This window comes from Pavona decussata, unplaced genomic scaffold (assembly GCF_977016875.1).
Source record: "Pavona decussata unplaced genomic scaffold, jaPavDecu1.1 SCAFFOLD_98, whole genome shotgun sequence".
NCBI lineage: Eukaryota > Metazoa > Cnidaria > Anthozoa > Scleractinia > Agariciidae > Pavona > Pavona decussata.
The window spans coordinates 898,138-1,182,500 of NW_028145514.1; the positions used below are offsets into that span (position 1 = coordinate 898,138).

General features: G+C 39.4%; 24 protein-coding genes, 1 long non-coding RNA gene and 3 pseudogenes across 33 annotated transcripts in view; 17 read left to right on the forward strand and 11 right to left on the reverse strand.

Annotated features, from left to right (window-relative positions):
* LOC146472522 (FHF complex subunit HOOK interacting protein 2A-like) overlaps positions 1-14,496 on the forward strand; it is a 19,243-nt gene extending 4,747 nt beyond the window's left edge. Inside the window, exons 7-22 of one of the 2 annotated variants that reach the window (XM_085119302.1) lie at positions 692-739; positions 2,716-2,844; positions 3,719-3,829; positions 4,347-4,429; positions 4,662-4,776; positions 5,482-5,558; positions 6,108-6,187; positions 6,882-6,994; positions 8,107-8,393; positions 9,191-9,281; positions 10,686-10,749; positions 10,836-10,918; positions 11,664-11,804; positions 12,803-12,912; positions 13,009-13,063; positions 13,514-14,496. In XM_085119302.1, coding sequence (XP_084975428.1) covers positions 692-739; positions 2,716-2,844; positions 3,719-3,829; positions 4,347-4,429; positions 4,662-4,776; positions 5,482-5,558; positions 6,108-6,187; positions 6,882-6,994; positions 8,107-8,393; positions 9,191-9,281; positions 10,686-10,749; positions 10,836-10,918; positions 11,664-11,804; positions 12,803-12,912; positions 13,009-13,063; positions 13,514-13,609 — 1,683 coding nt within the window. In that variant the 3' untranslated portion in view covers positions 13,610-14,496. The remainder of the gene's footprint in view (positions 1-691; positions 740-2,715; positions 2,845-3,718; positions 3,830-4,346; positions 4,430-4,661; positions 4,777-5,481; positions 5,559-6,107; positions 6,188-6,881; positions 6,995-8,106; positions 8,394-9,190; positions 9,282-10,685; positions 10,750-10,835; positions 10,919-11,663; positions 11,805-12,802; positions 12,913-13,008; positions 13,064-13,513) is intronic. The other variant, XM_085119303.1, reaches the window with a different exon arrangement.
* Positions 14,497-15,705: 1,209 nt separating this feature from the next.
* LOC146472523 (serine protease HTRA2, mitochondrial-like) lies at positions 15,706-22,487 on the reverse strand. Of its 2 annotated transcripts, none has more exons than XM_085119306.1 (5): positions 22,050-22,487; positions 19,576-19,773; positions 18,324-18,356; positions 17,746-18,053; positions 15,706-16,169 (listed from the first exon to the last, which is right to left on the reverse strand). In XM_085119306.1, exons 1-5 carry the CDS (start codon positions 22,473-22,475, stop codon positions 16,004-16,006), a joined length of 1,131 nt encoding a protein of 376 aa, XP_084975432.1. In that variant the 5' UTR covers positions 22,476-22,487; the 3' UTR covers positions 15,706-16,003. The 2 variants fall into 2 exon arrangements, with proteins under 2 accessions (XP_084975432.1, XP_084975431.1); XM_085119305.1 differs by having other exon boundaries at positions 21,894-22,487.
* A 15,764-nt stretch (positions 22,488-38,251) lies between these two features.
* LOC146472524 (E3 ubiquitin-protein ligase RMND5A-like) lies at positions 38,252-45,096 on the reverse strand. Its single transcript, XM_085119263.1, has 8 exons — positions 44,936-45,096; positions 43,888-44,033; positions 43,161-43,295; positions 41,858-41,958; positions 41,159-41,319; positions 40,065-40,333; positions 39,362-39,516; positions 38,252-38,524 (listed from the first exon to the last, which is right to left on the reverse strand). The coding sequence occupies exons 1-8, from the start codon at positions 45,069-45,071 to the stop codon at positions 38,458-38,460; spliced, it is 1,170 nt and encodes a 389-aa protein (XP_084975389.1). The 5' UTR covers positions 45,072-45,096; the 3' UTR covers positions 38,252-38,457.
* A 40-nt stretch (positions 45,097-45,136) lies between these two features.
* On the forward strand, positions 45,137-46,312 carry LOC146472525 (replication termination factor 2-like). The gene has a single exon (XM_085119264.1). The coding sequence runs from the start codon at positions 45,230-45,232 to the stop codon at positions 46,166-46,168; it is 939 nt and encodes a 312-aa protein (XP_084975390.1). The 5' UTR covers positions 45,137-45,229; the 3' UTR covers positions 46,169-46,312.
* Positions 46,313-48,231: 1,919 nt separating this feature from the next.
* On the reverse strand, positions 48,232-84,020 carry LOC146472526 (leucine-rich repeat serine/threonine-protein kinase 2-like). 2 transcript variants are annotated; one of them, XM_085119293.1, is made up of 15 exons: positions 83,399-84,020; positions 72,254-73,022; positions 69,641-69,976; positions 68,136-68,416; positions 65,934-66,115; positions 64,335-64,513; positions 59,700-63,077; positions 58,438-58,651; positions 57,170-57,615; positions 56,659-56,981; positions 56,278-56,496; positions 55,574-55,742; positions 54,113-54,393; positions 53,556-53,759; positions 48,232-52,929 (listed from the first exon to the last, which is right to left on the reverse strand). In XM_085119293.1, exons 2-15 carry the CDS (start codon positions 72,942-72,944, stop codon positions 51,934-51,936), a joined length of 7,899 nt encoding a protein of 2,632 aa, XP_084975419.1. In that variant the 5' UTR covers positions 72,945-73,022; positions 83,399-84,020; the 3' UTR covers positions 48,232-51,933. The 2 variants fall into 2 exon arrangements, with proteins under 2 accessions (XP_084975419.1, XP_084975418.1); XM_085119292.1 differs by lacking the exon at positions 83,399-84,020 and having other exon boundaries at positions 72,254-73,337.
* Positions 84,021-84,584: 564 nt separating this feature from the next.
* Positions 84,585-93,975, forward strand: LOC146472527 (polycomb group RING finger protein 1-like). Its single transcript, XM_085119313.1, has 10 exons — positions 84,585-84,741; positions 85,224-85,323; positions 86,648-86,744; positions 86,903-86,958; positions 87,869-87,931; positions 88,022-88,142; positions 89,455-89,509; positions 90,203-90,301; positions 90,832-90,912; positions 92,715-93,975. Exons 1-10 carry the CDS (start codon positions 84,727-84,729, stop codon positions 92,757-92,759), a joined length of 732 nt encoding a protein of 243 aa, XP_084975439.1. The 5' UTR covers positions 84,585-84,726; the 3' UTR covers positions 92,760-93,975.
* Positions 93,976-95,039: 1,064 nt separating this feature from the next.
* LOC146472528 (polycomb group RING finger protein 3-like) lies at positions 95,040-209,327 on the reverse strand. 3 transcript variants are annotated; one of them, XM_085119315.1, is made up of 10 exons: positions 209,321-209,327; positions 108,101-108,218; positions 106,931-107,027; positions 105,769-105,824; positions 102,303-102,404; positions 100,344-100,449; positions 99,715-99,739; positions 99,415-99,513; positions 98,645-98,725; positions 95,040-96,150 (listed from the first exon to the last, which is right to left on the reverse strand). In XM_085119315.1, the coding sequence occupies exons 2-10, from the start codon at positions 108,204-108,206 to the stop codon at positions 96,103-96,105; spliced, it is 720 nt and encodes a 239-aa protein (XP_084975441.1). In that variant the 5' UTR covers positions 108,207-108,218; positions 209,321-209,327; the 3' UTR covers positions 95,040-96,102. The 3 variants fall into 3 exon arrangements, with proteins under 3 accessions (XP_084975441.1, XP_084975442.1, XP_084975440.1); XM_085119316.1 differs by lacking the exon at positions 209,321-209,327 and adding an exon at positions 108,917-109,717 and having other exon boundaries at positions 108,101-108,819; XM_085119314.1 differs by lacking the exon at positions 209,321-209,327 and having other exon boundaries at positions 108,101-109,717.
* On the forward strand, positions 116,302-136,531 carry LOC146472529 (polycomb group RING finger protein 5-B-like). 2 transcript variants are annotated; one of them, XM_085119311.1, is made up of 10 exons: positions 116,308-116,886; positions 117,664-117,775; positions 122,633-122,735; positions 124,665-124,720; positions 129,636-129,728; positions 131,248-131,383; positions 132,287-132,371; positions 133,004-133,141; positions 133,776-133,856; positions 134,075-136,531. In XM_085119311.1, the coding sequence occupies exons 1-10, from the start codon at positions 116,872-116,874 to the stop codon at positions 134,123-134,125; spliced, it is 870 nt and encodes a 289-aa protein (XP_084975437.1). In that variant the 5' UTR covers positions 116,308-116,871; the 3' UTR covers positions 134,126-136,531. The 2 variants fall into 2 exon arrangements, with proteins under 2 accessions (XP_084975438.1, XP_084975437.1); XM_085119312.1 differs by lacking the exon at positions 132,287-132,371 and having other exon boundaries at positions 116,302-116,886; positions 133,006-133,141.
* On the forward strand, positions 124,760-128,443 carry LOC146472530 (uncharacterized). The gene has a single exon (XM_085119300.1). It carries the CDS (start codon positions 125,824-125,826, stop codon positions 128,125-128,127), a length of 2,304 nt encoding a protein of 767 aa, XP_084975426.1. The 5' UTR covers positions 124,760-125,823; the 3' UTR covers positions 128,128-128,443.
* On the forward strand, positions 139,202-147,967 carry LOC146472531 (polycomb group RING finger protein 5-A-like). Its single transcript, XM_085119265.1, has 9 exons — positions 139,202-139,334; positions 140,263-140,374; positions 143,153-143,255; positions 144,463-144,518; positions 144,774-144,866; positions 145,410-145,545; positions 145,623-145,752; positions 146,192-146,272; positions 146,902-147,967. Exons 1-9 carry the CDS (start codon positions 139,320-139,322, stop codon positions 146,950-146,952), a joined length of 777 nt encoding a protein of 258 aa, XP_084975391.1. The 5' UTR covers positions 139,202-139,319; the 3' UTR covers positions 146,953-147,967.
* Positions 151,674-164,051, forward strand: LOC146472532 (rho-related BTB domain-containing protein 1-like). 3 transcript variants are annotated; one of them, XM_085119267.1, is made up of 4 exons: positions 151,674-151,812; positions 157,030-159,109; positions 161,034-161,256; positions 161,792-164,051. In XM_085119267.1, the coding sequence occupies exons 2-4, from the start codon at positions 157,676-157,678 to the stop codon at positions 162,082-162,084; spliced, it is 1,950 nt and encodes a 649-aa protein (XP_084975393.1). In that variant the 5' UTR covers positions 151,674-151,812; positions 157,030-157,675; the 3' UTR covers positions 162,085-164,051. The 3 variants fall into 3 exon arrangements, with proteins under 3 accessions (XP_084975393.1, XP_084975394.1, XP_084975392.1); XM_085119268.1 differs by lacking the exon at positions 151,674-151,812 and having other exon boundaries at positions 156,847-159,109; positions 161,677-161,813; XM_085119266.1 differs by lacking the exon at positions 151,674-151,812 and having other exon boundaries at positions 156,849-159,109.
* LOC146472533 (uncharacterized) lies at positions 163,978-167,979 on the reverse strand. The gene is made up of 2 exons (XR_014866539.1): positions 165,673-167,979; positions 163,978-165,241 (listed from the first exon to the last, which is right to left on the reverse strand). It is a non-coding gene; the product is annotated as an uncharacterized LOC146472533 (long non-coding RNA).
* LOC146472534 (uncharacterized) lies at positions 169,389-170,522 on the reverse strand. Its single transcript, XM_085119269.1, has one exon. The coding sequence runs from the start codon at positions 170,355-170,357 to the stop codon at positions 169,440-169,442; it is 918 nt and encodes a 305-aa protein (XP_084975395.1). The 5' UTR covers positions 170,358-170,522; the 3' UTR covers positions 169,389-169,439.
* Positions 171,301-174,957, reverse strand: LOC146472535 (cathepsin Z-like). The gene is made up of 4 exons (XM_085119310.1): positions 174,732-174,957; positions 173,034-173,272; positions 172,536-172,736; positions 171,301-171,872 (listed from the first exon to the last, which is right to left on the reverse strand). Exons 1-4 carry the CDS (start codon positions 174,854-174,856, stop codon positions 171,535-171,537), a joined length of 903 nt encoding a protein of 300 aa, XP_084975436.1. The 5' UTR covers positions 174,857-174,957; the 3' UTR covers positions 171,301-171,534.
* LOC146472536 (BLOC-3 complex member HPS1-like) lies at positions 175,016-191,269 on the forward strand. The gene is made up of 10 exons (XM_085119301.1): positions 175,016-175,153; positions 177,532-177,910; positions 179,805-180,187; positions 181,114-181,588; positions 182,747-182,926; positions 183,225-183,395; positions 185,267-185,577; positions 186,768-186,949; positions 187,969-188,122; positions 189,914-191,269. The coding sequence occupies exons 2-10, from the start codon at positions 177,653-177,655 to the stop codon at positions 190,092-190,094; spliced, it is 2,295 nt and encodes a 764-aa protein (XP_084975427.1). The 5' UTR covers positions 175,016-175,153; positions 177,532-177,652; the 3' UTR covers positions 190,095-191,269.
* On the reverse strand, positions 191,097-194,956 carry LOC146472537 (homeobox protein EMX2-like). Its single transcript, XM_085119317.1, has 2 exons — positions 194,466-194,956; positions 191,097-192,351 (listed from the first exon to the last, which is right to left on the reverse strand). The coding sequence occupies exons 1-2, from the start codon at positions 194,701-194,703 to the stop codon at positions 192,092-192,094; spliced, it is 498 nt and encodes a 165-aa protein (XP_084975443.1). The 5' UTR covers positions 194,704-194,956; the 3' UTR covers positions 191,097-192,091.
* On the forward strand, positions 200,013-204,183 carry LOC146472538 (DELTA-thalatoxin-Avl2a-like). Its single transcript, XM_085119212.1, has 2 exons — positions 200,013-200,070; positions 202,681-204,183. Exon 2 carries the CDS (start codon positions 202,720-202,722, stop codon positions 204,181-204,183), a length of 1,464 nt encoding a protein of 487 aa, XP_084975338.1. The 5' UTR covers positions 200,013-200,070; positions 202,681-202,719.
* Positions 209,328-212,599: 3,272 nt separating the features above from the next.
* On the forward strand, positions 212,600-214,096 carry LOC146472539 (DELTA-thalatoxin-Avl2a-like). Its single transcript, XM_085119213.1, has one exon. The coding sequence runs from the start codon at positions 212,600-212,602 to the stop codon at positions 214,094-214,096; it is 1,497 nt and encodes a 498-aa protein (XP_084975339.1).
* Positions 214,097-216,381: 2,285 nt separating this feature from the next.
* On the forward strand, positions 216,382-221,907 carry LOC146472540 (DELTA-thalatoxin-Avl2a-like). Its single transcript, XM_085119465.1, has 2 exons — positions 216,382-216,503; positions 220,382-221,907. The coding sequence occupies exon 2, from the start codon at positions 220,429-220,431 to the stop codon at positions 221,890-221,892; it is 1,464 nt and encodes a 487-aa protein (XP_084975591.1). The 5' UTR covers positions 216,382-216,503; positions 220,382-220,428; the 3' UTR covers positions 221,893-221,907.
* Positions 221,908-223,426: 1,519 nt separating this feature from the next.
* LOC146472541 (uncharacterized) lies at positions 223,427-226,151 on the forward strand (annotated as a pseudogene).
* A 3,437-nt stretch (positions 226,152-229,588) lies between these two features.
* LOC146472542 (uncharacterized) lies at positions 229,589-230,798 on the reverse strand (annotated as a pseudogene).
* A 5,942-nt stretch (positions 230,799-236,740) lies between these two features.
* On the reverse strand, positions 236,741-237,442 carry LOC146472543 (uncharacterized). The gene has a single exon (XM_085119215.1). It carries the CDS (start codon positions 237,440-237,442, stop codon positions 236,741-236,743), a length of 702 nt encoding a protein of 233 aa, XP_084975341.1.
* Positions 237,443-238,409: 967 nt separating this feature from the next.
* On the forward strand, positions 238,410-241,878 carry LOC146472544 (DELTA-thalatoxin-Avl2a-like; annotated as a pseudogene).
* A 10,868-nt stretch (positions 241,879-252,746) lies between these two features.
* Positions 252,747-255,244, forward strand: LOC146472545 (uncharacterized). The gene has a single exon (XM_085119216.1). The coding sequence runs from the start codon at positions 253,238-253,240 to the stop codon at positions 255,242-255,244; it is 2,007 nt and encodes a 668-aa protein (XP_084975342.1). The 5' UTR covers positions 252,747-253,237.
* Positions 255,245-255,268: 24 nt separating this feature from the next.
* LOC146472546 (uncharacterized) lies at positions 255,269-256,204 on the forward strand. Its single transcript, XM_085119217.1, has one exon. It carries the CDS (start codon positions 255,269-255,271, stop codon positions 256,202-256,204), a length of 936 nt encoding a protein of 311 aa, XP_084975343.1.
* Positions 256,205-256,306: 102 nt separating this feature from the next.
* LOC146472547 (uncharacterized) lies at positions 256,307-256,861 on the forward strand. The gene has a single exon (XM_085119218.1). It carries the CDS (start codon positions 256,307-256,309, stop codon positions 256,859-256,861), a length of 555 nt encoding a protein of 184 aa, XP_084975344.1.
* Positions 256,862-264,634: 7,773 nt separating this feature from the next.
* Positions 264,635-270,074, forward strand: LOC146472548 (DELTA-thalatoxin-Avl2a-like). Its single transcript, XM_085119466.1, has 2 exons — positions 264,635-264,765; positions 268,370-270,074. The coding sequence occupies exon 2, from the start codon at positions 268,417-268,419 to the stop codon at positions 269,878-269,880; it is 1,464 nt and encodes a 487-aa protein (XP_084975592.1). The 5' UTR covers positions 264,635-264,765; positions 268,370-268,416; the 3' UTR covers positions 269,881-270,074.
* Positions 270,075-275,202: 5,128 nt separating this feature from the next.
* LOC146472549 (DELTA-thalatoxin-Avl2a-like) lies at positions 275,203-281,296 on the reverse strand. The gene is made up of 2 exons (XM_085119304.1): positions 281,172-281,296; positions 275,203-276,907 (listed from the first exon to the last, which is right to left on the reverse strand). Exon 2 carries the CDS (start codon positions 276,858-276,860, stop codon positions 275,397-275,399), a length of 1,464 nt encoding a protein of 487 aa, XP_084975430.1. The 5' UTR covers positions 276,861-276,907; positions 281,172-281,296; the 3' UTR covers positions 275,203-275,396.
* Positions 281,297-284,363: the final 3,067 nt, after the last annotated feature.

The window sequence follows — 284,363 nt, forward strand, 5'->3', positions numbered from 1 at the left end:
CTTTGCATCATTTATTGAAAGCCTCAGTGGGAAAATGGCATCAATGACATTTGAGCTTTAATTAAATAATTCTCTCTCAAAAAATATATTCATTAGAGCTACATGTATTACACTATCCCATCATGGAAAATTGTTGGAAATTCTAACAGGGAAGGAGTGTCAAAAGCTCAAGGTTTAAAAAGAAGGCGTGAAGCTTATTGGAATGCCCAGAGCAGTTGCTAAATGTCATTATAAATTTTATACGTATACCATACATTACTGACAAACAGCTTTTACTATGCTATGTTGTACATTACATACATCACTTACTATGCTGTTAACATATATGGTATACATACAGTATCCTGTACATTGTAAAAAACATTAATCTTCTTATAGTTACTTACTTCTTGCATATATAATGTTTTCACACACAAAAATTGTTTGGTAGAAAGGTAATTACCTTAGTGCAGTTGAAGGTCTGTAACAAAAAAACCAAAACCCTTCTACAGAAGTGATATGCTATAATTATTTTTCTGGAACTAAAACCATTTAGAGAATCTGGATTCTGAGCCCAAAAACTTGTCACTTACCAGTAAACCATTTTCCCACTGAGCCCTTCAGTTATAAGGAGAATTTTAAATGGGGATTTACTTGTTGTATCTCTTGTTATTCATCTGCCATAAACTGTGCCATTTGTTCCTGTTGCTAGACAAACTCTGCTAGAACCACACTTGTCTTGCCATCTGGTGAGCAGCCGGTAGGAAAAAAGACTTTCTTCTTTATTTCTATCTCAATGCTCTAAATCACATTTGTCTTGCCTCTACCGGCATGTTCTTGGTAATTGATTGTGCCACTTTGGAGTGTATGGAGAGAATAATTGAAGGGCTGAGAGCATAACCGACCAAAATGCATTTCAGTTTGCATTTTGTTGTTTTAGCTCAGATACACTGGAGTTTTTAAGTGGGGCCTTCAGGAAAGGTTGCTCCATAGCCTCCCACGCAGTCGTTTTTTGGGGACTCATATTACCTCCTCTCCACAAACGTCTGCTCATCCAAGTGCCACATTCCTTTCTGCCTTAACTTTCCGTTCAATGGTCTTAAATGGACTGATAAATACTGCAGATCTCCCCTTTATACGTTCTACATTCTTTTTTGCTTTTTTGAATCATGTTAATCTGTTGTAGCACTTCATACAAACAAACAAATCTGTTCCAGTAAGAGGTGATATCTCCACCGACTGTCAACTCGATCAGGCGAGGAAGATTAATTACACTTTCCTGAAGATTTTGACTCTTCCAGCAGATTCAAAATGCCACATAAGAAGCACTTGTATTCACATTTGATATTTGTTTTGGCGTTTCAGCCATGATGGCCTTTGTAACCAGCAATTTGATTTGACATTGTTACATGTAGACAATGCCTCGAAAGTGATTGGCTAGGGGGCTTGGGGAGTAAAACAATGGGAAAGGAATGTGGCGCTTGGGTGAGCAGGCGTTTGTGGGAGGAGGTAAAAACGAGGAGGCTAGTTGCTCCACTGCTTTGCGCTTCGTTTTGTGATAAAAACTGAACGAAAAAAAGAAGCACAAAACAGCTGATAAAACATTGGAGCACCATTTCCTGAAGGAATCCAGGGCCATGTGTAAAACCTCCAGTAAATCTGAGCTAAAACAACAGAACACGATCTGAAATATACATGTATATAGGCAGGGTTATACTCCCAGCCCTTCAATTTTTACTGTAATGACAACTTTTGATCATGTGTCAGTGTCATGGGATACTAAATGCTTGGATACAATTCATCAACTAACTTAGACATAACTGGAAAAAATTAAAACCTTTAGTTAATAAGTGATGTAGCTTTACCCTAAAAAATGTCACTACATGAAAAATCTCAGTAATAGGAATAGCTTACATGAATGAAAAAATTTAATCTTGCTCTCTCTTTAACCTTTTAATAAAAAGTTTTAATAATTATTCATAATTTTGTTTAGGGCTGTTACTAATGCTTGTTATGTAACTGAGAAACAAAAGAAAGTAACTGGGAAAATGCTCTATGGTCAAAGTAAAAATGTCTTATTTGGCTATTAGAGGAGCTGGGATAGAAATTTCCACCCCAAAGCACAATCATTATTATCCCTTTAAAGAGTTTATGACTTTAATTAAAATGTATTGTGAGAAGTACAGTATTTATAGAATGTGTTCATGGCAGCCATAGTGGAGGTGCAAAACAACAGAAAGAATTTCCTTTTAAAAATTTATTTTATTTTTATGCAAATATCTCCTGTTGTTTGGCTCATCCAACATGGCCGCCATGAACACACTCTTATGGGAAGTTATTTATTTTATAATAATCTTTAATAAGGTGATAGAATGTTGCCTAAACATTCCCAGCAAATCATGGAGAATGAATCCTGGTTCTTTGTGACACATAATCACATGGGAGAAGACTGAGGCAAAGGCTTTGGGATTATAGGAACCTCAATAAAATATACAATATCTTCCAATTGACATTCTCCTGCAAGTGCCAAAATTAATAGAAGAGAAACTCTGCCTCTGTAAAACAGAGTCCTTTATATTAAAAAAAATTATGCAAATACTTGGATCTGAGATAAACAAGTTGTAACTGTGTAAACAGGGCATAGACTACATCATGTTTCTCAGCTAATCAGTTAATTATGAAAGATAACCAATAATAGAGTTATTTATTAATTCTTTATCGTTTGTCCAATACTAGTCGCTAGGTACAAGTCCATCAGGTTTGCAACCTTCAGATGAGTTGCATCCCCCACCTGTTAAAGCTCAAGGACGAGACAAGCCAGATTATACCTTGGTTAATTCTCTCCTCAACCTAACCAAGAGTGAGGTAACAATACATATTCAAGTTCAGTTTGGTTTGTTGTCTGGTGGCTCATTCGTTTCAATGTTATGACTTGCTCTAGCCGTTAGCAATAGTACTAGTTGTAGTAAGTGTTATACTTCTGTCTTTAGTAGCAGTGAAAACACCATGGTCCCTGGTTGGAAGGGGGGGATAAGGTATATTAACTCTATAATGGGAAGGTCGATGACCTTATTGGGTTTGAAATTTGGCATTTGTGGGCTTTGGTGGGTGGATGCATTGCAAGATTTTGGTAGGGACTTTTAATAGCCAAGGGTTATTGTATGGTAATGTCTCTTGCCACAGGGTCAGGCTCAAACATACCCTGAAGAAGAAAGGTCATGTCTTTTGAAATATTGTAATCAGCGTTGCTTTGTTTTTAGATTATTTGATAAACATACCCCCACAACCTTCCAGGGGGGCTCAGCAGTCAAACTCTGGCATTTAGTCTCTGTCTCAATTGTGGCGTGTTGTGTGGGAGGAGTGGGGGGATGCTTTAGTCTGCTGCCTCTGTTTTTTTCTTATTTTCTTCTCAAACAGCTAAAGGTATTTTCTTTCTCACGCTTCCTGGCATCATAGGAATTTCTGACATCCTACATAATCTGCCAGTTCCCATTTATTCAACTATGTGAACAGAAGCAGCCTACAAAATTAATATAACCAGCTTTTGATGTTGCAAGTTAAAAGACCCTCACCAGTAGTTCAGTAGTTCTGTGCAGTGTACTAACCAACATTTCCAATACATTTCTGGGTTGTTTCTATTTTTATGAAGATGAACAATCCTATGTGATATTGCAACTTAGTTATAAGACTGTACCCATTGTCCTCAGAATATTAAACTGGATGCTTGTTGATTTTTTAGGACAGCAGAATAGCTGTGAAGGCCTGTGAAGGATTAATGCTTTGTGCATCCCTTCCTGAAGATCATGCAGCCACTGTAATCATCCTGTACACTCCATTCTGTGAAGTCATGGTTAGTTACAAATTGTTTGGTTGGTATTAAGTCTTAACTCAGAGCTCTGACATGTTGAACAAAACCTAGATACTGTACTCCCGAACTTTGTGATAAAAAATTCTGCATGTAGTTGAGACAGTCCAGAATTTTGATACACCCAAATTAAAAGCTGCCAGACTGGAATTGAAATCTTTATGAATCTTGAAGAAGTCAGTTTTTCATTTTTTTTCACACAGAGTATGAACTCTGTAAGAAGTTCAGTGCTGTGTTAGTGTTATCAGAAGTCATTTAAAATGCTACAGCCCAATTCTCCTGATTTACTCACCCAAGAGGCTTGATTGTGGCAGGTTACACCCGAGCGCTTTGTAGGAGCAGCTTTATGGCATGGTCCTTTGATGCACCTGGGTGGAAATATGCACTGTGAGGGTCTTTGCTACTCCATTTATTTGTATATACGAGCACAATTGAGTGACTAAAAATTGGTTAGAAATAAACAGCAGTTTGTTGATATTTTTTTGTACATGTATCTCTCTAGGCAGACAGATTGAAAGTGTTATTTGATCATCTACCAAAGAATATGGAGCCACTGGATATATCTGCTGTTGCAGCAAAATGGGGGTAGGTTGAACTTAGTTGTGATGTCCAAGCTTAGTATACTGTTGTGGACTGCAAATTTAGCAATCTTATGAATTTATGTCCAATCATTATAACTTGGAGAAGTCCTTTTGGCTGTTACCTTTTTGTGCATACCATGTACTGTCCAATTTTAAAAACCATGGTGAACTTGACAGTATGGAATTTTACATGTATAGAGTATTGACATATTACCACACGGCATATTTTTCTACAGGCTTGACCATCAGAGTGATGGTGAAGATGTTCTGTCATTTCCTGGCAAAAGACAATTAATCTCTTTTCTCTCTTGGTTGGATTATGTTGACCAGCTGTCAAAGGAGGCGCACAAGGTTTGTACACCAACACAGTCATCACAACCTTTTAACTGAGCATCTGTTATTACCACCATCCAAATTCTCATCCTTGTCTTCAATACATCATTTGACTCCTGTCTAAAGGAAAAATTTTGTGACGTTTGAGACTATTTCACAGGTTGGCTTTTCATGATTATGGTTATAAGATAAAAAATTATTTTTGTCTCATGTGGTTTCAGTCCCTCACCAGACTCACTGCCCGGGGAATTTCTATCTAGGAAGATGTTTTCACCGAAGATATAGTACATGGACCATGGTTAATAATCTTAATTATTCAACACATTGTAACACTACCCAAATACGATCATGGTGCACTGAATGTTTGTCGTCCATAGTCAACAGATATCCTGCGATATACATAATTTTGTGTGTCAGAGAAGTGAGCCCATTCAATGAGTTTTTTTTCTCTTAGGGCAAACTTCACAATAAAATATGTTTATAAAAAAAAATGGCAATAATATTGTGCTTTGTTATCAGTGTGTTGAACAAAAAAAAGAAAAAAACGATAATGTATTATCCTGGTCGATTTTAGCCAACTCAGGCCATACATGTACAGCCTCATCTGCTAAGAATTAGGCAATATTCTGCACGATTTGGCGGGATAATTGTTGATTATACACTAATGCCGGTTGGAATATTTGGAAGGTTTCAATCCCTGTATTTTCTCTCTTCTCGGTGTAGCTCGTTGCCAAAGCATTAGCAGTAGGAGTAAGAGAAAGATTTCTTCAGACAGTCATAGAGCCAGGTCTCATGCAACAGTAAGTAGAGTTTATCTGGGGACAACTATACATTGTGCTGAAATCAGGATGTGAGAGTTTTTAAGTATTGGTGTTTTCTTTGAAGCTTATTGAGAAGTGACCTGCCTTGTGCAAAGAAGGGCCATGTCAAACTCTAGGGTAATTTCTGTTTTCTATCAAATCTACACCAAGCCTACCAAAAAAGGTGGTGATAATCTGAAGTAAACAAAAAAGGATAGACCCTTTTCACACCCAGCCCTGAGTTTATGATCTCATCCCTGCCCATAACTTGCCGTAAAAATCACATTTACAAGTCTAAAGGTCTAAAATTGTTGATTCCTTATTTTGAATTACAGTATATCACCTCAGTTTTTTCCATGCTGTTTTTTAGTGTTACATTTGATTTTAAAAGAATTCTAAGAAGTCAAAAAAGTAGCATTTACTTGTATGAAGAATGTGGAGTAATGCTGAAAATATTGGGCTGGGCCAGTGATAGGACCAACAAGGATAAAGTGAATTCATAATAAATGTATTGTCCTTCCATTTTACTGACACAATGTCTGTGTTTAGATCAGAGCTTGGCATCATCACCACAACAGCAGTGTTAAGAAGATGTGTGAAGACTGTCGCCTCACCACAACTCCTTCAAGGTATGTACATTTGCTGGGTATGTTTTAATTGTTTTTGAATCTTTTATTAAATTAATGTCAGTGGTATTTAAGAGCATGCAAACATCAGCTGCGTGCCCTTATTTTCTGGTGAAAGGATGTGCATACTGTAAATTATAACTCTGAATTAATTGGGAAAATTACTTGATGTTTGTAAGTTGGGTAGATCCAGGCCAACAGCAATTCAGCTTGAAATATAGGAAAAAATCTCCGCTACCTGATCCCTCTACTGAATAAAATATGGTTTATAAAGCTATCTAGACCAAAAGTAGCACAATAGCTTTAGCTCTAGACACCAACTGAGTACCATTTTCAAGTGACTGAGGGTAGATTTCTGTCTTACGATCTACATGTATGTATAGTGGTTTTTAATCATGTGACAGAACAGTATGTTATGGCAAATCAGAAGAAGTTCATATCCACAGGCATGGGATTTTTATGGCCTCTCTGCTTCTGTCTGGTGAAATTATCCTCTGTGGCAATGATCTTGGCATAATTATTTTTTTCTCAAAATATATTTTGATATTTTTATTTATTTATTAAAAAGGAGAGACAACTTGACACTGATTGATTTTAAGATCACATGATCTGCCATTATTCAGGGCCTTAATTTCTCTTTGAACTACTTTTTGAAATTATTTTTGTAAAGTTCTTATGAACCATTCCTTTTTCCCAGAAATCTGTGTATTTCTCCTTGGTGAGGGGACATCAGCAGAAATTCCATCTCATGAAGGAGACCACAAATTACGGCAAACACTTATTGAAAGATGTGATCACTTATCTGATGAGGTAAGAATTGCATACCTTCAATTGATGAGCAGTTAAGACTGCCGTTAAGCTATGGAGAAGCTGGCTTCACAAGGAAAGTAGCCGGGGGTGGGGGGATGGTAACAGGTAGACTTATTGAACCACGCATTATACCACAGGCAGCCCAAGCGCAAAATAAGAGGAATAAATGACACATACACGAACGTCACTCTTGCCTTCGAGCAGTGTTGTGTTACAAAGATTCGTATTTTTTTCTAGTGGATCACCAGCCATAGCTGATCATAAACAGAAGAAAAGTCTTCCATTCTTATTGTGGTTTAATCATTTTCAAGCTCTTAGTTGCTGACTATCTTCCCAGTAGTTCCTGTCCATACAGCTTTAATATCCAGCTGCCGGCTACTAATAGCAGCCATGAGAAGTGTTGTTGTTGAAATTGCATAACCCTTTACAGAAGTTTCATTAAGATTTGGACAAGTTGGAACAGTTGGACAAGAGGGTATTGCACCTGCGTGGGATTAAGGAAATTGTGCAGTTCAGTTCCTAAGTAAATGCTCAGGGCCCGTTTGTTCAAAGCCTGGTCAAGCTAATCCTGGGTTAACATGAACTTTGATTCAAGTTTAATTTCTAACCATTGAAGACTCTTCAAAAAGATTTTTGTTCCTCAGTTTTGACTCAAGCTTTTCTTTAATATTAGCTTAAAATGAGCAGTTGAAAAACATTTTTAATGAGTGAGATCAAAACCTCAGTTAATTTCTAATGAAGGATTAGCGTTAATCGGCTTCGAAACAACTGGTCCCAGTATTGCAGCTGGTGAGGATGACATTCATGTTTAACACCTGGTACAGGGCTCTTTCATGGAAACTGTGTGCTCGTTTAAATTATTAAAAAGAAATACAAAAGGATTCCAACATATCCCTATAGACAAGTGAATCCATAAAATGGCAGCAGTAATTGCCTCAACTGAAGTGCTGCTCAGTCTTGTTGCTTTTGTACCAATCTAGCTTGGCCATTGAAAAAATTTACATTGAAGAAGAACTGCTTGCATGTTACACGTATCTTAACTGTCTTGTTATTTTTCCACAGCACTGTTTTATTGTAAGCCTTCTCTAACAGATCCTAATGCTCTGTTGCAGGTCAGCATAGAAACCTTGAAATTGTTTGAGACACTGCTAAACAAACCTTGTGACATTATTTTAAATAATCTCATCCTTCGGAACCTAAAGAGTAGAAAGTACTACTGTGCACCTGCAGTAGCTAATGGCGAGACAACAAAAAATGGTCCTGTGTCTGAACATCTGGCGCCACCCTCACCTGCTGCAGCATCCTCACCCTCAACTCCACCTCTCACACCAGATGGGCTGGGGTCACCCCAGATTGTGGACGACATTGATAGGGAAGAAGTTGAACAAGTTGTAAATAGGTAGGTTTATCTGTGGTGCAGCAGAAGTATTTTGCAGAATGCTGCATTTAGCATTCTGCAAAATACCCCTGTTGTTTAAGCAACGAACGATAATATTTAGGTCTATAAGCACTTTTCTATACTGTTTAGGGTTAAGCACTGATTATAGAGACAGTTATCTTTTAGCTGTTGGTATGGCAGACATCCGACATTATAGGACTACTATGGATTGGGCGTTCTGGAAAAGACAATCGTGGACAAAACTGTTAAGAAAGCTCTACTTGATCTACACATTCAATAGCTACAGTGACACATCAACAACCCAGTTCCCACTCCCCCTAATCAGTATTGTTATGCTGCTGAAAACAAGGCTGGGTTATGTATGGCCTTCAAAGCAACATTGACTGAGGGGGAGAGGGGAGTGAAGGTTTGCTACTCTCCAGACGGTGTTGAAATATATGCACAAAATTTGCATTTTTCTCAACTAGTTTTGTCTACGATAACATTGTAGTATGACAGTCCATTTTTGTAAAGCTGTGCAAAGGCTGTTGTTGGTGACTAACTGATCAATGTTTTGTAGGGTGGGGAAATTTTCCTGTATCTGTGGCCCTAATATGTGTGGCTCTTGCACTTGGTAGTGTGCATGTATTTTACAAAGGGCTGCTAGTTTAGTTTAACTTCTAAAGTACTGTCAAATGTTACCCTCTATAAATAAAGCTGCCACTTCACTTCACCACTGACTGTATATTGTTAAACAACTGAAGATTCTCTCTCAAAAGGGTCTATTGAGAAGTGTCTAAACAAGATCTATTTTTCAGTTTTATTTCACTGGTACCTGATGAGATAAAGACATCAGCCCTAACAGGTGACACTGGGTACGACACTTATTTAAGAGATGCCCACAGACAGGTACATAAGTTAGCTAACTTCATTTAACAGTTATGAAAAATTGCCTTAATTTTGATGGTGTTGTGGAAGTGAAGGTGGTCTGACTAGTACAGTTAGCCACACACACAGTTATTTTAGGGGAGTTGGAGACGGTAATAAAACATTTCTAAAAACAACTGTGTGTGCTGTACAGTAGTACTGCCAGAAGTGAAACATTCAATGCTGACTGAATCATTTCAACTCATGGATAATATTGTACATGGGCCAGATTCCAAAGGCCCTCTTAAACACTTACTGGCATTATAAAGGGAGCCTTGTCCTAGCCAAACCACAATCCATTTCATTGTAGACACTGATTAGTTGCCATGGTATAGTATATGCAGTAAAATTTAGTGCAATATTGCCAGAATAAATTTGAAATTCATATTCAAATTTTCATTGTGAAAAAAGCTAGAGCTTATGTGATAAAGCCGTGGAAGAAACTATCCCCCTAATAGAGTGTGTCGATCCTTGTTAAGTTCAGACATAAATACAATTCGTTAGCAATAGGCCATTGTTATTCGAACTGTAGAATATCATAATCTTTGGAGGACTTTGTGACTCTGGTCCCTTTGTAGCACTTTTACAATTTTCATTATAAATGTATTAGTTTACAAAGTAGTTAGTCCTGGGTGATAGCTTTTACGCTGTTTCCTTACCACAACCGTACCATTGGCCTTATGTCATCTATCTCAACCCGGTTGTGTGTACATAGGTATCACTGAGCTGTTGGGGAAACCCAAAAAAATACAGGGAGGGGAGGTCCCCGCAGTGGACAAACATTAAATTTTATTTTAATCCAAGGGGAATGCAAGGGGAATGGTAATACTCCCAATCTTTTTCTTACATTTTAAAAAGAGAGGACAAAAGTGTTGTGCATACATAGAAAAATGCTAGTCTTGCAAAGCTTCAAGTTCACTTTTTGCTACCCCTCAGCTAGGTGCAGTAATAATTTCCTTATTTAATTTTTTTTTTTTTTTTTTTTTTTTTTTTCATTTTTTGTACTTGTGATGTTCATGTACCTATTCCTGGTGATGAATGTTTGGTTTATTAACGGAGTTGATAACTAAAGGTAAATTGGCCACCGTAAAGAGATTCGAGTGCTGACGTTTCAAGCATAAGCCCTTCATCATTCGCTGTGACGAAGGTTTGACGCTAGAAACGTCAGCACTTGAATCTCTTTACGGTGGCCATTTTCATTACAAACTTGCAGGAAATACAGTAAATCTTGACACTTACATCAGCTTTTAATAGGCAAATTACGATTAAGTTGATAAACCAAACATTTTTCTGTACTCCCCACCAACACAGCACCATAGGTTGTTAAGAAACTAATCCCCTGGTCATCACTTCCTCTAATTAACTGGTAGACATTTCATCTTTCAGTGCAGCCAAAGAGCTTTACAAACCAGCACTTTTGATTGGCCCTCTACTCCAATCCCATCTCATGGTAAGATACTAATTTTTAATACCTTTTCCTATGTCAACATTATGAATCTCGGGCTTTACTACAATAACCATCTCCTTCGTTTTAAGATGTGGAAGACACCAGAGAGGCATTCTATGAAGGTGCATTTGTAAACATGCTCTTCAAAAAACTGCAGAGACTTCTAGATCAGGTGTGCTATGGCTATAAAATAGAACAGTTTTCAATTGGCTTTCAAATTTCTTCCTTGTTTTCTGAGATATGTTATTGGTGTTGTAATCATATTTACCACAATGCAGGACTAATGTGAGAAAGTTATCCATCAGTTTCCACAATCCTAATTTTTTTTAACTCTCTTAGTCTTGAAATTTGAAATGCAACAAGTACCGCTTCCTTTTGTAGTAAGCTGAAAGCATTCCTCTTATCATGAATATCATTTATATATTAATTTATTTACCTCTGCTTTTCACTTTCATTTTCACTTTTTTTAGCATATCTATGATTAATATGACTATGTAATATATTTTAAGATGTACTGTAGCTCTGCCATTGATTTTGGTCCCATGTGTAACTATGATTATCATAATACTTTGTTCTAATTACTTAACTGAGGGAGCCCATTCCTTATAAGCGCGGTGGCTTCCCTTGGGCTTCCTCACCATTAGTGTTTAAAATAATTAGATTTTTCTTGCTTTTGTACAACTTATGGCAAAACAATAAACTGAACTGAACTGAAACTGAACTATGCTAGTGTGAAACATTATTGACATCAATTTATGAAACTTCAGGATTAACACGTTGTTGAAAAGTGCCAACCAATAATTAAACAGTTCACTAAAAGTACAGTTTTGGTAGTGTTCCATAGCTTGAGTTTATTGTTCACGGCTTTGAAAGCTGCTAAAGAAGTGAAATTAACTCTAATCTTATCTACTGTTCAGCCATATGATGTGAACCTACAAGTGACAAGCGTGATAGCACTGCTTTCTCAGTTTCAACATCCTCAGCTGCAAGAATATCTCCTTAATGCTACCTTGCCACTGGCACCAGACTGTCACACTCTACACTTAACTCTTCAAAATGTGAGTAATAATTACGTTTAATTATTAAACTTAATACTTCATAACAGTAATGGTTGGTAGACTGTGGAGCCATTGTTGGCTTCCTATTGAACTGCGTTTATCTGAATCTACATCTGTCTTCAAGTTCCGGCTGATGACGGCTTAATGATGCTAATAACATCTGTACATGGCGCATAATCTGTCCTCTGTGCCACCGCCCTAACCCCTGCTCTGTCTGTTCTTGTTAGACCTTTCCCCTTCGATGCATGTCCTCGTTATTTACCCACCATTGTGTTTAACGTACTATATTGTCAAACTCGCTTCTGTTCGTATTTTTGTATTCTCCTTGTATACATGCTGTTTGCCTCTGTAGATCATTGTATTTTGTATGCCTGTACCTACTCTGTTTTCTGTGACGTCCACTGACCGTTAGAGGTCGACCCTTGTAAGGGACCTTGTGTCCTATTGTTGATTCTCCATGGGTTTTGTCCCTCAATGTATAAATAAATAACAGGCCACCTCCGAGTTGCTTTGAACCTCATTATGAAAGTCAGGCTAAGTGCAAAGTTTTTATTATGAAACTTAGTTTACATTCATATCAAAACTCATACACTAAAACCGAATCATAGGTGGCTCAATTTAGGGAAGCTTGCTGTTTGGCATTTGTGTCATAATTTTTTGGACAAAAATAACAGAGTATGATCATCGGTTGGGTTTTTTGAACTTATGAAACTACTGTTTTTTCTACAAAACACACCTCAATCATTTCATTTTGCCATGTTTTTAGCCCTTTCTGCGAATGTGATAAGATTGTGACAAGACTGACACCACCAAAGACAGAGTTAGGAATTGCTTAATGCTTGAACGTTCTTAATTTTATTCGTATTCAACTCCATCTCATCAGTATTAGTTAACGATTTTGTTGATGTTAGCAGTAACATCCAAAAATCAACATATTACAATTCTTGCTTTTATTGTGAAATGCTTTACCAAATCTAAATGATCCGATCTCCTGACAGGTTGTACAAGATCTCAGAGGAAGAATTCAAAGACTTCCAAACTTCCAGCGAAATGTCGTTTCTGTTAGAAGACAGTTAATGGGAATTGCCACATCACCTGAACACAAAAGGTATCGTGTAGCTCCATTATGTTGATAACTACTTTAGTTTAATCTGTGAGGGAGATTGGTATTGCGATCATACAAACCTTTGTTATCCTTTTCTAGTCTCAGTGAGAGCAACCTTCTTGAAGCTGCAATAGTGTTGGAGGAATTCTGCAAGGTGAGGGCTTCAAGAGTTTGATGACAGAGTAAATTACAATAAGTTTACCACAAATCTCAAAAAAGATGCTTTTGCTATTTACTGAGGATGAAATTATTTCAGTGATAAATTTGAAATTTCGTGGGAATAACTATCATTACCAGTGAAAGTAATCAATACCCTCCCTCCCTCTCCCCCTCGCAGACACTCTTTTGACTCATCATGCAATCTTGTGTGACAAGCCAAAGGAGCATGGGCAAGGGAGGCTAAGCAATTGATGGCCAGGTGTTCATTTTTAGTGCAATTGGGCATTTTAGTTTGCGTACCTCCACAAAATGATTTTGTTTTTGTTATTGTAGTAGTTGTTAACATAGAGGGTATCTCACTAAAGCAGGAAAGTTGCTGAAAAGAAATTATTTTGGAATGACGCACTATATGAACCACAAAATGCTTGTTTACTTTTTGCTGCAGGAATTGGCTGCCATTGCATTTGTGAAAGCTACAGAAAGAGTGCAAGGTCGATTACATGATCAGGAAAGTGTGCAAGCAGGCTTATCAGCTTTATGACTAGAATTTGCTTCATTCTTGAACTGAAGATAAGAAACCCTGGCGCATGAGCAAAAGAAGTGCAAAGGCATCAACCATGTGGCTTCTCACTATAGATCAGCTGAAGGGATCCATTACATATCTGCGTCAGACTTGGTTTCATGTAGGACATAGTGCATTCATTCACTTTGGAGTTTTGTGGAATCTGGCCTTCCTGGTATTTTTCAATCTGGATTTGTTCACCTTAGGCTTCCTTAACTAAAAAATGTTAAGGTTTTTCTGTGCAGCCAGTATAAATTGGATGCCAAAAAAAATGTAATATATTTTTTCATTTAAAAATTTTTTTGAGCAGCCTACCAAAGCAAATACCTTTAGGTGTTGCACTGGTAGATGAAAAAGCTGAAAAACGTGTCACAGCCTATTCCTCTGGGAAGGCAAAAACATTTTAGTATGGATATTTTACATACAGGTTATTTCCAGAAACCATAGGAGATTACCAAAGAATTCCATGTGTTGAATAATATATTTGGGTTTAAGCACAAATTATATTTTGGCATATGTGGCCAAATAAATACATATGCCTATAAATAGCTAATTTGTGGTTGGAAAAAAATTGGACAGAATGATTTGAGGTGTCCTCTCATATTTTGTTTGGTTTCGGTACATAATGGTGTTTTCTGCTAGATACTATATCACAGAATCATTCCACAAACACTATTTTGAATTTAACACTGTTTTCTCAGTTGTTCCTTTTATCACCATTAGAAGCAAAGGTCCAACCACTTTTTATTGGCATTTCAGAGTTCAAATAAATAACAATATTATCATTATATGACAGAAACATAGCCATGTTATATTACATGATGCATCGGTTAGAAATATTTGTAATAAAAAATATTCTGTGGGAATTTGTTCAAGTGTCTCTTACGTCTGAAACTATTGTTTACTAACAACTACAATAGAAACCATTGAAATAAAATATAGCCACAGTGAAAACAATTAAAATGTGAGTCCAAACATTTGGGGCATCCCATTTCTAAAGTGGACTCTGTACTCTCACTGGGGACATTCAGATTTGACTACAAGTACAAGATTGAGTACAAGTACAACTTTTCAAATCTAGTAAGCTTGGTTTAGATAACCGCTTGTCACACCAATCTTGTTTCTAGGGTCTCCTTACCTGCTGGTAAACAACGGGAAGAAGGGAGAGTTCTGGGGATGTAACTGATTTGAAATTTGAAAGTCGTACTCCGATCTGAAGGTTCCTAATACCTCTGCCTTAGCGGCTTTGCAATCATTTCCTTTCCAAGGACACAATTACTATGCAAAGCTTGAATAATGTGACAAAGCTAAATTTGTCCACAAGACAAGCTGAAAATGTTATTACACGTCAAGCTTTCGGTCGACTATCTTTATTTTCCTTCCTCAAAGTCACAAATTGTAATTTTTTTATTTTTATTAATTTATTCATTAACCCTGGTTAAACCCTCTTCACCCCTAGAAGAGATATTTTTGTCCTGTATTGTTCCAGTTGTCTGCAGCAAACACGGCCCAATCAGAAACCATTATCTGTGCGTATAATTATAGGTCTTAGTGGGGCCTAGAAAGAAAGGCCTCTGTACCATCCATAAAAGACCTCAAGGTTTAGTCAAAATGGTGGCCGTGGCTTGTTTTACAAAAATTATGTGTACAGAAAAAAAAAACGCACTGACTGTAATGTTCCCAGGAGGAGCGTGGGCCTTGTAGACCAGAGAAGAGAAGTGAGTAACTTGAAAAAGCTTGGTGACAATTTGATTACCAATCTTTCAGGCTCTCAGAAAGGACATAACTCCTATGCAGTACCTGTCTGCTGAGTTTTTATTGACATCACAAACCAAACTTTAGAAACGTTTTTGGTACAGCACCTTAACAATTATGTGACTTGGTAAAAATAGCACACAAACAATATTTGTCTCTGAAAGTACTCCTATAATGTGAGACTTCACTAGGTACTAATGGTATAGAACTACGGATAAACTGACATTGATGAAGGCACACCAACCAGCAGAAAAACGTCTGTTTCCTAAATGTTTCTCTTTTTCAACAAAGAACTCATTGACAACATTTGTTGTTTGTCACAAACACTTTGTGTTCACAGAAAATATTGCACACCCATCCAAATGGAAACACTTTGAAAAAGATGTCTCTGAAACAGTGCATGCCCGTTTCTGGATGCATTAACCTTATGCCGATGCTGATGGCAGAAGTTTTACATTTGACCAATTAATGCATCATTGTACCATGCTTTCCTGTAAGGCTTCCCCGTTTTACACTTTTCCCGAGCACCAACTTAATAAATAAGTAAAATTCGTCATCACCCAATGAACATGTCACTGTGGATCCTTTTTGTTGTTGTTCTTTATGTATTGATTGCAGCTATCCCACAACTTCAGGTTGCACAGTGAACTTAAGATACAGTTCACCTCTCTTCACCTCTATTTTGAGAGCCTCTCCTTTGCGCACATGTTGGTAAACTTGTTTGGATGATTCTGTGTCCTTATCATTCATTTTTGTGATGATGTCACCTGGTCGCAAACCAGCTCTGAAAGCAAACCAAATGCACATGACAGTTATAAGGTGTTTACATTGGGTTTTGGAATCCTTAGGTGACACAACTAACTGCCACTGAGAACAATCAGAATATTCTGTCCTGAGTTGCCCAATGTGAGAACATTTGTTCACTTTTTTCAAGTCACCAGGGGTCCATTTCTTGAAAGTCAATTTTTGTTAGCTTTGAATACTAAATTTTAAAATCTTACAATTCTACAGAAACAATGGCAAAGAACCGTGTCTGTAATCACTGTGTAAATATCGGCAAAAAAAAAAGGAAAAAAAAAACATTCAAAAATATGTTAGAAAAAAAATTGTTCCTTGATCCTGTCATATTAAATCAAAAATCATATGTTGGATCAAAAATTTATGTTGAAATACAACAAAGATTCTGAGGGAAAAGAAAGCTTGCATGTCAACATAAATCTTTGATCCGGAAAACGAAACCTTTTTGTTTGATTTAAAAATATGCTTTTCGGGCCCCCGTAAGTTACCAGAACTTTTGAGAAATGGGTCACAGTTCACATTATGCATATAAACATTATCACCATGAAATTGTTGACCCTACAGCATTGAAGGACATGCATCACATTTAAACATTGTTGTATGGCTTTCTTCACCACAAGTTTCTCATAGCTTTCTGGTTGGGCATCCAACCAACACCCATGGAGAGCACTTGAAATGTTTTGTTTTGAATTTTTCCAACTTAATAAGATTTCTTCATTTATTGACTAATCAGAAAGCTGAGTGTAATCAGTACCAAGTTCAGAACTTGAACAAGATATCCTTGTATAGAGTGGGCCAGACCTGGCCATTGTCACCAGTTCTTAATCAACCCCCTTTTTTCTATGACCATTACTGACAAATTGGCTTAGCTTTGGCATAAACCCTGTCAACCGAATTAGAAACCAATGTAGTCATATATTGCTGTGTGGTAAGAGGAGATTTTGAGGTATCTTTTCTCAGTGAACACTCAAATCAACAACATGTCACAACTGAACAAAGGGCCACTTTCCATACCATGCCCACAAAGGTGTGAAATGAAGGAAGAGATAATTACCCTTTTATAGAAGAACTGTTTGTTTTAAGTAAACTATGGTTCTAAAGCATAAAAGAGGCCAAAACAAAATGTTCCCAAATGTTTAGAATTTTGGACCTCTAGGCCCTCTTTTGTTTGTATTAGCAAACAAGCACGGGTCCCCTGGGCCCCATGCTTAGATATGCCACTGGGATTATATACTTTTCGATAAAACACAGAGGAATAAAACCTTTTCAACTTTTATTGCAAGCATTTTTCATCACAGAATCATGCTGTGTATTCTTGTGGCTATCCAGTCATCAGGAACACACTGCAAAATATTTCTTACAAAACAAAAACTACTCTGATCTAGCACTCAATTGAACCCAGTAATAATTAATTTAAGTTGATCAGGTTGTCATTTTACAGCAAATCCCAACACCTCAGTGGCAGGAACACCCAACCATGGCAAATTTGCTGTCCATATAGGACCATGTACATGTATGTAGCTACAGTGCTTGTAACCACATCAGTGAAAGACACAACTTGCCTGTATGCAGGGGATCCATAATTCACTTGTGGAACAAATACTCCTGACGTCACTTTATTAAAACTTTGGTCTCTTCGACGCAACTCTTCAAGGATCTGTGGAGTTAGTGTCAACATGCTGATTCCAATGTACCAGTGCTGATATGGTGCAAGCGGTCTCCTCGTACTTCTGCTGCTTGTGTAGTTGCCACTCTTGACTCTTTCTATCGCTTGTGAAAGGAAGTCTTTAGCAGCATCGATTGGGATGGAAAATGAGATTCCAGCAGCAAATCGCATGGTTATAGCATTGATGCCAATAACATGACCATCCTACAAGACATACAAATTAATTAAACAGTTGCCGCTGCTCTTGGTAACCCCACTGTAGATTGGCTTGCCAACTGGGGAGGGGGTGGGGGAGGTAAAAATGTTCCTTGACTCTTCATGCTTCACCACCAACCATGATAAGCCATTCCACTTGTTCTAAGTTGAGACCACAGGATACAACTTAACCTTTACCTTGTCAGTTGGCTGTGTTCTTACTCATACTATTTACGGCAAAATACATACATCACCATCAAAGTCTTAATAGAAACTCACCAGATTAACAAGAGGTCCACCAGAGTTGCCAATCTTAAAAGAGATATAAAACCAATATTAATATTATTTTACATTGTTACAGAAAAAATATTTGTTGATCCTGTCATATTATATCAAAAAAAGGTTTCATTTTCAGGATCAAAAATTTATGTTCAAGCACAAGCTTTTGATTCCCTCAAGGAATCTTTGTCAAGTGGTGTTGGACGTTTTTGTCATATCCGACTATAATTAATAATTGACTTCACTTTCTTGTTTCATCAGCTAAGACGTTCTATGCCATGCTTGCCATTAATTCACACACACTGACCCTATTATTTCAAACCAATGTGTTAATTGAGAAGTTTTTTCAGCTACTGCAAGCATATAAAGTGTGGCCACACTGAAAGAAAGTTAACCATGGCAACTGGTTATGAAAACAATGAATTCTAAAGTTTTTGACAAATGGACCAATAGTATTAAAGTATTTGGACAACATATCTTCAAAGTTGATTAACTTTCTTCCAAGTATCCAGGTTTGAGTAGTCACACAGCCACAGTTTGTTAAGGGAATGCCCTCATCAACCATCATCCATTATGAATGGATATTTAAGTCATTGATATTTTTTGACAAGGATGAAATCTTGTGATTTGGTCAGGAACCATTTCTTTACGTCTTCAAAAAGATTGGGCTTGTTATTACACAAAAATATATTTAAGTTGATTTATCACATAAAAATCAGTGTTGCTGTAAACAACAAATTAAACTGTTTGCATAATCTCTCACAGAATTGAATTTTCTAATGGAATCACTGAAGTGAACATTAAACAAACATTAGTTTGCCCTACTTTAAAACAGAAACATAGACCACTTTGGTCTTGCAATCTTGCAAACCACTTGATGAAAGTTAAGGAGGACTAGAACAAACTTTAATGTATGAACCGGCACTCACATTCTTGTGTAAACTCCCTTTGTACAAAACTTACCCCAACATACATTATATGATCATCAATACTACCAATATGGTGGTTTTGACTTTGTCAAAGCTCTTAATTAGGGACACTCCTTTTGTGAACCTTTTCTCTGGGTCATGACTTGTTCAGCATCATTTCAAAGCTCATTTGCGGCCGCTCGTCTTACCGACCCTCCTCTAACAGGGGGTTTTTGTCTTTTCTTTGTGTTTGCCTTCAATAAAGTTTGTTTGGTCTCAAACTCCTTTGCTATATTTCATTGTGTTTACTAATTAACAACATTTACTAAAAGCAAATTCATTACATTAATAGCTGCATCTGTCTGGATATATTCCATCTCTCTGTTTGGCAGTCCAATCTCCTCCCCTGCGCGATGCACGGTACTGACAATTCCCGCTGTTATTGTATTACTGAGCTGTAGAGGACTTCCCATTGCCACAACCCATTCTCCAGGTCGAATGGCAGCTGATGAGCCAAGGGTTAGAGTAGGAAACTTAATGTTCTGAAAAAGAGTAAACAGAAAAATATCTGGATTGACTACCTTACTTGCAAGTGAAGAAAAGAACAGTCAAAACAGATACCAAGTTTCCAGTATTCACGGTAAATAATTTAAACCCATGAATCACATATGATAAGTAGGCAAATTTAATGACCATCAGGATGAGTGTAGCCCCAAGGAGGACTGTTTGCGGTGATATTGACTAATGTCTGTACAACCTGAGCAGAAGACATTGCCAGAATCAAGTGAAATGCCAATCGTAGGTAGGTGGTATTAAGTCTCTGGCTATTGTCCTGATTCATCAAAAAAATTGAATTTTGTAGTTGAATTTGAAATGGGTGCAAAAAATGTTTTGAAGTAAGTGCCAAGGGCACTAGAAATGGAGAAGATTCAAGGCATTGAAATGGGCCAATAAGGACAGCTTTTTGTAGCAGATGAACCCAAAAAGGCTAATTAAAAGTGTGATACTGAGTAAGTTATGTATTGAGAATATGACTGACAAGTTTGATCTCAGTGCCCAAACAAAACTATCAGCTCACTGTTGGTGAACTGTCAGCCAATTATCATTGAACTGCCTGCGATTACCAACAGTCTTAAAAATGAAATAACTGGAAAGGTGACTCTTCAAAGGGTGGCTTCTTTTCACACAACTAGTCTCAGGAAGATTCTAAGAATCTTCCAGCCGCAAACAATTTCTAACAGCCATCTTCTTGAACAAACAAAGCAAGAGCATATGCGCACCATTAACACCAGGCGAAAAGATGTCAACAACGTCACCAGAATTACATTACATTGGACACCTGAGAGGAGGATGAAGAGGGAATGCCCCAAAACAACTTGATACAGAAAGGTGGAGAAGATATTGCTAAGGGAGCTGAACTGCAACTGGAACTCCATTGAAAACCCCAAAACAACTTGATACAGAAAAGTAGAGAAGATATTGCTAAGGGAGCTGAACTGCAACCGGAACTCCATTGAAAAACTTGCTAAAGACATACAGGGGTGAAGAAACTAATCACTAATGGACTGTTGGTCTGAATTTTAATCAACAACCAGAGGGCTCACAAACTAGCAACCTAGTGCTATTTGGTAGCTGTTCATTTATTCATTATACCAACTCATGATACAGGAATGTGAGAATTGACAATATCTTTAACGGCATCAGAACGAAAGCCCACCAACCACTTGCTGGCAAAATGCTGACAGATAACCGCCCAGTCACCAACAGTTTCCTGACTATTTAGCCAACTGTCAGCAGATTGTTGGTTGTTATCTCACCCAACAGTCAGCTGACAGATTTATTGTACAACTGTTCTTTGCTTTTGCAGAATTTCTTACTGCTTAATTCTATTAGTTTTTCAGCAATGCCGTGAAGGAAGTTATAAGTTCAAGTCCTGGCAATGTAATATATTCTTAAATTGTTTACGTAAAAACTCCTAAAAGACGAAGACCCAGTGTATCACTTACTGATACTCTCTGCAGGGGTAGTCATGTATGAGTGGGACAGGTGAGGTGGCTTCCCGAACAAAGTCATCAGCAGGATTTCCACAGTCAGCACCTACATTAATTATGTATACATTTTGTGACTCTTTTTTTATTCATGCTTGTACTTTGTGTGACAGTGATGCATGTATAATTAATGCATGGGGTCTGCAGAAATCTTTCCAAGCCATCTGCCAGAACATAGGTCAAGCAGGGCTGTCAACTCTCCCAGATAATCCGGGAGACTCCAGATTTTTAACCATATCTCCCGGTCTCCAGAGTTATGTCTGTAGTCTCCCAGATAAGTGTGGAAGTTTGCCATTTGTCGTAGACTTGACTTTCTGACAAGAAAATGGCAAATGTTGAGGGTTGTTTGAGCTACTGTTTCATAGACGACTCAAAAGAGGCCTTTCCCCCTCCCCCCCCCCCCCCCCCGCCCTAGTGACCTGTTAATTTAGCCTTTAAGCCACGCCTCTCTGTAAGGTGCTTTGTTGTTGCTGGCTGGAAAGTCATATTCTCCATATTTGAAGCCGTTGGAGGTTGACAGCCCTGGTCAAGGCCAGCTGAGACAACCAGAGTGCATCCATTTGTAACTATGGCTACAAAGGGATTTGAGACTTGACGTAAGAATCACCACATACCTTATTTGAATCAAGTTTGACAGCTGCCAGGTCATTCTCTAAGTCAATCATAATCACACTGCCACTAAACTGTCTGCCATCTTTTAACTTAACAGTAACTTTCATTGCATTTTCAACAACATGTGCATTTGTAAGAACCATTCCGTCATCACTGACGATAAATCCCGATCCCGCGCTGGTGGGACCCACCTGGCCCCCAAACCCGAATCCCGCGTGTCGTCCCGTCACTTCAATGTTCACCACGGCGGGTGCAGCTTTTTCCACAGCATCAGCGATGAAATTAAATGTAGCTGATCGAGGAGGTGATCCCGAATCTGAAGCATTTTCGTCTCTTGGAGCGGCTTTTGCTTCCACAGTCGAGCTGCCTTCACAGCTTTTGATGAATTTTGGTAGTTCATAACCCAGAAAAACGCCGACAGCTAAAGAGCCAATCCAAGACCAAGGAAACTTTTTGGTTGATCCTTTAGTGTCTGTACTTAATACTCTACAAACTTGCCGTATGCTTTTCGTTTTCCATCTTTCAGAAAACCATCTCATTTGTCCAAATTTTCGCCATCTTCTCAATGAGAAAACAGTCGCCATTTTGAGGACAGCGACGGGACTGAGAAAAACTTGGAACCAGCTTTTCTCGGTCTCTACAAGATCCAGTCTCCCAAGTTTTTGTTTCCTGGCTGACTTGAATAATGGAGACTCTCAAAGTCCGTTTTCATGAAACCCAGTCACTCACTTAGTCTTTCGACGCGTCAAAAGAAGAGTCTATGGTCTCTTCATGGTGTATGGAGAGGACTCTATGAAGCTTTAGTGTAGACCCGTAAGACTAGTCTGCGAGAGCTTTTCCGGCTTTTTCAGATAAAATCTCCGGGCCTTATTTTCTGTAAACTGAAATAAAGAGCCCGTGGTCCTAAATAAAATTTCCCATACGAAAGGATTTTGGCATCTACTATGAAAAAGTCGGGAAGATCAAGAAGCCCTTTTTTGAAACTTCCTTACTGAAAGCAAACGTCGTGTTGTGTTGTTTCTATATGAAAAATGTATTTAAGTAATATCTAATATTAATTTTTCCGTTCCTTGCATAGTTATGTATAATGTCTACGCCTAAGCTACTTTGGTCACTGTGCACATTTTACCATTTCGTCATTTGTGTATCTTTCTTTTTTTTTTTCTTTTTTAACTTTGTAATGTATTGTAATGTTCATAGTTAGGCCATAGTTAATTGAGGGAATGGTTATGAAACTTTGCCATGAAAACAATGGTGCTGCAATTTATGTTGGAAGGGCCTTGGGCCACGACAGCGCACAATTCTTTGTTTGAATGTTAACACTACAGTTGAATATCTTAACACGAACGTTTCTATTGGTCAGTTGCTCCAACACATCTCAAAATCTATTGCCGTCTGTGCACTGTCAAGGCCAAAAATGCCAGTAACAAAAACGAAAGAAATTTGTCAGGCTTCTTAACCATTGCCTTTTATTAACTATGGTTAGGCTGTTATGATGATATGTAAATAGTTCAAAACAATAAAAAAATGGAAAAAAAATGGCAATCAAGCAGTTTATTAAAAATCTCACACATACAAACTCCGTAGAAAATAAATTTTATCACAAACGAAATAAAACTGATAAAGACTAAAAACGTTAGCGCCCCGTGTACAACTAAATAATACAAGGAAACGTAAAATTGGTTACAACAAAGAAACCATAACTGTACTGAAAGGTGGGTGGGAGAGAAAAGTTGAAACTAGAGAGCCGCAAAACTAATGCTTTCTACTAGGCTTTGAAAGCCCAGTTGCTAGCATTGTAATTATATTTATATAAACTAATATAATTTTGACACTGGTAAAATACCTAGTTTAAAATAATACTTAGTCGGATTTTACTGCTGCTTTGTAATTTTCGGGCATGATATAATTTTATTGGTTATACAAAATGTGATGACTCTGATACAATTCTTTGTTAACGTCCCCTTTCGCCACTGCTTGGTGCCACTGTGATCTACTGAGAGCCCTCTTCGTGTCTAGATTCATATTAATAATATTTTAATATTTAACAATAAGGGGTGATATAAAATGAGAGTTACTGAGCATCGAGTTCATGCTGATAACTTTAATAAGCATGAGTACGATGGAAGGATTAAAGAGCGCGTTTACAGTGAGCTACTTTCTTAAATTTTTTCTGCCGATTTTCAACATTTTAATGGCCTTAGCTTCTACGAGTCTCCTGTAGCTCAGTGGTAGAGCATCCGAACTAGTAATCGGAAGGTCTTAGGTTCGACTCCTGATAGGATCGTCCCACTCGGATTTCTTTTTTCCGGGTATGCCTGTGTCACTTTCTGAAATGATACATCATCAGTCTCATTAGTTAATGTCTTCATTAATCCGCAGAGGGACTCGAAGCTCATTTGCATTACAGGGTATGCATCTGGTGTGAATAGAGGAATTATTAGAGACCTTTAGATTCTAATACGATTACGACTACGAGTTTCTCCAATAAACAAAGAGTGCGCGCGCGTCGTCATTTTACTACGATTTTTTGTAAGAATCTCGTAGTGGCGAAAACGAGTCCTCAAAACGTAGGTGATCTCGTCTTTTTGGAAACACGAAAGGGCTTAACTATCATCATTCAAACCAACTGCGTCAAGTTCGTCGTTCGTAAAGAGTGAAATGAAACTTTCTGTGATATATCTGTTCTTAGTACTTTGCTAAAAACTCGAAGTACTTAGTCGTACTTGTACTCGTTATAGAATCTAAAGGTCTCTTTTGTCTAATTATAAGCTCAGAGAGACCGACGGAAAGACCGGCCGGAAGCCTGAGAAAGGGAACGCATCACCAGTTTTCGCTTTGCACTGCTAAATATAAACCTTTCACAGGAACTAGAAGGCATAAGACGTTCTAGAAATATCCACCAACTTTACATATGAACTGTTCATTCCAGTTTATTTAAGTCCGTGGGTGTTCATGACAATCATGGGCGGGATAGCGCGGTTCAGCTCTGTGACACGCCTCAATTCAGTCACATTATGTGAAGCTTTTTGGGGTTTGAAAATCAAAGTTGATAAGTTCTAGAAAATGAACGGAGGAAACACGATAACTGACATAGAGCTCTGTTAAACGAGCTTTATCAAGCGGTGATACTTGGTTTCACCTTTAACGCTTTCGGCTTTTTTTTTTTCGTGGTTGTCTTCCTGTCCGAAATATTGTCACGAAAAGGCGCTTCTTGAATATGCAATGTTTCTCTGTTGTTTATTTTGTCTATGATTATGGTACATGTAGCTTGATCTCAGTAATTCATTTAAGTTTCCCCCGGCGATTTTTCGTTTCTACTTCTCTCATCATCATTCGTAATGTAGTCCCTTTCCCGGCAAACATATCCGAATATAAAACAAAGGAAGACTGTTCTAATCTACCGCCCTTCCGGCCGGCGCCGGTGAAGCCTGCCAATTTCCATTCATTATGCGGATGTTCTGATCGAACTTAACCAATTCGTCATGCTTGACTCACAGTTCTGATCAGTTCTCAGCTAGTGAATCCAAAATGTACTTCTTTATACCGCATCTTACAGAATCGACTAAATCTTTATTCGATAAATCTTAATAAAATTGTGCATTCTGGAATATCTTCGGGCATCTTCGCTCGATTTTCCGGGATATTCGAACAACGTAATAAGTAGTTGTCTGGCGGTCGGGTCATCTTCGGCACTTTATATGCTTAGAAATATTTAATTTAATTTAATTTAATTTAATTTACAGTTCTTCGATGCACATTTTGCCGTGGCTCAATGCACTTACAATTGAAAAAGATCTACTTATGGCCTAAAGCAGGGCCCAGGTGTTCGAAAGCCGATTAACGTAAAAACCACGATTACATGTTAACCGAGGCAGTTTCAACTCTCTCGTTAAAATGTTTTTAAAAGCTAATTTTAAGCCAGTGGTAAAGAAAAGTCTACGCCAAAACTAAAGGACAAAGCTCTTTTGATTAGTAATAATTTGATTAGTAATTAAGCTTGAATCAATGTCGACATAACCCAGGATTAGCATAATTGGGTTCAGAAATCATTTCCTACAATATACTTAGCAAACGGGTAGTCTTCTCTACAGATCTCTACAGGCATTCTACTCGTCCCCGGAGCTCGCGCGCGGGTTTTTTTGTTTTTTATTTATTTTATTTTTTTTTTTATTCGTAGAGCCTGAAACCCTCGGTGAAGGACACGTGCCATGTGACCGTCACAACTTTTGTCAACTTAGTTCCACTTTTTGCTTTTGTCAGATCAGGTCCCGGTTGTTCAAAGAGCGGATAACCCTATCCAGTGGATCAGTCACTACCCGGCGGGTAAAGTGTTCTGGTTGGAGTACATTTTGTCCGCTTTACAGAGCTATCTGCTCTTTGAAAGAACTGGACCAGAGGTACATGTACCTTTGATTAAACTGAAAGCCCTTAAAAGTAGCACTTATATCATCTCATGCAAGGCAAAGAAAATTGCGATGCGAACGAATAAGAAAGGCGCGGAGAAGACTGGAGAGAGAACTAGAACCTCTTTCGACCCCCCCCCCTCCCCCTCCCCCCACTCTACTCCTATCCCCAGTCTTTTCACGCTTTTTTCCGCATGTGTAATACTTTGTTAATAGTTCGCATCACAATTTTCCTCGCTCCGCTCCCCGCTATATGAACGCCTGAAACACGCTAATTCCTTCAAGTTTTTGTCTTTTCTCTTTTCTTCTCGCTTTTCTTTTGTTGTGTTTTGTTTTTCACAACTTCTGATAAGTTTTCAAGCCAAATTTAGACGGGCTGCCGGAGAAAGCATGCATTTTTTCCGTGGATGGGCCGCAGCTGTCATCTCGGAAATTCCGTTGAGAGTAATGACAACGGCTAACAATACTTCCAGGGTAAAAGTACACAAGTTGATCATTTTTTTGTTCATATGCCACTGTTAAGTGATCCCAGTACACTCAAGAAAACTGCGATTACTGTATCTACCCAACAAGTACCCTAGAACTACCATAATTTCTATTTCATGGTTAACCTGGGAAGGGAAGGTGGTGCTTAACATAGCAACTTTTGCCAAAAATTGCTCCCTTCACATAAAAAATTTATTTTCAGTAGCAAAGAAACCTCTTTGTTTCATGGTCTATTTTCAGGCTCTTTCGAATATTAAAATGTTCCATTTCGCTATCATTTCAGTTACTATGCGGAAAAACAAAAGGCACCCTTTCGGGAGGGGGGGGGGGGGGTAGCCTTCCTGTATAGTTCACCATATGGGGTGTCGCCTCCCCCCTCCCGTTTTTGATGGTTTGCTCACTTTCTTTCATGTTTATTTTTTCTTGGCTTGTGTTTTATCCTAAGCTTTCCTTTCGTTGAAAAGTTTGAGCTATAACATAAATTTAATCCAAATAGACTGATAGAGACAAATAGCATTCAGTAAACCGTGAATCCACTAGCTCGATCACGTGTAAGGGTACGTTCGATTGGCCCTATTCCGGAATAGGAATACGTACAATGATGACAAGAAATCCCTCATAAGAGGTTTTTGAAGGAGTGTAATATAGCAAAAGCTTGCAGAAATGGAGTCCCAAATTTACTTAGAAAGAGAAATCTAACAGCTATTCCACTTATTCTTATTCCGGAATACGGTCAATCGAACGCAAACTAAGCTTCATTCTTGACTTGAGCACAAGTGGACCAGGCGAATTTTTCCCTCGTGAGTAGCATGGTGCATAAATTTCTTTATATTCTCCCGTTCTCATAGAATGTTATCTTTATATTTTAATGGAATGCTATTAGGCGGTGGGCGGACATCGATGTTATCTGTCAAGTTCACTTAAGCTGGTCGATGAATAATCACAAGCGATAACGATTAACGCCTCGGCGGCGGCGGAACTGAAGATTTGTCAATACTCAAAAGTTGTAAATTAATTTCAAAAGGTTTGATGTAAGCCATTGCACAATGCAGTTGTCGTAGCAACTGAGTCAGGTAATTCACCTGTTAGGGGAGCAGATACTCATAGGGGTTTATAGACCTTTAAAAGAAGACTAGCAAGATGACTAAAACTCAATTTGGTCAGCCACAACCTCTTGATCTTTTTTATCTCCACTCCTTGTCCCTTCGCCAAATCACGTGACCACTCTCTTCGGAACTCCTCGATTGAGTGCTGTGACTCGATTCGCCTACGTTGGTGCCTTGGTGCGTTGCTAAAGTGGACGAAAGACTTATACGGTCTTATACAAGCGTCATAAACTGCAGAAAAAGCAGCTGTACTGCTCTTCTCTAATAACCGGTTGTCTTATAATTGCAACTCAAAAAATCCTTACGATTTAGCCACAAATATGTTACTTAATATGCTTTTAGCGGAGAGAATTCAATAGGAGTCATGCAAGAGTTGGAACGTGCCAACGTGTGTGGCCGTACAAAAAGCTGTTAAGAAGAAAAACTAGTAGAGAGGCGACTTTCTTCTGATGAACTGCTTTTCAGTTCAGTCACTCAGTTTAGGATTCTGCATAGTATTATTACAATTTCAGCAATTATTCCCCAGGTTGCTGTAACTTTTGATGACATTATCCACATTTTGTGCTGTTGAAGTTTTTAACATATCCTTCTGAAATTCAAGGTTTACAAAATCTGATGGTAAACGAAATTGGGAGGAATTAAGGATTCACTGAATAATTTTTACCTCAGGAATTTTCTATTGCGTGCTTCTAAGCTGGCGGCCGATTTTATCAAAATGCATAAGCTTGCCTTAGCAAAACAACCCACAGACAGGATACACCTATCGTGTTTATCAGTACTAGAAACCTGCTTGATTTATTGGACACCAAACAATCCCTGATAGAATCACACTTTAGTTTATTTTTACAAATAATAGTATTTACATTGCAATTTAAAATAAATAGTCGTTTACAAGTTAGCATACCGATGAACAAAAAGACCCTGGAAATATGTTTACATCAAAACTTGAACAAATTGCTTTTCCGTGTCACCGGGAATAATATAAACTGTATGTAAATTTCAGAAATATGTAAGTATATTCATTGTCAAGAATGGAAAATTAGAGCACATTCAATTAAGAAAACTGTCAACAAACTGCATTAATTTCTCAGATTAAAAAGTTTCTCAAATGGATAAGTGCCTAGGTGCTAGAAAATTCCATTTCGATTTTCATTTATGATTGCATTATAACTGTATTTTAGTCGAGTGTCCAATGTCAGTGAACAAACGGACGGAAAATAAGTATGTGATTATCAAATGTCTGATGCTCAGTAAACTAAGAAACTTCAACTGGATAATAGCGTTTAGAATGCGCCACTTCATGTCTTTTCTCTTGATAGTCTTGATAGTGTCCCAGTAAACATATCCTTGACTTGGCTGGATTTTCGCAATCTTCTCATGGAATTGCCATCGGCGCACTAAGACACTTACGGTTCACGAGGTTTCTACCTTGTCTTTCAACTCCGCGGTCAAATTGGGTGAAGGGCAGGCAAAAAATAGAAGGGTCGTCATATCAATCCGTCTTCACCATATTCAACCGAAAAAGCTCACAAACGCTGGACAACTGTCTCTTCTACAAGGACTAAACAAGTCAACGGCAGAGTCTCTAGGCAACACGTCGCGCAGAACTTGACCAAGGAGAGGATCTTTACACCCATATGCTCCAATGTAAGCTTTTTCGTAGAGAGACTTACAAGCAGCAGCTTCGTTTTCCATTTTGGCGTATTCATCGAGAAGATAACGGGTCAATAAGCTTGAACTTGATTTCCTTCTCTGGTTTGCCCTGTTTATGGTTTCCACTCGGACGGATGAAACTTGCTCACTCATGTTTCTACCCTGATCTTGTCGCTATCACAGCGAGCGCACAACTGAACAAAATTTCAGGAAATTAGTGTTTTTACGAGTGAACTTGCAAATCTTCAGACGACCTGTCAAAAATGATCAATCACCAGGTATCCGTTTCTAGTCGTGCTATGACTGAGACGTGACTAAATTTAAATGAAATCGAGCTGATGTAAACGCGCCCTGTTTGTGTGTCTAAATTTAGCACCACCTACCGAATCGGGGAGGTCTATTGGTCCCTATTGTTTTTCTAAACACGAGGATCACAAGTTACGACATAGATGAGTGAGCTTTTGTTTCGCATTGCATAAAATCTAATCTTGGATCTTTTAGGATGACTGGTTGGACAGAATCGGTGAAGTATTAGATGTACAATGGCCAACAGTGATCTTGTCACGTCCGCAATGGAAAAATGCTCGCTATATCTCAAAAAAGACACAAACGCCCAAAATACCGTGTGAACTTCAAGGATGTTTTTCTTCACAACGGCCCACAAACGGAACAACAAAACGTCAGCTGTAGACAATACATGGCACAGATAGGCTGTTTCTATACGGTCATGCCAGCTCAAATCCTTGATCTATTTTCTCTAGGATTCCGTTTTAGTACGAAACAAAATACGTTCTTAATCTAACGGGAGACCATCGGGTCGTTTCAGCTGAAGTGGCTTGTAACTTAAGTGAAAAAACAACAGAAAAATTCCGAAGAAAAAAATGAACGTGACAGAAGGCCTCCACTGGTTATTAAATCGTAAAAATTAAAGCAATGAGTTGGTACTGCCTCTATCATATCATGAAATCGGTCTCGGATAAAAACTGCACATCTCCGGCACGGCTTAGAGATCGCATAAGAAGGCAGGCAAAAGTAGCCTATAATCTAATGAGCGATAATTTAGCTTGCTAAAGTAGAGTTAACGAGAATTCCAATTCAAATATTAAAAACTCTTCTTTTTTTTAAAAGAAAACAACAAGAAATCAACTATGGTTTAAAACATTATTTACCTTCCACGGCCACGCGGTCGAATGTTTATTTGTCTCCGACCAAATGAGATGCGAAACGAAAACGTCAGTAATATTAAATTATAAAGTGAGCAGCTTGCGCACAGAAGTGGGCGGGCAGATCTTTTCAAACGTAACGATATTTCTTAATAAAAGATACCCTGAGGCGTAAGTTATTCATAAATTTTCCATTTTCTGCGTGCTCTGAGCAAATTTGTTTACAAAGACAGATGTTCAAATAGCTATTGTCAAATGGACAACCAATCAGGATGAAAGGAAAGGCGACGTTTACGATCCCGGTATAGCACCCCACGCACATTAGAACTGTTGTGATCGTGTACGGATAGAGGAGATAGTTTTGATAACCTGAAAAAAAAAAATAAAGCACAACAATAACAGTTCTATTTTAAGTCTTCATGGTAGTTTCAAAACAGGAAAGGTTGTCAAGGGTACTGTAGTCAGCTGCGTACCCTTCAACACCTTAGAATCCCTGAAAAAGTTCCAAACGGAATACACGATACGTGCTTGGCCTTATTTCGGGAAAGTACAAAAATAGCGACCAACGGCTGAAGGTCAGTGAAAAACGAAACTGGACTGGTATTCCTCGCTAGTGTTTTTTTTTATTTTTATTTTTTCTTGTTGTTGTTTAATGGCAATCATTTTAAAATAGTTCATGGATTGTCCTTGAAATCAAGACTTTTCAGCAATGGTCCAAGATGAATATTATTTTAAGCCGTGTATTTCCGTACGCCCTCTATCATTCCGGCCTACGTGTCAAGCAACGCAGACAACTCCACAGAACGGCACTGATAGATACGTTGCAAGCTACAGTAATTTTTTAAGTTATTAGACCCTACGTGTAGTAGCCTGCAAGGGCAGACGTCTTTGCGTGAAACTAAAGCAGGAAAAGATGTTTGCTAGGCTCTCGCAGGCCAGGGTGCATTCAGTGTACCAGTCCCATGCCGAAAATACGCCGAGAGTTTCGAACTTCCACAGTTCCACGCCAAGCGACCGCCGAAGCGAGGGGGGGGGGGGGGGGGGGGGACGGCGAAAGCGAATGCGTTAACGTGAGACAATTAGGGGGGTCTGGGGGCATGTCCCCCATAAAAAATTTAAACTTAAGTCTTCTGAAATGGCTAGAAATGCATCAAAAGCTTAGGTAATTTTTTGTCAGGCCATTAAGCCTACGAGGTGATCTAAAGCCAGACATTACCCCTGTCTTACGCCGCTTCAAGCCAAAGACCACGATCATGCGCCAAGTATGCCGAGCGATTTTCGAACTCACGCCGAAGATCATCGGCGTAACTTATATAACATACAGCCTGGCTCGCATGCTGCAAGCGTACTGGTCAAAATAGTCAAAGCAGAACCAGAGAACTGACTAATTCTCCAACGTCATATGATTTTCAGAAGTTTTCCGCACATTTTCGACTTTTTCTCCACATACAAGCTAAGCTTCCCACCAAAGAACTTTGAACGGGGAATTCGTTGTTTAGGGAGATTGGAAACCTTTTTTGCATATTATCCTAACTTTTCCATATCCCTTGTATGCTACTATTTGGGAGAATTAGTTTCAAATCAAGACTTGAATGTTTGATCAAGCAGTGATATTGCTGGCTTCAATTCTGTGGACGAATTCTTGCAGGATGCGACAGTCAACTAAATCTCGCAAATCCGAACTGCTAATCTAAAATTCGACAAGAGAAATTGATCTAGTCCAGCTACCGCCTAAGAAGTACTTTTTTCTAGGGCGTAAATGGGCAGAGGCCATAACTGAGAAATTTTCACAAACAACATTCATCAACTGAAACACTGTCATAGCTCTTCTTTGTTTGGTTGAAGGGAGCGCTAAAATTAACTTCGAAAACAAACCGCAAGACAGTAGTTTCCGCTAAAAAGGAATATCCCGTTTCTGTATCTCCAGCTCCATCATTTTCCCTCGCACTTCAAAATTTTTATAATTTGTTGACGTTTGTTAGTACGGTAATTTCCTCTCTTCTTAACAAAAGAGCGTAATGCTTGATTTCCTTATTCCAAACTTGCATGTTTGTTTTCTTCCCAGCGTTATAGCGTGAACCGGCGATATTTTTCTGTGACAGCGTTCAAAGAAGTTTTAACATTTGAGTCTGCGGCTTTATGTGTCACACATTCTGCGGTTGAAATCCCACAATGTGACAATTTAAATGAGAGCTTATAAAGAGAACTGTGGTCTGGAAAAAAGAGAAAAAAATGGTTCTACATTTTAAGGCTATAGATATATTCTTATAAAAGAGAAAAGAGTAACCAAATGAAGCTATCTGGCAGTTTTTTTCCCCTGCGTGCAGAAGGCTACTATTTTCTTTTGGTTCACCCGGAAAAGAGACTGAAACGTGAAGCAAAGAAAATTGGGGGCGTCTGGACACAGGCTTCTGTTTATTATGCTGTGTACGGGGTAAACCTAGCGTTTACAGGATGTGAATGGACGAGTTTCCTCTTTCCAAAACAACCTGGCAATTTTAGAGCCCCAGATGCCTTCCGCTGACCATTACATTCAGTAAAAACCAGTAAGTAACTGTGTTTGCAAGGATCACTGTGACGAAATAAAAGGACCGGATCCTTAGTAAAGGATCTAATCTGAGCGAATAACTTTATCCATCGGATAAAATGTATTGCTGGGTTGAATTACATTTTATTCGCTGGATAGTTGATGACCAATAACACTCAGTAAAACTGAGTTTTCACTGATTGGCACTTGTTAGCAACTTGCAAAGGAAAGTGGCGGCGATCACTGTTGGCTCTTCTGTACTGGTACCAGCCTTGTGATTTAGACCTTGGTCTGAGCTTACCGGCTCCGCTCGGCGTTTTGTCAACATGAATAGCAGGTACTGCCGCCCGATCAAGTAGTAAGGTACATAAGTTCTCTAACATTACACCGCTTGCCAATCTGAGCCTGCACTGGCTACCTATCAAGTTTGGCAGTTATCCTGTTCGCTTTCAAGGCCTTGCATGGCTTGGCACCTCGCTATCTTAGCAATTCACATGTAACCGGGGACAGTACTTATAATCTTAGATCGCCGGTCTAATCAACTGTTGTTAGCTATGACAATGACTGTCACCAAATAGACACTGGGGGACCGCGCCTTTTCTGTTGCAGACCCTACGCCGCCGTGTGGAACTCACTGCCATCTGCTCTTCTTGGATTGGACAACACTGATCAGTTTAAACGCCACTTAAAGCTTTGTTCTTTGTTACTCAAAGTTTTGTATCGGAACAATACTTTTTAGCTGTTTCAGGTAGCATATTGTCTCTTTTTATATTATTAAATAGTATTAAATTTTACCCTTACTGCTATGCACAATTTCGGTTGCGCAATAGAAGTAACGTAAAAGTATTAGACGTTGAATTTACCCACTGGATAGAATTATCCGCCCTTTGAACAATCAGGGTTCTGATGTGGACAAGAACAGGCAGAGAACAGAGAGAACACAGTTCCATTCAGGCAGGGAACAGCGTTTTGGGGTTAAGCACTGATCTACACCGTTTAGACCTAAACATTGATTTGTTGGGTGATTTGAAAACGGCTGTTTTTCTTTTCTGGCTGTTAGGGCTAATTATGCATAATAAGCTGGTACCTCTCTTGCCGCAGCTGGTGTAGCGGACATGGATTGGAGTTATGGAACAAAAAACCATCCAAGGTTCGAGGCGTACACTATTTTGATTAAAGTTTGAGATACGTTTTCTGTTGTGTAAACATTATAACGTGTCCAACCCAGTCTTGGAGTATCCATTTTAGTAACAACAGTCAAGAAACGTCGTTTGTGAAATGGGAATAATCTTACGACATTTTGTCGGTTGGGGCGTGCCCACGAAGCAAAATGGTAGGCTTTTTTTTTTCTTTCGATTTTCTCAGTGCCGAACGGCCAACCATGACTGAACTGAGTTGCGGCACTTGTTCGCACTGAAAAAATTTTGACGCAATTGTTGGGGAATGCAATTGTCTGGTGCAAATGGCTGGGAACGGCACGTTTTTCTTCTACCATTTCATTCCATCATATTCATTTAGGCATACCTTGTAAAACGTTTTAAAATACCGCTTGGTTACCAAAAACATCCTCTCTCTTTCTCCGCTTTTTAAAACAAATATATTTCAGTTATTCTAGTCTTTGTTGTTTATTATCAAGCTCCTCGCCTCCGCCGTTAGGATCATTCTGCCGTCAGTATTTTGAAAAGAGAAGACCCTGGGAACAAGATTGCTCCTGGCGGTGAAAGTGATAACATGCAAGTGTCGTACCAACACTTATCAGCACTGAGACACACGTACCATCCCCGTGGTATGGCCAATACCGTACGGATGCGCACAACCATATCACCCGGGCAGTGGCAGCCATGGACAGCTGTTTCGCCTTTATTGGGGCTCATCAGCATGGCATAGCCGTCGGGTCAAGAAGCGGGAGTAAACCCGCGCATCGAGACCCTTTACTGCCGAGGCGAGTGCACAGCACTCCTTTAAGCGCCAGCTCCACCGTGTCGTACCCCGGGGGTATCCCCTTATATGGGCCATGTAGGTATGTGCGGCCCCAAAGGGTATGGTTTTAGAGCCGTATCGATTTTAGCCATTTTGGTTATAAGTAGGGTATCGATTTTTGCACTGTAGTCTTGAATTCGTTTTTTTTTTTAGGAGAAGCTACTTCTTCATCATGATGTTTAATGGCAACTGTGTACGTGCCGCAACGGCTTGTCGCGCGCCGGGCTCCAGGGGTTTTTGAACTGAAGTTGACCAGACACTATAAACTGAAAAATTATTGGTCAGGTCATAACTAGGGTATGGAAAATCGCAGATTTTGGTCATAAATAGGGTAAGGGTTTTGGGAAGCGGGCCGCACATCTCTACCCAATTTTTTTGGGAGTACCCCCCCCCCTCCCGGTGTCGTGCATGTGTCCCTCAAGGCCGGTTTGGCGTGTGTGAGTTAATGGGTAATCAAATACAATCTATTGAGTGGTTTTTTGTTGTGATGTTATTTTTCTTTTTCATTTAATATAGTATTGGGAAAACTTGGCAGAATCGTGCTTAAATATGTCAAGCGCGAGAAAAAAAATCGATTTCGTGAAAATTGTCCACTGCTTGATAATAACCAACTCCACACCTGTTGGTATGACGTCATACCCGGATAAAAACACACGCTAAAATTACAGAGAGAGAACAGAGTGGAGTGCCAAATGATAAATATATCAATAAAGACAGCATTTCTAAATGAAAACATCATTTGTTTGTTTTTCCTAGATTGCTTGTTATGACTATTAAACTCAGGTTTTAAGGGCAAAACGGAGGCGGTAATAACATGATCGACTGAATTTCGTGGTGAAAAAATGTTTGGCATCCAGCCGGGAAAAAAATATAATATTCCTTTTTCTTTCAATGAAATGGCTCATCGTTCCGTGCAGAAAAATCTGTAAAAAGATTTGAAATCACGTACTGGAATTTCACTCAAATTTCGACCATTTCCGAGAACTCACCAAAGCTAAACTCGTTAGCAATGTTATTTTATCTAAATATGTTTATCGAAAAAATAAATGGGGCGATTCAGGCCAATAAGAAATTATTACGTGCCTTGGGTGGATTAACGATTCAAAACGTTGCGTGCAAGGAGAAATGTTTTGCTTGCTAAATTCACGGAAATCATAAAATATAATAGATTAAACATTGAATGTGCCATTTATATCTCTGGGAATTATAATCCAACTCTGTTATTGCATAAACAATAATTATTTTAATACAATGTTGACAGCAACTGTTTGGTCTCACCGGGTGACTAATAAAAATCAAGTAACAGTTATTGACTCTTGATTCTCAGTGATCTTGGAAAGTTGAAGTATCGTCAGTGAAAAACCTTGTAAAATCGTCAGTGTGTTTACTTAACCAAGCTGATCAAAAATCTTCATCCGGCAAGTTATCCGATCAACACAAAATATCTGGAGAAACAAATGTCTACGCCCAAGATGTTGACAGAGGCGGTTCTAGCAAAGTTTGCCAAAAGGGACGAAGAAAACAAAGCTTTTAAAGAACGATTTGCGAGCGCCTGCCTTAAAGTGTTTGGGTCTCCATCGACTACATTGCCGGCTAACGTTTGTTTGATGGTTGATAATTTTACCAACGAACAGATTCTGTTTAATTGGACAGTTGACTGTTGTTTGATGGTTCAAACATTTTTAGGGTAGACTGACCTACACTGAATCGGTTGAATCACGACACGCCTGCAACAACTAGCTGAATTTTCGGGTCTTTGCCTTAATGGACTACGAGAAAGGAATAAAGAAACAAGTTTTTTAGACACACACTAACGGGGCTTCGCAAAACAGACAGGTTAACAAAATTAACAGAAAAAGCACTGAATGGAAACGGTAACATTTGGGCAGTTTCATAGGAGGAAAAAGGCGGTGAATACAGCAGGGATTATGAAGAACGCGTCTTTATCGTTGCCGTTTTTGAGTTAAATGTACACACTCCATCGTGACGCTAGGTTCACTTTTATTACTCATTAAACGCTACATTCAGTTACAAATAAAGATTTTTGACATTTGATTGTTTTCACGAAAACGGCAATAAAATACTTTTTTTCTTTTATATAAGTCTTCTTCGTTCAACATTCTTCATTCATTTGTAAAGTTTTTCTGGGGTTTTGAGGATTAACCTGCAAAAACACTTTGCGGGGGGTTGGCTCAACAGGCGGGGTCCTTCAAAATTCGGCGCTTAAACCTTCTTTAGAAGATAAATATTGTCAAAAGAGTATTTATGAGTCATATATCCTCTTCACTCAAGAAAAATGAGAGGATGAGGATTGGAAAAAATCCATAAATAAGGCTGACAATGTCTTCTTCCTGAGGAACCACCCCCACTCACAGGCAAAATACTAGTTTGAACAATATAGAACCATTTCTTCTCCCGAGTTATAAAAACGAAACTTAAAATAACAAGTCTGGCCAACCACAGTAAACGAAAAACGACCACTGGCCCCAAACGAGGGAAAAAAAAAGCCTCCCTCAAGTCACGATTGAGTTTGGTATTTCTCCTATGTTAGAGCGGTTTTCAATGAGTGTTATGAAACCAAAATAACAACAGACGCAAACAGCGCAATGAACCAATCAGAACTCACGGCCAAATACATGTCACAGGCGCCAAGCGCGGGAAAAGGCGCGCAAGTAAGAGTCACGGTTTTGCTTCTCACAGGCTTCTCATTGGTTGAAAAAGTAGTGCAAGTTTTGTAAACCAATCAGAGTGTAGTACAGCAAAACCAAAGCAAACGCGAAATACTCTACCCTGAACTGAAAACCTCGCTAATAAGTGGTTACGAGAGTGGCGCGAGTTTCATTTTCAAACAGTTCAACGTCAAATCTGAGTGGTAAGGTAAAGCCAAAACAGTTGCAAGTTATTTTAACAGTCATAACAGAATGTCACATGCCAGCTTGTCAATTTTCTAAAAAAAAAAAAGTCAAAAAAGACCCCATGTTTAGCATAAATTAAATATACACATATATACATCGTAAGCTTATCTACGTTGTGGTTCAATTTTATCATTTTTTTTTCAAACTCATTATCATACATTACCTTATGGCCCAAGACTCGAGCCTTTTTGTTAACACCAAGGATAAATTTGAGCCACAACACTTACATCTGAATTTTTTTCATTATCAAAACTCTCCAGTTGTCAAATGTCCATTGAAGCATACAGCATGCTTTAGATAACAAGTGTGAAAAATCCTTCAGAGCAACCTTTAGTAAAAATTGATTTCACGAGCATCACTGGGTGTCATTTCCAGTGGGCAGTATGGGCACTTCACTCTGGGGAGAAAAAAAAAATGAACAATGATCCGTATTAATCATTCAATTTCAAAGATTCATGATTATCTGATCATAATAATGATCACAACCTTATTATGGGAAAACTTGGTCTTCAATGTGCAGACGTATTACAGAGGCCCCCCCCCCCACCCCCCCGAAAACCACTTATAGGGACAGAGGCCTCCTCTTGAAATATTTATTTTCGTTATTGTTATGCCTGTTGAACACCACAACTCTACTGCCAGTAGGGGCACTTGGTTGAGACCGGACCACACCAAGGGGTCTAGGGTCACCAACTGTCACAGGACCGTCGCGACAAGTCCATTCAGTCCATCTCTGATTCCCTTTCCCATCTACGACAGAAGCCTCCCAAGAATTATAATTATTATTTTTATTTATTTATTTGTTTATTTATTTATTTATTTATTTATTTATTTATTTATTTATTGTGCTAGGTTGTTGTACAGTATTTGTGATACACAACCCATTGGCACCATATGCAGGATTGCCACTCACTACAAACTAACAAAAATTCTGACTATCCACTGACCACTAACCAATTTTCAATGACCTCCAAAGACAAGTCCTTGGACGATAAAACCAGCTGTGAAGCCACAGAAACCAGCTCCTTTGGGAAACTTGTTTGTAAACACAGTGGCTAACCAAAAGTTCACTGATTGTGGGTTAGGATTTAGAAGTTACCCGACTTGATGTAAAATTCCCTGACTTTTCCCTGTCCTTGAAAAATTATGCTTCCCTTTACTTTTCCCTAACCATGGCAACCCTGATGTGTCACTTAGATGTGTTGTCAAATTTTGGAAAAGCTAATGAACTTACTTGTTTCCATGTGTGAGTTTAGTAAGAGCGTCCCTGGAGATGACATGACCACATGATAGTCTCACTGGAGGATTGTTGTCTGTGCACTGTTGCCGTAAAATAGGACACGCAAACAGTGAATGATAGCGATACTGTGGGCCAAGATCAACTTCAACCTGAAAAAATTAAACCATTGAATTCACTGCTTAATTTCTGTGTTCTCATTGAGCAAAACACATTACATGGCACAAAACGGGAAGGTGGTTATGAGATGATAAACATCATCCGATTTGATAACAGTCCTTAATGTTTCTGGAGAGAGACTTAACATGGTTGATCCTGTGTCAAACCTTGTAAATATGAGCTTGTAAGTCTGAGCTCAGTAAGGGTCTGGTTGAAGGGGATACACCTGTAGAATCTCAGTTATCAGTTGTGTTTTTGGGCATTTTTCAGGTGTCAGTTAATGTTATGGCCTCTTGCTCTCAGCTATGAGCCAAGAATGTGGCACTTGTCAGCAGGCAGTTAAACGTTTTGCCAATTTTCAGCTACCAGCTTAAATCCATCCAGACCCTCCACGGCAAACATGTACAACTGGAGTGTGGAAGGTCAAGCATTCAATTCTTGCTGGGGAAGCAGACGTTTTTTCAAGTCCCATGTACACTATCAATTGTTTAATTAATTTTACAGCAGTACTTAATTAATCACCCATGAAGCAAGCACTCACCGGGAGTTCGTCTTTTGATGTCCAAACACCTGAGACCTGTCGCTGCTGCATAACCTGTCTAATTTGGAGAAGTGACGGCAGGGCCACACAACCGGCTGTGATGCATACCTGTAGGGGGCTTTCTAGTGACAGACCTAACAATGCACAGGCATCTCTAGCAAATATATCACATATGTCCAGCCAGTGAACTGGGTCTAGCAATGAGGCATACGGCGAATTTTCTAGACCGGTGCGACTGTACAAGAGGCAAGCCATCAGCTGTTGTACATCTGTGGAACAATGCAAGAGTACATGTCGTGGTTAGATTTATTCAGCTGGCATGGTGGGTCTAAAGGTTTTCACAAGAGTATGAAGAGTAGCACTTTTCAAAGAAGGGAAGGGGAGTACTATATTGTATAAGAGGATGGGCCACCCAATAGGGTATGGTTTTTCAATGTTAACACGTAAATAGAGTAAACATTGTCAACTTAAAACTGTCATGGACAAGTACATAGAAGGACACCTATGTGTCCTCCATTTACAAGAAAACTTGTCAGGGAATATTGCTTATTTTTCCTGACATTTTCTACAAATTCCAACCTTGAACCTTGCTTGTGATTGCAACATCAACAATGATTTTTTTTTCAATCGTTCAAGTCATAAACAGGTTAACGGGAAGTGTGAAATATTTCGCATAAACAGGGACAGTCTGATACTGCAGGCTGCACACACCCTTAACCAAACTTGAAGTGAGTACTCTGTCGGGGTGGGTGGGGGGGTCTTTGTAATTCTCTTTCCTTTCACAAGAGATTTAAGCTGGCTTGGTGCAGTGGTGTGACACTTGTCCCTCATCAATATGAAAAATCAGGCTTGTCATACTGGAATGCAAAGCACAGTCTGAGCTTGTAAATATTCATTTCTTCTATATTTATCAATCTGTAACTACAGTGATATCATGTTCCATAAGGTTTGACCCTTTCTTGTTGGTTACGGTTCTTGGATCTTTACAAGTTTTATTGAGGAATTAAAGACCTTTTTAGTTCATCAATACTTTCAGCTGGCATTGAACTCAGCTTTTCCATGATATGAAAGTAAATTTAAGATGTTTTTCCTACCTTTAGTGTGGTCAGCAGCAAATCTTGCAAAATTTTTAGAATACTCAAGTGCATCCTTATGATGTCCCTCTTTAAGAAGATCAAGAAATTTTAATTTATGAAGTTTAAATTCTAAGGAACTTCCTCTTAGTTTAAGCTCCTTGTGTCTTGAGTGTGCCCATCTGAAATATGATCAAGAAAAAAATTATCAGCTACCATTAGGTAACATTCAGAATAACTGTATTAAACTGACAACAACATCCCTGGTGTCCCTAGGGCAAATATGAATATTTTTAAGTTTTCTTTTTTGTTTCCCTGACAATTTCTGAATGGAACAACCTTGCTGTAGAAATGTTTTCTGCCAAATCTATCACTTCATTTAAAACCAGCCTGCCTTAACCCAACTTAATTCATCTTATTTCATTTTTATTATTATTGTTGATTTTTTAAATTATTTTATTTATGTATGATTTTTTATGATTTTACACAGAAGTTATTGAAATCTTTACAGATTTTGTCGACTTAAGCAATGTTAATGTAAATGAAACTGTAAGATATCAAGCATTCCAAATATCATTCAGAAAAGAAATAGCACTTCTCCCTTGTTTCAACAAAGTTATGATAGCTCTAAACATGTCTGTCAACTATTTTATGAAGTTTAAACTTTTGGTGGTTAATTGACTAGTACAATGAGAATGGCAGTAAACATGATGCCCTTACTGCAGTGCTGGATCAAGGTTCCTCTCTCTACAGGCCTCCAGGATCCTATTCAGTTCAGTAAAGGGTTCTTTTCTTGAGTCATCTAATTGTAGATTGGCCTCCTGAGGGTGGACAGAAAAGTTATAATACATGATGGGTTTCATGACATTTCCACAACCCTATAGCAACATATACAGTGTACATGTAAGATAGTCAACTGGGAGACATCTCACATACACAGAGTTTGGAACACACATACATGTAGCTTATATTGCAGAAAGTTATTTGGAAGCCAAACTAGACCAGGATTAAAATGAATGTTGTGCCACAAGTACCAATTACACATGATGCATTAGAGAATTAACTCTGCAGTGTATATTGAGGTCCTAAACTTAACATGTGAATTCCGTATTGAGTGTTAACCCTAGTAAGCAAATGGGAAACCACACAAAGCGAAGAAATATATACATTTGAACTTGACTGAAATTATACACTTTAACATACTTTGCAGAGTTAATTCTCTATTCCATTATTTGTTTCCTCATAGCGCTAGCAGCACAACATTCATTTGTACCCTTCACATTCATAATTGCTGCAATTACCACCATAATCATTCACGACTTGCTCCCGTCTGGCCTTGTTGCTCAGTTGGTAGAGCAATGGAAAATCAAATCCAGAGATCAAGGGTTTGATTCCCGCCAAGGCCAAAGAATTTTTCCTTTGATTTGTGTCAGTGGGAAATTCCTGGGTTCACTTAAGCAATACTACAGAGTTAATTCTCTGATCTATCATTTCAACCAGGACTTTTATGGGATTATATTACAGAATCTATTGATCTCAGAGCTCTGTTCAGTAGCTGGCTACTGGATATTATGCCTAGCAACTACAGGAAAGATAGCTGGCTAATTAGAATTTGAAAATGACTAAACAACAACAAAAATAGGAGAGCTTCTTTTATTTTCTTGTGGAGGAGTGGTGATGTAGTGATTAGTGTGTCAGACTTTCAATCAGACAGTCACAAGATTGGAGGGTTGTAGGTTCAAGGCGAGCTTGATCTCTTTATTGGTGTGTTGTTTCCCTTCTTAGACAAGAAACTTTGTTCCACATTGCCTCTCTTCACCAATACACCAATGGGTAGTGGCAACATACTGCTGGGGGAAGAAGCAATACTCCTAGTTGCTTCATGTTACAAAAACCAGCTTATTTTAGCTCTGGCCTTGTAGGCCACTTAGGCCTGTAGTGCGACTTTACTTTTTCTACTTTCCTTGTTATGCTTGCTGCTGACAGACCTGAGTCCCTAATGCTGATGAATAACACTTCTTACCTCTATCAACTGTTCAGCAATATCTAATCTCCCTTGTCGCAGCAAATGTTCACATACCACCTCGTTCAGCAGAGATGTATTTTCATTGCCAAACACACCTGGCTGGCTACATGTTGTGTTGTCTATTACAAAATTCTGCAATTAAAGAAGGTAAAAAAAAATTATAGTGAATGACCTCTCAGCTCAAAAGGAATTTTGCAATACCAAACAAGGAGTAAAAGACTTAACAAAAGGAATAAATTCTGGTAGGTTTATATTTTGGCACAGCCCCATATTTTAACGAGGTATACATTTTGCGACTAAACCTCTATTCATGCTCGTTCTTTGTGTAAGAGGGTTTAGTATGACAGTGATGGATGTATAATTACTGTATGGGGCTGTGCGGAAATCTTTCTGCAATAACGTATATTTCATTATGGATAGAATTCTTGACAGGGAGTTTTGATATGCTGGTCAATATTTTAAATCATGCAAAGAGGCCATTTCCAAGTTGCTTTGCATTTTCATTATGAAAGCAAGGCTAAGTGCAAAGTTTTTATTATGAAAATGGTTTTCACACATATGCAACCAAAACTAATTTTCACATGAAAAGCTTTGCACTTAGTCTTGCCTTCATAATGAGGTTCAAAACAACTCGGAAATGGCCTATTCTAAGCTTAGAAAAAATGTTAAAGTCAGGTGGGTGAGGTTTTTTTGTTTGGTCAAGATTAAACAGCAGGCTGCTTACTCTATCGATAGCTTTTCCGATCTTTGAGATCCCTCCATGCAGTTCTTTGTGCTCTGTTGCCAGTTTTGACACTGCATCTTTCACCTTTCTGGAAGACTGGTTGAGGAGATGTAACTGTAATGGCAATACTTCATCATCTTTACTTGCTAGAGAAAAAAAGACAAAATTTTGAACTTTTTCTTCTTCAGAGAGGTATCAACTAGACAAAGTCCATGTCCAAAAGACTATGTTCGTGTGTTCATGCATGTAGTTGACTCAACATTTTTTGTAAGTGTTCCACTCTGTAAAAACAGCAAACTTGCTCACATTGATTCAGTACCAGGCTGGTTCTGTGTGAGCAAATGCTCATAAAAGCATATACAGTGTAAAACAGAACTTGTCTAGACAGGATCCATTTGGGGCTGGCTCACATGAACATAGCCTGACTATGCAAAGGTACATTTTATCACATAGACAAACTTAAAAATTGTCCTGGGCTTGGCTGTTTGAAAGTGGATTAATACTAATTTCCAATTAAAAATTAACTAAGGTTTACATCTCGCTCATTACAAAATGTTTTTAAAAATTAGTTTTTAGCTACATTAATTATATAATGGTAAAGAAAAGTCTTAGTCAAAACTCTGGAATAAACATCTTTTGGAGGAGTCTTCATTGATTAGTAATTAAACTTGAATCAAAGTTCACGTTAACCCAGGATAGGATGTTAGCTTCATCGGGCTTTGAACAACTGGGCCTGATGTTTTTCCTGACGGGCGAAATTTTCTTAAATTCAATCTAATAAAGAAAGGCGAAATTTAATACTGATTTTCTTTCCTTATAAGGTTTGATTGTCATGTTTTGCAGTGATGATTTGCTACCATTTTTTCCCTTAAATCAGGTATTATCTTGTACACCTTCTTTTTGTTAACCTGGAATTCAACTTGCAACTTTTTAATGATCTTTAGCTATTTTAAACTACAAGCAGATCTCGATCACAAAGCTTGTAGCTACATGTCTCAGGGTGCTTACAGATCAATGTACTGTATAAGAAATAAAGTTCCCGTCTCACCTTTAGATAACTCCTCTTGAATGCTAGTTATCTGATTGATCAATTCTGTTAAGGAAGAGTCTGTATGTTCCTTTATACTACTGTATTTCTTAGCTAGTTTCTCCTGCTCCTTTTCCACACTCAGGCAAGCGTCCATTATGTTTGTCAAAATATAGACTCTGTAGCCGCGCCTTTGCACCTGCCGGCAATGCCTCACGGAACTACGTCGTTCTTCCTTTGGTCGCCATTTTGTTGTGAGGGACGTGTTTTGTGTTATTTTTTGGAGTAAATCTTCGCGAAAAGACCTGTAGAACAATGGGGTGTGATGGTGGTACGATTCCCAAACGAGATGAACTTGTCCGGATGAAGAAAAAGCCCGAGCAGGTTGACAAAAACTACGAGCTGAACGCAAAATGGTTCCACTGCGCTCTGAGTCAGGCAGAGTTGAGAACGCCAATTGTCTGTTGTGAATTAGGAAACTTGTACAATAAGGAAGCAGTACTAGAATACCTGCTTGACAAGTCGTCTGTCACTACAGATGTCGCCAGCCACATCAGAAGTCTGAAGGACGTAAAAGAGTTAAAGCTGACCAACAACCCAGCTTTTGAACAGAAATCTGCAGAACATGCAGACAGCTATTTGGATTTCCAGGCGTCTCCTTTCATCTGCCCTGTTGTTGGAATTGAGATGAACGGCAGGTATAAGTTCTGCTTCCTGTGGAAATGTGGCTGTGTGTTTTCTGAGCGAGCACTGAAGGAAGTTCCATCGACAGTGTGCAATAAATGTGGCAAACCTTTCACTGATGAAGACACAGTGGTTATTAATGGGAGCGAAGAAGAAGTTAGCAGTATGAGGGCAAAGATGGAAGAGAGACGTCAGAAAAGCAAGCTGGAGAAGAAGGCTAAGAAGACAAAGATCTCTGAGGCCACAATCTCAACAAATGGTGAATCTTCATCGAGCAGTTCTAATGGTGAGAGTTCTAAGGATGGTCCTGAAAAGCCAGCAAAGAGAGCCAAAACAGAGTACATGCCATCTACAAGTAGAGCTGGAGCAAGCGATGTGAAGGTAACAGGAGCAAAGCTAAATGGAACAAGTTCATCAAAGGAAAAGATTCCAGAACTGTCAAAACACAAGACTGTGGCTGAAGACCCCAAGGCAAGCAAAGTTTTTAAGTCACTGTTCTCATCCAGCCACAAGGACAGACCAAAACATCTTCAATCAAATTGGGTGACATACCACTCTTATCACATATAAATGAATTACACAGGCAAGTAGATATTACTGTTTTGTAACTGTTCACTTTGTAACAGTTTCAATCGGTTTGATAGCAGGTGTTACAGTGCAACTACTGTTTCTGGGGTCACTTAAACAAAACTGGCCAATCAGATTGCAGGACAAGAACAATGAATTTCAACCAAAGCTGATTGAACCAATCACGAGTAGACGAAAAACAACAATTAAAACCCAAAATTTTGGAATTATTCACCGTTAGTATCATACTGTGATCTGATTGGCCAGTTTTAAGTGACCCTGGTAATAGTAGTCGCACTGTAAAAACTGTGCACCGAGGGTCATTACAGTTTAATGTAATTATTTGATCAAAACTTAGGTGAATTAGTTTGGCACCAGCCACCAGCTTTTCTTGAAAATCCAAATGGATTATATTTGCAAAGTGGATGTAACATATTAAACATGAGGAAGAATGTTTCATCCAATTTTCAAACACCAAGAAATGAGTTGAAAAAATGAGTTGTAGCCAAGTTTATTAAGCTTACTTCAAGGTGTTTGAAAATCGGATGAAACACTCTTTAAATTAGTGTTTGATATAGCTTCTCAAACCAGTAATAATCCTTGGAGAAACTCAAAAGAAAAGTTCACCAAATTTTATGATAATTAAGATCACATTTCCAAACCTTCTTTATGGTAGTAATTTCCTTTGTTTTCTCTTATTGAATTATTTATTTTATAAGTTTGAGAAGGTTTGTTTTTAAGCAATGTGGTGGTGAGGTAAAAATCCCTTTTTGCTTATTACTATGCTAGGACCGCCAACTTCTGCCTTGCAGACACCTCACTGTTATGTTCATCATAGTTGCAGACTCTATTTCAGAGACCAAATTGTGATGGCAAAGGTGTCTGTTATATTGGGAGTCGATTGTAAGTGAAACTAGAGTTAGTGGAGGGTTCCAAACAAGATCACCCTCAAGTGTCTTCAAGGCTATTAGTAAATTAATATTGTATTAATATTGTAAGGTGGCGAACAATAATAATAAAAAAAGGCTTTTGGGGAAAATTCTGCACAGATTTTTTTTTTACCAAAACAGATAACCAGCCAGGTCTTATACAGTGTACATTATAGTAGAGGCAGCATAACAGGAGAAGTAAGTAGTGAGAGCCTGTAACCTTGCTTGGGTTAGAACTAAAAGTTCTTCAGTTTTAAGTAAACAGCAATAATTTTATTAATCAACTCTTCATGTGAAAGACAGAATCAGTGGCTGTTGATTTGAGAGGGTGGTTAACCTTTTCTTTAGGCCCAAGTAGTGACTAGCATCATTGCACATATTGATTATTTTCTGCTACTAATATGTTACTTTTCATGTATGAAGACAACTAACTGGCTCAATTTAGTATTTTACTATTCCAGCATGTAGGCAGCATTTTCCTGTGTAATTGCTTTGTAAATAATAACAAATCATAAATCACAGCCTCTAGCTGACATTTGAAAGTGTGATTGAATAAAATTGCAAATTGCTGTTTTTAAGGAGTGCATTTCTTTTATCCTGTTTTCAAACTTTCTCATTCTCCAGCTGTGAGTGTCTTAATGACTCGCCCCATGAAAGAATCATGAGTGCATTGAGACACCAGTGGCTTGAGCCTGAGTGTAGTTTGCAAAAAGATATTGAAGATTAATTTGTAAGTTTAGAAAGTTGGATACTTTTGGAATTAGTGTGTCCTGTCATTTTCAAGTCTTTTTCAGATGTGTTGTGCGAGTCTTTGTGCTGTAACCTGTGAAACAGAAAAGCTAGTCCAATCACAGGTCACCAAAGCGTATGTGACACAGGTTACCATGCAAGCGTGATTTAAGAGTTTTATATGGCGTTAAAATTAAATCGAAATTTAGACAACAGTTTTCCCACAAAACCCACAAAAAATATAACGAGACTTGAATATATATTTTGTGGGAATACTGTTGTCTAAATTTCGATTTAGTTTTAACACCATATAAAACTCTTAAATCACGCTTGCATGGTAACCTGTGTCACATACGCTTTGGTGCCCTATGGTCCAATTTAGTCTTGCCAACAAGCATACATACATACATTTTTTTATTTATTTATTTTAATTTTATTTATTTTTTTTTATTTCGAAAAACACAATACTTACAATACAATATGAACACCACTTACACTTATTACAATGCTTATTTACATTACTCTACTTACGGTCACTAATAATTGCACTACTTACATTATTCAACTCTACTAACAACACAAACGGCTAATCTTTATTTAAACACGATGGTATTCAAAGCTGTTAGCTTGCGGAGTCATGTGTTTACTCCTTAACTAACCTTCGTTACATTAGAATATTTCAGGTTTTTCAGCAACATTCACAATACAGTCAACTCTCTCGTAAGCGACCACCCTTGGTGCATGACAAAGTGGTCGCTTACGGGAGGTGGTCGCTTACAGGAAAGATCAACAAACTAACCCTAATACTGGATTGATTAATTAATTACATAAAAATATCACCTTAGCGGCTAAAATAGGGCAAATAAAAACTAATTTATTATTTTTTATCACATCTATTCATTCTTCTGATGAAACTTTGTATAACATGGTTCATGGTTCATTTTGGAACAAATCACTGTAACAAGTCCCGTTTACCTACAGATCTAATTATAGCCATCTTCTCTGTCTGTAAACTGTCGTTATCTGTCTTCAGTCCGGGGAAGCGTCATCAAAATTGAACTTTTGTCACTTCTGAGTAATGATTTACAAGGGATCATACGTGATTATGTTGGGTGGTCGCTTACCGGAAACAGAAAACAAAAGAATATGTGTAATTTCCGGCCTAAAAAGTGGTCGCGGTCCCTTAAGAAATTTGAGTGGTGGTCGCTTACGAGAGAGCTCTTAAAACAGTATTTAACTGAGAAACAAAACGGTTGTTTACGAGGTGGTCGCTTACGGGAGGTGGTCGCTTACGAGAAGTGGTCTCTATGAGAGAGTTGACTGTAGTATACAATGGTAACAGGCTATAATGGCAAGTTTTGGGGTGTTCCTTTTTCAGGTATTTAAGGACGGTGCCTACTAATACCGAAGTATTTTTGTGCGGTTTATGACTATGTGGAAAAAGCAGATCTTAGCAAAGGCTATGGAAATCCAAAAAGAAAATTGGGGGTAACCAAGCCTTTTTTAATTTTTAGAGATAATTAAAATACAAAGCAATGTATGGCGTTTTTTTCCAAATTGAAGCTTCATTATCTCTGAAAAATGCACGGTTACCCACAATTTTCTTTTTTAATTCCAAAAGCACATGCTGAGTTATGCTTTCTCCGCATAGTTTTAAACCGCGCAAAAATATCCCTGTATTAATAGGCACAACTCATGCAAAACCCGAGTATCACGAGATGCGCAGTAACAATAGTAGGCACCGTCCTTAAAAGAGGTTTTTCACCTAACTTGAGTTTGCATGTACCTCTTTACTAAGTCAGAACTGGTCAAAAACGTGTGATCTTTTAGACTTCGAAAAGGATTCAAAATGTCCTTTCCACCAGTACCAATAGCTTCTTCTTTAAGCCGAAATTCAAGACGTTTTTTCCAGGACGTTGTTGTAGCTTATTTGACAGTTTTTTATCTGTTCTGGTTAGTTGCCGTTAGTTTTACAGTATCTAAAAACAATTGGCTGTTTCGTCTCGGGTTGAACTTGCGCACTCTGTCAAAACTTCATGGACCGAAGGGCTGGATTCCTCGCGTTCTCTAGCTAGTCAAGCACAGCCAGGATCAAACAGTTTTAATAGTTTATAGGATTTTCGTCCTACAGAAAGAACTAACAGGAAACAGTGGAGAACCAACAGTGAAGCTAAACAGGCTGGGAAACATCGTTTTTAACGTTTATGTACACCTTTATTCAATGATCTCATTCTGATCCCATACGATTCATTTGCACTAGTAGTATTGGTAAAACATTGATAACATTTTACAGTGTTAAAACATTCTATATGCATCTCTCTTTTTGTAAAATTCCTAACATTTCAAACTTCTGTATTTCTAATTTACTGACAAGCCTGGTGTCAGAGAAGCACAGTTCACAAATCCTTTCAGCTGTTCTTCGGCTTACCTATTTTTATCGTTGTTGTTATCAACCCAACAGCCGTTTACTTTACAAAGTAAATAAATGCTCATTTAAATCACACATTACACACTGATGAGAAGAGTTTATAAATTAGAATTTTTCCGTCTTTTCAGAGCGTACCTCTAAATCACAGGTGTTTGACTCATACGAATGTTACTATTTCTCTAGAGTTATAAGCCGTATTTCCCCGATTTAGCTCCCTCCTACCGCCCCCCCCCCCCCCCCCCCCCCAGTTGAGCTAGAAATGTTGGGCCGGATGTAATCCATCGTACGGAGAAAGATGGTCTCGTTTCACCGTCCTTGTATTTTTTAATTAACCCTCTCCCCTCCCCCGCCTCGAAGAAAAGGTGGACACTTACTCGAGGAATAACGGAAGGTGGCCCTTAACCTATCACAGCGAACGTGATACCTTGTTTATTTGGACATCAGAATAATGGTGTTTACCAGTCCATGCATAGATAATACTGATTATAAACAGTCGCCTGACTTACTTGTATTACGTCAAATTATCAATTTTCAGTTCAGTGTCTTTTTTATGTAATATTGTTAATTAAATAGGCGCCAGTTTGTACTGGAAACTGTACGACTTCTCAACATAGATATACATATCATAAAATATCCGGTAAGAAGTCATTGCAAAAGCGTAAACCTCAAATGAAGCATACATTATTAAGCTCATAAATTAAAAAAAAAAAAAACTAGGAGAAGTAACTCTTATATAATTACTGAACTTCTATTGCTTTGCGTCATCATAACAGACCGTACGCAAGAAATTTCCTGTTGACGTTTTGAAACATTTATCCCCGATGACAACCACAAAAGATCAATTTTATTTATGACGATGAAGACACTGCTTCAATTTTCAGTTTCACAGAACACTGCTGTAGCCAGTTACATTATTTTGCAGGAATATCATTGGTTTAGAGTTTACAGCAGTTGACCCAAATATCACACAACCAAAAAATAGAGTAATCACCACGACAACTATCCTAACAAGCAATCAAGTCGCGCTTTGCTTGATGAGGCGGGGATTCACCTTGTGCAATAGTTAACTAAAAAAAATCAAACAAACAACAACTGAGTAGTTAATCCACTAGTAACCCTAGGACAGTTAAAGCGGTTTCCAATTGGGTGTCGTAAAACCAAAACCAAAGTAATTACTCTGGCCAATCGCAACAGATGTAAACAACACAACGAACCAATCAGAACTCGAAGCAAATACATGAAACTGGCGCCAAGCGCGGGAAAACGCGTGCGGTGAAAACACGATTGGTTTTGGTTTTGTTTTCTCACTGGTGGAGAAAGTGGCGCGAGTTTTGTTAACCAATCACAGAGCGTAGTATTACAAAACCAAAGCAAACGCGAAATTACTTTCGACACTCAATTGAAAACCGCTCTAGCAGACTGTCTTGGAACCTAAAGGAACTTGTTCACGTCCGGCACGAGTCAAAAATCTTTTCAAACACACGAAACCCGTTATAAGCACGCGAAAAAGCGCCTAAGCTAAGACATAATCAAATCACGGTTTTGCTCCTGATTGGCTGTAAAACAGCAGGTTTGCTCTGATTGGTTAGAGCGCGTTGTACAAATCGCAGGCAATTACCGCGCTTAGCAAATACCAGGGAAAAGCAAACGCGTAATTTCTTGAAACAAAGCCTGTGTGATTATTAGTAATTTTCACTGAGTTCACGCCTTTTCCGTACGTGGTTCTCCAGATGTTTGGCCTGTTCCACGAACTCGGCCTCCCACACGAGCGCATACCCAAACTCGTTATTAGCCTTCGTCCATTCAACACCTGGCCTTTCTATAAACCCCATAGCGCCTGACAACACGCAAGAAGTCGATTTACTTGAAGCTGGGCTACGTGTGTCCGCGAGACATCGAACAGCGGACACGTGGCGCTGGATCACGCTCAAATGCTTACGCGTGGACGGGTCTATGAGTATCACATGACCCGTGCCCAGTCCTACCCAGAGAGTCTTATGTGATAAGAGAAGGCTGACGACGCGTGCTCCTCGCAAATTGCCAATGTAACCAGTGTCTTTGAGGATTGCCATGCAGTCCACATGACCAACCAACTTTGCCTTCGAAAAATCCCAGCATTCAATGACGGGGCTGTCGCGAGTCGAGGTCCATACAAAGGATGAGCTTACAGCAATGTTTAAAACTAGGCCTTGGTTTCTGTCTTCCACGGCCCATCGGCGCTCAAAATCCACCTTGTCACCTTCATTGATTCGAAGCACGACCACTTCATTACCGCAGCCACAAAATAATCTCTTCTTCCCGACAGCTGTGCAAGCCACAGGGTGGACATTACACTCCTCACATGATGTACCTTCCAGCGACATGGTGGGACATAAGTTGAAAAACTTCGGCTGCGCATTTTCCTTCTTCACGCTGTCAGCGTCATACAGAGCTAGCTGGCCGTTAGCTAGTCCCGCAATCACTAAGTTCACGCCGCAGTTTTCACCCTTAGCTTCCTCTTTGTAGTGTCGGAGGCAGAGTACCGGGTGCGGCAGCTGTGGCTGGGAGAACTGGCATTTATGGTTGGTGGCATCAAATACCCAGATCCTGCCGGACTGGGTACCAGCCAGGACAGTGTCGCTATCCACTGATACAATGCTCTTCACACGTTTGTCTCGGACAAATGTGCCCGTGCAGCCCTGGGGACAAGAACAGACACGGTTTATCATGTATTTTCCAGTATTGTTTTTCTTATTAGTAATAAGTAATTAGTCTGACAGTTTTGTCACATCTTACTCGGCAATGGACCATACAATAATTTTTTTCGTCCGACGGAAAAGCAAGAGTAAAAAACAAAAAACAAAACAAACAAACAAAGGTTATGACACGTAGACTGAAACGTTTTCACACATTTTTCAAAGTTCAAATTTTACGCAAATTATTTGAGACATCAGATTCTTTTGTTCCATAGAAGCTCCGTATTTCCTCAGGCCGGAAACATCCACATGACCGGAAAACATGTTAAAAGCCTGTAATCACGGTCAACTCCAACTACAGTCAACTCCCTTTATTACAGACACCCTTGGGACCGCGAATTAGTGTCTTAATAGCAGGTATTTATTTCAGTCAAACGTCTGTACTCTATTTTTGCCGGGGATTTAGCAGCTGTCCGTAATAGCGAGGTGTCCGCAAGGCGAGTGTTGACTGTAGTTACATCGACAAGTTCTCTCGGTTAAGTAAATTACGCAGCCTGTGTCAAAACAACTGCGGCAGTTGTAGCTAGAAAAACAATGTAACAACCAGCAAACAAACAACAGTCATTTACCTCGACTCCCTTGTCAGAGAGATTGATAATGGTAACCTGTCCACTGAGGTCATCTGACTGTCCACTACCCACCCACACTTCAACTTTGGAAGTGTCTCCTTCATTAAAGTGTCGGACAGTCATGCACTCTACCGTCTGTCCCTTGGACACAGCAATCTCGCGCTTAAGACAGATCAACTCTGGATTACATAACCGAGAGTACGCCTGTAGAGAAAAAAGGGATTAATTAGGAGTCTGACGGCCTGTGCGAGCCTCTCAATCAAACCACAAGTCAAGTGATGTAGTTTAAACTTTCCAGTCTATCGATAAAATCATCCAATAAACATTCAAATACAAGCTCTTCAGCAGCAATATTATTTTCCTCGGGAGATCGACATCTTTTTACCCAGACAATTAAGCAGGATAGACTCTGAAAAACTGCAAGTAGATACTATTTCCAGCACAAGTTATCGCGGAATGAACTTTGAGTCATCCTGAGGACTGGACAAGCTTTCTCCATTTGTGCGCACGCTCGGCATAACAATTATACCTTGGTATAAAACAAACCGAAGCGTCACCTGTTCAGCAGTTGCCCTTCTGTCTGGCTGATTTTCAAGACAATGCGCTATAAGATCCGCCAAATCAGGCCACGGAGGGCAGTCACATGACGTGATGGGGTCCAATGCTCGGCCTTTTATCACAGCCGCATCCAGCTCATGCCTGAAGCGCAGGTCTTCAAATGGCCTTTTTCCGCCGGTGACAAGCTCATAAAGAAACATCCCAAACGAGTACATATCCACTTCCGTGTTGTACGCAACATCGCCTTTGGCAACTTCCGGCGCACGGTACCCTGGGGTTCCTGTTAAAGAATTACTGATTATTCAAATCATTCAAGACTATTTACCTCAAAATAGACCCTTTTTGCAAAAAATTTCCCAGACTTGAATCTTGGCCAGACAATCCCAAACGGTAGCCCAGGTAATTTATTTGTGAATACGATACTCGATAAGGGTGAGCGTATATTTGTTTTTCAAACCATCAAGATTTAAACTTTGAATTCCCAACCGCTCTGGCCAATCACAGACAGACACCAAAAACCCACTCGGCCCAAGCAAATACACGTGTCAAGCGCGGGAAAACGCGTGCGTGCACGGCACGATTGGTTTCGGTTTTACCACCGCTTGACTGAGAAAGTGGTACAAGTGGTTTTACCCAATCAAGAAAAGCACAACTTAAACAAACTAATTTTCTTTCAGCACTCTATAAAACTGATCTCTCTATGCCCGGTTTAGAAATTACTACGTCTTGCGTATTTGCAAGTGTTAATTACTTTTTAAGTATAACTTATTTTTATCGCGTTTCGTGGTAAAAATGTAGTATTCTTAATCGTGTTAGCCCTGTCGTAGACGAAAACAGAAGCTCATTTGTTAGGCAGAGAACTGAGAGAATAGAGCTCCACTTAGGCAAAGAACATCCGTTTTGGGGGTTTAACACTGATCTACACTATTTGGCCCTAAGCACTGCTTTAAAAACGGTTAGCTGTAGTTTGTTGTCATGGCCAACTCTTTGAAATAAGTTAAAATTTACCATGTTCGTCAGCTAGCGCTCTTAGGTCTAGTGGATAGACACTAATTTGATTTTTTAAACTTCATTTACCGTTTGAAGTAAGACTTCTGAGCCCGGTTGTTCAAAACCCGATTAAAGCTAATCCACGATTAAAAGATAACCGAGGTTTTCAGCGCGCTCGTTGAAATATTTTTAAAGTCTCATTTTAAGCTAATGGTAAGGAAAAGTCAAAGATGAGGGACAAAATCTTTTTACAAAAATCTTTATTTGTTTAGTAATTAATCTCGAATCAAAGTTCTCGTTAATCCAGGATTAGCTTAATCGGGCTTTGAACAGCTGGGCCCAGCGTTGTGTAAAAATTATAAGATATCTGTTGTATAAATATCATAAAGTGTCCAACCTTGTTTGGAGTATTCATTCCAGTAACAACTATTATCTGACCAATAATAAGGATGGAAAGTTAACCGAATTACCTTCAGGGGCAGTTAATCCGCAGCGGGTAGCGTAACGGGCAGTACCATAGTCAGTTATCTTGGCGTTGATCAAATTTACAGGGGAGAGAGAGAAGATTAGAACGTTGTGGGGTTTCAAATCGCGGTACACGACCATGTTTTGGTGTAAAAAGGCCAAACCTTCCGCTACCTGAAATAGAAAAAAAGTAAGTATTTGTGAGCGAATATTTGACGCAAGCAGGTTATATATAAGCTGTGGTCAGAGAGCCTCCCTGACAGGGTTCTACTCCAAGTGCAACACATTTTACAGAGCTGCCATTGCAGAATGTGGCGCTATACTTTTCTTTCGGTTTCTGAACCCGTGAAGCAATTTTAAACGACTTTGTTAGCGGTCTAACTATGCTTTCGTTTGACTGACAACCCACAGACACTCTCACTAAGGGCGGGAAAAGCAGAAACAGCAAAGAGCGCTAACGATCTAACGATGTGTTGCTCCAACACATTTGCACGGCCAAGGCCAAAAATGCTAACAAAAAGATATAACCTAGACGTTTTATCCACTGTGGATAATTTTTTTTTCATACACACACATTAATTTAGGCAACAATGTAACAGAACAATTGTTCATCTCTGAACTTGGAAGTGATTTCTTTTGTTTTATTCTTCTAACCGAATTTTAATATATCGAAATTGGTCTATTTCTCCATAAGGCCTTATTGCTATACCTGTAATGCGATTCTGTGCTGAATTCCTCTGCTCAGCGCTGTTCCATTGTTCAGCAGTGTGCTGAGTGATCCCAGCGGTGCCAACTCCATTATCAGCGCCCAGGGCTTCACGTATGCGCCCACCATGCTGATGATACTTGGGTGCCGTAAGTTACGTAAGAACATCACTTCCTGGCGTAACAAGAGATGAGGATTGTCCACATTGCGGGAATGAAACACCTACAAATACAAAAATAGGTAAGCATTACGTACATGTGGGTAGTGCTATGCATGCGCTGAGGACCTGTTTGTTTACAGGCAGAAACTCACTCGCTCACTCACTCACTAACTCACTGACTGACTCACTGACTGACTGACTGAAAATCTCCAGCATTCACAAACCTTGGCAGCAACTGGTTTTCCATCATACGAGGCTCTATACACCGCACCAAAGCCACCATCACCGAGCAACGAGCCATGTGATATTTTGAGTACCAATTTGCTCTCCTCGATTCTGTACTGTTCTCCGACATCTTCCATGACAACATCCGGAGCTATGTGGCGCAGAGCAACCAGTAATTTCGTGTTGGGACACATGACGAATTCCTCTGTGTCCGTCTGGGATATGGATTTAAGATCGAACGTGTGAGCTTTGTCGCCCTGGCACACAGGACACCCAGCCTGTTTCTTTACCAATGGTTGTCCGTCTTGCGGATCCAAGCCAGCTGGAAATGATTCATGACGTTAACTTAAATTGAATTTAATAAAGGTGCAGCATGGTAAAATTAGCAAACCCAAAATATATAAACACAAACGAACAAAGTAAGAGTCACCATTAAAGCCAAGTATTTGAATTCTTTGATGCAAAATATGTCAGAGACAATTTGAACAGGGTACAATTTTTAGCACTTACATGACAAGTCCGGAAACCATTCTTCCAGAAGTGAATCCAGATGATCTACCACATGGGAAAGAATTCTGGCTCTGTGCTTTGTTTTTGGTGTTGTAATCACTACAGAGTCAGCACTGGGATTGGTCAAATCATGCGAGATTACGAAGAACGCTTGGTCAGACCAGTAGACGTGAACCCCTTCATTCCAATACTGTACTTGAGGTTCCCGTGGGCTCTCAAGTGAGGCTTTGTGATCTGCATACAAGTTCACCACAAAGGTCTGGACTCTGACAATGAGACGCGGCCAGAAACTCGAGGGAAGATAAGCCAAGGTATACACCCGCCGTACTACAGCATTACGCCCTGTACGTGGCAAATTAATTGGAGGTTGTCTGGAACTGAGAAGGGAAGGCAGGAGGTATCTGTTGTCTTTCAGCGGCAGAGCAATGCAGTAGTGCTGAAGAAGCCTGTGAAGAAAAAGAAACTTGGTTTAAATTTTATTAAATTGCAACGTGCAGACTTCCGTAAAAATGTTCATTCGCGCAGAGGTTAAAATTGCATCGCTCAATACAGGAAATCTTCTAAAATATTAAAGAATAGCTTCCTAAAATAAAAGGTCTTGGTAAAGGTCTTAACGTATTTATCGGACATGAATTCCTGCGTCGAACAGCAGCGGGTTCCAGAGTTTTGGAGCAGCAAACATGAAAGAGCAGTCGCCTAGGGTTTTCTTCGATATTAAACTTGGATGATGTAGCAGAGTTCTATGGGAGTCACGAGGATGTTATTAGAGAGAACAGAATACCTTAAAACATCTCGTGCAAACTTAAAATGGTGTATTGTATTATGAGAGGTATATATGAGAGCAGCGAAATAAAACCACAAAGGGCCACCTTAGTTTCACTTTCTTCGAAGCGTTACTTTTTACAAGGCAAAGTTTAATAACCTCAAGAGCGTTGACCTCCATAGCACAACTATTTCGTCTACATGGCTCGCTTTGTATTAGATATAAAATTTATTTACAGTCTACCTCTGAAATATAAACACTAAGTATTTTCTCTCCCTCTGGTGTATTAAGGTCTACAAGGTAGATCTGTGCAATGTAGCTAGCAGTTTAAAGAAATTCACAAGCACGATCTTTAGTGAGGGAGATGGTACTTCGTTTTCGATCCATTTTAATTCACCAAATGAGGGAGAAGCATTATATAAGATCCTGAGAGATGTCACTTTGGAAAGTACAAAAGAACTTGCATCTGTTCATTCTACAAGGTGGCGCAAGTGGTGAAGCTCACCTTATCATTTGCGGTATCAACTCTGCAGGCAGTTTGACTTCTCCACCCCCTTCTTGGAGGAGCTTCTCCAAGTCGCCGAGTTTGAGGATGCCATCGGTGTTCTTGCTATCCTTTCTTGTCGCCAAATGTGCCAGAAGATGGAACAGCCATTTGGGGTCAACGAAAAGGAAACTGTTTAGCTGACAGGCTGGATCATCATGATGAACAAGCACTCCTGACAGAGGAAAAACGAAACAGATATCTGTATGTGCGATTCTGGAACATTGTTCTACTCTGTTGCAATCTATGTCATTGACAGTGAGAAAGGCTTCATGTGACGGCCCATCAGGTTGCTTTTGCAGCCTGTTCAGGTTTCTAAGCATTGAGGGATAAAGACTATTACAAAACCCCTCACCCCCATACACAACATCCCACAATGGGGGGCATGGCCAAGTGGTTACGGCGCCAGACTTGTAAGCCGGAGGTCCCGGGTTCAAGTCCAGCTCAGACCACTTGGGTTTGTTTCACGGTAGCTCCGTTTTCAAATCCGAGGCGACGCTTTGTAAATAGCCAACTGGTTTGCCTCCCAACAGTTGGGATTTTTAACAAATGTTGTGTTCTGTTTGTATGTTTATTTCACTGATTTATAGTGTCCCCAATTAGCACTACAGTGCTGAGCGGCTATATGCAATACGCGCCCTTAAGAAATGCGGACTAACTGATAGGCAACTTGTTCTTGTCTACTATTGTAGTATCATCAGGTCTGTTTTAGAGTATGCGAGTCCCGCTTGGGCTGGCCTCACGCAATACTTAAGTGATCAAATTGAGTCAATACAAAAGAGGGCGCTAAAAATTATCTTTCCTTCTCTGTGCTATGAGGACGCGCTTAAGAAGTCAGGCTTAATCTTGCTGTGCCAGAGGAGGGAGGATGCGTGTATAACATTTCTCAAGCGAAGTTACTCCTCTTCCGACCTGCTACGAAGCTTAGTGCCGAGAGTTGCGAACACAAGACCGTATGCCCTTAGAACCGGAGAATCTGTTTTTGTGGCTGCCTCCGCAAGAACTAACAGATTTGGAAATTTTTGCACCATAAAATACCAGAATCTTGTTTAAAATAGCGAAATGTGATATGTATTAACATTAACAGTTATATTTATGTGTCCGATATATTTGTACGTAATTAATGACCCGCTGTGTAATTCAGTTTATACTGCAAAAAGGTTGAATAAACGATCATTATTATTATTATAAATACTTAGATTAAATTGCCAGTCAAAATGTACCTGTTTCATTCATGAACCTGATGGCCTGCTCCACTTCAGCATCATCCATAAGTAGCTCATTCTGCTGAATCAACTTCCGAACATTGGCCATCCTGAGGATTGGTAACTCAAGATGTTGAACTTGCTTTAAGATCAGTTCTTGAAGATTAAGAAAATTCTGTGGTACACTTTGACCCACCAAGGAGTGGCCTTTGCACTTACACCTCGTAATGAGCTCCAAGATCCTGTGCCTGAGTGCCTTGACACCTGAGGTCTCTGCGGTGCAATCCAGCACCACATGAAGCTTGACCTGAGGGAAGCCAGGGCCAGCACACCTGCTTAGGGCTCTCTCTTTGATCTGATTGAGCACATCACTTTCCCGGTCCTTTGGAATCTTGTCCTTGTGGGTGCCAACGAGCATGACTGACGCATCTGGAGCATATGCATGTATGTTGAGGAGCCACGGCCTAAGGGCATCAATCTCACTGACACCTTTGCTTACATCATAGACCACCAGGAACAGCGTTCGTGATGATAGGAGGCACTGGTACGCACTGTTCAACTCATCACGGCCTTTGAAATCCCATGTGGTAATGACATAGCTTACACCTTTGCGATAGCATGTCTTACACTCAGCTTTGGTGTCCTTGACATACCAATCTCTAACCATGATATCATGATGTGGCCCTGTAGCATTATCCTCCCGTAGTTGATTCAGCAAGAGTGTCTTTCCTCGTCCAGCCATCCCAACGGCGACTAGCTTCATGCGGTAATAAGGAACAGAATTCTTAAGTTTGGAGTGAAGGAATCCAATGAGCTCCTGGGCCTTACTTTCTAAAATGGCGGAATCAAGATCAAGTTTGAGACCAACCAACTGAAGATCCCACAGATTGGACAGCCTCCCCATTTCATCTGGTAAATGAGTGATCCCAGTGTTGCGACTCAAGTCAAGGGATGTTAACGATGTCAGGTCACCGATTCCACTGGGTACCTGCTTCAAGTTGTTATCACTTAAGACGAGTCTTTCAAGGTGAGACCATTTCTCTGCACCTACCAAGAAGAGCTTTCTTATCTTATTGTCAGCAAGCACAAGCTCTTTTAGTTGCTGTGTAGCCCACGAAATGGGCGCTGGAATGTCTTCCACACCATTACTGGAAAGGTCTACAATTTTCACATTGGGAAGGGTAAGAAGAAAACGTGGGATTGGGAACTGTTTCCTTGGTGACTTCTCTCCAAGTTTGTTCTTGCTCAAGCGAACTGTCTTCAAATTTGTCAAGGAAGCAGCAACTGCTTCAGGTAGTGATGTAAGACAGTTGTTTGAAGCCACAAGTGTGTCCAGCGAGTGACACTCTGACAGGAATTTAGGTGGGATTTCATTCAGGCTGTTATTTGACAAGTCCAGTGTTTTAAGTTGCCAGAGCTTGAGAGGAGAATCTGGTAGTGTCTTGATGTTATTTCCCACAAGGTACAAGCTGGTCAAGGCTGGAAAGTGATCAAACCACTCTGGAAGGGAACTGATTTCATTGTGTGACAAGCTCAAGCTCTCAAGCATCACATTGACAGCATCTTTCTCAGACCTTGGATGGCAAGATGTGTGGCTGATCTTGTTGTGTGACATGTTCAACACTTTGACCGTGGTTCCCTGGACGAGCGTGTAAGGAAAAACTGAGAACTCATTGTGGCTCAAATTAACACACTGCAAATAAGGCATCGCATCACACAATTCACCTGGAAAGTGAGACAGATGGTTGCGGTTTAGATCTAGCCTCTCGACTTTTGCCAGATGGGCGAGAAGGTCCTCTTCTGCTTTTGCAATTGGCTCCAGGGACTCCATGTTATTCCCGGAGAGGTCTATTAAACGCACAGTTGCATTTGCAGAAATAGATCTAATGGATTGCCTTCGCTTTTGCTGTAATCTGAAATCATTACATCCCAATGATCGCCGTCTTTTGTCAAGGCTTTCATCAACATCTAGAGGAGGATTGCTAAAAACATCCTGCTGCTCCCAGCTGTACATGTAACTATTAGCAGGCATTCTGAAGACTCCAAGCGGGGTATCTTCGGATTCTACGATTCCGTTTATTTGTCCAGGACTGGTCTGTGGTTGTAATTGATCCTCATTGCCAGACGCAGACAAAATAGCATCTAAGGAGGGTCGAGTTACATCACTGATTGCACGTCTCTTCAACACTGGTCTTGGGCAAACGGGCAGGTGCTCCTCAAATGACCTTCTGTGTGCACTTCTGGGTAAAATGACACGGTTCCTGTCCCAGTAGGGTGATACAATGCGGGGATCACGTGAGCTGAATGGGAGGGAAGCTCCACTTATGCTCCGTGCTCTCAAAGGGGATTCATCAGTTAAATCAGGAACACTAAACTCATTGTCAGAAGATGAGTCATCTGAAACAGAATCATTGATTGATTCAAGGCTATCTGATCTAGGCATTGTACCCGATATGCCGCTTGCACAGGCTGACTGGAAATCATCTTCACTAGAGTTAGAAGTCTCACTTTGGTCAACTTTATAACTCTCACCCGACAGGCGGCTATTCAGAGTGGCCCTGAGTTGCATGGTTTTCTGGGCATCTTCAAGATGTTCAGTCCAGTCACCATCTAGAACTGGGGGGGAGTACTTGTGACCAGTAAGTGATGGTGATATCCATTCTGGTTGCAAATCACCCAGATTGAGATTACTAAATGCAATGATGCCAGCTTCCTTGTCATGGCTGAGATATTGGAGAAGCAACCCCACAATGTTTGCATGACACATCTCAAGGGAAAGTTTCAGTGCATTTTGAATGTCTGTTATTCCCTGGGTTAAAAGAAACTGCACCATTTCTTCATTTCCATTCTTGCAGGCACAGCAGAGTGGTGTGTTCACGCCATCTCCAGCATTCACATCAGCCCCCTTCTTTATCAAACAGTCAGCCCCTTTCAGAAGTCCGCCAGCACATGCAGAAAGCAACATAGATTGTTTGAGATCTCGTTCCCAGCCCAGGTACAAAATGCATTCACTGGCCAAATACACCAGCTCTGGTTCCTCAACAAACCCCTCCAATATGAAGAAGAGTCTTTCATGTGCACAGTTGTTAACTAACATCTCACTCTTTCCAGTATCTATCTGAGCAATAACAAACATGGCTACACAGCCTTCTGCTTGGACACCTTTATCTCTTGGAAAGTCACACATAGCACATATGACAGCCAATACAGCCATTTGGCAATGCGCATCAGACAACAAGGGTGCCAACACCTGAATAAGGATGCAGCCTTTTTGTTGTATAGCTGGCTCTAACTTATGCTTGTTCATTGCTTTAAAGATAGTCTCCACACCATCATGATCTGAACTTTTGGATCCTACAAGAAGATCTGGAATTTCCTCTGCAGCAGTAAGCACACCTGAAAATAATAATAAGAAAAAAGAGTTCTGCATGAATAATATTTCATGATAATTACTTAACTTAACTGAAATAATCTGCTGGAGTCACACTATGCATTCAATGAAAAAAAAAAAAAGAAAAGAAAAGAAAAGAAAACAACCAGACAATCAACAATTTTAGGGCCAACTCAATGGCTAATCTGCCAAAATAATTCAAATTCACCATTTTCAGGAAAGGTTATTACAAAATAATATTGAAATAAAATTAATGACTTTACTTATGTGCCTGGGTTATTTAGCCACATGAACTAGTTGGGAGACTATAATTCTCAAAATGACAAAATGACAAGTAATGCCCTAAAGCAACAATATATAATAATTCGAAAATACTTAAAAATTTTTTTGACAAAATCACCAAGCTACTATGAAGTCCTACTAGATAAAATATATATATATACATAGTCGTGATTCCCAAGAAATGTTAAAAAAATGGGATGAAACAAGAAATTAAGAACAGTTGCTACGAAGCATCATTAGATAAAATTAAACAGCTGGGATGAGGAGGCCATGTTAGTTAAAGTAGTTTCCCACTCATGACTTCAAAACTAAGAACATACTCACTTACACAGATTACAGTTTTCACAATTATCCCCTATTACCACTTTAAGCCCTAACAATGATCAGCATCAAATTTCGCCTTGTAATAACAATGCCTATTCAACCCCTGAGGTCATGAGAATTAAGGATATGATCACCCAAGGTGAATTAAAAAGAAAAATTAATAACCTCTTCCCAGTATTTTTAGAAGAAAAGTACGAGAACAAGATAGGAGAATTGGTTCTTTGATGTTAAGGGTTAAAGGGTTAATATAGTCAAATCTCTTTGTTTGGATGTTGTCCCTTTCATTTTGATGTTGTTCATTTTTTGTGACAGGTCTAGAAAGCATAGGCACATTGTTAATGATGATAACTAAACATCACGTAAACCTTCTTGCAATGTCCCCTTGATTGCTTTGCTAGTTGACTGGGCAGAGTAGGGCGGGGGAGAAATTCACATACAGGGTGTTGATGGCTGAGGTAACATTACTAGTACAGGCACAAACATACGAAACTAGAATAACCTTAGTAACACTAAACCACATTTTAAACCCTACGAGGAGTGATACAGACCTCTCACATCATCCTCATGTGGACGCCCCTCCCTCCAACCCTCAGATGCCTGTGTGTGAGACATGGGGAGGGGAGGGGAGGAGGGGGAGAGGGTATGTAGATACTCACCCAAAGCCTCCAGTGAGATCTCTGACAAGAACATCTCATCAGGAAATTTCCTCATGGCCTTAAGAATCATGTTATGAACCCCTTCAACAGCACTCTGATGCCAGACAAGCTCAACATCTGTTGCCAAACAAGCAATCAATGCAATGGCTTCCTCTTGTACACCAACAACATCTATAAATCTTGAAAGAGAAAAGAAGTCATCATGATCTTAGTTGTTTGTATAAAAGGGCTTTGAGGAAATTTAATTTTTCGTGTATGACAGGATGCATGCATGAATCAAGAGAGTTCTTCCTCACACTGTTACCTGTAGGTTTTTGGCTCGACCAACTTAGCTTCTTGCACATGTGAAGCAGGCTTTCGTTGGTTTGGGGAATTTGATGGTGACTGTGTATTTTCACATCTTTACCTCAAAGGTGATACATTTCTGTGTGACGTGAATTAAATGCTAGTCTGCTTATTTGAATAATATTTTACCTTGTTGTGTTTAGCAAATGCAGGTTTTAATAGTTTTAAAAAAATACCTTTGAAAAGGGCATTTTAGCTATGTTTGGTTTGGCTTGGTGTAAGCGTGTTATAGCCATTGCAACAACCTCTATAGTTTAGACCGTGAAATGAGAATTATTGTGCAGTGTTTGTAACTGCTGGGCCTACTTTATCGTTGTTATTGGAACTTGTTTCATGCAATGGCTATCTGCCCTTTGATACTTTTGACCGTAAATGCTGACAAGTAACTTAGGGAGTGATTGCTGTAATATTTACTGAATGGTAAAGTCTGTTTTAAGTCAAGGCTATGGTTTTTGATGTCAATTTGTCTCCCATATGTTAACCTGTGAAAACATTTTGTTTGGCATACATTTTTCATTGCGTGACTGGATGCCCAAATTAGCACCAATCACACACGTGTTGCATGTACTAAATCATCCTATTCTATCACCAATTTTAATCGGTTTGCAACAAAACAACAGTTTGACGTCACAGAGTATGTTGCCGGGCTCGGTTTCGCAGATGCTCTTTTTGCGGCGGGGAAAACAAAGTCTGGAAAAGGTGTCTGCTCACATAGGCTAAGAGATCTGAGAACTGACATTTTGAGTGCTAGCCCTTCATCAGAATACATAATAATAAATTATTACGCTCTGACAAAGGGTTAATGCTCAAAATATAAGCTCTCAAATCTCTTTATGTTGTCCAACTGCGCACACGTTCTGCGCATCTCGAGATACTCGGGTTTCCTATGGGTAGTGCTCACTAATACAGGGATATTTTTGCGTGGTTTAAAACTATGCGGAGAAAGCAGAACTTAGCAAGTGCTCTTGGTATCCAAAAAGAAAATTTGGGGTAACCATGCATTTTTCAGAGATAATTAAGCTTCTATTTAGGAAAAATGGCCATACATTGCATTATATTTTGGCGCTTTTTGGAAATATTGTTGCTTAATTATCTCTGAAAAATGCGTGGTTACCACCAATTTTCTTTTTGGATTTCAATAGGCCTTGCTAAGATCTGCTTTTCCTGCATAGTTATAAACCACACAGAAATACTTCTGTATTAGTAGGCACCGTCCTTAACAACGAAACCAAATGTTAGGGTTGTGTACTGTACCTTTGAGTGCAACTAAAGACCAGCTCTAACACACCACAGTTGATCATGAGTTCTTTATGACCACACCCTGACAGAGACAATCCACGCAAGGCTCTGCATCCCCACTGCTGAACTTCTGGCACTTGATCATGCTGCTTCATTGCACGGACAATGTGCAAGTACAATCCTTTGGAAATCAATGCCTGAAACACAGCGTTAACACCCGTATGATTTTAAATGATTACAGTAGAAGCTCGCAAACTGAACCTGATAGCAGTTTTCCATAAATTACTCATTACAGTTATGTTAATCTTAGTAGTATGTTTTGTCCAAAACATACTACTAAGAGTGACTCTTAACATCCCTCAACAACAAAAAGGTGCTTGTTCTAAGTACTTGAGGTCTAGAGTTACTAAGCAGTCAATAGACTGCAAGCAGTCCCTTTCTGGTTAGTCGAGAGGTCGCGCGAAATAGCCAAGTGTGAAAAAACTGGAGCAAACGAGTGGAGGAGGGGCTTGGGGGGAGGCGGGAAAAACGTTTCCTGTCTGCCTCTCCCCCAGTCTCTTCTCGTTTATTTCTCCTTGCTCCAGTCTTGCTGCGCTGTGAGCACACCCTCTCGACTGACCAGAAAGGGACTGCTTGCAGTCTAAACAGTAAATATCTGAAGAATGTCAGAAAGTAGGAATATACAACAATATGGTCTATCTAATAGAAGAAAGATCCTCGCAGTTAGTACACAACTTAAGCAGTTGCGAAAAGAAAGCCTGAAAAAAAAATTCAGGCTGAATTTTTTTTCAGGCTTTCTTTTCGCAACTGCTTAAGTTGCGTACTAACTGCGAGGATCTTTCTTCTATTTGATCTTTCATCTGCCGTTCAAAATATATGTTTCATATATTTACATTTATTTAATATGGTCTATTTTAAACCAACTACGGTACAAAGAAGATGTCATGTTAAAATTTGCTGCTATCGCTTCTAGAAAAAAAGGGTACTTTTGTTTATTTGAAAATGTTGTTTTCAATCAGCTTTTGTGCTTCTCTGAAAAGAAAAAAAAAAGGCCTGAAATGAATGCTGCACCAAAAAGTTGAAAGATTTGCTAACCACTGCTGTGCTTTCTTACTAAATACACTCCTGGCTGTAGGTATTTCTATCAATGCTAACTACAAGTACTAGAGTTTCAAGTTGTAAATTCTTCAAAAACAATTTTGGGAGCAACAGTTTTATTACGTGTAGGCGTGATGTCATACAGAGACAGACTTTTAACTTTGAAACTTCTTCCTCTGACGTTTGACCGCGAACTCAAAGATCTTGTTTTTTTTTACAAATGTCGGAAAGGTTTTACTGATCTTAATGTTTATGATTTTGTTTCTCCTGTTTCTCACGGCCGAACCAGACTAAGTAATCCTTATAACCTTAAAACTCCTGTATGTAAAACTAGCACTTTTCAGGCCTCTCACTTTAATCGTATTGTTAAGCTCTGGAACTATATCTGTAAACTCTCACCCCCTACCAGTTTTTCAACTACTGCTTCCTTCCGCAACTTTGTTACTGAGCACATGTTTCACCTTTTGCAAAATCACTTTGACATATTCTATCCCTGTACCTGGTCAATTGTACGATCCTGCTCCTGCCATCCCTAGTTTTTTAGCGTCTTTTGGTTGTTTGTGTTTTAATTATTATTTGTATCATGGGAGGTGCCTCGCATGGGTCCTCGCGTCCCGTTCGCACCTGCCCTTTTGACCTTATCACTTTTCACGTATTTTTCATTTCTTTCTAGTTGTTTAATTTATTGTATTTAACATGTGTGATGGTCAATAAAGCTGTTAAAAAAAAAAAATTAAATAGCACTTATTTTGTATATAGAAATATATTAAAATCTCACAGAGCCAAAGCCAATGCCTTCTGGAAAATGTTCTTTGGCTGTTCAGATATTTAGGTATGTTGCAGTTGGAAATTACTATGAAAAATGTAGTCTTTGACATGTTTAATGCATGGGGCAAGAAATACATGTAGGCAAGTTCCCAACAGGTCTGAAAGGTAACATTATGAACAGTCAACTCTTGCCTTGCGGACACCTTGCTATTATGAACACATATAATACAGGCAGCAGCTAAATCCCTGACAAAATAAATTACAGACATTAATTCCCCCTATTACAGACTTAAGGATACTAACTCATGTTCCGCAATAAAGGGAGTTGACCATACAATGTAAGTTAAATACCTCTCTCAAAGAGCTTGAGTTGTTGACAATGGATGCTAACACTTGGCAAGCTTCCTGACACAGCTCTGGGTCATCTAAGTGTAGCATCAATGCAGCCATACTGCACTGGTGTAATGGTATGCTGTTATCACCACGCTCATCACCGACCACATCCAACACTTGAGGGCAAACATCAATTAATGCCCGCAGGGCATAACATGCCGCACGTAGAACTTCTGGTTTGTCACAATGGGTAGTCATTGCAGCAAATACTTCTCGCGCCCAGCTGTAGTTCTGTATTCCTTGAGAAAAAATAAAACAAATAATTAAAATCTCTTTAATATTTTATACCACTTATGGGTGCAAAATTGAAACCCTGGTCTTCACAATCAAGTCTAGTAACAACTGACGGATGCACCCATTTCAGAAAGAAGGCCAGACAACAGACAAAAGGGGCTTTGTCCTCTGCTTTTTATGAAAAATGTTGTGCATTTGTTAACATCACCACAGGTAGAACAGACCAAACAAGGTGTAGCAGACAAGGCCAATGGCCTAACCTCCTCTGTCCAACGATGCTATCATCTGAGCTGAGAAAAAGTTTACCATGTACAGCCAGTATGATCTTGCCGGTTGTTTCAAGAACCTGATTTAATAGTGGTCTGGCTGGGGTCTGAACCCGAGACCTCCCACACAACAGTCTGGTGCCTTAGTGACTGAGCTAACTGGGTAGTAGTTAATTGTATTTGATGATATATTAATAAAAATTTAATTTAAGGATTTGTTACAGTGATAATTTAACCCGATTAAAATACAGTCGCTCTTTTGGCGATCGGTGTTCATGATTAAAATTAGTAAAAAGGCTTAAAACTGATCTAAAAAACTTAAAAGAGTTTCCCAAATTTTTGAACCGTATCTCTGGCTCTTCTTCTTTGTCCCCCGAAGAAGAACCAGAGATGCAGTTCAAAAATTTGGGAAACTCTTTTATATTTTTTTTGGATCAGTTTTAAGCCTTTTTAATATAGCCCAAATCATTCCGTTGAAATGCCATCAAATGCAATTGCTTTTAAAAACTCAAAAACCTTTAACAAAGCCAAGCTATTTTTCAAACCAGTATGGTAGAAGATCAGTTTTAAAAACATAATCCTTAACGGGCCTTCAAAGGCACTTTCAATGCTTTATGGTGAAATTATTCTGTTATTCCATGTATGGGATTGCTCCCTTGTTGAATTCGATACATAATTTTATGGTAATGGATGTGTTGACATTTCAAAGGGAATTTAATTTGAATTCATGTATTGACCAGGTTTGGTTGAAAGTTTACAGCTGACTGAAGAGAGTGCTTTTGTCCTCTGGATGTAATGCATGAAAGTTATAATTTTCCCTGTTTAATATCTCTGAGGAAACTCTGAACTAAATCCAAGGTACTCCAGCATTGACAATGCTAACAATGCCTTCAATCTACTAACAGAAATAAGAAAATAATATAATTCAGCTAACAACACTGTTAAATGAAAGTTTAGACTTACTTTCATGCAGTTTATTCTCCAATGCTTCTGCAAGCTGAGCTAAAGCAGTCAAGCCATTTATCTGAACTTCAGCACTGCTCCTGAACTCCACTAGGGCCCGTAGAATAGGAAGAATTGTATCCTGTTGAACCAGAATTGCTCTATGATGCTCAAACTCAAAGTCTCCAAGAAGAACCACAAGTTGGCACCCAGCAATCTGAACCCCAATGAATTCTTTGTGTTTCTTCATTGCTTCCAAAGCAACAATAAATGTTCGCCCTTTAACAATGGTACGGCAGTTTTCGTTTGATGTTGCTAGAATACACATCAGCTGTATGCCCTGCTCTTGGATCTCTCCTTTAATAAATGGAAAGAAAAATGAAAAAGTCAACAGGATCCCAGCATGTTTTTACATTGCAGAACACAATTATTATCTAAATGAAGGTGGTTATGATTGGATTATCCTGACCACAGTTCTCCCATTTGTCTGCTCTTGTTAAAAAGCAGCTGCCAAGACATGTAGTTTGGCTTTGTTTTGAAAAAGACGATGACAGACAAGTGAAGGTACATTGTAAGGTCCAATGAAATGATCCAACCATACATTTAATGATTTATGGTCTAGAGTCTAGGGAATAAAGCTTAATGATACAGTAATAGCCCACGTATAAGAACCTGGGTTTTAAGAACCTGTTAGGATAAAATTTTCATTTTAAGCCCCCTCCATATAAGAACCTATTTAGGCTAAAATTTTAAGTTAGGTTCTTATCAGTGGGGTTGCTGTGAAAGTGTGTAGGTAGAAACTGCTGAATTAAGATCATCATCTATTTAAAAGTAACTTGACATAACTTTTTTTCTTTCAAGCTTAAGTACCATGTTGTAGGTCTATTGTGTTTGCCATTATCCTGTATTATGAGATGATATTTATAATTATATATAGTATATTCAGATGAAATTCATATGAAAATATAAGCACCTACTGTATTTTAAGAACCTTGGTAGTCTAAATTTTCTTTAAGTACCATTTATATAAGAACCTATTTAGGCTAAATTGGAAAATTCAGGTTCTTATACGTGGGCTATTTTTGTATTCTTTTGATTTTCTGGTAGTAATTCCCCTATATACCAAAGACAGTACAGAAGAGTGTAGAGTACATCAAACTGGGGCTAATTATTGTCTCTGTAGACATCAGACCATATCCCATTAAAATAATCTGAACTGAACTGAATTCCATTTACAAAAATTATATCAATAATAATAATAATAATAATAATAATAATAATAATAATAATAATAATAATAATAATAATAATAATAATAATAATAATAATAATGACTTCATTAACGTGTCAAGCAACAATCTAGCAGAGGGGATTCCCACTGCTAATGGGGGACACAGGTAACTTTCTAAAATACAATCTAAAATACAAAATGAATTAATATTAATAATAACTCAGTAACATACCAACTACTCAAACTCTATTCATAATTATTAAAATTCTAAAATCTTGTAATTAAAACCGTAATTACGAATTGCAAAGGTAGCAGCTACTACATCCATCTAAGATGTTACTTAGATCAGGACTGTGTATCCGGGTCTTAAACTGCTTAAGACTGGCAACCAATTTGTCTTTGCTTGGTATCTTGCTTCAGAGTCTTGGACCTAGGTATCGAATTGAGTGTTTTCCGTGTGTAACTGTGTTAAAACTAGGTTGATAAAAATCTTTCTGGCATAAGTTGTAAGTGTGGCTGTTAGTGAAAAACATGTCACAAATACTCTGCGGACACAAAAAAATAATTGTTATAGTTGCAGTGCATTCAGCTATACGAAGTCAGTTTGCAGGTACTCTGCTCAGAAACAGGAGCCCATGGGTCATGGGTAAAAAAAAAAAATTAAAACTAAGCCAGAACGGATTAAAAATCTTAACTGCAAGGAGGCAGACCAGCTGGCTATTTATAAGCATGGTCGAGGAGTTGAATTCGGGGCTACCAAAAAACAACTGCAGGTAGTAGTCAGAGCAGGACTTGAATCCGGGACCTCCAGATTACAAGTTCAGCGCCCAAATCACTCAGCCACCTGGCATGTTAGTTATAAAAATATCCCCTCTAGGGAGAAAACTGAATTTGATACATGTAAAACAAGTTAATAATTGAAAGATGCCCATTTGCGACTATGACGACGATGGAACGCCACCAAATTTTAGACACGGACTACCCTCAGGTCAGGAATCCCGTGTAATTAATTAATACTAGCTAATGTAACACGGTAGTTTATGTAAACAATAAGTGGCCTGACTTACTTGCACGTGCATGCGCCATAATAAGTTAACTGTTTGTGTTTTTAGCTCAAGTTGCAAAATAGAATGAGATTAATAATTTCATTATCACTGAAGCCCTGCAGGTATTGAAGTCTGCTTGCTGTGAGAGGGAATAGCCGAGGGTTACACACGCAACTATTAAACCCCGCCAATTTCATATAACTACAGCTTAAATTAAGCTTATTTGCTCACAAAGAAAGCGAGGGAAAAAATTTAAAAAAATATCGATTGCTTTTTCCAGTTTCCTTGTTTATTATTATTGAGGCTTTTCCGAGAAAAATAGAAAATTGATCAAATTGAGCAAAAGTACGAACTCACCTGATTTGGAATGTTTCTCCATGATTTCAACCACCATAGGATAAGCTTTCTTTCGTGAATTTTTCACGTCCATAGTCATAAACTTCTTCTGTATGTTTGGATCGTCTGGCAGCAGACGAGTTAATGTTTCGAACGCAGATATATAAAAATCTTCATCTTCTCCAAATTGGGTCATGGCATAAACCACAGAATCTACAGCTCCCATCGAAAGAGCTTCTTTTCTTGTCCTCGCAGACGTACACAGGGCAGAAATGATTTTACACCCTACAACTTGGCAAGTCCTGTCAGCATACTTTGTCATAATTCTCAGAATAAATCTCTGGGCTTCCGGCTGCTCTTGAAGTTCAGATTTTGTTTTAGGGCTTAGCTCTATGAGCCTTAACAGCATATAAGAGCCATGCAACTGAATTTTGAAGTTGCGAAAATGATGTTGCATTGCAGAAAGAACCGTAGAATGAGCTTCCACACTTTCCAAGGCTTCCACAACGACATCAACTTCATCGTCGAAGCTGTCTGCGAGCGAGCTCATGCATTTCTCAACTTGAGTTTCGTCTGAATTACTCTTGATCGCGGAAAGTAGCTTGAGCAATTCTTGGACATTTTCTTGAAATGATTCGTCTTCCAGCGCCATCGTTGATTTCGCACCGGCGCCGTTCAAACTCTCAAGGAGTACCGGATAAATGAGGTCCATTTGCAATTTTTCCAACGGAAAACCTTGATATCAAATTCAGCTGTACCAATAAGCGTTTCCTCAGTTTGATGACTGCACCTACATTGGGTCGAACAGAACTAGAGTGTTTAAACCAGTTCGCATTTGATTAAGAATCTTCTAGAAGGCATTGCCGGAATCTTTTCAGAAATGGTGGTCGTTGCATTACATAGGTTCTTGTAGTAACACGATCCCGCAACCTCTGTCAACAGCAGGTAAACTGATCTCACTTCAAATGGATCATGAAAATAAAAAATAGAGTCATGTGATAAATAGCTGATCGATGTTTGCAATAGCCCAGGAAATAGCTTGATTACATCTTCGATCTTCCAGACCAACGATTTCGCATCAGTCACCAAAAAAACATTTGTAACGGTTCTCAGCGGAAACAGACACACACCACAAACACCAATAAAACTGCAGTGCAAATGAAGTACCAGTGATGCTTTTCGAAGGTGATGTCATGTGGGGTCTGCCTTCGGAAAGACACGAAGATTTCCCGAATAGGCTCGTCACTGATCGAATGATCCGATTTTATTTCGAGACAAATGCAGATTATATTTTTGGACATATTAAAAATAATTAATTAAATTTTCAAGAGCCGTCAGGGGTCAACAATTTTCTGAGTCACTGCTAAAAGCACAACCGCAAAAATTCCCTTTTGTTTTTCTTCAATTCAATAAGCATCAAGAGGTTATGAACTAGGTACTTTTTAATGCCTTCATTGCACATTTTAGTAAGTAAGTGAACAGATCTGGCCTTGCTAAAAATCCAAACTGACTATCTTTAGAACGGAAATTGGCGTGAAAATATTGACCACTAGTGTTAAATTGGCGGGTGAAACAAAAGCCGGACATCAATCTATTTCTTATCTGATGAAATAGTTCTGAAATGCGGTAGTCGTTCCTTTCTGTTTCGGAGAGTGTAGGTCCCATGATGTCTCTGCACATTTTCGGGGCATTCCCCATTCGTCATCAAATTTCCAAATAAGTATTACTTTGTGCAGTATCTAATCAAATGTGAGGTGATTTGTGAGGTCAGCATTAAATCCGAATTCCCAAAGAATAGCACTCCAAAAATAACTCCAAAATCCGGATAATGAATAGATCTCATTTTCAAAGGAAGTATTTTTTTTTATCAGTCTTAGCACGAAATCATTTCTTTTAGGCTGTGTTCAGTAGATGGTCTCTGTTTTCACTTTATGTTTAAGGTAAACAAGTTAAAAAATACAAAAATGGCCGTTTCGCCAGAACTTTGCCTTTTGCAGAATGTCAAATCAAAGAATGATATACGCTGTAGAGCTTTCGACTTGTCTGTCAGTCCGTTATTTCATTCTCAGCTGCGAGGCGACATTTAAATATAAATGCATCACTTTTACCACAACCAATACCGTCACAGTTGACCACAGTTGTAGCGTACGTTGTACTTGTACAAATAAAATAAATCACTTTATTTAAGTGTCAATGTTTTTAGCGCGGAGTACTAATTGGGGACACTTTCCAAATCGAATTGGAATTAAAAAGTGTTTGTTTTTGAGGAGAGGAGAAAACCGGAGTACCCGGAGAAAAACCTCTCGGAACAAGGACGAGAACCACCAACAAACTCAACCCACATATGACGCCGAGTCCGGGAATCGAACCGGGGCCACATTGGTGGGAGGCGAGTGCTCTCACCACTGCGCCATCCCTGCTCGCAAAGATATCACAGATCCAAGAAATGTAAATGGAAATTCGTTCTGTCACTCAGAGAAGCAGGCTTGCTAAGGATAGGGTCAGTTTGTCAAGCTTTTACCTACTTAAAACACTAAACGCCGAGTGCATAAAAAAAAACCGGGATGACCTTGGTTTGACCGATCAACAAACAAACGCATCAGTTCATTATTAAAATCTCAAGGAAGGCCGATAAACAATTTTCTGAGTCATAACAGAAAATACAACGTTATACAACTAACAATTCTCTGAGTCAGGAGATATTTCAATGATTTATGAAGGAACCGCCCTAAGAAAGGAAATTTCCCAAATATCACGAGGATATCTCGGTTCTCGTCGCAAAACAAGCACCATCGAAAGGTGATGCCGCATATAGCTTTGTAGCTTAAGCTACAGTGTAAACATTGCCTCCCTCAGACTCCAGGGTCAAGTTTAAAAATGCGATTTTGCTGAGTCATTACTTAAAATACAACGTATTAAAGCTAGAAGGTTCCCATCGTCATGGTAATTTTTAGCCGGTTATTCAGCTTTTGTTTCTCTTATCAGTCACGAGGATTACTGGGCCACTCACATGACCTTATAAGGAGTGGACATTCCACAAAAAAGGAACAGTATGTTATTGTTTGCAAACGTTTTAAAAGAAAATGTTACAGTTTACTCTTCAAGACTTGGTTCACAGAGAGGACATCAGGAATAGTATTTCTTTTGCTTTTGTAGATTTAATTCTGAAAGTGTTTCCATAACGTGGAGATATGATGAAAGAAAAATGTCAATGCTGTACAAGGCTACATAAGATGAACTCTATAAGAGTACAAATCACTGACGTTACTCAGGGCTTGGAGCTTGCCGTTATATACTACTGGTGGGTATAGTTTCTTCTATTAATCTACTGTAGCTGGGAAAGGCTTTTCTGATTCGCTTTAGTAGCACAACTGACCCCGTGAAACCTCCTTTAGGTTATACTTTCTGAAAAACCTGTAGTGTAGGAGTTTTAGGCACCCATGCCGGCATGAGAGATGTGATTTTATTAAACGAGGAAGAATTCCGTTTAACTGATCAGAATCAAGTAGCAGTTACAACCAGCTGAGATAGAAATGGTCAGTATGTAACATGAAACTCGAAAAGCTGAGAGCAGTTCAGTGCAATTCTGTCACTTAGAGCGCACAAATGAAAATTGAACAGTAAAGTATGCATGGAGCAATACATGATGGGATTTTCGACTCTGTGAGAAAAATAGAAGTTTACTCACAGTGTAAGATTATGATAGTTTTTTTTTTTAGGTAAATAGACATTAAGTATTTTCTTAGGACATTAAGTAATTTTTAGGTATATAAAAATTAAGTTTGTATTTCGCAATAAATTTTCTTCCTCTTCAATTGAAGAAGAAGAAGAAGAAGAAGAAGAAGAAGAAGAAGAAGAAGAAGAAGAAGAAGATACATGTACTTTTAAAACAGGGTAATTCCTTCATTGCTGTAAGGGAGAACGACACCTTCAAAAGAAGAATTAAAGAGGCTAGTGAAATTCATTGCCAAGCTCGCGACGTTGGATATGAGCTCTCAGCGATCTACCGGGACGTTTTGTCACGTGATATTTTATCAACTTAATCATGTGACAAAAACGCCGTTTAGGGAATCAAAACCTTGTGCTTGAACATAAATTTTCGATCCTGAAAACGAAACCTTTTTGTTTGAAATCATTATTTATTATAATATTACATGCCAACTTAACGTTTGACGCAAGACATGAAATGTTCGAGGTTAGAATGGTTTGAGCCAATATGAAAAATAATAAAATATCAGTGCTGAAAATAGCTGTAACCGAGGAACAGGAAAGCTCAAAACTACATCAGTAGAATTCAAACAGATTGCAAAAAGATGACACATAAGGCCAACTGAGATGAACACTGTTCATGGTACGGTATTTCTTGTGCCACTGAATTTAGGTGAAAGAAATATGAATCAAAATTATCAAAGTAGAGAGACAGGAGGTCGAGACGAAACAGGAAAATAGGAAGACTGTGACATCCTTGATGCCTAGTGTTTAGGCGTTGTGTCTGAACTTTAAAAGTAAAACAAACAAAAAACCGCATAGAAATGCGCTGTAATTGTTCCGCAAGCTAGACTGCGACATCTTTTTAGTTTCATGATAAAGTCGATTGCGTGTCCTTTCCAATCAAGCATTGCTAGAGAGCTCTTTTTCTCGGAGCCGAACTGCGTAGAAGGTAATATGTCTCTGTTATGTGTTTTTGCCGCCTCTCCATTGTTCGTTATACACTCCACCTCTTTCTTTCTTCTGTAGTTTTGGATAATTTCCGCAGACTTTAGTCAGTGTGTTTTTATATTTAAAATAGTAGTTCAATGAACTTGGCTACTGAACGCTTTGTGAGAAATCTAATTCGTACATGTATATAAAGACAGGCTCCAGTCGCAAACCCACAGTTTTGCCGGTTTATGCAATCAGTAAACAAAATTGCGTAGTAGAGTTGCGTTGTCTCAATTCTTTGATAAGACAACGCCGTAATTTAGAAAACTTATAGGTTAAAGGTAAGACAATGCAATTATTTAAAAAATATAAGGTAAAAATCCTCAAAATACCTTAAGATGAACTGCAAGCAGTCTTATTTGGTCAAAGATTGTTGAATAAGTTCGGGCCGCAAAAATTCCCGACACGGAGAAGAGACAACGTATTTCAGCAAAAAGAAAAGTAGGGAACCTACTTTTATTCTCTTCCCAACGGGAGGTAAACTGATATGCATTGGATTTGATCAATAAAATAAACGCAATTGAAACATGTGATATATACATGATAGACAAGGCGCTCTAAAATTTAGGCACCGTGCCCAAAAGATTCTTATCTCCCCAACACGGAGAGACCTTGTAACAATTAGACACGGTACCCCCTTCTTAGCTAGTTTTGCAGAGAAAAATAAACCTGGTATACAAGCGACGATTCGCAATGATCATGATCCAGGTTAGAACCGAAAGAGGACGCTATTTTTTGTGGATGTTACAAGTGATGACTGGAAGACTAATTTATAAGCTCAACTAAGTTGCACGAAAAGTTGATGACGGGTAAAATGGACAAGCGAACGTTTTTCAGTGAAATATTTGTGTTGCTAGCGCGTTAGAAGTTTTCAAGCCTGATTCAAAAACTTGCAATACAATGCAGCGCACCAATAGTAAAAAAGAAAATCCCTCCACCTCCATGTTACCGTGGAGTCGTTTTTTGGGCACTACTGGCATTGTGAAACTAATAAAATCTTAAGTAAAACTGGGCTGTTTTGTATCAGGAGTCGTCGTTACAAATCATCGCGAGTAACATCGGCTAAAACATTTTTTGTTGGCTTTTATCGATTTCTGACTCGTAATACTCACTTAGAGTAATAAACAAGTAGTTTCTGAATGTTACAGAAAGAAGGAAAATACCCGTATCGAGCCTTCATCAATACTTCAATAGCATACTTTCGTTTTCCATGCAAATATTAGAGTTTATATGAAAAAAAAACCTACGTGATTTTAGATTTTGTGCCGTTTATACAAAGCCTGTTTAACCGTGCTGAATAGACTAACCACCTCTGGCAGTTAGTCGTGGTACGTGACAATGGGAACCGAGATTTCAGTGGCATTGGATTTAATTAATTAGGGGTATAAAAGTGATGGTACAGTGTTAAAAATATTCGGCGTGATGTGCCCTTTTTTAGTGCCTTTCTTAACAAATAGTCACGGACGTTAACTTTTGTGCCTGATCATGAGCGAGGAATGTTTTTATAGATAAATATGAGAACTGGGCAAAAGCTGCTAAGTTTAATAATAGGAAGATGCTAGAGGCTTAATGGAAACCCGTTTTGAATTGTAATTTACTAGGTACATAGGTGTGTAAGCGAAAAAAAAAAAAACTGTAAAAAGTAGTGTAAGTAAATAATATAAGTAACGTATTGTAGGTGGTATTGTAAGCAGTGTTCGTCTTGTTTTGTAAAGTAGCGTTCTTCGTGTTGCAATTAAAAAAAAAAGCAAGCAAATCAGCTAAGTAATTTGAAGGTGATTAGCTTTTTACTGATGCAATTAGGAGAAAGATATGGTGCATACCAGAGCCGACAAATTCAAAATTCGTTGAGAAATTGCAAGAGCTGAAAAGTCCATGCTTAAGCCTGTGTTCAGCCTACGTGCGAGCTTCTCACTTATTTTGCCACATGACCATAAATCAAATCACGAGGATAGAGTTACATAAGCACTGTATTCTACTACTTTTTCTACAATTTTCTTTTTAGCAAAGGGTAAAAAACCAGTGCATGCGACTCATGCCACAAACCACAATTTACTTCCTTTAAAGGTGCACGGTATTAGTTTTACTAAAGGTGCCGCTCTACTCTCCTCTCCCCTGTCTGATTTGTATTTTTGAGCTGCGTGTTAGTCTATGTTTTTAATACCTCCAACTTTTGTATTTTGCGCTTATGCAACAGTGAGAGTGGACAGTATAAATAAAAAATGTCAAATGGGAGTCACAAGAAAGATTCTAGATACCTAAAGAAGACTTCAAAATTTTGCTGTAAGAAATCAGAAATCTCCCCTTCAATTTCGATTTAATCTTGCTAACGTACATTGGCTTGGAAAATATATGGAGGCATTTTTTTCCAGTTACTTTCGTTTCAAAGGTTGAAGTGTTCGTTGGACTAATTTCTTTGATATGTAACGCTCGAGAGAGACATTTGTTCCTGTTGAATAGCCTCGTGATATAATTGGAACCAAACATTGATAAAAATATAAACAAAAGGAAAGGGAAAAGCAAACTCAGCCCAACATGCAACCGAACATCTGTGAGTTTCCAAGCCTCGTGATAAGTCTACGTCTCTACACCTGGCTGGTTAAAAATAGCAAAACTGACACACAAAGGGTGGTCAGCATTCTTTAATGCTGATTCAGCACTGAATGGTATTTTTTTTTAAGCTGAACTTGACTCTCGCAAGACTTGGTTGATTGATTGATTGATTGATTGATTGATTGATTGATTGATTGATTGATTGATTAGTGAAATGCAAAATGTGGTTTGCTTGGCAGAACTGTGATCTTTAATAACTGTAACAAGCTGAATGATTATCGCTACAAGCTTCCACTTCACCTAGCAGATTTCAAAACGAAAATACTTCAAAGCTTAAAAAGAAACAAACAAGCAAAAAAAAAAAAAAAAAAAAAAAAAAAATCATCGCGCAGAATGCCTATTGTTTTGGGGACATTTACTTACTGCACGGCAAAAGTTATAGATCTGTAATATTAGCTGTGAAGCGTAAACTGAGTGACTGTCATTGGTCCAAATCTACGCGCGCCGTGCTCGACAGGGAATACCGCTTAGCTCATTAACTTGTCAGGTCGGAGCTTAAAGACAACGGCCACATAGGCTATTGTTCATTCTATTGTTTCCTAATATCGCACCTTTGCAGTATGGCTGAATAAGTGCGCACCGGCAGCAAGTGTATTAACGTTCAATAGTATAACAGATCGAATTTTTTGAAAGACTGTTTGGCCTGCTTTATACTAATTGTGAATAGGGCAAGTCTTACCTATCGCCAAACCCACGGCAACAAATGTGGCGCCTTCGCAGGCATTCGAACCTACGAAAACTTAAATGTCGATTTTCAAATAAAGTGAGTATACTTGTCGCGCCTGAATCTTGAGTAGCTTATGCTCGAAAAAACTCGCGCGCGCGTGCCTTTTCTTTGTTGCGAAAAAAGAGAAGCTTTAAATAGAACATTCGCGCTCGCGACCAGATTCCTCTAATTTGTAGGCGAAGGAAAGGATGGTCGAACAAATTGGCCGGTTTCCCGCAAACGTCCCTCCACAATGATTTCCATATACCTTCTCCGTTCAGTTGAAAATCGTAAGCACAGTTTATAACATTAACGTATGGCGGCACGATGTGGATTAACAACGGACGGAGCGGGTTTTCGAAGAGCTCTAAAAACAGCTCCCGATCACTATTGTATTTTTTGGTCGCGCACGCTGTCATCTTTGTTTTGTCCGTAGATCGTGAGTAAAACAGCTGATGCATAAAGCAATTTTAAAATTCGCGGTAGTTGAGAATATTTTTTTCATGCAGAGTGGTTTTCAACAATAGGCATTGTTTCATTTGACATGTATTGTTATTCATGTCTGGGCTGAAAACAATAGCTCGCCAGCTCTGAACGCGCCATTTTCAAATAAAACTACGACCAACAATTTTCAAACTGAAAAACATAAAGGTTCCTCGTGACCAATTTTCGAAATTAAAACGGATTCTTTTCAAGGAAAGACTCGTCTACCATTTGCCATGCGTGAAAGTCTAGTAGGTACATTAGTTTTCCTAAAACAGTTCTCCAAAATGACTGTCTATACGAAAATTTGCAAAATTTACTGTATAATCAAGTGGAAAACCATAAAACTTCTACTTTCTCAATTTCATTCTTTTTTAGTGCAAATTGTAGCCTAATCCTTGATTTTCAAGAAGCAGTGCGTGAACATTGAGATTAGTATTTCTGAGACTCGGGAAAGTGAATTTTGTGACCTCTAGTTGCCTAGTTTTGGCCCATTCTTCTCTAATTTATAGCTCTTCAAAGGGCGATCGCATTCGAATTTGCCGCTTCAGTGGCTATGAATTATTCATGATGTCCAGGCATTCTGCGCGATGCCAAGACACGAAGTCTGCTAAAAAATACTTCTGATACCAAACAACGTTTCTACTTTTTGGACCATGTTATCAAGTTCTGATGATCAAAAAAAGTCTTAATGTCATATGCATGTACTGATAGTTATTATACCCGTTACAGCACAACTAGGGGACATTTAAAAAATTACCCATAAAATACAACGTACTAGGGCTGCTGAAAACTCTCCAAATTAGGAAATTTTAAAGGTTGCGTGCAGATATCGCATTTTCAAGGATTTCCCTAATCGATCACGAGACAAGGTGGGCGGAGAAGGGGTGTTGTTCAAAACACTGTCTCTTGTCTTCCTCAAATTCAAAGGTCAAGTTTGTGCAGCTAAAACAACCCCAATACTGGTCATCGGAATTTTAGGCCGTGTGGCCGCTTCCGTGTCACGTCTCTTCCTTCAGTGAAATAAAATCAAGAGGATTACTGTGCTTTCCACGGGACTTCAGTAGAGATATCAGTAGTTTAAAATAGTGAAAGCACCTTACAATCTTTATGAAATAGTGAAGCTGATTTCCGTAAATGACTCCCTCTCCTGGTCTTTCATTTTCCGGTTTCATCCGTTTTTGTTTGTGTGCTGTTATGATTTGTGGAGAGCAACGGTGTGAGAAGCTCTCCCGTGTAAAGTCGAGTCAGCAGTGGATAAATCCTTCCGTTCGAGACAGCAAGTTGTGTGTTAAGGCTGTCTCTTTGAACACGTACATGAAATCAACTCTGTTCGACTTCGAATCTAAAGACAGCGGGGTGCTCGTTGGTTGTGGCAATAAAAAACTCATTGTCAATTTCAAGTGTTTTATGCTTGGTCTGTATACAGCGTTTTCTGTCAGTTTTCGTTTCTTTTTCCTTCCCAGGTTTCGTCCGAGGACGAAAGTAAAGATGACTTTACCTTGAAATTTGTTATTCTGGCTGAAAAGCCGGAAACTAATTTTGCTGCTGCACTTGACTTTCCCATATACCTGGAGACAAAGTTGCTCTTATAATAAATGGATAGCAGCAAGGGTAAGAACAAGGGTTTGCACCTTCAGAAAATTTCCTGATGTTCGCCCCCGCATTAACTCAAGAAACTTCTTCTTGAGTTTGATGTTGATGCAGACCTGCCTTGTGTTACACTGTTTCATTACCGAGAGCCTCTTTGTATCTAGGTACAACACGAACCAAGCTGCCAACAAGGCTGCATTGTTGTTTTTCTGCCTGTTTTATTTTTGTAATAGATACTAAGCGATGCTGCCTTTATCAGCTATAGTTAAGTTGGGTGCTCCTTTGTCTCTATTTCACGCACATGTTGTATTGTGTCTTCAACCCGGTTGTTACACGCTAATTCTCTAATTTGTTTCCCGCAAAGCCCACTCCAACTTACTTACTCCACTCCACAGCTGGCGATGGACTACTGGACTACTACCTACGACTTTGCGTTGCACGCAGCAGGCTGGATGGAGCCCCTTACGGCACCTTAGTTTTTATATACTCTCTCCGTTATTTCACAATTTAGCTTCCAAAGGGGTGTCGCTACCACCACCTACTGCATCATTTTCAGGGTATGTCGCTGCCACCCTCATTGAAGTTGCCTGTCAAGGTGTGCCACAGTCGGCGCTCAGAAACATTAGTCCTATCTACTGTTAGAGACTGTTGTTTCTTGTGCACTTTAGACAAGCAATTAAGTTGTTATTTCTTAAACGGGCATCCAATTGGCAAGAGGCTTAAAATTGAAGTAGCTGAGCAAGAAAAAATATGAGCGCGCGCTAAAGAACGACTACGTAAGACTTTTTGTTTTGGTTTTGTTTCCATGGTTACTGTCAAAACCAAACAATAGCTGAGTGAGTCAGTAAAACGAAATTTTCTTAAAAAAGAACCTTTCTACCGCTTTTCAGTAATGAAAACCGGAATATTAGAAAGTATCGAGAATCAGTAAAAAAGGCATTTTTTATCATTGAACTAGAAAAATAATTGCAAGACAGGGTAAATAGCGAGTATTAGCACGCGCTTTGAACTGTCGCGAGAAAAAAAAAAAACCTCGATGAAGTATTCGTAATTTGAAAAACAAGTCTTACCTTCCTTGTGTGGATTTCCTACAGTAGACGACGTTGCCAACAAGGTTAAGAATTAATCACATGCGATGAAGAAAATTTTTCTGACGCGAATCATGCCTTTTTGACCTACTAATTGGGACACGACGTTATACGACTATCATTGCTTCGTTAACGAAGCAACAAAACTTGACGTCACAAAGGAAAGTTTTCCGCGCTCAAATGATCGAACTTGTGACGAGTCTTCCCCCACAGGAATGGCGGGTTTATTTATTTTTGCCATTAATGAAAATAAAAAGACAAACATATTTTCTCGAACAGACGCGCTGGGTGAAGGAGTTTTCATAATTAAGAAACTGGCTTGAATTTTGTACAGTTTGGCAGGGCGGAAATACCACTGATTGTTAGTGAGTTCGACGTAATTCACGTCATGAACTTGACTGCATACAACCTCGTCCCCACGTTACTCTCTCTTCCTCTCTCGACTTGTGCAGAATCCTTGCCCAAAGGCTCTGGGGTCGATATTGCTAAAATGACGCAAGAAATTATGACCACTGAACAATGCCCAATCTCGTACCCAGAGTCCTCAAGCTCTTTGGCTAGCGGTTGGTCTCCTGACTTTCGATCAATCCCAGAGGCTGCGTTGTTTTTGGTCTGCACCAAGAAAACAAGACCTCTGGGACCTCTGGCCGCACTGGGCATCTCCTCTGGGCTAATCAAAGTCAAAATCCAGGCGAATCGAAAATCTGATTGGTTGTTATATTTACCAAAATGTTGCCTGAAAAGAAACTTTCAAAACAGGGATGAAAAAAATTGATTGTCGTCTGGAAAAGAGAAAAGGGACTTTACGCAAACACGACGCCGACGGCCACGAAAACGTCAATAAAGAAAAGGCTTAATGAGCTAAACAATGCTGTGCACGTGCATTACAAATTTTGATACATTTCGTCTCCATCTTCGGCCAAACAATAACGTGAAATGCTCAAATTCAAGGTTTTAAGGAGAGCGTGAGCACATGACAGTAAATTTTCATTCTCTGTGCTGACAGGTTGAAGACCGTTCCCACCAGTTCTGTTACTGGATAGTTCGGCCACATTGTAGAAGTTGAACGAATTGGAATAAGCGCAAAGTAGTACAAGTAACACGAACTTGTATTTTCAAGTGACGTTTTCGTTGGCGTTGCCGTCGTGGTTGCGTAAAGTCCCCAATGAAGCGCCCGCCGCACCCGCAACGCCTGCAACAGATATCCATCGCGACCTGGAGCCGGCCGGACGCTTGGAACCTGGGAACGATACCAATGCAAAATGGCGGAAAGATTGGAGCGCAACGCTTCCGTAAATTAAAACGAAGAAATGGATTCCAGAGAGGTACAGTCAATTATTGATTGTCTTCTATAAGAAAATATTGCTTTTAAGTTTACTTTTAGGACTAAACCAATGGATTTTCACTGGTAGTTTAAGCTGTCAAACGCTGTATTCATCTTGCTCATACCTTCGTGTTCGATGTGATCGATATCGAGGGAAAATGATGTCGACGGATACCTCCAAGTTCGATCATTTATGGGGCAACTTAGTGTTTCCAGTTAACTACTGATATAAGAAGGAAGCTCGTATTAAAGTGTGTTGTCTGATCCGATAAACTGTTATTCATTAAACTTTCAACAACTTACAACTTTCCAGAGTTCACATCGAGATAAATTTTGCAGAGATCTGGAATGGTGAAAACATTTCGTGCTGTTTTAAAAATACTTTTCCAAGTTTTTTAAGCCATTTATTTTTTTATAATATTAACTTAACTTTTCATTTATTTTAAGCCCCAAATTTACAATGTGAATGTTTTTCCTATTTAGATTGTCATTCGAATCTGTGATCTGAATCCCCATGTGGTTTGCAGTTTGTGTGCAGGATATTTTGTTGATGCCACCACTATTACAGAATGTCTCCATACATGTATGTAGGTGTATCTTCTCCCAAGTGGAAACTCCACTTGCACAGTGGAGTCTTATTAATACAACCTCTGATGGGCTTTAAATCTGTTACTACGTAAAGTTTTTGCATGTCTGTATTTGTAAGTTCTCGTTAGTTTTCTCAGTTTTTCTAAAGTATTCTCGTATTTGTACCACATCTTGTCCCACCTCGATTAGTTTTGTAACTATTTGCGGGACAAACCATTCATTCTGTTTTTATTTTACCACAATTGTTTCTAATCTCGCAATCTGATTGGCTAATTTTCCGTTGTCGATAAGAGTCTAGACAACGTTGTTTGCATCAGTCAATGCGCGGAAATTTTGGCAGTTATTGTAAAAAGTTTCTTTGACGTTGATATTGTGGTATAAAACAAATCAAATGTGGTTTAGCGTTGTGTAATATTCGTCATCACAGTGGTCAAAATTTGTTGTGGACTCACTTGGCTGCGCCTTGTGAGTCCACAACATTTTGACCACTGTGATGACGAATATCGTTGTTGATAAGAGTGCAGACAACGCTAAACCACATTCGATTTGTTAATTTTAAAATAAATTGTTGTTGTTTTGTTTGAAAATAGAAGGTATTAAGTCTTCAGATAAGAAAATGACCGACTGAACTTTGTCCTCCCCCCCAATCAGTAACAGAATATTGTTGTTGTTGTGTTAGATAGATAGAAGGAAACTTTATTGAGATGTCAATGCCTTATAGCCTGGGAAAATCCGATGCTAATTTGGGGACACAAATGTGCTTCACTGATATTTTGGAACAGGTCCTGGTTGTTTGAAAGCTGATTAACACTAATCCCTGATAAAAATTAACTGAGATTTTCAACTCATTCATTAAAAATGTTTTTAAAAGCTAATTTTGAGCTAATGATAAAGTAAAATCTAAGTCATAACTTAGGGAGAAAAATCTTCTGGAAGAATCTTTATTGATTAGTAATTAAAGTTGAATGAAAGTTCACTTCAACCCAGGATTAACTTAACTGGGCTTTGAACAACTGGACCCAGATCTCTTGTTAGATGACACATACTGGGAAGAACTAAGGCAAGTTTTGAGGAATATGAATAGTCAAAGGGTTAATATATTGATAGCTGAGTTTAATCATTTGTCTCATGATTGAGTCACATAGATGTGGATGGCGACGTTTCAGCTGCTATACTGCTGGTCTTCATCAGGCGATGGTGTCGGCTGATTGTGTAACAGTAATTTATATAATATACTATTTGCATGTCATATATTAGCTAACTGCAGTTTTCTTTAAAACATACACTTTGTACTTAATTCAGTTTTTGTTTTTTCCTAGTTTGCAAGAGCTGCATTGTCAAATATTTCCAAACCAGCAAGAATTGTCCAATGTGCAACTTGCTGATACATGAAACCCAGCCTCTCTTCAATATCAGGTACCCTCAGCAGTATGTTACTGATAAACATTTATGCACCTGGATAGAGCGACAATCTGGTGTTAAATTTCTTATCTAAGGAAATAACATCATAATGTCATGTCCAACTTAACCTCAAAAGTCTTATTATTTTTATGATTTTGATCAATATGTTGCAGGCTAGACAGAACAATGCAGGACATTGTGGCAAAGCTTGTTCCTGGGATTCTTGAAGGTTAAATAGTCAAATTATGTCTATAAATAATAATAAAATGGAACTTCAGTTTTCTGGAGATCACAGACCTGCAACAAATTTTTTACATAAATCATTTTGACCTAAGATGTAAGACTAACATTCCAGTATAGTAAAAAGTTGCACGGCAAGCGTCAGTGACTGATGCAACTGGAGCAGTTTCAGTATCAGCAATTAACTACAATCCTGGCCAAAAAAACTGGGACGATTTTCAAAATTCATCTTGAAATACCTTCCCTCCCCGCTGCCCCCATGCAATGTTGTCATGTTGCTATGTTTATGTACAGTTGGAATGATTCCAGTGGCTATCAGCATTGCTTGGGGGGAGGGGGGAGGGGCACTCACAATGACAGCACCACCAAGCCTTTAAGCAACTGTTGATAAATATCCAAAATACAAATGTACAATGCAAACGCTATTTTCGTATCTGTCCTGGAAATTATTAGCCAGGATTGTAGATGTAATACTACTCCCCCCTGGATGGAAAGTTACATGTAGTATGTTGTAGGACTACCCCCCAGCAGTATGTTGTCGGTACCCATTTATACACCTGGATGAAGAGAGACAATGCGGACAAAGCTTCTTGTCCAAGGAAACAATATAACACTGCAGAGACCTAGTGGGAAACTAGCTTTCCTCCTATCGTCTGACTGATAAGATCCGATTGAAAATCTGGCAAGCCCCAAGTAACCACTACATCACAACTTCCCTCCACAGCATGTGAGTATAGCCCTCTTTCAATTCTCCTGGCCATAGGAACACACCTTAAAATAGCTACAAGACTAGGGATAGCTGTATTTGAAGGCTGCTGTAAGAGCACTGCATGGTGTATGAGAGGTGTCCGTGAGAACCAAACAAGATTGTAAATTTGAAGAATTTTTCTATCTCACAGCTGAAGAAACAAGAAGACGAGAATTCTACGAATCCAGAGGAATGCCTGTAATGAAACCTCAGGGTAATGGAACTTTGTTATTGAGATTGTGACGTGTTGATTTTAAGTTTATTTATTTATAATTTGTATGGTTATTCCATGTTTTATTTACAGTTGAAAAGGAGAATGAGAAAGCATCAGTGGAGAATGTGGTCAAAAGAGAATACTCCGAGAACAGAAACATGTACAGGGACGATGAACAAGTGTCACTGTGTGTTGAGAGATATGACGAGAGGTCAGTGATTAATAGATTATAAAGAAACTACGCTAATGCCATGTAATTCTACTTGAGTGGAAAACAGCATAGTCAGTGGGACAGTATATCTTTGTATGGTTGTAGCCAGTGTCCCTGTTGAAATTTTGATTGCCATTTCTGTACCTCTAGAATGAATAATTATTATTATTACAAAGTAATCTTAGGAAAATGTGTTCTCTGGATTTGCTTACTAATTGTAAATGAGCAGTTTCAGGAATTTTCCATTCCCCCATGGTAGGTCATTCCTTTCCCTTCCAAAGTGTTTGGTTTGGACCAGCCTGCTCCCCACTCCACTGGAAAATCTCATTTAGCCTCACAATTTCCTTTAGAAACTGTGGTGTTAAGACCCTCCCCCCCCCCCTCCCTTTGAATTTGCAATGTATTCCTTTAGGGATGGAGATGGTGTGGGTATGGAGTATGGACATTTTCTGGAGCAACAAAATAAAGATAAAGGTTGTCTCACTTAGACCAGAGCAGGGATGGCGCACATCAGTGAGAGGACTCGCCTCCCACCAATGTAGACCAGGTTCGATTCCTGGACTTGTTGTCATATGTGGGTTGAGTTTGTTGTTGGTTCTCATTCATGCTCTGAAAGGTTTTTCTCCAGGTACTCGCATCCTTGTAATCTAAATATTAGATTTATGAGATGCAGTTCTTCAGACTCACGTTTAAACTTCACTCCAGTTACCCTCTTTTCAAAAACCAACATTTCCAAATTCCAATTTCATCCGGATTATTGTCAAGCACTCTATCATGAGCCTCTGCCTCGGGAGATTGCACAAGCACTCTCCATGGATAACCAAAGATAACCAAATGGTTCATTTAGCTTCCTTGCTTGCACATTATTTTTTAACCATGTTACGGAAATTAAAAATAAATATTACTTTTACTTTACCAACATTGAACTGTGTGGCATAGAGCAGCTGAGAGTATTTGTTCTTCCTTATCTCACTCCCTCCTGGAGTGATAGATTAGAGATCAGTGGGGATGAAGCCATCCTCTTTCTAATGCTAATATTGTTAATATATACCTTGCCCTGGTTGTTCAAAGAGCAGATAATTCTATCCAGTGGTGCTATCCAGCGGATAAAATGCACTCCAATGAATACATTTTATCCACTGGATAGCTACTTATCTGATATTCAAAGTTATCCGCTCTTTGAACAACTGGGGCCTGTAGTGTATGTTCCACAGAAACGTTCAAATTTGGCTTATTGAGAGCCGAAACTGGACAACAACTTTTAGAGCTGTATTACCGACATGGAATTAATTTTGTTCTTATTTCTCAACAGCATGGAAGAAGATGAAGACGACACAGAAAATCATAGAACAATGGAAACTGTGGGGGTGAGTTGACATTTTAAGATTTTTGTTTGGTTCCAAGACTTATTTGCCACTCAATTTTTTATTTTTATGTCAGGAAATGTATAAAGATGATTTTTAAAAACTGGATCATTGTATAATACAATTCCAGAGATTTGATTGGCTTAGCAGCAATGGTATATGAGCCATTATACCCTGACCGAGAAATGATGAGCATTAAATTGTCTTCTGTTTGTTCTTGCAAAGCGAAATCAGCAAGATCTAGCAATATTAGTTTTCTTGATTGTTTTGATATGGATAATTGTTGGATATGAGATGATTATAGCCAACTTGATGCTATGCGCCTCATTGGCTACCTATCATCTCATATCCAATGCGTGCTCGTGGTATTATTATTAATAACCCCTTTTGATGTTTTCAATAAATGCAGCAAACAAAAATAAACACAAAAGGACTTCTTTCATCAACAGTATTTATCACCATGATTCTCATTTCATATTTTGATTTTGTGAGGTCAATCAGCACATGCAATACTGCCACATTTCAACTTGCAAAAGTAAATGACAGCCATAAAATTTAAAAGAAATTTCCAGATTCTTGAATTCATTTACTGTCTTCCAAAACATGTGCCGAGTTCCTCAAACTGAGTTACTCAAAATGTTTTTTTTTTGAATTTCTGTTCGTTTTACCAATGGTTTCTTGTTTGTGTGTTTGCAGATTCTCAGCAAGAAGTACATACGCTGTTCAGCTCGCATGATGGTTGCTCAACTTGTGAAGTTATTAAGAATGAAACTCAATATCTCAGAAGAGAAGCAGGTTAGTATTGACAAGGATTTTCATTGCTGGGAAAAATGCTATGATATGTTCACAAGAAGGTTAGTGGAGTAGCCTAGTCATTAGACAGTTCAAAGATTTTATTTAGTCAGGAAACAGCAAAATACTTGGTTCTGTGGCTGAACTTGTGCTTAATCAGTTTCCATCTTCTCATGATCTAAATCTCCATCTGCTGTTGTTTTGCTGCGTCCCAAAGGTCTTTATTCCTAACACATTTGGCCAGTGAATGTGAAGGATACAACAAAGACATGTTTTGAAAAATGTCTGCACCTTGTCTGAAACCTGTGTTCCTATGTATTATTCTATAAATGACGGCCAATTTATTATTCTTTTTGATATATGTGATTTAGCCCTGATAACCTCATTTTAGAGTAAAAAATCCAGAGTAAAAATATTAGCGATGCTATCTAGCCTTGTTAATATTATTAAAGAGGCTAGTGAGGCTAATTTTCATAAAAATAAAAGAATAATTATGCGTAAGGTGTATTAATTTTTTTTAACACCCGTGGCAGGTGGAGATAGTGTGTAATAACCACATTATACATCCCTTCAGAACAATGAAGTTCATCTGGATAAGTGAGTGGTTAAACAGGGTATGTATCAAATGATGGATCAGATAGTTAAGTTTAACTCTGCAATCTATGTTAAAGTGCCAAAGTGAACCCAATTCAATTCCAATTCAATTCAATTCAATTTTATTTTTCACACGTACAACGAGATTCAATACAATACATAAAAAACAATAAACATTTAAGGTGACTCGACCCAGTTATTTTTTGGTGGTACCACCCTACTTTGAAGCTCTCTGGTATCCCCACCTTTACTTTTGTCGTGAGTCTAACACAGAATGTATAACATATAGATCAATCTACAATATAGCAAAAAAATTTTGGCGATCGGAGTAAATGTCACGTGGTTATAGTGCCACGCCCCTTTGAGGTCTGAGTCGAAATTCTGCTGTTGCCGGCTTTTTTCGTAAAGATCTCTCGGCTACACATAGTGCGCATTAGTGCCTTGCGCTGAACAAAGTTTCAACAAAATCACAAAGACCCAATTCGAGAAATTTAGCGCTTTCCAAATTTAGGTCATAATTTATGTAAAAATGATAAGCAAACTTTAAATGATTATATCTAATAAACTATGAGATTTATTCCTTTATTTTGGGGATCTTTATAACAGGTGGACCCTAGCCCGTCAGCAGAAAGCTTTTGGGTCTTGTAAATGCGCCAGATTTCGAGCAATGCAAACATATAGAAATTATAGTTTTAGCTATTTGTTGACGCTTGTCAACGTTTCAGAGTCCTCCTCACAAAAAAAGCATTTTCTTAAAAATTCGTAGTTTTTTTCCCTTCAAATTTTTTCAGGGCCACAATTGATTAACTAACTACCCGGATTCCGAATTTCATGGTCATTGAAAAATTGTGACATTATCTTCTATAAGCCCAAACTTGAGTAAACATTGAAGATTTTTAGCGTTTTGGCTGAGATTGTGCTTAGGGAGTTTTCTATTGTTTCGAGTCTGTCATGGTACAGCATTCTTGTTCAGCACGCGTGCAATGACCACGCTTGCCTGACTTCCAAATGCATTCACTGGACATTGACCTTAAAGGGGCATGGCACTATAAGCACGTGACATTTACTCCGATCGCCGAAATTTTTTTGCTATATTGTAGATTGATCTATATGTTATCCAGTCTGTGTGTTAAACTTACGATAAAAGCAAAGGTGGGGATACCAGAGAGCTTCAAAGTAGGGTGGCACCGCCAAAAAATAACTGGGTCGAGTCACCTTAAATTACAAAGGGGGATTAAAAAGAATTAGGATAAATTTGTTTGGTTTAGTGTGAGCAGTGCCTAAAGGAGCATGCTGCTTTCGAGTTGGGCACTGCAGATGAATTTTCCAGTGAGCGTTAGCCCTAGTAACAACAACAGCAACAACAACAACCACAAGACTTTATTACCCCGTTTAAATGTTATTCATACATTTAGTTGAAACGATTTTGAAATGTTAAGGGCTTACCAGCTCCCTGAAATAACTAAGAAGCTAAAAATGTCAGGGAGCTGGTTTAAATAATGGGGGACCACATGTTCGAGGCAAAGAAAAAATCTCCGTCCGTCGCTCTGCCGACTGAGCTAAGAAGCCAGATGGGAGCAAGTCGTGGGCGATTATGGTGGGAATCGTGGCAATGTGAATGTGAAGGGTGCAGATGAATGCTGTGCCGCTAGCACTATCATTTGTGTCCTTATTGCTAGCGGTACATCGTTCATTCATATGTATCAAATGGTCGGTTTTTGTGTGGTCCTGTCAATGGACTTATTATTTTCGTGTTAATAAAGACGTTTCGTTTCTAGCAAGTGAAACCTAAAGCTGTTTTATTTTCTATTTGTTTCCTTAGGAACCGCCAATGGTTCTATATTACCGTGTTCGTGGCACGGCATAAAATGTTTCGCTGCCAGCAAGTTAGCTCAGAGCAAGTTGATGGTGTCACCTTATGCATTTGTCCCTTCACTGTAACTTATGGAAGAGGAGGAAAACTATGGAGAATCGCTGTAAAAGCATTTCAGTGTAATGATGTTAGAGCTGCAACTGTTTTGTATCAGTCAATAAGGAAACTTAAGCAACGACGACGGCGAAAGCAACGAGAACGCCACAAAACAACAGGTTTAATGAGCAAAAACAGTCGCTTTGCATACTTTATAAGTTTTTATTCAATTCTTTGCCTTCATCATCAAGACAACAACTTGAAATCACCAAATTCAAGGTTTTGTGGAGAACGTGAGCACACGACAATAAATTTTTCATTCCCCTTCCTTACTTGAACGCCGTTCCTGTCAATTTAGTTCCCGGATACTTCGCCCACATTGTACAAATTGAACGAATTGGAATAATCGCGAAGTAGATGAAGTAACGGGAAGTTATATTTTTAAGTGACGTTTTCGTTGTCGTTGTCGTTGCTCAAGCTCCTAATTCCAGTAGTGTCCAACCCCATCCCCCTTGTCTTCCCGCAGGGCTGGGGTTGGGCATTTGTCTTCCCTAAAAGGAATTTGACGGCCTCGTGAATCAGCCTTATGAAATTGTTGCTTCGTCTTAGCGACAAGTTTATCCAAAAAACCCCGAGAAATTTGACACTATCTGAGGAGGGCACCTAGAAATAAGACCGACTATTTACACCTGTGATAACTTTCAGTCCAAGAACGAAGCACTTGACTTCTTTTGATAACTATACCGTGAGGCATTTGATCGGCTCATTTGTCCTCGGCGAGGGGTATTTACCAATTTGTTTTCAAGAAATTCTAATGCCCAGAGGTTCACCCCCGGGTGGAGGGTGGAAATGGACATTATTGGAAATGAAGCATTGTCCCCTTTTGCCCCGTTAAACATGTTCAGTTGGTGAAATTCGGGCGTTTATAATTAATAGTTGCAGTGTTAAAGGAAGGCTACTCAACTTGTTAGTTTTCCCTTTGCTCTTGTTTATCAAAAAAGAAAACCCTTTAACTGATATATTTGGCCGGGAACTCTAATGGCTTAATCATGATAGTACGTTGGGATTTTAACGAAAAGAACGTACGGACGAGGAAGGATACGCTGAATGTTGTACGGTTGTAAATAGAAAGTTGTATTTTAAAAAAATTAAACGTTTATGCAAGTCCTTTGAATGGAGTTTTCATGTGTTTGATTTAAACGTCTCGTGTGAGAAATGCCTGTCAACGAGACGCCGGCAAAGAAACTACAAATAAACAGACAAACAAAGCAAAGCAAAACACAAACAACGCTACTGTGCAGCAAACCTTTTCTGCTGTTTACCACGCTATACAACGTTTTAAGCTGTGACCATTCCAATGGAAGCTTAGTACTTTCCTGGGATGATGTTTATTGTGCTATACAAGGTGATTCTAACGTTTTAATCTGTGGGATAGACGCTTACGTTTGACCGTTAGCAGTATTTTCCTGTGATGTTTTCTTAGTTTACAAGGTGGCTCTATAACTGTTGAGTCTGTGAATGCATTCCTAAAGTTTCACTATTTACGTGAAAGCTACTGAGTAGTGCCTTCCCGTGGTGCCGTATATGTGATGTACAAGGTAGTTCTTTTTCTTGAGACTGGATGAAAACTTTCACGCGCCTATCGACCAATCCACCGCGGGGATGTGTGGGGGGGGGGGGGGGGACTCCGGGCAAGGTGGGGGGAGGGGAGAAGTTCCTTCTCGAAAGTGCTAATTTTCCTCTCTCGGAAGGGGGCATGGAAAGATCACAGTTAAGAAATCCCCCCCCCCCCCCTTAATAGCCAGGTCGTGTGGTCAGCATCACCTTCGTTTAACACATCTCAAGAATTTTGGTTTAACGGCATATTTATCATAGATTGATTTGCAAGACAATACCTGAAGTGACAGAATCCGCTATTGTCGAGCTCTTCAGAGCACGTGACGCAAGACAAGCCCAGGAGACTTCATGTACACTGGTCTGTTTGCCCTTCATTTACAACGACTACAACATAGCTTCTTGTTTTACAAAACCCCCTATTTTCTCCGTAGCTAAGACACGAGAAAACAAACCTTCCTCATTTCACCCTCCTTGCTAGGCAAATTACCAGTTAAACCTCCCTGGTAAATCCCCATAAAAAAAGTCTTTTTCCCCGGGATCCCCGCTAGGGGATAGCCGATGCATTAGTTTCTCATTTACCCCGCTCCCCAAGTGCTAAAATTAGCAATAAACGGAGACTGAAATTTCTAAAATATCCATTTATTCTCGTCTGGGCTTATAAATTCAATGCGCGACAATCCATGTCGTGTATACTGTACAATAAATATTTACCCTCGTCAAAAAAGAAATTTATATTCCTGTCAAACGCCTATAACACTCATCGCTGTCGGCAGTTTAACGTAACTAGCAGTGTCTTTGCATCCAGCGGCCCTGTAGCTCAGCTTTGGACAACATGAACGGTGAATACACTGGCTTAATTTTCAAGCAATTATCGGGCTTTAGTGAATTTGGCCGCTGTGAGTTAGAAACCAAACAATTAAATTATGCATGTAGCAGCCTTTTCTATCTCTGTGTAAGTGTAAATTTATACACAAATGCTAAATGCGACGTTAAAAATGTAGGAGAAAGCAAGTTGCTGTAAAAATAACTACTTAGGATCACTAAAATGGTTACTACAATTAGCTCGTAACAGGAAATATTTTATTATACGCAATTTCGTTTGTTTGTTTGTTTCTTTTGAATTTGTGTAAAGTTGATGTTGCAAATAAAAGGTCAATTCGTGCCTTAGTGGGGGAAGTTAATCGTCGCGAGAGGAAGTAAACCGGGCAAAAATCGGTGGACAAAATTTTCCAAGAACGGGCTCTTTCACCCGTTCTTGTTAACTTTCGTGCCCCCGATCATCCGGTTTTAATACTTCCTCTTGCCCCAAATAACTGCCCCTGTGTGAAGATCATGCAACTGATTTCACATGCTTCAAACCATCACATGCAGTGTACAACAATTTCACAGCGTTTTCTCGCTTCGCTGTGTCTCTTCTTTTCGCTCCGACCTTTTCGATTTTTCCGAGAGATAAGACGTCCTACTCCCAGCTTATTATTATAAATTTCTCATCAATTCATCAATATGGAGTTAAGCGTTCATTTTGGATCTCACTGCGATTTTCAGGCGGCAGGGGAACTGCATGTTCCCTATGGCTTGATGGCGTCGCCAGTTGTCTTCTGAGCGCTTCTTTCAACTGCCAGTGTTTTCAAGCAAAGCGTACTGCACGCCTTCTCAGCTCCTAGGATAATCAGTTACAGCCTAGCTAAAATAACTTGAGACTTGGTCTGTAATGTAGTAATAGAGGACATCCCTATAAAGAAACAAAGGCAATTATTTTTACACTTCAAAGGTCTTTCGTCGCGAACCTAGCCAAGAAACTACAGTTTTTATGAAAACCGTCGGGGGCCAGGTCACCTTCCTTAAATTTGTAAAATCTGTAAGTTTTTGGCCTTCAAACCCCAAAGTGAAACGTTCAAAACTTTCAGAACAGCATGCTCTGTGATGTCTTTTTTTTTAATCAATGCTTTTGATTTCTTTACCAACCAAGGCGTAGAGAACACTTTTTAACGCTTAGGCGCTAATATCAAAACCGATATTCTCCTAACTGTTTTCATACGCTAGTTAGGAGATTTTATCTTTGGTAATCGTTTCTTTCTTTCATACTCGTGTAAGACGATGGTCATGGTGCTTGGGGCTTGAAGGGGTTTAGTTTGAAATAACAAAAATAACTGAACTTGGCAGGATCCCTCACGGAAGACAATCGCCTGTGAGCCTATGTGTACTCTGATGTTTAAACGACAACAAATTTACTCGGATTTCACGGTCAAAGCAAAGCTGTTTGTGTAGCTGCAGCACGGTTTCTGCGCACCTTTTCTGGACGATGAGTAGCAATGTGGCAGTTTAAGAGTAAATGTAACTTTGCAAATTAGTCTAGAGCTTTAGCGACTCAAGGTGAATGTCACGTGCAGTTGCATAGAAAACCGAGTGTATTCAAGCTCGTTCCCAGGGTTTCTCTTCTTCCCGCCCCAGCAAGAGAGAGAGAGAGACCCTGGTTGGAGCTGGTCACGTGACAACACACGACAAACTTCTCCCCAGCCGGGGTACACTCGTTCAATTATTTTATTCGCAAGAGCCGATCAGAGATTTTCAAGCGGGTGCGATTTAAGCCGCCGTTACACGTTGAAACTTTTAGCTGAAACTTGTGTGCAACGGCGAACGAGACCAGTTTCACGAAGTGGTGTTACACGGTGAAACTCTTGTTTTTTCACCACTGCGACCGTTGCGAGCCGTTGCAGAAGTAGAAAGCGGTTCTACTTTTCGTGAAACTTGTCTCGCAACGGAAGTTCGAGAAAGTTTCACGAAACCGACCATGTTACACGGTGCAACGCGTGCTGAAACTTGTTTCGCTGAGCCGTTGCACACAAGTTTCAGCTAAAAGTTTCAACGTGTAACGGCGGCTTTAAGCAAGCGAAATGCGAGAGATTTGGCGCAGTTTCATGCCGTCTGCAAAATCGTATATTTAGTACAATCTAGGGAATTTCAAACGGTCAATGAAGCAGAGGTTTATCATAAATTCTACAACTTGAACCGGGATAATTTATATATATACACTAGTTAGAACTGTTTCCATGAATTCTACCAGAAATAGCATTTATTCAAGCTTAAACTGCGGTAATAAGTACATCTTTTGCTCTATAAAATGAAATGTAGTTCATAAAAAATTCTTTCAGTAACAGCATTACAATTCATCACTCACAAGAAAATACCAATTCATTCTTCTTGTTAATAGTAATCTGTTTATTTACATGTAATTCGCGAAGCACAATATTGAATATTTCTTTGGTCATCGATTTCCTGTGATTGAATACACTGTAAATACATTGCTTTCGATCACAATCAGCGCTCTGAGCTCAATATTTTTCGTTTAACTACGTCTTAAAGTCAAGAACGTAGGGAATAAACTAAGATGAAAAGTACCTTTGAATTATATTCACACGCGGCTTGCTTCAGTCCGTTGGTATTTCTGGACACTTCGCCTGCTTACATTTTATTGCCAAAAATTCTTGGTGTTCCATTCGGCAATATTAAAATTGATCTTCTTTCCCATTTCACCCCATTTGGAGCTCTGTTAAAAGGCTTAAAGCCAGCGATGCCTCTGTTCTAATCACCATGCCTGTTTAGGTTTTGACTCAAGCGTCCCCCATCGTCTGTCGGTTTCCCTCTGGCGTCCCGAAACGTTACGACTGTTTTTAAAATAATTCTTTTGGATTAACAACACTCTACCTGAGTGGAAGAAACGTGAACCTCTTCCAGGTCTCAAGTGAGTGTGTGATGTAGAAATGCTTGGTTGTAAAACCGCTTCGGCTTGTTGTCGTAAAGTTCGTAGCTGGCTTCTCCGTCCATCTGAGAAAGTGACAACTGCATACTCTACTACCCCTCCCTAACGACAAATTATGTCAAGCACCCAGATTTTGGGTGCCACGTGACCAGCTCCAACCAGGGTCTATCTCTCTCTCGCTGGGGCGGGAAGAAGAGAGACCCTGGGAATGAGGTTGGAGTGTATTCAGTTTGTTATGACCATGGGCATAGAATGACAAATTCTGAATCCCCATGGGGAGTCGAAACCATGACCTTCTCAAGACGAAATGAGTGCAGTTGATTAACTCTATCTAGTAGTTAGTTGATAAAAGCTTACAGTATAATACCTGACCAACCAAGAGGTCAACTGTATGTTAACACGTAATACTGACAAGGAAACCCTCTCAGCTGGTTGAAAACAAAACGCATTTTCCATCATTTCATACCTTAAATCTCCACCGTGTAACACAGATGAACTTAAGCGTGTGATCCTTGCCAAGAATTTCGTCGTTGCAAAGAATATCCACCTGGAGATTAAAGTGAGAGAGCAAGCGAGGTTAACAAATCAGTGTGGCCGAAAGGGACATGGGATCGGGTTTAATTGCTGTCTCATGCTTGACACATGCACTCTAAGATTTTGCAATGATTATATTCTAAGATGTTTTTAGTTTATAAGTTTTATATTCATGAAAGGAGAGTAGCTCTAGAATGGGAATTTTAAAAGTTCCCCCTGTTGCTAAACCACCATCTTTTAGCTTTTGTATAGATGGTTAAAAAATCAAAGAATTATAATATGACATGACTATAAAAGGGCCTGGTATTCATAAGGGAAACAAGCGCAAGTGGAAGTATAAGCATAGCACAAGAACCCTTTTTACAAAGTTTAAACAAATATTTGTAGGAGGGGGCTCAGAGCCACCTTCAATTTTCAAAGATTTTAGGTGGCTTTAAACAAGAACTTGTTCCCTGACTGCATATTCTTGGGCTTGTGTCGAGCCCGTTTTCACGTTGTCAAGGTAACTTTATGCTTGTGCAAGTGTTTGGATGGAAGGTGAAATTGAGGCTTTAAGCCTCGCGTTAACTATCTTTTTTTTTTCTTCTTACAGAAATCAACTATTTTAAACATTTGAAATGATTCCTTTTCTTCTTGGGCGTATAAAAATAACGAGATAAAATAAATTATTTTCTTTGATGAGACATGAAAGACGTGACTTACATCCTTGTGATCGTCAAGACTCAACTTCTTGGCGAGGAATTTTTTGAGATGCAGCACAGTCGCTTGCGAAGATAGCCGTAGGTATTTCCGTGTTAATGGCTGCAAAAACATAATTAAAATAAGAAATAAATAAATTTTACGAGCTGCATGGGACGTGCCGACAATCTAACCACTTTAGTTCCGTTTTGACAAACGTCCGTTTACAATTAAAGTGTTTAAAAAGTATTTAGACTCCTGGTGTACATGCGTCCTAGATTTCTGGCTGGTAATATTGCGGGTATAAACTGGAAATAACGTTACCTTTAGGGATTTTTTTCCATTTGCCCTGGAAAGAAAAACAAAGAAAACATGAGAGAGTCGTTGCGTTTTCTTTAAATGTTCAGCTGCTTACGTAACGTTAAGTAAGAATCAGTTTGTTTTCCTTACATGGTCGTAAACTCATAGGGGACAAAGAACAAGAATCGAGAACGATAAGGCTGCGTTTTTTGCGTTTTTGAGTTTGTGCCTCTTATTAACTCCTTGAGATCCAGCACAACTGAGTGCTCACCTAAAGAGGGCTTCGCTTACAGGAGGTAAAAAATGTAGTACTTGTAATTGGTACCACAACGAAGTGTTCACTTAGAAGAGGTATGCACCAATGAGGCGTGTCGAGACTCTTATTTAGCCCGCGCAGCAGTGTTTCCTTTCCGAGCCGGAGCGCTGAGGCTCGCGAGAGCATGGATAGCAAAAAAGCTCCAATGTTTTTGCTCCTCCTCTCTCGAAGCTTTCGTTCGCTTCTCGCGCCCGCATAGAAAGGAATGGCTTCAACGCAGGCTAACTCCTGCTAGGGGGATATCCGAACGTTTTTCCCGATTAGACTGTGTGACTGATAGATTACCAAAGGCAAATTTTTCCCTAGAATGAATTTGCACGGGCGGAGAGAGAAATACCTGTAGCACTCCATGCAGATAGCGACTTGCTCGTCTCCGCGGTGGTAATCTTGATCTTCTTCTTTCTCGTTCGACGTACATGATGAAGACGGTGATGGATTATCAGCTGTTGGAAATAGCGTTTAAAAAACCAAAATGAGAAACTGATGGCGTTTCTTTCCCATCAACAATTGTTATCTCTGAAGGGATGAAAAAAGCTCGAAAATATGTCACACTAGAAAAACCTAAGCGAGGTTAGGTTTCGACCGTAATGATTCGATTTACCGCCCAGGGCGGCTATTTCGTTTTGGGACCCTGGGGTCACATTCACGAGGCCCTCCTAATTTAAGATGTATCTTAAGCATTTTTTCTTAACAAAAGTCTACTGTTACTTTATCAGTCACAACGTACGTGTGACTTTACAATCAATAACCAATCATATCAGAGAGGGTGAGATCGGACGTCAGCATATACAAGCCGCCTCTGGCTGCCACCTCAGTCCATATGTCATCTCACCCCACCCTCCCAGACCAATACACACAAAGACCAGACCACAACACCGGGAACTACGTTCCTACTCTTTGCGAACAGTGGGTGGGTTCTTTAACGTCCCACAGAGTTATCGAACAAGGGTTGTGAGACGGGACCTACGGTTTATCGTCCTTATCCGAGAAGACTAGAAAGTCTAACCATTTGCAGATGTCATTATAAAGGCAGCACTTTCTCCTCAGTTATTAAAGACCCTGAGTGTTGGTCCGGCTGGGGTTTGAACCCACGACCTCCCCACACGGTAGTCAGTCCGGTACTCCACGAACTGAGCTAATCGGTCGGCGGTACATCTTAAATTAGGAGAGCCTCGTTAATCTGGCCACTGTCTCCAGCACGCTTCCTTGAACTGGTTAAAAGGAACAGGACGTTTACTTCTTTGTGAAAGAGGGAAAAACACCTGGTAAATAGTAACAGAAGCTAAAACACTTACTATCTAAAGGGGCACCTTTCGGAAATGGCAGCTTACCAGGTTGATGCGCTTTACGTCATAAGGGACGGTCATTAATTTTGTCAAATGAATGTACGACTACAACATTGCCAAACCAGTCAGGTTCCCAAGGCCCCTCACTCAGGAATGGGATTGGTGAGAAACATGATGGAAGGATTTACAAAGCATGCGCGCAAGGCTTCACCCATGCAGTCTTGTTTTCATCTGATCGAAAGGTCCTGATTGAAGAGTTGAACACTTATACCTACAAGTGGCCAATCTAGAGCATGGTAAGGGGAAGCCCAGCCATTGAAGTATTTAACTCCATCTTTATATCAAGCATTTTTTAAAATCATTTTTTACTGAAGACCTAGCCTGAGTCTTGAACCTGTATGTATAGGTTTTTAAATTAATGGTCGCTACTTTTATATACTTCTTACTAATTTTGCTTTTAATCATGTAAAGCACATTGGAATATTTATATAGAGAATGCGCTCATCAAGTGCTATTATTATTCAGGATTTTCAAGGAAATACCAGTCTTGAAGCTGGTATTTACTAGGGTGCCAAGCAACAACCAGTGTGCCTTAGGCACTCTAGAACTTAAGGATAATCGTTTCTACAATTCAAGAACTTTGCTAATAATCCTAGCTGATCCCAACAGAGCGGAGTTCAGAATTAGCCCGATTCACTCCAATAACGTCCAGGTTTTCTTTCAGAGTTCTTGGAATGGTTCCTTTTGCATCACCAACATTATTAATATTATTATTATTATTATTATTATTATTATTATTGTATCCCCTATCCTCCGCCTCTAACGCAAGGTTCCAGAGGAGAATGATTCCAAAAGCGTGCAAATATTATTTTTAATGAAAAAACTTGAATATTTTCTCCTTTGCTACAACAAAACAGACTTATTAAATAGCGCGAAGCAAAAGTTATCGTATCCGATTAAAAGTTCCGGAGACGGACAGACAACAAAACAAGATAGATTATTTGAGTTACCTTGTGTCTTTGTCGAATTCATGGCGTTGTAGGCGTTCTGTTGTTCTCCTGTGCGGTACATGAACATAGCTACTTCAAATTCCTTCTGCCTTTGAAGTTCTCCTAAAAAAGCGATAAATAAACAAGAGTCGGCAAAACTATAAGACCGCAAAGTTCTCTAATCCCTTTTGTTCCAAGGTTTATATAATTAAATTTTAGTCTGTAGTGGCTGTATTTACCAGAACCTATTTTCGGCCAGACGTGAGATCTCAGAAAAAACCTCAGGAAGTGCTTGCGTTGTTGTTGAATATTTCTTTGAAATATCTTCTGAGAGTGGAGATTTTCAAACGTTTTCCGCAAGCTTTTCAAGGATTTAGGAAATGTTACGAGTCGTGTGATGCTTTTCTTACTTTGATATGGAAGATGAAGTCCTTAAGTGTACAAACCACTCAATAAAAGCTACTGAACGGTATCTGCTTGGGGCACTGTTCGACCTTTTCTTGTCAGACATGTTTGTTACGTTGTTAACGTGGTTCCGATGTTTGCGATTGTGAATGAAGTCCTAAAGTGTGACAAGTGTGACCATTGATTGATGTGAAATCGACCGAGGAGTTCCTCGTCTGGAGTTTTTGGATGTTCAATCTTTAGCAAGAAAAAAATTGGGAGATTTTTAAAAAAAGTTTTTAACCTGTACCATACTGGGAGTGAAACGATTAGAGGATCTGTGGTCTCTTTCAAGACTAACACGAATCTGGAATGCGTTTCTTAGCTAGTTTTCTTCAGCCTTGGGTAAATAGGATGCAAAAAAAAAAAAAAAAAAAAAATCACAGTAAACAGTCAAATTAACCACAAGTTCGGCTTATTTTATATCCGTCTCAGACTAATTTCCGTCAAAAGGTTAGATCCGATTTGATATCGTCCAAAAAAAAATGAGAGATCTTTCCTGGGATCAATCAAACTGGCAGTGAAGTAATATTCATATCCATGTAAAAAGTCATGAAGTGTGACCAGGCTTGAGCTCTACTTTCCAGTTGTTCTGTTAGGAGACCAGGGGCGCTTACTTTTGGGACAATTCTGTCTATTCGTATTCAAGTTCAGGAATAACAGAATACACACTCTTTTTAAAATAAGAACGTCTTATTTTGGGACTGAGGTTGAAGGTTATTATTTTTTTTTATTTTATTAACATTTGGTCAAAATAAAAATGTTCTTAACTCACTCTCAGTCTGCCTAATGTTCTTAGTATGTTCTTAATTCTCAGTCTCAACGTCCTTATAAAAAAGGCTCTTATAATAGTGTACACAGAATTCCAAAACAATGCAATTTCTCCTATCCCATTGACCTGACCTGTAAACCATTCCAAAAGAATGCAATTTCTCTTGATCTGAGTAAACTGTATTCCTTTCATTCTGCTATCGGCGGCATAATGAACGGAATACTATTCTGTTCATTCCGAAAATAGAACAAGTCTCAAAAGCACATGAATACTGTCTACCCCGTGTAATGTATTCCTATTCCGGAATAGTCCTAAATTAACACGCCCTAGCTCCTAAGTGTTCCCATTCCATTTAGAGGACGGTTCTTAAAAAATGGCTTTTTAATTTTGTGGTCGGCTGTTTAATGTGGCTCAAGATGGTCCTAATTTTAACGACTATAGATGAAATTCTCAAGTGTGGCCATTCGCATTGAGCCCTTTGATACAAATTTTCCTATGGTGCTTTTTCTTGTGCTGTACCAAGGTGGTTCGAACTGAAGTATCATTATTAAAAGTAGAACAAATCAGATAAAAGCCATTGTGCAATACGGTATTCTGTTTCAGTCTTGTCTGTTTACCCGGCTACAATTTATATTTAGTCTGCTGAACCTGGGGTGGATAAAAGCCAATTCAAGACTCTTCCGAGTTCTGGAGTTATCGCTTGTTATTTCATTATGAAACCCTTGATTATTTTAAAAACTGAACAGGCATTTTGCGATTAAGGATTAAAATCTAAATCCCTGAGATTATCCCCAAAACAAATTCAAGTTCTTCACTTGCTAAGGAGTAAAATGTCATCTTGTGCAATCCACGAATTCGTAGCATATTTACATCAACTTGGTTCCGATTAGAGTCAAAGGCCTTCGGAAACATGTAAATTTGAGCACGTTTGAGACAATTGAAGAAGTGAAGCATTGAAACGAAAGATATCTAGCAGTTCTTTCCTGTGGAACTGATAGCTCTACTCTCCTCGATTGTCAATTTAGAACTTTTTGTCAGACTTTTATATCTTTTTACATTTCTAGGGAAAAGCATTTAGTTAAAAAAAAAAAAAATGACATCTCGCCAAATTGTAACGATCTGGTTTTTATCAAACACATCAGATCAGCACTTAAACTACACGTGTAAATGAAATTAAGAACGTCTGGGAAACGGAAAGCCCCGGGCCACAACGGAAAACCAGAACAGCAGGAAAAACGCTATTTACACTTGCTGTTCAAAAACAATTGCATTTGATCATCCGTCATGGAGAATTTGATGCTCCGATCACTGGTTTTGAAACGCATGAATAAGAACAAGCAAGCAAACACAGTAGCGACGCAGAAATAGATATTCATGTTACATTAATGTCATTAATGCACGTTTCCCATCGAGATAATTGTCAGCCCCCAAAATAATCTTTCAACAGTGATAGGCAGGGGTTTGATAAGGATGTTAGCCCCGGGCAATAATCTATAAATATTTACTATCCAAATGGTAAATTCTGGAAGTATTAAAAGACGACCTTTTAGATTTACGAAAATATACGGGTTTTCTCAGGTTTTTCTTTCATCAAGATTCGATATACTCAAAATTTTTGATAATGTTTCTCCAACATTGAAATAAAATTGAAGTTCTTTGGTCAGGCTTAAGTAAACTGAGGGAAAGAACCGTCATTAAAATAAATTGCATGGTTAAAAATTTGTTCGTGGTTGTCAAAAGTATTTAAGTTTTTTTTGTCACGATCGTAGATGACCTTGTGAAAAAACTTGCTTCAATTCAAGTGGAACAAAACGAAAAAAACCCACAATTCTTAAAGGGAAAACGGTTTTTCCCATCAGGTGGATTATACGTATTTATGATGTATGAGGATCAAAACCGACGGACGGTGTAACCATTTAAACGAAACATGTTCGCAATAATTTGGCGTTAAAAACATGAAATATGGGATTCTTTTTGAATGCTCCATTTATTGCACTTGGGAAACTGAAATCTATCGAGAGGGCAGTGCAAGATTTCTTACTAAGGTCTAGCCCACGGAACAGTAATTTAGCGAAAAATAATTTTGGGGGTAAGGTGCACTTTAAGCCTTGATTGATATCAGCAGCACGAGCTCTTATGAATTTGCATTTGATTACGTTCTTAAGAAGTCAACTCCGTTGCATTTTTGTCAAAATTTCTCTCGCATTTTCTCTTGATTCAATCAGCAACTGAGCTAATATGCTCCGACTGCCCACAGCACTACAAACTTACGCTCTTGAAGTCCTGGAACAAGCTTGTAGACAATTTCTTGCATTGTACGATCGGAACTGCGATAAAAAGAAAAGGGTTGGTTAGCTCATTGCACAGAAAGGCCAGGACGTTTCTCTTCTCCATACAATACAACTTTAGCTGTAGTTGATGGGACCGTGGGAAACCTCATCGTTAATACAGTTATATGATATTATTATTGTATTTTAAATTTTGAGAGGCAACCCATTCAGATCACCGTAAACTGAGTTAAACTATGCAAAAACCATTAAATGTCGAACGAAGCCTACTAAAAGCCAAAAGCCAGTTAAATGTCACAACCCCATCAAATGCACGGCACTCCAGAAATCCCGCAGTGAATAGAGACAAGAATTTTGTTGATTCCGGTTTGTTTGTGGAAGGCCTTGTATTTCACTAAGTGCTGTTTTGTTGACTTGAATGCCTCTAATGCCTGCTTGTAAATAGAAATTTGCAGGCTAATGTCATTTTCAATTTCAAACGTTATTTAAAAATCCGAATGTTTAGGCCATTGTCACGATTGAACAAATAACTAAATTTGATCTGGAAAAGAGTGCAAGATATTCAGATGATTTAGCCCCGAGATGCTTGATTTGTTGCAATTGAAACTCAAAGTGATCAATTCGAGCGTGACACTTGTCTTGTATAAAAGTTGTAATTATTTTTCTAAACACAAAATACTTAAAAGCGGGGGGTAAGGCAATCATCTAATAAAGTATGGGAATACGGTGAGCCACAAGTGAACTTGAAATATCCTTGAGAAGACATGTGATTGATAAAACTCTGAGAATGGTTCGGACAAATTCGAACTCATTGAAGACACCAGAGTCAATTTCCATACGAAATCATTTTACAATTCATTACAATAATTATTAAACCTAAAAGCTGCAGATCACGATAGTAAATTAGTGTAAAAATAACCAACTTCGGGTGCATCGATTTGAACAGTTTCTTTGGCAAAGTATGACTGAGTAGTGAGAGATTATCTGGTTGTCAGAAAACCACACGGCAATCAAATTTCAAGAAGGTTGTGTTTGGTCGCTGGTGAAGGTTGCATGTTAATTAATCGCTCGATTGCTGTATTTCTGTTGAAGCACCGCTTTAATAATAAGTTCTTATGTGGACGCTTTTTTTCCCTACTACTTACCCGATGTAATTCATGGGGTAACTGTGATGAATAACTATCTTGCAGGTTGGGCAGATATTGTTTTCTTGCAAGTGATTCACGATGCAGCTTCGACAAACTATGAAAAAATCAAAGTAAAACAAGCTTTATAAACACACTGCCAAAACATAAACATTAGAAGTTGCATCGGGAGTTTAAAACTGGTATCTATCCACCCCTAAGGGAGCAGAGAGCTTTCTCCGTTCCACAGGGCAAGTCTTGTACTTCATTCTGAGAGCGGCGGCAAATGCAATTTAAATAAAGCACTGTTGTTTATCTAAGCAACATCAGCATACAAGATGATCTTTAAGACGGCTTTTGGAAGTGCGAAATATCTGGATACTTGAAGACGGTTCAGATCTTCGACCAGGGGTTTGGCAACGCCTCGCTAAACGACGTAATTTGGCATTACTAAACCTGTGCAAGACGCAAAATGTATATTATCCCCCGATCAAACATTCAACTGTGTATTAAGCATCTGCCGTGAAGCCGGTTGATGTAAAGATCACGTCAGCTGGGGAGGAAGACATTTGGACAGTTGTCGCGGCAAAAACCTTCGTGCGTGCTAAAATCAGGCGCGGTGCTTCTGAAAGGCACAAGCCGCTTTAAACGGCGTTGGATCGTTTCCACGGGGAGAACTCAAGAATTTCGGTTTAGCGATCACAGCCACAGTAATGCATTAAATCAAACAACAAAAATGCCAATTTCACTACGCAAACGAGAAACCAAACAATAACGAGAATCTCGCTAGCTCGACGGACGAACTCGGAGAGGTACTAGGTGACGCCGTTTCTTTCTCTCTCTCCCTGCTGGAGCGGCATTGTCGCTTTCATGAAAAGCATTTCACCGGTCAGTCACAGAGCAAACATATTCATAGTAAATGTAATGGGAGACATATAAGGTTTAAAGGCCTTTGTGTAGAGATCAAAAGCATTTAAACGCTAAACAGTCTGACGAGCTTAGCCACGCATCGGGGACCGAGCTTGTTTCGACTTTCCCTGCTTTCGAACCATGCTCGATTGGCTAGATCTAGCGTTAAGTTTAAGTTCAAACAAGACCCGAGGGAGTAATCACTTGTCCAAGGCACAACGCTGATTTAACTTGGACATCAAAGAGGGAAGACACAAGATTTAAAGTCAGATTATTACTCACATGTGTGAAGACACTCGGTAATGGTCGTAGCGTCGATCAAGTACCCACCACAAATCCCGCAAGTAATGAAAGGATTGAGCTCTCTTAACTTCAGTGTTTGGTACATACTGATTTCCACCTCGCTCAATACGCGTTGATCAATCTTGTACTCGTAATAGACCGGGTTATGCGAAACCGCGAAGCTCAGAAGATAGAAACGCCGTGTGCTCAATTTCGGCTGAATAAATGGTGTTAATGAAGAGTGATGTGGTAAATTTCTGTCAACACGTCGCTTTCAGACAAGATCCAAGCAAACTTCTCGGGCTAAATCCTATAAGACGGACGGAGAGTCGAAGGACGTGCCTCGTTCTCCGACGCAAGAAGTTTCTTTTGCGTCGATCAGACCACACGTACAAACACTGCAAACAGCCCTGAGGGCAGGCTTGTTCTGAGCGGTGGGCGGTCAACATAAAAATTATCCGATCATCAACAATATTCCCGAACAAAGAGAGCAGGCTATTCTCCAGGGACCTTCTCTTCACGTTGAGCTCTTGAAAGCAACATGTCCACGTCCATTTCCTAAGTGAGCGCTCATAAAACAAGTAAACTAAGCACCTTCAATACAGAGCGGTGAACGCGCTCAACACACGATCAGCAATTTCCTTCACCCTTCCTGAATACCGCTTGGTTCCTTGTGTGAAGACAACGTAGGATGCTGCGAGAGGCTTGCGGTCTGTTATCTGTGAAGCAAGAATCCGCGGCCTCTCAATAATGGACTACTTTTTCAATAGACGCAAAACAATGATAATATCTTTAGTATACACCAAATGTGAATACCGCTTAGGATTCAAGCACCGGTGGTGTTTTTCAGAGAAGCTGTTGTTGAACACAGTCAATTCACTACCGTCTCGGTTCAGACGCCAGTCCAACTGGAGTGTTTTTTATGAGGTACAAGAGAATGCTCCAAGAGACCGGAAATAGTGAATGGATGGCTGTCATATAACCACAATTGGCACGCATCAAATATCACTAGAACTTGAATTGCTTCTTTTCACACAAGCTAACACGACGGCGCAAAATGTATATATAAACTGCCGCTAAACATGAAACTGCTGGACAAACTATGTTAATCCCTTTTGTCCAAACATACAAGCAAAATTTGTAAAGCCGCTGTGAGGATTACTGAAGGTAAACGCTGGCTGACTATTTTTTTTTTTCTCGTTGTCACGATCTTATCTCTCGCGACTTTGGAATGCAAAATAAGAAAAAAGTAGGAATAATCTTTTCCGGTCGACAAGTGCCTTACAAATGTGTGCGCTTCTTGCCAAATTTGCATTCTGAACAAATGGACTTTGGATTAGAAAGGATCTACGCTTTTTGCGTTTTCAATCCTCTTTCTCCGACTCAGTTGACAAGTAAATTGTCTACCAGAGTCAATATAACTTGATTATGAATAGGATTGGGTCACAACTTGAACAAGAAACACAGCCGGTTTCCGTTTTTCAAGTGATCCAGTTTTGATAATAAATTGCTAGCCCTTCACTCAAAAACGAACAACTGTGACACAGCCGTCAATAAATATCTTTTATACACAGTTCGGCAGCAAATATTACTCCATCTCCTTCGATTACGAGCTTTTTAATGTTTTTTTTTTCACAGCCCCTGGAAACTCGATTGACCCTTGTACGTATACTCTTAGAGATGTGATCAATAAATGAAAATTTTACACAGAAGTGTTGCCAAGTTGATGTTAAGGCTCTTCAACAGAATCAATCGTTTGATGGCCCGTGGTTACGTTTGGGCTAAAATACGATATCTTTAAAAAAAATTAATACGGACATTTTCTGGGATTTTCAACACTTTTAATTTATATTTATAACGGATATTTCCCCGCATTAAATTCACAAAAGAATCCAGAGGGATAGAACTTATTTATTGCTCTCATCGACTGAAATTTAATGTCCAACTTATCAATTAAAACAGTGCAACTAATACTATGCTAATACTAACAAGATAGCCAGCACAAGATTAAAAGGCATTCTTTATACCAAGTGCCAAGGTTTGAGATATTTATATCGCAGTTTTATGCTAATTGCAAACATTGCTAGTCAAATATGTTACTGATATACTTACAAGATAGCCAAGATAAATGACTTTCCCACGCCACATATACAAATCATTATTTTGGTCATATAATGACAATCGTAGCGAAATAAATTACAATACAAATACAATTAAAAAGAACAGACAAATTAAATACGCCTCCTCACCTTATATGGAAGTGGTGTTCGCTAAAACTTCAAATACAGAGAGCTGCTATTTTTGTATATAAATCAACTATATTTAAAGACCACAGTGTTTGCATAGCCGAATAAAAAAATCTCTTTGCATTCAGGGTAAGTAAATCTGTACTGACCTAGTGAAAAGGAGAGATTGTAAAACAGTTCCGTCTAAACAAGTTTTCCGACAATCATGAGGCCTTACTTTGCACACTGAATTGACTGAAAAACGACCGAGATAACAGATTTTTAAAACTCTACCTTCAGTTGACATTTTTCAAAACGGCGATTCGTCATTTGCATGTGAAGAAAAGTGGACATTCTTTTCTTCCGCCAGTTTGCAGCCTTTCATCAAGGTCACCCAACTCAATTGAAAAATACTGAAATAAAAATCTAGTTTAAATGTCGTTTTCTGATTTTCAAGATCCTTCTCGGGCCTTTAAATGAGATTTTTGTGTACGCTAACAGGTCTAACACAATTCGATCTGTCGGGTTTAACAGAAACTTTTACTAGAGGGAGCAAAATCTCTTATAAACCGTACGGACAAGTCTGCTTTATTATTATCCTGCTAACCACAACTCAAAACCAGACGTTTTTTGTCCTGTGTCCTTATCAGAGACCTCAGCGTGGCGGGGAGTTGTCCGTAATATTTTGAGGGGGTCCGCAAAGCCCGGATTGACAAACAGCCGAGTATAGCCGGCTGATAATGCAACTGTGAGATAAATAGGAAGAGGAGGGATGTAAACAGTCTACAGGCCAAGGAAAAGGGACTATTGTGTCTTCAGTTTGGTTAGGAGTCTTTAAAAGAGAACAGCGCGAAATTTCAGTGAAGTGTAGTCAAGCTTTATTTCAAACTATTTAGATCTGAAGTTTATTTCAAACTTTTTTATTTAGAACTATTTGAGGAAGAGAAGCACGAAGGTATTACACGTATTGAAACTCAGGATATAAAACATACGAAATGTTTGTTAATTTGTGCACCATGGCCAAAGGAGCAGGCAGGCTTTCGAGTTGGCCGCTGTCACTTTCAAGTAGACAAAGGATCCATAAATAAAACTGGGAGCGTATCAGCGCAAAAAAGGATAACGTTTCTGCAGGTTTAAGACGCATTCATACGGCGATTCAACACAATTCATCGCCAAAAAAAGAGAGACTCATATCTGTCGAATGAACGGCAGAAAGTTAGAGGGTTGAATTCTAACTGAGTGTGTGGCTCATTGTTACCCACGTCTTGTTTATTGCCGGGATTCCGGCCGAACCTACCTATCGCTTTAATCGATGTCATCACGTTACACGTGTTGGCCTAGACAAAATATCTGTGCGGAACTGGATCAAGAATTCAGTAAACTATGGTGAAAAGTGACGTTTGCCCTTGATGCGAATCTGCTTTGTCCTGCTTTTTATTGCAAAGAGTGGTAATAAAAATCAGAACCGAGAAGAAATTACCAGAATCTATAAAATACTGAGTGTAAAACATGATAACCTTAGAAATGTATATGTATCATCGTATTAGACGCTTTGGCGTATAGCATCGCTGTTTTTATAAGTTGTATTGCAGGTGATTCCGACAAAATACAAACAACGAGTAAGAGATTTATTATCCAACTTAAGCTTTTCTTTTTCTGACAAGTAGCAAAGAAAACTGCATGCAAGGAAAAACAGGCAAGCAAGATGAACGCGCGCCGCGCGCGTTAGGAAACCCATTCTTTTAAAATAACTCTACGAATAACCATCAAACCGTTTTTTTTCCCGGCAGTACAAAAAACCGGCTAACTGTGTTCACACGCTATTCGAACAGGACAAAGTGGATTTGGATAGTAATACTAACATATACCGCCCACTGAAGTTCGAGGATGTTGCTCCATGCAAACGCACCGTCATTACGTGACTGGTAAAAACGCCTGTAAAAAAAGTGCATGTATTAACTGGACGAGAGGGGGAGAAGATAAAGGATTGGCTCTTGTGTGGCTGTAGATGCCAATTCTGAAAGTACAGTACACTTGTGTCCACAGGTTTTATTTGATTGGTCACGCTTTGGCGGGATCATTCGTCAGGACTCAATCAGACTCAAACGTTTGAACGACTTCACTTCACTTTACTCTGCGAGAAGAGGGGGCTTTGATAGATTTCCACGGGGTAAATATTTCTTCGGCAAGGGGCGCAAATTAAGGTTTTCCTTAGTAGACGTAAACCAAGTCCAAACGCATAACATTTAAGTTAATTACATCACACGACACGGGAAACTCCACCTTCGGGTGCTTCTAATTTTAAGTCGTGTGGGCGAGAGGCCATAAATCCCACGAATGCAGTTGATCGTGAGAAATTACACTTGTCACTTTCTTATTTGCTAAGCTTCTGCAAACAACTTTGAAATGAAAAGATATTTGCTTTTTGAATCCGGCTGCAGTGAGAAACGTTATAACAAAGTATTTTTTGCCGATCTATCCTTGAGGGGTATTTGACGTAGAATTTCTTGTTGTGTCGTGATTTTGCTTAGTAAAATAGTTCTGTAATGTCAATTCTGTGCCAAGGTTGACCTTTTTGTCTCGGCTTTGTAAGTTACACTGCGAGCAATGGTTTCTTCACCGGACGCGGAGAAACCACTGTTCACAGGAAACTCAGATGATTAGAATATTGTGTTATGAGAGCTAATCTATGCTGATCGATTGAGAAAAAAAAAATGAAATTAGCTTTTTCAAGCTCGAATCAAAAAGGTCTGTAATCGTTAAGAACATCTGGAGTCCAAACAGTCCGGCACTTGGAAGACTGAGTTTTTATTAGTATCCTTGGGCTCACATTTACTAACAATTTCTATGACTTTTTACTGGTTGCGTCAGTTTGTCAGATTTGCATCGATAATCGTGACAGCCAGGTAAAAACAATTCTCTTGAGCTCAGGATTAAAATCTCAGCTTTCCTATGGAAGAGGATTCTGAATGGAAAATGCTAATCCCATTTTCAGTAATATTTTGGGGGGCTGAAAACTACATGTCACAGTTATCGTGAATTTTACCAAACTTTCATTCCCAAGAGCATTTTTCTTCTTGTTCCGAGTCCGTTTGCGTTTTCACTGCCGGCCGCGCCACTCCTCGCGTCTGACACCAGTAGCACCAGTCGAATCATTTCAGTCGCTTGCAGGTGACACATGTATAATTGTCAGAGATATGTCGATGACCTGCGATAAACTTGTGTCTCATTTGATGCCGGTCTTTAAATAAAACCGTTCCTTGAATGTTATTTTGCCAGCCCCAGAGAGCTGTCGAGTGTCATTTGAAATAATAACAAAAAGCAATCGCGTTTTTCTGTCCTGTCCTTTTCTTTTCCCTCGCTTTTGTCGGGTTACCCACGGATAAAACGGCATAAATCACAACATCTTTTAGGATTTCATCCACCGGGCTCAACGATTTAATATAGAAGAAGGAATGAAGCGTTCACGGCCGAAGAACAATGCCTTTTGTACATATTTACACTGCCTTCTTCTCACCAGATATTCTGCGAAAATAGAAAGTTGTCATAGTGGATATCATCACTTCAAAGACCTTTTCGTAAATAACGTAGCACCGGATATTACCGGCGTCTGGTTTTTTCGATATTTTGATAAACTTGATTCTTCTGCTGTTTTTGATACCAGATTACAGACAGGAAATAATCCGAAAGGGGTCAATCTTAATTATAAACACGATCAATGATCATTGTTAACTTTTTTCTAACTTTCTATACCTTTTAAACCGATATCTGCGATATGTTTTATCAATTTGTTTGGCATGAATACGATCATATCAATCGAAGTAAATAAAAAATGTTTACTTCAATGCTTTTGCTCGGCATGTTTTTTTTTCTGGACAACATTTAATTCCTTCCACCATATCTCTGACTCATTGCTTCCGCAGACTTCCATAAAACTTTATCAAAGCCGCGAAGTTCAGGGATTTTGTCGGCTTCTAGATTCGAACTTGTGTGAGAGTTGATTCTTTCACTTCCAAGGGACGACTGTGCTTTAAAACTGGAACTGAAAAATCCTCCAAAATTAGCCGTGAGAGGATTGGTTAAATTAAGAGAAATAAGAAATATTGAAGAATTAGTGAAGTTTTAAAATAAGAATTTGTAGTTAATAATTAATAGACGGATACCAAGTTAGTCCACTAGCAACCTGGGGTGCTCTTGCGTGGGTATCAACTGTCTGTTAGTGTTCCAAAAATCATTTTCTTTCTTCTATCCCTTCTTTAAACCACTTCAAATTTCATTCAAATTTAGGTTAAGTCCCCCCTTAAACGGTCACCGTTCTGATAGGCGGTCTCGGTCAACCTTTACTAAGTCCCAACGAGCTGTCTGTATTGCCTTGACCTGTATTAAACGGTCACTTGTAAAAAGAACCATACCATGCAAGCAGAGATTCCTTCGATCTTCCTAGAGAAATTGGGAAGAGGATTTTCTACGAAGATCGAAGGGATCTCTGCTTGCAGAACTTAAATATAATAACAAATAACCTGCCAGGTAATTTAATTTCAAACTCTGACCGTACGATATTGACTGTTAGGATCTTGGGGTTAACTAAATGTTTTAGTATTCCTTTTTTTTTTTTGCTATGTTCTCTTTTAATTTGTTATGCCATTTTAATTATTGCTGCGGTTTCTGAGCAAGTGGTTTTATGAGCGCTTTTCTGCAAACTGTACATTAAATGATTAACTGCGATATAGAATGGCGTTTTTTACGTTTTTATTGCGTGCTCTGTGTAACCTGTATAAAGCGGTCACTTTAGCCATTTCCCGAAGCCGGACCGCTTAATACAGGTTCCACTTTATTTCAGCTTCACGCCATTGTACCAGCCGAACATAATCAAATTTCATTTTAATCCGACAGCACCTGTGGCAGGTAGTTGTCTCCTAGGCAGCGGATTTATCGTGATGATTCTATCTGTTACGAGACGAGAGAACTTCGAAATGTTTCCCAGCGTAATGGAGGACAGCTGAGCAAACCTTGAGAAAGAATATTTGCTCTTTGCAAAGTCTCTGATTCAGTCACAGGCGCAAAAAGATATTAGTTCAACTTTCCAACTCAATATAATTTCCCCCAAGGGTCTATTTTTCAAATTGCGGTTGTGTCATTTATTATTTATCACCGACCACAAGAAATGTGTTTTTATCTTAACTAATCGACCGCAAAAATCCACCGAAACGATGGCGCGGAAAAGAAGGAAAGAAAACAAAAAGAGAAATGAATTTTCTAATCTCGGGAAGGTCGCGAAGAAAGTTAATATGTTCAGTGAGTCATTTTATAAACCGCATTCTATCTTTGAATCTCCATTTTCCCCATGACAACAACGAAGAAAAAGATCTAAGCGCGTGGCATATAGACTTTCTGCTAACGTCACTAGTGGATTTGTTTTGTGAAAATATTTTCATAACAAAGGCTAGCAGTTGGACTGTTGCTTTATTGTCAAGCGTTTGAATTACTACTGCTGTTACCCAAACAAAAGCCATTGCTATTGAAAATCAAAAAGAAATAATTTCCCATATGTTATTCACGTTTTAGGAGAAATGAAAGTGTAATGAAGAAATTTCCTTTCCCTCTGTTAATCGAAGCTAATGAGAACCTCCTACGGCTAACTTCAGAGTTGTTTTATAATCTCGAGCTTACTTCAATCTCCAGAATCTCATGGCACCGGCGACTTGCTGGAGTCTTGTCTGATTGTAGTCCATTGTAGACATTGTAAAACAAATTCAATGGTGGCTACTCGGTTTGTCTGACTCGGGCAAAGAATAAGGACAGTAATTCCAGCTACAATAGACCACGATATATGTGCATGATTGAGGCAAAAAAGTTACGTTTAACTTCAACTTGTTAAAAATATATTTATTTATTCACTTGTACTTTTTCAATAGAATTTTACATATAAGTAACAATATACTTTGATCAGTATTCAGTTTAGATTATAAATGACATCTATCGGATACAACTTGAATGCTAACATAATTTGTCTGTGCGAATTAATATTTTGAATATACACTGTTGCATTGCTGGTTTATTTGAGTTGATAGCGCTTAATCTACGTCTTCACGCGAAGGAAATCGTGCATGTTTAGATAAGGGTTGATAACAGCGTTGTGAAAACATCATCAGATGTCATAATTTGTGACAGAATATACTGGCAGTTTTGCTTTTACAGAAACTAGACAAATCAAAAGCGAGAGATGTATGTTAATTCTGGAGCGTGAATTGCCGGGTGGTCTTCGCCATAGTCGGGTCATAGTTTCCGCCAACACGCGAGCTGACTTCGTATTTGGGAAAAAATGATAGTCGTAAGGGAGGCTTTACCGTGAAGATAATTCACCGGAGGCGATTCACTTTAATGAGGAGCTCCCTTAGCCAGCGAAGGAAACACATCTAAGCGAATAAGCGCTCGGCGCCTCATCCGGGATTCTCTATCAAAGGAAACCGCAATCCACAGAGCGCGATAAAAGGTTTGTCAATATCTGAGTTCATCGTGGTGGGCCTGAAATTGCAGCGTTGTGAAATGGCAATTCTGCGGGTAAGTATTTCCTGAAACTGCCCTTGATTCATCCCTAAACAAGCACACATGCTTGAAGAACATCCCTCGAAGGTGAATTTGCCGTGAAGATTAATTTGAAGGCGAGTGCGAACAAGCCAAGTTAGTCCTTCCGAATTAGACGACTTGGCTTGCTTGTGCATCGTCCAAACAGCCGGTCCCACACGCCGTAACTTGTTAAGTCATGCGTTGAATCGTTCACAGCAAATTGCACGCGAGGGAAACGTTTAAAGAATAGAACAAACCTTATAAAGAGTGGCCATTAATTTGAATAAACTAAGATGAATTTCTTTGGCAATTTACATCAGGGGTTCTGTTCATGCTCTGAGTTGAGTGGAAATCAGTGACGTGAGAGGAGAGAAATCCTCTTTAGGTCATAGAACAGATAACGTGATGCGAATTACGGACTGAGCGGAGCTGTGTGAACTGATTTAACTCATTGAAAGACCGGGGATACTCAATTCTTGTCATATTGCTCTAAACCTTAATGTTGCAACGTATCAAAGAAAAATCAATGATCATTATCCATTTGTTAAGATCGTTTAAACGCCAGCTCCCTTGTTGACACAAATTCAGATGAAATTACGGGCGTGAGGTTTTATTTGGGCCTCGGACAATTCACGCCAAAATCGCTATGTTGCCTAGAATTTTTTTTAACACGTTTTGTAGTTTCTTTGTGGTGGACGTGAGGGAGAACATAGGTTATAAGCTTGCCATGGTTACCGGCAATCTCCGCTAAACAATCTTTGTGTTTTCTAGTCAAACAAGGAGCAGAGAATCAAGCTTGAGGAGTTGAACCCGTTCATAACGTGTGAACTATGCAAGGGATATTTGATCAAGCCAACAACCATTGCCGAGTGTTTACACACATGTAGGTAGAAACAGTGGCGGTAAAGTGATTGACTACCAAAACAATTCCAACATTTCGACACCTTGTCTCAATGCGCGGCCCAGGGCGTTGAAAGATGGTGGAATTATTGCTGTAGAAACAGGCGAGGTTGGCCTTTCTCTAGCGCTGTTATGCCCCAAGGCCGGCCGACAGATGTTCATTTATTATGCACAGTCGTCAAAGGCTATTTATTTTGTTATTAGTTTAACTTATCGCTGACGCCATGCGTTCATAGGCTTTCAAATAACACGCTCAAAGCCTGTCATTCTGCGTTGCACGCGCGCAGACAATGTGAAGTGGCTTTTTGTAATCTGTTTCTCTCGCTTTTTGATCATTACAAAGAAGTTTGCTACTCAAAGATCGATCGGGAAATTGGCATCCTACAATAACCAATTATTGATCAGGTCGATTTGTTCATGCTCTGGCCGGCCTGCTAGTGACAGCTATAAGTGATATCTTTCGCACTTCGCCAGAGTGTGATTAAATTTAATTACTTTCCATAAAGATGTGCCCTTTGTGTATAGCTTCGTTTTGCATATTAAGTAGGCCAGCGCTGTCTCGGTAAAATTTCCCGTAAAATCGCTTCGCTGTATGCCCAGTCCTTAAGCAAGAATTCCCGTGGTTTCGAAGTTGTTTGCGGCTAACATCGAGTAACCTCGTGGTAAGATTAATTTTCGCCGCTATTTGAAACGGGAAGCAGCCCCGTCGAGACAAAATTGTACAATATTAATGGCCCCTGCGGTTTTGTATTTGTTTGTGCTAATAATCTAAGCTTTCCAGGTTATGAAAACCGTGTTTTATTGCGTAAAGTGAGATAGGCCGCAATTTAAAACGTTTGAGAAATCTCGAACTTACCGTATCACAATGGGAAATCGCGTAGCAAAAAATCGGCAGAGTGGGTCCTGTGGTGATGTCTTGTTACAAGTCAAAACAGGAAAGCGTAACGCCGTCTTTCAAAGCTGAACAATGCGATAACAAAGTGTGATAACTTTATCATTAATGTAAACATCATGTATTCACTGGATTAGCAGTTTGATGAACAGAATTTCGACAGTTCGATGGACAGTATTTTATAAGAGAAACGACTGTCGCTTGAAAATCTGAATATTAAAAGAAAAAAACACACACGATTATTAATTGAGGCATGTGTGCTGTTTGACTTGACATATCGTCTGAAAGGTTCTTGAAATCCTTCAATACTTAAGTGGTCTTTGGTCCTAATCTTCAAGTCTTGAATTCCAAAGTTTTAATCTCAATTGAATGTCAAAAATGTAACCTTTCATCTCCGACAATTTGTACTCTCGATATGTGAAGGTTGATCTGGTTAAAAACCTCTCGCACATTGTTAATATATGTGTTCAAGAAGCTTCACCGAGGCAGCAATTCTGATGAACTAACATGAAACCAAAACCAACCAAAAACAAACTGCTTTCTTCGGTTAATTTCTTCGCGGGAGAGAAAGGTCAAAGGATGGTATGTGTTGAATAAACTACGCCGTTTTGTTAATCTCTTCTAAGACAAGAATCAAATCTTTTTATCAGATTACCAATTTGGTGTTAACCCGCTGTTAATGGTGGACTCCGTCTCGGGCATCATGCAAAATTAGCGGGTAAAAAGCAAGCAACCACCGACTAAAACAGAACCTAAGTACAGATATTTAGGTGGATTTATGTCACGATAAAGGCAGACTCGCATCATTAACCCATCAATAAAAGCCCTCGTGAAAAAAGGATGAATAGGGCTTTAATTGCTTTTCTTTATTTGACAAGTTGATTGTGCAGATAAAAGAACTCGTCTGTCTAACTATTTTTCTTTGAACAATGCAATAGTTAATGACAAAGAGCTTTGGCCATTTATTGAGAAAACAATTCAAAATGAACGGCAAACAAACCTGAAACAGTGCGGCATCTGCGCGATGCGTTTGAAGAAGAAGAAGTGAAATATTGCGGGTATTGCTGAGCTGAGGAGTAATCTCCTTCAAATTTCATCTCCTAAAGCTTCATCGTTTGGCTAGAAGCGCGCCACGACAAAAGATGTAAGCAAAGATTAAATGGTTCACTGCGCACTTTAAAACTTGTTTACGTTTGAATTAAACCCGACCAAGTGAAGCATTTCTATAGAGCAACAATTACTGAAGAAATATGTTCGGAATAAATGTGATGACCCATGTTGCGACGGTTTATCGATCAATTAAAATTAAGGCTCCATTTTTTCGGAAAAATCATAGGAATCGCAGCAATTCAATTTCAATTCCTCAAAGCCGGCACGCAAACAAGAAGTACTTGAATCACAATAATTTTCAGACGCATCAACTTTCCGACGAAAAAATATTTCCGAAAAATTTTCCTGTCTCGAACAAAAATTGCTAATGCTATTATGTCTATTTCAACGAAATGTGCAAATTATTGCAATTTTAAGGAATTTGCAAACACACAAGACATTACGACTTTGTGACTCCATATTAAGCTTGGACAACAAATTTGAGACGTTAATTATCATTTTCTTCCCGGAACTGCGTGACCAGTCGTTGCAACATCCAAGATCAGATCTGCGACCGCGTTTATATTCGTTGGTAATTCATACACTCTTCATTTTGTGCATCGATGCTTTGCGTTGTTCTGTTTTTGTTCTGAGTATGCCGTCCACTGACTTGCTGGAGTTCGTTGCGTTCGGCCGTCAGATTGGACTATCTAAACCGAACAGTGTTCAATAATCAAATTGGCCAATATGTACACGTTACATTGTCCCAGTGCGTTTACTACGTCCAAAATTTCAAGAAAAAACATTCGAATTGTGCCATGAATTTTTTGTTCGAAGTTCTGATCGTCCGGCGAAAAATTATAAGTCCAAACATTTTCATACTTCGTAGCCACGAAAGTAATACACTTTGCTTTGAGAGGCGGGTAGCTTAATTTAAGTCGAACAGAGTGCAGATTCGATTCTGATTTGTAACTTGAATTGTATTGAATGCGACTGAAATCACTGCGACGTATAACGCATTAAAGGCTTTTCCGTCTTTACTGCAGAAAAGTGTACACCGTAAATCCTCGAACAACTGCTATATATACGTCATAGAGGTTTTTGAGCTGAAAACTGAAGTTTTTAGAGGCTAGGAGGACATCTTTACTCTCCTTCAGTATTCTCAGATACTTGAAAGTTATGGGATGGAAGTACACCGGTGAAGATTTTCGGGACACATACGGGGCGCTGCGCTTCGCTTCATCGAGCAATCATGGCACCCGGGCCTTGTTCTCGGTTTTTATAACAGAAAGTGCCTGCCGCCTAGTGAGCTTTCAAGACTGTTCATAAGTGCGATCATTCGATAAATCATACCTACTGCCGGATTAGTAATTTACCGTGGCCGTTTATTACACAAGGCTAACCTGGTTCGGGTCTGACCTTTGGATGAAAATCATGAAATCATGCGAAGACCTTTAGGTCGGTGTTATGTTAGGTTCTAACACTTGGTTCCAACCAGTTTTCGATAATACGGCTGTTTTAGTAAGACCTTTGGCTGGTAAGTTTCACATTTTTTAAGACTGATATAAACTTTTGGTTATTTCACGGGCAAAAGTTTCTTGCTTTTCCCCCGGAAGACCGTCCAACGATTTGTTTCCTTGAATACGGAATTTTCAGTAATACGTAACTGACAGTTTTTAAACCGAAAGTCTGACGAGCAAGCGAATTGTTTGCCTGGCGCAGTACCAAAGCCCAATGTTTTATTACCTTCCATAGTACTTTTCCAAAAGTAACTCTTTCGCTGTTCCGGTTTGTCTGTGTACTGGAAATAGAAGCTGAGCACTGCAGCTGCTGCTGCTTTCGAATTATATTTCCTGGGGGTTTTCCCTCCAGGTTTGGCACTTGTGTCTTTTATTTTCGTAAGGTTCAGACCTCCGAGAAATCGTGGAAAAGTGATCGGTAAAATGGATTAGTCTGCAGAAGGATAAATTTTGCTTTCAGCCCGTCGCCAGGGATAATAACTGATTCATTTGATATAAAAATCTTTTCCTTGAAAAGCGGAAACCACCCTATCCGGGTACCTGACTAGGGAAAACCCCCCAAGGAAATAGATCTTGACTGTAGCGCTGAGTTAGAACTTGCCAGGGGTTTGGGACTCCTTCAGGAAACAGAATCAGTTTTCTTGAAATGTATCTGTGATAGAAGCGTCTGCATGGTCGCAAGTGTTCTTGATAATAAAACTCTGTTTTTGGTGTTGACACACCTAATGTCGCAAACAAAAATTGTTTAGTTGCGCTTTACGCGGATGCCTCCTCACTCTTTCTCTCGCGCGCGAGGGGAAAAGACAAGATTCCCGCAGTAAACAAACGACGAACTAACCAGGGGTCAATTTAATAAAAGTTTTACACTTGTAGTTTACAAGCTGGGCCGTTTGTTTTACATGCAAACACGAAAGGAAACTCAATGAAAAGTTCACAACCGAGTTCAATAATCCTCGTGAGACTGTTAACAATGTTTATCGGAATCATTTTCTGCATGCCGCATGTAATCATTAGCACCCAGATTGTTGGTTGCAAGTGTATTAATCTCTGTAAAGCGCATACTAACAAGACCAAAGTCGCTGTTCTTAGCACTGAATATCCAGGGTAGTGTCATTTAAAATTTGAACCCAGTGAAAATGACCTACAAAAAGCTCTTCAGTTAATGAGCGTAAATGATTGTACCGAGCGTAAAAGGAAGGTAGTTGGAGGCTAGGGTTTGTGCCCGTAGCGTTCGACTCGCAAGATCGCTGTTCGTTCGTTATTTCAGTCGGTACATAATATTTGGTTTATTGGTGAGCCGCGCTTGTTGGCAGTCTGTAATCGTTATCTGTTATACCAGTCTGCAGGAGTTGCATCGTACAGAATCTACAAGACAGCGAAGAAAATATCTGCCCTCAGTGCTCCACGGTCATCCATGAAACAAACCCGTTTGAGATGTTAAGGTGGGTAGGTGTTCGATGAATTGTCAAACGTCGGGATTTCATCCACACACTCAAACGGTAGGAATCACTTTATATGCCAACAAACTGAGGAAAGTGTTACTCCGTGGCTAAAATCACGTGAATCGCCCAACACATTAGCTAGGCTTTCATCCACTGACATAAGTATGAGACATAAACCGTGTCCCCTCAGGAGTGGCATGCAGAGTACTGCTCAGTAGTTCCTGTTTGATTTGTCACACTTTAGAATTTCATTTATACAATCACTAAAAGTAAGATCTACCGTACCTCGTAACGCATAACAAATAGTACCGCAGGAAAAAACCGTTTTCAACAGCTTTTGTTTGGTTTGTTACACTTTGGTATTTTTAATCCCAGACTCGAAAGTTTATGGGAACCGAGGTTGGCTGCGTCAACCGGAGAGACAAAGTTAACAATGCGCGGCTTGTTCGGCGTCGGTCATTTGTTTAAGAAGAAAGGAAAAATCGATTCGATTCTCCTCAATATGCGTCTTTTATATTTTCTATTACTTCTTTTAAGAAAGGTTACTTACATCATCGCCATCTTTAAGTGGGCATGAATAATAAAATTTCCCCACCCGCTGGGCTCTAGTTTAAGCGGAAAAAAGGAACTTCGCCATACGCCCATCACACGAGCACTTGGCACTGCTGACGAAGTTGTGTGGCCTCATGCCTTAGTATAGAAATCAGCTGCAAAGTGTTTCCCCTGAATGAAAACAAAAGCATCAGTGCTGTGAAGAGCTCCTCAAGGATTACCATGCTTACGCCCCCTCCTCCACCCCTCCCCTTTCAAATTAACACCTTCTGATCAACGATCAAGAGGCTGAGAACCAAGGGGCATTTAATATTGGAAAGGATTGCTCACTCCGACAATTCAGCTTTATGTCACAGAATTAATGTCTGAGCGCTTTTTTGTTCAACGTCGGTTATTTGAATTTGTAACTAACAGTCGCTTTATATAGGACAATTAAGACTTAAGCCTTTACACAAAAAAACAGGATAAAATCTTATGCCACACCCTTCACCTTATATAGCTCGTCAGGTTATCCTTTGTTTGAAAACAAGACATGGGCGGCTTAGTTCACCAAAATAGACAGTGAAAAATATATATTTTTACCCTTTGTTTACGGAAGTCTCTTCATGAAGACATTTCCGATGAATTACAACCTTTTGAAAGCGGAAAATTAGTCGGAAGACCAGAGTGTTGTCATTAGTAGATTTACGTTGTTTCAGCATCCGCTGTCGTAAAAAAGAAACAAATTCCGTTCGTTTTTGTGGATAAGCTTTAATCGGTAAGAACAAAGGTCATCGTAATGGAAACGCAATGCAGTTTGTTGTTGGTTATTTGAATCGTGAACGGCCACCGAGGTGTCATTAAAATTCATGCTTAAAAACGATTTGAGGCATAGCGCATATTGAAGAATATGGGCCACGGAAAGGTCACTGTCTTGCCCAGAATAGCGACCAATATAAACAAACTGTGCGTTTTCCAGCTGCAGGCCACCTTACAGCTTCTAATCACTCACGCGAGTTTGAGATTAAGAGAAACAGGAACTCAGGATTTTTACCAAAGTGAATAAATTAGTAAACGTTTCCATAAAATAAATTATGTTGAAAATTAGAAACTATGACAAACTCGAATCGGTTGATACCGCATCAGTTCAACCGACGAACCTCTCCCAAAAATGGCGATTAAAATGCATTATAGTTACAGACGCATAACCGAGTCCCATGTCAAGGTTCGTTGCGGCTTGGTTTCAACAGAACCGTAATCACCTTTTCACTAACTCCCGATCCCTGTGGACAAATAAATCCTTTGTTTATCTTGTTTGCGGCCCATGTTTAAACACTACACACAAATGCAGCATTGAAACTGCATTTTTTTATTTTCTATTTTTTTTTTTCCATTTAGGTCAGATCAAATGCTTGAGGATATTATTTTTAAGTTGGTACCAGGACTGCAAGAAAGTAAGCAATTATATTTGTTTCATTTAACTTTCAATTTCCATCTGTTGTTTTGATATTAAGTTGAGAAAGTGCCCATAAAGCATCATTTAGATGGTTAATTCTCTTAATAAAGTGCTTTACTTTCGCCTCAGTTGTCAATATATAGTTGCCTTGGTTTCCATTTCAAGTTCCGGGTGTTCAGTTCACATCATTCCACGATGTTCAAAATATCTGACAAGGCGAAACTCACTTGTCTTGAACATTGTTTTTAAATTGAAGTAAATTCCCCTGACGAGAGTATTTTGCGTTGTTGTTTGGCACACGTTCGGCTTTTGTTCTTCCGCTTCCCTGGCAACACAAAGTTCAAGGAACTGTTAAGTTTCACTTTCCCTTTCAGCGCTAACTACCTTCCAAACGAAACCATATTGGTACAGGGCCAATCATAACAGCTATTATGCTCTTAACAATAGCGTATTGATGACTACAAAAATAGCAACAACTTCCCTTGACCACCAGGTGGATTGCGTGACTCTCTTTGTTTTGTTGAGTCATAGCCAGCCCACTTAGTTTCTATGTTTACTGGTGACTACACTACTACCTTCGCTTTCCAAACTGATTCGCGGAAAAACCAGTCCAGTCAGTGCTTTAAAAGCCTTTGTTAAATTCCCACTTTAGCTATTCTAGGAAAGAAACCTGTTTTTGTCGTTCTTTCGAGGAATTGAAATACACAGGTTAGAATCATCGCAATGCGCGTTTCTTGGTGATATTACTCAGTAGCTTTCTATTATCGAAAGCGTCGTGCTCTGAAATCAAACAAGAGTTAATTATCCGTCTACCTTTTCAAGACTGCAATTTTATAGCACTTTTAAATTTGCATATGCTAACGAGCAAGCATGAACTTGCCTTTGTGGTTGATCAGTTGAAAACACCGGAAGACTTTACTCGGGGAAACCCCTCAAGAGATGATTCGCTCCGATTGGCTAATATAAATAGGCTGAAAAAAACTTCCTTGTTTTCTCGAGATGTGATTCCATTTGAACCTTTATATTTATAACAAGCAGGACTTCTCCGTTGTTGTCATTTTGAACTGGATCGCTAAGAAACGCTTTAAATCTAGATCTTAAATGGCGAAGCATCAAAGTACGGAATTCGTCATCGCGCAGAACAAAACCACGCTTTTGAAAGAGAATGTTGAAAGAGTGCGATCTTTATTCTGCGTTGAAGTTTCACTGACACTTAATCCCAACAATGGAATACAGTGGATTTGTCTCAAAGGATCTACCGAGGAGCTTCGAGAAACAGCAAAGACTTACATATCGTCGCTGTGCAGCACTAACCCAAAGCACTGTCTTGAACTACCGGCCGCCGTGTTTGAAACCTTGAAAAACGGCAATGGAGGCAAAGAGATAGAAAAGCTTACTGGCGCCGTGCTGTCGTTCAACGACTCGAAAGTTTTCCTGCAGGGTGACGATCTTGTTGTCACGATGGCAATCTCTGAAATTGAGCAAAGGATTGCCGCGTTCGAACAACAACATGGACTCGATACTAGTTCTACGAAATTTGCAGGAGGCGATGATGTTGAGCACGATGCTGAAAACGTTCCTGAAAATTCGACCGTGGACACAACGGACATTCCGCCTTCCATGCGCGAGTTTGCGCGCAAACTTCATTACCAAGACAAAGACATCGACGCGGTCGTAAGAACATTTGGCACAGAAATCAACATAAATCAGCTTCTCCAAGAACTTGTTAAAAATTCCGCGTCATCTCTTCAGCTCAGCTCCGCTTCAGAAGACACTAATTTGCTTCCTCTTGCACGCGGAAGTTGTTCTCCATCTTTACCACTCAGAGAAAAGCGAATCTTAAATGCAAGAGGTGCCACGAGTACGATTGAGACCCGAAAGCAGGAGTTTTTCGATCAGCACGTAAAACCGTTCCAAGTGCCGGATCACTTGCGGCCCATTGTGATCGATGGCAGCAATGTGGCCATGAATCATGGAAACCAGAGAGTGTTTTCTTGTCGCGGGATAAAACTTTGCGTTGAGTATTTTATGAGGAGAGGACATGATGACATAACCGTGTTCGTACCCATGTGGAGAAGAGAAAAGCCTCGGCCCGAGAGTCCGATATCGGAACAGGAAATCCTTGATGAACTCTCCAGACAAAACGTTCTAAAGTTCACGCCTTCTCGATGGAGTGGCAATCGCCATATTATTTGCTACGACGACAAGTATATCGTCGATTTAGCCGATCAAAATGGCGGCATCATCGTTTCCAATGACAATTTTCGAGATCTGCACAAAGAGAATCCACGATGGAAGGAAACCATTGAGCAGCGGTCACTGGGGTACACTTTTGTCGGAGATCGTTTTATGCCCCCTGATGATCCTCTGGGACGTCGAGGACCCTCCTTGGACGACTTTCTTAGAAAAGGATCAGCCACGCACCCCAAAATTTGCCCGTATTTGAAGAACTGTACCTTTGGTAACCGGTGCAAATATTACCACCCGGAAAGAGACACGCAACGACAACAGGAAAAAGCTACGGTGAGAACCTCCCCGGAGAACCCCGAGTCTTCTGTGGAGTCTAGCGCTCATACGTCAACTAGAACTCACCATGGGAACATTGTAGGAGACCCTAGGGTTTCCACGCAACCTCAACCTGTCCAATCGCGTTTGGAGCCTCGCTGCACTGTAAGTCCATCGACGCCAACTGTGAGGGATCCAAGGGTTTCTATTACGACTTTCCAGTCTCAGCCTCGCTGCACTGTAAGTCCATCGACGCCAACTGTGAGGGATCCGAGGGTTTGTATCACGACTTTTCAGTCTCAGGTCGAGAAAGGTGGACGGTCCCACGAAATTGGAGTCCGTGGGCGTGGACAAGCTACGGGCGCCCCATACGATCACACCCGCGTTCCTTACGGCGGTGAACATTACTACCCTGGGTATTATGAAGGAAATGTCTACAACGATTACCTTCATCCAGTGGCTTCGGATTACACGGCCAGAAACCTGCCGTATCAAGAACCTCCGCGCATTTACCACCACGACATGGGCCAGTTTTGTCCCCCTCCACCCGCCCAATGGCCGCCGTATCCTCCACATCCTTACGCTACACCTGCGGGTATGGGATATCCCGCGGGTGCGGGACAATGCACATACGCTACAGGCAGTTATTTCGAGCCCCCGCCAGCCCATTATCGTTATTGCCAGGGAGGCCAACGGGATCAAATAGACAGTAGCAACTCGCAAGATAATACCATCAGCAAAGAAAAATTTGACGAACTAGTTGATACGCTTAAGAACGTTTTTGAGGGGGATCAAGAGACAATAATTCATGTTCTGCACACGCACCCGAAAGAGTGTGCAGATGGTGATATCAATAAACTGGCGGAAATTTTGCTGGAGCCAGCTATGCGTCCAAACTGACTTTAATAGCTTGAAAAAAGCGTAATGCATTCAAATATTTTATAGTTAAATGTGAAATATACAAAAAATATGTAAATTATGTAAATAGGGTATGAAAGATATAAGTATATCGATTTTTAGTGTTCCTATGCGGCATCGTGTTACGAAAAAAGCTATTCTTTGTAAATAGGATTCTGCGTCAAATGTAGATCAAACATCATCCAACCATATCGCTTTTACTTGTGTTTTGCTTTCTTCGCTTTCTTGTTTATTCGGCATGTCATTTGATCGTGTGATCGTGCCAAATATTCTTTATTAAAAGAGCTGTGAAATGAAACCTGTGTCTACCTGTATTCTGAATGCGTGGGATTACAAGGAAGATTTAAAACAAGTGTTGGCGTATAGCTACTGTAGTTTTGGTGGAAATATTTCCCTCTAAAACACTTCCCGCCAAAATATGCCAGATGGCATATTTTGGCGGGAAATGATTCCACGGGAAGCATCCACGCCTGAACTCCAGGAAGCCGGAAAAAATGGGAGCTGAAAATCAACGGTACGTGCTGTCACGCGTTTGACGAAAGAACCGCAAAGCTTCACGTGAATTACCGCAAAGAGCTGTTATCCAACTGCCAATCTTGTCAGTATGCAAGTATGCTATCACGCTAGTGTTGAGATAGGAATTTTGCTCATGTCAATGGTTTGCCATATCCTTACCCCAAAACACGTCAACTAAAGCGACGAGGAAGAAAAAAAAAAAAAAAAAACAGAAACAATCTTAACTTTAATTACGTTAATAATGTCTTTACCAGGCAGCCAAGATAAGCCGCGCGGGCTGTCCCACGAATACTGTTAATAACTCATTATAAGGCGAACGATAATTCGATGGAATTGTAGATTTTGGCATCGATGAGTCATCATGCATCTGTTTTCCTGCTAATTCATTTCTATTTGATGAAATTGCCAGGATTAGTCGTAATGATTATTCTTCTCCATAATCTTTCCGCTCCAGTTGTCAGACCTTTATATATTGCACGTTGTTCGGAGTTGAATTCCTTAACTGTGACCATTTAAGGAAGGCGCCTCCAACTACAAAAATAATTTTGCGTGGTTTTTGGCTATGCGGAAAAAGCAGATCTGAGTAAGGGCTATTGAAATCCAAAAGAAAGTTGAGGTTAGCCATACATTTCTCAGAGATAATTAAGCAACAAAAATTACGAAGTTCAAATCAGTACATAACAATGAATGGTATTCTTTTTGGATTCCGATAGCCCTGCCTTGAAGATCTGACCTCCCGCATAGGCATAAAATGCGCAATATTCCTTTTGCATTAGGAGCCATCTTATTGAAAAATCCTAGTTTCTCGAAGCATTTCGTTTGCGCAGAACGCATGCGCACTAACTAAAGAAGGAACCGTCCCTAAATGAAGGCTAAAGAGCGCTTCTGTTCTGTAACTTTTGTTTGTGTGGATAAAAGATTACGGGCCTGTTTAAATCGACTGGTGAATATTTGACCGTTTCGTTTTTTTGTAGGAGAGAGACGCCAACAAGAGGAGTTCAACAGATCTCTTCGTTCAGGAAAAAAAGACGGCAATGGCGGCTTCAAACACAAACACAAACACGAAGGTATACCGATAAATTTTTGATTTGTTTGTAAACATCATCCGGTTGAACATGGGGAAGTCATAATATTGAGATTCTACGTCTAAAGCCGGCGACACACTAGGCGATTTTATTTGCCGATCGCGGCGAATTGATCGCAAGCGATTTTCGCCCCCGATTACTGCGGACCTTTTGGCGATTTGGCACTCTCCTGACTTTGTTCCCAGGCTCCATCGTATCACTGCTATCCGCCATTTTGAAAAGTCATGTGATAAAATAGCCCATCCTGATTGGTTGACTTTACTGATATCTGACATGCCAGATATCGACGATTTTATACGCCGATCGCGGCGATCGGCGAAAATCGCAATCGCTGCACCAGGCACACAAGGCGAATGCCGGCGAATTTAATCGCTGATATTTTACATGCCAGTTATCGGCGATTATATTCGCCGATCGCGGCGATCGGCGTATAAAATTGCGTAGTGTGTCATCGGCTTTAAACCTGTACTAACATGGTACTAAGCTTCTGAGAACGATCGATAGATGAACATAGTTTCAAGTCACGTTCTCTTTTGGTCAGAAACTCACAGGTTGTCATGGCGAATCTCGTGCACTCCTTCGGAGTTTGAATCTCCTCAAGTTCAGTTTCATTGGAATCGAAACGGAAGCTCAAACGCTCCCTTTTGTTGGCAACTATAGCTCTTAGGCTTTGACTTTATTCGCACGCCATTGGTTGACACGTATCACGTGTCGTAATGTCTTCCACCATCCTTAATTTTTGCATTCTTTCCCTTTTGTATCTTGATGTAATTTTTTTTACATTAAAACACATTTCTTCATTGATTTTTCTGTGTGATAAGTACTTGTGTGTCTGTTGTTTGTCATGTTTTGCAGTTTTAATATTCGGCGAAAATCATCATTTGGCAAATAATTGTTGAATATAATAACCTCCACGAACAGTGTTGTTCCATATGCTCGAAATTTTGGTTTGTTGTTAAACATAATCATTCTCCTTGAGTCTCGTTCTCGGAACACAACGTCATATTTTTTTTTCGCTAAATCAGTAAAGGGTTAAGGCTGGTTCACACGTCGAACGCAAACCCAAGCAGAATGAGCTACGCACGCGCATTTCAGTATCGCAAGATGGCGGCAATCTTGTTCCTATAGTCCGCGGTACCCTAGACCAGCAGTTGGGAAACGAGGACTCTGGCAACGAGATTAAAGATGACGGAGGAAGACGCCATCTTGGTTTGAACGTAAACCGTAGAGGCATGGGACGAGTATTTTTCATTTTGCGTTTGCCCGGTTCACACGCGTGAAATGCAAACGCAAGCGCAAATGCAAGCTCAAGGAAATGAAAAATCAGTTTTCCATTTCTTGTGTTGGCGCTTGCATTTGCGTTGTGGTAGTCCACACGTGTGCTTGCAGTTGCGTTTACGTTGCTCGTGTGAACCAGCCCTCAATGTCTATGCACACATTAGACGTCGATGGAGTGATCGGTGTTTGCCCTAAATATTGATCTTTAATTTTTGGATTGTAGAATTTGGAATCGACGAACCTCCTCCAAAGAGACACAGAAGCATGTCCCGAAAGACAGATCATTCGGATGACTCGGACAGTACACAAAACTTTCACCGAGATGATCCACAGATTGGTGTCTGTCTACAGTACCTCAGGTTTAAAATAATCGCATCTGTCTTTATTTCTACTCGTTTAATCACCCCTCCTCCTCCTCCTCCTCCTCCTCCTCCTCCTTCAGTGCAGTTAATTCGGTTACCTTCAGGATCGCGATTTGGTGTTCAAAATAGCGAAACAGATAAGCATGCACTCACAATGACAGAGATAGTACAGCTCACTAGTTATATTTGATCAGTATAGAAAGTTGTGTTGCTGTGCTCTGCACTTGCAAAGGGGAAAACATTGACATGACTGTCGAAGTTAATTTTTGACTCACTTGCCGCAGTTTCTCGAGTTCTGATTGTTTTATTACTTGTTTGCTGATTTCTTTGGTTTTGTTGAAAACGCTTGACTTGTCTCTTAAGAGGCTGTTATAAGGGAACTTTAGCAACGATTACGGCGACGACAGGGAAAACATCACTATTAAAATGAATTCGCGTTTGTTCAAACGTCGTCACGATTATTCCAACTTGCTTTCGAATGTCAAATGTATGTGGAATTTCCTGGAGTTAAATTCTTCAGCTGATTCTTGGAAACCGCACCAAAGTTTAGAAAGAGAAAGAAAAATTCGTAGTCCTGTGTTTACGTCCTACATGAAAAGTCCCATCCGGAAATTTCTCGTCCTAGTCGTCCAGTGACGGCAGAGAAATTTTTTGGTTATTAAACCTGTTGCTTTCTGTGACGTTCTTGTTGCCGTCGCCGTCGTCGTTGCTAAAGCTCCCTATTTTAGTTGTTTCGCAACACTTCCTCCCACACTACCATTGTGTAACGACCCAGAAAACGGCAACGTATGCGACTGCTATTTGACGAGATCCGATTCCACGCGCTTCCTTTTACGTCACCTTTTTTGTTTTATTTTTCTCTTCCAGCAAATAGTTTATTCCCATTTTTTCCTTTTACAGAAGTTTTGACGAGGAGGAACTAATATCCGGAGAAAGTAAAAATAGATCACGTGCTGAGCACACTGGGTCTGAAAAACCACCCGAAAGATAGATTTGTTACTTTCTAATACAAACACCGTTTTGTATTTCATTGGAAATAGATGTCTCTTCGCTGGTAGCCTGCGTAGCAAGCGTTTCCGTGCTGTTTCCGAGCAAGGACCGCACGAAAAATGGCGCGAGTAAGCGGGGAGGTTTGGCTCTCGTTTCATTTCTCGCGCGGCCAAAACCGAGAACCTCGTTCCTCGGTCTTTCTTTGCTCCGGAACAGCACGGAAACGCTTGCGACGCAGGCTATTTCGCTGGATGATATTGTATTTGTTATCGTCTAAGACTTCGGATGCCAGTGCGCATGCGGTCACCAATTTCGGTCCCAGGAGGCTTCAATATGGATGACGGCAACGACAACGCCTGAAACAAAAGGATTAATGAGGAAAACCCTTTCATGAATTAAAATGTTACCGTCGGCTTCTTCAACGTTTTTCAAGAGAAATATTTACAAGTTTTCCAAGTATTTTGATTTCGCCGGGGCGATTCACTTATCGTCGATTTAACATTAACCTTTCGAAAAGAACCACTCTTTAAAACAATGAAAATCATTTTTTTTCATGAGGCGCCCTTCCATGTGTTTCCTTTTTCTGTTTTTAACTCACATTTTTCTCCCATTTCGTCCGTTATTTTCAGATCAATGGAAGATTCGAAATTAAATGGTTCAATGTGGGAACTGGTCAGGAAGTACATACGATGCTCTTCACGAACCACAATCGGTCACATCAAGAAATACCTCAAACTCAAGCTGAAACTTTCTGCTGTCGATCAGGTGAATAAAATTCAAATCCATGCGGTCTCCCAAAACTAAGACTAATATACCATGCATTTAACATTTTCAAATCAACTGCCCTCTGAGAAATTAAGTTGAAAGGCATTGCTGCAGTCTGTTCGCGTTGACTGATGGGTAGCGAAAGTGCACCGATAATTGACGATATGTCTACTTGTTAATCTGGACCCATCATATTCTCCTAGGACCCGGAGCCGGGAAAGACTTTTTCCTCGGTGTGGGTGTAAGATAAGTTAAGATAAAGATAAGAAACTTTATTAACTTGCCAATGTCTTTGTATAGCGTGGGGAAATCCCATACTAATTTGGGGAAACAAAATAAATAGATACTAAATAAAGCCGGAAAAATTAAAAATATTTAAAAACTGCGTAAAATAAGTAATAATCGATCGCTAAAAAATTGATATAAAAACGATAAGATTGCATAATCATGATGAGCAGAGGGGGCAGCCCTTGCAGCCGTCATCCGCCGTTAAACTTACATCACATTTACGAATCTTGCACTTAGGATGGACAGTTAGCTAGTTTTGTTTTGTAATCTCGTGTTTCTTCATGATGACGAGCGACATCAGTTGCTTGCTGTTACAATTGATGAGGAAAATGTTCTGACTTGACAGGTTGAGGTAATGTGTAACGGTGAAATCATGGGTAAAGATCATACGCTGGAGTTTGTGTTCATGACAAGATGGCGGATAAAGGTAAGAAAAATAATCCTTGAAACTTTCAAAACTTTCGAGTGTATTTTGGTTCGAAAGCCCATACTAGCAGCCAGCCATTTCTACTTCAATGGGATCTAAGAAAAATTTATCCTTTTGCTAATCTGGCAGTCTGTAATGTCCGTTTTATTAAGCAACTATCATCACTTGTTTCTCAGCGTTATTTTTTGTCTAACCGCTATTTCTTCTCTCTTCTGCAGGGCAACACAATTTTAACCCTTCAATATCGACCCAAACTGGACTTCCTATGACACAATGGAAAAATAGATAGTATTTAGAAGTATTTAAAATATAAAATATAAGAACTAAAAAAACATGGCCTTCACAGGCGATGGGTGACACTCCCTTACTGCTCGAAATGCTAATGATGCATACTAAGTTAATGTCACTTCTACTGCAATTTTCTTTTCTTTCTCTTCTTTTAGTTTTTTTTACTTTAACCCTTTAAGCCCGAACACTGATCAGCATCAAGTTTCTCCTTGTAATATGAATGCTTATTTAACTCCTGAGGTCATGAGAATTAAGGATATGATCACCCAAGGTGAATTTTCTCGATATTTTAATAACTTCTCCCCAGAACTTTTACAAGAGAAGTATGAAGACAAGATAGGAGAATTTGTTCTTTGATATTTGGGTTTAAGGGGTTGAGACCCGTTTACACATGCGATGTTTCAGTGCAATTTTTGTCGCACCTTTAAATGCAACATTCATTTCTCTCAAGTTGCAGTTTTAAATGTCGCGTATAACTCGCGTCAATTTCAGCGTTATTTATCGCCGCGATGTCGCAGGAGCTTCGAATATTTTTGAAACTTGATGCAAATGTGCAGGATTTCTCAGCAAATATACAGCGAAATCGCAGCTGGTTTACTGAAGCCGCAGCCTTGAGCGAGAAAAATTGAATTTTGTAGTGCGACAAAAAAATCGGCGCTTATGAGTTGCAGAGGCCTGTACAAAGGAAGAACGATTTTCGCTGAAAAAAAAAAAAAAAAACTTGCTTTCTTGTATTTTCAACAAACGTCGTGAGTCTGTGCAAGAGGAAAAACATTTTGGAACGATTAAGCCACGAATGTTGCAGCAGCGATATTTTTCTCGTGTTTACAGGCCTTTAGTTTATGGTACTCTATTTTTTTTCTTTCTATTCAATCTTTCTCGCCTTTAACTGTATCGCAGTATAACAGGGAGTATAATCATTTTGGTGTCTAGAATATAGAGCGGACGGATGTGCGAGCTCCGAGTCAGGATCAGAAAAAAAAAACCCAACTTTTATCGGAGTATAAAACACAAAAAATGCTTTGTATTGTTTTTGAAGTGCTTTCCTCGAGTCAAAACTTGGGGTGTAGGGTATATTTTGTCGCAATCTTTACCGAAATCCTTTTCGAGTTGGATTTCTTATAATCTAAACATACAAAAATGCAGTTTTGACGCGTATGAATGAAGTTATTTCATCAAGTATAGAAAAATGCTAAAGCTATGCGGTTATATGCAAACCTTTAATGCACTGAACGAGCTCTCGGCTACCGTACTGTTTTCTTCTTTCCCTTGATTATCATTTAAGGGTTTTTTCAGTTTGCCCACCCAAGACAAAATCGTCACTCATGTTAATTAAGTTAAAATTACGAAAGAGACTAGGGGAAATGACATTGTAGAAAGTTGGGTGCTTGTGAATTCTGAAAAAAAAAAAAGGGAAAAAAAGCTAAATTTACACTACAATGTATGCAAGCTATGAGATGCGATGCGATGTGCCTCACGAAAACTGCAATAATGATGGAAACGTGACTGTCAAATGTGAGGTTTTCATGATCCCCATATAGTTGTATCCGGCAATTCCAATCTTTATTCTGTCTGATTTGTACAGAGGTTCAGGATTGCGTTTACCGAAAACGGTAAGCGTCAGATTGACCTTTACGTCACGAAGTAGTGCAAAATAATTCTGGCATTTGGTGCTAACACGAAAATACTCAACTTCACGTAGAAACGGAAAACGGCGAGCGTGATCACGGGGTAGTTTTTTCCGTTTGTTATAAACGTAATCCTGAGTCTCTCTTATCATCACTACAACACTAAGTCATTATATTAGGCGCCCTTATATGTTTTTATATTGTTATATTCGCTGTTGAATAGTAGCTGCTATTGTTAGGTTCCCTGTTTTCTTATCCGCGCCGTTTCCAGTCCAACATCAAGCGGTCCCTGTTGCGTACCCTGTTATCCATCCTAAGCAGTATTGTTGAGTTTCTTGAAGGAATTTAATGTTCGTTAGTAGTCTACAGTTGTCTCACTTCAATAGTCTTCTTTTTTTGGCTGGGGGGGGGGGGGGGTGGTGGTGGTTGATTTTAACTGGACATTTCTCAATTCTGTTAATTAAAATAGTTTGTGAGAATCAATGCAGTTGTTAGCAAAAGAGCTCAAATAGAGCATGTATCGTTAATCCCTGGAAAATAGACATTACAGGTAGATTGCCATAAAATAACTCTCTTGGAGTCATATTAAAATAGTGTAAATATTGTAAATAGAAATATAATGCGTTTGCAGAAAAATATCATCGTAAAAGTAATATAAAGATTTAAATAATAAATAGTTTCCGTTTTACATTATTATTAGAAATTGTTGTGGCTGATCAAAAAACCCACTAACACATTAAAACTTCATTTGTTATTTCTGGCAAGTGTTCCATTATCCAGGTTACGTAGGAAAGATCCGCTCCCCCAAAAGGAACATTTTTGTCTTCGCTGGACACATCAGTTCTAGCAACATGAAGCGGGACGTGTGCCACACGTGAACTACAATTAGCTCGCGACGAGTGGTTAGAACGTTCGATCAGTGAGTGTGATGACCCAAGCACACGTCTTTCTCTTTAATATTGTCTAATTCAACGACTTTGAAATGTTTCAATATAACTGGGCGTGGGAGATTTTAAACGTTTTGGTAAAACAAGACAATTGGCTTGGTACTCTACGGAATGTGGATGATCCCCCAAAACGTACGCGAATACTAGGTTGTTATAAATGTGATGAATGTTTTTGTCCGAATGGTTGAGGGCAGGGAACGAAGTGCAGTGAACCGTGTTGATGCTTTTCAGTGTGTAGAAATTCACTAGCCTTACGTCACAGGGAACTTGTAAACGGAAACAAAGAAAGAAGCGAACGAATAAATCGGATTGGAATGCTTCCGTTAGTTGCGGCAAAAGCCGGAGGAGATCTATTACAGCTCGCACACTAAACACATTGAAATCGTCCTTCGCATGAAGCCCAAGCCCAACATTCAACAAAATATTGAGACCATTTGCCGCAGTAACAGTCTTGTAATGAGCTAAAGATCTCTACTGCGCAGTACTTTTCACTAAAATAAAAAAAATGCGAGTGTCGAGCACCTTTTTGCTTGAAACTATCTATCACATATCTCTTCGGTACTTCGGTATATTACGAACTCACAATATGACCAGCTCCCAGTTGGCTTGATACCTCATTTGGTAGAGCACTGCACCAGCATGGCTTCGAATCCCGTTCAAGCCTGAACGTTTTTCAAGCTTTCTTTTCGCAGCTGCTTAAGTTACAGATACAACTGCGATAGTCTCTCATTTATTAATAACAGATAGCGAGTGAACTAACCAATCGGCTTACAACATTCGCGATAGAGTGATGGTAGGTTGATATTAACTTACGATAAATGGCTAAAAGAACTACAAAGAAAACTCCGCTGAAAAAGCAAGGTCAATTCTGAACGCACAATGAACACAATGGCCTTCGAAATTTGTTTTTTCTCGCTCAGTGTGAATTCCCGAGAAAATGAAAGCGATTTTGTTTGTGTCCCACGTTGTTTGTCGGTTTTGAATAGAATTCGTTCGTGTTTACTAAGAGAATGAAAAACGGCACGTACGTGTTTTAAAAACACCTGTTTAATAACAGTAAGGAAAATGATCATGCCTAGCTCTGTCTGCCTATTGGTGTTACCTAGACAATGAAATGTTAGTTCAAGACCAGCGTGTTTGAATGTTCAAGAGTTCAAAACGTAATCACAGTTACCACAAACCAAGAAAAAAATAAATAATTAAATAAATGAGATAGTGGTAGCTCAGTGAAGGAAAAATCCAAGAACCGTGGCACTGAAAGTGAAATTTTCACCAAATAACAAACGACAAGGATAGCTGGAAGGAACTATAGCGAGTGGGATAGAGATGCCTGCTTCATTTTAATTGTGTAATCGCGCATCTTTTGGAAAAGATACCTTTCAAGATATTTCCTAAGACAACTTGACACATATCTCAACTAGAGCTGATGTCTGAAGAATAGCTTAATAAGGCCGTCAATCATCCAACACGAGTGGAATATTGAAGTGTTTGCATATTCAGTATTTTAGATTAACAGAAGTATTCTGCATGCAGCAGCACGGAAGCCTATCGATCAAAATGAAATTCAAACCAGACGGTATTCTAGTCTAGTAATGCGGCGATGCTTTCACCACGCATTGTATAATTGTTCTAATGAAGCTGATGTTTCAACGACACTCGCCTTTTAGAATTTCCTGAATGTTTCTTTGTCAGCTGAATATATTCAGCTGTAAATGTTTAATGATCAGGGTGTCATTTTTTTCTGTTTGGCATTTACTCGTGGCTCTCAGAAATTCACTGAAGATTTACATAATAGCATAATCTCACTCTCAGCTTCTGTCAACTTGTCTAAATATTGCTTTAGCATTTCCAAGTTTAGAAAAACAATATAGGCTAAATTAAGAAAGCTGTTTTATCGGTCGCACGCCAGGTTTAACATCTTTTACATTTCAGCGCCCAAATTGAAAGAATTAGAGTTGGATTTTCGTTTGGCAAATGTCCGAGTTCTGTCATAAAGTTAAATTTCACTGCTTCAGCGCAAAATTTTAATTTTAAAATAAAGCGAGGATCAAGAACCATTAAAATATTCTTTTGTTTCGTCACATTCTAGGTTGTATTGTTCGTCTATGTTTTTGTCATTGCGTTTTTCGCCTAAACCTCGATATCAATTGGGAAACGAACTGTGCCTTATTTAGAATGAACACATATCACTTCAAAATCTTCAAATATACAATAACCGTTTCAAGATCTTATCTACGGACAAAGTTCTCAGATATGTTTTGAGCGCTAGATCAATTGCATAGTCCCGTGGCAACGAGAAGAAAGGCCAACTTGAAGTGACCATTATTCAGCAATTAACAAGTTGGTGAGTTGATTGCAGTCGAGTTTTTAAGTTGTCTCTCAAAGTCCGACCGCCCGGTGATTATTTATATATTTCCAGCTGATGAGATAATAAACGAGTTTGCTCATTCGCCCAATTAGCTGCATTGTTTTGATCCGGGAATCTTCATCAACCGCGACCGCAGGCCGCTTGAATAGAGGTCGTATAAAGAGATTAGCTGTGTGTTGTCACAGAATACAGAAGAATTGACAAGGCCGGCTGCAAGGTTGTCCAATTTCAAATGGCTGTTCTTCAGGTAAAGGAAGTCAAACCTACTAACTGTTTCACAATCCTATTTTCAAATAATCCTTTCATATTTCCTCCATATTTTAGGCCAGTTTACTTCTATTTTGGGAGCTGGAAATATTACACAGAAGGAATAATTTACTGTTAAAGGGCCTATACAAATGGCGGCAATTTGAAGCAGTGTGGTCACAACCTTTTCTCTGCTTACGTCAACAAACGAATCTGAAAGTAGACTTGACGCAAGTGAAAGTTAATGACGTGTTCGGCTCTTGCTCTCGAGAGTCGAGAAATGCCGTATTTCCTTCCTATCAGTATTATTCCTTGTAAAGGCATAATTACTGATTCCATGGCAATTACTTTGCTCAATTCTTTCCAAATGTAATATTAGCAAGTCCAGCCAGTTGTATCGGGTAAAAATACTGTAAATATTTTGCTTGTGACCGACTTGGTACAAATCTACTGACACTTACATTATTACTTATAATGCCCCGCTAATCACAATCAGTTGCCTTGGGATTCGATTCCATTAATAACCCACCAGAAAAACCAAATGTGGCTTGGAAATATATCCACAATGATGCTACAGGTTATTAAACGCGAGGAAATGCTTCCCAAAATGGCGCCTTTGCGATCAGACCACACTGTATCAATTACGGCGAATGGAATTGCCAAACAGAAGAGAAATGATTTTAATTCTGTTTTGATTGAACACCAGCGTTTAAGAAAACAACATATTTTACAAACGGACATCAGCTTGCCTGCTCTACAGCGACAAAAACACCTGTTTACAAATAAATTTGAAAAAATTTAACTTGGAAACTCGCCCGCCAACCACCGGCAGTTGAACACGGCCCGAATGAAATACGAACGCTTTTTCAAGTGTCAAAGAGTGTTTGATATTCCTCGTTAATGTATGATTTGTATGAATTTTCTGTTAGTCAAACAGGGAGAGAAAACTGAAGCTTCAAGACCTCAACTCGTTTATCACATGCGAACTATGCAAAGGATATTTGATCAAGCCAGCGACGATCACAGAATGTCTTCACACATGTAGGTAGTACTAGTTAAACGCAACGCTTTGTTACAAGCGCAATAATTTGGCGGCGATAAACAGCGGAATATTTTGAACTTCTGCCCATCGTTTTTGGGGGTTTATTTATCAACAAAAGCCGGTATCGAGTTTTGATAACGCGAATATGAACGTTTTTAGCGCCCTTAACTAAAATAAAACCCAGTAATATATTTCCATTTGTTGCGAATCTGTCGCCGAGTCATTGTCCAAAAAACATCTGCCTTCGTTTGTTATGTGCAACCATCAAACACTATTCATTTCTTTATTAGTTTAACTCGTGGAGTCGGAACGTCTCAGAGTAGTTTTTTTGGTTGCGACTGAAAGACCAGTTCTATGTGTTTCTTGTCTACTTTACTCTACCGTAGCTATAAACGACGAATTATCGATTCCTAGCCTGCGGCGAATGGAACGGGCGTTGAAAAACTTCAACACATCATTGATTCGCAAGTCCTTCTCCATTTGAGTCATAATTATTCATAAGATGGCACGCTTTTGACGCTCTTAGATAATTTTATTAGATACAACAGTAGGGAGTGATAAGCCTAAATAATGATAACAATCGTAAAACTTGTAACACGATCAGTCGGTAAATACGGCTCTGTCCACGGTATAACATGATATTTTTTTGCACTTTCCTTTGCGGGAGAATTTAAATGCTTTCCCTGCCAACACCAGCGGTGAATGCTTAGCATCACATATAGCTGCAGTGATCGTTTGTAATTGTTCGTACTTCGTTAGTTATTCAACGTCCTAGGAGATAATAAAGTACCCTGAAGGAATATACATTACAATATTTACTATCACCAACGGGAATACAGCTGATAGCTTTGGCGGCGCGATAATGATACGGAAGTTGAAAACAGGAATATGTGTTTTGGGCTCCCAGAGAAGTGATCATGTTGTGAAGTAGCACGAAAAACAAATAAATCCAAGTTGACTTAAAAGTGTTTAAAAGGTACAAGAAATGACCTTATTGTAAACATGTTCGCCCAAAACAAAGGGAATGATTTGCCTCTGTCTGATACACCATTAAGTTTGTTTGTTTTTACCAATAATGATGTTTTGTTAGCTTCAAAAGATTAGGTCCGTTTTTTTTTTTTTTTACATTTAAAGAAGTCGGTTATCTTTCAAACGTCGATATCAATTGGTTTGTGGTTATTTTTACCTCATTATCAAACAGTTTCATAAAAATATCAGTCCGGCAAAAGTTCCAAGTTATTTTTTTTCTTCACTCAAATTCCTAGTTTATTTTTTTTCATCAGCTTGAAAATAAACAGGTAGAAGTGCTCGAGAGCAATACTGGGAATTTCAAGAATTAAACTACTTAACACTTTTAATCCCAAAGGCGACCAATATCGACCAAGACTACTGCAATACGGACCTAACAAGCTAGTTCAATAAGGTTTTTATTATATAGACTTTTCCGCTTGTTTCTTTCTAGTCCGCGTGAAACTTGTTTATGTAATGTTCAAGCAGCGGCGCCGAGAAAAAGTGCAAGGAAGTAAAAACTCCAACATGACGATTTGAACAGTTCCGACTTTATAAGCTCAATTTAAAACATATTTGCTTTGTATTTTTTTGTCAAAATTGAAACACTTTGCTTCTTTCAAACGTACGTCGCAACACAAGTGGTCCATCTTAGCGGTCCGTATAGGAAAATTGGGACCGCTCAGGGAACCAGTCAGAATGCTCCTTTTCAGCGCGGACCAGTTCCTCACTATAACAAAATTCATTTTTATCCGATCGGACTAACTTCCCAAATTCAAGCAGAAAAAAGTCAACTTGCGATTGTAGTCCGTCTGGAAATATAGAAGAACACTGATGGATGAATGATAAATGATTTAACAAGCCCAAATTCACTCTTTTTTTCCGGGCTGAAATATGATTGTATTTACATGAGAAGTTTCAGCCCGTTTAGGCGGGCCGAGAGTTAAGCTTGGGCTGACCGGGCTAAAATTTCAGCCCGGGATGAGAACGTATCATGTACTGATTGATCAGTCTTCTTCCGGTGTAGGAATAGCAGAATATACAGAAAGTCAATTCCTGAAGCCTGTTCCAAGTAAACCTAAAAATTTCCTAAAATAACACAAGTCCTTTGATCTTGCTATCCGGAGCTGGCGTGCGTTTCTGAGAACACCTGGAAACATTTTGTGCTCAAAAAGCTATTTTACGCGCACAATGTTGAACCCCAGAAATGATTTTATTGGAGCTGACAAGGGAATTAAAGCGTTCAATCACTGAGGCGAAATTTTAAGAGCAAAAATAGCAAAAAGAAGAAGAAGAAGAAGGAAAAAAGAGCGTTCATCGCCAATGATTTGACTAAAACTTTGAAGCACCGTTGAGGCGTAAGACATTTATGTTCATGCTCAAAATATCGCAAAACTTTAGCGCTTGCACGTCGACTAACACAAATAGGTCGTACCAGAACGCCGTTAGACGGTTATGCTGGATTGTTTTCTGTACCAGGAAAACAATCTTAACTATAGTGAATCTAGACTGACGCTAAAAAAGCAACTTTGGCAATAGCCTGGCGTTTATTCACTCTTGTACGTACAAGCTGACCAGATAGCGAAAGCTGTTTTTGATAGAAACTGGCGAGTAATGTAATGAAAACTAGTGGAAACTTTTTACGTAAGTGCAGTGAAGTGGCACGGCGAGATTTCCCTGTACGCATGGTCGGGCGGTGATAATGCGGCATATTTTTAAAATGAAAACCTGGCCAAAGAATTGAGTTTGATGCTTTTCTTGGATCTTAGTTTGCAGGTCTTGCATCGTAAAATACTTACAGGACAATGATGATAATCAGTGCCCCATCTGCGCGATTCTCATTCATGAGACCAATCCGTTTGAGATGCTGAGGTATTTTACCTGCTATTTTTCTTCTCTTTCTCATAAGCGTCATTCCTTTTATTTGACAAGCTAAATAGGACCCGAGGAGGGAGGGGTTACTGTCAAATAAAAGTGCTCGCCGTATCTTTTAATGTTCGGTATTGGTTTTAGGGTTTATAATGTAGAAGTTAATGGGGTAAACCAGGATGAACTTTGGCAAGAAAGGTAACTAGTTGTCAGAAACGGTATGCGTATTGGGTGAAAATAATTCGAGAAACTCTCACAAAGCTAGATTCTGCTACCTTTAAAGAGAAGCCTTTGTACTTTTACATGGTATTCCCCGGCGGGCTTGACGGAAGTATCACTTGTGCATCAGCATGTCCTGTACGTGGGCCGGGGACATGTCCCCGTGATTTGAGTCTTAAGGTGATCATGCACGAGACGATTTTCAAAGCAGCATGGCGCGTGGACAACTTTTTAGGCCACATTTTGTTGCGGCGAATGTTTTGTTTTACCAACAGTGTTGATAATGATACTACGTTGATTACTGCTCGCCCCGATTAGCTTTCGCTACTTGCGGTCCAGTGTAATTAGCTTAAAAAATTGATTAATTTGGCCATGTACCGTAAAGAGATTCGAGTGACTTCGTCTGAGCTTCGTTGCGGCAACGGGTTGCGTGGTTTTGAAGACAGGTTAAAAACTTGCAACGTGTTGCCGCAATACAGTTCGGCTTCGTTCGCTGTTACACGATGGCAACTTATAAGAAAACAATGTTGCATTAAAAATCGTCCCGTGTAACAACACCTTTAGCGTGCGTTCGATTGGCTGTATTCTGGAGTAAGAATACACGCTACTATTACTAAAAAGCCCTCATAAGAGGTTTCTGGAGTTAACGGCCGAATACAAAACGGATCTTGAATTTTGATGTGCCAGTAAAAGTTTGCAGATACGTCCCCCACATTTTGCCGTCCTAAGCTTGAAATCTAGAGGACATTCCGTGTATTGTTATTCCGGAATAGGTCAATGAGTCGAGTACTACTATAGTTTGGGGAGCCTGAACGGCAATGAGCGACTTTTCAGTCCCTAGCTCCCTGTGAACGTACAATGAGTCCGAATCATATTCTATGTGCTTTTATGGTGGCTGTTGGAGGCCTGCCGGTATTCAAGTTGTCATTCATACCTGGTATCTACATAAATGTATGCTGAACAAGCTAAGATGTTTGCTGTTTTTAAACAGGTCTGACCAGACTCTGGAGGATGTTATTTACAAACTTGTTCCAAGTCTACAAGAAAGTAATGATGAATTTGTCTCCATTTAAAACTAATTTAAACATGATGATTGAGTGAAGAGATGCCTGATTTTCAATACACTAACGTCATTGCTTTAATTGCTGTCACATTAGAACAAATTGTGTCAAAGCGTAAGAAATTTTCTCTTGTCCCTGCTCTTTTCCACCGTTAGCGGCTTTTAAACCGAAGTCCATATCAGAATTTTTGCGTTGCCACGTCATAAAAATTTCTCACCCAAACAACCTTGATTATTTACAGATGAAAGAAAGAGGGAAAGGGAATTTTATGAACTGCACAAGTCAGAGGACGGGAAGAAAACAGAAGATGAAGACAAGGAAAACGGCAGAGCTGGTAAGTATTTTAGCTCATTTTCATTCATTTGTGATCTAAAAGGTGAAATAAGAGACTGTCTTGGAGATTCAAGAATTTCCGCTACTTTTGGTCGACTGCATGGAAAGCACCTGCCCCATTACCCCAGGCTGTAATCTATGGCGTTGTAGTTCCACCTGTTCACGGCCATTCGGTGGGTGGGATGCGCTCATGAACTATTTGAAGCCAGCTGCCATTAAGCCTGACGCTCCGATTTAATCTTTCAGGTGACTAATTCATAAAGCACATCTTAAATGGACATCAATTCTCAATAGTCGCGAAATAATTTCACGTTCCTTATAATTACAAGAACGTTTATTTGCCTAATTAAGTACAGCAAAAGGTAAGTTAATTAATAGACAGTTTCAGTATTCAGTACCTATAAACCGAAAAGGAGAACGTTTACTAGGTATCCTTTTATTTTATAGCAGTATTAGATCCCCAACAGTGTCTGAGTTACACTTTACTGGCACAAAAGTTTGCTTAAAACTCAGAATCACTTGATATTCCTTTTACTTTCTTTAGTTACGTGTCCAGTTCCCGATTTAACAACTGACCAGCCCGCGATCAAGAGAGTAAAGCTGTCAGCAGCTGATTACGATAGCAAAGAGAACTTTCACCGGGATGATCCACAGATTGGAGTCTGTCTGGAATGCTTAAGGTAGGATGGTTTTCTTTGGAGTGTATGTCTGAAATAAAAAGTGAATGCGCTCAAATTTCACGTTGTTTTTCTTTTAGTGACAACTCGGTGCAAGAGCAGCCCGTGAGAGAACTGGTGCGAAAATATATCCGCTGTTCATCAAGACTGACAATAGCACAAGTCAAGAAATTCTTGAAAGTCAAGCTTAATCTAAAAACCGCTGACCAGGTAAGTGTATGAGAGATTTGGAAACACTGCATTTAGACAAGGCAAAGCTGACGCGCTCACGTGACGAGAGGTGTTGGAACTGATCAACTTAGTTACTTGCACAAACTTTAGCTGTTCCTTGTGCTAGAATAAGGAATTCGAAGATAAAATCGATAAAAACGACATCAACGATAAAATCGAACGACGTTTCGTAGTTGTCGTGACACCATTTTCAAGGTCAGAATGATTTCAATAAACTGTCATGATGACCCCGAAACGCCTTTCGATTTTATCGATGATTTTTACTTGCTTGGGTATTACCAAACCTCTGCTGATAAAAATGACACAGGGACTTTTTTGTTCTATCTCGACTCTATTTCTTTGTTGGAGTCCCTGTGCTTGAAAGAGTTAGCGGCACAAAATAAGTATTTTTCTTACAAATTTCATTCGTTCTTGTTAGGTTGAAGTGATGTGTAACGGTGAAATCATGGGCAAAGATCACACACTGGAGTTTGTCTATATGACAAGATGGAGGATAAAGGTAAAGTGCAAAGCTTACTGTATCAGGATTCTGCGCGTGTGCTCTTGCATCACAAAGTTGTAAACCCAAATACATTTACAGCTAATATAAGCAGAAATTCAGCTCAAGTACATTTCATTCGAAGCCAGATTCATCTCGTTTCAGTTAGACTGTCATATGTTCGAATATTTTGCTTTGTAGATTCCGCGAAATCTCCTTCCTTCATGAAATAATTCTTCAAAACGTGTTTCTGTTCACGAAATTAAGTATTCGAACACTCCAGGTAATTTCTGTTGCAGCTCATAACCTATCGCAGTGGGAATTTTTTTGCCGTTTTCGTAAACGTGCAATGAAACTGAAGGTTAGTTTCGCGGATCTTCTCAGATATAAAGTATCGAAATATCAGTTCTTACTCGTGGCTTTCAAAACAGTTTCAATGTGCCAAGAAAGGCCTCCGATACTAGGCGTTTCCAAGTTGTGTATCAGGCTGCCCCCTCGCCCCTAGATGTGAAAACTTTGGTACCTTGGGTACCATTTTGCCAAAGTAATAATCATAGGGGTTGTATTATGGTGTTACTATGTCAAAACCAGCAGCTCTTCTTTATAATTATTATTGCCTCGTTGATCTGAAACTGGTTTCCTTTTCCCAGGAAGGGACGCTACTAACACTTCAGTACAGACCAAGAATGGATTTTTACTGAGACGAGTCACAGGAAGCTCCAGTAATCCTGCGCGCGCCGCGAAGGCGTGAAAAACGAATCAGGGAGTGGATTGGGAACGACCTGCAAATGGTACCCTCTTTGTCAGGTCATTTTCACGCCTGCGCAGCTCGCGGAAGGCGCAGTTTGTATTCAGTTATGTGAGTCCGTGTTTCTTAACCACAATCGGGAGGGAACGCGGGCGCACATAACGCTGAACGTAGAGGTGACTTGTCTCGCGCGAGATACAAAACAAGCTTACACAAAACATAAAAACACTGTAGCTCGTAGGCTTATCTTCGAGTTGACCTTCGCAAATATCAATAATTAAAAACGCCGTGTAAATAATTCAACGTCAATATATTTATTAAGAGAGTGAATAATGTACATACCTATGTATTATGTAGTAAAAAAAGAAAAATAAGGTGGAGAGATATTTAAGTCTTAGCCAGGCAATCAGACTGTTTGAGCTACTTTAAAACAACGACGGACTTTTTTTTTTACTCAATTTTGATTTGAGTATCATGTCCTTAAAGGAAGAAAGAAATTTAGTGATAAAAAAATTAATAGACAAGTACGTAACACTACATAGAAACGTGAATGTAAAATGTAAATGTACTGTTTGAAAGTGGCAGTGCACTTAGCTTCCCCAAACTATCGTACAGGCATTTTACTCAAATAATTGGAAACAAACAATCAAATTATTCATACAAAATATAAAAATTAATAAACCAAGTTTAACTAAAAATAAGCAATGAAGTTGCCAAAAATGAAAGCAGAAGATTTGTTTAACGTTTAACAGTGGTCGCTGTATCAGCCTTTTTTCAAACAACTTGACTGTTTCAGTTGCTTTACAACGAAAGCAAACTTTGTTGTACTCGATTTGTATTTGAATGTCATGTCGGTAGACTCCGAGAAAACAACTCGTTAGTATTAATAGTAAAAAAACAAACAAACAAACAAACAAAAAAAACAGTAATATTATATAAAAATTAATAAATCAATACAATCAATATGACGTCTGTCACGCGTATCTCTTGATATGAAACAACAAATCCGGTAAAAAAGCACCAGTATCGTTTATTTCTTTTGTACTCCTATGCATTTGTGTGGTACTTTGCAAACACCTTGTATTAGTCACTCGCCGTAGTCCCTTATTACGGAGCCCGCTAAGTGTCATCCTAAATTGCCCTTTGATTTCCAGATTTTCGCGATTTTTTCGCCATTTTGCCCGTGTTGTGTCTCTGATCCCGTGGCGACGGAGAGCTGATAAGTCGCGCGGAAAAAAAATCGCGAAAATCTGAAAATCAAAGTGCAATTTTGGATTTTTCTCCTTATTGTTTAGTATTTTCCCAGAATCAAACCATGGGACGTGTAGTCAGATAGCCTCACATTTTTTTGGATGAAACCCCCACACTCTGACAATCGGCGAGGTATCAATTTCGAGATACAGCGTGTATATAAATTCAGGACCTAGATGGTACACAGTTCATTACTGGTGGCGATAGTGAAACACAATATGGTGCGCCCTACTGCAAATCCAACTCCTTGGACTTCTGCGTCTGGTGTGGCTGCACAGACCAATCCTTGGATAGTCATCACTATTGTAGCTGGCCATGGTAGACAAAGCAAAAAGGCAGCGTTTAGTTGTACTCTGCTGGCCTCTATCAACATTAGCCTGTCAGGTGCCTCTTCACATCGAAGAATTCTAACCACACCAGCCAGTTTACGGTCGGGTCATGCAATAATTTTTCCTAATGGTACAAACTACCAGGTTTGTTGCAGTGCACGTTGGATATGATCAGATTATAGAACGGTATCATCGAACGCAACCAGGTCAGGTAATAAAAGGAAGGGAAACAGTGAAAATTCGGTCTTATTTCAGATGAACTGGCTTGCTTTCGTCATTAATAAGCTTCGCTCTCGCTTCATCCATCAAGTACGCTTATTTGCGGCCCATGCAATTAGAGCATTTGGTGCCGGAGCACCTCGGTTAACAAAAACACCTTTGATAGCGGCCAGGGCTGCTATTTAGAGTGGGGAGGGGGGGGGGGGGGGTGCTTTCTGAAGGAGAGCGCTAAATTGTATGAATCCTTGTAGTGACTATGAACTGCGGCGGTTGAAATGTAAATCAAAACGCGCGGATCAAACGGACGACCTTTGGAGTTAATTACTCTAATTTTTCTGTTCCATCCGGTTTGAATGGAAATTTCCGTCCCATTTGCACAAAATTTCCATTCCCATTTTCTTGCCTTCTTGCGCCATCATTGCGCCACCACGTACGTTCTTTAATTAACCTTTGAGAAAAAAGCCTTTCCATTTGACACGAAACAGTTTATGAAATTACCAACCAAATATTTTGGCTAAATGGAAAGCGCCCTTGGTCTTGCCAGTTTATCCTTTTGTTTGAATTATCACTTGAATCCGGTCATCGCATTTTTATTTTCATGCCTTCTTTTTCACCCCTTTCTTGTTTTCTACGAGGTGCTTCCTTAGGAACGCACAACAGAGATAGTTCGTCCAGACGCATAATGCCTCTTGTGCTCGTCTTTACACTAGAGACGAATAATTAGACGAACAACAAATGTTTGGCCAAGTTCGTCCAGACGGATAATGCTTCCTCTAGTATAAAACGGCCAATTTTTCGGCCGATCTCTTTTTCTGCTTGTGTAGCAGGGAGTGAAAATCAACCTGATTGAAAAATCTGTAGTACTGCCACAGATGTTTATAAATCGAGCTGATTTTCGTCCGCTCACTCATTTTCTTTGTCACATTGGGTCAAATCAGCCCGATTAAGGACGGTGCCTACTAATAAAGAAGTATTTTTGTGTGGTTTTTGGCTATGCGGGTAAAGCAGATCTTATAAAGGGGTACTGAAATCCAAAAAGAAAATTGGGGATAGCCACACATTTTTTAGGGACAATTAAGCAACAATTGTTCTAAAAAGCAGTAAAATACAAGGCAATGTATGGCGTTTTTTCGAAATTAAAGCTTTTTTAGCTCTGAAAAATGCATGGTTACCCCAAAATTGCTTTTTGAATACCAAGGGCACTTGCTAAGTTCTGCTTTCTCTGCATGGTTTTAAACCGCGCAGAAATATCCCTGTATAATATAAGTAGGCACCACCCATAGGAAACCCGAGTATCTCAAGATGCGCAGAACGTATGCGCAGTAACAAACCGTCCTTTAAATTGGCCTTTACTTAATTTACGAACATCGCTCTGCCTGTTCTCCGCGGGAGGCTCATCGTATTAGAAACGCCACTTTCGTAGACGCGTCAACGATACACAAATGATTGTTTGGTAAAAGTCAAGGATATTCTCATATGGTAACCTAAAAAAGTAGCCTGCTGGATTAACTATGGATTAACATTGTAAAATCATGCTCTCAGTAGCATCCAATGGTTTATTTCCAATGGTTTATTTTCAAAATGTCAACTCCAAATTTGGTAACACCGGAAAAATAATTCCTTTCGTTTTCGAAGGGGGATTTCCGCTGAAGTACAGTATGTCGTTAAAAATGCTAAAAAAGTTCAGCTGCCACTTTCGAAAAACCAACAACAGCTAGTAAATTCGGGGAATAAAATTCTGTTTCCTAAAACTTTCTGCAACTTACATTTTCAACTAAAGCATCCGAACACCTCAATCTGTATTAACTTACTCAAATATGTCCTTAAAAGGACAAAAAACGATCTTGGAATTCACGAGACAATATTTGAAGTATTTTGTTCAAATGTTCTTTTCGGGTGTTCCATTTTTCTGCTGAAGAGGAACTTACATCACCCTCAGTTTAAGCGTATTCTTTTGGGACAATTCTAGCTATTCTAATTTCGGTTTCAGAATGACAGAATACTGTTTATTTAGTGATGTTAAAGGGGAAGTCTCATGGGGTTTTGACCTGTTTGGTTAAAAATGGTGAAATAAGACCTTCACATAGCTACAAAACAATTTTAGAACAACGAGGGGAAAGAGATCAACTCAATTCTTGAAAAAAACAAACAACCAAAAAAAACAAAAAAAACAACTCGTGCTCTGTTCTACGGCATTTTGAAAATATAAATGCGAGAACTTGAAAAACATTAGCCTAACATTTTTCAAGTTTCAATCCATTCCGACCTACTCTGTCTCTAGCCAGAGGCACTAATCGACGGTTTAATTACACTAGGGTGATAATTTATAACAAAACTAGACAATTATTTTATGTTTCTATTGACAGACAAACATTTTTGGGTTTTGAAATGACATTAAATTTGCGTGATACTTCCCCTTTTAACGTTAAGTTATTTTTGTCTTGTGACCGTCATCTGTATGCCGCTCTTACGATTCAAGGTCTAGATTATTCTACTCAAGTGTTTAGCAGGTTTTTAAAGTTTTGTTGTCCAGTTGATCATTTTAGTCTTTAAACAAATGTTCTCGAAATAGATACGCATTGAAGTTCTTCGTGACCTTGGCTTGGACCACTGTGAAAAACTTCAGTTCTAAATATAGTAGTTAGCTTTCCGTGTTTTCCGATGCTCGTTAGTTATTTGTATGATCGTGTAGGTCTATTTTGGTTTCCTTAGTTGAGTGCCGTCTAAACTCTTGAGGTTCTCGTGATTCACAGGCCCAAACATGTCTACAAATTCAGCAGATATGCAACTGCTAAAATTTGATAATCTTGTAATTAAATGAGATCAGTTTACTTAATTAAGACTGATTCACTCGCAGAAGGGCAGTTGATGTTATTGTAAGTAGAGCAAGACAACTGGATCAGAGCCTTGGTACTTATGTCATCGTAGAGCCGAATCTGCTCTTCCCTATCACAGCATAACGTTAATACACAGCATATCACTTTCCCAAAAGCACACAATTCCGTTTATTCCAAGTAAGTCAATTTTTGTTAGCTTTGAATACTAAGTTTTAAAATCTTATAATTGGCCAAGTACCATGTCTGTAATCACTGTGTAATCGGCAAAAAAACATTTAAAAATATACTTAGCGGGCCCGGTAAGTTACCAGGTTTTCGAGAAACGCTGTACCGAAGAGAATACTTCATCCTCTCTCGCCAAGAAGCCTACAGCCGTCCTATCCAGCATGTTGTAAAAGGAATTGTCCAGTTTTCACGGCGTTTATAGTAAAGGAGTTCGTGTGCCTGTTTAAATGCAGCAAGTGATGAACTTAGTTACGATAATAAACTGTCCTGAAACTGTTGCAGAAATTGTAGGAATTGTAATGACACTTGAATAAGCGAACACGACACTGAGTGATAAAAGGATTGAAAGTTAGAAACATCACAGATTAATCTTCAAACTAGTGGGCAGGAATAAACCATCCAATGAACGATGCTTACATCTGATAAATCAAAGAAAGCAGTTTTAAATGTTCTGTATAGCGCGGTTTTCAATTGACTGTCGAAAGTAATTCGCGTTTGCTTTGGTTTTGCATTACTACGGTCTGTGATTGGTTCACAAAACACGCGCCACTTTCTCAACCCGGCAACGTGAGAAGCAAAACCAAAACTAATCGTGTTTTCGCCGCACGCGTTTTCCCGCGCTTGTCGCCAGTTACATGTATTTGCTTCGAATTCTATTTGGCTTGCTGTGTTGTTTACATCTGTTCCCATTGGCCAGAGTAATTAATTTGGTTTTGGTTTTACTGACACTCAATTGAAAACCGCTCTAATAAGCTTTACAAGTTGAAATTAAATAAAAACTGATGCAAAGCATTCAAGTTAATTTAGAATATAATATTGAACATACAAAATTTTCACAAACCTGCGACCTGTTTTGTTATGAAAAAGCTTTGATGTCAAGAAATTTACAATTAAGTTCTTATCTAACCACAGGGTCAAGGGTGAACATCTCACGAAAAGGGTTTCACAGTCGTCAGTTTAAAGGTCTTGAAAGGGATACTCCATTAGTGAGTTTCTTCCAAGTTTTTCTTACAGTTACTATCAAAACCGTATTGACTGATGAGATTGTCATGTTCTCGTGGGTTTAAAGATTTTTGTTAACTGCCTGGAAAGTAGGTTTGCCTGTCGACTAATTTTATCCTTGACTTGCCCACATGCAAAAGTTTTCCCAGCGACACCACTGGTTGAATAGTAACGAACGAAAGGAAGGAAGGAAGGAAGGAATAGGAATGAATGAACGAATAAAATTACATTAGGCTAAACCATTCAGGCACTCGGCTCTTTAAAGGGGCAGTTTCACTTACTTTAGTACGTAGAATACATAGTACTTATTTGTTTCAACGGAATCGTTAAACTTTATTAGTAATGGTTGAGTTTTGTTTACACTAAACCCTACTAGTGCACAGAAAAACTGCTATCAATTATGTTTGGATGCGGATGGCTAGGATGGAACTGGATTGCAACTGGAAAAAATTGGCCAACTTTCTCAAGTTCTTCTTGTGTATTTAGAAAAGTCGCTAAAACGTGATTATACTTTGTTCTTCCTAGGAGAAAAACTTTACTATTTTCTTCCCGGTGCTGTAAGAGCAATTTCATGTTACAAACCAGGTTCTTTGTAAAACATTTTGAGAAGTTTTGACCAAAATGCAGCAAAATCGCCGCGACAGTGCCCCAGTTTAAGGATATTTTTTCAGCTGTATACGAAACACTAACAATTGTTAAAACAATTCCCTACTTTCATTAGCGTAAACTAGAGCCGGAGTAGAACTTTTCTCCCAATCTGATGTTGCAACGTGCTTCTTTGGCAAGGATATTATTCAGTACGTGCCATTGTGTAGGCTCGATGGTGCAGTGGTTAGCGAGTCCGGCTTTCTGTCGGAAAATTTGAGGGTCGGTGGTTGATGCTAGATTGATCTCTAGATTAGAACGATTAGAACTATAAGGAACGAAATCTTATTTTCCAAATTTAAACCATGCGTCACTGTTTTTTCTTTTTCGAGAAACAAACTCTCTAAAATTTACGATGTTATCCAAATGAACATTTAGATTTTTCAACGCAAACCTCCTTTGACGTGGAAATTTCAGGATATTAAAGGGGAAGTATCACGAAAATTTGCTGTCATTTCAAAACCCAAAAATGTTTGACTGTCAGCAGAAACAACGAAATAATTGTCAAGTTTGTTAACAATTATCACCCCAGTGCAATAAAAGTGTCGATTAGTGCCTCTGGCCAGAGACAGAGTAGGCCGGTTTGGATTGAAACTTGAAAAATATTAGGCTAATATTTTTCAAGTTCTCCCATTTTTGTTTCCAAAATGCGCTAGAACAGATCACGAGTTGTATCTTTCAAGAATTGAGTTGATTTCGTTCCTCTCGTCATTCTAGAATTATTTGGCAGGTGATTGAAGGTCTTATTTCATCTTTTTTAACAAAAGATATCAAAAACCCCGTTGTTAAGTCTGTTAAGCCTATGTTGTTTTTAGCTCTGAGTAATTAAAAACTAATACATGTATCTTAGTTTTTCGTTGCATCACCTGAGGCGATGTACATTAGTTTCTTGCCATATGGCATATACTTTTTATCATGTGATTCGGCCATCCTATTAACAATTAATAATAAGACTGTCGCGAAACCGATGTCATCTGTAAAATAGCGTTTACTGCATCAGTGATAATTTTGATCATGTCCTTGGGCTCTTAGAAGATCAGGAACATGGTGACACAAAAACTGTTACTTCTCTGATTATTTTTAACATTTGCATTTATCATTGGCAATATCAGCGAACGTTCAATATAACACAGCTAAATACATAAAACACATTGCAGCTGAATACTTATAAGGTCGTTACGTTTTACTTTGGCCGTTCACAGTACCTTTTTTATGAAAAGATAAAAAAATTAGCGTAGTGGTAAAGCAAGAAAGAAAATAATACAATTGCAACCAATGAAGGTACCGACAATTACTCCTGATCGAAGCGGCGAAGGCCACGACAGTCTTTTTCTGTTGTTGTTGAAGAAGAGCCAATAGAAAGGGTGCAGTAGATCAAGATTTTCTCTTTTGAAATGGATGTACAATTTTATTGTTTATAGTTCAAACAGGACTGAAATGCTGTCGGACAAGTTCAAGGTGAGTCAAATCTGAATATACACACCCACAGAAGTTGTGTTTTCGTTTGGGGAGGATTTTTGACAGTTGGTATGATTTATTGAAATTGAAATGAATAATAATACAATGACAGACAGTAATACATGCAGAAACCACATAATTATATGTACAATTCACGGACATTAAAACTCATATGAAAATAAAGAGAGAGTACAAGTACAACACAGTACGGAACAGAAACGTATGAACAGCGGTGGGTCTAAAATAACAATTTTCTAAAACTGACATAAAAACTGTCTATGATCTAGGTAAGGCCGTCGGAATGATTGGGAACCTAAGAACCCGAAATAGCTGACTTGAAAATGTAAAGGGGAAAATGGTTGAAGTTTACCTCGGATTAAGAACCTCAGTGTGAAAACTCACAGCTTACGTAAAACGAAGGAAACTGAAAAACATCAAAACAATGCAAGGAAGGAAAACAATATAACCTACAACACACAAAAAACCTGTCAGGTTCTTACACCGACGTTAATCCTACATTTAGAAAATTACTGTTTCAATGTCTCGTAATTGATTAAAAATATTATTGAGGAAATTTTGCGATTCCCGTGGCGAGAGTACAGTAGATGCATTCAACACCAAGAAGATTTCAAATACAAGGAACAATATATTTCCACAAGAGAACATGTAAATCTCTTGACTTCAGCTCATTGTTATTCAAGAGCCTGGTCACGATTAATGACACAAGAAAGAAAACCTCTCTGAAAGAAACAACGAAGGCACTGAGAGTACTTGGTAGTTGACTGAGCCGTTTCCGTTCAGTCGAGCGAAAACAATGTCCTTGAGTAACTAAACGGCGCAAGCAAGTGGGTTCAGTACTGAAGGGCTGTATTCGTGGCGCATTAGCTGCGGATATTGCGTGTAAAGCGCAAGCAGGATTAACTGAGACTGCGCTCCTTTTATCCGCTTATTGTTTAATTTTCACAAGTCTTTGTTGTGCTGTTTTTGGAGTTAGCTCTTTGGCGAGACATTTAATTGGAAGTTGCTCTTCGAAATCTACATTTTGACATTGTTGTCCCGCCCATAAGCTCAAATAAAGCAGCAACTAATCCCGAAAACGTCTTAGACCTGCAATGAAAGGGATTAAGTTAAATCTATCTCTAGGGAAAGGTCACTTCGAATTACTGCATTCGAAGGAAAAGCGGAATAAATTTCAGCGAACGAAGTAAAGATTAAATGTGACTGTTTATGCAAGGGGGATAATGGAAAGAAACAATGCATGAAGACTCCGAGAATAAAAAATGGAATTCAGATTCTTGTAATTCGATCCACTCCTATAAAAAAGAAGAGAAAAAAAAAAAGCGGCTGTAGTGAGTGTCAATGGTTGCGTGCCAAATTATGAATGCGAGCTGTCGTAAATCGATTTCTGAGAAAACTAAACTTCCTGACCTAAGGCATAAACACGTTAGAACGGCTTCCGATAAGAGTCACGTTTCCCCTCTTAAATCGTTTTTGATTGTTCAAAAATGCAAAATTGATAAACACAAGTATACATATATTCACGGCCACGTTTCCTGTAGAAGTATTTTGTTTCCATGACCCGGGGCCGATATATTTTGACAAATTTCTCGTGCCAAGCATAATTGACATCCTATCAATCTTGTGAAACGAGATGTACTGAGAAGCCCCAACAGAAAGCCGATTTGAGTTTCTTTTAAACAAATTATCAAATTAGCTTTCAACCTCAAGTAAATTGACCACTGATTTAAATAAAGCTAATTTTAAAATGGGAAAATTTGATGGAAAATCACACTTCGCGGAAACCCCTTTTATAAATCACGTGATGTTTTTCTTACGTTTGATTGGTGGTTACTCCCTTGAAAAAAAAATTGAAGAAAGCTGAGCAAAACAAAAACATCTTCAATTTCATCAGACAGTATCGATCAAAAGCATGAGTGGGGAAAGGTTTGGCTCCTCTGTGTTAACCGAGATATCTACTACCCAGACGCTCTAGTTCTCTCGCAACGAAAGGACCAGTCTCATCGAGATATTGCAGCTATTTGACTTTTTGCGTTTTTTTTTCAGTCCTTGAACAGACTCAGCCAAATTACAACCGTGCGGATTGTCAGATCGCCAAGCCTATGAAAGAAATCGTGGGGCGTTTAGTGCGGCTAAACTTGTACTTAATCTCCGAAGTTTGGCCGTTTTCGTGGATGGTAGCTTTCTACGGCACCAATTACTCGATTGTCGCCATTGGAATGTTCTACGTTATTGATTTTCGGCGTTTGTTTTAATGCTTCGCGTCGCCACCCTCCATTTTGGGCCATCAACATTCATCGACGCAGCATTTATAGAATCTCGTCAACTGAAACTGATAGGAAGTGGGTATTTTTGGAATATCGAATACAGCGTTGTTCAAAGGTATGGTTATGCTTCAAGGGGCCCTGATTGACGTAAACAGGCATTTTCACACCAAACTGAGAAAGTCGCTTTTCTTGCCAGTTCGTCCGCCATATTAGGCCAATCAACATTTATTGAAACGAAACGCAGCTGAACTAGAGAGACGTCGCCTAAACAAGGCCTAAACATAACAGTCTAGCCAGCTGTTTGGAGTTTGGAAGTTTCCTGTGGTAAATTCATCGTTTTAATTATCTGTATTTAGCATCGCTTTACAGAAAATTACTGCGCTAATAATTGCTAATTCCCCTGAGGGCGGGATTTTCAAACAGTCATGAATGAAATTGATTATGACCAAGAGCATCCGCGTGAGCTAATCAAGTGCGTGGTGATCGGGGACACAGGTGTGGGTAAAACGCGGCTGATCTGCGCAGAAGCTCTTGGAGTAGGCATTCCAGCACCGCAGGTCACTCAAAAACAACATGTTCACTTCCCCACAGTATTTGCAATTGATCAGTATCATGTGTCGCAAGAAATACGGGAGCGAGCAAACTTTAAAGTTGATGGGGTAGATGTGGCATTGAGGCTTTGGGACACATTTGGAGATCATGAGTTCAACCGTAAGTTTGCATATCAACATGCACATGTTGTTGTGCTCTGTTTTGCAATCAACTGCCCCAATACGTTCAAGAATGTCAATGCTGTGTGGTACAGTGAAATCAGGAAGTGTTGTCCAAGGACACCTATTGTACTGGTGGGAACTCAGTCTGACTGGCGATTGCATGGCAAAGAGGCTACTGTTGTAAATACCAGCAGAAGCTTGTCAAAGCGAATGCGAGAGTGCTCCCTTGTGACACCTGATATGGGACGCCAGGTAGCGAAAGAGATTGGTGCAAGTTATTATGAGACAAGTGTTGTATCCATGTGGGGTATAAACCATGTGTTTGAAAATGCAGTACGTACAGCGTTAATCACCAGACGACAAACCAGGTTTTGGTCATCGCACCTTAAAGGTGTCCTGAAGCCCCAACTTCAGCCCCCCTATCTACCAGAGAAGCCAGATGCCCCAGGTGTCAGTGTGGAATCTCCCTTATACAAGGAGAACTTGAAGGGGCTTCTGCATGGTGGAATGTGTGCTGATGTGGAGTTTCTAGTACAGGGGCAGATTATCAAGGCCCACAGGGCAGTTCTTTGTGCCACAGCAGCAACATTTGCTGAGCTCTTTTCTGCAAAGGAACTGCAAATGAACAGTGGTTTCAGAACACCAAGAAAGCTGGTGTTACAAGATGCTCTTGTGTTTGGAAAGCCAGGAAGTCTGCCTAGGGGTTTTGTCGCCATCAATTCCTACAGCAGCAACTGTGTTGGTGAAGAACGCAGCTCCAGTGTCCAAGTTACTGTCGACAATTTCCTTTCATACAGAACATTCATGTACATTCTTGAATTTCTGTATAGTGGTAATATCCCTCTTGAGGCTTGCAATGAAGAGCTTGAAGAAGCAGCCAGAAATCTCCAACTTGGCTATCTTGCTGAGTATGCCGCTAATGTGATGAACAACATGGAGTACATGAACACCGATGTCCATTCCAATATGGTGCGAGAAATGGTTTCTTGCACTAAGAAGCTCCTCAACTCACAGATGTTCTCAGATATTGTGTTTCACATTGAAGACAGGGTTGTTGTTGCACACAAGGCATTCCTGGTGGCCCAGTGTGAAATGATGGCAGCCATGTTCATGACAGGACACTTTAAAGAAAGTGGAGGTCAAGTGGTAAGAAAAGAACATTGTGCAGTCCCAGAAAAAATCCATACCCACCCCATGGAAGGTCATTAGAAATTCCAAGGAGGAGGGGGTCTTAAAAGCTAAAATTTTAGAAGCAAAGCATGAAGTTAAACTGGAATTTCGTGAGGGGGAGGAGGAGGGGGGCAAAACAAAAACCTTCTATTTTGGGAGTATGGATATTTACTGGAACTGCACATTTTTTATTTCTTTCAAAATTGTCCTAAATGCCCAAAAAGGGGAAACACCAAGGGAAAGGAGATTGTGCTTCAGCCTGACAATCACCCTGCTAATAGACCATCTCATCATTGCAACCGCTAATTTTTTGCCCCAGTCAAATGCTTGTGCTGCCATTACCTTATCCAAAGAAAAAAACCTAGCCCAATAGGCTATTGACTACTCTGATTAAACTTGGGAACATCGCAGGGTTGGTGGTTCAAGGCTAGATTGACCTCTATATTCATTGTGTTGTTTCCTTGCTTCACATCGTCTCTCATCATCCAGGGCCCAGTTGTTCAAAGCTCGATTAAGTTAACCCTTGGTTAATGTGAACTTTGATTCAAGTATATTTACTAATCCGTAAGGATTCATCCAAAAGATTTTTGTTCCTCAGTTTTGCCTTATACCTTTCTTTACCATTAGCTACACTGTAAAAATGAACCTTTAAAATCATTTGTAATGAGTGAGATGAAAACCTCGGTTAACTTTTAATTGTGGATTAGTGTTAATCGGCTTTCGAACAACCCGACCCAGGTGTATAAATAGCCTTTCCACCACCCTTAACCTTAGCAGAAACACAGATAGCTACTCGAAGGATGAAAGCCTTAATGTTGATCAGTATCCAATTTCTTCATGCAACATCACTACATGATCAACCATTCTTCCAACCAGTGCATTTTGCACCATAAGAAATAATTATGTGGAGAATAGACAGGAGATTTTCTTGTTGATCCTGGAACATTTTTGAAAGGGTTAAGCCCAGCCCATATCAACATGAAAATTCTTTGTCTTCCATGGATCATTATAGTTTAAGTACTAGTTAGTTGAAGACTTAGTCAAGACAATTTGCAGCCTATGTAACAAGTGGTCCCTACATGTATGCTATTAACTTGACCCTATCAAAGTTTGCTTGGATGAGAATGAAAAATGCAAGCCGGTGGGGGGGGGGGGGGGGGGGGAATGGGTGAGGAGTGGGAGGGATGCCTCCCCACAAACCCAACAACTGTAAATTAAAGAAGGTTCACTTTAAAGGGGTTGGGAGCTTTTGTAGCCAATTGATTTTTGCACCTTAGTCATATTTTTTTGCACAAGAATTGGAATCAAAGTGTCTTTGATGTCATTATCCAAATTGGCAAGGAACTCTGTCTTTGCCCTTGCTCATTAGATGTGCCTGCTGAAAACACAGATGAACAATAAAATAAAAAAGTCTCGTTGTTCAAAGGTCATTAGAGACTGAAATTTGTGTCCCATGGCCAAGATTTGCACTTAACTCAATTCCCCATAATTTTCTACAGGGAATGCCATGAGATTTTTTCAATGTGATATCCAAACAGGCAAGAACAAGAGGTTGTTTTGGTATAGTCCAATGTAACGGTTTGTGGGTATTTTCTTTCCTCCCTTCACCCTATGTCTTGATTTTTTTGCTCTTGTTTTAATTTGTGGGCAGAAAAACTTACAGAAACAGTTGTTATATAGGCTACTTTGTCTGTGATGATCATTCCTTTTTTTTTTTTGAAGAACTGTGCTTTTGTCACAAGGGGAAATTAGATGCCGATCACTGTTTGGGTTTAGAGGACAAATACGGTCTATGCTTCACATTTTTGTCCAGGTCAAAAAGATATGGAAATTGTAAGACTTGAAAAAATAAGGTCAAGAGCCATTATCTCTTCTAAGGTGCAGGTTTTAATCCTTGTAGGTGGAATTCAAAGACACCAACTTTGATGCATTTTTGAAAGTTCTTGAATATCTGTACACTGGCCAGTGTCCCTGCTTAACTTTGGATGACACTCTTGCTGTGATGGCCTTGGCAAACTTCTTTTGTTTGTCGAGACTGGTTGCTCTTTGTGAACAGGTCATTGTCAAAGAACTTCAGGTTGCTATGGCAACAAATGAAATGGCTGTTGCCGAGGATATTATTGGTAAGTGTCCTGCGTGTGCTATTTGTAAACAGTGTCTCATATGAAAATATGTACCTGTAAATAGTGATATCATAATTTTTTGTAATGTTAATTATTGTTTTTTTTTTACATGTACACTTTTTTTATTGCGTTCGACATAGAAAGAACGCACTCCTAATTGCGTTTGGAGCCATAATTATATGGGACAATTCACAAGTGAATTAATGGATCTTGGGATGCGTATCTGGCATCCCCTGCATGCCCTAATCTTTGATCATTACTAGTTTTGGTAATGGGATTGTTACAGGGTTGACCTCCTGTTTTCTTTTCAAGATGTACGTTTGTTTTCTTTTCCAACAATTGAATAAACTAGTATGTTATGTTATGTTAGTATGTTATTTTAATTGTCTTGAATGGCATGGACATTTCTGTTTTATTTAGTGTCATTTGCCTAAACAGAAGAACCATCATGTACTTCAAGCAACAGCTCAAGAATGTTTAGCTGTCTTTTTGTAAGTTATTAATTTTAAGTAATAATGGTACATTGGTTTGGTAGGGTACTTGCTGGAGGCTCAGATTCATAATGCTTCTCAACTGGAAGCATGGTGCACACACTTCATTGCAACGCACTACAATGCCATCTGCCGTCAGTGCCCTAAACTTATCAAGAACCTTGACTCAACCACTCTCAAGTCCATAGAAAAGAAACGCTGGCCACCAGCCTGGTACATACTGGAAGCTGATTGGTATGAGAAGGCCATGCAAGAAATGGATAATGAGAAAGCCGCAGAGAAACTACGTAAGGCACACAAACATATCAGGCATAAGCGAAAGTGCAGCTGCTTGTGAGTGCCCACATGAAACGAGGGAATATCATTACTTTTTACACAGCAAAGCAGAACACTATGATAATGTAAGAACTTTAGTTTAACTAATTTGTTCAAGGCTGTAATGCCTCACAGGAGCCCAGTAACCTGGGATGCCCAAGAAAGTGCTTTGGGTGCTAATTTTTTTGCAGCAGCATCTAACACTTTACATGTTGGGCTCCTAACTTCTTGTCTTTTGGCCTTGCGGGCTCCTTGAAATTTTTCTCAGGTAGCAACCTTGTTGTTGCATTACATAGTGACTTGAATGTTCTAATAATAAAGCAATAAAATAAAATAAAGTGCGGCAAATTTTCTAAATATTCAAATGCACTTTTCATTATGAATAGCCAAATTTAACAATAAACAGGTAACAAAATTAAAATGAGTTACGCTAAAAAAATAGTCATTAAAATTAATAATTTCCTATTTTAATGAGTTCAATTTAAAAATGTCAACAGAACTTGATTATTTATCATGAACAGCTAAACATACTGTAACAATAAAATGGTCACAAAATTAACATGAGATACCCTAAAAAATTAGTAAAACTAATTCTTATTTTAAAAAGTTTTCACTTTCAATTTAAAAATGTCAACGTAACTTGAATTGCACAGTTGCTCAATTCCCAAGAACAGAACTTGAATAATTTGCACAGTTGCTCATTTCCCAGGATAGATAGATGTGCCTTTATTTATGTTCCCTTGCCCATTGTTCAACTGAATTGATCCAAAATCAACTTGTGTATTACCTCAAGCACAGCTACATGTGGACATACCTTGCTGTATGCTAACAGTAATAATAATAATAATAATAATAATAATAATAATAATAATAATCATAATCATAATCATAATCATAATCATAATCATAATCATAATCATAATCATAATCATAATAATAATAATAATAATAATAATAATAATAATAATAATAATAATAATAATGATGATGACTTTATTAATGTGTCAAGCAACAAATTATCTAGCAGAGGGGATTCCCACTGCTAATAGGGGACACCTCACTTTCTAAAGTACAGTCTAAAATACAAAACGAATTAATCATTAATAATAACTCTATTCATAATTATCAAAATTCTAAAATCTTGTAATTAAAACCGTAATAAGGAATTGCAAAGGTAGTAGTTACTACATCCATCTAAGATGTTGCTTAGATCAAGACTGCGTATCCGGGTCTTAAACTCAGCCGATATGTCTTTGCTTGGTATCTTGCTCCAGTCAGTCTTGGACCTAGGTATTGAATTGAGTGTTTCTGGTGTGTAACTGTGTTAAAATTAGGTTGATAAAAATCTTTCTGCTGCAAAGTTGTAAGTGTGGCTGTAAGTCAGAAACATGTCACAAATAGTCCGCTGATGCAAATTATGTTTAACCTTTTACATTAGAATACATACATGAATGTCCTGTAGTCTCCTATAATATAACGATGGTAGCTTTGCTTTCATTAACAGCTGTTGGTAGCTAGACTGCTTGTCTTTAAAATAAATACAGCGTGCAGTCCACGCTCCTCTACTCTCTCTAGCCTATGGGTGTCAGAGGCTCTACAAAAATGCCACACTAAGTGGCAATATGGTATTAAGTGAGGAAGAATAGCTGCCTTAAAGAGATGTAGTTTGGCCTCAGTTGGTATGAGATTCCTCAGCCTCATTATCACACCTATTCTCTGGCTAGCTTTCTTACAAACATTACTAATATGCAAATTGATTATATCTTTGCACTAGAAAACCCATTTTAAAGAACATTTTGTCCAGTATTTTTGTTTCTGTTTGTTAATTAAAAGCAATATTTAGGTCATTCCCAAAACAGAGTGGGATGAGTTTTGTTTTTACGGTAAATAGTGTCAGTTCCTGGGCTATGTGTCGTAAGTTGTTAGGTTGTTGTTGCCCAAGAATGTTTTCCTTTGGTACTCTGGTTTTCTCCTCTCCACAAAAACAAATATTTCCAAATTCCAATTTGAATTGGCTGCAGTTTTGTCAGTTATTGGATATTTGTTAATTGAGGACCTGGGGGCACAAATGGCCTATGACGAATATTAGGATGATTTTTGGTTTTTATTTAAAAGATGACCGAACTCCAGGGAGGAAACGGGCCTAATTTTCTCAATAAAATGTCATAGGCCACATACCAACAGGGAAACAGGAAAAAAAACCTAAAATTCAACATTTGAGTTTTTCTTTTGTTTCCTCAAAGGATTACCCTTGTCTCAGCACTATACAATATGCACTATGTCTATACACTTTGCCCATTATTTTCCCAGAAATCATTGGGTTATATCTTTGATAAAAAACAAATGTCCACCATAACTTTGACAAAGGCCCTTTAGGCCTGCAGCCCTTCAATTGTCACCCTTGTTAAAGAGAGTCCATTTATCTTACTTTGCTGAAGCTGCAGCCAGTTACCAGCTGCTTTCCTGACTCTTTGGTGACCACTGTACTTGTAATGCAGGATATACGTATAAGCTGATAGTCTGGTAGTAGGCTACCAACCGGGCCCCAGTTGTTTAAAGAGCGGATAACTTTATCCACTGGATAAGTCGCTATCCAGCGGAGCAAATGTACTCCAACCAATGCTTTTGGCAAGTTTTCCACACAAATATACCATTCTGAAATTTGACATATGCTTCTACTCTATTCACAAATTATAGGACTATCATGAAAATCTTGCACACATTCTATCTGCTGGATTGCAAACTATCCAGTGGATAAAATTATCCGCCCTTTGAACAACTGGGGCCTTGATTGTACATCTGTAATGTGGCTTATATCCAGAGGTTATTTAATCATACCACTTGTAGCTATGAGTTAATCATTACCAGCCTGTAACTCCTCAATGTCACATTTACACGATTGTTAGCCATATAATGACTATTACTGTTGTCGAAACAAACTTACGGCAGCTTTAAAAGTAAGCTTGAGTTTATTTCTTTAGACTGGTCCTGCCAGTTGTGTTGTTTCAAAGTGAAGTTGTAGTTGTGTTATTGAAAAACTGGTAGTTGCTAATACATAAAACACAGTCACTTTGTCTTCCCTACTTTGCTTTTAAGACGTATTGATTCTATAGTTGTATGACTTAGTATGGACAGGTCATTTTTACAGATCACATTCCACAGGTCACAAGTACAGGTCACTGTAGTAAGAGGGTTAGGGTTGAGGGTTGTTATCCTTAAACAGTTGTAAGTCTGGCCCACCTAGATTAGCTCTTGCTACCTGCGGGCCAGTCTCTCTTTTCTGCTAAATTTTTGAATTTTTGAATGAACTTGAAAACTTGAATTAGCTTTTTAGTATGGAGTTTATGTCAAGGAGACCCTGTTTAGCGTGTTTATATACAGCTATCACAGTGACCTGTAGTTGTGACCTGGGACCTGTAAAAGAAACCTGCCATCTTAGTACAGATACCCTTACAATATTATTATTATTATCGACATTTCATGTGGCATAAAAGAACGGTTTCATTGGTGGAAAGAAACTTGCTAATAATCTGAAGTTTGTTGTGATTTTAGGTGATATTTGTACTTCAGTGTCTGCATCTCTTTGTCTCAAAAGACACTGGTGCAGCACCATGAGAGTAATTATTTTCTTGAACATTTCTTTAAGTGAATATGTCAATGAATTGAATCTGTGCAGTAGCTACATTATTATTATCACTGTTAGTATTGTTATCATAGTCTCTTTTCAAGTGAATAACAACGCAAACAATAATTATAGTATACTTTTTACAAACAAAAAAGGAATGTTGGGTGATTGGATCACAGAAAATTTAATTTCAGATTCTATGTCAAATATCGTTAGTTTGTATTTTGTATTATGTCCAAACTGTGATTTGAAACAGTCGAAGATTAATTTTGTATAGTTCAACATAGTGAGTATAACTTACATAAAGATATAACCAGAGGAATTTATATGATATAGTAATTATTATATTATTACATGTATACAGTATTTGTTAAACAGTGTATACTCCTTCCTTCAACTTTTAAATGCTGTTTATACATAGAAATAGTAAATAAATTGCATAGAAGAAATCATTGCTGGTACTCAATGCTACTAACAGTAGAAATTTCATACTTATTCATGTTCTTGTTCAAAATATTTTCTCATGAAACTTTGCTTTTATATTTTTTAAGTGGTTAGAAATAATTATTGCAAGAGCACACATGCATTAATTTCAATATTACATATGCAACTTGGTAATTGAAGCAATGTTGGCTAAGTGTAAAACGTAGTGTTTTGTTAGGCAAGTTTTGAGTTTAGTGTTCAAAGCACTGCATCCCAAAGGAGGGGGTTTGGGGTCCAATGGAACCTTAGAGTCTCACAGTTTTTACCTTAGAGTTTGGGATTCGTGAAGCCCACCTCAATAAAGATGTACTTAAGTATTCTTAAGTATTCTTAACAATAGTCTATTGTTGGATTAACAACAGGCTATTGTCAAGGAACTATACTTAGGATACATCTTAACTAATAAGGGCTTCATCAATTTGGCCCCTAGAGCTGAAAGCCACTTTCCTACTTGGAGACCAGGAAAAAATAATGCTGATTGTGGGTGACGGAAATGTGGAGTAAACCCAAGTTAACCTTAACCTCTTTAGTTGCCCGGAAGTAATTTTACTTCCTTTGTTTTGGTTTACTACACTGTCCTACCACTTGACTCCATGAATATCAAGAGCCCTAGGGCTCATTTCTCAACATTCCAATAACTTTCCGAGTGCAATTAGTTTTTTTTTTCAAAAGAGAAAATTCGGATATAGTAGTTGCTTGTTGGCGAGTACGTTCATGATAGAAGTGATATTGTATCATGATGATGTGAAACTTATTTGTAAGTGCCTCGTAAATTCCGTGAAAAATTGCAAAGCATGTGCTAAATTAAAAACTGTGAATGGGAAAACAATCAAAATAATATATAACACACACAAAAAAAAAAAACAGATGTCATTAACTTTTAAGGAGAATTGTCCAAGATATTGCCCTGTTTTGGTCAATATGAATGTGAAAAGAGTGAACCATTTTATAATCAAGTACACATTAGGCTGAGGTTAGAATTCTGATTTCTTTTACTAGCGACAAAACGTTTTGGGGAATAAATAAAGTAGTCAGACTATTTTATTTGAGCAGTGTAACCAGAGCCACAATATTTTTGTGCCTGGTGTGTCTAAATGTTGTCAGTTTTTATAACCATGTAGATTTTTAAAAATATATAGCTGTATACAATATTATCCTTATCTATATTATATAATATTATCCTTGTTGACATTTATAGTTTCAGAATCTACGTAGTTACTTGCTACATATACATGAAAGTCCAATAAAAGTTTGATTACACAAACTTTGTTTAATTTGTGTCATTGGTCGAGACAGTTAAAACATAAAAATGTTCAACAGGTGTGAAATAGTTAAACTCCAAAATATGGTTTGAAACCATGATTGTAATTTTGCTCATTCTTTCCAATGGCCAGCTGAGGGTTTTGAAGGGTCATGTATTAGCACAGGGAAACAAAATGGGAAGCTTTAAGCAGAGCTCTTGGGAGTGCATTAATTTTGAATCTCTCCTTTTTGGTCATCTACCCTGCAACGCTAAAGGCCTGGTTGCACAGCACTGTATTGCGGAATCATGCAGATTGAGAGGGATAACAAAGCAAATATTTTATTGCAGAAAAGCTGGCCAGAGACAATCTTTATTTTGCCATTTTTCTCCCCAATGCACAAAATTATGTAAACCGCAGGATATCTGTTGACTACGGACGATGAACATTGAGTGCACCATGACCATACTTGGGCAGTGTTACAATGTGTTGAATAAAAAGGTGGCATGGATCGCATGCAACACTGCACAGTGTGTCCCCTACACGGTTCAACCATATGTTGCTTTCTTATTGCGGCAGGTCTATTCCGGGGGTGAGGGGTGGGGGGTGAGGGGTGGGGGGTGAGGGGTGAGGGGTAGGGGGTGAGGGGTGAGGGGTGAGGGGTGAGGGGTGGGGGGTGAGGGGTGAGGGGTGAGGGGTGAGCCAATTGTTCGAAACGAATTCTAGTCTGAAATGTCAGCCGTCTCTTCTCCCTAACCCACAGGGGGTTATGCCGGGAGGAGACAGCTGACATTTCAGACTATAACAATTCAAGATTCAAGACTGTAGTTTCTTTCTCCTATTTTACTGAGATCTGAGACGCATCTAATACCCGGCATTCACTAATGGAGTGTATTGTAACGTGGTACATGTGACACTGATAAGTTTCCTGAGAACTATAATTTTTACATTGTTGCTAATTTATTTGAATTTAATCAGTGATTTAATTCACACACTATCTTAGGTGCTAAAACAAAATGGGTTCCATAGCAGCCCAGAAACCCCTTTCCCTTTGTCATACTGTCTCCATATGTGACCCTCCACGCGAAAAGAGGGCTTATGGATTTCACTCCAAATAGTGAATTTTTTTCACGGTCACGGCGCGTGTATTTGAAACTTCACACTGTGAGGTGGAAATTTCACGCAGTGTTCACGCTATTCCGAAACGTTTTCACTCTGGGAGTGAATCTGAAGACTGGGAAATAAATCCACGCCGCCCGGTCACGCCGTGAAAGTAAAATTATAAAGGAGTGAAATATTTCACGCCGTGAAATGTAAACCTCGCCGTGAAACTTTTCAATGGCGTCAGAGTGAAAAATAATGAAAATAATTTACTAGGATCCGGTTACGTATCGCGGCGAGTTTAATAAACAAAATGCCCCAGTAAACATACTTCTGAAGTATTATAAAGCTTAATCCATTATTTACGCCAAAATTTCACAAATAAAACACAATATCCTTAATAATAGTGTTTTGCTTTTGTTCAGCCAGGTCAACTTTCAACTCAACTTAAGAACGTGTTTTGTGATCATTTGCATGAAATCAACATCTTGTGATAATGTTGTCAACAGCCTGTCAAAGTTCATTATTCCATTGGTTAGTTTATCGGTAGCCTGAAAAATGAGGCGCCTCTTATCGCGCTTTAGTATGAATTGAGACGCGGTTGTTGGCAGACGTAGTATCTCAGAACTATAAACCTGTGATCAGGATCTCAGTCTTAGTATTTTAAAAACCATTCCTGCAAAAATTTAGCGAGCGACCGCGTAAAAATAAATAAGAGCACTGCTAAAATTGGGCCTTATCACAGGTTTAATGGGGAAACCGACTGAACTTCTGTCAAGGGACATTTAAACTCACCCCAGTTAAACTCACCCCCCACCCCCACCCCTCACCCCTCACCCCCCACCCCTCACCCCCGGAATAGACCTGCCGTTCTTATTGCATGCAGTGTTGCACTGTTTTTCTGAGTTTAAAGGTTTACAAAGAATGTCACTCTTGTAGGATAAACAGCACACTTGTCCCATCAGGGTCTTTGCATTCCAGAACACTAGTGCTGTATTCTGGGTATTTCTTGCTTACATCTTCTGCAACAAGAGAGCATTTTAGCTCCTCATAACGTCGACTATCAACTGTGAATGCAAGGGCAGTAAAGCCACTTTCGTTTGAGTTTGCAGTTTTGTACTTTCGGTCTTGGTCCGGCCAGTGCTGCAACTCTAGAGTGGTGTAAGGTCTTCTCCACAGCCACTCCCGGATTTCCACTGCATTAATATCATCAGAAGGTGCATTTTCATCTGTACAGGCTAAGAAGTACAGGTTAAACATGCTAGGTATACTTTGTCGCGAGAGGAGCTTCATACCTAAGGCAGACTCGTAAAAAATCAGGCTTTTTTCAATGTCCGAAACGCGAAGTGTGATCTGCCCTATGTGAGCTTGCTGACCAAGCGCCAGGTTCGATTGCAGAGAGTATTGTATACGCTCTGAACTGAAGTTTGATTGGAAATCGTGCTGCAGTAATTCCATGGAGTAACCGAATGGGTCGTTCAAGTGGCACAGGTACCCAATGTCGCGGAACTGTCTCGGGGCTGTTACCTCTATGCCCTGACTCACAAGCTTGGAACGAGCAGTATCTACATCAGCCAGGGATAATCCTATCTTCCAGTAAACATCACAAGGTTGGGGTGAATAACGCTTTGGGGGGTTAGGTTGCCGGACGGAAGAGCGAAACTCTACAACAGACGATTGCGGCTGATCTTGATAGCCGATCCATTGTATTAACTCCTTTTCGTTGTGCATCTCTTTCATAACGCTCATTCCCAGGTGATGACAGTACCACTCGACAAGCCCTGCAATCGCTGATGTGTCGACGTGAAGTCGTGGGAAAGCTAACTTCATCTTCAAAGCGGCCATGTCTGAAGTCCCTGGTTTGCAAGAGGACTGGAACCGAGAAGCCGTCGGATATTGCCGGCGCACTTTCGGAAGTGACGAAGAATTTCCGAACTTGTTCGTACAAAACGCGGTACCCTGTCATTTTTCCCGAATAAACATTTTTCAGTTTAGATACGCAGGAAGTAGAGTTCATAACAATTGCTAGCTCTAAACTTAAGCCTCCTTGTATCCTAAACAATAATCAAATAATTAAAATCTCGTCCCAGGCAGTAAGAGATTTCTTATAATTTGTAGAAATAAGTTCCTTCTTGCTTTCTTGCAGACAAATAAATCTTGTTGTTGAAACCATGCTGAAAAATATATTTAGATGTTTCATTGTAATTTAAGTGCTCCGCAGTTTTCGTAAACAAGGGATTGTTTTTGCATTTTTTGCCTGAGAATATGAGGTTGAAAAGGTTAAATAACTTACCATTTAATGCTTTCAAACCAAACTTTGCTGCCATTTATGTATTTTTTTTTAAACAGCCGCCTTGTTTATAGAAATAATTTCCTCGTAAGTAACCGTTGCCAAACAAGTAGCAGCCATCTTATTTCTCTTCGGCTGCTCGGAGGTGAATAGTACTTGGCTAATCGACTCCGAGCCAGCCAATCAGGGCACGTGAAAAGTACTAGTCACTCGTGTGGTATATACTAATAAATTTGATGATGGCAACCATTCACCGTTTCAATACACCATGGGGCCCTTTATCACACAGCAGCCATGGTGAGTCTCAGGAGAATAAAAAACTATTTATTTGCATTACAAGCCTTGCATTGAATTTGCGTCTGGCCGAGGCTTGCCATGCGAAAACAAAGCTTTTTATTCCCCCAAAACTTAACATGGCTACCGAGTGATAAGGGTCTATTGGGTTCTTAAACAAGGCACAAAGTTTACAAGAGATGACAAAGTGAACCACACAAAAAATTTACAAGAACCGTATTTAATAACAAAAAGCTATTGATGAATACATTAATGGGCATGTACAAACTTAAAATACACTGACCTTACTATAGCTGCCATTAAAGCAAAAGTGAAAGCAACCTACAATTGTGTCTACAAACAAATTTGCAACAAAAAAATGCACTTCTTATGCAATGCCCAGAGAATTCATCTGGCTTCGTCTGGGAACAATAGCTCTCACAATTCTCTGAACTGGTTTTATTCTTCAATTATAGGGACAGCAAAAGCACAATCCTTTTCAATTGCCAAGTTATAAGCATCTCCATCTCCATTTTTGTATTTACTGGTCACAATCCTCAGCCACCCCTCCTCTCCCCATGGCACTCCCCAGGAGTTACGCACAATCCAGTACTCTACACCATTTTCAACACCCCAGCCAGCAACAGAAACAATGTGATTTATCATGGGAGTGGGGTTATATTCGGTGTAGATTCCTCCTTTATATGCCTCAAGTTTAGGAGTAGCCATAATGCCACATGCAATAGGTCCCCTAGCGTAGATTTCTGCCATCATCTTTTCACGTCCACTGACATTGCCTGTAAAGAAAAAGATCCAGGGAAGTCAACACATGGTAACTATGACGTCAAAAAATGTTTTTCAGGTTGTAGGTGGAAAAAAAAATGAATCCTAAAGTTCTGCTCCCAACATTGTTACCAGGGTCCCTACTCTTTATGGGAACAATGTTGTTCCTCTCCTTCGTCCCCCCTTCTCACCCTTTGTAACTAACCCCCTTTCAAAGACGTCCCCCACCCCAACCAAAGAATGTGCAATGAAAACTTAAATTATGGATTTCCCTGGGGGTTTAAAAAATTTATACAAGAAATTTATGCCTTATCTTTACTGTGCAAAACTTACTGGTAAAAAAAATTCAGAACCATACATCCAGGAGTCCAAACTTAGGATAATTTTAACAACTTGGGAATTCCAACCTCTTCTGATTCACAGTTGCATAAGCTAATCACTACACCATAGACCCTTATCACATGGCAGCCATGTTGAGACTCGGGGAATAAAAAAGCTTTGTTTTCACATGGCAAGCCTCGGCCAGATGCAAATTCAGTGCAAAAACAAAGCTTTTGTTCTCCTGAGACTCAACATGGCCACCATGTGTTAAAGGTCTATTGTGCTTCAAGAGAGTTAATATCACTACTGCCATTAAAACAATTCCTATTCCCAGTAAATCTTCCAAATCCACCTACCATACTCGCTGACTTTCCACCGTGTATAGTTAGTGATTGGATGACACTCCCCAAATGTGGTGCACGTGCCGCACTGATTGAACGATGAACACTTCTGGTCTTTAGCTTGATAATTATTGCAGGTCTCACTGGGTATACCATCTTCATGGGCATACTTGTAGACAGCAATCATACCACCTCCATAACATGTACCTGCATTTGCTGTTGAAAGACAAAATTACACAAAACAGAATTACTAGTGTATAAAATTTGAATTGATTGTGTCTGAACCTGGAAAGGTGAAAAGAAAAAAGAAAACAAAACAACAACAACAACAAAAAAACAAAACAAAACAAAACAACACAAGACAAGACAAAAACAAACAAACAATAAAAAAAGAAATTTCAATGCCAAAAGTGCTCCAAAGGTTTTTCAATTTTTTTTTCTTTGATACATTAGCTTTAGTTTTGGGGAATTTAAAGAACACAAACAATTTTATAATTTTTTTATGGTGCTTACCACAGTCTAGGACATTCTGCACTGACAGGAGATTGCTGGGCCATTTTCCTTTCCTCTGAATGTTGATTCTATCAGACATTGCGCTGGTTGTACCATGAGCCCAGCACGAGCCACAGTATTGAGGGATATGTTGATTGCGTGACACACTGGCAAAGTTTCCTTTTTCTGGGACAGCTCTCCAATCCCACTGTGGTGGAAGTGCTTCAGCATTCAGATAGTGATGTGGTCGAGGAGTTAAACTGCATAATTGATAAAAAGTGGTAGTGGTTATAAGATTGAGTGATTGATTCAAAGTCTCTTGTTTTTTTGTTGTTGTTGTTTTGGAGAATTTTCTCTCTGTGTAATTATAGCTATTTCAGTTAACATTTAGGGTTAAAAGTTCAATCCTATAAATTATAATGAACCAAAGTCAGCCATGTATTGTCTGTACAGTCAGACAAACCATGGGTGGGATTTAGGGGTGAGCATATTTTACTAATTTCAATTTGACTGGGACTCTGAGGGCCACAAGTAGAATGTTAAGTGTCACCCTCATTAAACAAAGTAGATTTATTTATTTTTTGGTATGTTCTTCCATCCTACAAATGAATCTCTGTCATTATTGTCATTATTGCAATGACAATTACGAAACTTAGACTTACAAGAATCAATTCCATGTTAGCCTGTGGTTTTAACAATGTAAGTTGAAAAAGCTACAACGCCGGTGCCTAGTGGCTCCCATATGAGATTTGTATAGCCAGATAAGAGCTCGACTATAGCCTGGTGTTCAAACCAGGTAACAACTGGACAGCTCACCAGAACCACTGTTTGGGAATAGCTGCCGCACCCGCAGAGGGATATGAACTTTGTCTAATTAAGAAAGAAGATCCTGAAGACCATATCCTTTCCAGTGATACAAACCCTCTCCCCCTTGAGGTAAAAATAGACATAAGGAAGGACAATTTGGACTGGACAATCCCCGGGGGAACTGGACCCCCCAAGAAGGTATATGAAATGGTAGAGATTTCACAAGCTAAAGTCTAGAAAAGGGAAGGAAAACATTAAGGTATAAATAGACCCAGATGCAGTTTTTCTATGAAACGGCTACCTTAAAAAAAAATGGAAAATGAAAGAATGACGGTTCAGACCTCAGGGCGGAGCCTTTCTTGACTGTGAGAAAATGCAAGTATGCACAAGTTGCGTTCACTTGACACGAACCTACAAGTCGAAAACTTGAATCGACTTCAAGACTTGCCGAATGTAGTTCCTGCTTTCGTGGGAACTAGCAGCATTTGAAATCTCAATTTCAATGACAACGATAAGGTCGAAATGAATTAAAACTGATGTAAAGTATGTGAAATGATTCATATATGAACTGCGGATGTAGATAAAAGTGAGAAGTGATCATCGCAGTGAATTTTCCAATTTATGCGACTGAAAACAGCAGAAAACAGCGTCAGACGAACAGTCAAAATTTCGCTGATTCACTCTCCTCAGACATGTACAATATTGATTACATAAGAACTTTAAAGCTGAGCGCTTTAAATCATAGTTAACGGAGTTTAAATGAACCCGAAACCCGAAAAATTGCTTAATTTTGAGATCTGATTAGCAATGAATAGCTAAGTTCAAAGTTTCCTACGAAAATGATATCAACATTACAAAAGCTATACACTTTCAATCACGAGGAAGTAGCAAACTTCGGAATTTTCTACTCACATGATTTCCTTAATCCCTTTGTCAAATTCAGGCTGGTAGCAAGCTTTGCTGTTGTATTTGCTACTGGGAAATTTCAAAGCCAATGAAATTCCCAAAAAACTTAAACACAACAAAAGAAACTTCATTTTCAAGATGATCGTTCCGTCGTGGATGGAGGAAACCGAAAATTATTTCTGAATTTTTTCATGCCGGCGTTTTGTTGTGTTCTCATGTCAGTCACAAGACTGACCCACGTGACTATACTCGAACCCAGTGCACTTGAGTTTAAAAACATGGAGGCTACCAGCTAGTGAGAAAATTGAATTGCACACAGTCCGTCTTCAGCTAATTTAGCTTCTAAAGCTACAAATTTAATGGGAATGGTTTCTTGAAAACCAAGAATGCTTGGTATTGCTGACTATTTGTGGACCACTTGTAGTGAGGTGAGTCACTATAAACTCATGTGACCATTACGTAAGGCCACTAGACAAACTGTCTCAAGAGCTGCAGGCTCCAAACGTGATAATAATTTCAAAATAATCTTAATTCTGTATAATTTCGTTTGTTATTATATACAAAGCAGCGGTATTTTTTAGATATGCCAGGTCACATTTTGTCTTACACCGTCATGTAAAAGACATACAGCATGTTAACTTACATACATGTATAGGTGCAAGACTGTTCAATAGACCCTTAGCACTGTTGAGCCATGTTGAGTCTCGAGGGAATAAAAAGCTTTGTTTTTGCATGGCAAGCCTTATTCAGTGCAAGACTTGCTGTGCAAAAACAAAGCTTTTTATTCTCCTGAGACTCAATATGGTCACCGCGTGAAAGGGCTATTGTTCTGGAAGGAGATTTATGTAACTTGGAAGTGATTTGCCAACAAGTGGCGGTGGTATGAGCTGCCTGGGGAGCCCCCTGTCCCCCAGCAGAATCTTTAAAAGCATCACCCTTTGAAATGACATTTTCTTGGGTAGAGTGATTGAAGCTCATAAGTGTATCATGTGTAGTAGGGCAATATGTCAGGAAATTCAAAGAGATGTGGGGAAGCATCGGTCCTTTGGGGTGATGCTCCTCTAAATCACAAACCTGGGCACTGGGTCTGAGGCAGCTTTGGGTGTACACGTACTCTGTGCCAGTAAATTCACATCACAATCCAGACATTAACCTATTGCCCTTAAGTGCTTCACCTGCTTAGTCGCCATAATTTGTTAGTAAATATTACCCATCATCTGAGTTTAGAGATGAAATAAGATTAATTTGGAGATATGTATTGCTATACAACAGTTAGTGGTCAATGAACATGGGTAAATGAAAAATGCAACAATTCTTTCAATATTAAGAGTAGTAGGAGTATTCACCACTTCTTGGCAAACTCTTCCAGTTAAACTGTATGGCATGTGCTCTTCAGAACGCAGATTTTCAAGGTTTGCCTTTAGATTTCTCATGTAGTTCATTTCTGAACTGATTTCGAAAGCAAATTCTTCCAGAGGGGAGTGGGGTGTATCTAATATTTGAGGATTTTCTGAAGGTTTGAGGGTTAAGAAAATACCTCGAAAATGGAAAATCCCGGGGGGTTGGGGGGGGGGGGGTCCTATGTGCAATTTCCTCCATTGTGAGGGTATGGATATTTTCTGGAGGGTTGTCCAATACACCCAATCTGAGTCAGATCGATTAAGGGCATGAAGTAGTGAACCCAGGTGTATTGAACATGTGTGATTTTCTGGAACCACACATTGCAGATATTGTCATTAACCAGGCAAATTATAGACCTTATGACTCTCCAGTACTGGAGGTTGCTTAGTGCTCATTAGGTGACACTGTGTGCTATCAGTCTGGTTGCAGTGGGACACAATATCAGTATCAACATTTAAAGGAGTGTGTGGAACAAGGCCCTAAGTGACTTTGGTGTAAGGTCAAATTATCCTTTTGTTTCACAAGTGAATACAAGGCAAATTGGAAGTAGAATCTAGCAGTTTATCAGAAGTCACTTGGGGCTTTTTTCCAAGCACCCCTTCATTTATGATATAGTTGAACTGGTCCCCACTGAATTCTGATTGGCTCCCTGAGCGGTCTGAATTTTCCTTTACAGACTGCTACTTAAGATGGACTGCTTGTGTTACAACATACATTTGAAAGGAGCAAAGTCTTTCAATTTTGACAAAAACAAAGCACAAATGTTTTAAATTATGCTTATAAAGTAGGAATATTTGTTCAAATCATCTGGTCAGAGTTTTTACTTTCTAATTCTTGCACTTTTTCTTGTACTGCTTGAACATAAGCAAGTTTCACAAGGACTTGACTGAAAGCAACAAGTTGAAAAGCGTACATAATAATAACCTTATTGAGTTAGCTTGTTCAGTCCGTATTGGGAAAATATTGGTCTCACCTTTTTTTTTTCAAGTTTATGGACCTTGCCTTTGGCTTGGTCCATAAACTTACAAAAACAAGAACTCAACCAAGATTTTCCCAAAATGGACCTCACGCTAGTTCAATAACATGATATATAGTGTAGTAGTTAATGAACATGGTACTGACTACATATCCATTATGGGCAGGTGCCTTAGGTTCAATTCATTGTAAAAAGCAAAAAAGAAAATTAACAAAACTGGGCGAGTAACCAAGATTATACATATTTTTGTTAAATGCTAAAAAAGGTTCTCTGTTTGAGAAATTCTCAAAGAAATGAGCTTTCAGCTACCAGACTGCTGCCTTTGATGAATGATAAAAATGCACGAATGCATGAATTTAATATATATTTGTAATATCTGAAACAAAAGCCTGATAAAAATGATTAATGCATTTTTGACTTCCTTTTCAGCTGAAACTATGATGAGAGTTCAGTATTCGTATGTGCTGTATTTCCAAGATTTTGCTGAGAACTTGTCCATCACATACATTTCTACCTCAAGCTGCTGTATTAGGAATCTGATTTACTAAAGATGAAGTGTACCCTGATCATCAGCTCATTGCCTGATATCATTTTCATCCATGCTGACAAGGGATTTATCAAACACATTAACAAGCTTTCACTTGAAGCAGGTTTTATAGGTGAAGACCACAATGATGATGAAATGGATATGACTGCATTGTCTCAAATATTTTCCCCAATGATCACATCACTAACGTACATGAGTGATCTTGGAAACCCTTATTCATCCATTCTCTGTGAAGATGGGACATTGTTTGTCTTCAGGCAGGTTTGTATTTGAGCTTGTGTTATTGTTTGTGCACCCAAACAGGGGGGGATACTTAGGTGTAATATACGATGACGAGTGATGAGGAGGTATGAATGAGTCCAAGTTAGTAGACCCCAAGAAGTCCAGGGGTGCTTACCATGTACATGGAAAACCCGGAAATTTCAGTTGGAAATCAAACGGTACGCATCATTCTATTTTTGGAGTACTTCTGAAATTATGGGCTTCTGGTCAAAGTGATGCATTTTAATTGCTCCTTTTGGGATTTAAAACTGATGTTCATACATTTTGCATGTTATCCATCTTCTGTTAAGACAAACTAAATCATTTTGTATTAAAGCCAATCCGGGTGGTTTTTGAGCTGTCATCTTGAATTTCCCTTTGATTTTAAATGTCAAAGGGTAAAATTGAAATTAAAATTGAAATCTGGACAGATTGCAAAACTGCTTAGGGGACAAGGTATCACTGTACTGAACTGGCCCCAGTTGTTCAAAGGCCGGATAACTTTATCCAGTGGATAAGTCACTATCCGACAGTTTCAATCTGTGCAAAGATTTCAGTATTTCATCGTGTGCAAGCGAATATGCACACTCTAACCACAGTCTAGTTCAGGAGTGAACGAAAACCTTGGACAACGTTTAACGTGAAGTATATTTTAGACCCTGAATAGTGCCTTATCCAGCTGATAAAGTAAAGTTATCCGGTCTTTGAACAACTTGGGCCTGATCACTGGTACATGGAGCTTTGGTGGCACAACAAACTAAGTGATTGAATTTGTATTCAGTCAGTGATCCTAGCACTTGTATTACGTTAAAAAACATCAAAAGAAGGTCAAAGATGGATAGAATAATTTCGGTTTCGAGCTCAATTGAACAGAGGTCCCTTATACTGTTGAAAATCTGCGAGGAATGTTTGTCTGTCTCTAAAGTTTACGTTTACGTTTATGAAGTTCAGGTCAGCTGGTGATCAAGCTTGCGATTGTTTGACAAGAAGAGAGTATGGTTAGTTGAACGAAAATCTTCAACACGGTTACCGTGTCATTTTGCTCACTTGAATTGCGTGCTATTTTACTCGCTGGCATGCTATTTCACTCGGTGCTGTGCTTGACACACTTCATTGTTCGATTTGACATGCACCTTTGTTTTTTATCGTGCCATAGAAACAAAAGTAAAAAATTTAATTAGCTGTGCATTCTGACACACTGCTCAGATGCTGGCCTGTCATTTCACTCACTGCCTATTGTTTAGCGCGTCGATTTGCCGTGCCTGTGTATATTCACCTTTTTCCCTGTTTTCTCGTGGACGGTCACATTTCATTGTAGTTATTTACAGTGTGCAGACAGTATAGAATTTTGGCCTATCTATAAGTGCTCCAAATAAAACTCTGACCAAAGATAATAATAACTATGATAATACGGTGTTGAAATAAAATAAAAATCATTTTGTCCAGTGAAACAACTGCATGAAGCTGAGTGGAGGATGGGTACCTGGGAAGTCCAGGGGCTCCACTGTGACCCATGGCTGGCAATCCCCTCAACCCAGTCATGAGCCCTCACTCAGTCTTCCAGGGACCCGCCGGTCACACTGCATTAGCAGTGGAAGAGGAAAGAAAGGGGAAGGGCAGAAGAAACAGACAAACCATCCAGAAACTCCTCAAAAATCCGCTACACTCCACCATGCTCAAACGTGTTACCACAATGAGGTGCTCTGTGTGTGCGCTAACATCCAAGAGCTGCTCACTGCCTGATGAATACTAGCTTTTCTTTGTTGTTAACTTAGTTAAATTGCATTTAACTGCATTTAAGGATGCATATTCAGTTTGTCATGAACATGAAAACTGAGGTGAGTAACACCTATGAGTCCTCATTTTGTCATAATGTTATTGTCTTTCTGTCTAGTTTGATGACCTTGTTTTCACAGCCGTAAATGGTGATGGTGAGGAGTCAGAAGATTTCCTGAAACGGAAGCTATCAGTCTTACACAAGCTAGCAACGGTGCATTATGGAGCATCCCTTGAACTACTGAAACCTGAAATATTATCGGCACAGAAAAAGGCATGGAAAACACTGGGCAGTTTGATTGATACATGGGTATTTCTATCGTCGCAGCAACAGAGTTTCTTGGTTGAGGCTGTTGAGCGCATTCATGTGAATCAGAGCCTAAGTGAAATGAGCATCAGTTTGTTGGACACCACACTAAACATGGCCAGAAGTAAGGGTGACCAAAATGTGGCTCATGCGCTGCTGCTTGTTAACACAAAGCTTCTTGCTTTGTATTCCAGGTAAGAGCTTGCTTTAGTGGGGTACTGTAGGAGGTTGGAGGTGCACTCTTTTATAAGCTATTTGGGGTTGGATGTTTGTCTTAATTAAGTGTGAAATTGCAGTTAAATGCAGCTACAAGATTACCATATTATTTTTGTTGGAGAAAAAATTGTTCCTTGTTCCTTGTTCCTGTCACATTATATCAAACAAAAAGGTTTTGTTTTCAGGATCAAAAATTTATGTTCAAGCACAAGCTTTTGATTCCCTCATGGAATCTTTGTCAAGTGGTGTTGACGTTTTTGTCAGATGATTAAGTTGATAAAATATCACGTGTCAAAACGTCCTGGTAGGTCGCCGGGAGCTCATATCCGATAAATCGCGATTCAATGTCGGAGCCTGGCAATGAATTTCAATAGCCTCTCTAGTTCTCTTTTAATTCCTCGTGATTTAATCATGTGACAAAAACAAATTCCAACACCACTTGAATGAGATTCTGTGAGGGAATCAAAAGCTGAAAACAAAACCTTTTTGTTTGATATATTATTTTTATTTGAGTTACTGGTATCTTGAAAAGATAAGAGATGAAGAGATAATGTAATTTCACTCAGTTTGTGAAAAAGTGAGATAAAGATGATAGGAGTTGGTCTTTTATTCAAGAATGAAGTCTAAATGGGATCCTGATATGAACAAGTCAGAATACTTTTGTATATCATACTTTTCTGACCAATTAATTTATTCTGATGTGCATATTGGCAAGCAAAATAGTCTTGATCAAACAACACAAAATAAAATCTGTCTTGTACTCTCCCCCAAGCCATGCATTCTACTTGCTTTAGTTTAGTCAGTACCACAATAATCATTTCCTCTCGACTTTGGAACATTTTGTCTCAAATATTGGGATTAGGTGTATGTATATAAAGTTTTACTGTGTTTGTTCTGTTTTCAGTCGGAACGCCTCAGAGCTAAAAGCTGCAGACATCCTCATGATCACAGTACTGCTACACAACATCTTCCCGCACTCAAAACAAGCCATACCTCTAACACTAAACAGGACCCCTCCTCAACTGGCACACCCGGTGATTCGTAAAGGGGGCCCCTCAATGTCGCACCACATTCTCAGTGGATCACATGCTCAAGGGGGTCCCTCCATGCGGGGACAGAGACCAAGAACTCCAAGACAGTCTGATCCTGTTGACATAGACCAGTCTTTGCAGAATGCGAATGCAGATGCCGATGATTTCGAGTATCCAGGCTCATCTCTTGAAGATGAATTTTATTCTCCACGATCCTCGCCTGCGCCCATGAGTCCTATGAACAACAGAGCTGAAGCAGCATCACCGGAGGGTCAAAAAACACCTGCAATGCCTAAAGAGCGTTTCTTTACACCAAGAGCTCCTACCCCAGAATATCTCAAGAAAATGGTGAATAGTCATCTTGATTGTAATAAGTCAGTAAATGTTTTGTTAATTTAATATTATTTCACCTTTACTATAGGTACAAACTGTGAAGTTTTAGTTTGCTGATAATAATGTTGTGAGTACATGTATGACCACAAATCAGTCCGCCAGCTGGCTGCCCTGCCATCTGCAATCTCCAGATGTTTCTGTCATGTTCGTTGTAGTGAAAATACAAAATTATGTGCACATGTAAACCATCTTTGCAATGGAGTGGATTAGTAAATCAGTTTTAATCAACTAACATGGCCAGTTCTTTTAACAAGATGAAAGTTGGACCTGGGATGTGGTTAAGGGAAAATGGAAGTTTTTAAACTAGACGTCCGTAAACCACACCCAAGACAAAGTGCAAGTTGTTTTGTGGGAACTTCATCATTTTATCATCATCATCTTTGTTGAGTCAGTAAAGTTGTTGAGACATCATACTTACTGGAATACTAAATAAAACTTGGGGTTCATTGCATACTCTACCTACTTGCCAAAGAACACTCAAAATGGATGCATGTATCTGAAGAATTTACTGATCCAAGAAGAATGTTAAGCAGGAAAAAGTGACTTTATATAAAATAAAATAAAATAAAATAAAATAAAATAAATAAATTTATTTATTACTTAAATAACTTTATTTAAGTGTCAATGTCTTTAGCGGAGAGCACTAATTGGGGGCACTTTCTATCGAATTGGAATGTACATGTAGAAGTGTTGGCTTTTGAGGGGAGGGGAAAACCGGAATACCTGGAGAAAAACCTCTTGGAGCAAAGATGAGAACCAACAACAAACTCAACCCACATATGACGCCGAGTCCAGGAATCGAACCCGGGCTACATTGGTGGGAGGCGAGTGCTCTCACCACTGCGCCACCCAGCGGCAACATGCCACTGCGCTGCTAGTGGCAGGTATTGTTTGCATGAAGGCATTTCTGATTCATGCTAATTGTTTGATGGTTTGTCTGTCATCAATCTTTCTGTTTCTTTTTTTTTTTCTGAAGTCAAAGAGATTATGACATCAAACTTCCAACATCTAATACACCTAGCTCTATTTGGTATATATTTTTGACAAAACTGGAAAAATCCATTTTGGTGTCTTCTCTTAACACTGCTTAGTTCTCATGTTGTTTGTTTCTAGTTGGAGGAGGAAGCAGAAGCTGAAACAGATGATGATGAGCTTGACTCCCAGAGCACTGACAGGCGACACCAGTATTACCGTCAACCGGTGTTTTTAAGCTCGGATAAGTGTCCTTATCTACCTCATGTCCTCCACTTTGTTTGTCTTGGTACAGGAACTGTTTTGGTCCTTGTGAGTGAGGTGAGAAAAACATGGATATTCTATCGCAACTAGCAGCTCAAGGAGGATACACCTGGCCTTCTTTAGTAACTCTTTTGGGACTTTCTGTGATCAGTCAAGTTCTTAAGTACTTTGAGCAGGTGGGGATAATGTACCCTTCCAGAAAATATCCATACCCACCCCAAGGAGGGTCATTGGAAATACCAAGAGGAAGGGGTCTCAAAAGCCAAAATTTGAAATGGAAAATATAAGGGTTGATGAATGGTCCTTTTCAGGAAGGACGTGATTGACTTACTTTTGTTTTTCTTTTGTTCGTCAGACAAAACATTATAACGTGGCATTGTTTATTTACCAAGCATTACAGTGCTTATCTAGTATCAAGCCTTCTGCTGCACAGGGTCAGCGGACACAACAGCAGGCTCAGGCTCTCATGGAGAAACTGGAAACTACCGTTAGGAAAGTTCTTGAGTGCTTTAGGACCACTGTTGGGGTAGGAAGGCCACAGAATTTAATATCACTTGTTAGCAAAGGTGAATAGGCTCCTTTCGATGTATTAAAATTCGTTTTGACAATGAGGCTTAGAGGACACAAGCGAAGGAAGTTGAATAAGCATGTTTATTCATTTCTGTTGTTTTTGACCTCTGGACCTCGACTCAAGTTGAATTTTAATGTTTCGAAAGGAGCCGATTGATCGTTTTTGCAATCGTTAACAAAGTATGTTGAGTAAAGGTTCTTACGTTCGCCTGTTTTGGCATAGAATGTCATAATGTTGGTTGTGATGAGGATAATAATAGGGAGCTTCCGTTTGAGTTTAAGGACGGTGCCTACTATTGTTACTGCGTATACGTTCTGCGCATCGCGAGATACTCGGGTTTCCTATGGGTGGTGCCTACTAAAACAGGAATATTTTTGCGCGGTTTAAAACTATGCGGATAAAGCAGAACTTACCAAATGCCTTTGGTGTCTCAAAAGAAAATTGGGGGTAACCATGCATTTTTCAGAGAAAATTAAGCTTCAATTTGGGAAAAAATATCATACATTGCTTTATATTTTGGCACTTTTTAGAGATATTGTTGCTTAATTATCTCTGAAAAATGCGTGGTTACCCCCAATTTTCTTTTTGGATTCCAATAGGCCTTGCTAAGATCTGCTTTTCCCGCATAGTCATTAACCGCACAAAAATACTTCGGTATTAGTAGGCACCGTCCTTAAGTACGACTTTTCAAATCTAGTTTGTTTGCGTAAAAGATAGCTATTTATCACTCCAATTTTGTTTCTAGAGTCTCCTTTTCTGCTAAAAAGGAACAGGAAATCTGAGAGTGAGGTTTCTAGTGAAATTTGAAAGTCGTACTCCTACTCAATCTGCTATCTAAAGGCCCCAGATTATTATTGGTAAGGTCAAGTCGCGCTTACGAGCCTAAGTGGCCTACAAGGCCGGAGCTTGGCCCGGTTTCTGTAGCATGAAGCAACTAGGAGTATTGGAACTCCCCCCTGGATGGGATGCTAGTCCATCGCAGGGTTACCCCAGCATTATGTCACCAGTACCCATTATACACCTGGTTCTTGCCTAAGGAAACAACACAGCAATGAAGAGACCAACCTGGCCACGAACCACCGACCTTCCGACCTTCCAACCGAAAGTGCGACGTGCTAACCACTACGCCACCGTGCCTCCACCAGATTATTATGATGCATCAGTAAATTCCAAGAGTACCCCCCCTCCCCGCGGCTGACCCCCGGGCACTCAAGTCTCGAATAAGTCCTATTTCTCAGTATTGTGGCAGCGAGCGTTCTTTCTGTGGATCTACCATCTCATTTATGTCCTCGTCGGACGTACTAAATCAAGAATTTATTGTCCTCGCTGGTGAGCTTATCATTGAAACGAAGCGAAGGCATTGTGATGTGAAAATCACGAGGCCATTATATGCCCTGGGATAGACTAATGCGGCTTAACCCCCGGGATGGACAATGTTGAAAAAAGTCGGGCTAATTACCGGCGGGAGTAAGGTTGGGTACTGCTGGAATTAACTGATAAGTTTTTTGATGGACTGTAAGTTGGTGATGGTAATGATGTGTTTACTTTAGTTAAGAATGCTTTTGGAATGACCTTTGAAGTAGCTACATGTTGGGAATGATGTATTCAGTGAGTGACACAGGCAAACTCGGAAAAAGGAAATCTAGGATCTAAGACCTAAGACCTTCCGATTACTAGTTTGGATGCTCTACCACTGAGCTACAGGAGACTCGTGGGAGCTAAGGCCATTAAACTAGGTTCATGGGACAAACATCCTGCATACTGCTAGGATTGGAATGTCAATATGTGGCATATGCGCAATGGAGTGAATGTGATGTTGTTTTCAGGTTGCTGTTGAGAATCAGGTGCGGACCTTACGCCATCGCTGGGAATTGGTTAAAAGAGGAGATTTATTAAGCTTCCTTGCATCTCCAGTTGGTGCCGAGATGTCCCCTCAGCTTGAAGCATCCGTAACCGAAATGGCGCGTAGCCTCAAGTCACTCTTTAGTGTTCTGTTTTGTACAAGCCGGGGGCAGCCGTCCGTCAGTGAACAGCAACTGACAACGATCTCACAGATCCAAGAGATGCTTCAAACCCGACTGGCCGATTTTGAGGATTACTTGCTTGTTAAAGGACAGAGGAACGTTACTATGACTGCATATCCTTTTCATGAATACAAAAGTTTTTTTGACGATTTCTTTCTGCAGTGTGACATTTGCTTTTGTTTTGCTCTGTTTGCAGTGTGATTTGTTAAAAAGTCGGCCCGCTCTTTCAACCAATTTGAAGTCAATCCAAAAGCAATCGAAAATTGCAGACTATATTTATTGTTATAAGTAAAGGTTTAGATATACATATACAAGTGAAAATAAACGATAAAACCGAACAACGTTTCGGAGTCGTCATGACGCCATTATCAAGTTCGAAGTAATAGAAATAAATAATGATAATGGCGTCATGACGACTCCGAAACGTTGTTCGGTTTTATCGTTTATTTTCACCTGCATATGTTTATTTATTTTAGCACGATAATCTAAAAAAATGTCCTAGTACTGTAAACCTATTGTTTAGTCATTTTATTTTCTCTCTTTCATTCAGGTTTGTTTTCTCTTTTCCCTCTTTTTCACAAACATAGGATTATTGGACACCTGTTATCGTTTGGTTATTTTTTCGTTATTTGACATTTGCCTCATAAACTTAAACAAAACGATTTAACTAACACGCCAAGAAAAGCAAAAACTACCTGCGGATTAGTGTAAGTGAAGGGCCCAGAGCATAATCAATCTAAATACATTTCAGATAGCTTTTTGTTGTTTTAGCTTATATTTAGGTTATGTAGTTTTTGAATGTGGAAATCTTGCCTATTATTGCAAACGAAGCGCAAAGCAGCGGATAAGACATTGGAGCAATACATTTTTTTCTGAAGGAATTCAAGGCCACATGCAAAAACTTCGGTGAATTTGAGCTAAAACAACGAAACGATTCGTTATTTTTTCCAGTAAAGTTTCTGTTGTTGTTGTTACATGTATTTGGTTCTAGTTTTGATTGGTCCATTGTATTGTTTGTGTTTGTTGTCATTGGTTACAATGTTTACTGTGATTTTGGCTTTGGGACACTTAGTTGAAAACTCTTCTTATCCATGAATAAGTACTTATTATATAAATAACGCTTGTCAGTTGTTTGTCGGACTATTCCCAGATCGATACGACTCAGTGAATCCATTCTAGATCAGAAAGTGCTCTTTTGAAACATTTCTGCCATCAATAGCTTAGATAGTACCGAAGGCTAGCGTCCAAAGTTCATTTCGAGAAAATCTTTTGCAACCATCGTCGCTTCCTTAACAGTTTCCAGCTACTTAGAAGACTTTCCTGGTCTGGTGCACTTTATTTACGTGGACCGCAGCGGTGACCAAGTAACCGCGCCTTCTATTAACACGTCACCAAGCAAGATCCGAGACCCTACTGATCCTTGCTACGTCATTAAACAGAAAATATGGGATATGTGGACTTACATTCATACTTATTTACTACTTGGTGAGGAATATCTGCATTGTGGTTGGCCCATATTATCAGAAATTAAAGCTAGTGTTTATTAAGGTATTTCAAATTAATGCGACTTATAATTATCGAGAATACCTATAGTATGGTAAAATATGTTAGAAAAAAAGAAATGAAATTCACGCGAGGAGGTGGAATTTCCAAAATGAAATGTCGTATTTTGCCAAGCTTATTTTGTCAGACATACAAGACATACAAGAACTGATGAGTAAGAATAATTCTGAGAGTGAGGATTAACGTGAAGTATTATAAAAGATGTTCTGAGACACTAGAGTATGGTGAAAAGAGAAACTTTCCTATACAATACAAGATTCAGAATTTAGGAAATAGCTTAATGGAAAGAAGTTAACGTGTATTAGAATAACGCGAATATTTAACGTACCGTTGAACTCGTGTAATAATTAACAATTATTCCATGAGTGCGCGTTTTATGACATGATGGATAGCCAATAAGCTATCCTTCATCTCATATGTAACAAGCGTGTGTGGAATAATTGTTTTATTAAAAACGATGAAGAAATATTGATAGATCTTGCTGATTTCGCTTGGCAAGAACAACCAGAAGACAATTTAATGGTCTCTATTTCTCGGGCATGGAATAATGGCTCATATACCATGGCCACTAAGCCAATCAAATCTCTGGAATTGCATTATACAATGATCTAGTTTGTAATAATTTAAGACTCTCGTAAAATCGCTTACCAGAATAATTTATTGACTGTCTGAGTGACTTAGGCCCCATTCAGGTCATTGTGCCAAATTTTGCGTACTGAGGACATTATGCAGCTGATACTAATAAAGTTGAGAAGAAAAAATGTCACGATTAGAGTGACTCCTTCTTCTAGCACATTTTCTATGCATCTTATCAACTCCAAGTTAGTAAAAGATGATGATGCCCACAGGTGCTTTCCGTCAACGCAACAGTTGCTTTCAAAACTACCCTTCTGACTCCAGGTTGAGATTTCTTTCATTTGAATGGAGTGTGTTGTTTGCAGGTCACACGTTCGTAGCTGTTCGTGATGGAGATTTCCTGTTTACGTATTGTCTGTGGTTTGAAGATACATCCGGGAACCCAGTTGCACTGCAGTGCCCGCTCCCAGTCCTTCACGGTTCTCCTCCCCCTGGGATTCTGTCTGGCTCCTTTTACAGGTAAGTCGCGACAAACAACACTGTTGTGTTAAGATTGTGTTAGTATTGTTTAATACGGTGGTGGTAGAGTGGTTTTCAGTTGAGTGCCATAAAACCAAATTAATTACCTTCGCCAATCAAAACAGATATTATCAACGCAATTAACAACCAGAATTCAAAGAAAAAAACATGTAACCGGTGCCAAGCGCGGGAAAATTGGTGCGAGCAAATCTAGATTAATTTTGGTTTGGCTTCCCATTGGTTGAGAAAATGGCGCGAATTTTGTCAACCAATTACAGAGCGTACTAAAGCAAAACCAAAGCAAACGCGAAATTGCTTTAGACCCCTCAATTTAAAATCACTTCAATGTCAACATTGTTTAATTTGGCGTTAGTTCTTATTGCTTTTAAAAGTTATAAGGGAGCAAGATTGGGGCGCTAACTCCCTCCAGTGTGGGCAGGTTCGATTCTCGCATTGGTCAGCATGTTTGGGTTAAGTTTGTTGGTTTTCTCTTTCCTCTGACTTGTGATTCTCCGGATTACCCTGTTCTCGTCAGTCCAAAGTCCAATTCCAGTTCATGAAAATGATATATAATTTTCGATTCAATTTCGAATTTTAAAAGCTAATGGTCAGTTTTATAGCCAAAAAAAAAATGTAATGGCATTATATTTTTGTTTTTCTTTGGTGTTTGCTAATAACTTCGAAGAGTCGAGACTGCCTAAAAGGAGCGGCTTGGAATAGCTGTAATCCGATTGACTGAAATAAAAAAGGTCATCAATACACGAGTAAAAATCAATTGAGCGTGTGGGAAAAATACAGGCGGAAAAGAGGACTATTCATTCGAGGAGGCCACCTCCTAAAGCACTCACAATCATTGCGTTCAAAGTACCCGGCCTTTCTTGCGGTCTCTGCAGTCCTTAGAGATTGCAACATTTTCTCCCAAAGAAAACAAATTTTTGCAGAGAACTTTGCCCAGTAAAAAGATCCATCATAGGTAATGGACGAGTAAAAAGAAACATTCAATCTAAAAAAGTCTCTCCCAACCCATCACTTTTCCAGTGGTCCGTCAGGCCCCTTAGGAATGAAAAGTGGAACGATAAATCGCATGACAAGCAGTAATGATCAGTTACTATCCTTCAGCCTCGTCCCCATATGTCCTCGGCGCGCGGCCGAACATGATATCACCTGTTTAGCCGGTCGGGAAGACACGCCCAGGAAGCTGTCACGTTCGGTCCCTCAGACAGGCAGCTCGGCTCGGCTCGCTCGGTAAACGGGTTAGCACTTGTTTCCATATCTCAAACTGGCCTTGGACACCTCATGAGGTTTACACAGTGTCGTATTCCTTATCGTCATAGTACCGATGTACATGGGCATAGAATCCCATTCATTAGGCAGAGAACTGAGTGAGGAGAGCTCCAGTTAGGCAAGGAACAGCATTTGAGGGTTGAGCACTGATCTACAGTATTTAGGGTGAGCGCGGATTGATTTATCGTGATGGGTAACTCTGTATAAGTAGGTTAAAGATTACAGGCCTAGGCAACTAATCCTCTTTGGTGTAATGGTTATAGATAGAAGAAATGAAGCAAAAGACTCGACTTCAAGGCTAATACCATTCTTTATTTTCCTACGTTCCATCTTAAGTTTGAAATGAGTTTCACTTCATGTAATTTTAAGTGAATGTCCAAGGTCGGTTTGAGAAATGGAAACAAGTGTTAACCCGAAAAGCGCGATTAGGTCTGGGAATGAGGCTAAGCAATCCTTGACAGCGTGGAAATCCTTTAGTTACTTTAAAGTCGTTTGTTCTCTTAACAGGGACCTGACGAAGCGATGCTTTCCAGGAGCCCCAGCAAACGCTATCCGTTGTTATGAGCTCATGTGTGTGCACGTTGGCTTGGTCCCAGTCCAGTTCGCCACCAAACACATTCGAAGTCTTGCGTCTGCGCTGTTTGGGACGTCCCTGGGGGCTCATTATCCAATCAGCTTGATACAATGATCATGTGACGTTAGAGATCTGTCACGTGACAGGAAGTGTACCAAAGCAGCGAATTAAGTATAGGGCTACTCGGCTATCTTGATAAAATATCGAAAAGTATGTTGTAGAATCTGTCTGAATGAGGTCAGGAGTAAAGCATTCCCCCCCTGCTCCCTGAAACACTGTATCCTCTCCCCTAACCTCTCCCACCATGTTGTGAATTGTAATAGTTGCACAACGTATGTGAATAAATTCAGTGTTGGGCCAATATACAACAGAGAACATGCATTACCTGAACTACTGGACATTACGGTTTATGGCTTTGCGGTTAAAATGCGTTAAAAAATGGTAATATGTTTTTTTTTTCTTGGAAGGGTGGGGGAATTATGTTGAGCTTTTAAACTTTCTGTGTTTGCTGCAAATTGAAATAAAAGAGAGGGTCATCCTACTCATTTTTGAGAAAGGAAGAGTTCGAATATGTAATTTATGCATTTGGCTTAAACAGTGTATTTTCCAAGAACCGGGATTATTTTCAAAATAATAGTGTTTTATTAATATACATAAATTACATTCAGTGTCAAGTCTGTTTCAAAACTAGTATTACTGAGAAATTCAACAAAATATTAAAGCTTATTTATTACCTCACTAATGAATCCGAAGTGGCTATTGTCTTCGACAGAGAAATTTGGTATTTCTATCAGTAAGCGTGTTTTTAAATTTTCACAAATCTGAAAAGAACAAAATGAGGTCAACTAACTGTTTTGGCAAACATTTTATAAAACAGTAGGAAACTAGTTTTTCCGAGAGGAAAATTTGGTTAGTTTTACGAAAACCGAGATGCAAAAAGTAAATAAAGAATTTTTATTGTGAGATATCAGTAAGATTTGATATTTTTTAGCTGTTAGTTATATCTGTAGATAGATATGTCGACTTTGCCATCATTGGTAGTAGAGTTGCGCTCTGCACAACAGAGCATTGACCTTAAAATAAGAGCCGTTTTTTGGTCTTCAAGGGGAGATTAGCGTAACCACTCAAACAATAAACCCAACCATCACCAACTCTTCTCTCTGAGAGAGAAAATCGACGAAGTCGCCACAGTAATTTTATTTTCTATAGCAGACAATGTACAATAGATGGCATACAGTGAATCTGTAATAAAAGAAAATGGAGTATAGTAATCAACGTATTTTATGTGAGTACTGAATTTTACGTGAATCAAACAGAAATGAACTGTCTAAGGCAGTGGCGGAGAATGCAACAGTCCAATGGCAATTAAAACCCAGCCCAAGCGTTGTAATAACTGAAAGTTTATGGAGTCATACCTTGGTTATGGGGCGGTTCAAGTTTTTGAGTCTGTGTGAACACGTAATTAACGCTTTCTTGTCCGCTGTGATTCGATGAGACATCTGTGTAGATCTGCTGTACAGTGTGAGTGTGGGCCCAACAGACGTGAGATTTGTAGCGAGTTCCTTTCATTGTAGAGTCACTTCGCTCAGCAGATTCTCCCCTCCCCAAAGCTGCTTTGAGGACCTCAGAGCAATCTCGTACCCAAACCCTCAGCAGTTGGCCAGCGGTTGGCCGCCAGGAGAGACTTTGGGGAACTGGAAGAAATTTTACAACCGCAGGATTTCTGCAGTAAAACGACGCAAGTCGGCAGCCAATCAAAAACTATGGCGATCAACCGCTGACCAAAGAGCTTGACAAAGAGAGAAGTTAACGTTTAATCTCGTATTAGTTACCGGGCCCAACGCAGTTACATCCCTTTGGGAATGAACCGCCTATCAACTGTAAATATCTCTCTCCTCCGTGGAGGCTCTGAAGGATTCCATGGCGATCGCTGGGTTTAAGGAAAATCCACTGAACCAAATGCGTGCCGGAGCAAAATCCCACGGACAGCAGGCTCTCCCCTCCCTAAAACTCCCGTTGAGCCTTTGAGAAGGAGAGATACATTTTTAAAATAAAATTAAAATAATAGTCACATAAATAATGTCGTTGCCTTCAGGAGTTCCAGTTGCACGTTATTTTCCTCCGTCTGATCTGGACTTTGCCCTCTCCCTTTTGTACTTCATTCTTCTATTCTGAAACCAGACCTTAACCTGTCTTTCTGACAGGTTTAACTCGTTTGCCAGCTTCATTCTTTTCAAGCCCACAACGTACATATCCAATGAAAATTCCTCTTCTAATCGTTCTAACTGCGCAGGCGTGAAAGAAGTCCTACTTCGCTTGGGCTTTGGACTGGGGAGACTGGGACGAGGTTGCGAATGCGACGGCCTGGGACCTATAAAATAAAATAGATAAAATTGAGGTTTGGCGACTTTTTAACTCCAGGGCCCAGTTGTTCAAAACCCCGTAAGCTAATCCTGGGTTATCGTGAATTTGGACTCGAGTCTAATTACTAGTTTAAAACGATTTTTCCAAAATATTTTTGTTCCTCAGTTTTGACGTAGGCTTTTCTTTAAAATTAGCTTGAAATTAGCTTTTAGAAACATTTTCAATGAGCGAGCGAAAACACTCGGTTATCTTTTAATCGTGGATAAGCGTTAATCGGCTTTCGAACAACCGGGCCCTGATTAATAAACAACCAAACAAACAGTCGCAATACAAAACAACAGAATACAATGCACCGTGCCACAGTGTTACAATAACGAATTACAAGCCTCGTGCCTAGGCCTAATAACGCTTATCGAGCGAGCGGATCTTGCATGTCCAAGGCTTGGGACCGAGTACGATGGTGCAGGGCATCCTGGGCGCGTCGTCTCGATCAGACCCCGCTCCAAGGGCGACTGCGGATAAAGCTAACGATTAACCGAAGGATTTTACAATTGACTAAGTAACAAACTATCATCTACAAAGCACTGTACAAAACTTTCATTACGGGCGAGGTAATTTTTCTGCTACGGCACTTCTATTTTTTTTTTTTTTATTTAAGATAATTACACAATGGTAAAAGAGTTCTGATAACAGATAGCCAATTTAAGAAATACAACAACTGACACGCGAATCAAATTAATTTTATAGAAAGAGGTGCTGTTTTAATAAACTTAGTAATCGTTGTCGGGGGCGTAAAGGGTGTGTCCAAACTGAAGAGGGCAGGAAAGAGGTTAAACTAAGACAGGAAAAGTTTCAATTCATCAGTTGAGTAACGGAGTTCATTTTGCCATTATAGACGGACGCAGAAGGGGATAGTCGAACGAATGTGATATCTCGTAAAAAAAAACCAAATCATATCAAACATTCTGTGAGATGGGTCGTTCACGAGGCCTATCAGGGTGAATTTGGCAACTTTTATGTGGAATTGTTTAGTGTCTCTGATGGTCTGATGACTTTATAATTTACACTTTTCTTACTCTTTAATTTCAATGCTCAAAACGAGATTAAGATTATCATATAGTTTATTTATGAATCAAGCCAATTAAGAATTGTCCATTTTCCTGTTTGCGATTTCCTAGCGTGCTTACCTTAGTTAGAGAGAGAAGCGCATCGTGATTACTTTCCATCAAATAATCAGGAAACTTTCACTGTCAGAGGCAGATCTTGATTTGTGTCGCATTTGAGTGCACGCGTTTGTGGCTAAATTTGGCTATTAAAATAAAAGCCACTGGGCAGTGCTTTCCTGTGGTGCCATGCAAGGTGGTTCTAATTTTTGGCTCTGTGGATAGGGTCCTAGAGTGTAACCATTCACGTAAAAGCTTCTGTTAAGTGTTTTTCTTGGCTGACGATTCTGCTTGTTATAACAAGGTGGTTTTATCTTTTCAGTCAGTTGATAGTGTGATGATTCAAATAAAAGCTTTGGAGCAGAATGTTTTCTGGTACTATTTGACACATTATTTCCGAGTGTGCAAAACCACCTTGCATAAACCGGTATCAATTATATCAAGGTCAGTACGTGACAATAATGTACAATTCTCATTATATTTTCACTTAAGAAACCTCAAGATTCAGGAGTCGTTGTTATCAAACACATCACAAATACTTCCTTAATGCCATTAACCGCCGAGGAAAGATATCTTCTGTAAGGACATCTCTTGTGGAATGTTTAAAAAGTTAATGATGATTTCATGCTGGCTTAAAATATAGCTTTGCGACAAATCATGAATCATTGAAAAGCTTAATAAATAATGGTAATAAAGCGCAAACGAAAAACTTTTTACTTATATGCGCTTCGATTTAGTTCATTTGCCGCAAATGGCTTCTTGTCACGGAAAAATTTATTTCAAAATCTTGTAATATTATTTTTTGTCCTCCTCAAATGAAATAATTTGATTTCTAATATTTTGTATGATGCATTTGTTATGTGCTTAAGTGCCTTCGGATACGAAATAAATATCCTTAACTACTGCTCAAACATTCAATGATATTTAAAAATTATAACACAGAGGCCGAAAAAACTACCTGGTTTGACTTCCACAACATTGTCGCCAATGTTCGCCACTGGTCGGGTGTCTTCGTGAGATGTTCGCGAATGCGTGAAAATTTGCGAGCTATAGACAAGCCTTTGGAGTCCGACAAGCGAGTCTCTCCGAGTTCCGTCCATGGAAACGAGTGGTGGTGGAGATCTTCGAGGCTTGCTGTCCTCTCTAGAGTGGTATGCACTTGATGGAGACATTTCTGAAGAAGACGACTCATGCATTTTGAAAGTTTTAAACTCAAAACAATTTGAAGGTTGGAAAGCTGGCAGTATTAGGGTCGAGTTGCAATGTTTGTGGGCCGCAGAATTCTGAACGCCAACAAAAAGCAGCTAGTTATCTGCGTTTAAAAGTGACAGAAGCTAAACTTGAACAGCAACTCTTGGCTATGTAAAAGAAGATTTCGAAGGTAGTTACTTTGCAATTAGATTTGAATTGAACACTTGTTGGGAATTTCACCGACAATGACAAGTGCTTAGAAGGCTTGTGACCTCTTATTAATAGCCGGCTTATAAATTTTTAAAGAACACCTTAAAGCTTTTCCATCTCGCTTCATTGGCAAATGACTTATTTAATTTTCTTATGTATCTTTCTTGTTATGTCTTTAACTGATTAAGTAGGATTTTTTCCTTGTCATTAATGGACCTTGACGCACGGAAGTATTAAAAAGAAAACATTGTACATTGCCAGCTTTTGGAACTTCAAACCAGTCTGATTATTGATTGTTTCTATCAAATTGTTACACGAACGCGTATATTTAACATTTTCGCGCTGCGTCACGCGAAATGAAAACTCAAAAACACCCCAAACATTGAAAATCAGCTTCCTAATTATTTCAGCTACACAGGGTGTCTGGGAAATCTTAGTGCGTTTTTGATTAGTTATTATTACAAATACTTGGGATTCAGATTAGGTACAATCATGCCAAAACAAAAAAATGACAAAAATAAAATTATTTCAGGTCTTTTTTGCAAGATGAAATTGACAGTAGAACGTTCTTGATGTCCCGGAAAGAAACATTTGCGCTAAAATTCGTTCTCCAAAATTTGCTTAACGAATTTCGTGTTTAAAATCAGTCGAAACATAAAGTGAAATGACTTTAGCAATTTTCCATTACCAAAACTGAACTTGGCTCATTAATATTTTAAGAATGAATTTATTCTTGCTCCTTGCTTGCATATTGTTGGCAGTAGAGCGTTCCTATTCTAGAAAATTAACTAACTGGATGAGGGCAGGAGGGGACATATTTTAGAAACAGGTTTATACTGATGTTGTGAGAAATTTTGACTGAATACTTTCACAGAGTCATTCTTAACCATTTTAAATACACACACTATTTGCCTCGGTATAATATTCGTTTGTACATGTAAAAGCTTATATTAGTGAGAGTAAACAATTTTAACGCCGAAAAGATTCTTAGAGCATACACAGATTTGCCTGATTACGGCATATTTTTTTATTACACTTAAATGCTGGTTGCTCTCCATAGGGACTCAAAATTTCTAGTAATTTTGAAAAATTTGAACAGATTGACCCTCATTTCCCGCAGTGCTTCCTAAATCACTTAATTTTTCTGTTTTCATTGGCTTTATTTAATTTCTGATTTTTGACATTCCATCAGCATTAATTCGAAGCGATTATCAAAGGATCCAATTTGGTCTCGAGCCGAAATTTTTCTTGACGCAGTCAACCAAATTATGCCCCATCATTTATTTCGCTTTCTCTTACTAATTAACGACCAGTAGCAACTTGATGGCGATTGTACAATACATTTACGTTTCCTTCGTAAACAGAACTGTATTTGACGAAAAAATTTACTTATGAAATGATAACACGCTATTCTGTTCTCACAAGTCAACAGGACAATCTCAGTTATTCTTTTTTCGTTAAAACATAAAAAAAAAAAATAAAAATCGTACATTTTTCCAATATTAAGCCTAACTGACAAATCTCCGAGAAATAATTACAAGGCTTAAGTTGCAAGGCTTTTAATTCTACGTTATTAGGAATTTTATTTTTCTTTGTCTAATCATGTTTGTAATTCATGTATTTTTGATGTGCAAAAATCGGCGGGAGAAAAAGTATTCGCCTTAAAAAATGTTTTCGCAAAAATTGTTTATTTACTGAACAAAGTTGGACATTTATCTCTAAAACACGCTGTAACACCTGTATTCCTGTTGAGATTATCTTTCAGTACATTGGAATTTATGTTACTGTCAATATTCCTTTCACAAAATGGAGCACAACAGTACACGTACAGTTTGTTCACAAATCCGAAAAAATAGTATTTCATTTTCAGTAGTATGCGTTTTTACCTATCGGAAATATCTCGTAGTCCTTAATAAAGACTTCTTATAGCTTCAAAGCTATTACGGACTCTCTCAACTCTAGCAACAAGAATGTACAAGAAGTCTTTAGGATCACAAGTTATTTTCATAAGTCTTGTTCACCAGCTCCGTTATAGTGAGGTGTTTACTGTAATTACGGACAAATCGTCGGCTGGCGGACTTGTTCAACAAAACCAACCGTTTTCCTTTAGTGAATTGAATGACATTTTATGTCACCTTTCGCTTTTTTTACGAGAGGCAATTTCTCCTCCGAGGCATATTCGACACACTGAAACGTTAGCTTAATACAGTGTTAGCCTGGGATAGCCGGGAACTAATAACATAGTGAATAATTAGGGTTATTTTGTGATGATTCTAGGGAGCGCGGAAGCCGCCATGAAAAAAAAAAAAAAATACAACTTGCCTCCTCCCAATTCGTTGAAAACTGAACAGAACTGAAATTTGAACTTGTGCGAACAAAACCGCTAGCATTGTACTTGTTTCACGCGACTTGTAATTTTTGATCGTGACTATCTTCCTTCCACAAGATTTTTTTACTGCATCTCCCCGAGAATATTGTTACACGAGATTTTTCCTGTATTTCCCCACCACTTCCCATCACTTATTTAACGGTTCGTCCTATTTTTTTTCTATCGGATACCTTTTCGTATAAACTTTAAAAAGCGATTTCCCTCGGTAGCTTATTATCAAACTGTGTCAGGCCAATTTAGGTAAATAAATCGTAAAATTCAATACATCAATACCTTTGCCTTCATCAACACCTCTTTCTTTTCTTTCATTTGATAAAAAAAATTCAAACTTCCTGGTTTGTATTTGAATTGAAAATGTATGCTAAACTTCATCTCTCAGCCGCTTCGCCTTCGTCGGGCGACCGTTAATACGTGAAGCAAAATGCTGCTCCGTGAAGTTTGTTTTCCACCGTAGCTCCCAGTGTCTCTCTAAACCCGAACAACGGACAAAGCGAAGGCGGAATCCACTGACCGATCGCACTACGCTTAAGACATTGGCTATTCGCCCTAAAAGCTTGAAGACGATTTGACAGCTCGTGCCAGGCGACGAATACTCCGGAAAATCTGAAGCCTCGAAAATTAAGCGTTAACGGGCTTCAGTTTATTTAGCCTTAATTGTACTATTTTTTTCTAGGTTGTATTCATTTTAAAGGGGAGTTTATTAAGGGGAGTTTTTACATAGGGTCCACCTCAGGCTCTTAAACTCCCCTTCAAAGCTTCAGAGCTTCAAAGCTTTGTTGTTGTAATGTTGATTTTTTCCAACGCTTTGAATAAACGAAGGCTTCCTCTGAGGCCAATGATCAACGAGTTATCGAAATACTCCGAAATCATTTCAGAGAATATAGAAAAAATTAAAACGCAAAAGGAAAGTGTAAAAGAGTCTGGCTTTTTCAGGGGCCTATATTTTTTTATGCATGGGTACCAGCAAACGCTGGGAAACTAATTCCGCCCCTCCAGACGTTTCGTTGATTTCAATAAAGTAGCCCACCTGTTCACGCTTCGAGAAGTTTGGAATTTTGCATTACGATAAGAAATGCTGTCCAACACAACTGAGCCTAAGATTTGATCAAATATATAATTATCTATTTCTTCGTTTATTACTTTCTTTCACTTTAAAGGAAGGTTTTTGCGACACTTTGCACGTAGAAACCATTTGAAAATTGGTAACCGAGGATCTGGCTTTAACAGTAAAACGTTTAAATGTCAGTTTTACTGTAAACATCAATTCTTCGAGAAACCTTGTTTGATGACTGCGGTGATGCAGTGTATCAGAGTGGCATTTTAAGTCGACCCCTACAATACATGTACAACAGACCGTCTGTCCGATTTCAACATTTAATGTCATTACTGTGGAGTTAAATTCTGCCGGTTGATGTCAGAAATGTTTTTTGAAGATTGTGTGATCAATATTCAGAAAACAAGGAAACCAGGCTCTAGGAAATCTTCAGTGAAATAATTTGTCAAAAATGGTATTTAAAAATTCGTTGATTGTCCAAAGAAAACCACGAAACCAGGAAATCTGTTACAGTGAAGGGACCCGGAGTACTTCAGTTCCATTTAACCAAAATTTTCGGTTGACCAGGTTGAATTACAAATGAATGTGTAGATCAAACAAACGACCGTCAGAGGAACTCCACTCTTTCCGTTCCATTTGCACAAAATTTTATTTCCATATGATGTCCCAATACGCCGTCATTACGGCATCACGTAATTTTTTTTGTATCTACAAACGAGATTGCTAATTTCACACAGAAAGTTTGCGGAATTTCAAACCGAAACTGATTTTCCCCAAATGGAAAGCTTCCCTGCTCGCTCGCTTGATTTGACGCCTGTTGCTCTTTAAACAATCCGAATGCAAACGTTTTGTCTCATTTTGATGGTATTTATTGACATAATTAACTTGGGAAAGGTCATTCATAGCATTTGAATACGGCATTTTTTTAGTTAGAAGGGAACGTAAAAGTTGTCCAAAACCATGGAAAAATTCCCTTTACATCAGGTGGTGTGGGGCGATTGTTTTGTTTTCAATAGACCGACGTACCTTGATAACCTTATGGCATGAACGATAATCTAGTTATCAATATTTTAACAAAACGTCTTCAATTTAAAGCTTCAATTTTCGATTCGGCTGACCAGGAGGTTTCACTTTAGTGTTTCTGTGAAACCCTGATGTAGCGGCTCCCATCTGGTTAAAGCAAACACTTCTCTCATCGCTAAAGGTTATAGAAAAGCTATTGCTAAATTGTTATAGAAAATTGCTGTGTCCTTGCTTATATTCGTATTTGTATGATTCAGATAAGTAATAATCTTATAGAGGTGAAAATCACTCCAAAAACAAGGGAACGTTTTTGATGAGTGCCAAACGGTGTGAAATTGTTTTGACGGAGCTTCAGTGTTAACACTCCTGAAGCATTTTATGATTTTTGGTCAGTGGGACAACGAAAATACTCTATTACCGAATTGTGAGCCATCAAACAAAAAAAATGACAACAACAAAAAAGACATAAAACCCTTTTCGTAAGTCAAAATCTTCTCCTGGGAATTCCAGTACCAGTAAAACAGAGTATTAAGGAATTATATAATGATGGGCGATCCCTTTTCCCTGCACACACATTGCCCACATGCTAACTAAACACCCTGAGGTTAGAATTTTAAATTAAGGTAAGATATAATTTTCAGAAAAAATACCATTTCTTTCACATCAACGTGAGGAACGGACCAAGAGACATCAGAGGTTAGTATAAGGTCGACATGTTCACATTCAAAATCTGCTTTTTGTTGTTTTGGTATTCGATAACAGTAACACCTTAAAAAAATGCGATTCCAACTAACCATTGTTAAATCCCTGGCGCAAAGTTCTGACCTAGCTTTTTCTCGCTCAAACTTGCTGAGGAAACGTGTTTCCAGACGTAAGTAAAAATGTTAAATTTTAATTTCTTTGTGTCAGGTTTTCTCTCTTACTATTTCAATTTGAATTTAGTTTCTCAAAAAATTGATATTTGAGAGGTTCTACGTGACGAAATATCCGTCTAAGTGATACTCTCAATGGTAAAATTCTCGATAGTTCGAAAACCAGGAAATCGTAAAGTGAAATGACCCGACAATGATTTGTTTCCTCGCTAAATATTTGTTGTTCAATTCAAATGTAAATACTTAAACCCAGGTTGATCTTCTTCAGTGAAAAATTGACTCGAATGAGGGGTTGCCCCAAAACAATTCAATCTTGCATTATTTAGTCCAAGAGAAACTACAACGTTGTCCCAAACTAGGGATGAATTATCTTTCAATATGATAATCTTCTCTTAAAAACTTCTCATCTATGAAGTTCTCATAACCAAAATTGTCCATTTAAGGAAACAACGCAGCTTGCGCCGCAATCAATAAACACTTCAAAAAAGAAAACACAAGGATCAAGAAACTCAGCGCTACGTTACAAGCATTCCGCGCAGTCATTGAGCGTTCGTTATCGCGTAGAAACAAACAGACAAACAAGGAACAACGCCCAAGACACGAACTTCGAACTCTGCAATAAACTTAGTCACCGAAATGTTCGAAAATCAGTTCAGAGTTAAAGAAATAAAGTGAAAAAAAAAAAAAAGAAAAAAAGTAAAGCGTAAAGGAACGTGTTTTTTCCTGAGCCAAAGTCAGTGTACTAGTACCAGCAAGAACTGAAAAAAGAAAATCAATTCAGGCCATTAAAATGGGGTCTAAGACGTTTCGCTGCTTGCAAAATGGGCCCACATGTTCACGCTCCGGTAAGTGGGAATTCTAAATAACCTCAAAACAAAGGTCTTTCATGACAATAAAGAACCACTATCAAGCAAGAGAGGCCAGAGATTAGGAAAAAATATTTGTTTCGTATATATTTTTAACAACAAAACGCCCTCGATATCGCAATGAACTGTATGGAGAAACAGCAGGTATATCCTCGAAGGACATATAAAGACCGTTTTCTCATGGTTCCACTCACATCTAATAAAGAATTCCATCAGTCACCGACTGTTTCGCTCAGTATTTGTGAAAGTTACATTCATAAATTAATGGCCATGCAGTCCAATATCAACGAGGAGGCCGTTTCTGGGTAATTTCCGTTGAAAACGTCCAAAACAGTTGTTTACTGGGCACAAATAGACGCAGCAGCGGCTTCGACAACGGTCAACTAGCTTCATTTTCCTTCGAAGTAGTTAAAAACGTCTTCTTCTTTAGTTTGGATTAATTGATACTTGGATTTTGTTTGCATGTAAATGAAAACTAATTGTTATCCAAAAAAGTGTGCACGAAGCCTCGCTTTTATAATGATGTTCAAACGAACTCAGAAACGACCTATTAATTAAAACCAATTTTACAAGACATGCGTAAAAAGCACGAGGTTTGCAAAATAGTGAAGTCAAAATAAATTTGGAGCCGGTAAATCTGTTTACGCAGTGCCGATAGAATTTCAAGCCTTACAGATCCAAACTTGGGCCTTCTTCTGAGGCATACACACTGATATGAAGTCAATTACAGCCTGCGTAACTGACAGGATGCATAAAAGCCGCATGTGAGAATGGGAAAAAAAGGTATTTTCTCGTGGCTTACGACGCCTAAACTTTATACTATATATACTTTTTTCGCCCAGAGAATACCGCTAGCTACGCAGGCTAAGTCAATTCAACCTCCTTCCTACACAAGGTACAGTATCTGGTAGATTGTGAACGCAGTCTAGCAAAGCCATGTATTCCTTAAGAATTGGTTCATGCATAGCGTGCTTATATTGTGTGATCAAAGCACGAGGGAAGGTTGGAGAGCACGAGAGATCCATAAGAGTTATGCCGAGAGCAACTCTAGCTACTTGGGTACTCTCCAAATCTCTTAAGTGCATCCATAACTCGATATACGCAAAACTAAAAGCATGAACCAATTCGTACAGTGATTCTCTCAATGTACTGAACAGAAAAATAAACGTTTGTATTGGTTGGTTACAAACACGCCACAATGGTATGGTCTGAACGAAAAGTTAACGTTTCATAAGAAATTGTCACTGAAGATTTACTTCTTTGAAATAATTTAAAGTGGATGAATATGTAGCCAAACGAGTTTCCAAGCCCACGGAATGTTTAAATACTAAAAAAGTCAAGTGAAAGTTAAAGGCCAGAGCTAGCACGGTACAGTTGGAGAAGGCTCAATTCCGAGAGAGAAGCCCAGTTTTGGACAAACTTTGTAAAAACTAAGCGAAGTAAGTCCGAGTTTGACTGATTTGCACACGTCTTCTTATGGACGCACGGCTGTGCGTATGTTCAGAAATGCGAAAAAGCACTCGCGCTATGTTAAAAAGGAAATCTTCTAAGACTTGATCTTTCTACAGATTGTGCCACATTGCCAGACCACAGGGAAACAGTCAGCCATGGTTTACCCATTGTTGCTCTTTATCTGCCTGACAGCCTCCTTCAGAGGAATAACAGCGGAAAGCACGGCCAGCGATGACACGTATGAGCTTGGAAAAGGGATCAATCTTCGGAAGACAAACTTATTGGGCGACTTCCAGGAAAACGAGGCGAAAGTGTTTGAGACTTTACCAGAAACCTGCTTTAAAAGGCAAAAGTTACACTACTCAGGTAGTAACTTTGATTACTACAAAAGCACTAAGTCCTTTTACAAACATATAGCCGCCGCAGCTGGTTTGGAAGCCTCCCTCGAGTCTTCGTTTACTCTGGGCACTACTCTCAATAGTGTTATACAGAAGACAGAATCCAAGGAATCCGAGGTGAGTGGACTGGCCTTAAATGTCCGCGCCTTGACAGAAAAGATCTTGGTCAAAAAGGATTGTTTAGATAACGTTGAAACTTCCACATTAACCAAACGCCTTGTTAAGGACTTTGAAAAGCTACCATTGGCATTTGCACATCCATGGCTTGCGAATTCCTGGAAAGCATACAACGTGTTTTTGGAGACGTATGGGTCCCATGTGATTACATCCGTGACGCGTGGATCAAGCATCAAGCAGACGACATTTGCAGAAAGTTCTAAATCCTACAGTCAGAGGGATTTTCAGGTGAAGAGCTGCACTAAGCTAGCAGGTTCCACAAATAGTACCAAAATCGGGGTCGACGCATGTGCAAACGTCAGCAAGAGTGAAGAGTCCAAGGCAAGCGACATGAACACTATAGACAAAACCATCGTCAAAGGGGGTACCAAGGAAACCCGAAATAAGCTGACGAACGAGAGGAGCAAAGAACTGATTGAGCAACTTTTGAACGAAGCTGGTGAATCAGACGCATCTGTTGAACATACCTTCAGACCGATTTGGGACATTTTGCAAAGCCGATTCGATACTGGATCAGAAAACTACATCAGGGCTGTTAACCTGCAGTATTACTACCTCGGCTTCTTGAATTATGGCTGCCGATTCAAAGAAAGTAGAGGGGTTCACCTACAGAAATTCGACTACACAAGGGGTTCATCCAAGGAATCTCCTGAATTCGAGTGCTCTCTGGCTGCAGAGGGTTGCCACCATCCCGACGACTGTGGATACAGAGTGGGAATCTGGTGCGCCTGTCGAGGGAAATCTTGCGTTAAGTACAAATCGGAGAAACAAGACACAGGGAGCTCTAAGCTCACAGCATATGCAAACACCCAAGATGATTGGGGATGGCATGGCTGCGATTGGAAAGTGGCTGGGTTTACATGCGACTGCTACAACAAGAATATTGGATTTCGGAAACAGGTGTGGAGGATGCCTAGCAGAGATGTCCCGCAGAAAGATGTTGCTCATCATATGAGTGGTGAGTCAGAGAATCCAGATGAAGATCTCGATCAAGATTTTAACCGAGATTTAGGCAGGGATGGAGAAGAAAATGCTGAAGAGTAATTTGATCTGTGTAGCCGTGAAATGATGTACGAATAAGTCAAAACGTGATCTTCTACACAATTTATTTATGATGACAGTATGAAGATGGTTAGAACACTGACTATTTAGTTGAACGAGTTTCTGACGCCAAAATTATGTATGGTAATCGTAGCTCGAGATTAAAACAATTAAGATTAGAAGCGCGTATTTTGTTGTTCGAGTGGTCATTCCCAAACGTAACTCTTGCAACTGTTCAATAGAACAGTCCCCACCCAGACTACTTTAAAAGCTTCATTAATTCTCTCAGTGCCTAAATGTTGCTATGTACAAAGTCTTGTTTCATCTACATCTTTCCTTCGTCAAGTGTATAGCACAGTATCTCAGAGCGACTACTACAAATGGGACTTCACAATTCCAACGGTTTATTTTCACGATTCACCTGGACGATTTCGATAAACAAAAGCTTTTTGACTCTTTTAACTTCCTCTTTATCGACCATCATTTGTAAGCGGCATTTTTATGTAGTACATCAAGCACCAGGAAGACTGTTTCATCCAATTTCTAACACCGAGAGGTTGGTTGAAAAACCGAGACGCAGCCCAATGCTTTTGTTACTGAACTAACTTTAAGGTGTGTAGAAATAGGATGAAAAACTCTTTCTAGTGTTTCTTGTGATAATTCTTGGAGAAAATCAAAGCAAAAGTTGACCAAAATGAATTTTATGATAATGAAGACCAAATCACCAAAACTCCTTCATGGTAGTAATTTCCTTTGTTTCTCTTATGAATTATTCATAATTTGAGAACTTGTACGAGGAAGTGTCCAACTTCTTGCCTGCTTGAGTCTTTCTTTCTCTTCGTTTCGCAAGGACACAAAAGCACAGAATGACACAAGCCAGTTTGAAGCCAATTCTTGACTTTTGCTTTTCCCAGTTGCACCCAAACCATTACATATATATGTTGATTACTGTGCGTGGACCGCGGATTGAAGTAGTCAGTGCACTGGACTTTCGATCGGACGGTATTGTGCTGTTTCGGTCCTTATACAAGAATCTTTGCTCCACATTGCCTCTCTTCATCCAGGTTTCGGTTGTTTAAAGAACGGATGTAATCCAATTAAAACATTTTATCCCCTGGATAAAGTTATCCTCTTTTTGAACAACCGAGTCCAGATGTATAAATGGGTACTGGTGAAATTCTGATGGATAGGAGGGTTCTTCATCGCAGGCTTGCCCCAGGGAGAGGTTAGCAATAATACAGTTGCTTCAGAGCGCGTGGTTGCTTCATGCTACAGAAACTGGGTTAAGCTCCGTTCCCCGGGCGAGTGCGACTTTACCTTCCCTTTTCATTTATTAATATACACTGGTAATTACAATACCTATAGTCTTCCATAACTCTTCATGCATGTACTTCAACAGCGGAAAAGTTGGCTGAACAACGCATGAAGAAAAAGGAATATTTTTATTCGTTATCATTGTCTTCAAATTCATCGTGATTACCGTAAATGTATGCTTTTGCACAAGTACATCAGTGGCCTTGCTCCAAATAACCTTTTAGGTGATTTTCAACATACGTCTGATGTGCATAGCTTTGGAGCTACAACTAGGAACTTACTAAGACTACCCTTTAAGAGAACTAAACAATTCAGGCTTCTGTTTTATACACTGGGGCAAAGATCTGGGACATTCTTTCTAGGTCTTTAAGTTCGATTACCAACCCCTACCAATTTAAAACTGCCCTTTCCAACTTCTTAAAAACCAGACTATGATTTCCTTTTCTACTCTAAATAAATAATTCTTATATAGTGTCTTCTGTTTCTGTATGCTATTTTTATTATTAATATTAATGTAATTATACAGGAGTCCATTTAAACCAGCCTATAATGAACTGGATACTCCCTTTACAAATATTTGTTTAAGGTGACTCGACCCAGTTTTTTTTTGGCGGTACCATCCTACTTTGAAGCTCTCTTGTATCCTCACCTTTACGTTTATCGTAAGTCTAACACATAGAATGGATGACATTTAGATCAATCTACAACACAGCGAAAAAAATTTAGCGCTCAGAGTAAATGTCACGTGGTTATAGTGCCACGCCCCTTTGAGGTCTGAGTCGAAATTCTGCTGTTGCCGGCTTTTTTTCGTAAAGATCTCTCGGCTACACATAGTGCTCATTAGTGCCTTGCGCTAAACAGAGTTTCAACAAAATTGCAAAGACCCAATTCAAGAAATTTAGGACTTTCCAAATTTAGGTCATAATTTATGTTAAAAATGATAAGCAAACTTTACACCATTACATCTATTGAGCTATAAGATTTATTAATTTATTCTGGGGATCTTTATTACAGATGAGTCCTTGCAAGTCAGCAAAAAGCTTTAGGGCCTTGTAAATGCGCGCAATTTCGAGCAATGCAAACATATAGAAATGATAGTTTTAGCTGTTTGTTGACGCTTGTCAGCGTTTCAGAGTCCTTCTTGCAAAAAAAAGCATTTTCTTAAAAATTCGTATTTTTTTCCTTCAAATTTTTTCAGGGCCACAATTGATTAACTTACTACCCGGATTCTGAATTTCATGGTCATTGAAAAACTGTGACATTATCCCCTATAAGCCAAACTTGAATAAACATTGAAGATTTCAGCCTTTTGGCTGAGTTTGTGCTTTGGGAGTTTTTTAGTGTTTCGAGTTTGTCATGATACAGCATTCTTGTTCAGCACGCGTGCAAGGACCACGCTTGCCTGACTTCCGAATGCACTTATTGGACATTGCACGCGTGTTGAACAAGAATTGTTACTGTCTCTTGTGTGAGGCTGGACCAATCTTGGATTTACATGCATGGCCACATACGGTGCACATGTGTTCAAGAGTAGATGGAGGCAGAGAGGTGTTAGCCTTTTGTCAAGCACGTCTTTCTTGTAGTTCCGCAACCCTGATTTCCTCAAATATGTGGACAGCCTTGTGACAAGTGGTTCTCCAGGTAGATCTGTCCTCTGCCAATGCCTGTCAGGTGCCGAGGTCCATCTTGCATCTTTTGAGATTCTTTTTGTGAGTGTCTTTGTATCGCAGGGTAGGGCGTCCGATGCTTCTGGCATCAGTATTGAGCTTACCAAAGAAGAGCTGTTTCGGTATTCTGCTCTCATCCATGCGCAGAATGTGCCAGACCCAGCGAAATTGGGGTGTTATCAGCATACTCTCAATGCCTGAGATCCCACACTTGCCAAGGGCCAGAGTATTGGGGATCTTTCCCGACTATTTAATTCCACAACTAAAACACAGGCACTGGAGGTGGAAGGCCTCTAACCATTTTACGTGTTGCAGATAAAGTATCCACGCTTCACACCCATAGGGCAATGTGGTCAAAACAACACCTTGATACACCCTGATCTTAGTATTGAGGCAAACTCCGTGCTCCAGAGTCGATGTGTCAGCCTGCCATATGCTGCGCTGGCCTCTGCAATGTGCTGCGAGATTTCATCATCAATTTGTGTGTTATTTGCGATTACGTTCCCCAGATAGCAAAACTTTCGCGCACACTTGAGGGGGTTGTCGTCTATTGTAACCACAGGGTCTTCAGATGGCTCATCTGGAGCTCGTTGGTACATAGCTCGTCTTCTTAAAGCTTATTGTCAGGCCAAAGCACATGACAGCGTATGCAAAGCGGTTGGCAACTAGCTGTATGTCCTCAACATAGTGCGCTATGAGTGCACAGTTATTGGCAACGAGAAGATCTCTTAAAACCTGTTGTTTTGTCTTTGTTTGTGCCCTCAGTCGTTGTAGTTTTTAGATGGTTCTATACTGAAGACGGTTCTAGACTGGATATTCACCCCTGTGTCTAGATGGTGGAATTCTGTAAATAACCTGGCTGAAAAGAAGATCGCAAACAGGACAGGGGCTATGACACAACGTTGCTTTGCAGCGTTTGTCACTGGGAATGGTTCTGAGGACTCTCCACTTTCCAACACCCTGGCCATCATTCCGTCATGGAATGACTGTATTGCGCTGACAAACTTGTCTGGACACCCAAATTTCCGTAACACCATCCACAAGGCATCGCGATTCACAGAGTCCGTTGCCTATAGGGGTGAAAATTACTCCAAAGCAAGAAAGAATCTTTTGACGAGTACCAGACGGCGTGAAATTCTTTTGAAGGTTCTTCAGCGTTAACACTCTTGACGCATTGTATGTTGATTTCTGGTTTTGAGACAAACAACAATGTCGTCGACGTCGATGTCGACGGCTCCTTTACCGAATCGTGAGCCCTCAAACAAGTGCCCGAAAATTGGTAAAGGCATAAAAACCTCAACGTTTTTATTCGTAAGTCAATATCTTTTACCAGGAATTCTAGTACCAGTAAACAGGCCAGACTATTAAGGAATGACATAATAATGGGCGATCCTTTTTCTCTGCACACACATTGCCCACATGCTAACTAAACACCCTGAGGTTAAAATTTTAAATTAAAGATAGATATAATTTTCAAGAAAAATACCTTCTTTCAGATTCAACGTGAAGAACGGACCAAGAGACATCAGAGGTTAGTATAAGGTCTGCCTGTTCACACTTAAAACTGTTTTGTCTAGTTTTGGGATTTGTCAACGGCAACAATTTATTTTAAAAAAGAGAGCCGGATTCCAATTAACAATTGATAAATCCCTGGAACAACATTCTGACCTAGCTTTCTCTCGCTCAAATTGGCTGAGAAAACAATATGTTTCTTGACATTAGTCAAAAAAGTTTTAATTGTTTCGTATCAGGTTTCCTCTTTTACTATTTCAATTTGCATTTAGTTTCCTAAAACAATGTTATTTGAGAGGTTCTACGTGATGAAATATCCGTCTTAGAGATTCTCTCAACGTTAAAATTCTCGATACTTCGAAAGCAAGGAAATCGTTGCTTGAAATGACTTGACAGTGATTTCTTTACGCGCTTAATGTTTGTTTTTCAATTCAATTGTGAATATTTTAATCGAGTTTAATCCTTTCCGAAGAAAAAATTGCCTCAAATAGGTGGTTGCCCCAAAGCAATTGAACCTTGCATTATGTCGTCCAAGATAAAGTAAAACTTTGTCCGAAAATTATCTTTTAATATGATAATCATCAGTCCCTTAACCAGTTCTCAACTGTAAAGTTCTCTTACTAATGCGTCATTGTTTTACTCAAATTTCGCTCAATGCGCCAAATCTATTTATTAAATTGTTCATTTTAGGGAACAACGCAGCTCTCTTCGCAATCAATAATACTTCAAAAGAGAAAAAGCAATGATCGAGAAACGCAAGCGCTATGTTACAAGCATTCCGCGCGGTCATTAAGTGCTATCGTATAGAAACAAACAAACAAACAAACAAACAAACAAACAAACAAACAAACAAACAAACAAACGAGAGCAACCGAAGACGCGTTCTTCGAAGGGCACGAAATGTTTGATAATCAGTTTCGGGAATATAGGAAATATATCGTCAAAATCAGTGTACTAGTACCAGCAAGGGCCGAAAAGCAAAAAACAAAAACAATTCAGGCCTTTAAAATGAGGTTTAACGCGTTTTGCTGCTTACAAAATGCGCCCACATGTTCACGCTCTAATAAGTCTGAATTCTAAATAACCTTAAAACAAAGGTCTTCTCAGCGACAAATACACTATCAGACGAGAGAGGTCAGACATTAGGAAAAAATATATATTTCGTATATTTTTTTAACAACAAAACACCCTAATTGTTATCACAATTAGCTGTATGGAGAAACGCCAGGTATAACCTCGGAGGACATAAAACTGGACCCGGTTTCCCATTATTCCATTTACATGTAATGAAGAATTCCTTCAGCCACAAAGCGGTGCTTTGGAATATTATAATAGACTAAAAAGGACCTATTCTTCAAAGTATTTGATTCTTAAAAATAGCTCATTTGTTCAGTCACTTCCTAAGAACAAGTCAGATTTTGAATTTGTATTTAGTTAGTCTAGACACGAACCCTCACGCACTGGCCCACGTTAAATGGAATCGAGTTATATATGTTTGTTTGTGTATTTCTTTTGTTTCAGTTTGAATTAAGGTTTTTTTAAATCACGTGGCTTTCATCGTATAATCCCTATTAGTACATACCAACTCAGCAACATCGGTATTTAACGCAATCTGATTGGTTCGCTACTATCTTCGAACATTCAACATTGTCACCTACTAAAAGGAAAATAGTGCCTTTGGTCATTTGCTCTGTCAGACAAACCAGAATTCATGAAGAAGTTGTTCTTAAGAGCGATTTTCTCTAAGATCCCTATGTTCAATTTTCATCTCAAGAATAGATTCGTTGATAACTTTTCCCTCAACTTCTCTTGACAAGTAGGTGACAAATATGAAATACTTAAAATTTTCTAATTGGAACCACTCCACGTTGTATTCGAAACCAGCTAGCGGGTAGATCATGAATTTTGTAAGACTTAAAACTGTTAGTTCTGGAGAACACAGACCATTCAATACCTCCTAACTCGTTGCTTATAAACGATGGCCCTTCACGTTTATAATATCATGAATTGCAATCATAAACTTTAAGACCGACTCTCCCTAAGACCCTCACATTCAATTTTTATCTAAAAATAGATTTCCCAGATAACTCTTCCATCAACTTCTCGCGGAAACTAGGTAACAAACATGAAATACGAATGGGGAAACTTACTTTTCTTAAAATTTTGTTATTCAACATTTTCGAACCCCGGGATGTGCTCGAAACCCACTGGCGAGGTCATGAATTTTGCAAGACTTCAAGTTGTTTGTTCTGGAGAATACAAATCATTCAAAACCTTCTATTTCGCTAGTTATAAACGATGACCCTTCAAGTTTATGATATGATGAATTGCAATCATACGTTTTAATTTCTGTAATAAATCTGAGGGCACGAAGTTTGCCTACTTTGAATACTCATGGCAACTTGCGACTAAGCCCAAGTTCAGAGAAATTAATTGCGAAAGTGGCTCTTACTTACAGGCTCTTCTACACATCAGTGGAACGTTCCATCCATCATCTGTGAAAATCTGTTAACACATTTAGCCGCAATCCAGTTTTTGTTCCACAAGTGAGAGGTGAATGTTTTGACATTCGACCAACACAGCATATTTCCATCGAACATGTCATCAAAGAATGTTAGCAACAAACCAAGAAATGAGATAACTATCGCTTTGAAATCTCTCCACGAAACAAGATTAAACGTTCCTTACCGGTTTGATCGTAATAAAAGCGCTGGAAGAGTTTAGTTAAAGGTGTCATGTAACGAGATAAGTCCATCACATTGATTTAGTGGAAAGAATCAGAATGTTTAATTACTCAAATGTTCAAGTCAAAGTTAAGGGCCGGAACTAGCACGGTACAGTTGGAGAAAGCTCAATTCCAAGAGGGAGGTCGGGTACTATTTTCGCCAATTTCTGGGGAAACAAGCAAAGAAAGCCCAAGGTCTAATTTGGACATGTCATCTAATGGACGCACGGCTGTGCGTATGTTAACAAATGCACCATAATGGTGCCAATAGGCTCTGCGTATGTTAAAAAATGCGCGATGATGCTGCCAATAGGATTTAGGGCCTGATTACATGAGCCGGGCTGGCCCGGTTAGCCGGGCTGGCTCGGTTTGCCGGGATATCGACACATCGGTTAAACACACGAAAATTTAACTTCGCGATTACATGAAAAATTTTCAGCCCGGTTAGCCGGGATCCCGGTATCGCGTTGCCGGGATCCCGGCTAACCGGGCTGAAAATTTTCCATGTAATCGCGCTTGCCGAGCCAGCCCGGCTAACTGAATCAACAAGATGACAGCGTGCACATCATTACGCGTGCTCACTGATGCCCCTGTTCTCTGTAAACATGGCGGCAAGAACCACGAGGGATTCCACTACGAATGCAAAATTTAAGTGGACGAATGGAATGATTGACGACCTTCTTCGTTCGCTTGGTCAGTTTAAAAGTAATATGGAATATCGCAACGTGGACTTCAATGCTGATAAAACCAAACAGTATGAAGCCGTAAAAGATGCCATGGCGAGAGAGTACTGCGCTATCGATGTAAGCTTCTTTGGGCCAGAAACCACTTCTCCCATTTCGGAGGAAATTGAGGAATCGGAGAAAGAAGAGCTGCTTAATATAGAAAATAATGCATCAAAATCAGTCGACGCTTTCTAGTTGTAGCCTCTATTTTGAAAAACATCGATATAAAATTGCCGCCAAAGTCCGCGCCAAAACTGAGCTCGCCCCGGGCTGGCTCGCCTCATATAATACAGGGCTGGAAGTCATCCCGGCAAACCGAGCCAGCCTGGCAAACCGGGCCAGCCCGGCTCATGTAATCAGGCCCTAGAAAGAAAAGCACTCGCGCTGTGTTAAAAAAAGGAAATCGTCTAAGATTTGATCTTTCTACAGATTGTGCCACATTGCCAGACCAAATGGAAACAGGAATAACATCAGCCATGATTTCCCCATTGTTGCTGTTTGTCTGCCTGACAGCCGCGTTGAGGGGAATAACAGCTGAAAGCACAGCTAACATTGACACGTATGAGCTTGGAAAAGGGATCAATGTTCGGAAGACAAAATTATTGGAAGACTTCCACGAACGCGAGGCGAAAGTGTTTGAGACTTTGCCAGAAAACTGCTTTAAAAGGCAAAAGTTACACTACTCAGGCAGTAACTTTGATTACTACGCAAGCACCAAATCCTTTTACAAACATATAGCCGCTGCAGCTGGTTTGGAAGCCTCCCTCGAGTCCTCGTTTACTCTAGGCACTACCCTCAACAGTGTCATACGTAAGACAGAATCCAAGGAATCCCAAGTGAGTGGAATGACCTTAAATGTCCGCGCCTTAACAGAGAAGATCTTGGTCAAAAAGGATTGTTTAGATAACGTTGAAACCTCTACATTAACCAAACGCTTTGTTAAGGACTTTGAAAACCTACCATTGGTATTTAAGCACCCGATGCTCGCGAATTCCTGGAAAGCATACAACGTCTTTTTGGAGACGTACGGGTCCCATGTGATAACATCCGTAACGCGTGGAGCAAGCATGAAGCAGACTACGTTTGCAGAAAGTTCTAAATCCTACAGTCAGAGGGATTTTCAGGTGAAGAGTTGCACTAAACTTGCAGGCCCCGTGAGTGTTACCAAGGTCGGGGTGGAGGCATGTGCAAACGTCAGCAAGAGTGAAATGTCCAAGGCAAGCGACATGAACACCGTAGACAAACTCATCATCAAAGGGGGTAAGAAGGAGACCCGCAACAAGCTGTTGTGCGAAAGGAGCAAAGACCTCATTGAGAAACTTTTGAACGAAGCTGGTGAATCAGACGCATCTATTGAACATACCTTCAGACCGATTTGGGACATTTTGGAAAGCCGATTCGATACTGGATCAGAAAACTACATCAGAGCTGTAAACCTGCAGTATTACTACCTCGGCTTCTTGAATTATGGCTGCCGCTTCATTGAAAGTAGAGGGGTTCACATACAGAAATTCGACTACACAAGGGGTACTTCCAAGGAATCTCCTGAATTCGAGTGCTCTCTGGCTGCAGAGGGCTGCCACCATCCCGACGACTGTGGATACAGAGTGGGAGTCTGGTGCGCCTGTCGAGGGAAATCTTGCGTTAAGTACAAATGGGACAAACAAGACACAGGAACCTCTAAAGTCACGGGATACGCAAACACCCACTATGATTGGGGATGGCATGGCTGCGATTGGAAAGTGGCTGGGTTTGAATGCGACTGCTACAACAAGAATATTGGGTTTCGGAAACAGGTGTGGAGGATGCCTAGCAGAGATGTCGCGCAGAAAGCTGGTAGGCATAGTTCTCACCACAAGTCAGAGACTCCAGATCAAAATCTCGATCAGAACCCAATTCGAGGTGTAGGCAGAGATGCAAAAGAAAACGACGAAGAGTTTTTTGATCTGAGCAGTGGTGAATTGATGTACTAATAAGTCAAAACGTGATCTGTCAGCCAATAAGGAGTTTTTTTGATTTAAATGACAATAGTGAAGATAGTTAGAAAATTATTTCAATTTAGTCGAACGAAAATAGGCCAAAATCACGTATGGTAATTGTAACCCAAGATTAAAGATTAGAAGTGCGAATTTTGTTGTTCGAGTGGTCATTCCCAAGCGTAAATTTTGCAACTATTCAATTGAACAATTCCCGCCTAGACTACTTTACAAGTTCCATTAATTCTCTCAGTGCCTAAAATGTTGCCCTGCATAACCTTTTTCTTTATGTACATCTCTTCCTCTCCAAGCGTATTGCACAGTATTGCTGAGCGACTACTGTAAATGGGACGATCTCCACCGACGATTCAAGCGGACGATTTCCGATAACCAAGAGCTTGTTGCCTCATTTAAAATCGTTTTTTGCGACCCTCATTGGTTAGTACATTTTTATGTAATATATCAAGCACCAGGAAGAGCGTTTCATCCAATTTCCAAACACCCAGAAGAGGGTTGAAAAAACGAGACAGAGCTCAGTTCCTTTGTTTACCAACTTTGAGATGTTTCGAAATAGCTTATCAAACATGCATAATCATTGGAGAAAGTCAAAGCAGAAAATGAATTTGATGATAACTAAGACCACGTCTCCGAAACCCTTTCATGTTAGCGAGTTCCTTTGTTTTTTCTTTATGAATTACTAAAGACCATTTTCATCCAGGATGCACTACGCCAGGAATAAGGATTTTATTCAAAATAGAAGCTATAACAACAATGAATGAATGTTTTACTTGGATAGTTTGTCACTGAAACGCCGCATCTTCTCCACAGTTTTCATTTTCCTCTGTATTATATGACTGACCAGTAAAGGTTTATTCAAGCACCGAATCTAATTAAAATTCGTCGTTATAGCTAGAGAACTAGGACTTTTACTTTGAATCCTCAATAAATCTCCCCTGTTAGTATAAGTGCCAATCCTGCATACAGACGTTTGTTGTTCGTAAGCCTGAGGCGCTGAAATTTTCGAAATCCTGCAGAGCGTTTTATGATGTAGGAGATTCTTTTGACCCACTTAAGATTAAAGTAGTATTACCAGCGTACTGGCTTAATTTGAATTAATACTCTTGCACAAAATGCCGTCTAACACCTGACTTTGTTTGTCAGACTGAATTTCTCAGTTTGTATCGCAACACCAAGAATGAAAAGATGTGAGGAAAGGGAGAAAACTTGCTAACAACTCTTTTCCAAGTTTAAAGAAGACAGTGGACCATCCATTGTTGAGAACACAACTTTCAATATTACTATAACATAGCTTAATCCAGTTCTCCACGTTTTCCATTCGGAACGGAAATTACTGTTCATTAGAACAAAAATTCAATTTTCATTTGGTTGTCTTCATACACCGTCAGTACACCATCATGTTTGTTTTTTATCTACCAAAGACATTACGTATTTGTGAACGAACGGAAAAAAGCCTTTCCATTTGACACGAAAGATTGTGGAATTTCAAACCGAAACTGATTTTGGCCAAATGAGATGCGTCCCCACTTGTTGGCTTGATTTCCGAGTTACTCTTTGAACAATCCTAATTGAAATGTGTTTCATTTTTTATCTTCTTTATTGAAATAATTTACTTAAAAAAGTCACATATAGAATCTGAATACGGCCTTACATTGCGAACAAGGGAACATAAAGGTTGTCCAAAACCATGGCAAAATTAAGATTTACATCAAGTGGTATGAGCTGATTGTTCTGTTTTCGCTAAAAGTGCCTTTTCATAAACAATGCATCTTCAATTTAAAGTTTTCGATTTTTGATTCAGGAAAGCGGGAAGTTTCACTTCAAGTGTTTCTCTGAAACCCCGATGTGGCCGCTGACATTTGGTTCAAGTAACCACTACTCTCATTGCTTAAAGAGATGTTCGATATAATTGAAACAATTCGGATATAGAAAATTGTTATGTCCTTGCTTCAAAATAACGAAAAGGTTTTGAAGAGTGCGTAAAATTGTTTTGATGGAGCTTCAGTGTAAACGATCTTGAAACATTTTATGTTTGTTTTGGTCAGTGGGACAAACGAAAATTAGTCAATTTAACTACTCTATTACCGAATCGTGAGATCTCAAACAAGTGCCTGAATATTGCTTAAGACATAAAGCCTCAAAGGAAGTTGGTATTTCGTAAGTCAATATCTTCTACTAGGAATTTTAGTTACCAGTAAAACAGACTATTAAGGAATGACATAATGATGGGCGATTCCATTTCTCTGAACACACATTGCCCACATGCTAACTAAACACCCTGAGGTTAGAATTTTAAATTAAGGTAAGATATAATTTTCAAGAAAAATACTATTTTGTTCAGATCAGCGCGAGGAACGGACCAAGAGACATCAGAGGTACATCAGAGGTTAGTATTAGGCCGGCCTGTTCACAACGAAATCCTCCTTTTTCTTCTTTTGGTTATTGACAACAGTCCCAGTTTTCTTTTTTTTTTTTTATTAAAAAGAAATTGCGATTCCAACAAACCATTGTTACATCCTTGGGACAACGTTCTGACCTTTCTTTATCTCGCTCAATGTCGCTGAGAAAACGTGTCTCCAGAAGTAAAAATGTTAAGCTTTTAATTGCTCTTTATCTCTTACTATTTCAATTTGATTTAAGTTTCTAAAAAATATTGATATTTGAGAGGTTATAGATGATGAAATGTCAGTCTAAGTGATACCCTCAATGTCAAAATGCCATTCAATTTTTGATAGTTGATAATTCGAAAACCAGGAAATCGGCGTAAAGTGTAGTGGCTTAATAGATAAATGATATTTTAAGTGAGTGATACAGACATACTTGGAAAAAAAAATCCGAGTTCTCACGCCAACAAGAGAATGACTTGTCTGATCGCTTAAAGTTTGCTGCTCACTTCAAACGTTAATATTTGAACCCAGTTTGATTTTCTTCTGTGAAAACTAGGAGGTTGCAACAAGGCAATTTAATCTTGCATCCCCAGGTGGGGCTAAATTATCTCTAAAATTAAATAAGCTTCCCTTAGAAAAATGTTTTCGTCCATGAAGTTCTCTTACCAGTGCTTCAATGTCTTAATCACATTTCTCTCAATGGGACAAATTTATTTTTTAAATTGCTCATTTCAGGAAACAACAACACTCGCGTCGCAATCAACAAACATTTCAAAAAAGAAAACGCAATGATCCGCATTCCGCGCAGTCATTAAGTGCTATCGTGAAGAAACAAACAAGCAAATAACAGCCTCAGAAGACGCGTGAATCGAAGGCACGATACACTACCTTACCGAAATGTTTGAAAATATTTTTAGAGAATATAGGAAATATATCGTCAATATCAGTGTATAAGTACCAGCAAAAAATCAATTCAGGCCATTGAAACGGGGTCTAACACGTTTTGCTGCTTACAAATGGACCCACATGCTCATGCTCCGTTGAGTTGGAATTCTAAATGACCTCAAAACAAAGGTCTTTCATAACGATTAGAAACACAAATATTTTTGGTTTCGTTTTTATATTTTTTTTGAGCGCAAAACACCCTCATAGATATCACATAAAACTGTATGGAGAAACAACAGGTATATCCTCGGAGGACATAAAAAGACGGTTTTCCCATGGTTCCACTCACATCTAATGAAAAATTCCATCAGTCATGGAGCGGTTTTTTGGAATATTTTAATAGACTATCACAGCGACAATTTTAAAGCGAAATAGGACCTATCCTCCAAAGAACTTGATTTTTAAAAATAGCTCATTTGTTCAGTCCCATCCTACAAAAAAGTCAGATTTTGAATTGACGGTCAGTTTATTGACACGGCAAGGGTATGTCAGCAAAGTTCTTTTTTTAAGTGACAATCATTCTAGCGTTGAGAAGTATTAATTGGCGACGGTAAATTAAGTTTGGCACTATATCTGCGGACGAGACTAGGAAAGCAATACACTTCAAATTGACTGGCTCAAAACATTCCTAAAACTTTGAAAATCGAATAGTAGTGGAAAAGTAACGTTTCTTAATTCCTGGTTTCTAAAAAAATGAGATTCACATGTAAAGACTTTGCACCTATTTCCAGTTTCCCACCACGGGTAAAATATAGAAAATCATGTGATTCAAGTAAGGGAATTAACGATTCACAAAAGTAGCTGTAAGTTCTCGAGGGGCTAAACAACTTCAATAACAGCTTTATTCTATACTGGAAACATCTACAGTAGTCTCCGAAAACGTATCTTAGAAGGTAACTCAGTGATATTCATGAAGCCTTCCTGTTTAATTTGACCGGCCTTAAATGTTTGTTCAAATAGAAGAAAGATCCTCGCAGTTAACTTAAGCAGTTGCGAAAGGAAAGCCTGAAAAAAATCAGGCTTGAACGGGATTCGAACCCATGACCTCTGCAATGCCGGTGCAGCGCTCTACCATCCGAGCTGTCCAGCCAACTGGGAGATGGTCATATTGTGTGTCCGTAACATACCCGTGAAGGATGAACCAGTTGGCTTGATAGCTCAGTTGGTAGAGCGCTGCACCAGCATGGGTTCGAATCACGTTCAAGCCTAAATTTTTTCAGGCTCTCCTTTCGCAACTGCTTAATTTGCGTACTAACTACGGGGATCTTTCTTCTCTTTGATATTTCATCCGCAGTTCAAAATATATGACTCATATATTTACATTAATTTAAATGTTTCCCCAGATTTAGTAACCGGAAAATTATCTTCCAACCGATTGAGCCAGTGACGACGGCAGTCTTGGGAAACCGTCATCAATCGTCGGCATTTCCAATATAATCGTTTATCGCAATCGATCCGCCTTCCTTCCTGGAAGGTTTTCAATTGCAACGTTATCGCTTTTGCTCAGAAAGAAATATTGTTTTGAAATATTGCCAAGCGAAATCGGTCTTAGTTACCGCGCAAGATTGCTTGAAATTTTTCTTATTAATGGGTAATATTGATGTTCCCAAAGTTCTCAAAATTACACTTGAGAGTGCAATTCGATTGCAATTTCAAAATATTGTCCAACTATCTCTTACGAAAAGAACACTCTAATCCTAGACGAAATTTCAGTTTCAGTTTATTGTTTTGCCATAAAAAAGTTTACAATTGCAAATTATTATTATTTTTTAATGGCGAGGAAGCCCATGGGAAGCCACCGGGCTTATCAGGAATGTGCTCCCTCAGTTAAATAATTAGTACAAAGTATACGCATGGGACCAAAATAAAAGGCAGAGCTACAGTAAATCTTAAAAATATATAACTTAGTTTTATTATATGGCTGGCTCCGCGAGCGGGCAAGATGAGTCAAATCATTTGCTGTGATTGGATACCCGAGCGGGCAAGATGGAGCTATCTTGCCCGCTCGGGATTACCCGTTTGCCCGTCCGCTTGGCATCGAAAGTTTAAACCCAACAACAATGCAATCTTTTCTTCGATTTTCTCGTTGTTTTGGGGGAAAACGCTCACTAAAAAGTTCGTTAAACTTTCAACATTTACCGAAAGGAACATTTGTCTGTATAGCGAACCAGCCGTGAACTGCTACTAAAAATAGTTCGCGGGAAAAAAAATGCAGGGAAATGTATGGAAAGTTCAAAACACGACTGGACGCTTTCTGGCACAGCTACATCCCTCAAATTTTTATCTTAGAATCCTTTCCCTAGTTCCAAAAGTTTCCAATTCATAAATTTTTCAGAAGCGATGTTTTATGAAAATTATTTGACATCGGATTCCCATACAAACACTGTTATTTTAGACGTGTTTGCCTACCCGTCAAAATGGCGTCGAAAACCGTGATAAGACCTATTATACAACTTATCAGTGCACTGAAGGCACGAAACTTGGAAATTGGTGAAGTCAAAATGAATTCTGTTTTCGTGGTGTCGGTAGAATGTCAGAATGTCAATCCAACAATGGGCCTTCTTCCCAGGCGGGCAAACTGATGTGAAGTCAATTATAGTGGCTTGCTTAGCTGAGGGATGCACCGAGACCTAGAGCCGAAGAGAAAAAAGGTATTTTCTCGCAGTTTACGACGCCAAAACTTTTTATTGGCGCGCAGACGATACCGCTAGCTACGAAGGCTAAGTCAGTTCATACTCCTCACCGCAGAAGGTACAGTATTCGGTGGAGTGTTAACGTTGTCCTGCAAATCCTAGCCTACCACACAGTCGTAGGAGGAGACTTGTATCTCCTGGAGAGGAGGTAATACGAGTCCCCTACAAAACGACTGCGTGGGAGGCTAAGCGAGGCCATGTGTTAGAGGAAAGTATCTGAAACTTAATATTTTTAACAGGTTGTGCCCCACTGCCAGACCACAGGGAAACAGGAATAACGTCAGCCATGCTTTATCCATTGCTTCTGTTTATCTGCCTGACAGCCTCGTTCAGAGGAACAAGAGCGGAGAGCGGGGACAGCAGTGACACGGAAGAGCTTGGAAAAGGAATCAATCTTCGGAAGACAAACTTATTGGGCGACTTCCAGGAAAATGAGGCGAAAGTGTTCGAGGCTTTGCCGGAAACTTGCTTTAAAAGGCAAAAGTTACACTACTCAGGTAGTAACTTTGATTATTACAAAAGCACCAAATCCTTTTACAAACATATGGCCGCCGCAGCTGGTTTGGAAGCCTCCCTCGAGTCTACGTTTACTCTGGGCGCTACTCTCAACAGTGTTATACAGAAGACAGAATCCAAGGAATCCGAAGTAAGTGGACTGACCTTAAATGTCCGCGCCTTGACAGAAAAGATCTTGGTCAAGAAGGATTGTTTAGATAACGTTGAAACTTCCACATTAACCAAACGCCTTGTTAAGGACTTTGAAAACCTACCATTGGCATTTGCACATCCGTGGGTCGCGAATTCCTGGAAAGCATACAACGTCTTTTTGGAGACATACGGGTCCCATGTGATAACGTCTGTGACGCGTGGATCAAGCATCAAGCAGACGACATTTGCAGAAAGTTCTAAGTCGTACAGTCAGAGGGATTTTCAGGTGAACAGCTGCATTAAACTTGCAGGCCCCGTAAGTGCTACCAAGGTTGGGGTGGAGGCATGTGCGAACGTCAGCAAGAAGGAAGAGTCCAAGGCAAGTGACATGAGCACCGTAGACAAACTCATCGTCAAAGGGGGTACCAAGGAAACCCGCAATAAGCTGATGAACGACAGGAGCAAAGAACTAATTGAGCAACTTTTGAACGAAGCTGGTGAATCAGACGCATCTGTTGAACACACCTTCCGATCGATTTGGGACATTATGCAAAGCCGATTCGATACTGGATCAGAAAACTACATCAGAGCTATCAACCTGCAGTACTATTACCTCGGCTTCTTAAATTATGGCTGCCGATTCAAAGAAAGTAGAGGGGTTCACCTACAGAAATTCGACTACACAAGGGGTTCATCCAAGGAATCTCCTGAATTCGAGTGCTCTCTGGCTGCAGAAGGTTGCCACCATCCCGACGACTGTGGATATAGAGTTGGAATCTGGTGCGCCTGTAGAGGGAAATCTTGCGTTAAGTACAAATCGGAGAAACAAGACACAGGGAGCTCTAAGCTTACGGCATACGCAAACACCCAATATGATTGGGGATGGCATGGCTGCGATTGGAAAGTGGCTGGGTTTACATGCGACTGCTACAACAACAATATTGGGTTTCGGAAACAGGTGTGGAGGATGCCTAGCAGAGATGTCCCGCAGAAAGATGTTCCCCACCACGTCAGTGGTGAGTCAGAGAATCCAGATGAAGATCTCGATCAAGATTTAAATCGAGATCTAGGCAGGGATGCAGAAGAAAATGGTGAAGAGTAATTTGATTTGAGTAGTAGCGAAATGAGGTACGATATAGTCAAGACGTGATCTGCTACACAGTAAATGAGTTTCCCGATTCAAATTAGTGACAATAATGAAGACAGTTAGAACACTAACTATTTTGTTGAACGAGTTTACGCAAGAATTATATATGGTAATCGTAGCTCGAGATTAAAACAATGAGATGTACGAATTTTGTTGTTCGAGTGGTCACTCCTAAACGTTACTCTTGCAACTATTCAATGGAACAATTCCCGACCAGACAACTTTAAAACCTTCATTAATTCTCTCCGTTCCTAGAATGTTGCTTTGTACAAAATTTTGCTTTATCTAGATCTTTTCCTCTTCAAGTGTATCGCACAGTATTACAGAAGGACTACTGCAAATGAGACTTCTCAATTCCAATAGGTTACTTCCACGATTTACGTGGAAGGTTTTCGATATAAAAGGCTTGTTGCCTCTTTAAACTTCCTCCTTATCGATCCTCGTTGCTAAGAAGATTGTTTTATGTAATATATCAAGCACCAGGAAGAGTCTTTCATCCAATTTTGAAACACCAAGAAGTAAGATGAAAGAACGAGAGGCAGCCGAGTGCTTTTGTCAACAAACTTGGAGGTGTTTAGAAATAAGACGTAACACTCTTTCGAGTGTCGATACAGGTTTTCAAACCATTACATCTTAAGTGCTGTGACATTATATCGATATTTTCTCTTTTACCGCTGTATTTTACTTAAAAACGTCTGTCTTCTCTAAAATCATTTAAAGGCGTCTCATTTTCCTGCTGAGGATCCCGTTCTGTTGTGCAGCCTTGTCTGGGACAAGGTCGTAAACAAGTTGGCGACAAGGCAAACTTCTCTCCTTATTTACAAACAAACAAAATCCTTGGCATGTTTCATTTTTGGCTGACGCTAGATTTCATGTTAAACCAATGAATTTGCTCTGTGTTAGCCATTGCTTTGTCCAATTGATGCGTAGAGTGAAGTAGTCAATGTATTGGACTTTCCACCAGGCGGTATTGTGCTGTTTCGGTCCTTACACAAGAATCTTTGCTCTTCATTGTCTCCTTTCACCCAGGCTTCGGTCGTTGAAAGAATGGATAACTTTATCCAGGGGATAAGATGTAACCCAATTAATACATTTTATCTCCCAGATAGCAATTTATCCGCTGGATAAAGTTATCCACTTTTTGAACAATCGGGTCCAGATGTATAAATGGGTTCTGGTAACATTCAGGCGCCAGTTGTTCAAAGAATCGATAACTTAATTCACTGGATAAGTCACTATCCAACGGAACAAATGTACTTCAAATAACGGTTTTGGCAAGTTTACCACACAATCCCATACTTAAATTTGATATATGCTTCTACTCTATCCACAAATTATAGGGCTATCGGGAAAATCTTGCACACATTTCATCTGCCGGATAGCGACCTATCCAGTGGATAAAATTATTCGCTCTTTGAACAACTGGGGCCTGATGGATAGGATGGTAGTCCATCCCAGGCTTGCCCCCAGGGAGAGGTTATCAAATATTACTACTGTTGCTTCAGGGCGGCTGGTTGCTTCATGCTACAGAAACTGGGTTATTCTTCGGCCCCGTTAGGCTCGAGTGTGAGTTTACTATTCCTTTTTATTGATCACTATACACTAGGAATTACAATACATTGCCTTCCATAACTTCATGTATGCACTTCAACAGCGAAAAAGTTGGCTGAACAATACAGGAGTATAGAGTCCTTAAGTGTGACGTCACGTTCCCACGGCGCTAAAAAATTCAGTTCTAAACAACACCGATTATCTATTACCCGTGGGTCACGTCGTCTTTGTCGCTGCTTTCTCCTATATTATTATTAACCCTGTTCTTGTCAACAAAAGACCCCACGAAGAAGAACAGAGAATATAAAGATCACTTACTGTCTTAAAAATATCGTGATTGTCAGAAGAAAGATATCTAAATAGGCAGAAATGGTATACTGCTTTGCTCCCACATGCAATCATTCATCGGAGAGCCACACTCGCAAATACAGTCAACTCTTGCCTTACGGACACCCCGCTATTAAGGACACTCGCTATTACGGACAAAATCCGGATCCCCGGCGAAAGCTATAGGGGTTTGACTGAAACTGAATTCCGCTATTATGGACTCTCGCTATTACGGAATTACGGTCACTTTCGTGGTAAGAACATAACAGTTTTATTGTTTTGACTCTCGATAAAGCGGACACCATGAACTTCGCATGTAACATAAATTGCAGTCTGATGTTCGTCATTTGTCAAAACACACTTCAAAAAATATCTGGAATGTTTATTTTCGCGCCAGTCTTTTTAATGGCTGTACAACAGACTCTGCGTTTTCACTTTAGCTTATGCCTTTTCCTTACAGACTCTTTAGGAGAGACCAAACCTCACCTCTATTCCCAATGACTGCTTAGCAGATTCGCTATTTTTGATAAGCTTGTCAAGTCCTGCAAGATATTTTGGGTCGCTACGTAACTCATAAATAACTAGAATCTCAAGCCCAGGCCGCCACCTCTGTTGATCCCCACACCCCGCTATTACGGACTGTCGCTTTTACGGACACTAGACGATGTCCCGAGGGTTTCCGCTATAACGAGAGTTGACTGTTCTTCGCATTTACAAGCGCACAAAAGGCGAAAGACGCGTACAAACTATGGATTCGTCTGATAACTTAGTAACGGTATTTATAATTATTTTGTCTTTTAAAATATGACAAAATACAGCAAGTTTTTTTTATCGACTTGGATCACTGAAGTAAATATGTCTAGACAATCGCATTTAGTGTTTATCTTTTGTCGGTGCGTGATTTTATATAATTTTGCACGATTCTTTTTGCTCACATTTGCCTTACCTTGCCTGATGAACTTTGATCAAACGTGGATATAGTTCTGGTACCATGCAGACATTTGTTTTTACTTTTTATCGGTTGAAATGTTTCAGTAGGTCAAGCCTTCAGTAAACAAGTATATTGCATGCTTACGTTTGATCGCAAGTAACGTGGCTTTTCTTATTACTCCTTCTACAGGAGAGAAGATAAAATGCCAGCCCTACTAAGCACTCAAGGGTGTGTAGCTGTCATTTTAGGGAGGACAAGAAGTCTAATGGCCCAGAGATTTTTGAGCGGAATTGGGACAAGTTATTCCCCGAACAAAGGGGATCCCCTCCAAAGAAGAAGAAGAAGACTGTGCCCAAGCAAATGATAGAAGATGCTCGACTTTCTATCGAGAAGGAGAAAGAAGAAAGGCCAAGAAAAACACAGGAGGTTATCCTGGAGAAAGAACTGGACATAGCGAAAAGATACTTCAAGAATCAAGAGGAAAGATTACAGTACAAGACGAGGTGTTACACTGTGACAGAACTGTCAGATCAGGGATGATGTCGTTAGAAAGGAAACTGGGCTTCCAACAGAGGAAGTCTTTGAAATTGCTGTAAGACATACCTTGAGGTTTAAAGATTCCATCAATTACTTTGCTGGCTGGAAGGTGGAATCTATCAGTTTTGAAGACCAGATTTTTATCACCTTAATGAAAGTAAGGCAGAACTACACAAACCTGCACTTGGCCCAGCTATTTAACTGTAGTGTTGGTACAGTTGCAAACATTATAACAACATTTATCTATTGCTGCATGGCATTTTCTTTAATGACATTTTGACATTCCCTCTCTAGACAAAAACAAACATTCTGCACCATCCTCATTCAGTCAATATGGATCTTTTCGGATTGTCATAGACTGTACTGATATCGAGGTTGCAGCGCCTTGACTAATGAGTACACAAAATGCAACCTACTCATCTTACCGACGAATGCATTCATTTAAAGTTATTGTTGGTGTTGCACCCAATGCTGTGATTACCTACGTAAGCAAGTTGTACCCTGGTTCCATTCCAGACAGAGCTATTGAGAAGGAGTCAGGACTCCTCAATCACTTGACTCCTGGGGATTTGTACTTGCAGATAAGGGATTTCTTATCCAAGACATTGTATCCTGTGGTGTATCTGTTAACATTCCACCATTCCTGAACAATGGAACATTCCCTGAGAGTGAGGTAAAAGCTACAAAGGCAAGATGCCGGATCCATGTAGAAAGAGCCAATGCTATGCTGAAAGATTTCAGAATTTTGAGTTTTATCCCCTCTTATTTACCTTGCTATGCTGATTTACTGTTACAGTTGCGTGCTGCCCTTGCAAATTTTCAATTTCCTTTAATCAAGGGGGGAGGTGAAGATATGGTATTTGAATAGGGGTTTTGATTCTCTGAAATATAAATTTTCAGTAATAGGGTTAACAGAAATATGGTTAAAAAATTAAAAATATAAATGATTTTCATTTGTCACAATACAGCTTTACAGATAAAGTGCGTGATCAAAAGCCCGGAGGCGGTATAGGTTTATATATAAACCAATCGTGCCAGTTCAGGGAAAGGAATGATCTTTCTATTAATGTTAATGACATAATAGAATCACAATTTGTAGAATTAACAAAGCCAAATAATGTTATTGTGGGAGTTGTATATAGACCTCCAAATGATAAGCTAGAACAGTTCAAGCAAACTTTATCTGAAATACTTAAAAAAATTGATTTACAAAAAAGGAAATGCTATATTATGGGGGACTTCAATGTTGATCTACTGAAAATTGAAGAAAGTTGGAATTCAAATGATGTCTTAAATTGCATGTTTTCGTCTTCTTTTTACCCGCTGATTTCAAAACCAACTAGAATAACAAGTAGAAGTGAAACATTAATCGATAACACTTTCGTTAACAGTCTAGTAGATAACTTTACTAGTGGTTTACTCTCTACTGATCTCTCTGACCACCTACCCATATTTCAAATATCAATTTCACTAACCCAAAATACAACAAAGAAAAATTAAAGCCAAAACATAGAAAAATCACAAACAAAACTCTCGACCTCTTAAACCAGAAACTAGAATGTGAAAAATGGGAAGACACATCTAGAGAAGAAAATCCGCAACACGCATATACTAGATTTTAAAACACTTTTTTAAAACGCATTTGATAAAAGCATTCCTCTAGTTAATCATACCAATAGCTACCATAAAACCAGTCAAACAACCTGTTACAAAAGGTATTTTAGCGTCTAGAAGAATTAAAAACAAGCTATGCAAAAAACATATCGACGTATAAAAGATTTCAAAACGGTAAAGATATTGTATTACCGTGACAAACTAAATAAGTTAAAAGCAAATTTAAGACACGTGGAAACTGATAAATGAAATAATTAACAAAAATTAATCGCGATCAGAGTTACCTGATAACTTCGTAAAAGGATGATAAAACGATTTCTGACCCAACTGAAATTGCTGAACACTTTAATGAGTACTTTATTAACATAGGGCCTAATTTAGCTAATAAAATACTTGCAAGTTTGAGGGACTTCAGCTTGTATTTAGGTGAAAGTAATTACATCTCCATGTTCTTGGATGCAATCACGGAGAACGAAGTAGCGACAGAAATAGGTCCTTTAGACGTGAACAAATCAGGTGGTCATGATGAGATATCTCCAGAAGTTGTGAAAGCAGTTTTAGAGAAACTAATGTATAAGAGAGTTGTCAAATTTTTCGATAAGCACAGCGGAGTAGTATTCTAAGTGAAAATCAGTACGGTTTTAGGAAGAAGCGTTCGACAAATCTCGCTATAATGGAACTTGTAACAAAGATATCGAGAGGAATATACTATGGATGTTTTTTTAGATCTCTCAAAAGCATTCGACACAGCAAATCACAATATCCTAGGCTATTACATAAACTTGAACACTTTGGTATATATAAGAGGAGTTGTATTAGAATGGTTCAAGGAATTTTTGTCGAATCGAAAACAAATTGTCAAATATAAATTGACCGTCTCAAACGGCTTGACGATAAAATGTGGGGTACCACAAGGCTCTGTTTTAGGGCCTCTTGTTTTTGATCTATGTTAATGATATAACTAAATACTCTCAGATACTGTCTTTTATATTATTTGCAGATGACACGAACTTATCCTTTAGTCATTAAGATCTAGAAACATTATATAAAATGATGAATCAAGAACATGAACAAGCATCTTTATGGTTAAATGCAAACAAGCTATCTCTTATGTCAATAAAACAATTCATGATTTTCAAAACTAAAAAGAGGAAGTTGAGTTATAAAGCAAACGTGATTATTAATGAACAACCGATTAATCATGTGAACTACACCAAATTTCTGGGATTATGCATTGATTAAGAACTCACTTGGAAATACCATATTAACCATGTCACAATGAAAGTGGCAAAAATGACCGTCATAATGGCCAAAGCAAGACACTTTTACCTCTTAAAGCACTACTCACATTGTACAACACCATGATCTACCCATATATAACATATTGCAACATTATTTGGGCAAGCACGTATCCCACTAGACTAAAGCCTATCCTCAGGACACAGAAAAAACTTATCAGGATTATAGCCTTCGCCAATTATACAGAAAAATCTGGACCACTGTTCAAGTCATTGAAAATACTGAATATCTTTGAATTAAATACGTACCTGACGGCAGTTTTCATGTATTCATATAACCATGACAAATTACCTGCTTTCTTTGAAAATTTTTTAAAACTAATGAAAGTATACATTCCTATAATACGCGATCAGCATCAAAGGTACATATCGAATTTAGAAGAACAAATTATGGCAAATTTGCTATAAGCTTTAAGGCAGCAATTACATGGAACATAGATTCGTTTAATACATTCTAAACCAAACTTAAAGAATATGTTTAAAATCACCTTTCATAATCGTTTTCTTTACAATAAGTAATATGTTAGTCATGAAATAGCCTTTTCCTATTAGTAATATAAAACAAGAAGTCCGCCTTCTGTAATTAACTGATTTACAGGTCTATTTAAATAAACTTAAGCGGGGATCTTTTAAAGGCTCAACAGAGCTTGCTGGACCTGTCTTTTGTTGTAATAGCACATTTTTCTTTTTTAAAAAAAGGTAAATAAAGGCACTTCTTCTTCTCTTCTTAATAGTTTTGTTCATGGAAAAATGGTGAGAGTGAAATTACATTTCAAAGCCAAAAATAACAAAAATGAATATTTTCATGTTGAAGTTGAATAATATTTAGTGTAAGATGTTTTTGTTAATGTTACCCCAGCAACTGCCCTACACCCAAAAATACTCCTCAAGACTCCTTCATAAACCTTAGACAGGACTGTTTCCTTTGAACAGAACATAACCCATGGCATTTATTGAATTACTCCACCTGAGTAACCACAATGATAGTAAAATCAACATTTGTAAATAGTGAAAACTCAAATAAACTTTTTCAATTTTGTCAAAATTATGAATGATTTATGCATTGAACAATAATACCGTGACTTTTAACAACAACAACAACAACAAGAACAACAACAACAACAACAACAACAATTTATTATAACCTTCCTTGTCAAATGACACGTAGAAAACCCCCCTTCCCCCATCCCCAGGAGAATATTTTTTTTAGTGTAATTGCTCAGATGATTGTCAGAGAAATTGCATTTTCTTTCATATTATTTGTTTCCTCTTAAAAAAAACAACAACAAATCATGCCGAGGCCATTTGGAAAATGAGTGCTACAGTATATTATTCACCCAGCACAGAGTGATTATAATGAAACATGACACAATCCTAAAACAATTGGCCAGAGTGCGTACATTTACAGCCATTAGTGAAATGAAATTACATATTTTGGTTACAGTAGAACAAAGAACAACCAAGTGTGATCTAACACACAATTAGCTATGTTACGTTAGGTCGCATGCACCTCCTGAACTGTATGAACATGCTCTCCAAACCCTCTTTCTTTGACAATCTACAGTTAGGGGAGCCAATCAAGGTATGTCAGTACAATTCAAGATGCTATTATGTTTTCCCTCAAAATAACTCATGGGCATTAATTGGGTTGGTTTGGAGACGGAAAGTGTGCAACCTTAATAATGTATAAAATATACATGTTCAAAGTTCCCCTTGCACTATTTTTGGGAATATGTGGTCATAATAAAGAATTGTTTTAAGCGTGGAATGTTTTCTGCCCGAGTGTTATCCCTTTCTATTTTCACAATAGCTACATCTTTTTAAGTCCATACGACAAAAAAAAACTTCCTAGGTGAAAAGTACATTGCTCCCTGTACTTGGTGCCAGTACACATGGCCTTTCTTAAAGGTACAACCATGCTCACTTTCACATTTCTCGAGGCAAAATGTAGCTGACTTCACAGCCTCCTCTATTGTGAGGTTTTGTTCGGTGCATGGGCACTTCGTTTCCAGCACAGTTTCTTCATCGATAGGACAATCCGGGAATGCCCCGAGGATTCCAGAAGATTCGAACCAGATTCCAGTTTCTCTCACCGTTTTCCCTGTTTTGAGGGTGAATGCTCTGATGGCTTCCTCTTCATTGTCCACTCCCCATCTCCTCGATAGAAGGCATAGGCAGCTTGTTGACAACAGGTGGCTCAGGGCTAAGCAGCCAACTAGGTCCAGTAAACCTTCCATATTTCTTCAGATCTTCATACAAAGCTAAAAGGTCGGCTTGCGTCGGCTTCCTATCCAAGGCACAGTACCTTTTTGGCGCCGGAAACAATTCAGAAACTACTTGATTTGCGAGCGATGAATTGGATTTTTGCTTCCTCCACTGAAATTGGACCGTCCATTCGCACTCGGTCGCTTTTATGCCTTGTTGGTCATCAAAGTAAATCTGCAATATTTGTTGAGATCAAAGACATTTCGTATGGCAAAGAATTCTCTCGTGATAGCTAAATGCCTCCACATGATCAGACTTATAGTGGTTTTCTCTTTTTTGATCGATTTCTTTTCGTCTGAGAAGAAAGAAAGCAGTGACGCTATGGAAAGCGTCGCCATTTTGAATAGAATGCGCGTTTGTTTAGGGCTGAGTTTTTTCACGTCATGGTAACGTGACGTAATCGCTTTAGAACTCTATTGCCCACATGCTAACTAAACACACTGAGGTAAGAATTTTAAATTGAGGTCAGATATAATTTTCAGGAAAAATACCATTCTTTTAGAGGAGGAAGGAACGGACCAGAAGACATTAGAGATGAATCAGAGGTTAGTATACGGCCGACGTGTTTACACTCTCCACTTTGTTCTTCTACAACAGTAATGTTCTTTTTTTTTTTAAAGAGAGGGTTATTCCAATTAACGACTGTTAAATCTCTGGGGCAACGCTCTGATCTAGCTTTTTCGCGCTCAAAGTCGCTGAGAGCACAGACAAAAAAATCAGATTTAGTTTCTTTGTATCATATGTTCTCTCTTACTAACTTTCATTTACGAATTTATATTAGTTTCTCAAAAAATTGATATTTGAGAGGTCATACATGATCAAATATCCATCTAAGTGATACTAAAAATGTTAAAATTTTTCGATAGTTCAAAATCCAGGAAATCGTAAAGTGAAATGAGATGAAGATGGTTTCTTTACTCGCTTGATATGCTTTTCAATTCAAATGTAAATATTTTAACCCAGTCTGGTCCCATCCGGTGAAAAAAATTTACTCAAATGGGAATTTTCCGTAAAGCAAATGAAGCTTGCATTACTAAGTCCAAGGGAAAATAAACGTCTGTCCCAAACTAAGCATGAATAACCTTCAATATGATAATCTTGCGTTACGTTTTATCTATGAAGTACTCTTACCAATTCCCCATTTGTTTTGACAAAATTTCTTTCAATGCGCCGATTTTCTTTAAAATTGTCTATTGTGGGAAACAACGCAGCTCAGGTCGCAATCAATAAATGCTTCGAAAAAGAAACGCAATGATCGAAAAACTCAGTGCAACGTGAGAAGCATTCCGCGCAGTCATTAACCGTTATGGCAAAGAAAAAAACGTGGAAAAATTAAAATTTACATCAAGTGGTAGGAGTCGATTCTTTTGGTTTCGCTAAAAGTTCCTTCTCATGAACAATAATCTATTAATCAATTTTTCAACGATGCATCTTCAATTTAAAGTTTTCCATTTTTTGACTCAGGTAACCGGGAAGTTTCACTTCAAGTGTTTCTCTGAAACCAAGATGTGGCCGCTGACATTTGGTTCAAGCAACCACTACTCGCATCGCTTAGAGAGATGTTCGATATAATTGAAAAAATTTGGATATTGAAAATTGTTATTTCCTTGCTCATATTCGTATTGTATGATTCAGAAAAGTAATAATCTTATAGAGGTAAAAATTGCTCCAAAGCAACAAGAAGGTTTTGAAAACGGCGTAAAATTGTTTTGAAGGAGCTTCAGTGTTTTGACGATATTGATGATCAGGTCTGGGCATGGCGACACCTTTATCAGCGAATAGTATCTGACCATATCCCAACCAGGCAAGTGAGGATGAGGAAAAATGAACACCCATGGATAACCAACGAAATAAGGAAAGAACAAACAAGCGCTATCGTCTCCTCAAGCTCTACAAGGCTAACAAAGACACGCATACTTGGTCCCCATACAAAGCCACTCGAAATCGCGTCAAGAGACTAATACGTGACGCGGAAATCACTTATTGGAGAGAGCAGTTTGCAAAATCTGAGAACAGCAAAAATTTTCGGCAAGTTGTAAGTAAAGCTCAAGGTAAAAATGCGAGGAAGCCAATACTTCCTGTGCAAGATAGAGACGGTACCATTCTGACAAACGACTCCGACAAGGCTGACGAAATGAATAATTACTTTGCGAATATTGGAATAAAGCTTGCTGAAAAATTCCATCACGACTCTGGTTCCTCGATTAACCAACTATCAGCAACTATTAACCCTGTGCCTCATGTTCTTGATCAAGTATTCTTTTCCGAAGAACAAATAAAGCAGAAGTTAACTCACATCAAGCAAAAAACAGGTGGTCCCGACAAAACAATGTCGCGTGATATGGCCGCGGCAGCTGAGTCACTATTTGAAGGCCTTTTTAGTATCTTCAAAAATAGTATAGAACGTGGCATTTTGCCCAGTAATTGGAAGATTGGAGAGGTAGTCCCGGTATTTAAGAAGGGGACTAAATCAGACTGCGCCAACTACCGACCACCGACTATGCTTAATTTAAATAGCAAAATATTGGAGAGCATTGTTTGTGATTCCTTAGATTATCACCTTGTAACAAATGAACTTATACACTTAAATCAGTGGGGTTTCAAGAAAGGTGTCTCCACCGAATCACTACTTTTGTATTTGACTGAAGCATGGAAACTGGCAATTGATGATGGCTACAAAGTTGGAGTTTTATTTGTCGACTTCAAGAAGGCGTTCGACACCGTCGACCATGCCATCCTAAAAGATAAATTGTCCGATGTAGGTGTGTCTGGTGTGTTCCACGAGTGGATCGCAAGCTACCTTTATGAAAGATTCCAATATGTTACTGTTAATGGTGTACGATCAAAGCTACAACAAATTGATATCGGTGTTCCCCAAGGTTCTTTACTGGGTCCCAGACTCTTCACAATATATGTCAACGACTTACCGAACTCGTCCGAAACTGGGTGCATCCATATGTTTGCAGATGACACCACAATTTATTACTTTGGGAAAGGAGTCGAAGAAATCATTGATGCGTTAAATCTAATATTAAACGACTTCAAAGTGTGGTGCTGTAAAAATCACCTGATTGTTCACACTGGTAAGACCGTGGCAATGCTGATTTCTAGCCAAGTCTTTGTCGGACCATTAATGAGACCTCTAATGTTCGGAAACTCTTACATTTACTTCACCACCAAATCCACTTGCTTGGGTGTTGAAATTGATTATAAACTGAACTGGAAACCGCAAGTTAAAGCCCTGCACTATAAGTTTGGAGGAAAGCTAAAATTCCTTAAAAAGCTCAAAGCCCTACCATCAGGAGTACTAGAAGAAATATATTTTAAAAGGGATTGTCCCAAGCATCACGTACTGCATCGCTATTTGGGGATCCCGTTCACCATCCACATTTAACGAATTGGAACATTTACACTTGAAAGCAGCAAAACTAATCCATAAACTGCCCAGTGAAACTCCTGACTCTGACGTCCTTGACCTAGTGTAATATTCTGAGTCCATTAAACCAGCCAAAGTTAGGGAACACGACTGCTTTTAATTCTAACCGTGGACAACGTGTTTCATCCGAACTGTTCTGCTGGAAAACTACTGGAGGAGCGGTTACAAAGCTCGCAACATTCCACACTCCCCCACTTAGTCATGAAAACTATCACAATAAATCAACAACAAATTTAGCTTGCAGTTCTTAAGTGTCTCAGTCCTAATAACCTAACAAATCACTTAGGAACAAAATCAGCCAAGTATCGAGGGGCGTGTCTGTTCCTCGTAGGGTAGCGTTTCTCTGGGACACCTTGGGGAGCAGACTGCACAGGCTCAATCACTACTGCTGGGGTGCCGTGACTGCTGGTTGGAGTTTCTTCCACCTGTAATTCTGGCTTTTCAGCTTCCACCGATGCTGGAATCAGGTCAGCTGGGACTTCCTCTTGATTAGGAATAGACACTTGGAGAACACTGGACCGCTGTATCAGATGGTCTTGCTGTCTTCTCAACAGTCGTCCATCTTCCAGTTGGACTACAAACGAAGTTGGAACAGTCGACTGTTTCAAAACTCAAGGTACCCGTTTGAAGTTGCTGGCATAAACAGTTTCTCCTTCCAGCATGGTGCGTTCCTTAGCATGCCAGTCGATCTGGGTTTCCTCAATAGAGTAATTCTGCTGGCGACACTCCTGTTGAAGTCTGAGGGGTGATTCTGTAACGGGCTAGAAATCGCGAGACTCGCGTCTCCACACTTCCTCCATTCATTTTCTTCATTCCCTCCTCGAATGTTTGTACGGCCCTCTCAGCCAGTCCATTTGACGCAGGGTGGTATGGCGCAGTTCTGATGTGACGGATTCCATTTTGTTTGAGAAAAACTTCAAACTCTTCGCTTGTGAAGTTGCTAACATTGTCTGTGACAACGATTTCCGGCAGACCATGTGTTCCAAAAGTGATTCTCAATTTCTCAATGGTTGCACTTGATGTTGATGCGTTCATTGGAAACGCCTCCATCCACTTGGAGTGGGCATCTATCGCGATAAGGAACATTTTTCCAAGGAACGGACCTGCATAATCCAGGGGAAGTCGGACCCAGGGTTTATGAGGACATTCCCAGGGATGTAAAGGAGCTTCTGGCGGTGACTTCCTGTTTTCCTGGCAAGGACTGCACTGACGCACTTTCTGCTCCAAATCTGGAAGCATAAGCGATTGGATGCCATAAGCCATTTGGTGAGAAAGAACGGCTCCCAAACCATACTGTGATGCATCGCATGCCAAGGTTAGTTTCTTCTCACTGTCGTAGTGGACCAGGAGTCTAGAGGACTTCAGGAATTCCTTCGACTTCTGAAATGCATGCATCTGCTCTTTACCCCAATGCCAACAAGTCTCATTACGTAGCAATCCATGTAGTGGAGCCAACACACTTGACAAGTTGGGCAGAAATTTCTGGTAGTAGTTAATCATGCCCAGGTACGATCTGAGCTCTGACACATTCGTAGGTGCTGGTGCATTGGTAATAGCATTGACCTTGTCTTGCAACGGTTGAATGCCTTCCCTGCTACGCTGACCTTGTGCCCCAGGTAGGTTACTTGAGGTTCCATGAACACACACTTGTCTTTCCGCAGTTGTAAGCCCGCGCTTGCTGGTCGTTTCAAGACTAGTTCTTCCAGGTTGTTCAAGTGATCTTCGTCACTGGCTCCGGACTCTAGTATATCATCAAACCGGACGATTACATAAGGAATGTTCCGCAGTAGATTCTCCTTGTTCCGCTGAAATATTCCTGGTGCTGACGATATTCCGTAGGGCAGACGGTTGTACTGGAACAATCCTTTGTGTGTGTTGATGGTGGTGTACTGTTTGGACTCTTCATCCAGAAGTAATTGCTGATAAGCCTGACTCATGTCCAGTTAAGTGAATTTTTCACTTCCTCCTAGAGTTGCAAAGAGATCTTCAACCTTCGGGATAGGGTAACTGTCCAGCTTAGACACTTGATTGACAGTTGTTTTGTAGTCTCCGCAGATACGAATGGAGCCGTCTGGTTTTAGGATAGGTACAATGGGTGCCGCCCATTCAGAGAATTGAAGAGGTTCGATTGTTCCCTCATCTTGCAGCCTTTTGAGTTCAGCCTCAATCTTCCCTGTCATGGCGTATGGCACTGGCCTCGCCTTCGAGAACTTCGGTTTTGCCTCTGTTTCCACATGGATCTTCGCCCTCGGGCCTGTGAATGTTCCAAGTCCTTCTTGAAACACTTCCGAGTACTGGTCGATCAACCTTCCAAACGAAGACGCGTGGTTGTTTTCGTCAAGTTGGATTTTGAACAGCTCCTTCCAGTTGAGTCTCAGAACTCTCAACCAGTCCCCTCCCAGTAAGTTAGGCCCTGATCCGTCCACTACGAGTGTTTGCAGGTCCACTTCTTGCTTCTCATAATTTACAACAACGTTCACAGTTCCTAAGACCTTGACTAATTCACCTGTATACGTTCGGAGCTTTACTTTAGTGGTTCCCATCTGCGGTCGGTTCTTCGCAGAATTTCCATCAATGATTCTCTTATAGGTTTCTTCATTGATGACCGTAGCTGCAGCGCCGGTGTCCACTTCCATACTCGTCTGAACTCCGTTTAGTTGTAGGTCGACTCGATACGGTTCTCTCTCCTTTGCAGCTAGGTGAAACATCGTGTATTCTTCGCACTCTTCCTCTGCCTCTTCTGATGTCTCCAGGCGATGTGTGTTTTCAAACTTGTTGCTGTTTTGAAAACTCGTTTTACGTTTACTGCGACACTTGTTTGCTTTGTGACCCTTCTTACGGCATCTATAGCAGCTCTTCTTCTTTATACCTGCACTTATCGGCATCATGAAACTGGCCTCCACAACGATAGCATTCTTTTGATTGCCTCGGGTTCCTTGGCGGCTGTTTTTGTTTCGGTGGCTCCTTGGTCACGCGGTTAACCTGTGGTTCTTTCGGTTTTTCGTTCAGATTCCCCGCATTCCCGTGGTTTAGATCACGTGTATTCCTGTCGGCGGTTTCCATCGTGGTGGCTAATTCCATTGCCTTCTTGAATTCCAGTTGACTTTCCGCCAGTAATCTCCGCTGTATGCGTTCATCATTCACACCACAAACCAGTCGATCACGAAGCATTTTCTCCAGTTGGTCGTTGAATTCACAGTGCTCCGATAAATTCCTCAGTTCGGCGACATATTGTTGTATTGTTTCTTCCGGTTGACGAAAACGGCTGTTAAATTTGAACCGATAGACCATTGAAGAGGGTCTTGGATTTAGATGATTCTTCACCAGGTTGACTAACTCTGTAAACGACTTGTCGGTCGGCTTCCTTGGATTTACCAAATTCCTGATTAACTTGTAAGTTTTCGCTCCACATGCGCTTAGCAGTACCGCTCGCCTCTTGTTGTTGTCCGTAATTTCATTCCTCGCGAAGTAATGCTCGAGTCGTTTGATGTGCTCGATCCAGCTGTCGTTCTCGTTGTATTCCTCAATTTTCCCGATTAATGCCATGTTTTGATCCGTTCCTCGTCGCCAATGTAATATTCTGAGTCCATTAAACCAGCCAAAGTTAGAGAACACGACTGCTTTTAATTCTAACCGTGGACAACGTGTTTCATCCGAACTGTTCTGCTGGAAAACTACTGGAGGAGCGGCTACAAAGCTCGCAACATTTCACACCTAGTTAAATGGAAATCATTAGGCTATATTTACAAATGAGACACGCTTCTATGATGTATCAAGTTTTTCATAATAGTTTACCTGATCAACTTATTGCCCTTTTCACAAAACGCAACATTGATAGTAATTATAACTTAAGGCGTATTAATGACTTTCCGCATGTACGCTGTAACAGTAACCTTGGTAGAAATAGTGCAAGGTACAGAGGGCCCATTGTCTGGAATTTGCTACCTAAAGCCATCAAAGATGCTTCCTCCCTACAGCTTTTCAAACAAAAACTTAGATAGGCCTCAAGGACATAAGATCGTATTCAATTCGAAAAGGAGGCCTGTGTGATAACATCAAAGCAAACGGATTTTTTATATTTCTAAGTTCTTGAAATTTCTTTAGACTTGTACATATATTTAAGTTGTTTTTTAGTTCCTGGCAGGTCCACACCAGCCTTTGGGTTGCCGCAAACCGACCTGCCTCAACAAAACTTATATGTATGTATGTATGTATGTATGTATGTATGTATGTATGTATGTATGTATGTATGTATGTACGTACGTACGTATGTATGTCTGTCTGTCTGTCTGTCTGTCTGTCTGTCTGTCTGTATGTATGTATGTATGTATGTATGTATGTATGTATGTATGTATGTATGTGTGTATATTAACAATCTTGAAACATTTCATGTTGAGTTTTGGTCAGTGGGACAAACGCCGGGCAATTAGTCAATTTTACAACTCTATTACCGAATCGTGAGATCTCAAAAAAGTGCCCAAACATTACTTAAGACATAAAAGCCTCAAAGAAGATACTATTTTGTTCAGATCATCGCGAGGAACGGACCAAGAGACATCAGAGGTACATCAGAGGTTAGTATAAGGCCGGCCTGTTCACAACGAAATCCTCCTTTTTCTTCTTTTGGTTATTGACAACAGTCCCAGTTTTCTTTTTTTGTAGTTAAAAAGAAATTGCGATTCCAACAAATCATTGTTAAATCCTTGGGACAACGTTCTTTATCTCGCTCAAAATCGCTAAGAAAACATGTCTCCAGAAGTAAAAATTTTTTAAAAGCTTTTAATTGCTCTTTATCTCTTACTATTTCAATTTGAATTAAGTTTCCAAAAAATATTGATATTTGACAGGTTATAGACGATGAAATGTCAGTCTAAGTGATACCCTTAATGAAAAAATGCCATTCAATTTTTGATAGTTGATAGTTGATAAAAAAATTAAATAATCTTCCCTTAGAAGAAAAAATTTTCATCAATGAAGTTTTCTTACAAGTATTTTACTGTTTTAACCACATTTCTCTCAATGGGACAAATTTATTTTTTAAATTGCCCATTTTAGGAAACAACGCAGCTCCAAAAAGAAAACGCAATGATCGAGAAATTCAGCGCTAAGTTAGAAGCATTCCACCAGTCATCAAGCGTTATGGCACAGAAAAACAAACAGCAGCCTCCAAATACGCGTGAATCGAAGGCACGATAAACTACGTCACCGAAATTTTTGAAAATAGGTCAAGAGAATATGTAGGAAATATATCGTAACCGTTGTGCACGCTCCGTTGAGTTGGAATTCTGAATGACCTCAAAACAAAGGTCTTTCATAACGATAAGAAAAACAAATATTTTTGGTTTCGTATACATATTTTTTTGAACGTAAAAAACCCTCGTAGATATCACAAAAAACTGTATGGAGAAACAACAGGTATATCCTCGATCGGAGGACATAAAACACCGTTTTCCCATGGTTGCACTCAAGTCTAATGAAGAATTCCATCAGTCACGGAGCGATGTTTTGGAATATTATAATAGACTATCACAGCGAAAATTTTAAAGCGAAACAGGACCTATCCTCCAAAGAACTTGATTTTTAAAAATAGCTCATTTGTTCAGTCCTTTCCTACTAAAAAGTCAGATTTTTAATTTTATTAGGGTTAAATGACGGTCAGTTTAGTGACACGGCAAGGGGTATATAAGCAAAGTTCTTTATTTAAGTGACAATCATTCTAGCGTTGAGTAGTACTAATTGGCGACGCTAAATTAGGTTTAGCAGTATATCTGCGGACGAGACTAGGAAAGCAATACACTTCAAATAAACTGGCTCAAAACATTCCTAAAACTTTGAAAATCGAATGGTAGTGGAAAAGTAACGTTAAGACTTTGCACCATTACCAGTTTCCCACCATGGGTAAAATATAGAAAATCATGAGATTCAAGTAAGGAATTAACGATTCACAAAAGTAACTGTAAGTCTTCAAAGGGCTAAACAACTTCAATAACAGCAGTATCTAATACTGGACATATTTAAAGTAGTCTTCGAAAACGTATCTTAGAAGGTAACTCAGTAATATTCATGAAGCCTTCTTGTTTAATTTGACCGGCCTTAAATGTTCGCCCAGATTTAGCAAGCGAAAAATTATCTCCCAACCGATTGAGGCACTCCAGTGACGGCGGCAGTCGTGCGAAGTCGTCATCAATCGTCGGCATTTTCAATTTAAACGTTTATACCAATCGACCCGTCTTCCTCCCTGGAAGGTATTCAATTGCAACGTTATCGCTTTTTCTTAGAAAGAAATATCGTTTTCAAATATTGTCAAGCGAAATCGGTCTTGGTTACCGAGCAAGATTGCTTGAAAATTTTTAATTTATGGATATTATTTATGTTCCGAAAGTGGTGACGGTAGAATGTCAGAGTTTACTTCTTCCCAGGCGGACAAACTGGTGTGAAGTCAATTATAGTGGCTTGCGTTGCTGAGGGATGCAGCGAGACCTAGAGCCGAATGGGGATAAGGTATGTTCCCACAATTTACGACGCCAGAACGTTTTATTGGCGCGGAGAGAATACCGCTAGCTACGCAGGCTAAGTTAGTTCAAGCTCCCCACTGCAGCAGGTACAGTACCCGGTGGAGTGTGAAAGTTGTCCTGCAAAGCCTAACCTACCACACAGTAGTGGGAGGAGACTCGCATCTCCTGGAGAGAAGGTAATACAAATCCCCTAAAAAGGACTGTGTGGAACCATGTGAAATCTTAATGTTTTTAACAGGTTGTGCCCCACTCAGCCAGACCACAGGGAAACGGGAATAACGTCAGCCATGCTTTATCCATTGTTACTGTTTATCTGCCTGACAGCCTCTTTCGGAGGAATAAGAGTGGAAAGCACGGCCTGCAGTGACACGGAAGAGCTTGGAAAAGGAATCAATCTTCGGAAGACAAACGTATTGGGCGACTTCGAGGAAAACGAAGCGAAAGTATTCGAGGCTTTGCCAGAAACCTGCCAGTTACACTCCTCAGGTAGTAACTTTGATTACTACGCAAACACCAAATCCTTTTACAAACATATGGCCGCTGCAACTGGTTTGGAAGCCTCCCTCGAGTCTACGTTTACTCTGGGCGCTACTCTCAACAGTGTTCTACAGAGGACACAACTATCCCAAGTGAGTTGAGTGGCCTTAAATGTCCGCGCCTTGACAGGAAAGGTTCTGGTCCAAAAGGATTGTTTAGATAACGTTGAAACCTCCACATTGACAAAACGCCTTGTTAAGGACTTTGAAAAGCTGCCGTTGGCATTTGCACATCCGTTTCTCGCGAATTCCTGAATGGCATATAACGTCTTTTTGAAGACATACGGGTCCCATGTGATAAGGTCTGTGACGCGTGGATCAAGCATCAAGCAGACGACATTTGCAGAAACTGCACTAAGCTAGCAGGTTCCACAAATAGTACCAAGATCGGGGTCGACGTATGTGCAAACGTCAGCAAGAAGAGTCCAAGGCAAGCGACATGAACACTATAGACAAAACCATCGTCAAAGGGGGTACCAAGGAAACCCGCAACAAGCTCATGAACGACAAGAGCAAAGAACTAATTGAGCAACTTTTGAACGAAGCTGGTGAATCAGACGCATCTGTTGAACACACCTTCAGATCGATTTGGGACATTTTGCAAAGCCGATTCGATACTTGATCAGAAAACTACATCCGAGCTATAAACCTGCAGTACTATTACCTCGGATTCTTGAATTATGGCTGTCGTTTTAAAGAAAGTAGAGGGGTTCACCTACAGAAATTCGACTACAAAAGGGGTTCATCCAAGGAATCTCCTGAATTCGAGTGCTCTCTGGCTGCCTAGGGCTGCCACCATGCCAACGACTGTGGATACAGATTGGGAGTCTGGTGTGGCTGTAAAGGGAAATCTTGCGTTAAGTACAAATCGGTGAAACAAGACACAGGAAACTCTAAGCTCACAGCATATGCAAACATCCAAGAAGATTGAGTATGGCATGGCTGCGATCGAAAACAGCTGTGGAGGATGCCTAGCAGAGATGTCGCGCAGAAAGATGTCTCTCACCAGATGAGTGGTGAGTAAGAGAATCCAGATAAAGATCTCGATCAAGATTTAGGGATGCAGAAGAAAATGGTGAAGAGCAATTTTTCCTCGCGAAGCGATGATAATAAATTTGTCGGGCCGAGCGGAGCTAAGCCGCACGAATTCGAGCGAAAAATATATTTATATATATGTCGTTGAAGATGTCCTCAATGTTGCCTAGCAACAGTGAAAAACAAAGTATGAATGACGTCAGACAAAGAAAAAGTTGCTTGGCAGTAACAGTTTGGGAGACAGACTGGCGTCAGCAGTTTGCTGGAGCAAAATTTGCATACATCGGGAAAGTTTGCTTTCATTGCTGGATCAAATTACAACTGCAATGTTCATCAATATTCACTGGATAGAAATACCTCTACAGAATCTTTCCCGTTTCTTCCAGAAAACGTTTTTGGGAAAGATTGCATTGAAGAAATTACACGTTTTTGGCCGATGTAAAATAATTTTCCGGGGGAAATAAATTCATCGAACACGACAGCGCTGCACGCCCGTTGTACATTTCGTCGTGTCAGAAATAGATTTCAACCGCAAACTAGACTATGGAACTACGGAAAGACGATGCTCATCAAAATAGTTGCTACAGTAGAACCCCGGGAACTCGAACTCGGATAACTCGAATTCCTCGCTAACTCAAACTAAATTTTGTTTCCCTTGATCGAAATTTACCCCGAAAACCCGAATTCTGGTTCTTGCAAATCACCACTGATGTCATCCCATTAGCTCCTCCTGTCATTTTATCGGTAAAAAAAACCCCACTGGAATTGACATTTCTAAAGCAATTTCAAGGCGACAAGGTGAACTTCTGTCCTCATTTCCAAACAAACAAAATCCTTGGCATGTTTCATTTTTGGTTGACACCAGATTTCATGAATTTGCTGTGTGTTAGCCATTGCTCTGTCCAATTGATGCGTAGAGTGAAGTAGTAAATGTATTGGACTTTCGATTTCGATCAGGCGGTATTGTGCTGTTTCGGTCCTTACACAAGAATGTTTGCTCTGCATTGTCTCCGTTCACCAAGGCTTCGGTTGTTCAAACGGATAACTTTATCCAGGGGATAAATTGCTATATGAGGGATAAAATGCATTAATTGGATTGCATCGTAAGATGCAGTCCAATTAATACATTTTATCCCCCAGATATCAATTTATCAGCTGGATAAAGTTATCCACTTTTTGAACAACCGGTTCCAGATGTATAAAAGGGTACCGGTGACATTGTGTTAGATAGGATGGTAGTCCATCCGAGGCTTGCCCCTAGAGAGAGGTTAGCAATATTACTACCGCTGCTTCTGGGCGACTGGTTGCCCCGTTAGGCTCCAGTGTGAGTTTACTATCCTTTTTTATTGATCACTATACACTGGTAATTACAATACATTGCCTTCCATAACTTCATGCATGCACTTTAACAGCGAATAAGTTAGCTTAATAATAGACGAGTATGGGCAAAAGGTTCATCATTTTAATGATGACAATTTCAATCATAATTAAAAGTATTTGAAGACTTAAAAGTCTTCAAATTCGCGAAGATTACTATAAATGTATGGTTTATAAGTTAGCTTAATAATAGACGAGTATGGGCAAAAGGTTCATCATTTTAATGATGACAATTTCAATCACAATTAAAAGTATTTGAAGACTTAAAAGTCTTCAAATTCGCGGAGATTACTATAAATGTATGGTTTTCACAAGTGCATCAACGGCCTAGCTCCAGATTACCTATTAGGCCATTTTCAACATACGTCTCAACAGTTTGGGGTTAGAACAAGGAACTTACTAAAATAACCCCTTGTTAGAATTCAGGTTCTTTTTTTTTATACAGTGAGACAAACACCTGACTAATAATTTAAAAAAAAAATGTTGATTTTTTTCAAGAGCACGACTGCTGTTGACAAGGGGGACAAAATGTACACAAACTGAGAGGCAATCAAGTTTTTTTTAACACCGTGATTTGGCCAAGTAGACTTAGTCTTCGGTATTCGATGCCGATCCATAATACCGATGTTTTCTTTATTGTTAAGCCTGAGGCCAGAAATGGCGCTGGAATTTTTCAAATCTTGTAGAGCTGATGTAAAAGATAATTTTGAACCATTGAAAATGAGAGAAGTATTGTCAACCTACTTGCTAAATTTGATTTCATTTTCTTGCAAAAATTCCTTTAACACTTTTGCTTGTTCTGACTTTTTCAGTTGCTATTTAAAGTAGTTTATTTAGTGTCAATAACACGGGCCGGTGCTTGCGGAATCTCTCGAGCTAGAGGTTCGTGATAAAGTGCTTGACAGTAGTGTTGGTTTTTGAGGAGAGGTTTAAGGTCTGAGTACACGGAGAAAAACCTCTCAGAGCATGGATGAGAAACAACAACAAACACAATCTACATATGAGGCCGAGTCCGGGAATCGAACCCGGGCCAAATAGGTGGGGGGCGAGTGCTCTCACCACTGCGCCATCCCTGCTTTCCCTCAACACTTAGAATGAAAAGATATAGGGAAAGGGAGCAGCCTTGCATAACTCTCTTTTCAGGTTTACATTTTCTAATTATAAGTACCACAAAACCGCAAAGGTGCTCATTGGCATTACCCCCCAAGGAACAATTTCATTTGTCAGTGAAGCATGGGGTGGTAGGGCATCAGATACGTTTGTAACTGATAACTCTGGTTTCCTTACAAACTTGTTGCCTGGAGACTTAGTTCATGCAGACAGAGGGTTCACTGTCCATGAAAGCGTATGGTACTACCAGGCCAGCTTAAATATCCCTGCTTTTACCAAAAGGAAAAGTCAGTTAGATCCAATCGATGTGGAGAAGACAAGAAACATTGCAAACGCACGAATACACATGGAAAGGGTGATTGGAGCGTTGAGACAAAAATACACTATTTTGCAAAGTACATTACCTACAGGTTACCCCTTTGATTGATAGAATCATCGGGGTATGTTCTGCATTAGTGAATCTGTGCCCTCCAATCATACCATTTGTCTAAAACTCACTCTTTTTAAGTAAACTGAACATGGCTTTGCATTTCAATTTCGTACAGTTATTGAAAACATAATCAATAATGCACATACTTCTAGGGTCATAATTTTAATGCAATGCTATAATGTCCTGATTGACATTGTCCATTATTTTATCAGATATCAGAAATATTGCTGTAAGGTAATTTAAGAACGGTTTGCTGTAAGGACCGACTAAGCGTATACAAAATAGAAAAAACCGATTTCCCCAAACTTTGCCAGGATAAAGGGCTTGGTGAGCTACTTTTAAAAAAATATAAGTTTCGTTTTGTTTAGAGCTTTATTTATTTTGAGGGAATTTTTTTTTAAATTTCACCCATGGAGGCGGGCTAAAATCACGCCGAAGTAGGCACTTTTGTAGAAGCTTCCTTCTATACAATGAGCCTTTTCTAGAAAAGATTAACCCAACAGAAGGAACAATTTTATTTTCTTAGATGACTAGCGGAGTCAAAGTTAAATAAAACGTAAACATGAATTTTAAGTTGCGCCTTTTTACCGGTGATTTAATATAACAACCTAATTTTGGTTAAATTCAAGGACAAAAAAAAAACATTTTGGTCCCGGGGTAGTCAATCGATAAAAATTGATATCGGAGAATCATTCGATAAATCGATATCTATCGATAAATTGAACTTAAACGATATCGATTTTATCGGTCAATCGATAAAATTCGATACTCACACGCCGACGAAGTGTTAATGTTATCGATTTTATCGGATTCATCGATCTTTATTGAATCGATAAAAATTATCCTGTTTCCGTTGAGGGAGCGTTTGATTGTGACTCTTTAAATGTAGATTTCAAAAGCGGAAATGAAATGATTTGTTGTCATGCACTGTACAAGAGACTGCATTATGATTTTCTTCCTGATTTTTAATTGTTCGATTTACCGGGTTCGATAACAAACATAAACTATTTACTCAAAAAATCACGAAAATTTTTCAGTTTAAAGACTGGGTGAAAGACCAATGAGCCTGCGATTGTGTTACATTAGCAAATAAATAAAACAGTGGAATAATCAACCAGGGATCTATATCGGATTTCAAATAAAATACACCCTGAGTAATACTAAACGTTTGTAGAAAAGATGAAGCAATTTTTATCGTTTAACGATCAGGAAAGTTGTTATCAGTGTCTCTGCGAGTTCTTTAATATCTTTCGGTGTTTCCGTTTCGAAAATTGGAACGATAATTCAGTTTCGATAAATTCGATATTTATCGATAAAATCGATAGCCCTGATTCAAAAAATCGATAATTATCGATTACTCACAACGAAATCTTTTATCGATTTTTATCGAATTTCGAAAAAATTAATCGATTTTTATCGAATACTATCGATTATCGATATTATCGATTGACTACCCCGGGTTTGGTACATCGCTTTGCCCCACGAAACTACACTCCGGGAAAACATAATCATTTCAACTAAACATTCATCGAATAAAAAATTGGAGTAAATTGAACAGCGAGTTCTCAGAGCGTTTTCAAAACATGTCACTTCAGCAATTAAGAGCGACCTTTGACCTTTTGTATCGAGGGGGAACGGCAGGTCTATTTCGGGGGTGAGGGGTGGGGGTAAGGGTGGGGGTGAGGGGTGAGGGGTGGGGGTGGGGGTGGGGGTGAGGGGTGAGGGGTGAGCCAATTGTTCAAAACGAATTCTAGTCTGAAATGTCAGCCGTCTCTTCTCCCTAACCCACACGGGGTTAGGGGGAGGAGACAGCTGACATTTCAGACTATAACAATTCAAGATTCAAGACTGTAGTTTCTTTCCCCTATTTTACTGAGATCTGAGACGCATCTAATACCTGACATTCACTAATGGAGTGTATTGTAACGTGGCACATGTGACACTGATAAGTTTCCTGAGAACTATAATTTTTACATTATTGCTAATTTATTTGAATTTAATTCACACACTATCTTAGGTGCTAAAACAAAATGGGTTCCATAGCAGCCCAAACACCCCTTTCACTTTGTCATACTGTCTCCATATAGAACAGTTTATAAAAAGCCGCAAAACCGCAAACACGGCAACAAAATGTATCCTACTGGAGGCACGTGGTGGGAAAATTCTGCACTCACTCGCCTGGTAACTGGCGCGTTGAGTTTCTCAACATCTCATCGTACGAGGTAAGTCCTTAATCACTGTTTCACAGATGATGTTCGTATTACCATTGCGCAGTTGATATTACTGTGAATTGCATAATGTAAGATTTCCTGTCAACATAGGCAGGCTAGTGTTCTTCTGTATTTGTGAAAATTTCTAAACCGCCGTCGCCCCTCGGTTTATTATAGCCTACGAGCATGCCTACGTGGATTAGAAACGAGACGAACAAAGTCGGGATGTTTTGATACTTCCTCTTAATTGCCCTTTCACACGGCAGAAACGGCTATGTGAGAAAGCAGTTATCCACTTAGGCTTCAAACTTGGTTTAATCCTCCACATTAAGAGTATACTCAATTTTTTTTCTCAGATGTTGTACCACGTGTAATGGACGCGTAATATGAGAGTTTGTTTATCACGTATATGAGAGTCTAGATCCACGTCTGTTAATCCTCCACATTAAGAGTATACTCAATTTTTTTCTCTCAGATGTTGTACCACGTGTAATGGACGCGTAATATGAGAGTTTGTTTATCACGTATATGAGAGTCTAGATCCACGTCTGTTAAACTCACCTCGGTTTTTTATAGCCTACGAGCATGCCTACGTGGATTAGAAACGAGACGAACAAAGTCGGGATGTTTTGATACTTCCTCTTAATTGCCCTTTCACACGGCAGAAACGGCTATGTGAGAAAGCAGTTATCCACTTAGGCTTCAAACTTGGTTTAATCCTCCACATTGAGAGTATACTCAATTTTTTTTCTCAGATGTTGTACCACGTGTAATGGACGCGTAATATGAGAGTTTGTTTATCACGTATATGAGAGTCTAGATCCACGTCTGTTAAACTCACCCCCCACCCCCACCCCTCACCCCTCACCAACCAATCAACCACCCCCACCCCTCACCCCCCACCCCTCCACCCCTCACCCCTCACCCCCGGAATAGACCTGCCGAGGGGAAACATAAACGAGAACTTATAAACCACGACCTTCCTTCGCCGGAAGACGCTTATTTTTACTCTGCTGGCACATTTTGAGTAAAGGAAAACTACACATTGAATTTGAAGTTATATACTAGCTATGAAAGATAATTTGAAAAGTAAAATTAGCAATTCAATTTCACTTTGCGTAGTCGGTTCCGCTTTGTTTCCCACGAAATTGCAATTTTAAAGTCTGTTTACAACACAAATACGGCATCAACTACAAGTTAAAACTCATTCTACTGAATGATTAATAAATATTTCTTACCTTAGAGATCTTTTCCTGACTAAAAAAAGACATAGCCTGCATTCATTGCAAAATTATTGAGCCCGATCGCTAATGCACATGTTAACGATTAACCAAATAAAGCCACAGGAATCCCACTGTACACGATACGAGGACCCCAAAATTTTTATTTAAAAACTTTTGAATGCAGAGGTCCACACAACGCAGGAATTAAATTGCTGGTAATTTTGCCGGGTCTCTCTTGTGAAAGACCTCGTGTCAGGCGTCACTTGAACGTGAAAATACAAAACTGAAAGCAAGGCTGGCACTACGGCAAAGGGCAGATTTATTAGTGGCCAATATTTCGACTAATAGAATTAGTCTTCCTCAGGGCCAGAGCTATACTGAAGGAAAATATAGTAACGGCTCCTTAAATTAAAGTTTGAAAAATACATAGAAAAAAATGATTGGCTAATACATGATATGCAGACAGCGTACTTGTAAATATGAGATAGCAAAATTATAGTAACGGCTCCTAAAATTAAAGTTTGAAAAAATACATGGAAAAAAATGATTGGCTAATACATGACATGAAGACAGCGTACTTGTAAATATGAGATAACAAAAATATAGAAGTGTATAATCAAGGTTCAGCGTTCGTTTTTCCTGTTAACGCCTTCTGGAGATAACGTTTTCCCTCTATAAATTAGAAAAGCCTCGCGTGCCTTACGGCGGGAGGCATTGATGGTGGGTTGTAGTTCGAGAGGGATGAGTCGCATGTCCGCAGAAGAGTGACCTGGTAAGTTGAAGTGTGTAGGGACTGCTGCTGTAGAGTTGGCGTGATGTGGGTTGTTTGTTGGCTCTTAAGATTTGTTCTTTCACAAAACGGTCTTTATAGCCTCGTTTTGTTAAATATGAGAGCAATTCTGCTGATCGATGTTCGAAGAATTTGTCTTTGGAGCAAATCCGGCGTAAGCGGAGAGCTAGGCTGTAAGGGATGGCTTTTTTGTATGATAAGGATGACTTGAGGAGTGGAGTAAATACTGGTGTTTGTCTGTACGCTTGCAATAGAGATCAGTTTCGATTTTTCCATTTTCGAGTTGAATATTAACGTCCAGGAAAGGAATAGAAGTTGTAGATCGTTCACTAGTGAACTTAATAGTAGGGTGGATGTTGTTGAGGTATGTGATGAAGTTGTCTAGCTTTCCTTCTTTTCTTCTTTTCTTCTTGGAGCCGGATTTGCTCCAAAGACGAATTCTTCGAACATCGATCAGCAGAATTGATCTCATATTTAACAAAACCAGGCTATAAAGACCGTTTTGTGAAAGAACAAATCTTTTAAAAGAGCCAAACAGATACCCAGAAGTGAGACATTACAGGAACATAATCATGATAAAGATAAATCCAACACCCCAGTCCCCTTCACGATCACTTATAACCCATACTACCTAATATTCAAGAAATACTTCACAGGAAACAACCTATTCTCAACTCCTCAGATCGCCTTCAAAAAATATTCAAAGATAAACCATTCATGGCTTACCGTCGTTCACCAAACCTTCGCGACCTTTTGGTTCAAGCAAAACTAAAGAACACTAACACGACACCAAAGCTCACCTCTGGCACTTTCCGCTGCAACTCCACTCATGGATGTCTCACTTGCCCTTACATTGACAATGCAAGAACTTCGTACACTTTTAGCAACACCGGCGAAACAAGACAAATAAAACAACATATAACCTGTAATTCTACTAACCTTACATATATGATTGAATGTAAAAAATGTAAAAAACAGTATATAGGGGAAACCAAACGCACGATCCGTGAAAGGTTCACAGAACACAGACAAGCGACAAAACAACCCACATCACGCCAACTCTACAGCAGCAGTCCCTACACACTTCAACTTACCAGGTCACTCTTCTGCGGACATGCGACTCATCCCTCTCGAACTACAACCCACCATCAATGCCTCCCGCCGTAAGGCACGCGAGGCTTTTCTAATTTATAGAGGGAAAACGTTATCTCCAGAAGGCATTAACAGGATAAACGAACGCTGAACCTTGATTATACACTTCTATATTTTTGTTATCTCATATTTACAAGTACGCTGTCTTCATGTCATGTATTAGCCAATCATTTTTTCCATGTATTTTTTCAAACTTTAATTTTAGGAGCCGTTACTATAATTTTGCTATCTCATATTTACAAGTACGCTGTCTTCATATCATGTATTAGCCAATCATTTTTTTCCATGTATTTTTCAAACTTTAATTTAAGGAGCCGTTACTATATTTTCCTTCAGTATAGCTCTGGCCCTGAGGAAGACTAATTCTATTAGTCGAAATATTGGCCACTAATAAATCTGCCCTTTGCCGTAGTGCCAGCCTTGCATTCAGTTTTGCATTTTCTTTTTATTTATATCACAGTGTTTCGTTTTGCACTGTAGTGTCCATTAATAATGAAAACCTTTATATGACAAACTTTACGACTTGTCAGTTCTCCGTACCATTTAGGAAACTGCGATACAAATGGGAATGATATGGGCTAATTCTACCTTGTGGTACCCATTTTTTCTTTCTTGTGATCTTACCACTTGATGTCAATCCAACGAAGTCTTAAGTGAAAAAAGATACAGAAATAGAAATAATTTTCTTACATCACAAACAAGTAATAATTATAATGGAACGATAAACTTCAAGCAAAACTATAGATAGGGATACGGTGACTGTCTTAGGTGAGTAGTTAGACTGAGGTGCCACAACTACCACACCCCTTTACAAGATCTCTTAACAGGGAAAGGGGCTCTGCTTTGCGCCTTGGATGGAATCCGTCTGTAGACGCCCCAAAAAAGTGGCAGATACTCTTTATCGTGGCTAAGCTGAGTGTTTTCGTGCTGCCTTTTTTTTATTTAACTCTCCCACGATTGATAATACCTGACGCCTTGTTTCCCAGCTAGATGCGTTTCGGTAGGACTCGGCCAGTGCCTTAAGACATTTCCGGTCTTCTTGTTGTTCGCCGATACCTTCTCAACTGAGCCGGACTTTCTAACGGCCTCTCAAATATAGCCAGTGTCTCCTGGGGCGATAACATTAGGACCAGCCACAATAATAGTGTAAGCCATAAAACATGGCTTGTCCTAGTACGTTCACCGGCCTCCTCCCATCGCTTTAAGTAGGGTCCGACTGTATCAGCTTTACATGAAGGAAAGAAATCATTCAAGGGTGCACGTCTTGTGGCCTGACTGTTTGTTGGTAGATCGTCGCCACTAAAACGACGGGTGGTGGATTGAGACATTAATTTGAGAGTCCGGTAGACTGCAAGCAGTCCCTTTCTGGATAGTCGAGAGGTCGCGCGAAATAGCCGAGCGCGAAAAAAAAACTGGAGCGAACGAGCGGAAGGGGGCTTGGGGAGAGGCGGAAAAAAGGGGAAAGGAAAAGAAAGGGACTGCGCTCTTAGCTGTAACAGACGCGTTCAGGGTAACTCCGCCCACAATTTGTTAAACCTATTAAAAATCCAATTAAAAATGACAGCTAATAGATAACAACTCCGCATTGTTATTCAATGACCAGAACACCGGGCCAGAACATTACAGACATTAGGAGCGAAGGGGAATAATCGCCGAGCTTCTTTGAAAAGGCCAAAATTCGAATTTTTCTTCAGGGCCCAGAGTAAAAGAAATCGACGACACAAACGCCCGAAGTGTAATTAATTAAGAGCGCGGCTCAAAACAACTGGAAAGCTGTTGTTATATCATTTTAAAGCATCCTGCGGTGCTTGTTCCGCGCGGATGCGAAAATTACATTGTACTTGTTGGCACAAATGTCTTTTAATAATTGTGGGATCTTCTTGAAGGCAACTGCTTTTAAACCAAAGTCTTTTGACTGCAACTGATCTTGGAAAATACTGCGAAACGGAACGACAACCACAATCGAGGCCGTGTTGACAAAGTCGAAGCTTTGATAAATAATGGATTTCCCGAAACCAGTGGGAAGAACGGCCATTACATATTTTCCGAGAAAGTGCTTCTACTGCTAGCTTCTGTTCCTCTTTTAGAACTAAGCCTCTGAGTTGATCGCTTAAATTGACGAACACATCGCTGCTACTCTCTCTCACCGAAGCCATTTTCCTAGTGATCTGAAGTGTTGACATCAAACGTGTGAAGAAGTTAATTACGCATCAGACTTGTCTGACAGCAGCTATTGTTTATGGACCAATCGGAATTTTCCGTTGCTGGAGCGACGGGAAATTCGAACGCGTTTGTTACAGTTAAGAGCGCAGTCCCTTTCTTTTCCTTCTCTCCCCCAATCTCTTCTCGTTTATTTATCCTCGCTCCAGTCTCGCTGCGCTATGAGCACACCATCTCGAGTAACCAGAAAGGGACTGCTTGCAGTCTAAGAGTCCGGCTGAGTCAGAATATTATTGTTTCGTCAACACAATGAATTATTAACTTGATTTCCTGATTGAATTTGATTGACACTAAGTTACGTAATTAAGCCACGTGAATAGGACTGCTCTCGGTTCAGATATTTTAGATTCGAAGATACGTGCATGTTTTGATGACCTGTTTTGCTGACCCGTCTTCTGTTACACCGTGAACTGTTTTATCTGTTGCTGACCCGTGAAACAATCCTACTAGACATCGTCAAAGAAGTAAGTTCCAGTGCTGTAATTCTAGCTGATAGTTTTACTCGTGTTTATGTACCGATGGATTCTGTTCAGTTTCTCAAATGTAATTCGTTCTTTTCTTTAGATCGAATAATATATTGGAATAAATTACTGTATACGATTTGCGTGACTAGTTGGATTGCCTGTCTGGTTTAATGGGCCATTTCATTCGATTTCTACGCTGATCCGTTGGCCTAAGGGATGAATGGTTGATGGTTCCTGTGTACTTTGGACTCGTGTGGAACTTAGACGCGTAGCCCGATAATGGCAGAAGAGGAATTGAAAGCAACAAAGAAAGCCCGGAGGAACGCTAAGTCCACCTTCACAAGAAGTGGTAACTGGCTGACTAACATTGTTGACGTTAAAAGGCCTGAATCGGAGGTAAGAGACGCCTTAAGTAAAGTTGAAGAAGCGTACAACGACCTGGTAGTTAAGCATGAAAATTACACGACACTTATAGATGATGATAATGATTTTGAAGAAGCTGAGAGTTGGATGAACGAATGCCAGGGTTCTTTCATTAACTATGTAATGCGAGCTAAGATGTACTTAGACAGTTTAGTTAGTCCAGAGAAACAGACCTTACAAAATGGTGAAGATAAGGAGAAAACCACGAGCAGTCAGTCAAGTATGATCGGAATGTCAAATATGCAGTCGGCAACACCTAGCGAAAGCGACGGGCCTCACAACGATGAAATGCAAAGTATACAATCAGTTGAACAAGCCGATCCGGAAATTCACGCTGACTCGGTACAAGTAATTACCACTGTCCAGACAACTGATTATACGCCGATTAACACAGAAGGCAATGTAAACAACATCACTTCAACCGCCGGTACAGAGAAAGTACAGAAAAGTCCTATTGAAGCTAGCGCCTGCACGTTTAAACTGGAAAAACCCAAGCTTCCTGTTTTCGCTGGGAATGTCCGAGTTTACGCCATCTTTCGTTCAGATTTCAAGCACCCAATAGAAGCGAAGTATTCAAAACGAGATTCAATCACGCTCCTGCGTACGTGCTTGCGAGACAAGCCACTCGAGCTTATTAAGGGAATCGGAAGCGATTATGACGCCGCTTGGGAATATCTGGACGCAATCTGTGGCGACCCAAGATTTGTGTCAGACACTATAACTCAGGACATTGTTCAATTCAAAGCCTTACAAGAAGGGGAGGACGCTCGATTTTGCGACCTCGTACATCTTGTTAAAAGATGCTACGATACGTTAAAGGAAGTTGGTCTCCCTGGTGACATGAACAACGGTCACATGCTGTCCATAATTGAACAGAAAATGTGCGCTGATGACAGAAAAGTCTGGGCGAGAGATTTGGAAAAAGAAAAGAAACCTGCTACCCTTGAAGCGTTGATGAATTGGATGAATGTTGAAATGAAATCGCGAATGCGCGCCACAGCGCCAATCAGAGTGGGCTCATCCGGCAAACGCCCTGTGAATCACTTCAGGTCTGATAACGACAAACCCGTTTGGCACAAATGTTGGCTATGCAAAACTTCATCACACTGGCCTGATCAGTGCCCGAAATTCATATCCCTCAGCATTGACGACCGGATTGCAACTGCAAAGGCAAATCACCTGTGCTTCAGCTGCTTGAAAAGGGCTGGTAGAGGACACACTATGGATAACTGCACGCGCAAACAACAGTGCGCAAAACTGGAGAATGGAACGCGGTGTCCGCAACAGCACCATCAACTCCTACACAAGAGCAACTCTGTGAAGATTGGCATCGCCACTACAGTCAGTACCAATGAAGCAATTTTTCCCGTTTTATCTGCTAACATCGGGAGTGCGAGCGGTCTTTTTAAATGCGGAAACGTGCTTCTAGACTCGGGCGCTCAAGTGAGTCTTATCCGACAGGGTACCGCTGAAACTCTCGGTTTGAAAGGAAAGGATGTGTCCATAACCATTACTAAACTTAGTGGCGAGGACGAAACAATTAAAAAAAAGGAATACAATGTTCAGCTAACCTGTATTGACAACAACAAGCGTTTTACCGTTAAAGCAATTGGCATTCACAGCATCAGTGACGAGATTCCGGCAGTGAAAACCTCGCACTTACCGGAGGTTTTTGGCGTACCGAACACAAGATTTCGCCGTGGCATTGATCACGCACACATGCATGCTGGTGAAACGAGACAAGTGGACCACCTGCTAGCTCGCAAGTCTCCACTTGGATGGGTGGTTTTTGGAGGAAAACCAGAGCAGATTAGTGACGTAACCAGAATATTGCACGTCAAGTACGCCTCACCAATTGACTAAACAGACTTCTGGACAACGGAAGCCATGGGAGTGGCCGTAAAACCCTGTGTCTGCGATGCAGACAAACTGACTCAAGCAGAAAGAGAAGAAGCCAAGCTCATAGAGGAGTCGTGTTTCAAAGTCGAAAACCAATGGATGATCCCTTACCCGTGGAGGAAAGACCTTAACCTGCTGCCAGACAACAGAAATTTGGCAATAAAACGCCTAGAGTCAACAGAACGACGGCTGAAAAGAAATCCTGAACAAGCTGAAGCTTACTGCAAACAGATGGAAGAAATTGAAAGCATGAAATTTGCGCGAAAGCTTTCAAAGCAAGAACAAGACAAGTATCATGGTCCTGTTCATTACATTCCACATCTCGCTGTACTGAGGCCAGACAAGAAGAGCACACCTGTTCGAATTGTTTTCAATTCATCCTCTGCATTTCAAGGACATACGCTGAACGATTACTGGAAAAAAGGTCCCGACCTTTTAAACGGCATGTTTGGGGTTGTCTTAAGATTTAGAGAGAAGGAAGTTGCAGTAGTGGGAGACATCTCCAAGATGTATCATCGGATCCTTATTCCCGAAAGAGATCAACATGTACACCGCTTTCTATGGAGAAATATGGAAACAGAAAGAGAGCCTGACACTTTTGTCAAGACAGTTCTGACATTTGGGGACAAGTCTGCACCCGCCATGGCGCAAATAGCTCTAAGAAAAACAGCGCAAGAGAACAAGGAAGGCTACCCAGAAGCGGCCGAAGTGCTCACGAACAATACGTACATGGATGACATCTGTGAGTCTGTAGATACAGAAAAGGAAGCTCGGAAATTAACAAGTGACATAGACAATGTTTTGAAGACGGGAGGATTCAAAGTTAAAGAGTGGATCTCTAACAAGGTGCTCAAAGAGAAAGTGAATGGTGACACAGAGAAGGAAATTGATATGTTCAAAGGAGAGGAGGAGAAGGTCCTGTGAACCCTGTGGAATTTTAAAACAGACAAGTTCCACTTCAGAGTGACATCAGACTTACTGAAGCTAGAAAACAGTCCAAACCATGTACAGAAGATTACCAAAAGAATGATCCTGAGTCAAGTCGCTCGCATTTACGATCCGATTGGATTTGCAGCAGCGTTCATCGTCAGAACAAAGATAGGAATGCAAAGACTGTGGCAGCTGGGACTGGACTGGGATGACGAGGTACCACTTGCAGTTCAGGAAAGCTGGATTTCACTCTTACAGGAAATTAAGGAACTAGACAGTGTGTCCTTCGAGAGATGTTTAACGGTAGTCAATGCTGTGGAACCGCCAATGTTATGCGTTTTCGCTGACGCATCGCAAGACGCACTTGGAGCATGTGCCTACGCGCGCCAGAGAAAGGATAACAACACTTACGCAGTGAAGTTCATCGCAGCAAAGTCTCGAGTATCCCCGCTGAAACAGCTGACAATTCCGCGCTTGGAGCTACAAGCAGCCGTTCTCGCAAGTCGCCTGGCTAAATCCATTCAGGAGGAATCTAGGATACAGTTCAAAGATGTTAAGTTCTTTACCGACATTACGATCACCTTGGCCTGGATTCAAAGTCCATCACGCAGCTTTAAACCGTTCGTCTCCTCGAGAGTGGGAGAAACTTAAAGTAACACAGATCCAAACCAGTGGAAGCATATACCCAGTGAGGATAATGTAGCTGACGACCTGTCGCGAGGGATCCGCGTTAATGAGTTACAAGGCAGATGGAAGAATGGCCCGGAGTTCTTATACCTACCAGAAAGTCAATGGCCAATTACGACAGCCCCGCCAACCCCGAATGTGGACATGGAACGCCGTCAGATGCAGATACTGACCGTAGTCACAGCACCAAAAGCTGGCAATGGTATTGACCCACAGAAGTTGTCAAGCGGGAGAAAACTGATCCGTGTGACGGCACGAATACGCAGACTAGCAGTAAAGATACGGCTGAGAAAATACGACCAACAAGGACAACAAGAAAGGTTTTTGCTTTATTGTTTGCCGCAGCGTAGTTGTTTCGTGACTTTTAAACAAGTTTTAATTAAATTAAATTATTCTAAGCGTTTCGTAAACGTATCGAAAACATGGCAATGTTTACTAACGTTTGCGGCCTTTTACCTCAGTTAAGTTCGCTACAGAAGGGTTTTCGGTTAAAAATTACTCCTTACAAGATGTTCAAGCTTTTAAGTTAAACGAAAACTTACTGATCCGTGACGATTCTTGATATAAAAAACGCAAATCAATACAATTTAACTCCGTTAGTTGAGTTAGAGGTTAATTGCAACTTTCAACGTTGAAAAAAAAAAAAGAAAAAAAAAGAGAAGAAAAGAAAAGAAAAACTCTCTTTGTTTTGAAAGTAAATATTTTTAAATTAATTTATGTTAGGCATTCATATACACAGTATACACCGCTAAAACATACCTGCCCGTGCCAAAAACAACTTTGCTTCAGAGACTTACATAGCGTCTCGAGTGTTGCAATAACGCAGATGCCCTTGCGTGGATTTGGTACACTTGGCAAGGATAGAGCTATTCACATTGGCTAAATTGTCCACACTTGAACCACATGTTCCCCCTAAAATCTACCCATATTCACACACAGCCGTATATAAGCACCACTCCGGTGGTCGTAGCCACCCACAATAAACTCCACTGAACACTCAGCAAGTACCACGTGCAACGAACAAAAGAAGTAAGCTTTCGGGACACGGCGCTCTTTTCAATTTACGTGATCTTTGAGTAATTAATCACGTAAATTGCTATTACATCTTAGTGTCCGAAAAGAAAAAAAGGCGTTTTGAATTGACGTGTCATAGTAATACCTAAATATGTAAAGTACACATCTCAGTACGAACTGTACTCCTGGGAGTCCTGTGGTTCCTTAAAATTAATCGTTCACTTGTTCTTTGGCTTGAGGCGTTCCGCGATCTCGCTCAATACACTTTTGCAATGAACACAGACCGTGTTTTTAGGCAGGAAAAGATCTCTCAGGTAAGAAACATTTCTTAATCATTCAGTAGAATGAGGTTTACCTAGTAGTTGATGCCGTATTTGTGTTGTAAACAGACCTTAAAATCGCAATTTCGTGGTAAACAAATCGGAACCCACTACGCAAAGTCGAATTGAATTGCTAATTTTACTTTTCAAATTATCTTTCATAGCTAGCAAATAAATTCAAATTCAATGTGTAGTTTTCCTTTACTCAAAAATGTGCCAGCAGAGTAAAAATAAGCGTCTTCCGGCGAAGGAAAGTCATGTTTTATGAGCTCTTGTTTATGTTCCCCTCGATACAAAAGGTCGAAGGTCGCTCCTAATTGCTGAAGTGACATGTTTTGAAAACGCTCTGAGAACTCGCTGTTTAATTTACCCCAATTTTTTATTCGATGAATGATTAGTTGAAATGATTATGTTTTCCCGGAGTGTAGTTTCGTGGGGCAAAGCGATGTACCAAAATGTTTTTTTTGTCCTTGAATTTAGCCAAAATTAGGTTGTTATATTAAATCACCGGTAAAAAGGCGCAACTTAAAAAATTGGTCAAAAATTCATGTTTACGTTTTATTTAACTTTTTTTAGTCGGTCCTTACAGCAAACCGTTCTTAAACACCTTCTAATTTCAACAAACTTAGATTCATGTTGAAAATTTTAAAACTCTCAAGATAACTGTGAACATTGCCACGTTTGACTAGTCAAATACTGTCACTCATTAAAAAGCAGCCTAACAAATTCCCTAGGAATTATTAAACTTCCCATCCCCTAAATATTTAGGGTAGTTCAGTTGAAAATAAAATTCCTAAGCGTAATCAAATGTACGTGGGTCAGTGACGATTGAATATCTATGGAGGATCTTTGTCATAAAAACAGATTGTAACTATTTTGAGTTAAAGTACCAACAATCAAAGCCAAGGTTAGAGGATGCTCTACTGGATACTCATGTATGACCCCTTTACACTACACGTTTCACTATTAAAGCTAGATTATACAATTTGGAAATGGCTCTAACACTCCACTGCAAGCACTTAAGCAAATGCGGTCTCCTTTTTTGTGTTGTCATACATGACGGTCTCTGGAGCTTCCTTGTAGACTAAAGATGTTGCATATGCAATTGCAAATACCCCGCAGTCACTTGCGTTCTTTTGCTGCTGAACTGGCATAATCATCATCTTTTTAAATTCCTCACCAAGAAGACCTCTGGTTTGTTCTTCTATATCGTTATTAATGACATTATTAAAGAGACTATCATAGTCATTAACAAATCCTCTCGTGCAACCAATTGAACTAACACAGACCCAGTGATTCCCTCCTGTGTGTAAAAGTTGAATAAATTCACCTCCAACAATGTCAAAATTGTAACATGGTCCTAGTGTTGGTCTTTGAAAATCCTCACAATGAGTGGATAAATCCTTTTAAGGATTACATGCCTCATGAATAATGTGCAGTCAAACCATCCATTTCTGGAATTAATCAAGCTGAACTCTTTATCAGTAAGAGGACCTCGTGAGGATACTTTGTCTGCTTTTCCAATCGTAGTTTTTATCTCTTGCACTTCATCATCATCATCATCATCATCATCATCATCATCATCATCATCATCATCATCATCATCATCATCATCATCATCATCATCAAGCACAAATCTAGAATCTTTCAAATCTGGCTCATTTTCAAGACTTTCACTAGTTTCATTCACAGCTTTGTTTTTCCTAAAAGAGGAAGACACCCAACCCAACCCAAGGCCACAACAGTCACAGGAAAAAATGAAATCGGGAGTGGCATGCAAGAATGGGTAATCTTTGTTTATGAATGTACCACACTTGACTACCTTAAAGTTGTTATGTTTTGCCTTCGTCTGCTTTTCATATTCAGTGATTGCCAACTCTTCATGTTTACAGGCATGCCTTGTAGCTGCAGTAGAGAAGTTAAACACGTCGGGATAACAAATTGTTTTGATAAGAGATTGTGATGGCTGTGCAGGATCAGTGTTACATGCTCCATGACACTGAGATGGACCAATTCGTCCAGCCCTGTGATGAGAGAAAGCACTACCTTTTGCTTGGTTTATGGTTTCTTTCTCAATCATTTCTATTTGCTCATATGTGAGGCTTATTTCAACTTCGTGGCATTCTTGTAGTAGCTCAGTATAAGTAAGGTTTATTTATCTCTCATCAAATAAATCTCGGATACATGGTATCCCTCTCGTTTTTAGCAATGAATTCATCTGCATATGTTTCTACTAAACTTAGACAAACAGGTTTGACTTTGCATTCACAGAGAGAACTGTACAACTGTGCAAGCTCATCCTTAGTTGGTAACTGGGGATTGATCACTGTTATCATTCTTGCAGCACAAACTAAGATCGTTTAAAGACTTCTCCATGCCAGCCTTCAGTTTTCTTGCTGAGGAAAAGTTGATGTCCTTAACTTTGGCGTAATGAACCTTTTCAACATAACTTGGCAAAATCCGGCCACACTCAACCTGCGTACAGGCTAACCTTTCGTTTTGTCTGGTGACAACTTCAAGATAGAATAGTACACTTGCTATATGTGAGCAGCAGTCACCCAGGCCAGCCATACACCCTGCACAATGTGCTGACATCACAGTGCCTTCTTCGTTTGGTTTAATCCAAAATTGCACTAGTGGATCATCCAGTCTCTGCGAATATTTATGTCTTACTTTGGCCAATACCACAAACCTCTTGTTAATCATACATCCAAGGACACTGGAAATGAAGCCGCTAACCATCTGGTTGTAAACCTGAAGGCTTCTGTAAGCTTTAAATTGTGCGTTGGAATAAAACCTAGTATCGAGCACGAGGTACGAAAGTAAATCCATGGATTCAACTGGTGGAAGGCATTCCTCGCTCAACGTTTTAGCTGGGAATTGAAGCGGATCTATGCCAATCTCAGAAATTTTATCAAGATACCTATATTTCACATTGCCTTCAAGATTTTTGCTATAATTTGAGAGCATCAGAGGCTCAACCTCTTTTGTTTCAGTCGCCATTTTGATTACGTCAGTCCTCCAACATGGCCGCCAGTAATTTTGTGACGTCAACCGCACACAGGCTACAAGCAATTACACTCTCATCGCTTTAAGAGGTGTTTCTTTTAATTGAAACAATTTGGATATTGAAAACTGTTTAGATAAGTAATAACCTAAGAGAGGCGAAAATTACTCCAAACCAAGGTGAAGATTTTGACGAGTGCCAGAAGCGTGAAATCATTTTCAAGGAGCTTCAGTTGTTACAAGGTTCACACCTCCATTTATAAACAGTTGTTTTCTTTAAGTCACGCATATTTATGAAACAGTTGTTAGGTCACGCGCATTCCTATGTAATTTTTTTAAAGGGGGAGTATCATGGTGTTTTTGACCTTTCTTCTTAAAAGTGCTGAAATAAGACCTTCACTTAGCTACAAAATAATTCTAGAACAACGAGAGGAAAGAGATCAACTCATTTCTTAAAAGGAACAACTCGTGATCTATTCTAGCGCATTTTGGAAACAAAAATGCGAGAACTTGAAAAACATTAGCCTAATGTTTTTCAAGTTTAAATCCATTCCGATCTACTCTGTCTCTGGCTAGAGGCACTAATCAACAACTTATTGCAATGGGGTTATAATTCATAACAAAACTAGACAATTATTTTTTATTTCAGTTAACAGACAAACATGTTTGGGGTTCTGAAATGACATCAAATTCGAGTGATACTTCCCCTTTTAATGCCCATATATAGGCATATAGCCAGCACATGTTCGGGGATAAAAATAGCACAGCCCTGAGAATATAACATGTAGTCGTTGAGGAGAAAAGACTTTCGCTGTTTTCGTTTAGGATTTTCCTTTGCTCTGCTCCCTCCGTTGGATGTTCCTCGACCTAAAGACTATATGGACGCTTAAACAAGGCAGATAAGCATTCGAACATTTATATTTGATCGTACTGAGTTATAGTTTATGATCTTAAGCTCACGTTGTGTTATTAATAAATTACGTGTTCTTGTTGTTCGCGAATGTCGTCTGGTTCACCGTTTGTTGCAGACGTTCGCTTTGTCGCTTCACTTTTGCGTCTGCAACACAGTGCACACACTCCTAAAGCATTTTACGTTGATTTTGATTTTGGAACAAGCGACAATAGGTCAACTCGACGGCTTTATTAAAGGAATGTCATTTTTCTCTTTGTGCAAATTTCCCACGTGCCAACTAAACACCCTGAGGTAAGAATTTTAAATTGAGGTCAGATATAATTTTCAGGAAAAATACAATTTTTTAGATCATCGCAAGGAACGAACCAGGAGACATCAGAGGTGCATCAGAGGTTAGTATAAGGCCGACCTGTTTTTCCCTACTTTTGGTTTTTTCACAACGCTAATCTTTTTTTGAAAGAGAGAATGCTTCCAAAATCTCTGGGGCAACGCTCTGATCTAGCTTTTTCGCGCTCAAAGTCGCTGAGAGAAAACAAAAAGTGTCAGATTTAGTTTCGTTGTATCAGATGTTCTCTCTTACTGACTTTCATTTATGAATTTAGTTTCTCAAACAAATTGACATTTAAGAGGTTATACATGATCAAATATCGATCTAAGTGATACTAAAAATATTAAAAATTTTCGATAGTTCAAAAACCAGGAAATCGTAAAGTGAAATGACTTGAAGATGGTTTGTTTACTCGCTTGATAAGCTGTTCAAACTCAAGTGATAAACTCAAGTGTAAGTATTTTAACTCAGTCTGATCCAATCCGGTGAAAAAATTGACTCAAATGGGAATTTGCCGCAAAGAAAATGAATCTTGCATTACTAAGTCCAAGAGAAAATAAACGCATGTCCCAAACTAAGGATGAATAATCCTTCAATATGATAATCTTGCGTTACTTTTCATCTATGAAGTATTCTTACCAATTCTTCATTTGTTGTTGTTTTTTTTGTCCACTGTGGTAAACAACGCAGCACAGGTCGCAATCAATAAATACTTCGAAAAAGAAACGCAATGATCGAAAAGCTCAGCGCAACGTGAGAAGTATTCTGCGCGGTCCTTAAGCATTATGGCACAGAAAAAAAACATGGAAAAATTAAAATTTACAGCCGGTGGTATGAGCCGATTGTTTTGTTTTCGCTAAAAAATCCTTCTCATGAACAATAATCTATTAACCAACTTTTTAACAATGCATCTTCATTTTAAAGATTGCGATTTTTGATTCAGGAAACCGGGAAGTTTCACTTCAAGTGTTTCTCTGAAACCCTGATGTGGCCGCTAACATTTGGTTCAAGCAACCACTACTCTCTTCGCTTAAAGAGATGTTCGATATAATTGAAACAGTTTGGATGTAGAAAATTATTATGTCCTTGCTTTTATTGGTATTTGTATGATTCAAAAAAGAATAATCTTATAGAGGTGGACATTGCTCCAAAGCAACGAGAAGGTTTTGAACGGACGGCTTAAAAAGGCAGTGTTAACAAGCTTGAAACTTTTCATGTTGAGTTTTGGTCAGTGGGAGAAACGAAAATTAGTCAATTTTACGACTCTATTACCGAATCGTGATATCTCAAACATAAAAGCCTCAAAGAAAGTTGGTATTTGGTAAGTCAATATCTTCTATTAGGAATTCTATCTAAGAGTAAAACATAAAACAGACCATTAAGGAATGACATAATGATGGGCGATCCCATTTCTCTGCACAAACATTGCCCACATGCTAACTAAATACCCCGTGGTTAAAATTTTAAGTTAAGGTTACATACAATTTTCAAGAAAAATACTATTTTGTTCAGATCAGCGCGAGGAACGGACAAAGAGACACCAGAGGTACATCAGAAACATTGCATGTTTATTTTTGGTCAGTGGGACAAACGAAAATTAGTCAATTTTACGACTCTATTACCGAATCGTGATATCTCAAACAAGTGCCCGAACATTGCTTAAGACATAAAAGCCTCAAAGACAGTTGGTATTTCGTAAGTCAATATCTTCTATTAGGAATTCTAGTACCAGTAAAACAAACCATTAAGGAATGACATAATGATGGGCGATCCTTTTTCTCTGCACACACATTGCCACATGCTAACTAAACACACAGAGGTTAAAATTTTAAATTAAGGTAACACACAATTTTCAAGAAAAATACTATTTTGTTCAGATTAGCGCGTGGGGCAGGCCAAGAGACATCAGAGGTACATCAGAAACATTTCATGTTGATTTTTGGTCAGTGGGACAAACGAGAATTAGTCAATTTAACGACTCTATTACCGAATCGTGAGATCTCAAACAAGTGCCGGAACATTACTTAAGACATAAAAGCCTCCAAGACAGTTGGTATTTCGTAAGTCAATATCTTCTAATAGGAATTCTAGTACCAGTAAAACAGGCCATTAAGGAATGACATAATGATGGGCGATCCCTTTTCTCTTCACACACATTGCCCACATGCTAAGTAAACACCCTGGGGTTAAAATGTTAAATTAAGGTACGATACAATTTTCAAGAAGATACTATTTTGTTCAGATCATCGCGAGGAACGGACCAAGAGACATCAGAGGTACATCAGAGGTTAGTATAAGGCCGGCCTGTTCACAACTAAATCCTCCTTTTTCTTCTTTTGGTTATTGACAACAGTCCCAGTTTTTTTTTATTAAAAACAAATTGCGATTCCAAGAAACCATTGTTAAATTCTTTTGGCAACGTTCTGACCTTTCTTTGTCTCGTTCAGAGTCGCTGAGAATACATGTCTCCAGAAGTAAAATGTTAAGCTTTTAATTGCTCTTTATCTCTTACTATTTCAGTTTGAATTAAGTTTCTAAAAAAATATTGATATTTAAGAGGTTATAGACGATGCAAGTTCAGTGTAAGTGATACCCTCAATGCCAAAATGCCATTCAATTGTTGTTTTTGTTTTTTGATAGTTGATAGTTCGAAAACCAGGAAATCGGCCTGAAGTGTAATGACTTAATAGATAAATGATATTTTAAATGATTGATACAGACATACTTGGAAAAAGAAAATGCGAAGCTCACGGCAAAAAGAGAATGACTTGTCTGAAAACGTCAACATTTGAACCCAGTTTGATTTTTTTTTTGGTGAAAAATAGGAGTTTGCAACAAAGCAATTTAATCTTGCATCCCCAGCTAGGGATGAATTATCTATAAAATTAAAAAATAATCTTCCCTTAAAAACAACTTTTTATCTATGAAGTTCTCTTACCAGTGCTTTACCGTTTTAACCACATTTCTCTCAATGGGACAAATTTATTTCTTTAAATTGCTCATTTCAGGAAACAGCGCAGCTGGCGTCGCAATCAACAAATATTTCAAAAAAGAAAACGCAATGATCGAGAAATTCAGCGCTACGTTAGAAGCATTCCGCGCAGTCATTAAGCGCTATCGCGCAGAAACAAACAAATAGACAAACAACAGCCTCCGAAGACGCGTGAATCGATGGCACGATAAACCACGTTACCGAAATGTTTGAAAATATGTTTAGAGAATATCGGAAATATATCGTCAATATTAGTGTATAAATACCAGCAAGTGCTAACAAAAAAAAAATAAATTCAGGCCATTTAAATGGGGTCTAAAACGTTTTGCTGCTTACAAATGGACCCACATGTTCACGCTCCGTTTAGTTGGAATTCTAAATGACCTCAAAACAAAGGTCTTTCATGACGATTAGAAACAAATATTTTTGGTTTCGTATTTATATTTTTTTGAGCGCAAAACACCCTCGTAGATATCACATAAAACTGTATGGAGAAACAACAGGTATATCCTCGGAGGACGTTTATAAAAAGACCGTTTTCCCATGGTTGCACTCAAATCTAATGAAAAATTCCATCAGTGACGGAGCGGTTTTTTGGAATATTATAATAGACTATCACAGCGACAATTTTAAAGCAAAACAGGACCTATCCTCCAAATAACTTGATTTTTAAAAATAACTCATTTGTTCAGTGCCTTCCTACTAAAAAGTCAGATTTTGAATTTTATTAGAGTTTACTGACGGTCAGTTTAGTGACACGGCAAGGGTATGTAAGCAAAGTTCTATATTTAAGTGACAATCATTCTAGGGTTGAGTAGTACTAATTGGGACGCTAAATTACGTTTGGCACTATATCTGCAGACGAGACTAGGAAAGCGATACACTTCAAATTGACTGACTCAAAACATTCCTAAAACTTTGAAAATCGAATAGTACTGGAAAAGTAACCTTTGTTTAATTACTGGTTTCTGAAAAATGAGATTAATATGTTAACGCTTTCCACCCATTTCCAGTTTCGCACCACAGGTAAATGTGATTCAAGTAAGGGAATTAACGATTCACAAAAGCAGCTGTAAGTTCTCATGGGGCTCAACAACTTTAATAACAACTTTATTTTATACTGGAAACATTTACAGTAGTCTCCGAAAACGTATCTTAGAAGGTAACTCAGTGATATTCATGAAGCCTTCCTTTTTAATTTGACCGGCCTTAAATGTTTGTTTAAATAAATGAAAGATCCTTGCAGTTAGTACGCACTGATTTTTAAGTCAGTGCTTAAAAGCAGTTGCAAAAGGAAAGCCTGCAAAAAATTCAGGCTTAAACGGGATTCAAACCCATGACCTCTACGATGCTGGTCTAGCGCTCTACCAACTGAGCTATCAAGCCAACTGGGAGATGGTCATATTGTGGGTTCGTAATATATCCGTGAAGGATGAACCAGTTGGCTTGATAGCTCAGTTGGTAGAGCGCCACACCGGCATCGCAGCTAGAGGTCATGGGTTCGAATCACGTTCAAGCCTACATTTTTTTCAGGCTTTCCTTTCGCAACTGCTTAAGTTGCGTACTAACTGCGGGGATCTTTCTTCTTTTTGATCTTTCATCCGCAGTTGAAAATATATGTCTCATATATTTACATTCATTTAAATGTTTGCCCAGATTTAGCAACCGAAAAATTGAGCCAGTGACGACAGCAGTCTTGGGAAACCGTCATCAATCGTCGTTATTTCCAATATAAAGGTTTATCGCAATCGATCCGTCTTCCTCCCTGGAAGGTATTCAATTGCAACTTTATCGTTTTTGTTCAGAAAGAAATATCGTTTTTAAATATCACTAAGCGAAATCGGTCTTGGTTACCGCGCAAGATTGCTTGAAATTTTTAATTAATGGGCATTATTGATGTTTCGAAAGTTCTCAAAATGACACTTGGGAGTGCAATTTGATTACAATTTCAAAATATAGTCCAACTATTTCTCACGAAAAGAATACTCGAATCCTAGACGAAGCCAGTTTAGAAGTAAGATTTTCTTCGATTGATGAAATTCCTTTCCCTAAGTGTTAACCTAAGCGTTTTAGGGTTGCAGCGTGGTCGAGTGGTTAGGGCGCAGGACTTGAAATCTGGAGGTCGTGGGTTCAAGTCCCGTTCTGACCACTATCTGGAGTTGTTTCTCGGTAGCCCCGAGTTCAACTCCTCGGCCTCGTTTGTAAATAGCCAGATGGTGCGCCTCCTGCCAGCTGGAATTCTTAACCATGTTATATTGTATTTGAAATATTTGTTTCTTCCTATTTGTTTCATTGTCCCTGAAAGCCCCTTGCGGGAGAGGATAATTAAGTTATTACTATTAACATGATCATACTGACCTTTTACGCAACGTCTTATAGCGAAAATTGGTTAGAACCAATTTTGCAACTTATCAGTGCACTGAAGGCACGAAACTTGGTGGAAATTGGTGAAGTCAAAATGAATTCTGTTTTCGTGGTGTCGGTAGAATTTCGGTAGAATGTCAGAATGTCAATCCAACAATGGGCCTTCTTCTCTGGCGGACAGACTGATATGAAGTCAATTATAGTGGCTTGCTTAACTAAGGGATGCACCGAGACCTAGAGCAAAAGAGGGAAAAGGTATTTTCTCACAGTTTACGACGCCAAAACTTTTTATTGGCGCGCAGAAAATACCGCTAGCTACGCAGGCTAAGTCAGTTCAAGCTCCTCACTGCCGCAGGTACAGTATCCGGTGGAGTGTGAACGTTGTCATGCAAAGCCTAGCCTACCACACAGTCGTGGGAGGAGACTCGTATCTCCTGGAGAGGAGATAATACAAGTCCCTTAAAAACGACTGCGTGGGAGGCTAAGCAAGGCCATGTGTTACATGAAAGCATCTGAAACTTAATATTTTTGACAGATTGTACCCCACTGCCAGACCACAGGGAAACAGGAATAACTTCAGCCATGCTTTATCCATTGCTTCTGTTTATCTGCCTGACAGCCTCGTTCAGAGGAACAAGAGCGGAGAGCGGGGATAGCAGTGACACGGAAGAGCTTGGAAAAGGAGTCAATCTTCGGAAGACAAACTTATTGGGCGACTTCCAGGAAAAGGAGGCGAAAGTGTTCGAGGCTTTGCCGGAAACCTGCTTTAAAAGGCAAAAGTTACACTACTCAGGTAGTAACTTTGATTATTACAAAAGCACCAAATCCTTTTACAAACATATGGCCGCCGCAGCTGGTTTGGAAGCCTCCCTCGAGTCTACGTTTACTCTGGGCGCTACTCTCAACACTGTTATACAGAAGACAGAATCCAAGGAATCCGAAGTAAGTGGACTGGCCTTAAATGTCCGCGCCTTGACAGAAAAGATCTTGGTCAAGAAGGATTGTTTAGATAACGTTGAAACTTCCACATTAACCAAACGCCTTGTTAAGGACTTTGAAAAGCTACCATTGGAATTTACACGTCCGTGGCTCGCGAATTCCTGGAAACCATATAACGTCTTTTTGGAGACATACGGGTCCCATGTGATAACGTCTGTGAAGCGTGGATCAAGCATCAAGCAGACGACATTTGCAGAAAGTGCTAAGTCGTATAGTCAGAGAGATTTTCAGGTGAACAGCTGCATTAAACTTGCAGGCCCCGTAAGTGCTACCAAGGTTGGGGTGGAGGCATGTGCAAACGTCAGCAAGAAGGAAGAGTCCAAGGCAAGTGACATGAGCACCGTAGAAAAACTCATCGTCAAAGGGGGTACCAAGGAAACCCGAAATAAGGTGATGAAAGACAGGAGCAAAGAACTAATTGAGCAACTTTTGAACGAAGCTGGTGAAACAGACGCACCTGTTGAACACACCTTCAGATCGATTTGGAACATTTTGCAAAGCCGGTTCGATACTGGATCAGATAACTACATCCGAGCCATAAACCTGCAGTACTATTACCTCGGCTTCTTGAATTATGGCTGCCGATTCAAAGAAAGTAGAGGGGTTCACCTACAGAAATTCGACTACACAAGGCGTCCTCCCGAGAAATCTCCTGAATTCGAGTGCTCTCTGGCTGCAGAGGGTTGCCACCATTCTGACGACTGTGGATACAGAGTGGGAATCTGGTGCGCCTGTCGAGGGAAATCTTGCGTTAAGTACAAATCGGAGAAACAAGACACAGGAAGCTCTAAGCTCACAGCATATGCAAACACCCAAGATGATTGGGGATGGCATGGCTGCGATTGGAAAGTGGCTGGGTTTGAATGCGACTGCTACAACAAGAATATTGGGTTTCGGAAACAGGTGTGGAGGATGCCTAGCAGAGATGTCGCGCAGAAAGATGTTCCTCACCACATGAGTGGTGAGTCAGAGAATCCAGATCAAGATCTCGATCAAGATTTAAATCGAGATCTAGGCAGGGATGCAGAAGAAAATGGTGAAGAGTAATTTGATCTGAGTCAGTACTTAAATGATGTACGATTAAGTTAAAACGTGATCTGCTACATAGTAAATGAGTTTCCCGATTCAAACCAGTGACAATAATGAAGACAGTTAGAACACTAACTATTTAGTGGAATGAGTTTACGCCAAAATTATGTATTGTAATCGTAGCTCGAGATTAAAACAATGAGATGCGCGAATTTTGTTGTTCGAGTGGTCATTCCCAGTCGTTACTCTTGCAACTATTCAATGGAACAATTCTCGACCAGACAACTTTAAAATCTTCATTAATTCTCTCAGTGCCTAGAATGTTGCTTTGTACTACATCTTTTCGTCTTCAAGTGTATCGCACAGTATTACTGAGCGACTATTTCAAATGAGACTTCTCAATTCCAATAGTTTACTTACGCGATTCACGTGGACGATTTTCGATATAAAAGGCTTGTTGCCTCTTTTAACTTCATCCTTTGCGATCCTCATTGGTTACAAAATTTTTTTATGTAATATATCAAGCACTAGGAAGAGTCTTTCATCCAATTTTCAAATAGCAAGAAGTGAGGTGAAAAAACGAGACGCAGGTAGTAGTCAAGTGTGGTACATTCATAAACAAAGATTACCCATTCTTGCATGCCACTCCCGATTTCATTTGTTCCTGTGACTGTTGTGGCCTTGGGTAGGGCGAGGTTAAGTGCCCCTACTGCATTGATGGGAAAGATTTTGACTCTTACAATCTTCCTGTTTGGCGAAAATTGGTTCAGAATTTGTACTAAAGAGAAGCCATAGTTACTACAGCCAAATTCAGCAACAATTACACACTATACCTTATCGTGTTTACTGTGACTTTATTGTTTGTGCCATCATTGAAAATGAGTTTGTACAGTTGGTTTAAGAAAGAATCACCCCTGATAATAACCACTGGGAAGAACAGCTGCCTAAGCTTTCTTTATTTTGGAGGATCTGCACCCTCCCTGAGATTATGGGGAGGTGGTACACAAGAAAGCTAAACGCGAAGCCCCAAAATATCACACGTCAGGGTGGAGTTGTTATTGCAGGCGCACAACCAGTGAAGAAACAGTAACAAGTTCCAACCCATCATGCCCAGTTTCTAAGTTTCATCCATCATGTCTGTCAATTCAGAAGGTTCCCAAGGTATGGCTGATTGTCCTCATTGCAGGAAATTCCCTAAATTTCAACCAAAACAAAGAGCAAAGAATCGAAGAGCTGCAAAAGAAAAGTTGGTATCCGAGGCAATATTTGCACCTTTGGAAAAAAGGCTGAAAGTACTGACAAAATTCTAAAGTGTCATAATGAACATTGCTCCCTGGTTCGAAAATAAACATTCCAGATATCTTTTGAAGTGTGTTTTGACAAATGACGAACATCAGACTGCAATTTATGTTACATGCGAAGTTCATGGTGTCCGCTTTTTCGGGAGTCAAAACAATAAAACTATTATGTTTGTACCGCGAAAGTGGCCGTAATTCCGTAATAGCGGGAGTCAGTTTCAGTCAAACCCCTATAGCTTTCGCCGGGGATCTGGATTTTGCCCGTAAGAGCGGGGTGTCCGTAAAGCGAGAGTTGACTGTATTTGCAAGTGTGGCTCTCCGATGAATGATTGCACGTGGGAGAAAAGCAGTATACCATTTCTGCCCATTTAGATATCTTTCTTCTGGCAAATGCGATATTTTTTAGACAGTAAGTGATCTTTATAACCTCTGCTCTTCTTCGTGGGTTCTTTTGTTGGGGGTTAATAAGGGTTCTGACCTTAAGACAAAGCAGCAACAAAGACCACTTGATCCAAGCGTAATAATAGACAATCGGTGTTGGTTAGAACTGAATTTTTTAATGCCATGGCTACATGACGTTCACATTTTAAAAGGACTCTATATTCCTGTATTGTTCAGTCAACTTTTTCGCTGTTGAAGTGCATGCATGAAGTTATGGAAGGCAATGTATTGTAATTCCCAGTGTATAGTGATCAATAAAAAGGGATAGTAAACTCACACTCGAGCCTAACGGGGCCGAAGCATACCCAGTTTCTGTGGCATGAAGCAACCACCCGCCCTGAAGCAACCTGCCCAGATTGAAGCGACACATCCGGGACCTTAAAGCGCCGTCTGAGCGCTAAATTTGAAAAGATAATCAGCGAACCGTAATTAAAACAAAGAGAAAATGTCGCTTACTGTCCAGGTTGGCTCACATCTTTCACGTTTTCGTCCAAACTACCGAAAAATTATTAGTGTCAGCATATGGCTTTTGTAGAAGAGACATTAATAAAAAATATTAATGCATGCTAAGCTCCGCCTCCACAAATAATAGTGCGTGTGGCAGCCCAATTAATCATTGAAATTGAGGTGTGATGATACACAGATTGGTTGACCACGTTATGAAATTTGGTGTTTTATTTACTACAGATGGTTCTAAATAAAATCTTGTAAAGATTTTTTAAAAAAAAATCATAATGCACTGATTTTTTAGAGCGAGTCTTTCTCTGCATTCCTCAGCGCGAAGCAGTTCGACAGATCTGTTCTCAAATGCGGAGATGAGTTCTTCTGGCAAGTGATCGGCCGGCTCCCACGTGTTCTGTTCTGGAAAATAATGCTTCCACTGAACAAAGTACGCTGTTTCGCAGCCTTGAATTCGTTTTACGACTACGCGCTCAACTTCAAACACACTCATAACAGTGGGCTTTACAATCGGTCGATATTTCGATTTATAACCACTATCGCAAGCATCAATCAATAATAATTTGTAAAAGCCTGGCGGGTGTCTTGCACGCTTCGACATCGTGTCTCGATAATAGCTTTTAGGAACTGAATGGCCTGAACTAAACTAAGCGTTATATATGTTTTGATCAATGAAAGCGGATCGAAATTTGAATAATTATTGAACACAAACAAATTGAATGTTTCCTCAGAGGTTAGCCGTCACGAAGCGGGCGCTTTCTTTTTCCTTGTTACGGTTTCAAAGAAAATTGCATTACATTTAATCTATTTGACTTTTCCTTTACCCTGTAAAGAGAAACAGCTAATTCACTTTTTTAACACTCCAAAAACTTGCTCAAAGCACGAATGAGCAAGCTCCCGCAATGTACAGGGTATTATCTTTTTCTTCAGTTCAGTCACTAATCAGCTGGCAGTTTTGTTGGGGAGCGCGCGAACAAGCAGTAAAGCTCAATTCTCCTCGCGGCTTGCCTTTTCGCTCGAGTGGTCCCTAACAAAACCGCCAGCTACGCAGCTACAAACGACTCAGCCTTCGCGTGCGTTTTTCAAAACTCCCTAAAACATTTCGCGATCGCGATCCCGAAAAGCTGTAGTCGAAAAGCAGTAGTGGTAGTGTATCCTGCAGTTAGTCATAAAGCTTTTACACTCAAACTAGCACCCTTATTCTATGTAAAAACTTTCGATAACGTTTTGACCATTGGTAGCCCATCGGGACAAATTAAAAGATATCGCTGCACGTGAACTTGTTTAATAAGTGCTTTTGTTCGATTCGCAGCCCGCCTTTAACCAGAGCGCCTTTGTTATCTACATTGCGTCTTGGGATTTCACCTCACCCATTTAAGCGTTTGATTGACAGCAGCAGAAATCTTGAAGAGACTCGGTTATTCCCAAAGCTGAATTTATTGACCAATCACAACCGACTAGTTCTGGATATGCAAATTATTATGCTGCGCGTTGAAAAACTGGGCGCTGTAAGTACATGTCGCGAAAGACAATAGCATTCTGGGCGATGAGCCGATTGCTTTTGTCAACAAACTTCGAAGTGTTTAGAAATAAAGTAAAACATCCTCAGTGTCGTGTCATTATATCCATATTTTCTCTTCTACCGCTGTATTTCACTTAATGACGTCTCTCTTCTCTAAAATCATCTAAAAGCGTCTCATTTTCGGCTGAAGATCCCGTTCTGTTGTCCAACCTTGTCTGGGAGAAGGTCGTAGACAAGTTGGCTAAGGGGTGAACTTCTCTCCTTATTCACTATCCAGCGGAGCAAATGTACTTCAAGTAACGATTTTGGCAAGTTTTTCACACAATCCCATACTTGAATTTGACATATGCTTCTAATCTATCCACAAATTATAGGGCTATCGGAAAAATCTTGCACACATTTCATCTGCCGGATAGCGACCTATTCAGTGGGTTAAATTATTCGCTCTTTGAACAAGTGGAGCCTGGTAGTCCATCGCAGGCTTGCCCCCAGGGAGAGGTTAGCAATATTACTACCGTTGCTTCAGGGCGGGTGGTTGCTTCATGCCACAGAAACTGGGTTATGCTTCGGCCCCGTTAGGCTCGAGTGTGAGTTTACTATCCCTTTTTATTGATCACTATGCACTGGGAATTACAATACATTGCCTTCCATAACTTCATGCATGCACTTCAACAGCGAAAAAGTTGGCTGAACAATACAGGAGTATGGAGTCCTTAAAAGGACTCCATACTCCTGTATTGTTCAGCCAACTTTTTCGCTGTTGAAGTGCATGCATGAAGTTATGGAAGGCAATGTATTGTAATTCCCAGTGCATAGTGATCAATAAAAAGGGATAGTAAACCATAATCTCAGGGAAGATGCAGATCCTCCAAAATAAAGAAAGCTTAGGCAGCTGTTCTTCCCAGTGGTTATTATCAGGGGTGATTCTTTCTTAAACCAACTGTACAAACTCATTTTCAATGATGGCACAAACAATAAAGTCACAGTAAACACGATAAGGTATAGTGTGTAATTGTTGCTGAATTTGGCTGTAGTAACTATGGCTTCTCTTTAGTACAAATTCTGAACCAATTTTCGCCAAACAGGAAGATTGTAAGAGTCAAAATCTTTCCCATCAATGCAGTAGGGGCACTTAACCTCGCCCTACCCAAGGCCACAACAGTCACAGGAACAAATGAAATCGGGAGTGGCATGCAAGAATGGGTAATCTTTGTTTATGAATGTACCACACTTGACTACTACCTGCGTCTCGTTTTTTCACCTCACTTCTTGCTATTTGAAAATTGGATGAAAGACTCTTCCTAGTGCTTGATATATTACATAAAAAAATTTTGTAACCAATGAGGATCGCAAAGGATGAAGTTAAAAGAGGCAACAAGCCTTTTATATCGAAAATCGTCCACGTGAATCGCGTAAGTAAACTATTGGAATTGAGAAGTCTCATTTGAAATAGTCGCTCAGTAATACTGTGCGATACACTTGAAGACGAAAAGATGTAGTACAAAGCAACATTCTAGGCACTGAGAGAATTAATGAAGATTTTAAAGTTGTCTGGTCGAGAATTGTTCCATTGAATAGTTGCAAGAGTAACGACTGGGAATGACCACTCGAACAACAAAATTCGCGCATCTCATTGTTTTAATCTCGAGCTACGATTACAATACATAATTTTGGCGTAAACTCATTCCACTAAATAGTTAGTGTTCTAACTGTCTTCATTATTGTCACTGGTTTGAATCGGGAAACTCATTTACTATGTAGCAGATCACGTTTTAACTTAATCGTACATCATTTAAGTACTGACTCAGATCAAATTACTCTTCACCATTTTCTTCTGCATCCCTGCCTAGATCTCGATTTAAATCTTGATCGAGATCTTGATCTGGATTCTCTGACTCACCACTCATGTGGTGAGGAACATCTTTCTGCGCGACATCTCTGCTAGGCATCCTCCACACCTGTTTCCGAAACCCAATATTCTTGTTGTAGCAGTCGCATTCAAACCCAGCCACTTTCCAATCGCAGCCATGCCATCCCCAATCATCTTGGGTGTTTGCATATGCTGTGAGCTTAGAGCTTCCTGTGTCTTGTTTCTCCGATTTGTACTTAACGCAAGATTTCCCTCGACAGGCGCACCAGATTCCCACTCTGTATCCACAGTCGTCAGAATGGTGGCAACCCTCTGCAGCCAGAGAGCACTCGAATTCAGGAGATTTCTCGGGAGGACGCCTTGTGTAGTCGAATTTCTGTAGGTGAACCCCTCTACTTTCTTTGAATCGGCAGCCATAATTCAAGAAGCCGAGGTAATAGTACTGCAGGTTTATGGCTCGGATGTAGTTATCTGATCCAGTATCGAACCGGCTTTGCAAAATGTTCCAAATCGATCTGAAGGTGTGTTCAACAGGTGCGTCTGTTTCACCAGCTTCGTTCAAAAGTTGCTCAATTAGTTCTTTGCTCCTGTCTTTCATCACCTTATTTCGGGTTTCCTTGGTACCCCCTTTGACGATGAGTTTTTCTACGGTGCTCATGTCACTTGCCTTGGACTCTTCCTTCTTGCTGACGTTTGCACATGCCTCCACCCCAACCTTGGTAGCACTTACGGGGCCTGCAAGTTTAATGCAGCTGTTCACCTGAAAATCTCTCTGACTATACGACTTAGCACTTTCTGCAAATGTCGTCTGCTTGATGCTTGATCCACGCTTCACAGACGTTATCACATGGGACCCGTATGTCTCCAAAAAGACGTTATATGGTTTCCAGGAATTCGCGAGCCACGGACGTGTAAATTCCAATGGTAGCTTTTCAAAGTCCTTAACAAGGCGTTTGGTTAATGTGGAAGTTTCAACGTTATCTAAACAATCCTTCTTGACCAAGATCTTTTCTGTCAAGGCGCGGACATTTAAGGCCAGTCCACTTACTTCGGATTCCTTGGATTCTGTCTTCTGTATAACAGTGTTGAGAGTAGCGCCCAGAGTAAACGTAGACTCGAGGGAGGCTTCCAAACCAGCTGCGGCGGCCATATGTTTGTAAAAGGATTTGGTGCTTTTGTAATAATCAAAGTTACTACCTGAGTAGTGTAACTTTTGCCTTTTAAAGCAGGTTTCCGGCAAAGCCTCGAACACTTTCGCCTCCTTTTCCTGGAAGTCGCCCAATAAGTTTGTCTTCCGAAGATTGACTCCTTTTCCAAGCTCTTCCGTGTCACTGCTATCCCCGCTCTCCGCTCTTGTTCCTCTGAACGAGGCTGTCAGGCAGATAAACAGAAGCAATGGATAAAGCATGGCTGAAGTTATTCCTGTTTCCCTGTGGTCTGGCAGTGGGGTACAATCTGTCAAAAATATTAAGTTTCAGATGCTTTCATGTAACACATGGCCTTGCTTAGCCTCCCACGCAGTCGTTTTTAAGGGACTTGTATTATCTCCTCTCCAGGAGATACGAGTCTCCTCCCACGACTGTGTGGTAGGCTAGGCTTTGCATGACAACGTTCACACTCCACCGGATACTGTACCTGCGGCAGTGAGGAGCTTGAACTGACTTAGCCTGCGTAGCTAGCGGTATTTTCTGCGCGCCAATAAAAAGTTTTGGCGTCGTAAACTGTGAGAAAATACCTTTTCCCTCTTTTGCTCTAGGTCTCGGTGCATCCCTTAGTTAAGCAAGCCACTATAATTGACTTCATATCAGTCTGTCCGCCAGAGAAGAAGGCCCATTGTTGGATTGACATTCTGACATTCTACCGAAATTCTACCGACACCACGAAAACAGAATTCATTTTGACTTCACCAATTTCCACCAAGTTTCGTGCCTTCAGTGCACTGATAAGTTGCAAAATTGGTTCTAACCAATTTTCGCTATAAGACGTTGCGTAAAAGGTCAGTATGATCATGTTAATAGTAATAACTTAATTATCCTCTCCCGCAAGGGGCTTTCAGGGACAATGAAACAAATAGGAAGAAACAAATATTTCAAATACAATATAACATGGTTAAGAATTCCAGCTGGCAGGAGGCGCACCATCTGGCTATTTACAAACGAGGCCGAGGAGTTGAACTCGGGGCTACCGAGAAACAACTCCAGATAGTGGTCAGAACGGGACTTGAACCCACGACCTCCAGATTTCAAGTCCTGCGCCCTAACCACTCGACCACGCTGCAACCCTAAAACGCTTAGGTTAACACTTAGGGAAAGGAATTTCATCAATCGAAGAAAATCTTACTTCTAAACTGGCTTCGTCTAGGATTCGAGTATTCTTTTCGTGAGAAATAGTTGGACTATATTTTGAAATTGTAATCAAATTGCACTCCCAAGTGTCATTTTGAGAACTTTCGAAACATCAATAATGCCCATTAATTAAAAATTTCAAGCAATCTTGCGCGGTAACCAAGACCGATTTCGCTTAGTGATATTTAAAAACGATATTTCTTTCTGAACAAAAACGATAAAGTTGCAATTGAATACCTTCCAGGGAGGAAGACGGATCGATTGCGATAAACCTTTATATTGGAAATAACGACGATTGATGACGGTTTCCCAAGACTGCTGTCGTCACTGGCTCAATTTTTCGGTTGCTAAATCTGGGCAAACATTTAAATGAATGTAAATATATGAGACATATATTTTCAACTGCGGATGAAAGATCAAAAAGAAGAAAGATCCCCGCAGTTAGTACGCAACTTAAGCAGTTGCGAAAGGAAAGCCTGAAAAAAATGTAGGCTTGAACGTGATTCGAACCCATGACCTCTAGCTGCGATGCCGGTGTGGCGCTCTACCAACTGAGCTATCAAGCCAACTGGTTCATCCTTCACGGATATATTACGAACCCACAATATGACCATCTCCCAGTTGGCTTGATAGCTCAGTTGGTAGAGCGCTAGACCAGCATCGCAGAGGTCATGGGTTTGAATCCCGTTTAAGCCTGAATTTTTTGCAGGCTTTCCTTTTGCAACTGCTTTTAAGCACTGACTTAAAAATCAGTGCGTACTAACTGCAAGGATCTTTCATTTATTTAAACAAACATTTAAGGCCGGTCAAATTAAAAAGGAAGGCTTCATGAATATCACTGAGTTACCTTCTAAGATACGTTTTCGGAGACTACTGTAAATGTTTCCAGTATAAAATAAAGTTGTTATTAAAGTTGTTGAGCCCCATGAGAACTTACAGCTGCTTTTGTGAATCGTTAATTCCCTTACTTAAATCACATGATTTTCTATATTTTACCTGTGGTGCGAAACTGGAAATGGGTGGAAAGCGTTAACATATTAATCTCATTTTTCAGAAACCAGTAATTAAACAAAGGTTACTTTTCCAGTACTATTCGATTTTCAAAGTTTTAGGAATGTTTTGAGTCAGTCAATTTGAAGTGTATCGCTTTCCTAGTCTCGTCTGCAGATATAGTGCCAAACGTAATTTAGCGTCCCAATTAGTACTACTCAACCCTAGAATGATTGTCACTTAAATATAGAACTTTGCTTACATACCCTTGCCGTGTCACTAAACTGACCGTCAGTAAACTCTAATAAAATTCAAAATCTGACTTTTTAGTAGGAAGGCACTGAACAAATGAGTTATTTTTAAAAATCAAGTTATTTGGAGGATAGGTCCTGTTTTGCTTTAAAATTGTCGCTGTGATAGTCTATTATAATATTCCAAAAAACCGCTCCGTCACTGATGGAATTTTTCATTAGATTTGAGTGCAACCATGGGAAAACGGTCTTTTTATAAACGTCCTCCGAGGATATACCTGTTGTTTCTCCATACAGTTTTATGTGATATCTACGAGGGTGTTTTGCGCTCAAAAAAATATAAATACGAAACCAAAAATATTTGTTTCTAATCGTCATGAAAGACCTTTGTTTTGAGGTCATTTAGAATTCCAACTAAACGGAGCGTGAACATGTGGGTCCATTTGTAAGCAGCAAAACGTTTTAGACCCCATTTAAATGGCCTGAATTTATTTTTTTTTTGTTAGCACTTGCTGGTATTTATACACTAATATTGACGATATATTTCCGATATTCTCTAAACATATTTTCAAACATTTCGGTAACGTGGTTTATCGTGCCATCGATTCACGCGTCTTCGGAGGCTGTTGTTTGTCTATTTGTTTGTTTCTGCGCGATAGCGCTTAATGACTGCGCGGAATGCTTCTAACGTAGCGCTGAATTTCTCGATCATTGCGTTTTCTTTTTTGAAATATTTGTTGATTGCGACGCCAGCTGCGCTGTTTCCTGAAATGAGCAATTTAAAGAAATAAATTTGTCCCATTGAGAGAAATGTGGTTAAAACGGTAAAGCACTGGTAAGAGAAATTCATAGATAAAAAGTTGTTTTTAAGGGAAGATTATTTTTTAATTTTATAGATAATTCATCCCTAGCTGGGGATGCAAGATTAAATTGCTTTGTTGCAACCTCCTATTTTTCACCAAAAAAAAAAATCAAACTGGGTTCAAATGTTGACGTTTTCAGACAAGTCATTCTCTTTTTGCCGTGAGCTTCGCATTTTTTTTTTCCAAGTATGTCTGTATCAATCACTTAAAATATCATTTATCTATTAAGTCATTACACTTCAGGCCGATTTCCTGGTTTTCGAACTATCAACTATCAAAAAACAAAAACAACAATTGAATGGCATTTTGGCATTGAGGGTATCACTTACACTGAACTTGCATCGTCTATAACCTCTTAAGGTGATTCCGCTGAAAAAGAAGGAGTATTTAAAATTGTCTAAGACTTGGTCCAGTTCATGACTATGTTATGAGCATTACAAAAATGAAATAAAAAATGGGGGTCACCGTGCTCGTTTCTGTGCAACCTGGATGGCTATTATAGTAAATAGATGACCAACGTGGTTTATATTAGGAACGCTAGTAATCAGAAAAGGGAACTATCATTTCTAGAAAAATTAATTTCTTGCATTAAAATATCGAAGCAGTTCAACAAAATTTACTTTAATCTTACATTACAAACTATTTTCATTGAACTGGAAATAAGATTATGAAAGAAATTAAAGATTTTGCTGCGTGTGCACGTAAGCAGCACTACCTAAACACGTGCTTTTTAAAGCATTCAAATAAAAATATCTCAAAGTAGAGTATTAAACTTTTCTTTAAATCGCGATATATAGTGGTCAACCGTATGACATTTAAATTAATGCATTAAAAAATGGGGGTCACCGTGCTCGTTTAGAAGAAAAGGACCATTTATTTTCCTGCCGAGCTTAACCTCAAGGAAATCCCGTAATGTTGTGCGTGCGCGCGCTCGTGCGCGCGCTAAATGACGCGAAAAATTATGCGCAGCAAGGATGCGCAATGCAATTAGATGGAATCACCTTAAATATCAATATTTTTTTAGAAACTTAATTCAAACTGAAATAGTAAGAGATAAAGAGCAATTAAAAGCTTAACATTTTACTTCTGGAGACATGTATTCTCAGCGACTCTGAACGAGACAAAGAAAGGTCAGAACGTTGCCAAAAGAATTTAACAATGGTTTCTTGGAATCGCAATTTGTTTTTAATAAAAAAAACTGGGACTGTTGTCAATAACCAAAAGAAGAAAAAGGAGGATTTAGTTGTGAACAGGCCGGCCTTATACTAACCTCTGATGTACCTCTGATGTCTCTTGGTCCGTTCCTCGCGATGATCTGAACAAAATAGTATCTTCTTGAAAATTGTATCGTACCTTAATTTAACATTTTAACCCCAGGGTGTTTACTTAGCATGTGGGCAATGTGTGTGAAGAGAAAAGGGATCGCCCATCATTATGTCATTCCTTAATGGCCTGTTTTACTGGTACTAGAATTCCTATTAGAAGATATTGACTTACGAAATACCAACTGTCTTGGAGGCTTTTATGTCTTAAGTAATGTTCCGGCACTTGTTTGAGATCTCACGATTCGGTAATAGAGTCGTTAAATTGACTAATTTTCGTTTGTCCCACTGACCAAAAATCAACATGAAATGTTTCTGATGTACCTCTGATGTCTCTTGGTCTGCCCCACGCGCTAATCTGAACAAAATAGTATTTTTCTTGAAAATTGTGTGTTACCTTAATTTAAAATTTTAACCTCTGTGTGTTTAGTTAGCATGTGGCAATGTGTGTGCAGAGAAAAAGGATCGCCCATCATTATGTCATTCCTTAATGGTTTGTTTTACTGGTACTAGAATTCCTAATAGAAGATATTGACTTACGAAATACCAACTGTCTTTGAGGCTTTTATGTCTTAAGCAATGTTCGGGCACTTGTTTGAGATATCACGATTCGGTAATAGAGTCGTAAAATTGACTAATTTTCGTTTGTCCCACTGACCAAAAATAAACATGCAATGTTTCTGATGTACCTCTGGTGTCTCTTTGTCCGTTCCTCGCGCTGATCTGAACAAAATAGTATTTTTCTTGAAAATTGTATGTAACCTTAACTTAAAATTTTAACCACGGGGTATTTAGTTAGCATGTGGGCAATGTTTGTGCAGAGAAATGGGATCGCCCATCATTATGTCATTCCTTAATGGTCTGTTTTATGTTTTACTCTTAGATAGAATTCCTAATAGAAGATATTGACTTGCCAAATACCAACTTTCTTTGAGGCTTTTATGTTTGAGATATCACGATTCGGTAATAGAGTCGTAAAATTGACTAATTTTCGTTTCTCCCACTGACCAAAACTCAACATGAAAAGTTTCAAGCTTGTTAACACTGCCTTTTTAAGCCGTCCGTTCAAAACCTTCTCGTTGCTTTGGAGCAATGTCCACCTCTATAAGATTATTATTTTCTGAATCATACAAATACGAATTAAAGCAAGGACATAATAATTTTCTACATCCAAACTGTTTCAATTATATCGAACATCTCTTTAAGCGAAGAGAGTAGTGGTTGCTTGAACCAAATGTTAGCGGCCACATCAGGGTTTCAGAGAAACACTCTAAGTGAAACTTCCCATTTTTTTGAATCAAAAATCGCAATCTTTAAAATGAAGATGCATTGTTAAAAAGTTGGTTAATAGATTATTGTTCATGAGAAGGATTTTTTAGCGAAAACAAAACAATCGGCTCATACCACCGGCTGTAAATTTTAATTTTTCCATGTTTTTTTTTTCTGTGCCATAACGCTTAAGGACCGCGCGGAATACTTCTCACGTTGCGCTGAGCTTTTCGATCATTGCGTTTCTTTTTCGAAGTATTTATTGATTGCGACCTGTGCTGCGTTGTTTACCACAGTGGACAAAAAAAACAACAACAAATGAAGAATTGGTAAGAATACTTCATAGATGAAAAGTAACGCAAGATTATCATATTGAAGGATTATTCATCCTTAGTTTGGGACATGCGTTTATTTTCTCTTGGACTTAGTAATGCAAGATTCATTTTCTTTGCGACAAATTCCCATTTGAGTCAATTTTTTCACCGAATTGGATCAGACTGAGTTAAAATACTTACACTTGAGTTTATCACTTGAGTTTGAACAGCTTATCAAGCGAGTAAACAAACCATCTTCAAGTCATTTCACTTTACGATTTCCTGGTTTTTGAACTATCGAAACTTTTTAACATTTTTAGTATCACTTAGATCGATATTTGATCATGTATAACCTCTTAAATATCAATTTGTTTGAGAAACTAAATTCATAAATGAAAGTCAGTAAGAGAGAACATCTGATACAACAAAACTAAATGACTTTTTTTTCTTTTCTCTCAGCGACTTTGACCGCGAAAAAGCTAGATCAGAGCGTTGACCCAGAGATTTTAGAAGCATTCTCTCTTTCAAAAAAAGATTAGCGTTGTGAAATACCAAAAGTAGGGAAAAACAGGTCGGCCTTATACTAACCTCTGATGCACCTCTGATGTCTCCTGGCTCGTTCCCGGCTTGCGATGATCTAAAAAATTGTATTTTTCCTGAAAATTATATCTGACCTCATTTTAAAATTCTTACCTCAGGTGTTTAGTTGGCACGTGGGCAATTTGCACAAAGAGAAAAATGACATTCCTTTAATAGAGCCGTCGAGTTGACCTATTGTCGCTTGTTCCAAAATCAAAATCAACATAAAATGCTTTAGGAGTGTGTGCACTGCGTTACAGACGCAAAAGTGAAGCGACAAAGCGAACGTCTGCAACAAACGGTGAACCAGACGACATTCGCGAACAACAAGAACACGTCATTTATTAATAACACGACGTGCGCTTAAGATCATAAACTATAAGTCAGTACGATCAAATATAAATGTTGGAATGCTTATCTGCCTTGTTTAAGCGTCCATATAGTCTTTAGGTCGAGGAACATCCAACGGAGGGAGCAGAGCGAAGGAAAATCCTAAACGAAAACAGCTACATGTTATATTCTCAGGGCTGTTCTTTTTTTATCCCCGAACATGTGCTGGCTATATGCCTATATATGGGCATTAAAAAAAATTTAATAGGAATGCGCGTGACTTAACAACTGTTACATAAATATGCGTGACTTAAAGAAAACAACCGTTTATAAATGGAGGTGTGAACCTTGTAACAACTGAAGCTCCTTGAAAACGATTTCACGCTTCTGGCACTCGTCAAAATCTTCACCTTGTTTTGGGGTAATTTTTGCCTCTCTTAGGTTATTACTTATCTAAACAGTTTTCAATATCCAAATTGTTTCAATTAAAAGAATCACCTCTTAAAGCGATGAGAGTGTAATTGCTTGTATTGTGTGTGCGGTTGACGTCACAAAATTACTGGCGGCCATGTTGGAGGACTGACGTAATCAAAATGGCGACTGAAACAAAAGAGGTTGAGCCTCTGATGCTCTCAAATTATAGCAAAA

What these genes read in the sequence shown, in the direction of transcription:
- LOC146472529 (XM_085119311.1), top strand. An exon ending in TGCCGAGTGTTTACACACAT is followed by an intron (nt 117,776 to 122,632) that starts GTAGGTAGAAAC and finishes CTGTTATACCAG; the next exon opens with TCTGCAGGAGTTGCATCGTA. An exon ending in AACTTTCTGCTGTCGATCAG is followed by an intron (nt 133,142 to 133,775) that starts GTGAATAAAATT and finishes CTGACTTGACAG; the next exon opens with GTTGAGGTAATGTGTAACGG.
- LOC146472534 (XM_085119269.1), bottom strand. Translation starts at nt 170,357, where the DNA reads ATGGCCGCTTTGAAGATGAAGTTAGCTTTCCCACGACTTCACGTCGAC.
- LOC146472543 (XM_085119215.1), bottom strand. Translation starts at nt 237,442, where the DNA reads ATGGCATTAATCGGGAAAATTGAGGAATACAACGAGAACGACAGCTGG.
- LOC146472540 (XM_085119465.1), top strand. Translation starts at nt 220,429, where the DNA reads ATGCTTTATCCATTGCTTCTGTTTATCTGCCTGACAGCCTCGTTCAGA.
- LOC146472537 (XM_085119317.1), bottom strand. Translation starts at nt 194,703, where the DNA reads ATGCATGAGTCGTCTTCTTCAGAAATGTCTCCATCAAGTGCATACCAC. An exon ending in TGTTGTGGAAGTCAAACCAG is followed by an intron (nt 192,352 to 194,465) that starts GTAGTTTTTTCG and finishes TTTATTTTATAG; the next exon opens with GTCCCAGGCCGTCGCATTCG.
- LOC146472530 (XM_085119300.1), top strand. Translation starts at nt 125,824, where the DNA reads ATGGCGAAGCATCAAAGTACGGAATTCGTCATCGCGCAGAACAAAACC.
- LOC146472531 (XM_085119265.1), top strand. An exon ending in CAAGGAAAACGGCAGAGCTG is followed by an intron (nt 144,867 to 145,409) that starts GTAAGTATTTTA and finishes TACTTTCTTTAG; the next exon opens with TTACGTGTCCAGTTCCCGAT. An exon ending in ATCTAAAAACCGCTGACCAG is followed by an intron (nt 145,753 to 146,191) that starts GTAAGTGTATGA and finishes CGTTCTTGTTAG; the next exon opens with GTTGAAGTGATGTGTAACGG.
- LOC146472538 (XM_085119212.1), top strand. Translation starts at nt 202,720, where the DNA reads ATGGTTTACCCATTGTTGCTCTTTATCTGCCTGACAGCCTCCTTCAGA.
- LOC146472523 (XM_085119305.1), bottom strand. Translation starts at nt 22,475, where the DNA reads ATGGCGACTGTTTTCTCATTGAGAAGATGGCGAAAATTTGGACAAATG. An exon ending in TCAAACTTGATTCAAATAAG is followed by an intron (nt 19,774 to 21,893) that starts GTATGTGGTGAT and finishes ACTCTTTTTCAG; the next exon opens with AACATTAAGTTTCCTACTCT. An exon ending in TATGGATCCCCTGCATACAG is followed by an intron (nt 16,170 to 17,745) that starts GCAAGTTGTGTC and finishes GTTTGCTTTCAG; the next exon opens with AGCTGGTTTGCGACCAGGTG.
- LOC146472526 (XM_085119293.1), bottom strand. Translation starts at nt 72,944, where the DNA reads ATGGACCTCATTTATCCGGTACTCCTTGAGAGTTTGAACGGCGCCGGT. An exon ending in GAAAACCAGTTGCTGCCAAG is followed by an intron (nt 56,497 to 56,658) that starts GTTTGTGAATGC and finishes TTGTATTTGTAG; the next exon opens with GTGTTTCATTCCCGCAATGT. An exon ending in CGGATTAACTGCCCCTGAAG is followed by an intron (nt 54,394 to 55,573) that starts GTAATTCGGTTA and finishes ATTCTTTAACAG; the next exon opens with GAACCCCAGGGTACCGTGCG.
- LOC146472547 (XM_085119218.1), top strand. Translation starts at nt 256,307, where the DNA reads ATGATCCTGAGTCAAGTCGCTCGCATTTACGATCCGATTGGATTTGCA.
- LOC146472539 (XM_085119213.1), top strand. Translation starts at nt 212,600, where the DNA reads ATGATTTCCCCATTGTTGCTGTTTGTCTGCCTGACAGCCGCGTTGAGG.
- LOC146472549 (XM_085119304.1), bottom strand. Translation starts at nt 276,860, where the DNA reads ATGCTTTATCCATTGCTTCTGTTTATCTGCCTGACAGCCTCGTTCAGA.
- LOC146472532 (XM_085119267.1), top strand. Translation starts at nt 157,676, where the DNA reads ATGAATGAAATTGATTATGACCAAGAGCATCCGCGTGAGCTAATCAAG. An exon ending in AAGAAAGTGGAGGTCAAGTG is followed by an intron (nt 159,110 to 161,033) that starts GTAAGAAAAGAA and finishes TAATCCTTGTAG; the next exon opens with GTGGAATTCAAAGACACCAA. An exon ending in TGTTGCCGAGGATATTATTG is followed by an intron (nt 161,257 to 161,791) that starts GTAAGTGTCCTG and finishes TTGGTTTGGTAG; the next exon opens with GGTACTTGCTGGAGGCTCAG.
- LOC146472524 (XM_085119263.1), bottom strand. Translation starts at nt 45,071, where the DNA reads ATGGACGCTTGCCTGAGTGTGGAAAAGGAGCAGGAGAAACTAGCTAAG. An exon ending in TCGGAAAAGCTATCGATAGA is followed by an intron (nt 43,296 to 43,887) that starts GTAAGCAGCCTG and finishes CTTTAATTGCAG; the next exon opens with AATTTTGTAATAGACAACAC. An exon ending in TGCTGCTGACCACACTAAAG is followed by an intron (nt 40,334 to 41,158) that starts GTAGGAAAAACA and finishes ATTGTTCCACAG; the next exon opens with ATGTACAACAGCTGATGGCT.
- LOC146472535 (XM_085119310.1), bottom strand. Translation starts at nt 174,856, where the DNA reads ATGAAGTTTCTTTTGTTGTGTTTAAGTTTTTTGGGAATTTCATTGGCT. An exon ending in GCAGAATGTCCTAGACTGTG is followed by an intron (nt 172,737 to 173,033) that starts GTAAGCACCATA and finishes GTCTTTCAACAG; the next exon opens with CAAATGCAGGTACATGTTAT. An exon ending in GTGGAAAGTCAGCGAGTATG is followed by an intron (nt 171,873 to 172,535) that starts GTAGGTGGATTT and finishes TTTTCTTTACAG; the next exon opens with GCAATGTCAGTGGACGTGAA.
- LOC146472548 (XM_085119466.1), top strand. Translation starts at nt 268,417, where the DNA reads ATGCTTTATCCATTGCTTCTGTTTATCTGCCTGACAGCCTCGTTCAGA.
- LOC146472528 (XM_085119315.1), bottom strand. Translation starts at nt 108,206, where the DNA reads ATGTACCAAACACTGAAGTTAAGAGAGCTCAATCCTTTCATTACTTGC. An exon ending in ATCTGCATGGAGTGCTACAG is followed by an intron (nt 99,740 to 100,343) that starts GTATTTCTCTCT and finishes TTTTCTTTCCAG; the next exon opens with GGCAAATGGAAAAAAATCCC. An exon ending in GTCTTGACGATCACAAGGAT is followed by an intron (nt 98,726 to 99,414) that starts GTAAGTCACGTC and finishes TTTAATCTCCAG; the next exon opens with GTGGATATTCTTTGCAACGA.
- LOC146472546 (XM_085119217.1), top strand. Translation starts at nt 255,269, where the DNA reads ATGGGAGTGGCCGTAAAACCCTGTGTCTGCGATGCAGACAAACTGACT.
- LOC146472527 (XM_085119313.1), top strand. An exon ending in TGTTCCTGGGATTCTTGAAG is followed by an intron (nt 86,959 to 87,868) that starts GTTAAATAGTCA and finishes TCTATCTCACAG; the next exon opens with CTGAAGAAACAAGAAGACGA. An exon ending in ATATCTCAGAAGAGAAGCAG is followed by an intron (nt 90,302 to 90,831) that starts GTTAGTATTGAC and finishes CACCCGTGGCAG; the next exon opens with GTGGAGATAGTGTGTAATAA.
- LOC146472545 (XM_085119216.1), top strand. Translation starts at nt 253,238, where the DNA reads ATGGCAGAAGAGGAATTGAAAGCAACAAAGAAAGCCCGGAGGAACGCT.
- LOC146472536 (XM_085119301.1), top strand. Translation starts at nt 177,653, where the DNA reads ATGAAGTGTACCCTGATCATCAGCTCATTGCCTGATATCATTTTCATC. An exon ending in GCTTTAGGACCACTGTTGGG is followed by an intron (nt 183,396 to 185,266) that starts GTAGGAAGGCCA and finishes TGTTGTTTTCAG; the next exon opens with GTTGCTGTTGAGAATCAGGT. An exon ending in AGGAACGTTACTATGACTGC is followed by an intron (nt 185,578 to 186,767) that starts ATATCCTTTTCA and finishes AACAGTTTCCAG; the next exon opens with CTACTTAGAAGACTTTCCTG.
- LOC146472525 (XM_085119264.1), top strand. Translation starts at nt 45,230, where the DNA reads ATGGGGTGTGATGGTGGTACGATTCCCAAACGAGATGAACTTGTCCGG.